The sequence below is a fragment of the Amblyraja radiata genome, chromosome 29 (assembly GCF_010909765.2).
Source record: "Amblyraja radiata isolate CabotCenter1 chromosome 29, sAmbRad1.1.pri, whole genome shotgun sequence".
NCBI lineage: Eukaryota > Metazoa > Chordata > Chondrichthyes > Rajiformes > Rajidae > Amblyraja > Amblyraja radiata.
Window position 1 is genome coordinate 5,743,094 of NC_045984.1, and position 288,358 is coordinate 6,031,451.

At 44.2% G+C, this 288,358-nt stretch overlaps 7 protein-coding genes, 1 long non-coding RNA gene and 4 other non-coding genes across 20 annotated transcripts in view; 8 read left to right on the plus strand and 4 right to left on the minus strand.

Moving 5' to 3' along the window:
- The first annotated feature begins 3,579 nt into the window (after positions 1 to 3,579).
- pwwp3a (PWWP domain containing 3A, DNA repair factor) lies at positions 3,580 to 65,014 on the plus strand. Of its 5 annotated transcripts, none has more exons than XM_033046459.1 (14): positions 3,580 to 3,895; positions 19,660 to 19,777; positions 31,682 to 31,770; positions 32,559 to 32,629; positions 34,394 to 35,647; positions 41,510 to 41,638; positions 43,597 to 43,667; positions 44,821 to 44,906; positions 47,401 to 47,461; positions 49,229 to 49,304; positions 49,857 to 49,907; positions 52,911 to 53,356; positions 60,359 to 60,447; positions 63,972 to 65,014. In XM_033046459.1, exons 2-14 carry the CDS (start codon positions 19,721 to 19,723, stop codon positions 64,054 to 64,056), a joined length of 2,565 nt encoding a protein of 854 aa, XP_032902350.1. In that variant the 5' UTR covers positions 3,580 to 3,895; positions 19,660 to 19,720; the 3' UTR covers positions 64,057 to 65,014. The 5 variants fall into 5 exon arrangements, with proteins under 5 accessions (XP_032902350.1, XP_032902352.1, XP_032902353.1 ...); XM_033046461.1 differs by having other exon boundaries at positions 3,635 to 3,895; positions 19,657 to 19,777; XM_033046462.1 differs by having other exon boundaries at positions 3,635 to 3,895; positions 41,537 to 41,638.
- A 10,263-nt stretch (positions 65,015 to 75,277) lies between these two features.
- On the minus strand, positions 75,278 to 75,350 carry trnaf-gaa. Its single transcript has one exon. It is a non-coding gene; the product is annotated as a tRNA-Phe (tRNA).
- Positions 75,351 to 75,383: 33 nt separating this feature from the next.
- On the plus strand, positions 75,384 to 95,042 carry ndufs7 (NADH:ubiquinone oxidoreductase core subunit S7). Of its 2 annotated transcripts, none has more exons than XM_033046464.1 (8): positions 75,384 to 75,568; positions 82,202 to 82,238; positions 90,722 to 90,790; positions 91,191 to 91,308; positions 92,228 to 92,407; positions 93,300 to 93,346; positions 93,451 to 93,539; positions 94,710 to 94,940. In XM_033046464.1, the coding sequence occupies exons 1-8, from the start codon at positions 75,445 to 75,447 to the stop codon at positions 94,805 to 94,807; spliced, it is 762 nt and encodes a 253-aa protein (XP_032902355.1). In that variant the 5' UTR covers positions 75,384 to 75,444; the 3' UTR covers positions 94,808 to 94,940. The 2 variants fall into 2 exon arrangements, with proteins under 2 accessions (XP_032902355.1, XP_032902356.1); XM_033046465.1 differs by lacking the exon at positions 75,384 to 75,568 and adding an exon at positions 75,797 to 75,872 and having other exon boundaries at positions 94,710 to 95,042.
- Positions 75,573 to 75,646, plus strand: trnan-guu. The gene has a single exon. It is a non-coding gene; the product is annotated as a tRNA-Asn (tRNA).
- A 1,067-nt stretch (positions 95,043 to 96,109) lies between the features above and the next one.
- On the minus strand, positions 96,110 to 117,330 carry gamt (guanidinoacetate N-methyltransferase). Its single transcript, XM_033046466.1, has 6 exons — positions 117,050 to 117,330; positions 112,144 to 112,289; positions 110,331 to 110,394; positions 103,905 to 103,972; positions 100,455 to 100,565; positions 96,110 to 96,890 (listed from the first exon to the last, which is right to left on the minus strand). Exons 1-6 carry the CDS (start codon positions 117,228 to 117,230, stop codon positions 96,750 to 96,752), a joined length of 711 nt encoding a protein of 236 aa, XP_032902357.1. The 5' UTR covers positions 117,231 to 117,330; the 3' UTR covers positions 96,110 to 96,749.
- A 10,976-nt stretch (positions 117,331 to 128,306) lies between these two features.
- On the minus strand, positions 128,307 to 131,930 carry LOC116989734. The gene is made up of 3 exons (XR_004416303.1): positions 131,911 to 131,930; positions 131,091 to 131,096; positions 128,307 to 128,409 (listed from the first exon to the last, which is right to left on the minus strand). It is a non-coding gene; the product is annotated as an uncharacterized LOC116989734 (long non-coding RNA).
- A 1,428-nt stretch (positions 131,931 to 133,358) lies between these two features.
- dazap1 (DAZ associated protein 1) lies at positions 133,359 to 158,171 on the plus strand. 4 transcript variants are annotated; one of them, XM_033046468.1, is made up of 13 exons: positions 133,359 to 133,662; positions 136,913 to 136,953; positions 137,712 to 137,878; positions 138,707 to 138,781; positions 139,355 to 139,465; positions 140,606 to 140,654; positions 146,016 to 146,098; positions 150,446 to 150,602; positions 154,269 to 154,298; positions 154,411 to 154,560; positions 155,720 to 155,893; positions 157,128 to 157,220; positions 157,479 to 158,171. In XM_033046468.1, the coding sequence occupies exons 1-13, from the start codon at positions 133,634 to 133,636 to the stop codon at positions 157,658 to 157,660; spliced, it is 1,341 nt and encodes a 446-aa protein (XP_032902359.1). In that variant the 5' UTR covers positions 133,359 to 133,633; the 3' UTR covers positions 157,661 to 158,171. The 4 variants fall into 4 exon arrangements, with proteins under 4 accessions (XP_032902359.1, XP_032902361.1, XP_032902362.1 ...); XM_033046470.1 differs by lacking the exon at positions 155,720 to 155,893; XM_033046469.1 differs by lacking the exon at positions 157,128 to 157,220 and having other exon boundaries at positions 133,364 to 133,662; positions 157,479 to 158,019.
- An 18,703-nt stretch (positions 158,172 to 176,874) lies between these two features.
- rps15 (ribosomal protein S15) lies at positions 176,875 to 184,891 on the plus strand. The gene is made up of 4 exons (XM_033046473.1): positions 176,875 to 176,948; positions 178,761 to 178,849; positions 180,585 to 180,819; positions 184,732 to 184,891. Exons 1-4 carry the CDS (start codon positions 176,946 to 176,948, stop codon positions 184,843 to 184,845), a joined length of 441 nt encoding a protein of 146 aa, XP_032902364.1. The 5' UTR covers positions 176,875 to 176,945; the 3' UTR covers positions 184,846 to 184,891.
- LOC116989770 lies at positions 179,775 to 179,909 on the plus strand. Its single transcript, XR_004416319.1, has one exon. It is a non-coding gene; the product is annotated as a small nucleolar RNA SNORA13 (small nucleolar RNA).
- On the plus strand, positions 182,893 to 183,025 carry LOC116989769. Its single transcript, XR_004416318.1, has one exon. It is a non-coding gene; the product is annotated as a small nucleolar RNA SNORA13 (small nucleolar RNA).
- Positions 184,892 to 191,622: 6,731 nt separating the features above from the next.
- Positions 191,623 to 196,682, minus strand: LOC116989271 (gap junction beta-2 protein-like). Its single transcript, XM_033046472.1, has 2 exons — positions 196,535 to 196,682; positions 191,623 to 192,421 (listed from the first exon to the last, which is right to left on the minus strand). Exon 2 carries the CDS (start codon positions 192,397 to 192,399, stop codon positions 191,767 to 191,769), a length of 633 nt encoding a protein of 210 aa, XP_032902363.1. The 5' UTR covers positions 192,400 to 192,421; positions 196,535 to 196,682; the 3' UTR covers positions 191,623 to 191,766.
- A 10,185-nt stretch (positions 196,683 to 206,867) lies between these two features.
- The window catches only part of apc2 (APC regulator of WNT signaling pathway 2), a 199,270-nt gene continuing 117,779 nt past the window's right edge, over positions 206,868 to 288,358 (plus strand). The window contains exons 1-2 of the mRNA XM_033046474.1: positions 206,868 to 206,991; positions 274,697 to 274,855. Coding sequence (XP_032902365.1) covers positions 206,938 to 206,991; positions 274,697 to 274,855 — 213 coding nt within the window. The 5' untranslated portion in view covers positions 206,868 to 206,937. The remainder of the gene's footprint in view (positions 206,992 to 274,696; positions 274,856 to 288,358) is intronic.

Below are 288,358 nucleotides of genomic sequence, written 5' to 3' on the forward strand. Positions count from 1 at the left end.
TGAGGTTCAAATGACAAATAAAAGGTATTGTATTATTGTATTGTATGAGGGATTACGTGCCCTCCGCTCCCACCCTTGATCATATACTTAACTGGTATCTCTTCTCTAATCTTACTATGTTTAGTCATTACAGTTATCTGTGATTTCACACCGCTGCTTTGAAGAATGACACGCATGCGTCCTGGCGGGCTTCTTCTTCACGTATTCCCTCAACGTTCCTCCTCATAAAATACAGATCAAACTTCAAACTGTTAAGTTCTCGTTTAATCTTACTATTTCTGTTGCATTTCCCTCCTTGTGAATAAATGAAAAAATGTCAAAGGGTGTGATGCCAAGTTTATTTTGCTCCAATAACATGAATCATGCCAATAAATTGCACAATAAGATATTAAGTCAGCTATCCATGCTCTCCAGGGATGCTGTCTGCCCACTAAGTTACTCCGGAATTTTATGTCTATCCTTTTCACCCTGTTCATTCCCTCTTTTCTCAACCGACTTGAAAGTTACTGAAGCCCTCCAGCACTCCATTCTTTTTTGTTGTAAACCAGCATCTGCTGTTCCTTGTTTCTCCATGAAATTGCAGTTGTGGATGTAGCCCAGTCTATCACACACACTAGACTGCCTCAGAAAAGCAATCAATTATCCCGTTCACCCCGAAAGGTCTGAAAAACGGGTCTGAAGAAGGGACCCGACCCAAAATGACACCTATCCATTTCCTCCAGAGATGCTGCCTGACCAACTAAGTTACTCTGGAATTTTGTCTATCCCTCTTCTCTCATCCAACTTGAAAGTACTTACCACCAGACCATGGAATAGCTGCTCCCCCTCTGTGTTCAGTCTACTTTATTAGGTGCTTAGGTACTTAATTTAGGTGCAATCCGGATTTTCCAAATTACGTCATCACGAACCTTACACCTTTTCTTTAGTTAAGCTTAGTTTAGCTTAGAGATACGGCACAGAAACAGTCTAGGGTTGCCAACTGTCCCGTATTGGCTGGGACATCCCATCCCGTACATTGGGTTAAATTAGTTTGTCCCATATGGGCCAAAACTCCTCAGCTGGGCTTTGTATGCAGTCCAGCACTCGGGCCAACTCATTATTCACCCAGCCACGGCCGAGTCGGTCAAAGAATTGACGTCGGGAATTTTTCCCTTATTTTGACCTTTTGTCCCTTATTTGGGAGTGAGAAAGTTGGCAACCCTAAAACAGGTCCTTCAGCTCACCGGGTCCGCGCCAACTAGTGATCCGCACAAATTATCCTACACACACAAGGACAATGTTCCCTCTAATTATTAGTCGCTCGTGTGCGCGGAAACCTTGGATTGTGCAATTTTTTATGCTGTTACAAATGTGTGTGCGCACTGAATTCTTGTGCAAATATAAACCTGAAATTGTTTCACGATATTTTTGCCATAGCCTCTCTCTCATGGCTAATAAAACTGTATTGCCATGTTATACAAATATTATATTGGTAGAAATACAAAAACACTTGATGGAAGTTGTGTATTCAGTTAAGATTTGATCCTATATCCCATCACCCTCTCCATCCCCCCTTCATCACCCTCTCCCTCCCCATCACCCTCTACCTGCCCTGCCCCCCCCTTACCCCTCCAGTCAAGATCAATGATCATTGTGCGGAGCTCGGTGATCTTCGGTCAGGACCCCACTCTAACTCCCCCCCCCCCTCCCTACTCACTCTCTCTCCCCTTCCCTATCTCCTCTCTCTCTCTCTCCCCTCTCACAGTGAGAGGATTGGTTGTGGCGCCCGCAGACCGGATGCGGCTCGCAAAAGTGTCCGATTGTTGGTGATATGCAGAGTGCTGCCCTGCCGACTACAATTTCAGAAGATTCGGAAGGATTGATGATTTCCCCGTCGATGCCAGAGCGGGCTGCAGCTGTCCCCGGTGCCGGATTGGGCAGGGGATTTTGAAATTTGGAGACATTTTATAGCGGAGATTTTTTTTGTGAGCACATAAATTTTCTTTGTGCGCTGGTTGCAAAACGTCTGCGCGCACACGCGCACAGCTTAGAGGGAACATTGACTAGGGACAATTTTTACATTTACTAAGTCAATTAACCTTCACACCTGTACGTCGTTTTGAGTGTGGGAAGAAACCAAAGATCTCGGAGAAAACCCACATGGTCACGGGGAGAACGTACAAACTCCATACAGACAGCACCCGTAGTCGGGATCGAACCCGGGTCTCAAACGCTGTAAGGCAGCAAATCTACCGCTGCGTCACCGTGCCACCCTTTTCATATATCTGTATCGTTACAATGCTGTAATACTATAATCCTTGTACTCTGTTACTAGGTATGTTGCAAAACTTACCTTCAGCGGCGCTGCAGTTCTGCCACTGCCCGTGTGCGCGACTTTGGCACCTTTGGGGGGGGGCGGGTTTAAAACGCGATTTTCTCTAGGCTGTTGAAATCGATGTTGTTCAGCCTACTTAGTTGCTGACGAAAAACGCTGCGAAATTCGTTCACTGCAGGTATTTTTCAACTAAATTGGGTTCTTTAATTGTTATAGTAGATTAAAAATCATCCTCTAAAGCCGCGAACCCCGACAACGGGACGGATCTCATGTAGGGGACAAGGCAAGGTAGGTTGTTTATTTTTAGTCATTGAATTTTGGAATTAGCTACAATTGGGTAACTAACTAATTATATGCTTTAATTTCAGGTCATCCAAGTAAGATTGTTTAATATTTGTTTCAGAATGCTTCAATCTATAATAACTGAAAATTTCTTTCAGTTCTCTTAATTTTTAATAAAGTTATGGGCTTTAGACTGTTCTTGATCACAGCTTTTGTGTTAAGTCAATGGAAAATCAATAGGGAACAAGATGCTAATTTCCGAGTATGAAAATGGCCATAACCTTTTTAATACTGAAGATATGAAAGTGAATTAGGTGTCAAATTAAACTTCTTTTTATGCTTTATCTGATGGGATAAATTGCAGACTTGATTTTTAAAATCTCAAAATGTTGTAATATTGCTACTGTTACTTTTCTCTCTGCACTCTGTACAGCTTGATTGTATTCATACAAAATATGATCTGATATGACTGGATGGCACACTAACATAAGCTTTTACACTGCACCTTTGTAATCTCAAAAATGTGTTGGGATTTTGTTTTGCATTCAGACTGCAGACCCACCACCCTTGGTTCCAGAGTCTAATTGCCGTATTATCCGTGTTGCCGGACCAACAGGAGTCGCGGACCTGTGGGGGGGAGGGGAGCTTGATGGTGGGCGGGACGGGAGGCGCTGTCACGTGCCGGAGGGGGGAGAGAGAGGGAGCGCAATGGCCGTCACGTGGGTGGGGAGGGGGGGAGAGAGAGAGAAGGCGGCGGTCATCATCAAAGATCTTTGGCCATCATCAAAGATCTTTGGCCATCATCACGTGAGGGGGGCTGAGGGAGCGGGAAGGCACTGCGGGCGTCACGTGGGTAAGGAAGGGAGAGCGTCACGTGGGAGAGGAAGGGAGAGCGAGGGGACAGCGGCAGTCACGTGTGTGGGGGAGAGAGAAAGCGAGACGGCCGCCACGTGGGGAGGGAGGGAGGGAGAGAGGGAGAGAGTGGGAGGCGGCCGTTGGGTGACGTAATTTGAAAAGGAGGGGGGGGAAGGGTGTGTGACCCGGTTGCCCTCGTGACCCGGAAGGCTGCGCCGCCTTCCCTTCGCTCCTCCATGACTCCGTCCCCGCGGCCCGGACCGTATCTTTGGCCGGGACTCGCTTATTGGCGCCGCGCTGATTACAGAAGAGGAGGCCTTGCCTGCGTCGTCCTGCTGCCGCGTGTGTGGGCTCTGTGCCGGGCCGTGGTGCCAGGACGGCGCGTTGATGACCAGGGCTGGGAGCTGAGCTGCTCGACCTCCCTCGGTGACTGCGAGCCACTGGGTAAACATAACTCTTCCTCACTAATTTCACTTTGCTCAACTCGCTCGCTGCAGGTTATCGTTCTCATCCAGTTTATTAATGTGAAAAAATCTCGATTCGGGTTTACCAGAGATAGACATAAAATACTGGAGTAACCCATCCCTTTACAACTTTGGCTCTTTTCTCGTCAGAAATTAATCATTTGTAAATTTATGATAAAGGGTGTGTTTACATTGTTACCAAGTTCTAGGTTTAGAGTTTTATTGACATGTACAATGAGATACAATGAAAAGTTTGTTCTGCATGTAACCAGTCAAATGTTGCTGTGCCCGAGTACTGGAACGGAAAGGTTTTTTTTTTTGCAGGATGTGTATGTTGTTATCCTGACACAAGAAACTGCCGATGCTGAAACTTTTAGCAAATCACAAAGTGCTGGAGTAAGTGAACAAGCAGCATCTGTGGAGGAAATGGGTAGGTAACATTTAGGGTCAAACATCCTCCATGCCCTCCCGCGAGTTCATCCTGCACTTTGGTTTTGACCATTTGATCTCTTGATTGCCCCCTGAGGTAAATGGCTATTTAAAAACTGAATAAAGCCTCCCTCTGCCTATATGCTTCACCCTCCCCTGTTCTGACACCCCATTGTCACACTTGCATCTCTATCCTTTGTCACTTCAACCATCTGCTGATCATCCACCCCCTTACCTGTATCCACCTATCACTTGTGTTGGAAGGAACTACAGTGCTGGTTTAAACTGAAGATAGACTCAAAATGCTGGGGTAACCCAGCGGGACAGGCAACATTTCTGGATAGAAGGAATGGATAACGTTTCAGGTCAAGACTCTACCTATCCCTTCTGTCCAGAGATGCTGAGTTACTCCAGCATTTTTGTCTATCTTCCACTTATTACTTGCCAGACTTTGACCTGTTCCTGCCACTCTTCCATATTTCTCTGTTCTTTCCCCCCCCCCCCCCCCCCAAGTCCATCAGTGTGTGAAAAAGTTACTTTTAATTAAACAAACAGGTTCGCTTTTTAATAAACAGACAACTCACAATACAGTTCAAAACTTTACTTATCGGCCGATGGAAGTGGTTAGGAAACCCCAGCCAAGTGAGCAACACAGACACTTGGCTGTCCTCAGTCCACTTCCCCAAACAACAGAATTACATGGTATTATATATTTTTTTGTCACCTTAGCACACCACAAACATTAGTCATGGTCAGAGGTACAGAGAATACACGTTACTGCAGGATGCTTCCGAGCTGTCTCGTTACATCAGTTGCATCAAAGGCATCTTGTCATGTCGTACACGGACTTTACATCTCAAAGCCATCGGATATTGTCTCAATACCCCTTACTGGGATTAATCTGGGCTTCCTCTCTCATCAAATTTTTTGTCCTGTTGAGGGGTTTGTTTGTAGCGGGTTTTTAAATGTGTATATGTGGGGGGTGGGGGAAACTTTTAAATCTCTTCCCTGCATGGAGACCCGACCCTTTCCCTGTCGGGTCTCCGTTGCCGTTGGGGCCTAGCGCCGTGGAGCGGCCTCCAACCGGAACGACCTGGTGGCTCAAGTCACGGAGCCTGTGGAGCTGCGGACCTACCTCCGTGGAGCTGCGGACCTACCTCCGAGGAGCTGCGGACCTACCTCCGAGGAGCTGCGGACCTACCTCCGTGGAGCTGGCCAGCTTCGGAGCGTGGAGAGATGCGGCGGCACGCTGCTGCGACCCGACTCCGGTGGATGGTGACATCGGGAACTCGCGGGTCCCCGGTGGGAGACTGCTTTGCGGGGCACCGGCAACGGCGACTTCTCCCGCCAGAATTGCGGGGTTGAGAGGGACCTGGAGCGGGGCCTTACAACGCCCGGCGCGGCTTTAATTTACCATGGACTTGCTAGCGCCCGACGGGGGCTCCAACATCAAGACCCGGGGCAGGGCCTTACATCGCCCGGCGTGGCTTTGAGTGGCCGCGGACTTGCTAGCGCCCGCCGGGGGCTTTGACCTCGACTTCGGGAGAGGAGTGGAGAGCAGGGGAGAGACAAGACTTTGCCTTCCATCACAGTGAGGAGGAGACTCACTGTGATGGATGTTTGTGTAAATTGTGTTGGTGTGTGTCTTGGTTCTTTTCTTGTATGGCTGCAGAAACCAAATTTCGTTTGAACCTCATGTGAGGTTCAAATGACAAATAAAAGGTATTGTATTAAATGGTAGATTAATTTTAAAGACATTGGTCATTATCTCAATACACAGCAACCTGAGGCAAGCCTAGACTTGCCTTTCTGTATCGATCTCCTGGAGAATAGCCTGCTTAGAGACTAAAATATAAGTTGTAAGCTGGCCCAGGAATCCATTTAATATTTTCTTATATTAAAGATCATTCAGCCATGTGAAGAAGGGTCCCAACCTGATACTGGCCCATTCTTAGTCACGTGTGTGACCAAAAAGATGAAAATGTGTGGAATACATCTAATTCTGAAAACATTATAGGTATATTGTTTTGTACTGTATACATGATTAATTTTTTTCGGTTTATCAAGTGAAATTTTTATATGTTACTAGACCAAGTGGGACCCGTTGGGTCCCTGTCACATGGGAGGCCTGGTCCCCCCAACGCAACTCATTCCCCCAACGCAATATTCCACCACTCGCCCATAGCCCTCACGGGAAGCCTGGTCCCCCAACACAACCCCTTCCCCAATATTTCACCCGTTCACCCAATGCAATATTCCACCACTCACTCATGGCCCTCAACTGCGCAGGGGTGGCTCATTTCTCCTTATTCACCCACCCACATTATAAACTTTTTAAAAAATCCAATTTTACTTGCTGCCAGGAAAAATATATCAAATTGCACTTGCTGCCAGGACTCGGTGCCCTGTGATTTGCAACATTGTTGCGGGCAGGGCCAGGAATTTGATTTGGATTTTTCTCAGTGAGAAAAATTAGTTTTAACTTAATTTTTAATGTAAATAACTTGTAAAATATGCCATCAATCTGAACAAAACTTGATAGACCACGCCACATGACAATGGTGAGAAAGGTGGTCCAAACATTGTCGCGCTATCGTGTACTGTTTTGGTGTAATTCAGGGCATGACGGATACGCAGACAGACAATAGACTCACTAACAAACAATATGAGAGTTTTAGTGATAGATAGAGACAGAGGGATGGGTGGATGGATGCATGCAGACAATGTTTGTTTGGGGTCAGAGATAAAATAGGACTGGTCACATGTGTGACACCACACAGAAGCATACAATTTTAAAAAGCTAAAATGTTCATATCTTTAGCAGACATGCATTATAGTTCTGTAGGTAGGAAAATAGCAATGAATAATATTAATCTCTTACAAGAATTTTTGAATGTATTACTTTGTGGTGACATCTGACCACGTGTGTGACGTTTTGGTTCATTTTCCAAAGAATTGGCCTACTCCATTCCTTCCACAAATTTTGTCTGACCGCTGTTCCTGTTGTGCTCTAATGTTTGCTCAAGATCCCAGCATCTGCAATTTCTTATGTTCTGACTATTTCAGAAGCTTAGTCAGTTGTATTGGTGAGCTGAGAGTCGCATACAGTCAGAGTTGCTAAGCAACAAATTTCCTTATCTGAAGGAAAGATGTGTATGCCAGATTGTTCCTATATGTGGCGGTCTGGTGGTTTAATGGCCACATTTGATGATGCTGTCCTTTTCACTTGATTTATTTAAGTAACTGAAACCAGTGCGACACAGTGGTGAGGTTGTAAAGCCAGTAGTGCCAGAGACCCAGGTTATATCTTGTCCTGTGCAGCAAGGAATTGTAGATATGTTGTATCGTCAGAGAAAATTTAACCTTCAAGCCCACATGTCTTTGAGGTATGGAAGGAATCCAGAGCACTCGGAGGAAACACGATCACAGAGAAAATATGCAAAATCCACAGAGACAACAGGACAAGATAGAAGATGCTGGAGTAACTCAGCGAGACAGGCAGCATCTCTGAAGAGAAGGAATGGGTGACGTTTCGGGTTTCAGTCTGAAGAAGGGTCTTGTTAATTTGCCTCTGTAAATTGCCCCTAATATGCAGGGAATAAATGAGAAAATGGGATAACATAGAACTAGTGTGAATGGGTGATAGACAATCATGCTGATGGTGATGACTTGGTGAGCGGAAGGGCCTGTTTTCATTTTAGTTTTTTTAGAGCATGTAACCAGGCCCATCGAGGCCACATCGATCACACTAGTTCTATATTATCCGACTTTCACATCCCCTCTATACATAGCAGGGCAATTTACACAGACCACATAACCAACAAACCTGCATGTCTTTGGAAGGTAGACAAAATTTGCTGGAGAAACTCAACGGGTGCAGCAGCATCTATGGAGCGAAGGAAATAGGCAACGTTTCGGGCCGAAACCCTTCTTCAGACTGTTGCAGGGTTGGGGGGGGGGGGGGAGGGGGAAGAAGAAAGGAAGAGGAGGAGCCAGAGGGCTGAGGGACAGCTGAGAAGGGGAGGAGACAGCAAGGGCTACCGGAAATTGGAAAAGTCAATGTTCAGGCCACCGGGATGCAGACTGCCCAAGCGGAATATGAGGTGCTGCTCTTCCAGTTTCCGGTGGTGCTCACTCTGGCAATGGAGGAGGCCCAGGACAGAAAGGTCGGATTCGGAATTGGAGGGTGAGTTGAAGTGCTGAGCCACAGGGAGATCGGGTTGGTTAATGCGGACCGAGCGGAGGTGTTCGGCGAAACGATCGCCAAGCCGACGCTTGGTCTCACCGATGTAGATCAGCTGACATCTAGAGCAGTGGATGCAATAGATGAGGTTGGAGAAGATGCAGGTAAACCTCTGTCGCACCTGTGAGAGGAAACTGGAGAACTCGGAGAGAACATGCAAACCCCACACAAACTACTCCCGAGGTCAGGATCGAACCTGGATCTCCGGTACTGTGAGGCAGCAGCTCTACCAGCTGCATCAGTGTGCCACTCCTTGAAATGTTCCTGAGATTAATTTTTAAATTGTTACAATTTGAGGACGAAATTTACAATTCTTGTGATTTATTTTTAATAGGGAAAGGGATTACAAAACTATGGTAACTATCAAAAGCTGTTAAAGGGCAGTCTACATTTTTGTGAGCCATGGACTTTCTTTGGACTGTTCATAAGTGATAGGAGTAGAATTAGGCCATTTGGCCCATCAAGTCTACTTTGCCATTCAATCATGGCTGATCTATCTCTCCCTCCTAACTCCATTCTCCTGCCTTCACTCCACACCTCTGACGCCTGTGCAAATCAAAAATCTATCAATGCCTGAAAAAATATGCACTGACGGCCTCCACAGTCTGGTTCATCTAACTAACTGGACTATTAGTTCCTAAAGCGGCATTGGAACATCCTGGCAATGGCCCTGGGCCAGCATTAGAGCTTTTCAATCTCTAGAAAGTGCAATGTGATAGAAAATAGGAGCATTTGGTTCTTCGATCCAGCACCGCCAATCAATATAATCATGGCTGATCATCCTAAATCAGTACCCCGTTCCTGCTTTCTCCCCATATCCCTTGATTCCGTTAGCCCTGAGCTACATCTAACTCTCACTTGAAAACATCCAGTGAATTGGCCACCACTGCCTTGTGTGGCAGAGAATTCCACAGATTCACAACTCTCTGGGTGAGAAGGTTTTTCCTCATCTCAGTCCTAAATGGTCTACACCTATTCTTAAAACGTTGACCCCTGGTTCTGGACCCTCCCAACATGGGGAACATTTTTCCTGCATCTAGCCTGTCCAATCCCTTAAGAATTGTAGATGTTTCTAAAAGATACCCTCTCATCCTTCTAAATTCTAGTAAATTTTAGTCCAGTCGATCCATTCCTTCATCATTGGTCAGTCCCGCTAAAAAAGTTACTTTTATTCAAACAAACAGGTTCAATTCTTAATAAACAGACAACTCACAAAGCGGTTGGGAGACCAGTTCAAAACTTTACTTATCAGGGCTCTCACTTAACTTTTTTTCCCTGTTGCCAGCCGGGCAACCTTGACAGCTTTTTAGGTTGCCAAATCACAGTTTAGGTGGTCATTTAAGACGGTTTGCATGATGCGTGCGATAATGTGCTCGGACGAAGTTCGTAGTCACCAGTCGGAATTATGCTCAATGAAGCATTCACATATTATGTTCAAGAAGGAATGGAAAATTCGATGGCAGATGCTGGAAAATCGAAGGTAGACAAAAGTGCTGGAGAAACTCAGCGAGTGCGGTAGCATCTACGGAGCGAAGGAAATAGGCAATGTTTCAGGCCGAAACCCATCAGTCTGAAGAAGGGTTTCGGGCCGAAACGTTGCCTATTTCCTTCGCTCCATATATGCTGCCGCATCCGCTGAGTTTCTCCAGCACTTTTGTCTACACACATATTATTTCTGCTTCAAATAACTCACAAACTAAACGTATTCACCAATCAAGACATGATATATACCACAATGACATGCAGCAAAATTATAATACAATATCTCAACTCTTTTTACACATTGCAATTAATGCAATTTCTATTAGTTCTTTCCACTTCCAAACTAAAATGTGGTTGGATTATTCAGCGTATGCTCAACCTGTGTCACTAAATCCTGGACCATGGTAACATATATGCATACGTATAGTTGTGAATGTTGCTCATTAAATAACTGCAGTACTGATACTCCATATTAAGAGCATTGATTTGCCGTTAAAATGAATTCTGTAATAACGTGTCAACAGTAGCAGTGACAATCGAACACTGCGGTTTTAATGTTTCACGTGTTTACAATTTAATTAATCCATCTTTATGGATTAAAACAAATAATAACAATGGGAATTAAAACGCATTTGATTGCATTCCGTTATCAAACATAGTCAATGTTCGCTCTGAAGACATTTCCAGGACAATAGGGTCAGGGAGGGGGGTGTGTGTGAATCAGTGCGGGGTGGATAGATGGGGGGGGGGGGGGGGGGGGGGGGGGGGGGGGGTTAGAAGGCAGTCGGTGCAGAATGGATGGATTGAGGCAGGTGAATTAGTACGTGTTGGTTGGAGTAGGTAAAATTGTGAGGGGAGAGCACGGGGGATGTCAGTGGTGTTGAATGGGGGGGGTTCAGTACGGGATGGATGGGGGTAGACAAAAGTGCTGGAGAAACTCAGTGGGTGAGGCAGCATCTATGGAGCGAAGGAAATAGGCAAAGTTTCGGGTTGAGACCCTTCTTCAGACTGTTTTCCCCCCCCATCAGAGGATCAGTACTGGATGGGAGGGGGGAGATCAGCGCAGGATGAATGGGGGGGGGGGGGGTCAGTACAGTGTGGATCGGAGGGTCTGTGCAGGATGAATGGAGAATCACTACAGGATGAAAGAGGGGAAGGTGCAGGGTAAATGGAGCGTGGGTCAGTACAGGATGAATGCGTGGATTAGTACAGGATGGATGGGGGATCAGTACAGGATGGATGGAGGAGAAGTGCAGGATGGATGGAAAAGGGGTAACTACAGGGTGAATTGGGGAACCAGTGCAGGATGGATGGGGGGGGGGGGTGGCGGCAGGAGAATTAATGCGAGGTGGATAGGGTGATCAGTGCGGGATGAATAGATTGGGGGGGGGAGATGGGGAGAGGAGCATAGGGGATGTCAGTGAGGACTGAATAGAAGTGGGAATGGGGATCAGTGCAGGATGGAGAGGAGGGGTCCCAGGATAAGGGGGGGGGGGGGTGGAGGGGGCGTACAATAGAGAGAGAGAGAGAGAAGGGGGGCGAGGTGGGGAGGAAGGTCAGCGCTTTTCTGACAACGTCGCGCCGTTGGGAACTCCTCGCCACCGCCTCCCTCCTCCGCCAGCCAACAGCAAGGTGCGGGGCCGAGCGGTGCAGCTCAACGATCCTATAGCAATAGGATCTATGGTGCAGCTGCTTCAGAGGTGTCGGAGCGAATGACGGGTCCCGCACAGCAGCAGCAGCGGCTCCATCTCCTCCTCCTTTCTGACAGCGGCCGCTGCTTGCAAACCCGCTAACGGCGATAAACGCTTTCAAACCAAACTCTCCCGCACGCCGAGGCCTCCCCCTCCCTCCCTCCCGGCCTCGGCGTCCGGGAGGGTTTTTTTAAAAGCGCCGTTAGCAGGTTTGCAAGCAGGGCGGGCGGGGTGCAGGAGGAGGAGAAGATGGCGCAGCTGTCGCTGTTCGGGGCCCGTCATTCGTCACTCTGCAATACAGCCGTCACCGCCGACACAAAATGTAGTGTTCCTTTTCTCCAGAGATGCTGCCTGACCCGCGGAGTTACTCCAGTTTTTTGTGTCTGTCTTCGGTACAAACCAGTATCTGGTTGCCAAGCCGGGCAAAATGACTCGGTGTTTAGGTTGCCCGGCGGCGCTTTGAGTGGTCAGTGGCACCCGGGCAACCGTTAATTTCGATCCCTGAGTACTGATACTCCATATTAAGAGCATTGATTTGCCGTTAAAATGAATTCTGTAATAACGTGTCAATGGTAGCAGTGACAACGTAATGTTTCACATGTTCACAATTTAATGAATCCATCTTTATGGACTAAAACAAATAGTAACATTGGGAATTAAAACACAGTTGATTGCATTCCGTTATCAAACATAGTCAATGTTCGCTCTGAAGACATTTCCAGCACAATAGGGTCAGGGGGTGCGTGAATCAGTGCGGGGTGGATAAATGGCGGAGGGGGGGGGGGGGGTTGAGAAGGCAATCGGTGCGGAATGGATGGATTGAGGCAGGTGAATTAGTACGTGTTGGTTGGAGTATGTAAAATTGTGAGGGGAGAGCACGGGGGATGTCAGTGGTGTTGAATGGGGGGGGTCAGTACGGGATGGATGGGGGGGGGGATCAGTACAGGATGAATGGGGGGGGATCAGTACAGGGTGAATGGGGATAGACAAAAATGCTGGAGAAATTCAGCGGGTGAGACAGCATCTATGGAGCGAAGGAAATAGGCAACGTTTCGGGTCGAGACCCTTCTTCAGACTGTTCCCCCCCCCCCCATTCTTGAATGGGGGGATCAGTACAGGGTGGATGGGTGGCGGATCAGCACAGGATGAATGGTGGGGGGGGGGGGTTCAGTACAGTGTGGATCGGAGGGTCTGTGCAGGATGAATGGGTGATCACTACAAGATGAATGAGGGGATCTGTATCGGATGAATGGGGGATCTCAGTACAGGATGAATGAGGGGAACAGTAGAGGATGAATGGTGATCAGTAAAAGATGAATGGGGAGATCACTACAGGATGGATGGGGGGGGATCGATGCAGGGTAAATGGAGGGTCGGTCAGTACGGGATGAATGGGAGGATCAGTGCAGGATGAATGCGGGTGCAGGATAGATGGGAAGGGGGGTCAGTACAGGATGAACTGGGGGACCAGTGTAGGATGGATGGGGGGGTTGGCAGGAGAATCAATGCGAGGTGGGGTAGGGTGATGAATAGATTGGGGGGGGGGGGTAGATGGGGAGGGGAGCACATGGGATGTCAGTTAGGACTGAATAGAGGCGGGAATGGGGAGGAATGGTCCCAGGATAAAAGGGGTGGAGGGGGCGTACGAGAGTGAGGGGGGAAGGGGCAAAGGAGGTGGGGAGGAAGGAAGGTCAGCGCTCCACTGACAACAATACCCCGCTGCCTTGGCCGTCCCTGTCCACCGCCAAGTGCCGCCGCTAAAGGGGGAGGCGGTTGGGTTCTCCTCGCCACCGCCTACCCTCCTCCGCCAGCCAACAGCAAGGTGCGGGTCCGAGCGGTGCAGGGTCTTTGGTGCAGCTCCCCCTCCTTCCCTCCTCCCGGCCTCGGCGTGCGGGAGAGTTTGTTTTGAAAGCCGTTAGCGGATTTGCAAGCAGCGGCCGCTATCAGGGCGGGCGGGAGGAGGTGGAGTCGCGGCCGCTGCTGCTGCTCCTGTGTGGGGCCTGTAATTCACTCCGACCCTTCGTCACCACGCACCTAGTATCTTTGCCCCGCACAGCCGTCGCCGACACGAAACAACACGTTCCTTTTCTCCAGAGATGCTGCCTGACCTGCTGAATTACTTCAGTTTTTTGTGTCTTATCGGTATAAACCAGTATCTGCAGTGCCAAGCCGGGCAAAATAAGTCAGCGTTTAGGTTGCCCGGTGGAACTTTGCTTGGTCAATGGCACCCGGGCAACTGTTAATTTCGAGCCCTGCTTATTATCGGCCGATGGAAGTGGCAAGGAAAACCCGAGTCAAGTGAGCAGTACAGACACTTGGCTGTCCTCAGTCCACTTCTCTGAACAACAGAATTACATGGAATTATACACTTTTTTTGTCACCTTAACACAAAATTCCACAAACATTAGTCATGGTCAGAGGTAGAGAGAATACACGTTACTACAGGATCAGGGCTCGAAATTAACGGTTGCCCGTGTGCCACTGACCACTCAAAGTGCCGCAGGGCAACCTAAACCGCGAGTCATTTTGCCCGGCTTGGCAACTACCATAGACCGAAGTGTGGCGTGACGGAGGGTCGGAGCGAATGACCGGCCCCGCGCAGCCCCAGCCCCTGCTCCTGCACCCCGTCCAGCCTGATAACGGCTGCTGCTGCCACTCTGTTTTCAAAGCAAACCCTTGGAGGGGGGGGGGGGTGCCGGCCTTCACCTCCCTCTCTCCCTCTCCCTCTCCCTCCCTCTCTCCCTCTCTCCCTCCCTCTCCCTCTCCCCCCCTTATCCTGAGACCCCTCCTCTCCATCCCGCACTGATCCCCACTCCTGCCTCTATTCAGTCCTCACTGACATCCCCTGTGCTCCCCTCCTCATCTACTCCCCCCCCCATCCGTCCTGCACTGCTCCACCCCTTCATCCAGCACTGCTTCCCCCATCCATCCTGCATAGATCCCCCCCCCCCCATTCCACCCACTGTCATCCCCGCGCTCTCCCCTCACAATTTTATCTACTCCAACCAACACGTACTAATTCCCCTGCCCCAATCCATCCAATCCACACCGATTGCCTTCTCACACAAATTTTGTCAGGAGATATTTCAGTTGAAATTTTAAAGTTAATTCTGAAGTGGGAATGATGGAAAAAGCGGTTATCAACAATTTTTTTAAAAATTGTTCCTTACAAACTGGGTATCTTCATTGCTGTTCACAACACGTACATCTAATCTGAATGTCCGGTAATGTGGCGTCTTGACACCTTTAAATATATTACCAAACGAACATTTGCTGCATTTATGTCCTTTGGCCATCTCTTGTTAGTTAGTGTGATGTTTAACCTCTCAGATGGGTATAGTCAGTTTTAACAGCTATTATCATAAAATGCCTTTAGAAAATTCCTTGCAACCTGTATATTTTGTTGTGGGTAAATTATGTGGGAAGCGAGAGTGTTTCTGTACAAATAGCAATAACGACCCATGCTATGGCCATGTCATGATAATTTTCGGTCCTTCACAGAAAACATGCTTGCATCAATCTGCAGTGTGCATGGTTAAGCATATATGTTATCAAGGTCCTGGATTTATTGACACAGGTTGATCATACGATGAATAATCCAACCACATTTTTGTTTGGAAGTGGAAAGATATAATAAAAATTGCATTAATTGCAATGTGTAAAAAGAGTTGAGATACTGCATTATAATTTTGCTGCATGTCATTGTGGTATATATCATGTCTTGATTGGTGAATTTGTTAGTTTGTGACTTTATTTGAAGCAGAAATAATATGTGAATGCTTAATTAAGCATAATTCCGATTGGTAACTACGCACTTCGTCTGAGCACGCGTCATGCAAGCCATCTGAAATGACCAACTAAACTGTCATTTGGCAACCTAAAAAGCTGCCAAGGTTGCCCGGCTGGCAACAGGGAAAAAAAGTTAAGCGAGAGCCCTGAAGATGCGTCTGAGCTGTCTCTTTACATCAGTTGCATCAAAGGCATCCTGTCATGTGGTACCGGACTTTACATCTCAAAGGCATCGGACATTGGTACAAGGTATTTTACATATTAAAGGCATCGGACATTATCTCAATACCCTTACTGGGATTAATCTGGGTTTCCTCGTGAACTGGTAGACAAATTTTAACGTCATTGGTCATTATTTCAATGCACAGCAACCCGAGGCAAGCCTAGACTTGCCTTTCTGTATCAATCTACTGGAGAAAAGCCTTATCACCGGGACTGGGAATTAACGTGGTGAACCTATGCAGCATTCCCTAAACAACAAGAATGTCTTCCTCAAATCAGGAGACCAAAACTGCACACAATACTCCAGGTGTGGTCCCATCAGGGCCCTGTACAACTGCAGTCAGACCTTCTATACTCAAATCCTCTCGCTATGAAGGCCAACATGTCATTTGCTTTCTTCACTGCCTGCTGTACCTGCATGCTTACTTTCTGTGACTGATGTACAAGGACACCCAGGTCTCGTTGTATTTCCCCTTTTTCTAATCTGACACCATTCATATAATAATCTGACACCATTCAGATAGGTGTAATGATCTGGAATTTTGAATGTACTAGCCTTTAAAATGTTAATTTGATTCACCAGAACTGTCTGAAGTTGCACCTGCAGCTGTTTGCAATGGAATAATTCCAGTGAATACGCTCTGTGGTTTTGCAGCAATGGACATTTATAGGAGCATATTTTGTATAATTAAGTCTTGAATTGCAAGTCACTAAATCATCACTAAAATGATGTTTTAAATTAAGGGATATATATTTATGCAAGTTATAGAAGGAATTGATGCATTTTTAGGAGAAATGGGGCATTATTAGGTTAGAAAATCCAGGAAATGAAAAGTGCCAGAAATAGTCCAAGTGAATTTGAGGGCAGGGTGGAAGATAGTGGCAAAGGTGATAAAATTGATATCCATATGTCATTAGTGCATGTATCAAAAGGGAGAAGTAACAGGTTGTCTAAAGTTGGAGATAGACACAAAATGCTGGAGTAACTCAGCGGGACAGGCAGCATCTCAGGAGAGAAGGAATGCGTGAAGTTTCGGGTCGAGCCCCATCTTCAAACATTGGAGAGCTTAATCTTCAGTCTGGAAGGCTGTAACATGCCCAAACCGAAGATGAGACCTGTCTCAAGCTTGCGTTGGCTCTCATTGTAATTGGGTAGAAGTTCAGAAAGAGCTCTGATTGGGATTGGGATGGTGAATTAAAATGGCAGTTGACTAGAAACTCGGTCATTCCTGCTGACTGTGTGCAAGTGCTCCACAGCAGATCACTGAATATCTTTAATATTACCATATATGGGCATGACGGGATCTGTGCGAGAATGTTCTATAAGATAAAGAATTGCTGAATTGCTTACTGCTAAGGTACAAGTACGGTGTTTGAACATTACATATTTGTGTGGACCACGAGGAAATCTGTATCTGTGTTATCATACTCGGAGTTACCTCCCACTCCCGCATGGGCGAAATAAAGACGTTACTGCTTTATTACTAACTTTATTGTATGATTATCTGCTTGAAGCAAATTGGACTTTACCAGTAGTGGGAGGAAGTATAATCAAGGTGTTTGTGGAGCTTGTGGGCTTGTATTGGATGTTGGCGGCTGCTTTGTCTCCTGAGATGGAGAAGACTAGAATGTAAAGGGGCGAGTCAGAGGTGGACCTTGTGAAGATGAGAGCGGGGCAGAAATTGTTTGCAAAAGTCTTGACATTTTAATTCTGTATTAGTGCGGGAAGCAGCAACAATACATTTGTTGATGTATTGGTGAAAGAGTCAAGGGACTGGACTGAAATAATACTAAAACAACGATTGTTCCAGGAAGCATAGCAATGTAATTAGTCTCCAATTTTTTTTCTTCTTGATTTAACAATTTTACCGCACAGATTTTGCCATTTTCAGATTGGCCATTGAGTTGCAGGTTTTCGTTTTGGCGCGTCACAATGTAGATATTTAGGGCAGTTGTGATGCTACTTTTGTGAGTTATATTGTGTGTGTGTGTGTGTGGCTGGGTTGGAGGAGGTGTGGCAAGGGTCATGGAAGTAGAGGACAAAGAGTTCTGCCCTGCAGTATTGTGGCCATCTGTCCCAATATGGTTACTAAACATCCCAAAAGTTGATCTGGAGATATGGGAGGCAAAAAGGAGGGGGAAAAATTCGGACCTAAAAACAGAATACCATAACCATATATATAATAGATACAGGGAACACCTCTTAATTTTCACAGATGGATCAAAGGACCCAGTAGCTGAAACAACAGGGGCAGCTGTGGTAGTGCAAGGGATGAATGTTGAGATTTGCAAAAGAACAAATAACTATTTGGCAGTATATACAGTGGAACTGTACGCTATTTTGATGGCAGTTCGGTGGATAGAACAGGTGCAACCATGCAAAGTATTAATATGTAGCGACTCATTGTCTGCAATCCAGAGTATTGGGTCTGGTGCATCCCATAGGCGGCCTGACCTAGTGTATGAAATTCTACTACTATTAAGCCAAGTAACAAGGAAGGGCAGTGACAGTGACTTTGTTGTGGGTCCCAGCTAGGAAATGAAAAAGTGGACAAATTAGCAAAAGAGGCCGTTAAAAAAGAGAACATAGAGGTAAACCTACAATTATCCAAATCTGAAGGAAGACACATTGTGTGGTAGAAAATAAATCAGGAATGACAACAATACTGGAAACAGGAGACAAAGGGGAGACACCTCTATTCGCTACAAAACAGAGTGGGCATTACAGCAAGAAGAGGGGGGAACAGGAAAGAACAGGTAGTATTAGCAAGATTGAGGATAGGACACACTCACCTGAACAGCACATTTAAAATGTTGGGAAAACACCCTACTGGGATGTGTGGGAATGCCATCAGCCGGAAACAGTTCAGCATGCTCTAGTTGCATGTAGAAGATATGAAACAGAAAGAAGAGTTTTGATCAGTGAAATGAAGAAAATTGGAATGACAGATATATCAGAAAAGAACATTCTAGAGTATGGAGGGGAAGGAAAAGGAGTAAAGGTGTTGTTTAATTTCTTGAGGGCCTCTGGCCTTATAAAAAGGATATAATGTAAAGACATGAGGACTGTGGAGTGAAGCCAGAAGATGGCAGCAATGCAACATTGTGGATGCCGGCTGCCGTAAAACTCCAAAGAAGAAGAAGGAGAAGAAGAAGATATATATTATATATGCTAACATTGGCCAAAGCCATATTTTATTAACAACCAATTGATCTACAAGTAGTCCTTCAGAATGTGGGATGAAACTGGAGCATCCCAAGGAAACGCACACATGTGGTTTCAGAGTTCCACAATTAAGTTTGAATAGTGAGCATGAATGAAAGGAAACATTTAAATTGCTTTACCTTACAGATTAGTTGAAAATGAACTTGTGCTGATGTGGAATAGAAAGTCATGTACATAAACAAACTTTAGTGCCCTGATGAGGATTGCCAATATTTAGTGATATATATGAAAAAGGGTTGGCCTTTCTGAGAGTATATCCTGTCTGCATAATCTGATCTCCAGTCATTTGTGATCTATGAAACATTGGCTCAAGGCTCTTCTCTTTTGAGACCATCTTTTTGAGACTGCTAATTGGTGTTGTTTAATCTGGCATTTTCCACTTGTTATTTTAGGCTAAGCGATCTGGAAAGATTTGAAAAAAATTAAAAATTTCCAAGCTTACCAATTGAGTTTGGTGTAAATACCTCTATACCTCTTGTGAGCGATAGTGACTTTGAAAGCAGTGGGTATTTTTGGTCAGAAGTTGCCAATTTACAGTATTCACCTTGCATTTTGTGTCTCAATATAATATGTTTTGATGTGGGAATGAATTGGGATTTTAATGGATTAATAATACTGTGGGACTATCATATTTAATTTTTCTATATCTTTTTTTTTTGCAGCAGCAGTTGGTGGAACAAGCCTTTGACTGCATGGAAATGGTGTTCTGAAAAATTATAAGCAATGAGTGACTTTGAGTTCATATTTTGCAGCTGGCAAGGTCGAATGTGGCCTGCAAGAGTAAGTAACTTGTTCATGCAGCATTTTATTTACTTATAGGTAGTGCCATTAAGCTGACAGTGACTTTACATTTTATATTCCTAGTCATTGTATGCTAAATATCTAAAACACTTTCTATGTCATCCTTTTGGCCGTTTCACTTGGCATACCTATGAAAATACGTTTTCTAATTAATTTCTCTTGCCTAATATTTTCACTCCTCAGTACTTCTCAGTGAAACATAATTGGTACACCAAAACAGTCAAAAATGTTTTGCTGATTCCTATTAGGCTAAAGGGAGAATGGAGGATGTGGAGTGTTTTGACTTTCAGAAAGATCTTGCAAAGGTCTCTGGGTGAGGTGAACATGCAAAATTAAAGTACATGAGATTGTGGATGTTGGCAGACAGAAACATAAATGGAGGCACAGGAGACTGCAGATGCTGGAATCATTTTAGAAAATCAGTTCTGAAGGAACTCGGCTGATCAGGCGGCATCGATGGAGGAAAATGGACATGTAACAATTTTGGCTCTTGACCCTCAGACTGGAGTTGTGGGAAAAGATGACTTACTGAAAAGGTTGTGGGGAAGCTGGGTCATAGCTGGCAAGGTGTAGGTGTTGACATTGCAGATATTGGAACCAAAATACAAAGTGCTCGAGTAACAGTGAGTCCGGCAGCATCTGTGACTGGAATGTACTGAATGTTTTGGGTAAGAACTCTTTAAACTGATTGGTGGTTTATGGTAAGGATGGGTTGATTGGCAGATGAGTTAGGTGGGGAGAGAACGGTGGCGATATTAACCAAGGGTGGTAAGTGGAGAAGACAAGGATGCAAATGGTAGATCTGATCAGCAAGGAAGGTGGGGAATAAACTGTAGAAGCGGAGGCAGGAATGTGGTGGGTGGATGGAATGGGAGGGGTTAGGATGAAAAATGGAGGGCTGAAGTAGGGAGCTGTGGGTGATGAGCAGATGGAGGAGGACTACTCAAGCGGAATATGATGGTCTATTTGCAAGTTGCAGGTTGTGACTAATGTACTGCAGGGATCAGGGGTAGGGTCCAGGTGAAGGAAATGGGCATAGCAGTATAATGTAGATAAATGTGAAATTAAGAAACAAAACATGATTTCCATGGATGTTGGACACACTCAAAAATATAACTGAGATCCTGTATTCTTATCTCTGTGCCATACCAACCAAATGAAGCATTAGAGATTTTGTAACTTTACACAACAACACTATGCATGTTGCTGGACTTTAAACTTTGAGGGTTAAAAAACATTAGGCTTTGCAAGCATCAATTCATTTTTTGGATATGCACAGCTTGTCTCCTTTCTCCATTATGATCATGTGACAAGATCAAATTGCTTTCTTCAGCCTGACTGTTAACATCACCCAAGATACTAGAGCAAGGTCATAATTGCACTCTATTACCTGATCCCATTGTTTAAATGGATGGCTTTGTTTCCATACGAGTTTGTAGCCATACTCGCGTGTTCTCTCCCACTCCTGCATATATAGTGACTAATGTGGTTTGCGCTAATAGAACTTTAACACCAGTGCAAATGTATTTTAAATTATGTCATTGTACTTTCTTCAACCTCTTGCTTCAGCAGCTCATTTCATATACTTGCCACCCTGTGTGGAAAAAAATAACCCCTCTGGTTTCTAGTAAATCTTCCCCCTTTAACCTTAAATCTAAACCTTCTGGTTCCTGATTCCCTTACTTTGGTGGAAAAATACTTTTCGCCCCATCTATTCCCCTGGTGATTTTATACATGTCTACAAAAAGATTCATGAGCCTCCTGAGATTTGTGGCACATTGGACAGTCTGGTAGCGCACGTTGAGTTGCTGCCTTACAGCACCAGAGACCCGGTTTCAATCCTGACGACGGGTGCTGTGTGTACGGAGCGTGTACATTATCCCCGTCACCGTGTGGGTTTTCCCCGGGTGCTCTGGTTTCTCCCACATTCCAAAGACGTACAGGTTAAGTTAATTTAGCTTCGGTAGAACTAAATTGCCCCTACTGTGTAGGATAATGCTAGTGTGCGGGGATCGGTGGTGGGCCGAAGGGCCTATTTCCGTGCTGTATCTCTAAAACTAAACACTTAATGACATAGAATCCTAGCCTCCCCATCCTCTCCCTGTAGCTCAGGCAGAGTCCTGGCAACATCCTCGTAAATCTGCTTTGTGCCTTTCCGTCTTTCCAGATATGTTTCATTATCAGTTGCTCAGATAGAATTCTGATTTCGCAACTTTATCTTCTTGCTCCTCCTGATTGGTTTTGGTGTAATCTTCTCCAACTAGATTTTTCTGACTCTTGTACTAACCACTGCTCTGAATTTGATAATGCAAGTTGTGGATTTACTGATACTTTATTGTCTCATGTACCTAGGTATGGTGAAATGCTTTGCTTTACATACAACCCTGTAAAATCGTACAGCTGACCTCACCGAGGCAGGACATTTTGGCATTGACATTTACAAAAGTTCACAGAACATTCCAATCCATTGATTTTTTGTAACTTTGGCGGCGATTCTTGTGTACTGCCTATGTATATTCTAAAGCATCATGCACCACACTCGTCCACTCTGTTCTAAGCACTATTGAATGTGATAGAGTTCTTGGTGGTTTGCAAAGCTAAAATTTGTCAGATAAATCTATCAGTATTTTGATTGGGAAGATATTAACAGGAAGCAAAACAAGGAATCCCTTCCAATATGTCTCAGTGAGAGGAATCGTGGAGTGCAGGGCACAGTTCTAATCTTTCTTACAGAAGGAGAAACTAGTGTTGAGCGCTTATTTCGCTTGGTTTATTCCTGAGATGAATGAATTTTTCTGGGATGAGTGGATTGAGACTACAGACAAGAGTGTAGAAGGATGACTAGTGATATTGAAATATACAATTGTGAAGGGGATTGATCAGATAGAAGCTGGAAGACTACTTCCATGTAGGTAGTAGAGGCATTGTAGAGACGGATAGACAAAGGAAATTCTTCTTTCGGGGATCCTAAATCTTTCTAACTCATTACCCAGAGAACTGTTAAGCTGAACTATCGCTTACACGCAAGGCTGATAAGAGTTTATTGAGCAAAAGGTTTGTTGATGAAAAACGGATAGGCAAATGAAGCTGAGACCATGCAGGGATTTATTGTTATCTTATAGAATGATAGAGTAAGTTAGACTAAGCCACATCGCCTATTACACTCATATTTCCTCCGTATTTATAGCTGCATGCATAGTTTCAGCTGGTTTTAATATCTCATTGAAAAGAAAGCATTTTGTGCAATTGGATCTTCAGTCTTTGAAGTGTTGGTCTAGTTTGTGCTTCATTGCCTGGAGCTACACTTGAACTTCTGCATCCTTCATTTTAAAATGAGTCTGCTGCCACTCAGTTGAAGTCACTCTACAAGCCTAAGAATTGCCCCTAATTCGAAATTCAACTAAGATGGTCTAACTTAGCATAGCATCGGTATCTGTAGCTCAAATACTAAAGAGATATTCTTTCAAGCCATTCATGTTTTTAAGTCGTATTAAACCGCAATAAAATTCTGATAATCTGGCACCTTTGTCGTTTTGGCAGTCTGGGCTTTTTGCCAAACCTCAGATGTTACTCCTATTGAAACCATGCTTTTACTTTATTTTTGCATGTTGCACAATATGCATGATTTGATTCAGTGAATTCGATGAGTTTAAAGGGAATAGAAAAAATCTGTACTGTTAGGATTCCTGACCAATCTGATGCCTGCGTTATCAGAGTTTCACTGTCCAAGTAGGCAATTGACATCCCACCACAGTGTGGAGTCCTAGAATAGTTACAAGAGGAGGCCATTCGGTCCATGTATCTTTTGGCTTATTACCAGAACAACAGTTCCACAATTAACATTTTTCTCCAGCATGTATTTAACCAAGTTCCTCTTGAAAGCCACAGTGAAATCTGTCTTCCCCTTATCCAGCTTCCAACCACACACTACATAAGTTTTACCTCGTGTCATTCTCAATTCTCTTGTCCTTTTTCATCTTTCCTTAAATATGTCCAATACTCAAAAATACATTATCCTTTGAACTAGTGATGGCTTTTAAATAATACGTGGCAGCATCCCCGTCCTGAGAGGCACCATGTTCATGAAAGGTACCTACATTTGTTTTCTTTAAACGTATATTGCCTCCTCTTCAAGTACTTTGTTATCACTCACTGCCTTTTTAGGGTTTTGTTCTTCAATCAACTGCGCATCGTATACCATGTGCACAGTTTTGTTCAGCACATGTGGGAATAACAAAAATATCTTGGACCCTAATTTCAAATGTTTCATACTGTACATTTTGTGGCTTAATATGTGTGACGTTGCCATCTGTGTGGCTGTGATCTTTTTATTTTGTGTGGGTAGTTGTGCGGTTGAATGATATAAATTTTGAATTGGATGATTTAATTTTGTGAAGATTGTAAAAGTGCAGATTTCCCTGCAATTTTGATCTTGGTTCCTTAAGATGTGATCGAAGATAGACACAAAATGCTGGAGTAACTCAGCAGAGCAGGCAGCACCTCTGTAGAGAAGGAATGGGTGATGTTTGGGGTCGAGACCCTTCTTCAGACTTAAGATATGATTCTTGTGTACTATGTAGCTCTAGTCATGGATTTGCTGTAGTCATTTTAAGCGTAAATAGTTTTTTAAATGTTTTCATTTTGAGTAAAATTCAGTAGATTGAGGTGTGAGGATGTAGAATTATGCAGGAAAAATATGGCGTTGCCTCACCTTGTTTTTGAGAGTGCCCTATTTTGTTCGAAACATGGATTCCCTTAACGTAAGCGTGTCCTACGGAGATAGGTTTAACCATAATTGTCCAACTTACCTTAGGATGCAATTACCACTCAACCAGCAAAGCATAATATGCTATGTATTTATGGTTTATTTGAATAATTAGCTTTGATTTATTTTATTTGGGTGATTTTTGATTACTTCATCGCCTTTGCCTCAAAGCCACTTCCATTTTGTGAAGATCACCAATACAAATGAGAATACTAGCCCAAGGTCACTTGCACTGATCAAAATAGCATGTTTGAGATGAGCACACAAAATGGATAACCCAAGTCTCACTTTATAGAAGATGCCATTATGCTGCTCATGAATAGCCAGTGAGTGACTTATGGCATTCTGTTATCCAAAAGGCCAAGATGACTCAATTTCAATTCTGGGTTATCACCTAAGAAAATTATTTATGGAAATCTTCCATTAGATTGTTTTTTATTTCTAGTTTCCATCATTTTCTTTATTTAATCATTGTTTTTTATTTTGGAACATTGCCTTAAACTTTATTTTTATATTGTAACTGTTGTGCTATAGAAGTTGCATGCTTCATGGGGAAGATTAACAAATGTATAAAAGGTAAGATTCACATTGTAGCATGCATATTTACTACTTGTAATATGCAACTTTTTAACCCTCACATATAACAATCTACTAAAGCAAGTACAAATTGTGCTTTATCGCTTCAGCTTAACTTTCTCTTTTGCTATATAATTGTTGCAATAAGAAACTATGAAGAACAAGCATTGTTTTGAGACACCCTGGGGTATAAATGCTCAGGTGCAGCTGCCTTTTCTGGATCCACTAGACTTGCTCATCTTTGCATAGTTAACATTAGTCTGTACATTGTTTTATTCTTTTATATTCCAGAGAATCTCCTGCTCCTGTTGACACTAGAAAAAAAAATGTTGTATGCCAAGGATGCTGTCCACATTGTTAACATCCTCAGAATGGGTGCCAAAAAGAACTTTTCTAAAACACATCTCCAGTTTCAACACTCTATGTATTGTTATCTTTACTGCAGTGGGCAGTGAGACCTGTATGCTGTCAGGGAGAGGTGGAACATTGTATTATAATGGCGTCATTGTGATTGCTGGGGACAAATCAAAACTATCTTGGGCTGTGAGAACATACCATTATGGCATACACATGGCGTCACGACCAGGTTCTCAAACCCATTGCAGAAGCCATCAGCATGGGAATCAGCAGCTGCAGACGAGAACGCCCCACCACCCAGATGATCACCTTCGTGAAGGCCGGAGTGCAGCTGCCAAGAACCACAGCAGCCAGGAATCAGTCAGGAATCCTGGCGACTGCGCAGGACTGGCAGCTTTCCATAGACCTGGTGAAACAGCTGAAGTTTCCACAGCACATTACCACGACCACCCTAAGGCCAGATATCCTCCTGGTCTCAGAGGCGACCAAAAACATCATCTTGTTGGAACTGACAGTGCCGTGGGAGGACCGTCTGGAGGAGGCCCACGAGAGAAAGATGGCCAAGTATGAAGAGCTGGTCATAGACTGCCGTAAGCAGGGCTGGAAGGCAAGGTGTATGCCCATCGAGGTTGGCTGCAGAGGTTTTGCAGGGCAATCGCTCTACAAAGCCTTGAATGCACTGGGCATCAACGGAGTGGCAAGGAGAAGGGCCATCAAGAACACCACAGAGGCAGCGGAGAAGGCATCAAGATGGCTCTGGATCAGGAGAGGAGGTCCATGGGGAGGAGCGAATGCCACCTGAACACAAGTCATGGTCTGATCAACCACGGCTGGGTCGCCTGGGTGAGGGTGTCTGATGTTGAAAGACCCGAAACACCCAATTACCCTAGGTTACATCACTGATGATGTGTTCAGGAGCATCTATCGATGTATTTGTATCAATTATCTTTACTGCAGTGGGCAGTGAGACCTGTATGCTGTCAGGGAGAGGTGGAACATTACATCATAGTTGACTCAGATTCTCATGCTGTAAATTGGAGGCTGGTGTTTGAATGTAACCATTGTCAGTCTGGTTTTACAGAGCTCGGGAAATATGGAAACTAAATGAAAGTGAAGATGGTCAGCTCCAGAACTACAAATTTTTGAATATAGCAATTTTGAATGTAGTGCAGCGGGTAGTTCTGGTAGACCCGTGCAGTCTTTGGTGCCCCTTCTGGTTATTGATAACCAGTAACCTCACTTGTATTCATTCCCTGACCTCCCTTCATTGTGATTGCTGGGGACAAATCAGAGAACATACCATTATTTGTCCTGGCTGACAACCTGTAAATTAAACTGGATTCCGGATAGGAAACAAAAGAACAATTGTAACCTGGCTCTGCTCGAATTTGTCATGGCCATTATATTTGCCTCTGTACTAATGTTTGTTCACGGCATAAAACAGACAACAACACAACTGGTTACAGGTAAACCAAGCCAAGCTTTAATCGATCGTTATACGGGAGTGGGGTCACTAGTGCAAAGAGTATACAACTATACTCAGCGCTCCCCGTGCTTCCACTCAGATACAGCATTTTATAATTTCTTATATATTGTTCAAGTCACATAATAGCCTTAGTTATTTTTCCAAGAAGCAGTTGCCTGTGTCCTACAGAAAGCTTATTCCAGTAAATGCTGGAGAAACTCAGCGGGTGAGGCAGCATCTATGGAGCGAAGGAAATAGCGACGTTTCGGGTCGAGGCCCTTCCTCAGACTGAAGGAAGGGTCTCGGTCCGAAACGTCGCCTATTTCCTTTGCTCCATAGATGCTGCCTCACCCGTTGAGTTTCTCCAGCATTTTTGTCTAACTTCGATTTTCTGGCATCTGCAGTTCCTTCTTAAAAATTATTCCAGTAAATGTTATGTTCTGTGGTTTTTCCAAGAATTGCAAGGTTCACGATTATCATAACATGATAACATTACAGTACCCAATTTGTGCATAGCAAAGGCTTCAAACATTTCAGTACATAAATCAATACAATGATAAGCAGTATGATAGACCCATAGTGAACTATCATTCCCCAGATTCCCCATGTTAAATGACCACCATCCTCCACCTCCCTGGTTATACCTGTGCATATCAGTTCCTACTTTCTGGATCTTTTCTCCAGAGTCTCCATCAGGTAACGGCTCTGATTCTTTCACCTGTAAATGTTATGCTGACAGAATATTGGTTAGTTTGATGAACATAGGTTATTATTTCATCACCCAGTGCATGTAAATCTAAAGTACCTTCATGGGGTCTACTAGCTCCCATGGAGTCCTTAAGGGTATACCATAGATAATCTCTGTAGGTGATAGTTTCGTAGCACTGTGGGGGGTTACTCGCATTTCTAATAGGTCTAAAGGCAACGCCTTAATCCAAGTTTGTCCCATTTCTCCCATTGACTTTGTAATTTTATTCTTGAGGACTCCATTAGCTCTTTCCACCCTGTCGGAAGTCTGTGGGTGATGGACACAGTGAAATTGTTGTTGGATATTAAAATATGCACATAGTTATTTGTTAAGTAGCAATAAAGTGTGAGCCGTTATCGGAACTTATAACTGTAGGCAGCCCAAATCGTGGGCTAATTTCTCTTAATAGTAATGTCACAGTGGTTTCAGCAGTATTATTGGTGGTTGGTAAGGCTTCAAACCACTGACTAATCTAATCTAAAACAAATCTAAGCAATATTTATAGGAATGGGCCCTTGGCATTTCAATAAAATCAATCTGAATGCATTCAAATAATCGTGCTTGCATCGGTGTTACCGCGGGGGGTACTTTAATAGGTTTGCCTGGGTTGGATTTCTAGCAAATCCTGCATTCGGAGACTTGTTTTAGGACCTCCTGCCGAATTCTTGGATGCCACCATGTCTCCATCATCCCAATCATTCCCTCCTTTCCAGCATGTGTAAGGGAGTGGATATTGGTTCGAAGGGTGGGTAAGAATGCATCAGGTACACAAACTTGTCCAAGGGGGATTAGGCAAAGACCCGTTGTGGAGTCAGTAGCGCAGCCCTCTTGTTTCCATAGTTGTTTCTCATGGGCAGAGGTGTCCCTCTGTATTAACTTTACCTTCCCTTGTCTGGCAGAACCGTTCTGTCTACTAGATTCTTTGGTTCTGGGGGAACCAATGTGCAGAATTCGCAAGCTGCCGTGTGGGCAGTAATGACAGCTAGGGCATTCTCATGGTTGACTGCTTTGTTGCAGCCACTCATATGGGTATTGCACTTAATAATGGCCACGTGGACTGGGAGGGTTAAGGCTTGCAGTAGGTCACATAGAGTAGCTGGTGCAGTAGCCAGCACTGTTTTTAAATTGTGAAAGTCGTCTTGTTGGAATGAGAGTGGATTGAATTGCCGCGGTGCCTTGGCAGAGGCAAGAGTGACAGTACTTTATTTTAGTAGCTCATCGGTGTTCTCAGCATTCTTCTTTATCTCTGTACTTGCAAACAGAAGGTCATCAGTACACTGTGTTACTGCTGAGCTGTGGGGCAGCCTGTACAGACCCTGCGCAGACTGTTAGTTAAAGTTCTCGTCTCCTGCATCGTAAAAGATCTGCATTTACCTGAGCATAGCATCGATTCTCGGCATCATGCTTTTTTCCTTTTCAGTCTTCGTTGATTTATATCCTGTCTCTCTGGTGCTCTGCTTTGTTTAGCTCTCTCACTACTGGATTCAATACTGCTCCTCCTTCCTCTTCTTCCTCAGCCCTTTTCCTTCTTTATCATCTTCCTATCAGTATCGCTATCAGTATCATTTTCTTCTGGGGGTGCCCTTCCCTGTAGGGAGGCCGGAAACCCCTCGCTACGGGGTCTTATAGGGACTGGTGGCCAGGGCATATGGGGGAGGTGGTCTACACTATTCCCGAATTTGTTCCTCATCCTCCTCTTCTATAAACAGGGTGGCCATGCCAGACCTAGGGTTTCTGGAGGATTTACTGGTACCTGTTTTTTTTCTTAGCTACGAATTGTTTTTGTTCCTCGCTCTTTTTATCAGCGCTTTCTTTTTCCGCTGGAGATCTTTTCTCTCTCACGCTGTATATTTTTTCTTGTTCCTCCTACTGGCCAAGATTCATCTCCCAAACGTTTGGTTAACTTATGACTTAATATTCTATAATCTTTGTTATTTTTAGGATTCAAATAACACACGTGTTGTACGGGTGTTCCCCTGAGACTTTTATCCATATTATTCCCCATGTTTACATTTAGTCGTGAACTTCTCTCAACCCGGCCTCTTAATTAACGACATACCTTTTTAGCTTGCTCTATCTAATTGCTGACTACTTACTCAGTAGCAAAAGCATACACAATTGGTCTTAGCTTCATTGTCTGTCTCCAAGTATCTTGGCAGGGAACCAGATCATCTGATGGGGGACCTCTGATGGTTTGCGGGAGGTCGGTCCTCAAGGGGTCCAACTAGTGCACTTTTTCTCCCCATCCGGTCCCGGTCAAACTGCGGCCTCTTACTCAGTCGTCGGTTGATGGTCCCAGCGAGATCCTGCCGACTACCCCAATGATAAAGTTTGCTGCTTAAAACAGACAACAACACAAATGGTTAAAGGTAAACCAAGACGAGCTTTAATCGATCGTCAGACGGGAGCAGGAGGACTTGTGCAAAGAGTATACAACTATACTCAGCGCTCCCTGTGCTGCCACTCAAAGATGCAGCATTTTACAATTTCTTATATACTGTTCAAGTCACATAATTTTTCCAAGAAGCAACTGCCTGTGTCCTACAGTTAGCTTATTCCAGTAAATGTTATGTTTATGGATTTGCCAAGAATTGCAAGGTTCGGTTATACCCACATACATGCAGGTTTGCAGAAAATGGTCAAGCTGAGTTAATAGACATTAACTCTTTCACTAATGTTGAGGTTGCTTTAGCAAAGTATATTTTGGACCAATACTATTATTTCATTAGTGGCAGGTATTGCTGCTGCTACTGTTTGAAGGGATGAACTAGTTTCCAAAGGAATAGAAGATGAGGGTTCCCTATTTCTAACCAGCAGTGTACTAAAAAAAAGCAGTAGTGTTTAATGTATATTGGGTCCTTGTGTACCAATTCCGTGCCATTCTAGCTTCTGTACCGAGGTGCCTTTTTATTAAGGAAGAGTGAATTGAGACTATTCCTAACTTAACCCAGTTTAACCTACTATTGTGATTCTCATATAACTTGCAGATTTGTGAAGAAACGGGGAGGAATTTTGTGGAGTTATGCTAAATATAGAACTAATTATTTTTGGCTGTGATTCCTTTCCCCCAAACAAAAACAATGTAAGCAAATGGCACAGTGGCGAAGCGGTGAATTTATTGCCGTACAGCGCCAGACACCTAGGTTCAATCCTGACTACAGGTGCTGTCTGTATGGAGATTACACCTCTCAACGTGGTATCCAAACTCATTCCTTGATCAGTGGGTCAGAATTCTTTCTAGTAACTTAAGTTCAAGTTCAAGTGAGTTTATTGTCATGTGTCCCTGTATAGGACAATGAAATTCTTGCTTTGCTTAAGCACACAGAAAATAGTAGGCATTTACTACAAAACAGATAAATGTGTCCATATACCATGATATAAATATATACACACATGAATAAATAAACTGATAAAGTGCAAATAGCAGAAAGTGGTTATTAATAATCAGAGTTTTGTCCGAGCCAGGTTTAATAGCCTGATGGCTGTGGGGAAGTAGCTATTCCTGAACCTGGTTGTTGCAGTCTTCAGGCTCCTGTACCTTCTACCTGAAGGTAGCAGGGAGATGAGTGTGTGGCCAGGATGGTGTGGGTCTTTGATGATACTGCCAGCCTTTTTGAGGCAGCGACTGCGATAAATCCCCTCGATGGAAGGAAGGTCAGAGCCGATGATGGACTGGGCAGTGTTTACTACTTTTTGAGGTCTTTTCCTCTCCAGGGCGCTCAAATTGCCGAACCAAGCCACGATGCAACCGGTCAGCATGCTCTCTACTGTGCACCTGTAGAAGTTAGAGAGAGTCTTCCTTGACAAACCAACTTAACCACCATATTGATTGTTCAAGACTACAGTAATGGCTTTTGCTCAATTTTAGAACTTGTTATAGCCACAACTTGGTTTTCTTTCAAGCATGACATTTTAAGTGCTGTTGATAAATGTATAATGTTGCCCATATTTTGTTTGCCTTTTTAACAAAAGATACTGCTGAAGTCTGGCATTTCTCCCACTGAAACACCCGAGACAAATTCAGATTGTTTAGATGTCCAAATAATATGCTTGGATAAAAGGCAAGTATTGAAAATTAAATTTGATTTTATCAATGCAAATGTCATGGTCATGGCCATTTAATTATGCTGCTTGTTTAGAAAATGTGATAATCGTCAGGATTTATTTTATCATTGCACCTTGTTTTCTTCCCAATATGACAAAGTTGTGTTCATTTCTCAACTATACTATCGTGCTCTGACATTAAATAGATTGTGGAGCAAATATTCTCCTGATGTAAAGTTTTGTAAAAAGCTTATGCATTAGAGTATGGGTGATGGGTATATCATTATTGAATTTTTAGATACTTTTGTTCTTTGTTAATGGACAATAGAATAATGCAAAAAATAGGAAAAAACTGTCTGGTGAACTATCTGATTTTATTAGTTTTCATAGTGACAATTTGAAAGGTTTCTCAGCATGCACTGATTAAAGGAGAATAAGCAATATGTATTTGTGATAGTCGGATTTCAATTTGGGATAGATATTTTAAAATGTTGCATATATGTGGTGATGCTACTAAGCTAATATGATTTTTACCAATTCATAGGCAACTTTTTCACGTGCAATATTCCTACTTGATCGTTCAAATCATATGATCAATTTGGAAGATTATTTCCAAAGTCACAGGCATTGGAAGGATGAAATCTCTAATTGTGTTACTTCACGTGGAAAAACAGAATTTAATTTAACCGCCACAAAGCTTCACTGAAATTCTTAATGGCAAATTGGTTATCCTGAGTTTGGTGCTCATTTGTCACTATATTAACCTTACAAAACCATGGAGTATAACATTAATTTTGTATTTTAGATTAAGAGTTAATCGCACAGACACAAGACCATTTGAGGAAGAACAAGCCAAAACCATTAGCAGTGGATTAGGTGAGTCCTTGTTCTTGAAATGATGTTACCATAGGGAGCGCCATAATTATAATTTATAATTTAGAATATACATGTAACTGACTTAATTTTGAAGCTTCATTTTCCTATTATTGTTTTGCATGTTTTTGTTTTGAAAAGATTTGCTTTTCTCACTCACAACGTTTGGATGACCCAACGTGCTTTGCAGCCATCAAAGTTCTTTTGAGATATGCTTATTCATATTCCTTCCATTAATTCACTTTGTTCACATCAAGCTCTCTCAAAGATGTGAGAATGGGATACTTTACCCCCACTTGAAAGCATAGAGCCTTCAGTTTCATGTTTCATTTGAAAGATATCTGCACTGTTGTGTCAATGTAGCTCTTTGGGTTCAGTCTTGGGGTGATAGATGCAGCATGGAAACAAGCCCAGCCAGTACACACTGACGATTCAATCACCTTTTTACATGAGTTTACTGTTTATTGAAAGTCTTTGGCATGAGAATGTTGCCAAAATGGCTGCAAAATAGCTTTCAAATTTAAAACCTTGCAATGCAATGCTCCAATGTGCTTATGAGGAGTAACATTTTATTAACATGTACGAATGAAGAAAGCAACATTCAATTTGTGGAATTAATAATCTTGAGCATCAGGCATGGAAATCGCTATCAAAACTTGGGGGACACACAATTTCTATCACGCGAGCCATCGGCCGTGGACGGTAACATCGGGAGCTGAACATGGTTGGTGACTGACTACGAGCTCCAGCAATAGCAGCTTCGTCCGCCCCGAACCGTGGGGCTTGAATCGGCCCGTTCACGGGGCCTTTCATCGGCCGGCGGGGGCTTCAACATCGAGAGCCTCGATGCAGCAGTTTGATTTTAAGCCGCGCTGAAAGGCCCAGAGAACGGGCTGATTCAGCCCATAGAAAGCGTCTAATAAAATCCGGATTACAAAACATGTGGGGGGGGCGTGTATATCCCGCCCCAGCAGGATTTCCGACCCTGTTAAGCATACAATACCCCCTTGCTATTATGGACCAAGGGAGGGGAGGAGAGGAGGTGGTGTCCAGTATTGCCGATTGTCCGTTATAACCGTGAGGTGGGTGAATCTTAACTAGTTTAAGGCTGGTTGGGAAGAAACGCAGCATTGGGGGGGGGTTAAACCAAGGGGAATTTCAAGATAGAGAGCTGTGGAGCCCCGGACCTCGCACGTGGTGCGCCAAGGACGGTCCCAGTACTAACGGCGCCTTCATGCTGCTCGCTCTCCGCCTCGTGGTAACTGTGGTGTGCAATGGGAGCTTCGCTGTGTTACCAGCTGATGGAGGCACGCATTGCAAGGCGACATGGGTGCTGTGGAACACTCTGCACCTGAAACCTCAGGACCTCGCTTTGTGGCAGCCGCTGTAAACTCGTGCCCAATGCAACACTGTTCAAGTGTGTTCTTCTGCTCGCTCTCTCCCCACCACCGTCTTTCTGCTGCGCACCGCTCGACAGCTACCACCATGAATAACCAAAATCTGTCGTATAGAGCTCTGTAACTGCGAGGCTTTACTGCACTTAAATGCAAGTTTAAATATCATTATTATAAATATCTTTTATCTCAAGACAGATTCTAATTACAAACTTGTTCTGTACAAAGGACCAATGTTTCTTCGCAAATGTGTGCGTTTTTCAGCAGACGCCATCAAAGATTTTAATTACATTTGTTTTAGAGGAAATAAGATGTTTTGTAGCTTTATTTCCCCTTTTCTGATCAATATCACTTTTTCTTTTTCAAAACACAGTGTGTAGAGAACACTTTACTCATGAAGAAGCTTTGGAAGAATTGACTTACAGGAAGGCACTTCGAATTGCCTTGAACATTTTAGCTGGCAATGACTCCTATTTGCCTCCAATGACGATAAAAGAACCTGTATTGGCAAAGACTGAGTTGTTTAATTCGGAGAAGCTTAAAAATAATGCATGTGCTTTCAATTCTAATGGAACACAAACAGCTTTGAAGCCAAATGGAATGCATTTGCTTCAGGAACAGGGGAGAATATGCACTCGGCAAAGTAGCAGGAGAGCATCTTGTGTTAAAAATACGCCAGAAAATGAACAGACGAGAACGTGGACTCGATCATACACGTTAAACCAGTCTTCAATTAACTCGAGAAGCATTGTCGAAAAGGCAGAAGGTGGTCGCGTGGGGAAAAGAAAAAGAGGAAGGGTGAAAACAGATATCTGTCATCCCCAGATAGATACTTCAAAAAATAGCTCCCCACAATATGAACAGCCACTACAACCTATGAAATCAACACCTGAAAAAAATAGATCTTTGGGGAAAAAATGTGGAAGGTTACGAAAAGAGGAAGAGTCTTCAATCCATGCCTGTAATTCGACAGTCTCTGGAGTAAAGAAAGATCAAAATGGAAACGTTAAAAAGGGCAGACCGAAATCAAAGTTTTGTAAATCTACCTGTGAAGGAAATACAGATTATTTCCCATCCAACTGTAAATCTGAAAAAGTTTGGGGGTCTGATATTTCTTGTAGCTATTTAGAATCTACTCCGAAACGTGGGACATGCGGCCACGTTGGATCATACAAATTCCCGCTCCTTTTAAGCAGCCAAAGAAATATTCCGTTTGAAAATAAAAATGATTTGAGCCAAACCAGGGAAATAAACCAGAAAAGGAAACGAGGGAAAAAGTGTGCAGAATCTAAGGAGTGCCTTAATGCCAGCAAGACTTCAGCTGATTTGGATGCTAATGTGAAATCAAGCAACAGGTCAAATGTAGACTCTGCAGAAGAAGGGAGTCCAGAACAGCATTTTATGAGTACTATTTTTGGGTTGCCTTTGGATGGGCAAGTGAGCCCTATTAATGGATGTAACCAGAAACATACTAATGTGGACAGCCCTCAGACGAACTGTCCTGCTGCTGAAATAAGTAAGGAGGGAACATTCAATGCTTCAACCATTACAAAAGAAGAAGGAACTTTATCTACCACATTGCTGCAAACTCATCTTGGGTCGTCATTGTTTGAAATCGATGAAGTGGGTAAGGTTATCTCTTTCTACTGTGACATTAATCTTCTTTATACTCAAAAGCAACATTAAAATCCGAATGTTTGACTAAAAATTACGATTTTTTTAGGATGTTTTACCTCTTTTTACTTGAAGTAAAATTACCTTTAGAAAGTATATTGATGTGGATTAGAATAGTAAAATTGCTTATTGAAATGCAGTGTCTCTGATCCATTTACACCATCGATAGCAAACAAATTGGTTTAACTGTTGGATTTTTTTTTAAAGTAGACTGCTAATCGTTAGTCACTAATAATCATTGAGCATCACAGAGCAGGTAAAATGTGCTTTGGGAATTAGGAAATGTAAGTACATCTTTGCAAAGCACTAGAAACAAGGAACTGCAGATGCTGGTTAATACTCAAAAAGGAACAGTGCTGGAATAACTCAGTGGGTCAAGTAGCATCTCTGGAGAACAGGCCCTTGCTCCCCCTTCCTCTAGTCGCGACAGAGACAGAGTCCCCCTAGTCCTTGCCTTCCACCCCATCCGCCATCGCATACAACTCATAACCCTCTGAAATTTCCCCCACCTCCAACTGGATCCCACCACTAGCCACATTTTCCCATCTCCACCCCTTTCTGCCTTCCGCAGAGACCGTTCCCTCCACAACTCCCTGGTTAACTCATCCCTTCCCACCCAAACCACCCCCTCCCCAGATACCATCCCCTGCAACCTCAGAAGATGCAACACCTGTCACTATAACTCCTCCCTTGACTCTGTTCAGGGACCACAACAGTCCTTTCAGGTTAGGCAGAGGTTCACTTGCACCTCCTCCAACCTCTATCCATTTTTCAAGATGTGGACTCGTACATTGGCGAGACCAAATACAGACTGGGCGATCATTTTGCGGAAAACCTTCACTCAGCCCGCATGAACCAACCTGATCTCCCGGTTGCTGGACACTTTAATTCGCCTTCCCATTCCTACACAGACCTTTCTGTCCTCTGTCTCCTCCATTGTCGGAGTGAGGCTAAATGGAAATTGGAGGAACAGCATCTCATATTTCTCTTGGGCAGCTTATAGCCCAGTGGCATGAATATTTATTTTTCTCTCTCCAGGTAGCCCCGGCATTCCCTTTCTCTCTATCCCTCCCCCACTCAAGTCGCACTGGCCTTTCATTTTCACCCTACAAACAGCTTACAATGGCCTTTCCTTTATCATCGTTACTTTTTTGCATATCTTTCATTCATTGTACTTTATCTCTCCACATCACTGTCTATATCTCTCGTTTCCCTTATCCTTAACCAGTCTGAAGAAGGGTCTTGACCCGAACGTCACCCATTCTTTCTCTCCAAAGATGCTGCCTGTTGCAAGCTTTTTGTGTCTATCTTCGGTTTAAACCACCATCTGCAGTTCCTTCTTACACACTTTGAACATAAATAGGTGCCCCTTGGAATGTCAGAGGAAACTATAGTACTCGGTAAGAATTCATGGTGAACATGAAAACTCTGCAAAGATAACTCTCAACCACGAGATCGAATCCAGGTCCCTGTAGCTGTGATACTAGCATTAACTGCTGTACCTATAAAAGGGCCTGTCCCATTGCGGGGACCTAATTTGCAAGTTTAGGAGAGTTTTTTAAAAGTGTCATGGTCTTGTATTGCCGAAGTAGAACCTCGACCTCCTTCGACTGTAGAGAACCTCCTACGAATATGTAGAAGACCTCCTTCGACCTCCTTTGACTATGTTGAAGACTAGCTTCGGGAAAATTGGACACCAAATAGTGGAGCATGAAGACGACCACCTTCGAATACACCTACCTTCGACTATACCAACACTATCTACGACTACGTTTGATTACCTTCGGCTACCTTCGATTAACTACGAATAACATGCGTATTCCTCCATCTACAGCCTACTTCGACTAAACCTACGAGTAAAAAAATATCGATTTTTTTTTTTTTCCCCCCCCCCCCCCCCGTGCCGGCCAATTTTTACTAGCAGCCAATTTTCAGCATGCTAACAAATACTCCTCGACCAAACAGGGCTCGAGTATGCGGGAACTTCTCCCGAGCATGAAGGAGAGTTTCATTGACCTCCTAGGACCACATGTCAACCATGCTACGAGTTTGAGTCGAGCGCAAACTCTTCTAAATTCGGAAATTAGGTCACCGTAGTGGGACAGGCCCTTTACTTCCTCTAAATGATGTAGCAGTGCAGGAACAGTCGGCAATTAGATATAGCAAACTACAAAGGTTTGTCGTAAATTAGAGGGCTGAGAATGGGACAAGCCCTGGGTAAGAGTAATGGTACAGGATTTGGATCTGAGAAAAATGATCAGGCGAAAAGATTTTCAAAAAAGAGAATATAAAGAATTGATAGTGCGAAAACGGAAACCGAAGCAAAATATCCCTGGGTCCCCTTGTCTGGCATGGCGACTCTGTTTATAGAAGAGGGGGATGAGGAACAAAGTCAGGAATAGCGTAGACCATCTCCCCCATATGCCCTGGCCACCAGTCTCTAGCAGCAGGAGCTACCCCACTAAGATCCCGTAGGGAGGGGGTCTCCGGCACCCCTACAGGGAAGGGCATCCCCAGAAGAAAATGATACTGATATGCGACTCGGAGACTGAAAAGATACTGATAGCGACTCGGAGACTGAAAAGGAAGATGAGAAAGAAGGCAAAGGGCTGAGGCAGAAGAGGAAGGATGGGCAGTATTGACTCCAGCAGTGCGAGAGTTAATGCAGAGCACCAGAGAGACAGGATTCAAATCAAAGGACTGATTCAAATCAAAAGACTGAAAAGGGAAAAAAAAACATGATGCTGAGGCACTGTACCCTGACGACCCCTGACTGACTCAATGCCTGAAACTATTGATATGCCGTGGCAGATCTACATTTTTGTGGCCCTGAAGCTTGAACTGTTATGGGGCGGTCCCATCGCAACCAGCAACAAGGTCTGGGAAACCACTGTTGTCTTCCTCAATGGGGTTGTTCCACAACAGATCACCACAAATTTTAATTTCTAGCATAGGTGACATAATAATGTTTTAAATTATTTATAATTATTTTATATTAAATATTTAGAATGAAACATCCTTAATCTCATGAAGGGTTTCGGCCCGAAACGTTGCCTATTTCCTTCGCTCCATGGATGCTGCTGCACCCGCTGAGTTTCTCCAGCATTTTTGTGTACTTTGATTTTCCAGCATCTGCAGTTCCTTCTTAAACATCCTTAATTTGAACTTTTTTTGCTTACGGCTAGCCTACATGATAACCATTAATAACCTTTTAACAGCATTCTGTTTGCAAGTACAGAGAAAAGAAGGACACCGTGGCAAGGTTGTAGTATATAACTGACATTGCAAAGATAAGTAATGCAGTACACAAAATGGGAGTCTTTGTAGTTGTTTTTACTAATTAAAATGGAACGTTGCTGCAGAAAACGTGAGCTTGTCCAAGGCTAAAAGAAGGAAACTGCCGAGTTTGTAGAAAACCGTGCAAAATTGTAGAGATAAGTAATAACTTGTTATTGGATATGCCTGATGTGGGCATAGTTTTTCTAATGTTCGAAAAAGCTGCAGTACTTTTCAATCATGCCATATATGGATATGGCAGGAGTGTTTACTGATAAGATATTTGTATAACTATACTATCTCTCCTTTGTCTCGGTGAGTTGGACCATGAGGGAGCTGAGGGAATGTAATCTGTCATCCTGAAGCTACTGCCAACTTCCCCTTCCGCCTGGTGTTGCAATAGAAGAATCTTGCTTTACTTTGTGCTTGGTTGTCTGTGAAGGGTTAAAGAACTTTAACAATTACTTCCTCTAAATGATGTAACAGTGCAGATTTACATAACTGACGTGTTCAACATTTATGATATATAAAGCAAATTATAGGTTATGAGAGAAATTTAAAATGTTTGTAAGACCTGGCTCTCAAGATCAGTGAAATCGTGGCCCTTCAGCTTTCTGTTAAATCTTACCCCTCTCAGCTTAAATCTACGCTCTCTCGTTCTTCATTTGCCAACTCTGGAGGGGAAACAACTCTTTGCCCTATCTATTCCCCTCATGATTTTAAACATCTCTAAGTTCACCACTCAGCCTCCTGCGCTCCAAGAAATAAAGTTTTGGTTTGCCCAGCCTCTCCCCATGGCTCAGGCCCTCAATTCCTGGCAACATCCTCAAATCTTTTCTGCACTCTTTCCAGCCTAATGCCATCTTTCCTACAGCAGGGTGACCAAAGCTGAAATCAATGCTTCAAGCGCAGCCTCATCATCAGCTTGTAAAACTGTAACATAGTGTCCCAACTTCTATGCTCCATTTCCCAACTAATGAAGGCCAGCATGCCAAAAATTGCCTTCACCACCCTGTCTACCTGCAATGCTGGAAACATGGAACTGGAATAAGCCCTTTGGCTACAATGTCTGAGCCGAATATGATGCCAAGATAAACTAATCTCATCTGCCTGCACGTGATCCATTCCTGGCATATCAATGTGCCTCTTAAATGCCACTATCATATCTGCCTCCACTACCCTTGGTAGATAAATCACTAATTCTTTGTTTTGGAGGAAATGCCCTGGTCAACTTACCTCAGTATCCCCCTGTTTTGCATGGTCGTGTCATGCCAATGTTGCTGTGGGCTCTATTAGTGCAATACTAATGGTAGATGGAATTAGTGGTAAAACTATGTGAAGAATCCATTCAACTGGAATATGCAGAGGTCTTTAAAGGCACATATGACTGTTTTTTCAGTGTCATCTTCCCCACCTTAAGGTGCCAGTTAGCACAGAGCTATGATTCCAGTGACTTATGTTAACTTGAATGTCTACTTGTTTTTTAAATTTGCAGCGATTCTGCAGAGAGAATGGCACAGGCATCTGCCATTCATCTACATGACTTTGTGTTAGTTTCCAGTTAGTAATTGGGACCACATGACCCATCTTGGTTCAATGAATGTCACAGCCATGGAAGTACACAAACGTTCAGATAGGATCAGGCATGACAGATGTGACCATTCAAAAAAGTCATGACAATCAACAGCATCTTTCCCCTTGTTTATTGTTAATTTTTAGTATAGAGATACAGCGTGGAAACAGGCCCTTGGGCCCACCGGGTCTGCGCCGACCAACGATCCCCGCACATTAACACTATCCTACATACACAACACACTAGGGACAATTTTTACATTTACTAAGCCAATTAACCTGCAAACCTGTACGTCTTTGGAGTGTGGGAGGAAACCGAAGATCTCTGAGAAAAACTATGAATGTTCCTGCTTCTCTCAGACTTAAGTGGATAAAGCCTTATTCTGAGTCTTTGCCACCTGATTGCAGATTTTCCCACTAAAGAAACATCTTTGCAGCAGCTATGCTGTCGGGTCACTTCAGAATCTTGCATCTAATTACTTATTCTTCTGAACTCCAGAAACCGTACGCCCCATTTGTGCACTCTTTCCTCATAATAATGTCTCCTCAGGATCCTGGAATTAATTGCCTGAACCTTTGCTGCGCTATTTCTTAAAGCAACTACCTTTTCTCAAATGACATCAGAACTCTGCATGTGGTGAACTAAGATCATTAATTGATCAATCATAAATAATAAACTAACAATTGGGTTTAGAGTCATTATTGTCATCCTTTTAGAGTCATCCTTTCGGCCTAACTTGCTCACGCCAACCAACATGCCCTATCAATGCTAGCCCTAATGTCTAAACGTTTATTAAATGTTGCCAAAGTACCAGCCTATATTCACTCAAAGTTTAAGGTGAATTAAATGACAAAAGTGCTTCAGGGTAGGTTGTACAAGTTCAAGAAAATAACCCAAAGAGCACTTCACATGGCAGTCCATTGCTAGTATCATCTTTAAGTATGTAAATATTTGGACTTTCTGCAGGAGTACAATCATCCTCTTTATTGTCAGTAGAGTTTAGTTCACCAGACTGCCTTTCAACAAGCCAATTCACAGAAGAGGTTATGGAGGAAGAAGATGACGAGAACCTTCCAAGCATACTGGCGCACCAAGGTGAGATTTGTAACTCCTTTTCTTTGTGTATAAAAATCATAATTTCAACTTTTTCTCTCATCTCTCACAGTTCACCATGTTCTTGGGGCTGACAGAGTATAATTTGTTGTTCAATATATTAAAGTTGCAAGGCATATTTTATATGATGGAAAAATGATATCTAAGCAATAACTACTGTTATAATTTCATAAGTTCTAGGAGCAGAATTAGGCCAATTTGGCCCATGAAGTCTACTCTGCCTTCAATCATGACTGATCTATCTTTCCCTCCCAACCCTTCTCCTGCCTTCTTTCCATAACCCCTGACATCCTGTTAATGTCAAATTTAAACTACCTGCTGTTTAATATCATCCCAGTTTCATGGAACAAGTGTTTTTTTGCAATAGTCACATCTTTTATTTTTTTTAAATGAAGAGTTTTTCTATATTAATTAGGCTGCTAAATTGGTGTTGCACTCTTAGTAGGATCATATGCAAGTCCACAATACATTAAGATCATGACTAATTTGTACCTTGACTCTTACTTACTCGAAAAATATATTGTTCAGCGGGTCAGGCAGCATCTCTGGAAGACATGGATAGGTGACTTTTTGCGTTGGGGCCCTTCTTCAGACACTATTTATTAACCTGCCTTTGTTCCATGTTCCTTAATACCAAATGTAGTTTTGATCATTTCTTGGTATTGTTCAAGATTTAATTTAAACTTGAAAGAGTCTTGTTTATGACTACAACAAAGCGTAATATTTGGAATGGAATACTTTATTATCACATGTGACAAGTCACAGTGAAATTCTTTGCTTGTATACCCAAGGTAGGCAAATAGCAGCCACCTACGGCGATGACCAAGTTATGAAGGACCCCTGCCGGCTCCTCCTTTGTTCCCCTCCTCCACAGCGGGTCCCTCTTTATTCTCCCACTACCCCTCCCTCACGACGGTCCCCCCACTTTGTTATTCCCCTTCTTCTCCCCTCTCAGCAGTTCCCCCACGTTCTCATCTACCACGGGTCGGCCATGTCTCTGGCCTACTTCTGCTTTTAAGATGTCTGAATCTTTGAGTGACTCTGGTCAATGAAAAGGTTTTTCTCCACCAACTTCAATTCCTTCCAAAATACGAATTTCTTGCCATCAATTATCTATATTCCCAGGGATGAAAGCTAAAGTTATGAACAATATCGCAGTCAGATGCAGTTCAATCACCCCCGGGACTTGTTTTTGTTTTTCATATGTTCCCCTGGCCGTGTTGGAGAACAAAAGAACAGTATAAGAACATATGGAATAGAATACACAAATTCCTGGCGTGGTTCTCCCAGGGATCTATAATTACAGCGAGAGGTGTTTAAACTTGTACTCTATCCTCTTGCAATAAAGGATTACATAATATTTACCTTCCCGATTGCTTGTTATACCTTCTGTTAGCTTTCAGTGATTTATGTGCAGACATATTATGTGCAGACAACCCCTAAACACCGACTCCTTTCAGTCTCTCACTACTATAAAAGGTTTGACCAAATTTGATTCTTATTTTCCACATTATATTCCATTTTCCACATTCTCCCATTCACATAGTCTGTCTGCATCTCCAGAAGTCCATCAGCATCCTGCTCACCAACCACAGTTTCCTCCAGCTTGCTATCATATTTCCCAAGCTGTATTTGCTACTCTCAGGTTACAGGTAAGTCTGATAACTGCCTGCAATAGAGTAGTGACGCCTATGCCGAATCTGGTTAGTGCATCTTTAAGTGTCCTAAAAATATTAACTTTTTGGACAATAAAATCCCGAAATAAAAATACTTGAGATGCCTCGAGATTAAGATTTGGAAGAAAAACAAAGAATTTAAATGCTTTCTCTTTTTAAAACAAAAAGAAATGAAGTTGATGGAGTTTAATTATTATTTCCATGCCATTTTCAATCGCTGCCAAATTCAAAGCCAATTAATTTATCTTGTGTTTACTTCTGCAGATCAGTGGTCTGTCGCTGAAGGAATGTTGGTGTGGTGTAAATTCCAAAAGTACCCATATTGGCCCGCAATGGTGAGGGAGAAATGAAATCACAGCAACAAATTCATGTTCTGATCTTGCATTCGAAATCTTTGCTTATTCTGGAAATAGGTGCCGCATGTGTCAATAGTTGCATTGTAATAGTGTCAAATTATGACTTTGCACCACATTACTGTGGAATTGAAGGCTTTTGTGAATCACTTTGCTGTAAATTTGATGCCAAGTGTTTCAACGCGGGTCTCGCCATGAGATGATTAGTGAGAATTACCTGGAATTGGAATTCTTCACTCCACTTAACCTCAGAGTCAGTTCAGGCTGAAAATCCCAAATATTTTAAGGGGGGCTTGACCATAAATGTTTTTCATGGCTGGAGAGTCCTGAACCAGATGATGTAGTCTCGGGGAGAGAGTTTAGATATTTTGGCCTGAGCTGAGAATTTTTTTTTTTAAAGATGTGGACCTTTAGAATTAAGAGGCCAACCTTGGGCATTAAAGGAATGAAGATGAAGGGATTAAGAGGGAAAGTGGACAACAGACAGATTTACTTGTGTTCTAAAGACTAATTTCTGTTTTTCCTTCAAAGTTGAAAATGAATAAAAATCATATAAAAAACAGAGAACATAGGAACAAGCCTGTTGGCCCAGTTAGTCCACGCCGCCAAGTGCTCATTTTAACATTAATCTACCCGATCCCATGTTCTCCTTGAAGATCCAACCCCCCTCCCAGGTTCTATCCCTCAGTTGTAATCCAAGGGCAATTTGCAATGGCCAATTGAAGACATGCAGAATGGTGGGTTGATAGGTGGGAGGAAGATGGAGCATCTAGAGGAAACGCATGCAGTGACGGAGAGAGCGTGCAAACTCCCACAGACAGTGTCGGAGATTGGGACTGACCCAAATCATTGGTGCTGAGAGGCAACAGTTCTATTATCATTGTGCTGCCCTTGTCTTGTATAATTTTTGTTTCGGGTAAATTGAGATGCTTGCAATGTTATATGGGGGCATGGTGGTAATAGGTGACCATGTAATTCCAGATCAGATTGGCCCAAAGTCAGCTCATTGAAAGGAAAAATTTCACACAATTATTGCGCTTGTTTCCATGGCATTTTTTCGCACATAAGTGTAGCAAAACATACTTTAGCATCTTCAATAAAGTTTAACTTCATAAGTGCACATTTACTTCAACAGGTAAGAAGTGTAAAGAGTAGGATCAAAAAGGCCAGCATATTGTTCGTGGATGAAAATATAATAGATGTTGAAAGGAATAAAAAAGGGTAAGTGAATATCAACATTTTTTGCTTGAGATTCATTGATGCTATTTTGATAAACAGGATCTAGTCTTTCTTTCCCATCCTCCATTTTCCTTGTCATTTTGATTTACAAATTAGCATGTGCCATCCTCTAGTACTCGAAAACATTGTAAGCAAGATAGGCCAGTTAGCTCTACAAACATATTCTTCAATTCAGTAAGACCATGGCTGATCCCATCTTGGCCTTGACACCACTTTCTGTGTTCTTTAACCTTATCCCTGATCCCCTTGCAATTTAACTATCAGTCTCTACCTTCAGTGACTCTGCCTTCAAAGCACCGTGGAGAATTCCAAAGATTCAGAACCCTCAGAAAATATAAGTTTGTTCTTGTATCTATCATGGGTAGGCATAGTATGTTCTGAAACGTTTTCTCTCGGCATCTACCCTGCCACTCCCCCTCATAATCTTTTGTTTCAGTAATATTACCTCTGCATTCCATTGGTTACAGTCACAACCTTCCTTCATATGTCAACCTCTTCAGCCCAGCAATCAACCCAGAGAACTGCACTTCTCCAGTGCAAGCATATAGAGTCATAGTCAAACAGCATGGAAAAAGACACTTTGGCCCAACTTGCCCACACTGGCCAACATGTCCCAGCTGCACTGGTCCCACCTGCCTGGGTTTGGACCATCTCCCTCCAAACCTGTCCTATCGATGTACCTGTCTTAACTGTTTCTTAAACATTGGGATACTCCCTGCCTCAAGCATGTTCCATACACCCACCACCCTTTGTGTGAAAACGTTACTCCTCAGATTCCTATTAAATATTTTCTCCTTCATCTTAAACCTATGTTCTCTGGTCCTCGATTCCCCTGCTCTGGGCAAGAGATTCTGTGCATCTACTCGATCTATTCCTCTGATTTTATACACCTCTATAAGATCTCCCCCTCATTCTCCTGTGCTCCAATAAATAGAGTCCCAGCCTATTCAGCCTCTCCCTATAGCTCAGACCCTCAAGTCCTGGCAACATCCTCGTAAATCTTCTCCGTGCCCTTTCCAGCTTGACAACATCTTTCCTACAACATGGTGCCCAGAACTGAACACAATACTCTAAATGTGACCTCCCAGCTTCTATACTCAATACTCTGACTGATGAAGGCCAATGAAGAAGATGATATATTTAGTTATAGGAAAAGCAAAGTCCTATGCAGTCTCCAGATGTGATCTCATCAGCATCCTGTACAGTTACATCAAAATGTCTCTACTTTAATATTCGAGCACTTTAAAGTCAAATATTCCATTAGTACCTAATTATTTGCTGTACCCGCATTAACTAAGTGTCTCGTATACAAAGATCCACAGTTTAATTATTTTTAATCACTTTTTTCCACCCTGCCAAAGTGGAGAACCTCGCCCTATCCGACATCATACTCCTTCGGACAGCTTCTTATCCACTCGCTAGTCCCATCTGTATCTCTTTGCATTCTCTGTGTCCTCTTATGTTGTTAATCCAGCTGTTTCTGCCATCCATAAATCGAATTGCAGCAGCGTGTGTGTTTCCTTCAGTTAAATCACTAATATGGAGTATGTAATTGTGGCTCCAGCACTTTTGCCCTGTGGAGCCCTACTCTGCCCCATTATATCCAGATTGACAATTTGAAAATGACCCAACTCATGACCAAGACCCTATTCATGACAATATATTCAGTAACCTTTTAGGTGGCATCTTAACTAATGCCACAATTACTAGTAGTGTACATGCTAAATCAAAGCTTAAATCTGCTGACCTATAATAGTATCATCGTGAAAAAGCTTAAATACTTGGCTTGTGTGTGTGGTTGTTGAGTCAATCTCTTGGTTCTCAGCATGAACATAACTCGCACCTGTAGAATTGCAGTCTGCATTCCAGGAAGTAATACTATCCCCTCCCGTATTGAGTCAGGCCAGGTGCAAAATCAGTTCCTGCGCACTCCTCCCTCTCTACCACTCAAACTGTCACTATTGATCCACGTGACAAAGCTTGGAGATAACAGCACTAACTTTAAAAAGTCATTGGAAAATCAGTACGGAAACAGTTTGAGTAGAAGTTAATCAAGGAGAATAAAAAGTCAACCATTCGAAAAGGTTTGTCCATACATTGGGAAGAATGTAGAAAAGTAACAGCGGATCTATCATAATGTGATATGATAAGTAGACAAGTACACTGAGAACATGCATCTCTGGTAGACAGGCAAGTATTCCAGAGTATTAACAGTTGAGATGATATGGACAAAATCCAAAAGGACGGCACTACATCCAAGAAGATCAAATTAATTAAACGGATAGTAGGAAAGAGGATTTACCTGAAAAATGCTACGAACCAAGTGGTGTTAGAACCTTGGTAATAGTTTCCCATAAACTAACGGTCATGTTTGGATCCAAGCTTGATGCTTGAGAGTTCATGTCTTCTAATACACATTGGGCAGCTTTATGTAACAGTGCAATGAATTATACCAGTTCTTTTCTAAATACTACAGCTTTTGCGTGTCCATAAGAACATTAAAGCCCTTTGATTGTGAGGAACGACATCAATTTACAGTAAGTGTTTACAAATCTCACTTTGCTTCTGTTCCCACATTTAATTTAAACCAGCTAATTAAATATGTTCATAGTTCTACTGATCTATGTTTCTATGATCTCTTCCTGGATAAATTAGATCTTGTGGATTTTAACCTTAAATTTTGATGGCTGATCTGTGCACTAAAAAATCATTTATCATATGATGAGAGTCTTGTTGGCAAGCAGCCAGGATTTTTGTTTTTGACTACAGTTCAGTTCAATTACACTGCCACAAATTGCAAATGAGTTGTCACAGCGGTAAGAAGTGGGTTCTGATAATGTTAAAATGGTAATGTTTGCTGCTCATAGTTCACATAAAGGCCTGTGCTCATGAAGCAATCATTTAGCAGCTTCAACAAATGACGGGACAGGATTGTTATAGTTTTCTAGTCTACTTACAAAGATATCGATGCAGCTATCATGTATAGTGTAAACTTGGGAACCCCTGGTGCCAATGTTACATGGGGACAAGTTGAAGTATGTAATTGTGGCTCAGGCTCCTGTACCCTCTACCTTCAGGTAGAGGGTACAGGAGCCTGAAGACTGCAACAACCAGGTTCAGGAATAGTTACTTCCCCTCAGCCATCAGGCTATTAAACCTGGCTCGGACAAAACTCTGATTATTACCAACCACTTTCTGTTATTTGCACTACCAGTTTATTTATTCATGTGTGTATATATTTATATCATGGTATATGGACACATTTATCTGTTTTGTAGTAAATGCCTACTATTTTCTGTGTGCTTAAGCAAAGCAAGAATTTCATTGTCCTATACAGGGACACATGACAATAAACTCACTTGAACTTGAACTTGAAGTATAGATTTAATATCTGCTTTAGTGAAAAATAGTGAATTATGGGGAGTCAAGAAGTTGAATGAATTGGTTTAAAGCAAGGTGATGCTAAAACATGGAATATCTGGTCACAACTGACGAACAAAGAAAAATCTGTTGCAGCATCCTAATTTGAGGAAGGACATTTTTGCTATTGAGGGAGTGCAGCGTAGGTTCACAAGGTTAATTCCCGAGGTGGCAGGACTGTCATATGATGAAGGAATGGGGCGACTGGGCTTGTATTCACTGGAATTCAGAAGGATGAGAGGATATTTTATAGAAACATATAAAATTATTAAGGGATTGGACACGTTAGATGCAGGGGAGTCCAGAACCAGAGGCCACAGTTTAAGAATAAGGGGTTGGCCATTTAGAACTGAGGTGAGGAAAAACTTTTTCACAGAGTTGTGAATTTGTGGAATTCTGTCTCAGAAGGCAGTGGAAAATGCTGTGGAAAATCACGGATACATTCAAAAGAGAAATAGATAGAGCTCTTAGGGCTAGCGAAATCAAGGGATATGGGGAGAAGGCAGGAACGGGGTGCTGATTGTGGATAATCAGCCATGATCACATTGAATGGCGGTGATGGCTCGAAGGGCTGAAAGACCTACTCCTGCACCTATTGTCTATGTATATATCTATAATAGGAAATTGTGACGACATGGAAGCAAATATTAAGAGCAAGGATGTTGAATTGATATAGACAATTCCAATATAACGAGCACAATTCTCAATATCACAAGCACAATTTCATTGTGTTTGTTTTGGTGTGCTAACACCTTTTGCATTTAACAGGAACATGCTAGTTTTAACTGCTATTGCAGCCTATTAGGCAAGCATCCGCCTATCAAAGTTTGACTTGATTTGCTTAATATTTGACAATCTTGTAATTGCTGACCGCCTTCTTGCAGGCTGCAGCAAGGCACGTTTACAAGAATGCAATTGATTGGTGTGTGGCTCTAATTGATGACTATCGAATTAGAAGAGGTGAGTTGAAGGGTTTTGAAAAAGGTTTTGAAGTGTTATTGTGGTCTTTTTTTCCTTCAATCCAATTGCTCGGAACTATAAATATTTCTAGATGTCATTTGGCTTTAAAGTCTTTTGACACTGTCAAATTTGTACTACTTTCATTTAAGATACTGGTTTGGAGATAACATTTAAAATTAACAGTAACACAGTTGTCTAAATGAAAATGGGCTTTTTTCTTTTTTGTGAAGGCTAGAGCACAGTTTATCTTCTATTGTCATTGCCAGTTGATCCCGAGTAGTGTCTTGTGGATGTTTATCAGCATTTTCCAAAATACAAGTTTTTTCATTTATATAAATTTGGTTTTGAATGTGATTGCCAATGCATTAAGGTTGACAAAAAGGAATGCTAGTTGTATGTTCACAACACCCTTGTCCCTGATGGCCGTCTGCAGAATGATCAGAGAGGAAACGAGTGAAGGTGTCTTAATGCAATGTTATTCAGTTGATCTAACTTGATTACTTTTTTTTTTTTAATGTGTCCACTTGACTATGTATTGAACTTTCTTGGCAGGTTGTGGGTCCTTCACAGGTTCCTTTGTTGAATATTGTACAGCTGAGCTCAGTAAGTATTTTTGACTTTGGAATTTTACTGTTTTATGTGACCCAAGGTTCAATATATTCTACAATGTGGTGAGTTGAATTGAACACCACCTCACGTTAATTGGATTTTGTTTAGTTTATAATTAATGGGAAGTTTGTATATCATTTTTCTCTAGACTTTATATGATTAGCATTTTAGTTTTCTTTGGCTTAGATCTAAGTTCACCATCTCAGGAGCAAACAAATATAATCCAAAGCCTGCTGATATCTACCAGGTCATGATTAAATAGCTAGAGCATTATAGAGCATAGAAAATAAGCATCGGGACAGGCCCTTCAGCCCACAATGTTTGTGGTGAACATGCCAAGTTAAACTGATCTCATCTGCCTGCACATAGAAACATAGAAAAATAGGTGCAGGAGTAGGCTAATTGGCCATTCGAGCCAGCACTGCCATTCAATATGATCATAGCTGATTCAAAGCAAAATCAGTACCCCTCATGTTTCCTCATCTCAGTCCTAAATGGCCTACCCCATATTCTTAAACTGTGACCCCTGGTTCTGGACTCCCCCAAAATGGGGAACAATTTTCCTGCATCTAGCCTGTCCAATCCTTTAAGAACTGTAGGTGTTTCGATAAGATCCCCTCTTATCCTTCTAAATTCCAGTGAATACAAGTCCAGTCGACCCATTCTTTCATCATATGCCATCCTGGAAATTAACCTGGTGAACCTACACTGCACTCCCTCAATAGCAATAATGTCCTTCCTCAAATTAGGAGACCAAAATTGCACACAATACTCCAAGTGCGGTCTTACCAGGGCCCTGTACAATTGCAATAGGACCCCCTTGCTCCTAAACTCATCCTCTCGCAATGAAGGCAAACATGCCATTAGCTTTCTACACTGCCTGCTGTACCTGCATGCTTACTTTCAGTGACTGATGTACAAGCACACCCAGGTCTTGTTGTACCTCCCCTTTTCCTAATCTGACACCATTCAGATAATCTGCCTTCCTGTTCTTGCCACCAAAGTGGAGCAGTTAATGTTATGAGACCTAAATCTTTTGTCAGGGCAGATCCCTCTTCTCAGATTCTATCTGGTCCTGCTGAGTGTTCTTTGCATTTTGTATTTATTTCAGATTTCCAGCATCTACAGTTTTGTTTTTTTTTCGTTTACTGTAATTCTGTCTAAGGAATTTATATTTATAAGGGATTTATAGACAGTGGGGATTGGATTGCAGAGGCATAACGTTTAAAGATTAGGTTGTTTTTGATACAGGTATGCAACCAGTAAGAAGCACACAAATCCCCTGCCGTCAGCTGCACTTAGAAATTTAAGCACAAACTGCCTTATCCAGATGGCAGTGCTTGTGTGGATTTTGCAGAGTGCCACTGGATCCACCCGCTGGTTCTCGCCTGAAAAACTTTGTTCTCATCTAACATAGACAGATCTTCCCCAGTGAGATTACTTTAAGACAGAATCCAATAAAGAATCACTATGCTTTGCATATAAGGAAATGCAGTTAATGGAAAGATTTTAACTTGGAGCAGAAAGGAGAGTGAAACTGGGAGTTCAGTGGAGTTGGCTCATTACCAAAATAGAAAAAAGAATTTTAAATTGCATTGTTACCCAGCAAGCACTTGCTCCACCTGCTTTTTGTAGTCAAGAGAAAGTGAATATTGCTCTTTCCAATAACATTATTTTAAAAGACAATAGGTGCCGGCCATTCGGCCCCTCGAGCCAGCACCGCCACTCAATGTGATCATGGCTGATCATTCACAATCGGTACCCCGTTCCTGCCTTCTCCCCATATCCCTTGACGCTGCTATCTTTAAGACCTCTGTTTAGCTCTCTCTTGAAAGTATCCAGAGAACCAGCCTCCACCGCCCTCTGAGGCAGAGAATTTCACAGACTTGCAACTCTCTGTGTGGAAAAGTTTTTCCTCATCTCCGTTCTAAATGGCTTACCCCTTATTCTTAAACTGTGGTCCCTGGTTCTGGACTCCCCAAGCATCAGGAACATCCTGCCTCTAGCATGTCCAAACCCTTAATCTTATGTTTCAATGATACCCTCTCATCCTTCTAAATTCCAGAGTATACAAGTCCAGCCGCTCCATTCTATCAAAATATGACAGTACCGCCATCCCGGGAATTAACCTGGTGAACCTATGATGCACTCCCTCAATAGCAAGAGCGTCCTTCCTCAAATTGGGAGACCAAAACTGCGCGCAATACTCCAGGCGTGGTCTCACTAGGGCCCTGTACAACTGCAGAAGGACCTCTTTGCTCCTATATTCAACTCCTCTTGTTATGAAGGCCAACATGCCATTTGCTTCATTTACTGCCTGCCGTACCTGCTTGGTTACTTTCATTGACTAATGAACAAGGACCCCCAGATCCCATTGTACTTCCCCTTTTCCCAACTTGATTCCATTTAGATAATAATCTGTCTTCCTGTTTTTGCCACCAAAGTGGATCACCTCACATTTATCCACATTAAACTGCATCTGCCCCCTCACCCAACCTGTCCAAGTCACCCTGCATCCTCGTAACATCCTCTTCACAGTTCACACTGCCACCCAGCTTTGTGTCATCTGCAAATTTGCTAATGTTACTTTTAATCCCTTCATTGAAATCATTAATGTATATTGTAAATAGCTGCGGTCCTAGCATGGAGCTTTGCGGTAGGTACCCCACTAGTCACTGCCTGCCATTAATCCCTACACTCTGTATATTGTCACATGTCCTGAGGTACAGTGAAAAGCTTTTGTTGCGTGCTAAACAGTCAGCAGAAAGACTATACATGATTACAATCGAGCCATCCACAGTGTACAGATACCGGATAAAAGGAATAATATTTAATGCAAGGAAAAGTCCGATTAAAGAAAATCCGAGGGTCTTCAATGAGGTAGATAGTAGCTCATGACCACTCGCTAATTATTGATAGGATGGTTCAATTGCCTGATAATAGCAATGTCTTTGTGCTTAGAATTATCCAAGCTTAACTCTTTCTGACATTTTGCAGGTATCCCTGTACGAAAATCATTTGAACAAGATCCTTCATTAATGACTTTTCCATCCAGTTCGATTGCAAGTCAGGTAGAAGGCCATTCTAATTCGGAATATGACGCCACACCAACCAGACAACAGCCTACCAAGAAACTGCTCCCAGACAGGAAGAAAGCTGCCAGGGATCGAGCAAATGAAAAACTAGTGCAGTTCATTGTCAAGGCCAGGGGAGTGGAGAAGCACCTTCAAACTGTAATTAAAGGGAAAAAGCACTCCAAGTGGCTTGAGGAGTTCAAAACCCGTACCCGCAACTCGAGTGTTATTGACACCTACCTTGAAGACGACTGGCAGGTGGACAAAGTGATCAACTATCTAAAAAGCGTCTATGAAATGAGTGTGGGCACAGAGCTGTTGGTGGATTGCGAGAGGTCCCGCTTTATCCTGGATGTCCTCTTACCAGAGGTGAGTTTTAACTGAATTATATGAACTGCATTGTTCGAGCCTCATTGATTTGCCTTGATGGAAAGGAAATAAAACTATAAAGCACTCTGTTTAAAAAAAAAAAACTGAAAAGAAAAACTACTGAAGCATTCAGAATAAAGGAAAATTGATTTACAGTCTCAGCTGTATAGTTAAACACAGTGGAAACAGGCCCATAAGCCCAACGTACTCACACTAGACCCACTTGCTTGCGTTTGGCCCACATCCCTCTAATCCTGTTCTATCCATGTACCCGTCTAAATGCTTAAACTTTGTGATAGTACCTGCCTCAACTACCTCCTACGGCAGCTCGTTCCAGGCACCCACCACCCTTTGTGTGGAAAAGGTTGCCCCTCAGGTTCCTGTTAAATCTTTCCCCTGTCACCTTAAACCTATGTCCTCTGGTTCTTGAATATGACCAGACTTTATCATTAGTTTCAGTAAGCTGATGCTTAGGTTAATTTACAATTACGTTCACTTGTTCTCATGTTTGAAAGACTGAATAGAGCATTTAACTAGAACACAATGTCTGTCGAACATGATGCCAAGACCAGCACTTGCCTGCCTGAACTTAATCCATATCCCTCCATTCCCTACATATCCATATGCCTATCAAAAAGTCTCTTAAATGCCACTATCATATCTGCCTGTACTACAGTTCCCAACTAAGGGTTCCAGGCATTCACCACCACTTGGGTTTTTAAAAGAAAACGTGCCCCGCACATCTCCTTTAAACTTTGCGCCCCCTCACCTTAAACCTATGACCTCAAGTATTTTTTTTCTATCTTGGGGGGGGTGGGGGGGAGGTTCTGACTGTCTACCCTATCTATGCTCCTCATAAATGTTATGCACTTCTATTAGTTCTCCCCACAACCTCTGGCATTCCAGAGCAAACAAAATCAAGTCTGTTCAACCTTTCCCTGTAGCTAATATTCCCTAATTCAGGCATCCATGTGGTACAGTTAAAATGATAAAAACTGATATGGTTTATATGGAGAAGCTATTTCTAGAGGAAATTAATAGCAGGACAATTTGACTGCAGGAAGCATTTTTTCACACATGGTAGTGGAGGTTCTGAAATTCACTCAAAAGCTGTTTGCTGAAATATTTTTTTAATTCTGCACACCAGGTCAATGCTGACGAGCAGTATTCATCCCATTATCTAGCACATGGGCAATGCAGGTGCTCATCTAAACACTTCTTAAATGCTATCAATTACTCATCTTCCATCGCTTTGTCGGGCAGTGTGTTCCAGCTACTCATCACACTGGATGGAAAAGTGAGATCATATAACTTGTGCTAAGCAGAGAACTAAAATGTTTAACTTTAAAAAACATACTGAAAAGATAGTGTAGTCGTGGCTTTATTAACTGGAGCTCTGTGGCAGGCAGAAGCATTGCAATTGGATGAGAAGAAAAGTTCATGTTATTGGGGCAGAATTAGGCTTTTTGACCCATCAAGTCTACTCCGCCATTCAATCATGGTTGATTTATCTTTTCCTCTCAGCTGCATTCTCCTGCCTTCTCCCGCTAACTTAATTCTTCTGAGAATTGAGTCTTTGAAACTTCCACAGGAAGTGGAGGCTTTTACATAAAAATTACACAAAGAAAATTACTGACCATCATACAATGTTTAAGAAAGAACTGCAGATGCTGGAAAACACAAACGTAGACAAAATAAAGCTGGAGAAACTCAGCGGGTGAGGCAGCATCTATGGAGCGAAGGAATAGGCGACGTTTCGGGTCGAGACCCTTCTTCAGACTGATGTCGAGGGGGGGTGGGGGCGGGATACAATAGTATAATAGTACTCTACATATCTTTAAATTGCTGAACTACATGTTGTAGCAGCAGATTTTCATATCTTTCAGGAAATTAGCATGCGAGCTCACTCACTGAGACCTTCAGAGCTTCTTCACAGATATAGCTTCAAAACACAGTCTTTTGATGGATAAATGCTTTATTGGTGATAGAAAACAGTAAGATACATCCAAATTTCTTCCGACATTACTACAATCTTCATCGAACTCCAGCTTATTACTTTAAACATTAGAAAACTCCTCGTGTCTCCGTAACACTGGAATGATCTCCTTTAGATCTTGCATGGATCCCGCATGGTCGAAGGGTTAACCCTCCCCATCGTCTCTCCAAACTAATCTAAAAACTAAACTTCTGCGCAAGCATCGAAGCTCCTAACACGCCCAAAAACACGCCATAAATCCCACCCACAATATAACGGGCAGTCTAAAATTTAAAGGCACATGCCATCATCAAATACATGCAAAACAGGCCAAATGGCCACTACACATGTCATTTCAATAGACAATAGATGTACAGGAGTAGGCCATTTGGCCCTTCGAGCCAGCACCGCCATTCAATGTGATCTTGGCTGATCATCCACAATCAGTACCCCATTCCTGCCTTCTCATATCCCTTGACTCTGCTATCTTTAAGAGCTCTGTCTAGCTCTCTCTTGAAAGCATCCAGAGAGCCAGCCTCCACCGCCCTCTGAGGCAGAGAATTCCATAGACTCACAACTGTGTGAAAAAGTTTTTCCTCATCTCTGTTCTAAATGGCTTACCCCTTATTCTTAAACTGTGGCCTATGGTTCTGGACTACCCCAACATCGGAAACATGTTTCCTGCCTCTAGCGTGTCCAAACCCTTAATAATCTTATATGTTTCAAAAAGATCCCCTCTCATCATTCTGAATTCCAGAGTATACAAAAGCCCAGCCGCTCCATTCCATCAACATATGACAGTCCCGCCATCCCGTGAATTAACCTGGTGAACCTATACTACACTCCCTCAATAGCAAGGATGTCCTTCCTCAAATTGGGAGACAAACTGCACACAGTACTCCAGGTGTGGTCTCCTTAGTGAAAACAGACTTGCCACCTTAAATAACAATATTTGACACTGCAATTGTGTAAGGTACGTACATTGTGAATGGCTCGATTGTAATCATGTATTGCCTTTCCGCTGACTGGTTAGCACACAACAAAAGCTTTTCACTGTACCTTGACACTAAACTAAACTATAAACAGAATCCAAGCAAAAATCTGCAAAAATAAGTGACCGCTCAACATAATGTACCAAATCTTTAAAGAGGATGTTACTGCTAATTCGCCTGTATGTCCCTTGTGTATAAACATAAATAAACTCTTTTTTTTCATACATCTTACGTAGTGCTTGAAATAGAATTTACTGTTGGGGCTTTTTTTTTCTTAAAAGCAAAACAACCTTAAATGGGTTTTTCATAGAATTTTAGTCTAGGCTACCATTTAAACAAAAATGACTATTCTAAACATGAAAAAAACCCAATTCAATTCGTTTTCACTAACATCTCTGTTCTGGATACCCAAGAATCTCATTAGGTTCAACAGAACCTTTGGAGACGAAAGACTGAGGAGATTTCTATTTACTGGCCTACTTCATTAGATCTCTTGCTTTCATACCTTCCACTCTGGGACAAAAAGTGTGAATGAAGGTGAAACTGCTTTACTGCTAGAGTAGTACGGCAATTTTATTGTTCAAGTTTCAAAATGTTCAAAATCCAGCAGCAATGTTCCAGGAGATGTTTCCCCTCTGCTCCCTTTCATCCCTCCTTTTGATTTTAGGTTTATTGCAATTCAGGACATTTTCTATGACGGCATCGGAATTTAATGTCACTAACAGAGATCTCCATGCCAACGTTCTGCCATTCACTTCTCGAAAGTTTTCACTAGAATTTCAGTACAACCGTAATCCAATAATTCCATAATTTCATCACAGTCACCATCTTTACGCACACAAAATCCTTAAAGTTACCTCACATGGCCCTTCAAACATGGCGAGTAGTTTTCAGAGCGGGTGAGGCAGCATCAATGGAGCGAAGGAAATAGGCAACATTTCGGGCTGAAACCCTTCTTCAGAAACGTTGCCTATTTCCTTCGCTCCATAGATGCTGCCTCACCCGCTGAGTTTCTCCAGCATTTTTGTCTACCTTCGGTTTTCCAGCATCTGCAGTTCCTTCTTGAACAAGGAGCAGTTTTCACCACCATTTTTGCCATATTCACTCTTCACCTGCTTTCATGCATAAGACACATTTAAATAGTTGTTTTGTCAATGGAATATTTTGACTGACAATCTTGAATCATTGATCAGTCAGCCTTGAAGTCACTCTGGTACTCCTTTTTAGCATTGTATCATAGCTTATGAAAAATAACAAACATATTCAAGATTTTCAGCCAAAATATTCCAACAATAGAGCTTTTTAATCCACAGACTGAATAAATCTTGTTACATTGGCAGAGAGAAAAGTAACAAATATTTCCATTCACATGTTATTATGCAGGAAGGTTTGCACAGCAGTTATCCAACACAACCTCTATATCTTCAGACAGGAAAGAGACAAGATGCTGGAGTAATGGTAGATCGGGCAGCATCCCTGGAGACCACCAGTAGGTGACGCTTCAGGTGGGCATCCTTCAGATTGAAGTAGAGCCCAGATACAAAACGGCACCTATCCATGTTCTCCAGGGATGCTGCCTGACCTGCTAAGTTACTCCAGCATTATGTCTTTCCTTTGTAAACCAGCATCTGCTGTTCCTAGCTTCTACATTTATCTTCAGGCAGTCCCCTTTAAATAAATGTTCTTTTATGCTTGGTACAAATATATCATAAAACCGCCAAACAAGTTTCTGCTTCCATCCAGACATTACGTTGAGATTTATGATCAGCAAGGAAATAGGTGGTGCCTTTTGAAATAAATTTGCTTTGAATACTTCCCAACGACAACTGATTTCACTCAGATGCTTCCTGTGACATTCACACACGTGGTCAAGCGATCTTTGATTTGTTTAACCCAGGACAGAACTATTTTGTTCACTTCAACTAAAGTTGTTTGGAAGGCGGAAATACATTAACCCTTTTGCAGTAGGGTTACAGATTTGCTCATCAGTCAGGTCGTGTTCACTAACTGAATTCTTAAATGTTTCATAAAATTCCTCTGCCATCATATTGCCCGATTTCTGTTGGCTTAGTCTTCAAGACGTACCGCATCTCAAAGCTAATAAACTGTCCTTGAGAAAAGAGACACAACTCTATCATTTTTTTCTTAATTCCTTTGCATTTTGCACTAGCAATGGCCCTGAGATACAAGCCCTTCATCTATGGAAAATTAGCCATATAAAGCAGTCAAGATTATCACACTTCACTGTATGCATTGCCTGACACTTCTCAACATTTACCACTGTTTGAGAAGAGCTCTAAAGTTTGGATTTTATGTGAAAATTGTTTCACAACAACATTGATTTTCACTCTTTTTCCAGTCCTTCACATTTCCTTTTATTGTTGGAAGAGGCTATTCCCCTTCTTATTCAACATTGTAGATGGATGGGGGAAACACTGTCCAGTTTATATAATGCAGTTGGTAACCATTGTCATTCATAAACTCCCATGAGGCGCTGCGAATGGGCTGCTGTTCAGAATATGAACCAAATCGTATCAGTACCCGGCAAGCCAGATTAAAATTCCTGTTTCTGAAAAAATTATGAAATTATTTAATATTCTTAGAAATATTTACTAGTTGCATGTGAATTCCTCTAGCTGGTTCTGCTTTCATTCAAATTATTTCCATAAAGACTAGGGAAACAATTTGAATGAAAGCAGAACCATGTGGAGGAATTATAGACTATGAACTGTGGGAAATACAGTAATTGCAATGTAGAACTAGTACAATTTGAAGTTTTATTTCTTAATATCTGGATGTAATGAGGCAAAACTAGATTCCTTTAATAATTTTGTCTTTTGAGTTAACTACTTTTGCTGTTTTGGGTGGTAATTCCCCGGGAATCTTGCGTGAATTTTGATAGCATTTGTCAGCCGCCTGAAACTTATATCTAGTGCCATCTCTGCTTGTCCCACAACCTCGAACAAGCATACAGAGCCCGATGGTAAGGAGCGACACAAAATTGCTGCCTGACGGCGAGACGTGGGTTAGATTCTGACTGCGGGTGCTGTCAGTATGGAGTTTGTACGTTCTCCCTGTGACCACGTGGGTTTTCCCCAGGTGTTCCAGTTCCTCTCTTATCCGAAAGACGTTCAGGTTTGTAGGTTAATTGGCTTCCGTAACAATTGTAAATTGTCCCTCGTGTGTGTAGGATAGTGCTAGTGTGCAGGATGATCGCTGGTCGGCACAGACTCGATGGGCCGAAGGGCCAGTTTCCTCGCTGTGTCTCTTAAGATCTAACTTATCATTGTCTCAGATGATGTAATCTAAAGTCTCACACTTTTCTATGACACTGGTGCTCATTGAGTCTCTCCCCACCCCTTCCTCAGCACAGCAGAAATGTGACTATTTTGATTTATTTTCTTCACAGGATGCAGGAGTTTAGGTTAAGATTAACATTTATTCCCTATCCCCAAATGTACTAGGTGGCTTGACAACCTTTTCTCCACTGAATCACTTAAAGATCACAAATATAGCCCAGAAAGAATAAGGATGGCTTAATAAAAAAGTGCTGGAAGATATTATCTTTGTTCTTTCCGTTCTTGCCTTCTCCATCACCTGCGCAGCTGAAAACTACTTGTCTTCTCTTTCCTGTTTCTGATAAAGGTTCATGAAACTGAAACATTACTGATTCCCTTTCCACAGATGCTGCCTTACCTGCTGAGAAACCATTATCTGCTTTCCACAGTTTTTAACTTTCAAAGATGGCTGCATTATTCATTCTGTTTTAAAGAACATTAATGATTCATTTGTGTTTCATTGCATCAACTTCATCTCAATTACTGGCACCACGTTTTGTATTACTGAACGTATTTACTGAACTGGAATAAAATGTCCCAATTACCTTGATGCACTTTGATCTTGTACCTCTAGATAATCATTCCTGTAATCTAGGTTAATGGTCCGGTTTGATTCGTCCCTATTCTACGATCACCAACTCCTTCTCCACTGCCAAGCACCATCATGGAACTAAAACGCTGTTATCTTTCAATACAGGCCATTATTTGTGCAATTGCAGAGGTGGAACAAATAAGCATCAAGAAAGCAGAGGAAAAATATATGAAAGGACCTCTTCACAGCGAAAGGTAGGAGCCACTTGTGTAATCCAAGCACGTGTGAAATGTTAATTACTTTATCTAATGAGTTCTTCACAGAGAAGACACTTAGTTTTCATCAACCCACGTGCCCAATTTGATCTCTTCAGACATAAATCAGTGGCCCAACAAGTCCATTATGTTTTATGAAGTGTGGTTGTACTGAGTCGAAAGAGCAGGAACTCGTGAAGTTAAGGAGAGCTGCTTGGTACTAATTAAGAGAAAATATATTTATAACATTATTTAAGCATTAATTTAAAACTTCAATGATACTAAGGCTTTAAAAAATGAGGTTGATCAATCAGGGTAACTTTATAAGACTCTCAAATGGAAATAGCGATGAAATGAAAGATTTCTTCGATCATGGATGAGGAGCTAAGACTTATCATCGTAATTTATTAGCCAAGCATGTTTTGTAACATACGAGGAATTTGATTTGCCATACAGTCATATCAAAAAAGCAACAAGACACACAACTACACAACATTTTACATGAACATCCACCTCACTGTGATGGAAAGCAATAAAGTCTTATGTTCTTTCCTCCTTTTTATCCCGCGGTCGGGGGAGTTGAACCATCCGCAGTCGGGGCGAACAAAGCTCATAAAGTCGGTCCCTAACCAGGGACTGCGAGCTCCACGATGTTAAAGTCCACAGGCTCCTGCGGTTGGAGCTCCGGAAGTCGATCCCTGACAACGGGATCGCAAGCTCCACGGTGTTCATTCACAGTCCCCGGGAATAATACAGAAGGTGCAGGATCAGTTCATTCCAAAGAGGAAGAAAGATTCCAGGGGGAGTAAGGGGCGACCGTGGCTGACAAGAGAAGTCAGGGACAGTATAAAAATAAGAGAAGTATAACATAGCAAAGATGAGTGGGAAGCCAGAGGATTGGGGAACTTTTAAAGAGCAATAGAAGATAACTAAAAAGGCAATACGGGACGAAAAGATGAGGTACAAAGGTAAACTCGCCAAGAATATGAAGGAGGATAGTAAAAGCTGCTTCAGGTATGTGAAGAGGAAAAAATTAATTAAGGCCAAAGTTGGACCCTTGTCGACTGAAACAGGTGAATTTATTATGGAGAACAAGGAAATGGCAGACGAGTTGAACAGGTACTTTGGATCCGTCTTCACTAAGGAAGACACAAACAATCTCCCTGATGTACTAGTGGCCAGAGGATCTACAGTGAAGGAGGAACTGAAGGAAATCCACATTAGGCAGGAAAGATTGATGGGACTGAAGGCTGATATATCCCCAGGGCCTGATGGTCTGCATCCCAGGGTACTTAAGGAAGTGGCTCTAGAAATCGTGGACACATTGGTGATCATTTTCCAATGTTCTATGGATTCCGGATCAGTTCCTGTGGATTGGAGGGTAGCTAATGTTATCTCACTTTTTAAGAAAGGCGGGAGAGAGGAAACGGAATTATAAACCAGTTAGCCTGACATCGATGGTGGGCAAGATGCTGAAGTCAATTATAAAAGATGAAATAGCGGCACATTTGGATAGCAGTAGCAGGATCGGTCTGAGGTAGGATGGATTTACAAAGGGGAAATGATGCTTGACTAATCTTCTGGAATTTCTTGAGGCTGTAACTAGGAAAATGGACAAGGGAGAGCCAGTGGATCTAGTGTACCTGTATTTTCAGAAAGCATTTGATAAGGTCCCACATAGGAGATTAGTGGGCAAAATTAGAGCACATGGTATTGGGGGTAGAGGGCTGATATGGATAGAAAATTGGTTGGCAGACAGTGACCAGTGGGGTACGGCACGGTTCGATGCTGGGACCGTAGCTATTTACAATATACATTAATGATTTAGATGAAGGGATCAAAAGTAAAATTTGCAAATTTGCAGAGGACACAAAGCTGGGTGGCAGTGTGAACTGTGAGGAGGATGCTATGAGGATGCAGGGAGACTTGGACAGGTTGGGTGAGTGGGCAGATGCATGGAAGATGCAGTTTAATGTGGATAAATGTGAAGTTATCCACTTTGGTGGCAAAAACAGGAACGCAGATTATTATCTGAATGGAGTCAAGTTGGGAAAAGGGGAAGTACAACAAGATTTCGTTTGGACCTCAAGGGGTCCAAATGACAAATAAATTGTATTGTATTGTATCTGGGGATCCTTGTTCATCAGTCACGGAAAGTAAGCATGCAGGTACAGCAGGCAGTAAAGAAAGTAATTGGCATGTTGGCCTTCATAACAAGAGGAGCTGAGTATAGGAGCAAAGATGTCCTTCTGCAGTTGTACAGGGCCCTAGTGAGACCACGCCTGGAGCATTATGTGCAGTTTTGGTTTCCAAATTTGAGGAAGGACATTCTTGCTATTGAGGGACATGGAAAAAGTTGCATCTCCGTGGAGGAAAGAGATTTAAAAAGCTTCCCCCACCCCCCACATAACACAAAACTAAAAGTACACTCAAACACATATTTTACAACAACCTAAATACAACAAAGAAGGAAAAAGATGAGACAAACCATTGGAGAGGCAGCCATCGTCGGCGCCACCTTGTCTGGTATTTTATACATGTTTCCTAATGCATTCACATGTCCTATAGGACTGTATCCTAAACATATGAGGCTCTGTTCCTTCAATTTGCATGTGGCCTCACTCTGACAATGGTGGAGGCTCAGGCCAGAAAGGTCACTATGGCGAGGGGAGTTGAAATGGTTGGCAACCGGGACATCCCGTAGGCCTCAACGGACCAGCGAAGCAGTCACCCAGTCTAAGTTTAGTCCCACAGATGTACAGGAGTCTACATTGGGAACAGCGGGGCCAGTAGATGAGATTAGAGCTACATGTGATCCTCTCTGTCTCACATGAAAGAACTGTTGGGGTCCCTGGAAGAAGTTGAGGGAGGAAGTATAAGCACAGGCGTTGCATCTCCTGCGGTTGCAGGGAAACGTATCCGAGGAGGTGGTAGTTTGGGTGGGAAGGGATGAGTGAACCAAGGAGTGGAGGAGAGAGCAGTCTCTGCAGAAGGCGGGAAAGGGGTGGAAATGGGAAGATGTGATTAGTGGTGGGATCCCATAGGAGGTTACAGAAATGTCGGAGGATAATGTGTTGGATGCGGAGGCTGGTGGAGTGATAGGTGAGGACCAGGGGAACTCTGTCCTTGTGTCTGCGGGGGGGACAGGGAGTGAGAGCAGAACTATGAGGCACAGAGAAAACGCGTTTGAGGACCCAAAATGCTGGAGTAGCATTTCCGTCTGAAGAAGGGTCTCAACCTGAAACATCACCCATTCTTTCTCTCCAGAGATGCTGCCTGCCCCGCTGAATTACTCCAGCATTTTGTGTATCTTCGGTTTAAACCAGCATCTGCAGTTCCTTCCTACACGTGAGGACCCCATCTATGACAGATATGGGCAATCCCACATTCCCTTGTACCCTTCCTCTGATGCAGTCTGGTGTATATGCATTGTCTGGTAAAAATGATCAAATCTATTTGCCATGTACCTTGAACTTTCCTGGGTTAAGAAAATAACATTGTAAACCTTTTCACTTATTTTGCAGGGAAGTTGAGCATTTTAACAAGGAGATTGAGAAAGAAATGAAGCTGAAGCAACGCCATTTGAATGAGGAGGAATCCAGAAGCTAAAGCTTTTATTCTTAAAATGAAAATATTTGTATATAAAAAGGGAATGAAATCCCTTATTTTTGTGCAACAAAGTCATGTGATTTTTGATAGCAAGATTTGTGTTATAAATTGTTGAAATCAAGGTTGTACAACTAACTTGGGGGCTAAAGTCTTGTAAATATCCTATCAGAGGAGGATTAGTAATGAGAAAAGACTTCAATTAAACCTGAAGATTTTATATTTTTTTCTAAATTTTGAGTGACAAGCCATAACATTTCACAAAACTTGATGTTCTTGCAAGTGCAGCATAAATTGAAATCATTTTTGTTTCCATTCTCTTATGCTCAGTATTAATGAATTGTTGATGTATCTGCTTATGAGCAGTATTAATATTTCCTCCTGGACTGAAACATTGATTTTAGAAGGCTTTAATCAATCGTGAAATGCAAATGCTACTATAGGAAGGCAGCGCACAGGCAATAATCTTGCATTTGGAGACACGTCTGGTACTTTGTCATCTCCGCACAGTGACAGTTGAACATGCTGTTATTTCTTTGTTGGTTGCTAATGTTTTGAGTTGTCAAAATGTTAACGAGAAGTAATGCATGTTATATTTCAGTAACGTTTCGAAAATGCATACCCCATTCTGTTTTTAACTAACGTTCAGTTTGCCAGTTTCAAATTAAGACTGCATGTTACACAGAGACCGACCGCTCAATTTGGTAACAATTCGATATTTGCACAAGCCTGCTTCCAAACTTTATCAAATTGACACTCTTATGTGGATTCGCAGGTGTGACATCAACTGAACTTTTTAATCTTGAGATTGCAACAATTTTCTTTGTTCATGTAAAGTTTTCTTTATCCATGTAAAGTTTTTTTTAAGTCAAATGGATTCCTGATTATTTGAAATTGTATTTCATAATCTATGTCTGGATCCGTCAACATGCAATGTTTTAAGAAAAATCTAAATTCTGCATTGACTGTGTTTTAATTTGGTGTGATGTGATCTATGGGATCTATACAGAACTACTTCTGAAATTAATCATGAAGTTTCCATAGGCCTGACATTCTACTGACCATATACAGGAATGGGTTGTCTAATATATACATTTAGAATGCCTAGTTGCTGGCTATGCTTCTGGCCGTCGTAGATTTCTGAGCCAGGATTTCTTTGCTAGCTTATGTGATATTTGGAATTATATCTGGTGAGAACAGCAAGAGTGCCCATTGACTATTACATCAGATCAGCAATGGGAACTCCGAACAGAAACAGCTCTGAAAAATAAGCATTAATTTTGAATTTTGTTGTACATGTTACACAAATGTATTATTGCAGACTGCCATTAATTGGGACAAAAATTGGAGTAGCCAAGACAACCTTGATGTCTAAAATTTCTAACTTGTTTTCTCGATTTGTGTTACTGCACAATTAGTCCCTTCATAATATGAACTCCTGGCCCTCTTCACAATTATTAGTATGTCCCAACAGAAAGGAAGATATATGGCAAATTTAAGAACATTTCCAACATGTGATTATGAAAATCCAAATAGAGCCATTGCTGGTATTATAAATATGTGGCTTGAATGTTATTGTTCAGGATGTGGTGGGACTTGAGTGTGGTGAACAACCTGAGCAAATTAATAATCTTATTGACATGCCCAATTTGACACATTTGAAATGTGTGTTTTCAGTGAGCCTGGGTGTTAGGGCGGGTGGATCTGGTCTTCTGCATTTGTTCCCAATTGGAAACACAATAGAAGCAACTGAATAAAGGGAAAGGGTTTGGTTACCAGGAGATAAATCGAGGTATCACAAGTTCAGGAGTGCAAATTAAAGTTAACCTTCAAATGGATGCAATGTGCAGCAGTAACTCAGCAGGTCAACCAGAGATGTCGCCTGACCTGCAGAGTTACTCCAGCACTTTGTCCTATGTATTAACCACCACCTGAAGTTCCTTTGTTTCTACTGAAGTTTACCTTCTGTTGCACAAGTATACATATTCTGCAATTTTATTAAAACAAGAAAATTAAAGTAATTGGGAATGAAACAAAGCAGCTGTGTCTGTCCATTTGAAGCACAGCTGTAGTTCTGGGTTTGGGTAAAGCCTTGGATGTAACAGTAGCTCTGCCACATATGCATTTAAAATCACCAGGCGGCAGATTAAATAACCAGTGAGCAACAATAAATGTTTCAGCACAGATTGCACACCTCCCCGTGAGACGGAAAAGCAGCACAGCTATAAATAGAGATTTTTTAAAAAAAGAGGAGAATGTTAAATCCTGGTAAAGTGATTTACACTGATGCAGGGTAAAGTCGGGGAGCCTTGGCCCATTACCAAGTACTGAACAAGGAAGACAAAATGCTGGAGTAACTCAGTGGAACAGGCTGCATCTCTGGAGAGAAGGAATGAGCAACAAGGAATAGAACAAGGAAGATGGTCATGACCCATTGGATTAATCAAAATACGGAGCTATCCAGTGGGAGTCTTGATGAAATGGATGATCTTAGAAAAAAGGCAAACTGTTCCAAGTTTAGCTTAAGATAAAAATATGTTGCCAAGATGCAAAATGTCAAAGAAATCCTGGTTAATTTGTCTCTTAAATTGACAGTGAACATAAGTGAGGTGGAGTGATGAATGTAAATAGAATGTTTAAGAAGGAACTGCAGATGCTGGAAAATCGAAGGTAGACAAAAATGCTGGAGAAACTCAGCGAGTGAGGCAGCATCTATGGAACAAAGGAAATAGGCAACGTTTCGGGTCGAACCCTTCTTCAAATAGAATTTTGTGGAGAGGTTAATATCTTTTAGGCAGTGAATGTAAACTTTGGTTTAGGAAGTAACAGCAGATGCTGGTTTAAATGGAAGTTTAAACTGAACCAGAGTTGGAAGATTATTTATTGAAGTGCCAATCCAAAGAGTGGGCTCTAAGTTTTGACAGACACTCCAATGCCACACTGGGGGAATGCTACAGCCATCTTTTCAATGATTCAGAGGCACATTACAATTAAATTTAAGAAGAAAGGAAGAGGAGCCAGAGAGTTGAAAAGGGGAGGAAACAGCAAGGGCTACCAGAAATTAGAGAAGTCAATGTTCAAGCCGCTGGGGTGCAGACTGCCCAAGCAGAATATGAGGTGCTGCTCCTCCAATTTCCGGTGGTGCTCACTCTGGCCATGGAGGAGGCCCAGGACAGAAAGGTCTGATTCGGAATGGGAGGGGGAGTTGAAGTGCTGAGCCGCAGGGAGATCAGGTTGGTTAAAGCGGACCGAGCGGAGGTGTTCGGCGAAACGATCGCCTAGCCTACGCTTGGTCTCACCGATGTAGATCAGCTGACATCTAGAGCAGCGGATGCAATAGATGAGGTTGGAGGGGGGTGCAGGTGAACCTCTGTCGCACCTGGAACAACTGCTTGGGTCCTTGAATGGAGTCGAGGGGGTAGGTAAAGCGACAAGTGTAGCATCTGCGGTTGCAAGGGAAAGTACCCGGGGAGGGGGTGGGAAGGGAAGAATTGACCAGGCAGTTACGGAGGGAGAGGTCTTTGCGGAAAGCAGACGGGGGGGGGGGGGGGGGGGGTGGGGGATGAGAAGATGTGGTGAGTGGTGGGGTCACGTTGGAGGTGGCGAAAATGACGGAGGACTATTTGTTGTATATGACGGCTAGTGGAGGGGAATGTGAGGACTAGGGGGAGTCTGCCCTTGTTCTGAGTGGGGGGGATGGGGAGAGAGTGCAGTGTTACGGGGGTATTGAAGAGACCCTGGTGAGAGCCTCATCTATAGTAGGGGATGGGAGCCCCCGTTCCCAGAAGAATTAGGACATTTCCGATGTCGCACCCGCTGAGTTTCTCCAGTACTTTTGTCTAACTTCGATTTTCCAGCATCTGCAGTTCCATCTTGAACAACGTTATTCCTTTGTTGGTTGCTAATGTTTTGAGTTGTCAAAATGTTAACGAGAAGTAATGCATGTTATATTTGAGTAACGTTTCGAAAATGCATACCCCATTCTGTTTTCAAGTGTTGATTGCTGACTAATGTTCAGTTTGCCACAGTTTCAAAGAAGACTGCATGTTACACGGAGACCGCTCAATTTGGTAACAATTCGATAGCTGCACAAGCCTGCTTCCAAATTTCATCAAATTGACACTAATGTGCATTCTCAGGTGTGACATTCAAGGGCCTGTCCCACTTACACGACCTCGTGGTCGCTTGAGGCGTATGGGCACCGTATGGCCGCGCGGGGCCGGTCCCACTTAGAAGCGCGGAGTTTTGCGGGGCTAGTCCCGACATCGCGCGGGGCTCCAAAATTCTTGCAGTGGCCGAAAGCTTCGCGCGCCGGCACGCAGGCTCATTGCGGTCGTACGCAGCATCTTTACGCGTATGCAGTGTCTTGACGTCGTACGCCTAGCGCGTGGCGTTGCGTGATGACGTCACCGCCCGACGCCCAAATTCAGTCGGCCCGCCTCCTGCCCAGCTGATTGGTATGCATGACGTAAATGACGTCACGCGCGAACTTTGCGTGAACTCCGCTTCCGGTTGGTCGCCCCAAACGCACGCAATCGCATGCAAGTGGGGCAGACCCTCAACTGAACAAATGAATTAAAGATATGCAAGAAAGCAACGATGATAATGAAAACGGGTCATTGTTAGCTGTTTGCTAGGTGAGAATGAGAACCCAGTATGGTATGAATATTGATTTCTCCAACTTCAAGTAATCCTGCATTCCCCCTCTCTCTATCCCTCCCCCACACAAATCGCACCAGCTTCTCGTTCTCACCTAGATTCCTCATCACACATTCTGTAATGGATGTCCTTTAACATAATATTGAAAGTCCAAAGTTATTGCCTTTGGGTCCTTCATAACTTTCTTTCTCTGGTCATCAACTGTTTAAAACTGTAGGTGATTTTCCACATTTGGTGTGACACATTTTATCCCAAGATAATCTCATGTAATCAACTGAGTCGTCCTCCCCTCAATACCTTTGTATTTGATTAATCTATTTACTTAACACCATTGTCCTTGTTCTACTCTTTGTAATCAGCCAAAGCTTTCCAGTCTATGTCCTAGATCGGTGTAAATCCTGTCCTCCACCTTCCTCTGGTGGGTTTCCATTGGCTTCATGTTTTGAAATTTTCAACTTCTAAAGATTTCTTACCTTTGCTTCCAAACCCATGACCTTGTTTTTTTTTTTGGAATATGCAATGTCCTCGCCTTAAAGCCTTCTGATGCAAATGCATTCCTCCAATTATAGCCTCCTGATCATTCCCATATTTCATTTTTGCATCCGTTTGGTGACTGTCTCCTCAGCTGTCGAGGTTTGAACTATTCACTTCGTTCCACTTCACATCTGTAACAGCAAAAGCATTACATTTAGTTGAGAGATACAGCAGGGAAACAAGGCCTTTGGCCCACTGAGTTCACACTGATCATAATCACCCAGATCCACTATTCTATGTTTTCCTACTTTCTCATCAGCTCCTGACACGTTGGGCAATTTTATAGACACCAACTGACATATAAAACATGAGATGATTAATGTTTTGATGATGAAACAAGTCACATTTTAAACTGAAAAGCAGGAAGGAGGGTTCCGACCGGAAACATCACCTCTCCATGTTCTCCAGAGATGACTGACCCGCTGCGTTACTCCAGCACTTTGTGTCCTTTTGTATACACCAACGTCTGCAGTTCCTTGTTTCTACCGAAAAGCACACACGAACTTCTAAATAATGAAAACAATATTGAAATAAGCAATAATGGTGCAAATATCCAGGTAACTTTTTTTCACCATTACAAATTCCATATTGAAATGAATTCCAACTAATTGGAACCAGGAGCACATAGAGCTGTGGACTTTGAGAAAACTACTCTGCCTTTGAACTTCATGCCGTGTTTAGCAGTGTGGTACTGCTGGGAAAACATCTGTGGACCTCGTCAACCAGATTTATACAAACCAAACGGAGGCAGAGTGAATCAAGTGGCAGAAGCTGCACAAGTTCATTAGTCATAGGAACAAAATCAGGTGATTCAGTCCATTGAGCCTACTCCACCATTCAATCGTGGCTGATCTATCTTTCCCTCTCAACCCCATTTCTGCCATAACCCTTGACATCCTTAATAATCAAAAATCTGTAAATCTCTGCCTTATAAATGCCCAATGACTGCCTTCTGTGGCAATGAATTCCCCAGAAATGAGCTTTTCTTTTGACGGCACTGGGCCTGTACTCGCTGGAATTTATGAAGGGGACCTCATTGAAACGTACGGAATAGTGAAAGGCTTGGATAGGGTGGATGTAGAGAAGATGCTTCCACTAGTGAGAGAGTAGGACTAGAGGTCATAGCCTCAGAATACAAGGATGTTCTTTTTGGAAAGAGATGAGGAGGACTAGTCAGAGGGTGGTGAATCTGGAATTCTTTGCCACAGAAGGCTGTGGAGGCCAAGTCAGTGGATATATTTAAGGTAGAGATAGAGATTTTTGATTAGTAGGGGTGTCAGAGGTTATGGGGAGAAGGCAGGAGAATGAGGTTAGGAGGGAGAGATAGGTCAGTCTGAAGAAGGGTCTCGACCAGAAATGTCACCCATTCCATCCCTCCAGAGATGCTGCCTGTCCCGCTGAGTTACTCCAGCTTTTTGTGTCTATCTTCGATAGATCCGCCATGAATGAATGGCGGAGTTGACTTGATGGGCCCGAAGGGCCTAATACTACTACTATCACTACGATTCACGACCCTCTGACTACATAAATTCCTCCTCATTTCCTTCCTAACACCCTTTCATTCTGAGGCTGTGCCCTCTGGTCCTAGACTCTCCCACTAGATACAGATGCTTCACAACCAAATCAAAAACAGAGTGCAGAAGCAACATTAGGGGAGAGAACAGAGATAACATTTCAGCTCAAGGATCCTTTAATCAGAGCTGGACAGGTAAGATGAACAATGTTTTAAACTGCCAAAATGAGAAGGTGGAGAATACAGAGGGAACGTATATGATGGGCTGCAAACTAAAGTTGTGAAGGTAGCAACAAAATGATAAACAGGGTGGTGGGGGGCAGGAACGCATTGCCAGGAGTGTTGGTGGAGGCAGTTATGACTGTTTAAAAGGCTTTTAGATAGGCACATGGAAGTGTGTCTGCAGGAAGTGCAGATGCTGGTTTACACTGAAGATAGACAAAATGCTGGAGTAACTCAGCGGAACAGGTAGCATCTCTGGAGAGAAGGAATGAGTGACGTTTCGGGTCGCGGCCCTTCTTCACCCTCAAGAAGGGTCTTGACCCAAAATGTGTCCCTCACTCTTTATTTCCAGAGATGCTGCCTATCCTGCTGAGTTACTCCAGTATTTTGTGTCATCTTAAGCCCATGGAAGTGCAAGGAATAGAAGAATATGGATCATGTACCGACAGATGAGATTAGACAATAGGTGCAGGAGTAGGTCATTCGGCCCTTCGAGCCAGCACCGCCAATCAATGTGATCATGGCTGATCATCCCCAATCAGTACCCCGTTCCTGCCTTCTCCCCATATCCCTTGACTCCGCTATTTTCAAGAGCCCTATCTAGCTCTCTTGAAAGCATCCAGAGAACCTGCCTCCAGAGAACAGAGAATTCCACAGACTCACCACTCTCTGTGAGAAAAAGTGTTTCCTCGACTCCGTTCCAAATGGCTTACTCCTTATTCTTAAACTGTAGCCCCTGGTTCTGGACTCCCCCAACATCGGGAACATGTTTCCTGCCTCTAGCGTGTCCAAACCCTTAACAATCTTATATGTTTCAATGAGATAACCTCTCATCCTTCTAAACTCCAGAGTGTACAAGCCCAACCGCTCCATTCTCTCAGCATATGACAGTCCCGCCATCCCGTGAATTAACCTTGTAAACCTACGCTGCACTCCCTCAATAGCAAGAATGTCCTTCCTCAAATTAAGGGACCAAAACTGCACACAATACTCCAGGTGTGGTCTCACTAGGGCTCCGTACAACTGCAGAAGGACCTCTTTGCTCCTTTATTCGATTCCTCCTGTTATAAAGGCCAACATGCCATTTGCTTTCTTCACTGCCTGCTGTACCCTGCATGCTTACTTTATTAGTTTAGTTATCTTGGCATTACTAGATTAATTGGCAACTAAATTAGTTTATCTTGGCATCATATTTGGCACAATTGAGGGCCAAAGGGCTTGTTTCTGTGATTTACTATTCTGTGTTCTATGATGCATAAACAATTTGAAAAATAAAATTGAAACAGAAAAGTAGGGCCACATTGGTGAAGAAAGGGCTTGACCTGAAATTGCTGAAATAAATCATTATGTCCAAAGGGTGCAATGAGTCTTGTCAGAAGATGAGGGACAAGTTTACTCTGAATATTACTGAAACAATGTAGGAGGCTGACAGCAAAGAGGTCAAAGTTGGAGTAAGATGCAGAATTAATATTCCAGGAGGCTGGAAGGACATAATCGGCCTTGTGTGATGCGCACAGGTCATTTGTATCTGTATTTGGATTCTCCAGTATAAAGTAGACCGTATATTGTGCACTGATTGCACTTGGTGTTATCTCACGGAGCACTGTTTCATTATTGCATTCTTGGGCAGTTCTACGAGTGTGAGCACTCACAAGGTGCTGTACTTTAAAGGAAGACATCTGTTCAGGCTGCGTGCTGGGAAGCCCCTTCACTCCCTGGCTTTTCTTAGAGCCACAACTACTGTGCCTCTTCTGGCAGGTCATTCTATATACCCACCTCCCTTTGTGTAAACAAAAGTGGCCCATAAGATTCCTATTAAATCTTTACCCCCCCCCCCCCCCCCCTCCCCCCAAAAAAATAATATATATACCTTAAGCCTATCTCCTATTGTTCTTGATTCCCCAACTCTGGGTAAACATCTCTGCACATTTACCCATTCTATTCTGCTCATGATCTTATTCACCTCTATTAGATCACCCCTCATCCTCCTGCACTCCAATGAATAAAGTCCTAGCCTACCCATCCTCCCCCTGTAGCTCCTGTCCTTGAGTCCTGCAACATTCTCATAAATCTTCTCAGCACCCTTTCCAGCTTAACATCATCGTTCCTATAACAGGGTGACCAAAACTGAACACAATACTATATGTGACCTCACCACAAGGCACAGAAGCCTTACCAAAGACCATATCAATTTATTTGAGTTAAATTCCAGTTGTCAATCCTTTGCCCACTTTCCCAGTTCATCTGATCCTGCTATAACCTTAGACAACCTTCTTCAAGGGGAGATGCAGCGAGACCTGGGTGTCATGGTACACCAGTCATTGAAAGTGGGCATGCAGGTGCAGCAGGCAGTGAAGAAAGCGAATGGTATGTTAGCTTTCATAGCAAAAGGATTTGAGTATAGGAGCAGGGAGGTTCTACTGCAGTTGTACAGGGTCTTGGTGAGACCACACCTGGAGTATTGCGTACAGTTTTGGTCTCCAAATCTGAGGAAGGACATTATTGCCATAGAGGGAGTGCAGAGAAGGTTCACCAGACTGATTCCTGGGATGTCAGGACTGTCTTATGAAGAAAGACTGGATAGACTTGGTTTATACTCTCTGGAATTTAGGAGATTGAGAGGGGATCTTATAGAAACTTACAAAATTCTTAAGGGGTTGGACAGGCTAGATGCAGGAAGATTGCTCCCGATGTTGGGGAAGTCCAGGACAAGGGGTCACAGCTTAAGGATAAGGGGGAAATCCTTTAAAACCGAGATGAGAAGAACTTTTTTCACACAGAGAGTGGTGAATCTCTGGAACTCCCTGCCACAGAGGGTAGTCGAGGCCAGTTCATTGGCTATATTTAAGAGGGAGTTAGATGTGGCCCTTGTGGCTAAGGGGATCAGAGGGTATGGAGAGAAGGCAGGTACGGGATACTGAGTTGGATGATCAGCCATGATCATATTGAATGGCGGTGCAGGCTCGAAGGGCCGAATGGCCTACTCCTGCACCTAATTTCTATGTTTCTATGTCTATGTTTCATGGTCAACCACACAACCATTTTTTTTGTAATCTGTCATGCCAATGATACTCTCTTCCAAATCATTAATATAGACAACCAACAACATGGGATCCAGCACCAACCCTTCCAGGAATTGGAGGAACAGCACCTCATATTTCGCTTGGGCAGCTTACATCCCAGTGGTATGAATATTGATTCTCTAACTTCAAGTAATCTTTGCATTCCCGCTCTCTCCATCCCTCCCCCATCTTAGTTCTCCGACCAGTTTGACCTGTCCTCATGATTACATTTTATCTTTGTATGCCTCGTTGTTCACATCCCCTAGCTAACAATGATCTATTCTACATTTTCCTTGAGCTTTGTCCCCTTTATCTTTCGTTTTCACACCTTACCCTTTCATATCTCTGTGTCTCCCTCTCTCCTAACTCTCAGTCTGAAGAGAGGTCTCGACCTGAAACGTCACCCATTCCTTCTATCCAGAGATGCCGAGTCACTCCAGAATTTTGTGTCTATCTTCAGTGTAAACCAGCATCTGCAGCTCCTTGCTACACCTTGCAACACACCACTGGTCACAGGCCTCCAATCTGCAAATTAACCCTCCATTATCACTCTCTGTCTCCTATCAAGCCATTGTATCTAACTGGCAAGCTCACCTTGGATCCCAGGTGATCTCACCTACATTGCAGGACCTTGTCAAAAGCCTTGCGAAATACCATATCAACAATGTCTACCCTGACCTTATCAGTCCTATCAATCCCCTCCAAGAAACCCAAACACATTTGTGACCTAGAATTTCCCACGCACAAAGCCATGCTGACATTCCCTAATCGGTCCAAACGGTGGTAGATTCTGTCTCTCAGAATACCATCCAGTAACATAGCCTGTAGATTCTAAGAATCATAGATTCTTGATTCGTACGGGTGTCAGAGGTTATGGGGAGAAAGCAGGAGAATGGGGTTAGGAGGGAGACATAGATCAGCCAGGATTGAATGGCAAAGTAGACATGATGGGCCGAGTGGCCTAATTCTGCACCAATCACATGATAGCCAGGAAAAAAGCCTTAGAAAAACAGCCAACATAATCAAAGAGACTTGTCCCATCCTGGCCATCCTTTCTTCTCGGGAACTGTTCCCGTCTGGCAGAAGGTACAGAGGCTTTCTGCAGAGTCTCCCCCTGTAAAATAATTTCATGATAATAGCCCTAGGGATTCAAAGTTTGAATCTGGAGGTGAGTTTAAAAAGGCATTTAAAAATTATTGCACAATTGTGGCATCCTGAGGGTTATTAAAAAATTTGCCGAAACCCGGGATCGAACCAGGGACCTTTAGATCTTCAGTCTAACGCTCTCCCAACTGAGCTATTTCGGCACCATGTCGAGCAGTTGAGGATGCAGGGGTTATGTGTGTGGACGGAGGCACCAATTGGACGCTTTATGCCTTAAATGGATCTGACCCAAAAGCCATGATGATCCCTGATAGCCGGTGGCCGGAGAAGGGAGTTGGACTATGGACGCGGTGGCCCCTCGGCCTCGGCCTCGGCCTCCATGCGCCGGTTTATCAGGCGGCTCCCGGACCATTGCCAACAGGTCGGTCTCTGTGGCGCAATCGGTTAGCGCGTTCGGCTGTTAACCGAAAGGTTGGTGGTTCGAGCCCACCCAGGGACGGGCGTCTGTTTTTACACTCCTATATTTTATAGTTGTTATCATTTCAAGCGTTGTTTATAACAACAAAGTTAACACTCTAAATTAATTTGGAATGATTTTCTGTCGAGTATAACGTTCTCCTGCGGAGACTGTGCAAGGTTTTGCCCGCCCGGAACCTTCCTTCAGCTCCTTAAGGGAAGGGAAGGCGGTCGGGTTGCGCTCAAGATGGCGGCGCTCAAGCTGGGCGGTGAGTGCGTTGGTCGCCGGCGCCTTTACCGGCGGTTGTTGCAGCGGGGCGATGACCAGAGGCGGTGTCTGGGGTCTGGGGCGGGAGGGGGGAAGCTGGTGGGGACTTCTCCCGGCTGGCGGGCGATGCCCGGGGGCCTCGGCCGCTGCCCTGACTGACCTTGAGGGCGACGGGGCGGGGGGGGTGCCCGCTCAACGGCTCCCAAACGGCGGCCTCTCCCCACCCCCCCCCCCCCCCCCTCTCCCTCTCCCCCTCTCCCTCTCCCCCCCCCCCTCTCCCTCTCCCCTCTCCCTCTCCCCCCCCCCTCCCCCTCTCCCCCCCTGTCCCTCTCCCCCCCTGCCTCTCCCTCTCTCCCCCTCTCCCTCCCCCCCCCCTCTCCCTCCCCCCCTCTCCCTCTCACCCCCGCCCTCCCCCCCTCCCCCCCCCCCTCCCCCCCTCTCCCTCTCCCCCCCTCCCTCTCCCCCCCTCCCCCTCTCCCTCTCCCCCTCCCCCCCCCCCCCCCCTCTCCCCCCCCCTCTCCCTCTCCCCCCCTGCCTCTCCCTCTCCCCCCCCCTCCCTCTCCCTCTCCCCCCCCCTCTCCCTCTCCCCCTCCCTCTCCCCCCCCCCCCTCCCTCTCCCCCCCCTCCCTCTCCCCCCCCCTCTCCCTCTCCCCCCCCCCCCTCTCCCTCTCCCCCCCCCCCCTCCCCCCCCCCTCTCCCTCTCCCCCCCCCTCTCCCTCTCCCCCCCCCCCTCTCCCCCCCCCCCCCTCTCCCCCCCCCCCTCTCCCTCTCCCCCCCCCCCCCTCTCCCCTCCCCCTCTCCTCTCCCCTCCCCCCTCTCCCCCCCCCCCCTCCCCTCTCTAAAGGGTGGCATTACAGGTCAGAATCTTCTTTCAGAGACTACATTCTACCTCCACCCCAAAATCCACAAGCAAACAGTCTGAAGAAGGGTCCCGACCTGAAATATCATCCACCCTTTTTCTCCAGTGATGCTGCCTGACCCACTGAGTTACTTCAGCACTTTGTGTCTACCTTCGTTGTAAACCAGCATCTGCAGTTCCTCCCTACACAAGAAGTTAATTCGGAGATCAACAAATTGATTGTAAGCACAAGGTACTGCATATGCTGGTTTACAAACAAAGACACAAAGTGCTGGAGTAACTCAGCGAGTCAGACAGCATCGCTGGAGAAAAAAGATGAGTGATCTTTCAAGTCGGGACCTTTCTCAGATTGTTTTGTGGATTTTGGGGAGGAGGTACATTAACAAAATAAAAAGCAGTCTGAAGAAAGATCCTGAACTGAAATGTTACCCATCCTTTTTCTCCAGAGATGCTGCCTGACCTGTTGATTACTCCAGCACTTTGTGTCTATCTTCGGTATAAATTAGCATTTGCAGTTTCTATATTTTACCAGAATGATACCTGGATTAGAGAGTAGACACGAGGAACTGCAGATGCTGGTTTACCAAAACAAAAAGTGCTGGAGTAACTCAGCGGGCCAGGCATCATCTCTGTAGAACATGGGAAGGTGATGTTTTGAGTCGGACCCTTCTTCTGAAGATGCTGCCTGACCCAGTGAGTTGCACCAGCACTTTCTGTGTCCTTTTTCTTGGATTAGGGGATATTAGCTGCATAGAGCAGACTTGCATTGTTTTCTCTGGAGTGTTGGAGGCCTAATAGAAATGTATAAAATAATACGAATCATTGATAGATTAGATAATCAGAATTTTTTTTCTAGGGTAGAAATGTCAAAGACTAGATGGCATAGTTAGTTTTAAGGTCAAAGGGGCAAAGTTTAAACGAGATAAATGTGTAGGGCAAATTTTTTAACACGAAAAGGCATGAGTGCCTGAAGCGTCCTGCCAGGTGTGGTGATGTAGGTTAATGGCTTAGCGGCCTTTAAGAGGCTTTTAGATTGGAGCATGATATGCGGGGAAAGGATATGAATCACGTGCAGGCAGATGAGAACAGTTTGGCATCATGTTCGACCCAGGCATTGTGTGCTGTGCTGTTCTAAAGGTCCCAGCGCTATTTTGAGGGAGATTGTTATGTAGCTCTCTCCACTCTCCTGGCCAGTGCTTCTCATAGCCAAAATCATACCCCTCGGTAACAGGCCTTGTGGCCCAACTTGCCTGTGCCAACCAAGCTGCCCCATCTACACTAGTCCCACCTGCCATTCTTCACCCATATCACACTAACCTTCTCTATCACATACCTGTCCAAAAGTATTTTAAATATTGTTATAGTACCTGCCTCGACTACCTCCTCTGGCAGGTCGTTTCATATACCCACCACCAGTGGAAAAAGTTGCCCCTTAAATCTGTCCCCCTCACAAACATATGTCCTCTGGTTCTTGAATCCCCTACTCTGCATAAAAGACTCTGTGCATTAATCCTATCCCTCTCATGATTTTATACACCCCTATAAGATTATCTTTCTGCCTCCTGCACTCCAAAGAATAAGGTCCTGGCTTGCTAAACCTCTCCCAATCCAGGCCCTCAAGTCCTGGAAATATCCTCGTAAACCTCTGCACTCTTTCCAGTTTAACAACATCCTTCCTCTGGCAGGATGACCAAAGCTGACCAAATGCAGCCTCACAGGGGTAATTGTATAATTATAATATTGTATCCAAATGTTTATACTCAACACCCTGATTGGTGAAGGCCAATGTACCAAAAGCCTTTTTGACCACCCTATCTACCTGTGACACCCCTGTCATGGAGCTATGTTACTGCACTCCTAGATCCGTCTGCTCTCTACAATGCTCCTCAAAGCCCTGACATTCACTGTAAAGGTCCTGCCCTAGCGTCTTCCCAAAATTTAATATCTCACACTTATCTGCAATAAACTCAGATATTAGTTTATTGCAGATAAGTATATAGTATATTAGCCATTCCTCAGCCTACTTGCCAACTGACCAAGATCTAGCTGTAATTTCCGATAACCACGTTCGCTATCTACAATACCACCCACTTTGGTGTCCTCTGCAAACTTTCCAGTAATGCCTTCTAAGTTATCATCCAAATGGTTGATATAAACTATAAACAGTAATGGATCCAGGACCACTTCCTGAGGCACACCACTAGTCACAGGCCTCCAGTATTAAAAACAACCTTCTACCATCACCCTCTGCTTCCTTCCATCAAGACAATTCTCTATCCAGTTTGCTAGCTCTCCGTGTCCTATGCAATCTAACCTTCCAGAGCAGTCTACTATGCAGAACTTTATCAAATGCCTTGTTGATGTCTATATAGCCAACATCTATGGCTTTGCCTCAATCAACCTTTTTGGTTGCTTCTGCAAAAAATTCAATCAGAGTTGTAATACACAATCTCCCACATACAAACCATGCTGATCATTTATAATCAGTCCCTGTATATCAAAATGTGTATATATTATCCCTCAGAATCTTCTCAGGTAACCCAAGTGTAGATGGGACATGTTGATTGGTGTGGGCAAGTGGCCCCAAGCCCCTGTTTCCACACTTTATGACTCTTTGACTCTAACTTGCGTATCACAGATGTTAGGCTCGCTGGTCTATAGTTCCCAGGCTTTTCCTTGCAGCCGTTTTTAAATAGAAGCACAACATTTGCAACCCTCCAGTATTCCGGCACCTCACCCATGTCTAATGATGATTTGTATATCTCAGCCAGGGCAATGACAATTTCTTCTCTAACTTCCCACAGAGTCCTTAGATATATCTGATCAGGCCTGGGAAATGTATCTACCTTCGTAAGCCATAGGACCTCCAGCACCTTGATCGTAATATGGACTCCAGACATCTCTATTAACTGTCCCAAGTTCCCTGTTTTTCATATCTTTCCCTACGATAACAAGAGGAGAAATTCCCATTGAAGGCGTTGACTAATTCCTGCAGCTCCACAAAGAGATGACTACTTTGGTTTCTGAAGGGCCCTGTTCTCTTTCCCTTAAAGTAATTATAAAATCTCTTTGGATTTTTCTTGATATCAAATGCCTGTTTTCTCATGTTTCCTTTTTGCCCTCCTTGTATCCTGTAAGTATGCTCCTCAGATCCTGAAATTCCTCCTGGGTTGCACAATCCCAGCTGCCTAAACCTGGCCCATGCCTCCTTATTTTTCCTGACAAGAGCATTATTATCCAGGCTTCCTCACTCCCTCCCCCCCCCCCCCCCCCCCCTGTCTTGCCAAACACTCTAACAGGAGTATCTCCCCAAATCATCGCATTATAAAGATCGTTTCTCTCGGCTTTATTACATTTCTGTTGGAGGGAGCTTGCACTGGGCGACGACACTCCAATTGTCTGGAGTGTTTATAAATGTGCTGCAGAAATGCAAACCTTCATTTTCTGCGACACTCGTGTCAGGCAGGAACATTTTGAAAGAATGTGAATTGGCTTTTGGGGTTTTGAGTGTGTACTCGGAATCCACCTGGGTTTTTGTTTACTGCACCTCCATGCCTTTAACTTTTTGCTCGGAGATCTCCCCATATCATTACTCCATTTCCAACATTTATCCACTTTCCTTCAAAAGATTTAGGTTTATTCTTGTTGTGTGTGCCAAGGTACAATGAAAAGCGTTGTTTTACAGAGTCAAAAGGTGATGCAGTGTGGAAACAGGCCCTTCGGCCCAACTTGCCCACACGCCAATATGTCCCAGCTACACTAGTCCCACATACCAGCATTTGGTCCATATCCCTCCAAACCTGTCCTATCCATGTACCTATCTAACTGCTTCTTAAATGTTGGGATAGTCCTTGCATCAACTACCTTCTCTGGCAGCTTGTTCTATACATACACCACCCTTTGTGTGAAAATGTTACCCCTCTGGGCAAGAGGCTCTGTCTTGCATGCTATCCAAGCAAATCTGATAATACTATACATAAATAAAGTCAAACTCAAGTACAATAGATGGAGCAAAGGCAAAGATACAGAATATATGAAGTTCTGAATATTGTAGCGCATCAGTTCTATAGACAGTCCAATGTCTGTGTTGGGTAGAGGTGAATCGATCGCTACCCCAGCTTATGGTAAAAAGTTGCTAATGTCTCTGCTTCAATTATATTCTGTGCTAAAATATTTCCTGCTCCACATACTCTTTCAGTAAACAAGTTTATCATCCCAACATGACAGTGCAGTGGTCGAGCTGCTGTCAGCTCCAGAGACTCGGGTTTGATTCTGACTACGGGTGCTGTCTGTGTGGAGTTTAAATTCTCCCTGTGACCACGTGGCTATTCTTTAAGTGTTCCAGTTTCCTCCCACACTCCAAAGATGTGCTGGTTTGTAGATAAATTGGCTTCTGTAAATTGGCCGATGTGTGTAGGACATAGAATTAGTGTGTGGGTGATCGATGGTCGGCAAGGATTCTGTGGGCCGAAGGGCCTGTTTGCATATGTATCTTTAAATTAAACTCTAAACTTAAAATCAATATATCCTAAAGCAACTTCTTCTCGTACTTTTTCGCTGCCTCTGGTTCAGTGCTCCACGCTGATGGATAATGATTCTTTAAAAAAACTGCCCTTTATGCATTGCAACATAATTGTTGCTGTGGCAACTAGATACGCTTTGTCATTTTCAAAATCTACCACAATGTACAAATACTTGTGTAATATTTTAACTAGAGAGGTGGATACTCTGTGAAAACCTGATTTCTAATATTTTCCCCTCAAAATTTGATTATTAATACATTCTGCATCTGCCAGTAATTCAGTTAGAGAATTTATTTGTGATGAAATGTTTTATCAGTAACATTTGTGGAGACAGAATTTATAATGCAGAGTTTAAATTGAACCATAAAAGGAATTTTAAGAGTATTTAGAAATTGCAAGGATGCAAGACAATATAATTGCGTAAACCATTATAATGAATTGAAAGATACAGCGTGGGAACAGGCCCTTCGGCCCACCAAGTCTACGCTGACCAACGATCAAACGGTCTGAAGAAGGGTTTCGGCCCGAAACGTCGCCTATTTCCTTCGCTCCATAGATGCTGCCGCACCCGCTGAGTTCCTCCAGCAATTTTGTGTACCATCAACTGTTCACACTAGTTCGGTGTTGTCCCACTTGCTCATCCACTCTCTACACACTAGGAGCAATTTGCGGAGGGCAATTAAATGAAAAAACGCCTGTATGTTTTTGGGATGTCGGAGGAAACCCATACGGTCACAGGGAGAACGTGCCAACTCCACACAGACAGCACCCATAGTCAGGATCAAGCCCAGATCACATGCGCTGAGACTGTTCTGCCCAATCAAGAGATTTTGGTAGAGTGTGAATAAATGTGAATAGTCTGGAACTTAAAAGCCATGATGAAAACTCAATTTCCTATTGAGATTGCTATTGCTTTAATTGTGTCTTTTCCCAACTTTCTTCTTTCAGCCCTGCGCCTTGGCAAGTTCGTGACCTTTGTCTCCAGGTAAATCCACAACCCTTGCTTTACTTTACCTCTGCCCTAAAAAGCTGATCAATATGAATTACTGACCTTTATGGCAGTATAAGCAATGACAACAAAGTTTAGATGTCTTCTGGCCTCGGATTAAAAACTAAACTAATAATCTTTTAGGTTATCTCCAGGATGTTGTGCTGGGATTTGGGGATTTCAAATTCTTAAATGGATATTTTTAAGGCAGAAATTGACAGATTCTTGATAAGTATGGGAGTTAAGGGAATATGGAGAGAAAGCAGGAAAATAGGGTTGCGGGGGGAAAATAGACCAGCTATGATTGAATGGCAGGGGAGACTTGAAGGGCCGAATGGCCTAATTCTGCTCCTTTGATATGTGAGCCGTGATTGAATGGCGGAGTTGATTCGATGTGTCGAATGGCCTAATTCTGATTGTGTAACTTATGAATATCAAAAAATGAACAATTTCCTTCAAATCCAGTCCATGGTCATGAGAAATAATGAATCAAGGGAAGTATTTTTTTAATGAAAGCTCGGTGCACAAACCACATAGTTCACCATTGGAAACAAAATGGCAGCTTGCCTTCTAGGATCATATCTTGGGACATTCACGTTTAGGTTTATTATTGTCATGTGTACCAAAATATGGTGAAAAGCTTTGTTTGCGTGCTACGATAGACAATAGAGGGGAACATTACAGCACAGGATAGGGCCCTTTGGCCCACAATGTTTCTGACGATCATAATGCCAAGTTGGTTAGGCAGCATCTATGGAGCAAAGGAAATAGGCAACGTTTCGACACGAAACGTTGCCTATTTCCTTCGCTCCATAGATGCTGCCTCACCCGCTGAGTTTCTCCAGCATTTGTGTCTACCTTCGATTTTCCAGCATCTACAGTTCCTTCATAAACATAATGCCAAGTTGAACTGTTCTTATCTGCCTGTGTATAATATCCCTCTATTCCCTGCACTTCCATGTGCCTATCTAAAAGCCTCTTAAACGTCACTATCATGTCTGCCTCCACCACCGCCCCTGGCAATGTGTACGAGGCGACCACTGCTTTCTGCGTTTAAAAAAAAAAAAAACTTGCCCTGCGCTTCTCCATTAAAATTTCCTCCTTTCACCTCAGCGATGCCCTCTAGTGATGGACATTTCCACCCTGGGGAAAAAGGTTCTAACTGTGCAATCTAATCAAATCAGATAATACTATACATAAATACATTCGAGCCAAAGTTTGATTACAGTGTTGGTTTTGCTATTCCAGTCCCCATGAATTTGGGGGAGGATTGACCCTTTGTACCCTTGATTGTTAGACCTCTTCTCTGACATGTTAAATAGTACTTGCTTGCGTCAACTTATTCCCAACATTTAATAAAAGTCACATTAACAATCTGCGTGGGTTTTCTCCGGGCTCTCCGGTTTCCTACCACACTCCAAAGGTGCACAGTTTTGGAGGTTAATTGGCTTAGTATTGGTACTTGGTAGTAAATTGTCCCTAGTGTGTGTAGGATAGTGGTAGTGTGCAGGGATTGCTGGTAGGCGCGGACTCGGTGGACTGAAGGGCCTATTACCGAGCTGTATTTCTAAACTTAAAATAAAATAAACTAAACTAAGAGATATTTAATTTACTGTCAAATAATAGGGAGATTTAAGGGTCTATCATTTAGATAGATGAGGATCAAAGGGTCTAGGTGTCTTTTATCTTGCTTGGTTCCACTTTTTGATAAATTCTAAGATTCCTATAAAATCATCAGATAAAGTAAAAATTTAGTTCCCGAATAATTACTTTCATATCCTCTGCCTCAGATGTGCTCAGAAATGTTGCCCTCAGCAAGAACTTTGAATTCATTTTTTAACTGTTTCCTTTGTTTTAATTATCAGTGTCATAAATATGATGTTTGTTCGTGCAACTGTTTTAAATTGCGAAGATGGAGTCTTTTAATGAAAAAAACGATGGTTATAATGTGATGTGCAATCTGGTTTTGTAGAATAGCTGGATCTGTACAATAATTTTCACATTCTGGGGATATCCCACAGCTCCCAATAACTTTTGGAATGCAATCATTTGTTACATAGCAATGCAGGCTGGTGGTGTAGCATGAGTTTGATGACCCTTGGACTCTTTGCTGGCTTTACCTTGCACTAAACTTTACTCCCTTATGTATCCATACACTGTAAATGGATCGATTGTAATCGTGTATTGTCTTTCTGCTGACTGGTTAGCACAAAACTAAAGCTTTTCACTGTACCTCGGTACACGTGACAATAAACTGAACTGAGTCTGCAAAGCCTAGTTAATTACTTCACCCTATTTATTTCAGGGTTATGTTTAGGATATGACTCTACTGATGATGGGACATATTCCCTAATGTTTGACACAAAGTGCTGGAATAACTGCAGGTCAGGCAACATCTCTGGAGAAAAGGGCTAGGTAATGTTTCAGGTCGGGACCCTTCTGTTGTCCAGAGGACAGTTTCTCCCATAAGCTAGGGTTTAGTCACAATCCCTTTTGTGCCCTTTGTTTATCCTGTATGTGTACGATATGGACGGCTTGATTGTAATTATGTATACTCTTTTCCTTGACTGTGTAGCACGCAGCAAAAAGTTTCACTGTACCTCAGTACACAAGACAATAACAATAAACTAAACTAAACTCATTGCGACATTGGATCTTCTATGGAATGTAATGCTACAATGCTGAACATTATATTCTCCACCCTAGTATTTTACTCTTTGTTCAACTGCTGTACTTGTGCGACTTGATTGTACCCATGTAGATAGTATGATCTGATTGATTTAGATCGCACACAAACAAAAGCCTTTCCCTTTATCTCGGTACACGTGACAATAATAAACCAATACCAACCTGAAGTCAACGACATAATGTGGAATGAGTAATGTGAATGGAAGACCAGTTTCTTAATTGCAGCTAATTAATCATGATGGGCTCTATAATATTTCTGCAAGACAAAGTCTTTTACAAGACGTATAATGTATGTTGTTGGTGACGTACACTGACGTCGATGCTAATGCACGTCATCACTGAGCTAGAAGCCCACTCTTCAGCTCTCTGCTGCTGGATAGTTAGTGACCGCAGCCTGGATTTAGTCCAGTGGCATAGTCTTGATCACTGTTCAGAGTCTCCCTTAGATGGCAAAGCTGGACACAAACAAGATGCCGGAGATGCTGGAAATTCGATGAGCAGAAAATATTTCAAATGCTCTAGTGCAGGCAGCATCTTCTGAGTTCAAAATGAAAGCCCACCCTGAGTCAAATCCAGTCCAGTCCCTTCCTGCTCAACCTGAGGACCTGAGCTAAACCAAACATACCAATAAGGTTGGGCTCCATCAGGCTTGTGTGGAGTACCCCAGTTCAAACCTGTGCTGAGAGGTTCAGAGCTGCCTTTGTTTCATGTGCAGCGCAATAACAGCTTTCTCCATAAACATCCCCCTAAAATACTCCCAAGTGTTCCCAGCATCTTCTGTTTTGATTCCAGGTGCTCCATCTTTGGGATCACCTGCTTCAGTTCATCCCAGATGGCAGTCAGTTGAAGCTTTGTGCTGTATGCCCTTAAGTGGAGGTATATTGTTGTCACATGTACAGAGGTACACAGAAAAGTTTTGTTTTACATGCCATTCGGATCAGATAATAATAATAATAACTTTATTTATAAAGCACTTTAAACAACTGCAGTTGCCACAAAGTGCTGTACATGAGAACTCATGGACAAAAAGCTATTACAAACCATTAAAAACCGTAAAACGAAGGACTATAAAAAACACACTAAAAATTAAAAGACATTAAAAGCACTAAGAACAGGAGCAATGCTTCAGCCAGTGTCGAAAGCCAAAGAATAAAAATGTGTTTTTAGGGAGGATTTGAAGATGGACAGTGAGGGGGCCTGTCTGATGTGCAGCGGCAAGGTGTTCCAGAGTGCCGGAGCAGCAACAGAAAAGGCTCTATCCCCTCTGAGCTTCCGCTTAGACCTTGGTACCTCAAGGAGCAGCTGATCAGCTGACCTGAGGCACCGGGCAGGAGCATATAGGTGGAGCAGCTTAGAGAGGTAAGGCGGGGCGAGCCCATTCAACGATTTAAAAACAAATAAAAGAATTTTGAAATGAACTCGAAAGTGCACTGGGAGCCAGTGAAGGGAGGCCAAAATTGGCGTAATGTGCTCCCTCTTTCGAGTTCCGGTCAAAAGGCGAGCGGCAGCATTTTGAACAAGCTGGAGACGAGCCAATGAAGCTCGTGCGACTCCAGAGTAGAGTGCGTTACAGTAATCCAGCCTAGATGTAATAAAGGCATGGATTACTGTTTCAAAATGCTGCCGCTCGAGAATGGGCTTCACCTTTGCCAGCTTCCTTAGGTGAAAGAAGCTGGACTTAACCACCGCGCCTATTTGTTTATCTAGTTTAAAATCACCGTCCATCCTAAAACCCAGGTTCAAAACGGTTGGCTTTACAGACAATGCCAGTGGACCCAAGTCAACAAAGGGAGGTTCACGGCAGCCATTGGGGCCAAACAAAATCACCTCTGTCTTCTCTTCATTAAGTCCCAGAAAGTTTAAGGCCATCCAGGACTTAATGTCCTCAAGACAAGACAGAAGTGATTTTAGAGAATAGTCGTCTTCTTTCCTGAGTGGCATATATAACTGGCTATCATCTGTGTAAAAGTGAAAGGAGATGCCATGCCTTCTTAAAATTGAGCCCAGAGGAAGTAGGTATAAAGAGAAGAGCAGGGGCCCTAAAATTGAGCCCTGTGGAACCCCATATGCCAAGGGAGTGGAGGAGGATTCAAAGCTAGCAAGGCTTACACGCATGGTTCTGTCTGCCAGATAGGACCTGAACCATCCCAGGGCACTGCCACAAATGCCCACTTGGTGCTGTAATCGGGAAATTAAAATTCCATGGTCCACTGTATCGAAGGCGGCAGATAGGTCCAGCAAGACAAGAACCACATAATTACCAGAGTCGTTTGCCAGGAGGATGTCGTTGAAGACCCTTAGCAGAGCCGACTCTGTGCTATGCATAGCCTTGAATCCAGACTGGAAAACCTCCCGAATATTGTGCTCATCCAGGAAGAGTTTCAGCTGAGCATAAACTACTTTCTCCATGGTCTTAGAGATAAAAGGCAACTTGGAGATCGGCCTAAAATTGGCCAGATCAGTTTGATCCAGGCCTGGTTTCTTAAGTAGTGGTTGCACTACAGCATGTTTAAAATTTATGGGGACAACCCCAGAACACAAGCTACTGTTTATGATGGCGAGAACCGACTGCCCTATACTCGGGAAAACCTCTTTAAAAAGAAGAGGAGGGACAGCATCACAAGGGGAACCCGACGGCTTAATATGCCTAACCACATCCTCTAGACCCGACAATGTCAGAGGCACAAACTTATCAAATGCCACCAGGCATGGGGCCGGAACAGAGGGGTCAGAGGCAGGAGCTGAGATGAGAGCCCTTATAGAAACAACCTTATTGATAAAGAAGTGCAGGAAGTCATTGCACAATTCGGACGATGCTTCCAAGCAAACAGGCTGTGGGGCAGTTAAAACAGAATCAATAGTTTTGAATAACACACGTGGGTCGTGACGCTTAGACACTATTATATTAGACAGGTAATATCTTTTGGCCTCTTTAACAGTATTTTGGTAATTTCGCCAGCTGTCCTTTAGGATTTGCGATGAAACCTGCAGCCTGTCCTTCTTCCACAGATAATAAACATAAATACAATCGTCAAACTCAACTAGAGCAAAGGGGAAGATACAGAGTGCAGAATATAGTTCCTAGCATTGTAGCACATCAGTTCCATCGACAAAGTCTAATGCCTGCAATGGGGTAGAGGAGAATCGGCCAGTACCCTCGCTTATGGAAGGACCTTTCAGAAGCCTGATAACAGAAAGGAGGAAGCTGTTCCTGAGTCTGACAGTGTCCACTTTCAAGCTGCTGTGTCTTCTGCTGGATGGGAGCAAAGAGAGGAAGAAATGTAGCTTTTTCCAGGTTTGTGCATTGCACCTTTCGTGAAATGCTTTAAGCCATGGAAACTAATAGGCCTTTCTCACGGGGCGACTTGACGCAAGATGTAACCAGAGTGAAGTGGTCGTGGTCTAGCACGATATCACACGATATAACGGGGGGTAGATAAGGACTTCCCACGGGTACTCGGCATTTCTGTTATTTGTGCGAGTGACTTGTCCGTCTCCCGAGCTTTCCCGTTAAATCTTGAATGAAAATTGTGAACTGTGAAGTGTTGTTAAATCATCACGTGGCACAAATGATGTCACCTTTTTTTTTCACACACTATTATCCTCCCTTGGTTGAATTGGCTCATTTGGAGACATGCCTGTACTAAGTAATTTCGAGTACAGGATGGTGGTGTTTTTCATTGACGCGCTGTATGCAGCAGCCCTCTATGTGAATCGAGGATGCTTGCGTGAAGGCAGAAGGGTGAGATTAATTAAAAAGAGAATTAAGAGGAAGTCTCACTGGGTGAAGACCATCTTTCAACGGAGACCTCTATTTGGACAATATGATAAACTGCTTAATGTGCTTAATCCACAGAGGAATCTAACTAGGAACAGAGGATCTTCAATTACAGGCTGTCAAGGGCTAGGAGGGTTGTAGAAAATTATTTTGGCATCTTGGCAAACAGATTTAGATGCTTGCTCAAGACAATGGAGCAGAAGCCCAAGAATGTTGAGACTATAGTATATGCAGCATGTGTTCTGCACAACCTGATCCGAATGAGAGGTGCAGCTGCAGGATCAGCAACTGCCATCCAGGACGGTGAGCTAGTGGACAGTGACACGGGGGGAATAACACTAGGTACATGGAGAAGTGGTGCAACCAAGGCTGCAGCGTTTCAAAGGTAACTCGGGCACATACAGTGGGAAAGAGCAAAGAGGCCATCTCTGCGCTTACTACAATTCACAATTGGGGAGTGTGCCGTGGCAGGACAGCTCTATTGATGGGTAGCCGACCACAGGAACACTACTGCATGTTAGCAGACATACATAGAAAATAAGCTGATAATAATGTCCCGTTGTAATCCTGCTTACTTCTCTTTGTTTCACTTTCTAGTGTTGTCCTCTGAAAAGTGCTTCCTATAAGATGGTCGTCCGCAAAACCTGCCATTTAGCACATTGCATTGTCCCTTTTATTGCCTGAGTTTAGGCTTGTTGCGGAGGTTAATGAATAGAATCTGTTTTAAAAAATCTAGCGTGCCTCATTTGTTGATTTTCATGTTTGCGAAGCCCTTTTTTAGACAAATGTTGTTTGGTGTGATGCACCTTCTCTCAATATATGTCTTTTTATATTGTCAAATAGGAATAAAGACTGTCTCACATTGACCGTGATGATTGTCTTATTTAATTATCTACTGAGAGGTGAAACTTTCAAATGTTTAAATAGCTCAGCAATTGAGGGACATGAACACTCAAAAATGAAAAAGAATGAAAATGTGATTATATCACCTCCCTTCAACTATTTTGTGTTTCAGCATGAGAGGGATTATAACATTAGAGACATTCATCTTGTAGTGATGTGTTAATGAAGAATTGCAGACATCAATCTGATAGTAAAAAATATATTTATTTAACAATGAGGTAAACAAGCACTGACAATCAAACTGCTGAGTTAAAAGCTTTATCACACTTCAGGCTATAATAAAATGTGGAGCCTCCAACAGAAACAAAGTAATGCCCAAGAGGAAAAAACACACATTAACATACAGACATTTATAAAGGACGCTGGGGGTTCTCCCGACGCCGAAGCACCATCACCCGGCGAGAACATCGGGCGCCGTGGCGGCGACTGTGGAGGCCTCAATAGGCCCGACTTTGGGTGGACAAGAGGATGGGGACTGGACTTTGTGCCTTCCCCCACAGTGGGAATCACTGTGGGGGGATGTTTTTGTGTTCAACTTCTTTTTGAATCTATGTTGTATTTTTATTAGTGTGCTGCAAGGACATCAGAATTTCCCCTGAATAAGGGGATTAATAAAGTTTAATCTAATCTAATCTAAAGATGTCACACCAAATGGTGAGTGGCCAACAACTAAAATAAACTAAAACTCAAACTTCCGGGTTCACCGTTCGCAGGAGTTCCCACGGTAAACGCAAGAGTTATTACGGATATCGCACTGGCCACTACGTCCATATAATGTTTCAATGTTCAACCACAAGTGTACAAGTCACTCTTGGAGAAATTCAAGCTTGCTTGAATTTTCTCCCGAGTCGACAAGTTACACGAGTACCTGCCGTTAGCGCCACGGTGGTCCACGAATGCCGTACGGTTATCGTACGAGGTTCCCACGATGTTCAACTCTGGTTACCTCTTGCGTCAAGTCACCCCGTGAGAAAGGCCTATAAGAGCTCAAACTGCCCTGCAGAAAATGTACTTCCGTGCAGGTACTTCTGTGTAGGAAATATCATTAAGATCAATACACAGCACACTGTGCATCTTGTCTGTCTATTACCTATCCTTTTTTTTCTTTCAGACCCAGTTCACTTCTTGCTAATCAATCACGCTGTCTCCATCAGACCACAGTGACAGAAAATGCAAGCAGGTAAATTCAAGTATCATTTCTCCATATCCATTGGTTTCAAAAACATGTTGCAGACCATCTCTCAATGTGACGACATGCGAGTTTGTAGTTTAGTCGGCCTCTCATAAAAAATAAATCCCACGTGTAGAGAATGGATGAGAAAGTGGGATAACATAGATTCAGGCTGCTGATTAATTACAGTAGTTTAAAGGAAGACTCCACAGCATTCCTGGATGGATAATAAATGCTCGTATTACGAGCAGTGCACTTTGTCCCATAAAGTATAAAAAACCCTCACCCCCTTTCCCCCCCCCCCCATTGTTATCTCAACTGAATTTGTATAATCGCCAACAAAGTGTCAGACTTCACTGCATTTCCTATTATTAAGGCTGTGAAAAGACGTGGAATTCTTTGTTTGCAGCTCCGCATTGGCAAAGGAATCGAAGGCTGCGTTGCCCACCAAGAGATTCTCGCTTCCCAGCAACAAGGGGGAGTATGTCATCACTAAACTGGACGACCTCGTCAACTGGGCACGACGAGTAAGTGTCGCCTTTGCAACCTGTCCCTTTACTTCCTGCAGAGAAAGATGACTCGGAGCCTGGTATTGAGTTGAGTTTAGTTTATTGCCACGTGTACCGAGGTCCAGTGAAAAGCTTTTGTTGTGTGCTAACCAGTCAGCGGGACGACAATACATGATTACAGTCAAGCCATCCACAGTGAGTGTACAGATATATGATAAAGGGAATAACGTTTGGTGCAAGATCAAGTCCAGTAAAGTCCAATCAAAGATAGTCTGAGGGTCTCCAATGAGGTAGAAAGTAGCTCGGGACTGCTCTCTAGTTGTTGGTAGGATGGTTTAGTTGCCTAATAACAGCTGGGAAGAAACTGTCCCTGAATCTGGACTGTGCATTTTCTCACTTCTATACTTTTTGCCTGATGGGAGAGGGGAGAAGAGGGAGCGGTTGTGTTGCGACCTGTGTTGATTATGCTGGTCGTCTCGCAGAGGCAGCATAGGGTGGAGTCAATGGAAGGGAGGTTGGTTTGGGATGCGTCCACAATTCTCTGCAATTTCTTGTGTTTTCGGATGGAGCTGTTCCCAAGCCATGCTGTGATACATCCTGATTAAAATGCTCTCTACGGCGCACCTGTAGAAGTTGGTGGGAGTTGTTGGGGACTTGTCAAACCTCCTAACCCTTCTAAGGAAGTAAAGGCGTTGGTGTGCTCTCTTGGCCATTACTTCAATATGGGTGGTCTAAGCATCTGGGCCAGGTACCTGATCCAGATTTCCATTTATAGCCATGTTGGAATCTGATTGCATTGAGGAACCTCCTTATATCTTAATGCAGTATTTTGGACCAATTCCCAATGATAAGAGACTGCAACCATAATTTCCTTTTTATTCCAATCCCATTTGTTCAGTCTCGAGTGTCTCAGATTTATTTTTAAATTAACTTTCAGAGTTCTCTGTGGCCCATGACATTTGGGCTGGCCTGCTGCGCTGTAGAAATGATGCACATGGCAGCGCCCAGGTACGACATGGACAGGTTTGGCATTGTCTTCCGTGCCAGTCCCCGGCAATCGGATGTTATGATCGTGGCCGGCACCCTCACAAACAAAATGGCTCCCGCCCTTCGCAAGGTAACCTCAGCGATTGAGGGATTCTTCTTATGTTTCGTTTTTTATTTTAGTTTATCGATACACCGCGGAAACAGACCCTTCGGCCCACCCGAGTCCATGTCGACCAGCGATCCCCGCACACAAACACTATCCTACACACTAGGGACAATTTACAATTTTAGCGAAGCCAATTCGTAAGATCAGAAGTGATAGGTGCAGAATTAGGCCATTCAGCCCATCGTCTACTCCGCCATTCAATCATGGCTGATCTATCACTCCCTCCTAACCCCATTCTCCTGCCTTCTCCCCATAACCTCTGACACCCGTACTAATCAGGAATCTATCTATCTCTGCCTTAAATATATCCACTGACTTGGCCTCCACAGCCCTCTGTGGCAAAGAATTCCACAGATTCACCATCCAATTAACCTGCACCCCTGTACGTCTTTGGAGGGTGGGAGGAAACCGGAGCTCCCAAAGAAAACCCACTCTGGTCACAGGGAGTACGTACAAATTCCACACAGACAGCACCTGTGGTCAGGATCGAACCCGGATATCTGGCGCTGTGAGGCAGCAACTCTACCGCTGCGCAGCCGTGCTGCCCAGCGGTGCGCGTTCTTTCTGCTCGCTTCCTTCTCCAGCACATAAAAATGAAGATGCTGAAAAGCTGCAACAATAGCAGAGTAAGCTAGAAATGTGCAGTGGAGGGGCCAGTCAGTGAATGAAGGAGAGAATGTCAGTGTCAGAATCCTTGTGTCAATGTGACAATGGCCAATGTGTCATATTTTGAGCTGTTATTTTCTACAAAAATGAACCTCTGTTAGATCAGTCCCAATAGATAATTATTAATAAACCAACAAACTATTACACAATTCGAGGTGAATTCTGATTCACATATCACTGTGTTGTACAGGTTTACGATCAGATGCCTGAACCTCGCTATGTGGTTTCCATGGGCAGGTGAGAATACTATCTACAGCTTGCACCTCTGTTTGGATTTTTCAACATACTTTCATCTTTATGGCACGGAGGATAACGTTCCACTATATTTCTGTTCCACGCAGCTGTGCAAATGGTGGTGGGTATTACCATTACTCCTACGCTGTGGTGAGGGGCTGTGACAGAATTGTGCCAGTGGATATTTATGTCCCAGGTAAGTACTATTGATCATCGGAAAATTTTCACAGGTTGTATTGTACGACTCTTCCTTCGGTAGCAGTAAGAAAACGGGGACATGAAGTTATGAGAAATAGTAGATGCAGAGGGCGGCACAGTGGCGCAGCAGGTTGAGCTACAGTCTCTCTGCCCCAGAGACCCACCTTCGACTCAGACTTCAGGTGCTGCCTTTGTGGAGTTAGCACGCGTTTAGGTTTCCTCTCGGTGCTCCAGTTTCCTCTCACATCCCAAAGATGTGTGAGTTTGTGGGTTAACTGGCCTCTGAATTGACTGACTGACTGATGCAAAAGTGGGGTAGCACAGAAGTAGTGTGAACGGGTGGGCAATGGTTGGCTTGGACTTGGTGGGACGAAGGGCCTGTTTCCATGCTGCATCTTTCAATCAATCTATCAGATTGTTACCAAGCATTTGCCAGTTATCTTCTGGAAAACCATCATCCCCTCCCTGACTTAGCTGAAGTACCACAGCAAATTCTGCTGCAGTTAGGGATGGTGACATCCATGTTTTATGAACTAATTAAAAGAAAAATTGGTGGGTAAACACGATTCCTTCAGTAATCACTAACTGTGAGGAAAGGATGGATATTGGATTCAAGTGTGTGTTTTAAGTTTTCAACCGCAGACAGTACTTGTTACAGTTCATGTACAACTATTTTAGATGGTTTGATTTATATTAATCAAAGATAAAACATGTGGCAAGTGGTTTTGCTTTCTAACAGGGTGGGAATGGATGAGAAAGTGGGATAACTTGGATCTAGTGTGAACGGGTGATCGATGGTCGACGTGGACTTGGTGGGCCGATGGACCAGTTTCCATGCTGTATCTACTTATCAATCAATCAGTGCAAAGTACAAAGCAAAGCGATCTCCTGCCCTCAGTGTTCCCAATCATGGACCTGATTGAAAGATTATGTGTTAAAGCATGCATCAACCGAGTAGACCAGTGACATGCGGGGGGGAGGGGGAAATTAAATTCAATGTGTGATAACTTCATGAAACCAAGCAATTCTGGAGGCTTGGTAGAAGAGGACTAGACAGAGAAGAACGGTTGTGTCTCCAATCAAAGTAAATTCCTTACAATGTGTTGCTATTCCCCTTTTAAGCTATTGAATGCAATTTCTCTGGTAATTGATGTCCCTTTCACCATAGGCTGCCCACCCACAGCAGAAGCACTTCTGTATGGATTGCTGCAGCTTCAGAAGAAAATAAAGAGGGAAAGAAGGATAAGCGTCTGGTATCGGAAATAAATAGACGGTATAACTGCGGCCTGTATTTATGAAGTTTGTAGATTAATGATCTGATTCTGTGGTGGAGAGTGATCGCTTTACATTGTGATATCATCTATAACGACGTCTTATAAATATCTGTTTCAAAGTTGAAGAATTTCTATGGCTTTCTCTTTGTATATTTTTGATTTTCTGTTCTGAGGCAATTGTATATTCAATAATTTCTGACATTTAAAACCAACAACATTTGGTATCAGTGGTGTTTCCCTGACCTTTATTGTTCCTTTCCCTTTGTCGTGGATTCTTGGATTCCAGTAGATAAGATTAGAAATGTTTCGAGAGATATGGGACAAACGCGGGCAGGTGGGATGAGTGTCATAGCGTCATACGGTGTGGAAACAGGCCCTTTGGCCTAACTTGCCCATACTGACCAATATGTCCCATCTACACTAGTAGTGCGGCATGGTGGCACAGCAGTAGAGTTGATGCCTCACAGCACCAGAGACCCGGTTCGATCCTGACTACGGATGCGTGTCTATGTTCTCCGTGACCAGCGTGGGTTTTCTCTGGGATCTCGTTTCCTTCCACATTGCAAAGACGTACAGGTTTGTAAGCTAATTGTCTAGGTATAATTCTAAATTGTCCCTAGTGTGTGTGGGGTAGTGTAAGAGTGTGGGGATCGCTGGTCGGCGTGCACTCGGGTGGCCGAAGGGCTTGTTTCTATGCTGTAAACTAAACTAGTCCCACCTGCTGGCGTTAGGCCTATACCCCTATAAACTTGTCCTATCCATGTACATATCCAAATGTTTCTTAAACATTGCAATTGAAGCTGTCTCAACTACCTCCTCCAGCAGCTCATTCAATGCACCCACCAACCTTGATGTTGAAAGGTTACCCTTCAGTTTCCCCATTAAATCTTCTCCCCCCCCTTCACCGTAAATCTGTGTCCTCTGGTTCTCGATTCCCCTACTCTGGGCAAGGGACTGTGTTTAGTGTAGATGGGGCATGTTGGCAAGTTGAGCCCATTTCCATGCCGTATCACTCTATACTGATGTAATAGTTTTCCCAGTAATCTCCCTGACGTACTAGAAATGTCTTTAACATAGACTGGGCGCATTACCCTTTCCCACCTTTTGAGAATTGGAAAAACTCCAGTCTGTGTCACAAACAACATTGGCAGCAAGGAACCAGAGTGCTGTGAATGCTTTGGCTGTCGAAAGCTAGCAAAGAGAAATGCCTGGGGAATTGCAGCTAGTCCGTCACCTAGATGAGTAATCGAGACGAGATACCAAATTTATATGCAAGAAAGATGATGCCACAATATTATTTGATTAGATATTTATTCCAAGCGTCCCTCAGTACAAAGTGGTTGCAACAATGTGCCCAACACTACTCTCTGGCACTAATTTGTGATCTTCCCCTTCATAGCTATAAAAGCTCGTTAAACCTGAGTGGACATACTATTTAGGTTCAATTTCGCCTATTGTTAAAATCATGAATATAAATATTTTCTTGGTTATTGACTTTAAAATCCATAATTGCATCAGTTGTAAGTATAAAGTAACAGCCATAGCCAAGCTTCCTAACGTTAGGATGGCCTTTTGAGGTAACTGCATCTATAATCTCCTTGAGTACAATAGACCCTATTCTAAAAATTCTTCCAAATAAAAGTAAGACCTCCAGTGAGTACATGGTTAAGAGTGTAAGGCAAATGTGGGCATAGACACTTTGATGGTCCATAGGCACTTGTACAGTGGCTAACCTGATTTCAAAGTGTTTGATACCAATACTCTAGTTTCATTGTGATGAAAGTAGAGTATTCATGTCAACTTGTTTTCCACTTTCAACCTATTCTATGGAAAACTATGTTGGAAATGATATGAAATTAATAATTCACATGTTCTAAGACCATACTGAATCTCAAAGAGAAATGAATGTTGCACCTAACAGAGTTTTGGCTTTGTTAGTCCTTCGTTACCAGAGGTGTGATCATCTTTGTGAAAGAGTAGTATCTGCAGTCTTTCGGGGGAGTGATGTTCATGACAGTGGTCTTAATGTTCTCCTTCTTGAAGCCAGCCTCCACGAGATGAAATACTTGGGTCTCCTGGACAAGTAAATATGAATGTGTGACTGTAAATTGTGAAATCATACACCACACAGCATATCCCAAAAAGGTCCATTTTATTACAGCAATATAAAATTGTTTTAACATGCAAAGCCCTCTCCATTTTATTTTGAATAGTTTGGGTGTTCCCCTAGTAAATGTCAATGGGGCAGGGGAAATAACACATCTCGTCTTGATCATTGCTTATTGGCATCAGGTAAGACAAAGCTTGTATCTAGAATAAATCTTCTGCAAAAATGTACAATATATCACTAGGCCATTTTGTTCCCGAACAGCTTCACTCCCCTCGCCTGTATATTGTACGACCCATCTGAGTGTGACTGGAATTTTGCTCTTGGGTGAAATTAAATGAAGGTTGTGTTTCACAATCAGTATAAAGTAGATTTGGGCTGTTTGTTTCAGCTAGTGGATAACCACATATCTTCCTTTCTCAAGAAAGTTTATATATTCTGTTGAATAAATAAAGGGAGTCTGAAATTAATGTTCCGTGATGTGCCTTTAATTATCACACTCGTCTTTTAAGGCGTTGGTAGTGGTTGAAACTTCGCTGCTGAACCTTAGCACGTGACTGGGACCAAGTGTAAGAATGCTATCCTTTGAATGAAATGTTAAACCAGTGTCCTGTCTGCACTGTGGGAGTTCCCCCTTTGCCCTGTTAACACCTAACCCACGACACAGCAGCAAACAGTTATATTTGCCAGGTAGACACAAAATGTTGGAATAACTCAGTGGGTCGAGACCCTTCTTCAGACCTTTGTCTACCTTCGATTTAAACCAGCATCTGCAGTTCTTTCTTACACAGTTATATTTACCTGATCTTACAGTGAACAAATTCTGATGGTGTTGAGTACTCCTGGCAGTCCTTAAGACACAATAAGCCCTTTAACCTAAGATAGACACAAAGTATTGGAGTAACTCGGCTGCCTGACCTGCTGAGTTACTCCAGCACCCTGTGTTTATCTTTAGTATAAACCAGCATCAGTAGTTCCTTGTTTTCACAAGCCCTTTAACCTGTTCTTTTAGATCTTTAAATTGCAGAGGATTCATGGCCTTGTGCACCAATTAAATAGTTTTCTCTGCCACCGCGAAACATAATTCCTTGGAGCACAAGTGGAGATATGACAGCTGTCAGAGACTCAAATGGATATGGTTTAGATCTCCTTTCCAATGTGGCCCTGCGGCGCAGCGGTAGAGTTACTGCCTTACAGCGCCAGGGACCCGGGTTCGATCCCGACTTTGAGTGCTGTCTATACAGAGCTTGTACGTTCTCCCTGTGACTGCGTGGGTTTTCTCTGGGTGCTTCGGTTTCCTTCGACATTCCAAAAACGTGCAGGTTTGTAGGTTAATTCGCTTCTGAAAATTTTCCCTCGGGTATAGGACAAAACTAGTATGAACGGGTAATCAGTGATCGGCATGGACTCTGGCCACAAGGCCCGTTTCCACGCTGTATAGGCCAAGTCTAATAAACATGGTGGTTTTTGCCGTTTAAGCGGAGCTATTAATTAAATATGTACAGTTTACAAATTCGGACATAATTTAACCTCAAACAGCTGTTTAAATATAGCCCTTTTTGGGGGGAAAAATCTCCCAACAGTTGATTCATCCCAGGGTTGCACAAAGGCATTGAGACACAGTGCCAGTGAAGTGGGAATAGCGGAGCAACATGGCAAATCTGGCTCTTACTGCCAGTCCCCTCTGACTACACCCATTGCCTGGTTAATTACTGATTGGAGTTACAACATGGAAACAGGCCCTTCGGCCCAACGTGTCCATGTCGAACAAGATACCCCACCTACACTAGTCCCGCCAGGTAGCGAGGTAATACAATCTTCTTCTTGCGAATGAATCATAAATAAACCAAAGGAATAGTTAGATCTCAAGCCGGGTGTTGACCAGCCAGGTTGTTGTCTCTGCGTCAATGTCTGCCAGGCCCTGAGCTCCATTTGGTGGGTGGTAGAGCGGGCACCCGGAGATGACATGGTTGGCTGTCTGTTGTTCTGCTCCACATTCACAGGCTGGGCTCGGGCGGAGGGAGCCCCCATCTCCACATGCTGGCATTGTAACGCCCAACTCCAGTACCAAGTCTGTTGAGCTTCACCCACACTCCTCTGGGGAGGTCAGACCCTGGACAGCTTCTATCTGGTGAAGAGATGTAACTGTGTAATGGAGAAGAGGTTGCCTTCCACTCCTGTGACCACTTGGTGGCTATCCAGTGTGCTTTTGTCCCAGTTGGCTGGATGGATGCTAGGAGTTGTTTTCCATGTGGAGCAAAGGGGTGACAGGACTTCAGTTGGGGTGGCCTCTGCTCGCTGCTGATAGCCTGATGGAGGAGGTGATCTGGGTCCATGGCACGACAAGATAATGCCAGAGTTGCTGCATAATACGATGGAACTTTATTTATCCCAGTGGGGAAATTGGTACAATAAAAAGATGTCCAGCCACAATGATTTAATTGAATCTCATTTAATTTAGACTATGTATTTCATACAGTATTTGTCTTAAATGTATTGGACCAAGTGGTTATGATCAGCTGCTATTTGTGGCCATGCTCTAATTTCATCAAGAAGAAGATATAGGAAACTGAAAACAGTGACCTGGATCAAGAAGAGCTTCTTCCCAACAACGATGAAACAAAGAACTGCAGATAATACACAAAGTGGTGGAGTAACTCAGTAGATCAGGCAGCATCTCTGGGGAATAAGGATAGATGACATTTTGGATCGACTTCAGTCTGAAGACAGGTTTCCACCCAAAACATCACTTATCCATGGTGCCAGTTAGGGGCTGCGAGGGAGAGGGGGAGAAGCGGTAGAGTTGCTGCTTTACAGCGGCAGGGACCCAGGATCCATCCTAACTACGGGTGCTGTCTGTACGGAGTTTTACGTTCTCCCCGTGACCGCCTCCCACACTTCAAAGACGTTCAGGTTTGTAGATTAATTGGCTTAGTTGAAGATTGTAAACTGTCCCTAGTGTGTAGGGTTGTGTTATAGTGTATGGGGATCGCTGGTAGGCACAACCCCAATGGGCCAAAGGGCCTGTTTCCATGCTATATCTCTAAACCATGTTTTCCAGAGATACTGCCTGACCTGCTGAGTTACTCCAGTACTTTGTGTCCTTCCTCGTAACTTGAACGCTACAAACACCAACTAAACTACAAACCGTCTTGGTTGCACTAGGGACTTTTAAGCTTTTTTGCAATAATATTTTTTTAAATTATTGAACTTTTGTTTTTATGTTATCTATAATTACTTTGTTTACTGAATAGTTGTGCTGCTGCAAGAATTTCATTGAACTATGACAATGAAACACTCTTGATTCTGTTTTAAACCCATATCTCTACAACCTTAGCCTACCAATAGAGTTAGAATGTATTTCCCTTAGATACAAGCACATGCAAAAATGGCACACTGAGTTTATGGTAGTTTCACTAGAACTGAAACCACAGTTAACCTTTATTTCATAATACAGTCACATTTTTAAGTGCAGCTTTTTCCATTAACAACAGCAGCTTTGGGGAGAAGACTGAATGTGTTTGATTCCTACCTGGAACATTTTCTCAATGTCATCATACTTGCCCTTCAGCAGCTCTCCCCAGGAGGTGAGGTTGCAATATGTAAGGACACCTCCTGGTTTCAGCAAACGCAAAGCATGTTCCTGATGGAAAGTTTACACAGAGGTTATCAGTTGCAATTGGCTGCCTTTTCTCTATATGACCTTAATTCATATTTTAAATGGTTGCCTGATCCAAAATGACATTGCGCACAGAGAGTCAATATGAATCCATTATTATTAGCAATGCATGCATTTATTTCAAGAGGACTGGAATACAACAACAGGGATGTAATGCTGAGGCTCTAAAAGGCGCTTGTCAGACCACATTTGGAGTATTGTGAGCAATTAGATAGATCAGCCATGATTGAATGGCAGAGTAGACTTGATGGGCCGAATGGCCTAATTCTGCTCCTACCACATATAGAGATTAAAACTGGATCTTCTTCTTGCGTAGGGCGTGCACAGCCTAAAGTTGTAGGATAACTTGTTCTATTTGATCTTATTTGCATTTGTCGAAACAGGGCGGGATCACGTGAAGGTTGCAATCTCCCACCCCAAACTGGATCTAGGCATGCGAAGGGTGGAGTGGCAATGAGCAAATAGGATGACTATATTTTCTGTGTTTATTCTGTGGAGTAAAGGTCAGTACAGTAGTTAAGTTGGAAATCAAAAGCCGTGCAGTGTTGCATTGAAAACATTTTCAGAAAACTGAAGTGAATGTGTAACACAAACACAAGGCAAAATGAGGCACAGAGGTTTGAAAACGCATACCTCCAGATTCAGCAACAGTTTCTTCCCAGTTTGTAATCAGGCAACTGAACCGTCTTCTCATCAGCCAGAGTGCAGTCCTGACCTCCCATCTGCCTCATTGGAGACCTTTGAACCATCTTTAATCAGACTTCAATGCTATATCTTTGCACTAAATGCTGTAGCCTTTATCTTTTAATCAAGAACCAGTCTCACCCCGGTCACTCCCTCTTCTCCCCTCATTCATCAGGCAAGAGGCATAGAAGTTTGAAAACACACACCTCCAGATTCTGAGACAGTTTCTTCCCAGCTGTTATCAGGCAACTGAACCATCCTACCACCAACTAGAGAGCGGTCCTGAACTACTATCTACCTCATTGAAGACCCTCGCACTATCTTTAATCGGACTTTACTGGACAGCTTGCTTGTATTCATGTATAGTCTTGTCTTTGACTGGAGCGCACGCAAACGTGATAATAATTAACTAAACTAACGTGCCATGATGCCTTATCCTAACTACAATCAGATGACCATCATTATACCTGATCTGTTGCTCCACTGTCCTGCGGTGCTGTTCGTGGCTGAGCAGTGTACAACGCGCAGTGCTTATCCCACAAGAAAGTTACATTGCATTGTAGAAACATTCAACCTCTTGCCTCAGTCTCTCCTCTAATCACTTCTCTCCGAGTAGTTATGTTTCATTCAACTCCCAGTAATAAAAATACCTGTGAAATAACTGGATGAAATAACTGCTTTATCTTGTGTAATTCATGCTCCTGATTCCATTGGAATTGTTTATTTCATTCTAAAACCTTACCCAGAAATGGTTGTACAAAATAGATCAAAAGGACTCCCATTTATAGTTAGTTTAGTTTACTGTCACGTGTATCGAGGTTCAGTGAAAAGCTTTTGTTGCGTGCTAACTAGTCAGCAAAAGTCTAGAAAGACAACACATGATTACAATCAATGCATTTACAGTGTATAGATACATGATATGGGAATGAGGTTTCGTGCAAGGTAAAGCCACCAAAGTCCGATCAAGGATAGTCCGATGGTCATTAAAGAGGTAGATAGTAGTTCAGCATCAGCACTGCTCTCTGGTTGTGGTAGGACCATACACGATTATACATCGGAGGAGGAGGAGCCATCTTGGTGAACGGCTGCTAGCCAGCAGCCGTCCGTTTTAAATTCGTTTTTTTTAATCGTTTTTAGTGAGTCCTGTTTTTTGTTTGTAGGGGATTTGGTCTTTTTAATGTGGGGGGTAGGTGTAAACTTTATTTCTAGGTCCCTACCTGGTCGGTGTGGCAGCTTTTTCTCCGGGCTGCCCGTCGACCCGTCCTCGTGGCCTACCAGCGGGCTTGGAGCGCCGTTTCCTGGCGGGGACCGCCCAGCACCTCGGCCTTGGCACAGCGTTGAAGCGCTGGAGCGGAGCGGAGTGGAGCGGGCGACGCCTTGCCTGGATCGCCGCGCTGGACCGCCGAGAGCAACATCTCCGGGCTGCGGGTCTGCGGAGCGGAGAGGCGGCGGAGCGGAGAGGCGGCGTGTGGAGAGGCGGCGCCGACTTTTTCATCGTGAGCCTGGGAGCTCCAAACCGGCGCGGCCTTGTCGACTTCGGCAGCCGCGGGCTCCAACCAGGAAGCGGCCGTTCCAGGTGGCCCAGCCGCCGAAAGGACTCTCCCGACGCCGGGGCAAGACCACCCGGTGAGAACGGCCAGGGACATCGGGCCTCCGTAGAGGCAACTGCGGTGGCCTCAATAGGCCTGACTTTGGGGTGAACATGGGGTGGGGACTGGACATTGTGCCTTCCCCCACAGTGCTATCCATTGTGGGGGGATGATTTTTTTGTCTAATTTGTAGTCCTGTAGGTCTGTGTCCAAGATGGCTGCCGTGAAGAGAGAGTGAACGCTGTCGCGCTTTGGCTGCCGCTGCTCTCTCTTCACACTGTGTTTTTGATTTTCTGTTTTTGGATTGAATTCTGTTTTTAATTTGTGTCTCTGTGATGTCTTTATTACTTGTTATATTCCGATTACTATGTAAGGTGTCCTTGAGATGTCTGAAAGGCGCCCATTAAATAAAATGTATTATTATTATTATTACAATCAAGCTGTCCAAAATATACAGATACAGGATAAAGGTAATAACTTTTAATGCAAGATAAAGTTTAGTAAAGTCCGATTAAAGATAGTGCAAGGGTCTTCAATGAGGTAGATAGTAGTTCAGGACCGCTCTCTAGTTGGTGGTAGGATGGTTCAGTTGCCAGATAACAGCCGGGAAGAAACAGTCTCTGAATCTGGAGGTGTGCGTTTTCAAACTTCTATGCCTCTTGCCTGATGAGAAGAGGGAGTGACCGGGGTGAGACTGGTTCTTGATTAAGCTGGTGATCTTCCCGAGGCAGCGTGAAGTGTAGATGGAGTCTGTGGCAGGGAGGTTGGTTGGTGTGATGGTCTGGGCTGCGTCCACAGTTCTCTGCAATTTTGCTGCATTCAATGCACGGAACTGTCCCGTTCAATTCAAATCAAAAAAGAACTTTGAAACACCCATAGAAGATTCTAGTTTATTTAATTCATGCCCCTGTATCCATCAGAAATAGTTTATTTGATTGTAAATCCTTAACGTGAAATGTTAGTGTAAAACGCATCAAAAATACTCCAACTTGCTGCAAAGTGTCTAATTTGGTGTTTTGTCTAGTCTTACCTTTATAAAAGCAAACTGATGTACGTGCCAGGTTTCTTCTGACAGAGGGTATGTATCGTAAAGAATGCCTAGAAAGCAAAGAGTTAAGAGAAGAAGTCTTCATTCTATCACCTCCAGAGAGCGAAGCAGCATTTTACCTGACACAAAATGGCACAGCGGCAGAGTTGCTGCCTTTCAGCACCGGAGACCTGGGGTTGATCCTTAAGGGCCAGTCCCACTATACGAGTTTACCCAAGAGCTCTCCCCAGTTAAAAAAATTAAACTCGTGGTAAGTATGTAGAATGTACGTAGTGGGTACGTCGGAGCTTGGGACGTCTCTTAGCGGCTCATAACGCTAACGGCAGGTACTCGGGAAACACGGTAAGCTCGTGAAGATTTTTCAACATGTTGAAAAATGTCCACAAGAGCCCCGAGTACCTACGAGCGGCTATTACCGTAATTCTCCGAGTTCGAATCAGGGGAAACTCGGGAGAACTCTTGGATTACCTCGTACAGTGCGACAGGCCCTTAACTACAGGTGCTGTCTGTACAGATTTTGCACGTTCTCCCTGTGACCGCATGGGTTTTCTCCGGATGCTCCGGTTTACACCCACATTCCAAAGATGTACAGGTTTGTAGGTTAATTGGCTAGGGACAATTGTAAACTGCCCCTAGTGTGCAGGATAGTGCTAGTGTACAGCTAGTGTTCAGCACAGATTCAGTGGGCCGGAGGACCTATTTCCGTGCTGCATCTCTAACATCTAAATTATCAGCGTTTGTACTAAATCCCACATCTTAATTTAGCTTTAGGTGGTAAAGCACCTGTCTTCACACACCTGCCAGTTGAAAGGCAACTTCCTAAACTTGAATTTAGGTACTTTAGAGCCAAGAAATATCTCACTTGGCAAGTCCTTTGCAAACAGGAATTTTCCTGGCAGCAGAAGCTGCAAACCAAATCTCAGCAAGTGTACGAACAATGTTTGGACAGTGGAACGTACTCAATTACCACAAAAGGCACTGAACTAAAAAGGCACTTGTCTTGGAGCTAGTTCTCCGGCTACTAATCATCGGTATTCTAAATCCTTAGACTAATGGGAGGTGTGGAGAAATTCTGTCATGCCTCACCATGAATGTTAAACAATTACACATTGCAATTTGAGTAAATAAATACCGTGTCCGAAAAGGTCAAATAGCCAATACTTTTCAAACCCCATTATAATCGTGCAGCCACGGTGGCGTAGCAGTGGAGTTAGGGTTTGATCCTGATTATGAATACTGTCTGCACGGAGCTTGTACATTCTCCCCGTGACTGTGTGGGTTTTCTCAAAGATCTTCGGTTTCCTCCCACACTCCAAAGACATACAGGTGTGAAGGTTAATTGGCTTGGTATAAATGTAAATTGTCCCTGGTGTGTGTAGGATAGTGTTAATGTCCGGGGATCGCTGGTCGGTGCGGACTCAGTGGGCCGACGGGCCTGTTTCCGCAGTTCATCTCTAAACTAGAAACTAAATTTCATTGTTCTGTTTCGGGACAGACAGTATAACAATAAAACACTCTTGATTTGACTCTTGAGATGCTGGTTTATACAAAACAAAGACACAAAATGCTGGAGTTCTGGCAAACATAGATAAGTGATGATGTGTCAGGTTGGGACCCTTCTTCAAACTATTTAACTTTCAATCTGAAGAAAGCTCCCGACCCGAAACGTCACCTGTCCATGTTCTCCAGAGATGCTGCCTCACCCAGTTATTCCAGCATTATGTACATTTAACCTAATATTTTATCACTGCCTGTCACATATATGATAGTTACATTTCATTCAATTCCCATGAACTAACGAGAACGTTGAAATAACTGGTTGAAAACCACTTTGTGATGTAATTCATGTTCCTGAATCCATTGGAGATGTTTATTTGATTGTAAAACCTTATCCAGAAATGTCAGTGCAAGATGTATCAAAAATACACCCTCTCTGGGTGTCAGAGGTAATGGGGAGAAGGCAGCAGCACTGGGGTTAGGAGGGAGAGATAGATCAGCCGTGATTGAATGGTAGAGTAGACGATGGGCTGATTGGCCTAATTCTACTCCTATCACTTATGACCTTATGATCTTTCTCCTTACAGACATTTTGGGTGATGAGGTGATGGAGGCAGATACAATCGCGGTGTTTAAGAGGCTTTTAGATAAGTACATGTATATGGACATGGGCCATGTGCAAGCAATGGAGACTAGTTTAATTTGGCATCAAGTTCAGCATGGATATCGTGGGCCGAAGGGCGTGTTCCTGTGCTATACGGTTCGCAGTGTGTCGTCAGACTGAAGAAGAGTCCCAACCTGAAACGGGCAGTGGCACGACGGTAGAATTGCTACCTTACAGCGTCAGAGACCCGGGTTCGATCTTGACTCGATTCTGACCCTGGGTGCTGCCTATATGGATGGAGTTTGTAAGTTCATCCTGTAACCGTGTGGGTTTTCTCTGGGTGCTCCAGTTTCCTCCCACACCCCAGACATGCAGGTTAATTGGCTTTGACAAAAATTGTAAATTGTCACTAGGTAGGATTGTGCTAGTGTACGGGGGAGTGCTGGTTGGCGCAGACGCGGTGGGCTGAAGGGCCTGTTTCCACGCTGTAACTCCAAAGTGTTGTTAAGTATAAATGTGCTGCTAAGAACAAGTAGTAGCGTCAGGGAGCCAACTGCTTGGTTTAGTCATGTTTCTGTAGCCAGTTATGTTGTTTAGTTTAGTGTAGAGATTTGTCAAAGAGAGATGACATATTTTAACATGGGCACTGGGAAGTAGCTGTGAGGACTAGGAATGGCGGAGAAAGGACCTCCAGGTGGGTATGAAGCGCCGTGACAGCGTGTGGTTCACGATCCTGGAGCCAGGTGCCAACGCCACGCAATGGTCAACGGCCACAACAACACGCTGCCCAATCCCACGACCAGAGACAACTTCACCCGTGGAAGCAGTGAGACGATAGGCCTAGTCAGCCGCAGCAGGAAATCCAACCACAGGCAAACCATTCCCCTCCCCTACCAGTACAACATCAACGACGCACCTTCATAGCAAGAGGATTTGAGTATACGAGCAATGAGGTCCCACTGCAGTTGTACAGGGCCCTGGTGGGACCGCACCTGGAGTATTGTGTGCAGTTTTGGTCTCCTAATTTGAGGAAGGACATTCTCGCTATTGAGGGAGTGCAGCGGAGGTTCACCAGTTTAATTCCCAATATGGCGGGACTGTCATATGATGAAAGAATGGATCGACTGGGCTTATATTCACTGGAATTTAGAAGGATGAGAGGTTCCCGATGTTGGGGGAGTCCAGAACCAGGATTCACAGTTTAAAAATAAGGGGTAGGCCATTTAGGACTAAGATGAGGAAAAACCTTTTAACCCAGAGAGTTGAGAATCTATGGAATTCTCTGCTACAAAAGGCAGTGGAGGCCAGTTCACTGGATATTTTCAAAAGGAGTTAGATGTAGCTCTTATGGCTAACGGAATCAAGGGATATGGAGAGAAAGCAGGAATGTGGTACTGATTTTGGATCAGCCATGATCATATTGAATGGCGGTGCTGGCTCGAAGGGCCAAAGGGCCTACGCCTGCACCTATTTTCTATATTTCTATCTCGAGCAGATGGACGGATGCCAACCAACCTGTTTTTAGATACAGCATAGAATCAAGTGCCTACCTTCGGCCCACCGAGCCCACACCGACCGTCGATCATCCACTCACACTAGTCCTGTTATTCCACTTTCTCAACAACTCTCCACACACTAGGGACAATTTACAGAGGCCAATTAACCCGAAAACCCGCACGTCTTTGAGATGTGGGAGGAAACCGGAGCGCCCGGAGGAAACCCTAGAGGCAATTTACAGCGAGCGATTAACCTACAAACCTGCAAGTCTTAGGGTTGAGTGAGGAAACCCACATGGTCACAAGGAGAACATGCAAACTCCACACAGACAGCACCCAAGGTCAGGATCGAGCCCGGATCTCTGGTGCAACTCTATCACAGTGTTGCCCCAAGACCTGCCAAATTGACCAAAATCCAAATGTCTACCTTTCCAGAATTATCTTAGACTAGGTATCTGGAACATTGCAGTTCTTCCCCACCAGGCCCAACTCCACTCCCTAAACTAAGCTGCAAGGTACAAACAGGTATCCCAACTGCGATGGGCTAATTCAGCAGAAACAGAAGAATGCTTCTCACAGCCTCAACATGGTTCACTATCTAAACATACTGAGCAGTTAGAGGGTGGTGAATCTGTGGAATTAATTTGCCACTGACAAGGCCAAGTCAATGGATATTTTTAAGGCGGAGATTTACAGATTCTTGATTAGTACGGGTGTCAGGGGTTATGGGGAGAAGGCAGGAAAATGGTGTTGAGAGGAAAAGATAGATCAGCCATGAATGAATGATGGAGTAGATGGGCCAAATGGCCTAATTCTGCTCCTATAACTGATGAACATGAGCTGTGATCGAATCGCGGAGTCGACTCAATGGGCTAAATGACCCAATTCTTCTCCTGGAACTTATGAAGTTATGATCTTATGAACAAGAATAATCCCCTTTAAGTGTTATGCCTCATTATAATCTACTTAAGTCAGTGCAAGCTATTCAGGTGTCCCACATTGAAAGGGTCACTCATCATTCGATACGATTTATATGGAAAACAGTGCAGGTTCTCCATATTCTACACTCAATATAAAACAGGTCAACACCCAATGGATGTTTCAGACATTGGATATTATCAGCAGTAACACCAAATACAAAATGTAGCATTCATATCAGTTGCAGTTACTCCACCACTTTGTGTCTATCTTTATTCTTTATTATTAGAGAAGCTGCTAGTGTCCTTCTACCGCTGCTCCATCGAGAGTGTGCTGGCGTACTGTATAACCACATGGCATGCCAGCTGCTCTGCAGCGGACAGGAGAGCCCTTCAAAGGGTCATCAACACCGCACAAAAAATCACTGGCTGCCCACTGCCTTCCCTGAAGGACATCTTCAGCTCTCGCTGCCTTGGCAGGGCAGCCAACATCCTGAAGGACCCTTCCCACCCTGGACACAACCTGTTCCACCTGCTGCCCTCTGGCAGACGGTACAGGTCTTTCAAAACTCGCACAAACAGACTCAGAGACAGCTTCTACCCCATAGCCATACGTGAACTTAACAATGCAAAATAAGAAATGACACTCACATTCAACTGAATGGTTCTACCTCAGCTGCTATTGTTATTTATCTGTAATTTTTTTTTATATGTATATATTTTTACCTTTTCTTATATATTTAAAATTGTTCTTGTGAATCGCACCGTGGGATTGCCTTTTAAATTTCGTTGTACCATGTGCAATGACAATAAAGAGATTCATTCATTCATTCATTCGGACCTGTTGTCAATTTCCGTTCAATAGATCTACTTTCCCTACTTTCCAAGAGATGATATTCTTATTCCTGGAAGTAATCGACCCCTCTCCCATTTCAGCCGTGACTTCGGCTGCCGTGAAATTCCATTCCTTATACTCTCCACAATTTCCTTTAAGACTTCTTGAAGGGTGACACGATGGCGCAGCAGTAGAGTTGCTGTGTTACAGCGCCAGTGACCCGGCTTCGATCCTGACTACGGGTGCTGTCTGTACGGAGTTTGTACGTTCTCCCCGTGACCTGTGTGGGTTTCCTCCAGGAGCTTTAGAAGGATGAGGGGGTATCTTATAGAAACATATAACATTATAAAAGGACTGGACAAGCTAGATGCAGGAAAAATGTTCCAAATGTTGGGCGAGTCCAGAACCAGGGGACACAGTCTTAGAATAAAGGGGAGGCCATTTAAGACCGAGGTGAGAAAAAACCTTTTCACCCAGAGAGTTGTGAATTTGTGGAATTCCCTGCCACAGAGGGCAGTGGAGGCCAAATCACTGGATGGATTTAAGAGAGAGTTAGATAGAGCTCTCGGGGCTAGTGGAATCAAGGGATATGGGGAGAAGGCAGGCACTGATTATTGATTTGGGACGATCTGCCATGATCACAATGAATGGCGGTGCTGGCTCAAAGGGCCGAATGGCCTCCTCCTGCACCTCATTTCTATGTTTCTATGAGCTCCGGTTTCCTCCCATACTCTAAAGACGTACAGGTTTGTAGGTTGACTGGCTTGGTATAATTGTAAATTGTCCCTAGTGTGTTGGATAGTGTCCAATGTGTTGGGATGGCTGGTCGGGGCAGACTCAGTGGGCTGAGGGGCCTGTTTCCGCGCTGTATCTTTAAACTAAACCTCCCTCCATCACTAAACCTTTGGTCATCTCCCAATCTCCTTGGGAATGTTTTACCACATTAGTGAAATTAGTTAACATAGTCAACAGACCGCCGATGGATCAGAATCCTAAGTTTGAATATTTTACAATTGCTGAATTTTTTTTCTCTAAAAAGGAGGGATTTGTCAAACTTACCATCAAAATGTGAATCTGGTAACGTTGGGATAACATCCTCCCAGAGTCCTTTGAGAGGAACAATCTATAACAAAAAATGGATGTAACGTTAATGTTATGGGCCAATTCCGACTGCTTTTTCACAATTATTGGACATTTACCAGGAAAATGGAATGTAACTGTCGATTGACACCTTTATAACAGTAGACTTACACCCTGATAATGATTCATAGTCTTTATTAACTACATAACAAGCACAACATATCGCTTGCACGTTCCACTTATACTAAAGGAATGCAGCAAGCAGTGATAACTGAAAAGCTAGTCGGTGTAACTACAAGTGCGTGACTCATAACATGAATCAGGAATCTACAGTGACTACATTGAAAAACAGATCAAATCACCTGGTGATGGTCAGTAATATTCCTCGTTCTATCATCTTTACCATATATAGTCTTGTGTATGTATGTATAATAGTATCTTCAGGTGCTTAAAAAATATTCCTGGTGGCGGCACGACTCGTTGCAGCGGCTCCTACAGCCTGTCTGTCTTTTTTTTATTTTTGTCTAGTTAAATGTAGTGTTTGTGTTTTTTTAAGCTTGGTTTTAAATGTGTATATGTGGGGGGCGGGGGGGGGGGAGGGGGAAACCGTTTTAAATCTCTTCCCTGTACGGGAGACCCGACCTTTTCCCTGTCGGGTCTCCGTTGTCGTTGGGGCCTAGCACCGTGGAGCGGCCTCCAACCTGAACGACCCGGGGGCTCGGGAGTCTGCGGAGCTGTGGACCACTCACCATCGTGGGGCTGGCCGGCCTCGGTGCGTGGGGAGCGGTGGTGACTCGCTGCTGCGACTCGACTCCTGGGGCTCGGAGGCTCCAGCAACGCAGCCGCAGGTCCGGTGGACTGGGACATCGGGAGCTCGCGGGTCCGGGGGGAGAGAGAGAGACCGCTTCCCGGAGCTCCCGCAACGCGACTTCTCCAGCCCGTGTCGCGGGGTTGGAACGACCTGGAGCGGGGTCATACATCACCCGGCACGGCTTCATGGCCGTGGGACTCACCATCGCACGCTGGGGCTCCGACCTTGTACTTTCAGACCGGGAGCGGGGCCGTAAATCGCCCCGCGCGGCCTAAAATGGCCGTGGGACTTATCATCACCCGCCTGGGGCTTGGACATCGGGAGAGACATGGAGAGCAGGGGAGAGAAAAGACTTTGCCTCCATCACAGTGGGTTCACTGTGATGGATGTTTGTGTGAACTTAATTGTGTGTATGTCTGTAGGACATTGTCTTTGTTTGTATGGCTGTGGAAACAAAATTTCGTTTGAGTCTCACTGGGGCTCAAATGACAATAAATTGTATTGTTGTATTGTATTACAAAACTTCCCACATCGTGTTACTTTGAGAGAGTTTTCCCTTCTCTGCTACTCCTTCTAAGTCCAACCTTACGGTTATGGGGAGAAGGCAAGAGAATGAATGGGGGTGATTGGGAAAAATAGATTTAGAGATGCAGCGTGAAAACAGGCCCTTCGGCCCACTGGAATGTGGGAAGAAACTGGAGAAAACTAACGTGGTCACAGGGAGAACGTACAAACGCCACACAGACAGCAGCCGAGGTCAGGATCGAACCCGGGTCTTTGGCACTACGAGGCAACAGATCTACCAGCTGCGCCACTGTGCCACCCGTGATCGAATGGCGGAGTAGACCCGACGGGCCGAATGGCCTCATTCTGCTCCTCTGTCTTGTGGTCTTAAACCATAAAAGGAGCAGTGATAAAAAAATAAATTAAGTTGCTGGAAAACATGCTGATAATGGAATGGGGTGCTGAGAGGGCACTCACCTTGTGAGGTTGTTCCTTTGTCCACTCCTCCAGCCGCTTAAATACACCTTCATTGCATTCAATGATCCAGTGCTCATCGATATTTAACGACTCAATCTTAGTGGCAGCAATTGCCATGCCAAACCCGATCTCCAGAACTCGGCCTCCTAGCCCAAGAGAAAACAAGTGGTTTCACTGGTGTTTCTCCCTTCCACCTTAGTTACACTTCACACAGCACATGGAACACAATGCAACACAGGAACAGGCCCTTCAGCCCACAATGTCCATGCCGAACATGATGCATGCCCACACATAGAAAATAGGTGCAGTTGTAGGCCATTCGGCCCTTCAGCCCATTCAATATGATCATAGCTGATCATCCAAAATCAGTACCCTGTTCCTGCTTCCTCCCCATATCCCTTGATTCCGTTAGTCCTAAGAGCTCTATCTAACTCTCCCTTGAAAACATCCAGTGAATCACTGCCTTCTGTGACAGAAAATTCCACAGATTCACAACTCTGGGCGAAAACGTTTTTCCTCATCTCAGTCCAAAATGACCTATCCCTTATTCTTAAACTGTGACCCTCTGGTTCTGGACTACCCCAACATCAGAAATTTTTTTTCCTGCATCCAGCCTGTCCAATCACCTTAAGAATGTTATATGTTTCTATAATATAGATGTTTCTATAATATAGCCCAGTCGATGCATTATTTCATCCATAATCCATATCCCTCTGTGACTTTCTAAAAGGCCACATATCTCATATTTGGTGTCTCATATCAGGTCTCATATCTGCGCCACCACCCTTGGCAGCACGTTCTAGACACCCAAAAACTCTGCATTAAAACGTTTGCCCGATACAACTCCTTTAAACTTTGCCCCTTCAAGCTATGGCCTCCAGTCTTTGACAACTCCACCCTGGGGAAAACGGTTCTGACTGCCTACCCTTTATCTTTGGACTTTAGAGATAATGTGCAGAATCAGGCCCTTTGGCCCACTGAGTCCGCACCGATCAGCGATCACCCCGTACAGTAGCACTATCGTTCACACTAGAGACAATTTATCATTCTTAGTGAAGCCAATTAACCTATAGAGTGAGGGAGGAAACCGGAACACCCAGGAAAACCCCACGTAGTCACAGAGAGAACGTACAAACTCCGTACAGACAGCACCCATAGTCAGGATTGAACCTGGGTCTCTGGAGCTGTAAGGCAGCAACTCTACCGCTGCGCCACCATGCCACCCTCTGTGGGCCAGTGCACCTGTTGCTAATACCCTCTAATCCAGGCACCATTCTGCACCCTTTCCAAAGCCATCTCCTTCCTATAGCGTCACCAGCCCAGTGTATTCACTTCTACCACTCTAGATACAGAGGAAATCTGTGTCACAGCTACAAATGTGATTGTGGTTACTTGCTACAGCAACGACAGGCTGGAACCCACCACGGTGACTGGGGATTTTTAAAATCAATGAAATCCTAGACATGCCACCCTCTGAAATTGAAAGCCACTCGCTCACATTCAATAAATACCAGCCCTGTTGGCACATCATGAATGAATTCGACAGCTGGAGCACTGCCCGCAAGTTGACAGCTGCTGGGTTCGTTTAGTTTACTTTAGAGTTAGTGTGGAAACAGGCCCTTCGGCCCACTAGATCCATTCCGACCAGCAATCACCCGTACACTAATTCTGTCCTACACACTCGAAGCCAATTAACCTACAAATCTGCATGTCTTTGGAATGCGAGAGGAAACCAGAACACCCGGAGAAAACCCACACAGGTCACTGGGAGAACGTGCACACTCCGTACAGACAGCACCTGTAGTCAGGATCGGACCTGGGTCTATGGAGCTATAAGGCGGTAACTCTAACGCTGCTCTATTCTGCCCAGCAACTATCAGGCTATTAAACACTGTCCACATTGCCAAATCTGCTCAGCTTCCAAATGCCTCCAATTCAATTACATAATAATAATAATAATAATAATGGATGGGATTTATATAGCGCCTTTCTAATACTCAAGGCGCTTTACATCGCATTATTCATTCACTCATCAGTCACACTCGGTGGTGGTAAGCTACTTCTGTAGCCACAGCTGCCCTGGGGCAGACTGACGGAAGCGTGGCTGCCAATCTGCGCCTACGGCCCCTCCGACCACCACCAATCACTCACACACATTCACACACAGGCAAAGGTGGGTGAAGTGTCTTGCCCAAGGACACAATGACAGTATGCACTCCAAGCGGGATTCAAACCGGCTACCTTTCGGTTGCCAGCCGAACACTTAGCCCATTGTGCCATCTGTCGTCCCGGCATGCCTTGAGCTCAGGCAAGTGTCATCGAGTCATAAAACATGGAAACAGACCCTTCGGCCCAATTTCCCCATGTTAACCAAGATGCCCCATCCACATTAATCACCTGCCCGCATTTTGACCATATCCCACTGAACCATTCCTATCCATGTACCTGTCCAAATATCTTTTAAATTTTGTTATAGAACCTACCTCAACTACCTCCTCTGGCAGTTTGCTCCATATACCCACCACTCTCTGTGTATTTGAAGGTTTGACAGATAATTTTAGATTCAGTAAGCACAGAAAAAAACCCAAACCCTGATTATATATATTTTTTTAAAAAGGACATATTCACACGAAGGAACTGAAAATCTTATTTGCAATCTCACTGGCTCTCCACTCTGCATTGGACCACTTGGACAATAACAGGCTGTTATTCACCGACTAAAAAAAAAAGAGATAAAGTGCTGGAGTAACTCAGTCGGTCAGGCAGCATTTCTGTTGAACATGCATAGGTGATGTTTCAGGTCAGGAAACAGAAACATAGAAAATAGGTGCAGGAGTAGGCCATTCAGCCCTTCGATCTAGCACCTCCATTCAATAGGATTATGGCTGATCATCCAGAATCAGTACCCCTTTTCTGATTTCTCCCCATATCCCTTGATTGTGTTAGCTCCAAGAGCTATATCCAACCCTCTTGAATATATCCAGTGGATTGGCTTCCACTGCCTTTTGTGGCAGAGAATTCCACAGATTCACAACTGTCTGGCTGAAAAGGTTTTTCCTCATCTCAGTCCTAAATGGCCTACTCCTTAATCTTAAACTGTGACCCCCTGGATCTGAACTCCCTCAACATGTTCCCCACGGTTTAAGGAAATTTCTTAAAACTGATTGTGGAGGGGAGAGAAAGCTGGGAGAAAGGTGAGGTAGGACTAAGCGTGGCAAGTGTTGTTCATCGACTACAACTCCGCGTTCAACACCATCATCCTTTCTAAATGTATCATCAAACTCAGAGAACTGGACCTCTGCTCATTCCTCTGTAAAACTGGATCTTTGACTTCCTCAATCCGCAGACCACAATCGATACAATTTGGCAACAACGCTGCTTCCTCGATGACCGTCAGCTGTGTGCTCAGCCCATTACTCTGCTCTCTCTATACTCCTGACTGCTCCACCACCATCTTTAGATGTGCCAACAATGCAACTGTTGTTAGACGAATAATGGGTAACAGTGAGTCACAGTACAGGAGGGTGATGGATAATATGCTTGGGTGAGGCCAGGATAACAATCTTTCTCAGTGTCAGCAAGACCAAGGAGCTGATTGTTGACTTTAGAAGGGGACAGTGGAAGATCTATGAACTGATCTTCATTGACGGGAGGGCAGTGGAGAGTTTCCTGAGGGGAGAACATTTTGTTGGTTCAGCAATACATTGACAGCTACAGGCTCCTGGGCATGCACATCCCTGAGAATCTGGCCTGAGCCCATTATTGTTCATTTATTTAGACCCAAATGCTGGAGAAACTCAGCGGGACAGGCAGCATCTCTGGAGAGAAGGACTGGGTCGAGACCTTTCTTCAGACTCTGCCAAACAGAAGTGCCCCCCCCCCTCCCCTTCCTTCCTGCACTTTCCCTACACCGCTAAGACATTTGCAAGGTCAGGCCCTGGTGTGCTAGGCATTCAAATCCCAGTCTTAATTTGGTTGGGATCAATGACCTGCTACTTCTCCCTCAAAAATATGTCCATGCACTTGTGTCCTGAAAGTATCGCTGAATGAACAGAAATATTCCCCCTCTAAAATTAGTTTGTTGCAACAGGAGTTATTTTTAAGTTTGCTACAGGGAGTTAGTGGCGAACAATGAGTAAAACTATCCACAGACAGTCTGGAGCAAAGATCTTATAGCAGAGCGATCTTTGGTCTGGAGTGAAAACCGGCCCCCTGCTGTAGCAATGTGACCTAGATGTCGGTACCAGTGTGTCAGTGCCGACCAATGTTTGCATTGTAAGCTGCTAAACTACAGTTACGCTGAACTACTAGTTACTAGATTGTTACTTACTACCGTGCTAGTAACTACAACGCTGGTAAAACCTACAGTGCTAGTAACACCCGCAATGCTAGTTACTGCAGTGCTAGTTACCACACGTCGGTTACAATAGCGCTAGTTAAAACAGTGCTAGTTAGAACAGTGCTAGTTAGAACAGTGCTAGTTAAATAACGCTAGTTACTGTACCTCGAGTAAAACACGCAGTGCTAGTAAAACAAATAGTGCTAGTAAGTACAAGAGTTAGTAACACAAACTGCTAGTTATTGCAGCGTTGGTAACATAAACTGCACTAGTTACAACAATGCTACTAAAACAGTGCTAAAAGCAAACAGTGCCAGTAAAACAAGCGGCGCTGGTCACTACAGTGCTAGTAAAACACTGTCATTCTTCCAATAAAACAGTTGTAGTAAAGCAGCTGCAATATTCTAGTACAACAGCTGCATTGTGAGCCGCGCTGGTGAAACCGGCTCCCTGCTGTAACAGGGGGACAAGGACGCCTACACATCTCAGTGCTGGCGGCAATGTGTTGCATTATAAGAGGGGCCTGAGCCGGCCAGGGCAGCGGGAGGCAGCGGGGCTACACCTTACCTTTAGAGGCTGCGGCGACAGCCAGGGAATGCATGAACGGAGTCTCCCAGCGCTCCATGACTGGTTTCCCCAGGATCTCTAAGTGGGCATCGGACTCATCGTACTCGGCGTGGGCGAGCCTCCAGTCGGTTTTGCAATCCTCTCCCTGGGAGAAGATGGGGGTCTTGATCTCTACACTCATGTCTCCGGCGGCGACGAGGGGAGAAGGGCGGACGGCTGGGATAGTTATAAGCTCCTGTCTCTTTGCGCTGACCTTGCACGCTGCTCCTGCCCCGCCTCTTCCATGGGAACATAATCCCTGCCCATAAATGTAAAGCCGTGTGTGCAATCCAAGGCTGGCACTTTATACCAAAGATACACAGTGTTGCCTTACCGTGCTGATCAACACCCACACCCATTGCATATCTTACACTAGTTGTGATCCCCACCACGCAGAAGCTGCTCGGTTTTAGTTGTGTTCTCATCTTGCAGGGCAAGAAATTGCAGCTAATTGTGCACACAACCCAGACCATCAGACAAACCAACCTCCCATTCCTTCTCTCCAGAAATGCTGCCTGTCCCGCTGAGTTACGCCAGCACTGTGCCTACCTCCCTACTATTGACTCCATTTACTAGCAATGTTACAAAATTTAAAAAATCAAGTCTGCAATTTATCCCATCAAATAAAGCATAAAAAGAAGTTTAATTTGACACCTAATTCACTTTCATATCTTCAGTATTAAAAAAGTTATGGCCATTTTCACACTCGGAAATTAGCATCTTGCATTGACTTAACACAAAAGCTGTGATCGAGGACAGTCAAAAGCCCATAACTTTCTTAAAAATTAAGAGAACTGAATGAAATTTTCAGTTATTATAGATTGAAGCATTCTGAAACAAATATAAAACATCTTACTTGGATGACCTAAAATTAAAGCATCTAATTAGTTAATTACCTAATTATAGCTAATTACAAAATTGACCGTTGTGACGGAAATAGTAATAAGATTAGATTAGATTAGATATAATTTATTGCCACACAGCCAGGCTGGTGGAAATTTGGGTTGTCTGCAGCGATACAATAATAAAGAACACACAACCACAATAAAACTGTAACACAAACATCCACCACAGCATTCATCACTGTGGTGGAAGGCACAACATTTGGCCAGTCCTCCTCCATTTCCCCCCCATGGTCAGGACCAGAGTCCAGAGTCAGTCCAGGATCGGCTCTTCCTCACCTAATAAACACCTAGACTGCCTTGAAAATTCAAAAATGTGATATTCTCATGATCAGAGCTTTAATATCATTGTATTATATGCTGTAAATCCCTAACAGATAAGTAAATAAATTACAATTTTCTAGCAATAGCAATGGAGAAGATCAGTTGCTAGCTGGTACATTGGCATATCATAATCAGTAGCATCATCATACTCCTCAGATTGTAACCAATATACAACTCTGTCCACCTTGTTTTTCCTCAACTTTTCAATTTTGGCATTGTAAACTACAAGTTTTTGCTCTTCAAACCACGCATGACATGCCTTTCTGCCACTACTTTCCCATTAAGAATGTCCTGTAGATTCCATTTCTTAAGAAAAGGATATATTTTTTAAATATCCTAAGTATCCAAATAACAAACTAATCCCATTCACACAAGAATTCACAATATAACATGATTTTTAAATCTCAGTATGAATTTATATGCCAGATGGAAGGAATTTGATGTTTAATTCCCATAAATTAATCTAGAAACATCCACTCAATATAATCAACATTTTTATTTTTTTGCACATGGGACTAAAACAGACATTTAGGATAAAAATATTGACTATGGGTAGACAATAACACAAAATATAGACGATTTAGATGCTCTTATGACATGATTGTCCAAAAAAAAGAGCATTTAAATCATCTTGCGAGTGGATTTTTCTGGAACGTGATCGATTGGAACGTTGCATTTGCGGTGAATTTGAACCCCATATTGGCAGGAAAAACACTTCCATTTCGTATGGGGCCCAAATCACATTTTCGCAATGTAAAATTTGATTAAAGCCATCCCAAGAAGCAAGTTTATATGTAAAATAAACGACTTACCCGGTGTTTTGTCCCGTTCATGTGATCGTCATGTTGTAGGCATTGAGGGCGTTCGAAGTCGCTTTTTATTTTCATCAAATCATTAAATTTGTCTCGCGATTAACAAAAAAAAAAAAATCATGAACGGAAGTCCGATTGATTTTTCTTCATCAGCTGGCAGTCCGAGGAAGTCCGCCTCCGACAGGCAGGAGAAAACGGCATTTTAATCCCAACTCCCTCTTCTCCCCTCTCCCATCGGGCAAAAGGTATAGAAATGTGAAAACGCACACCTCCAGATTCAGAGACAGTTTCTTCACAGCTGTTATCAGGCAACTGAATCATCCTACCACAACCAGAGAGCAATGCTGAACTACTATCTACCTCAATGGTAGTCTCAGTCACAGAGGCCGACGTCAGGAAATCCTTCAGAGGGGTAAACCCTCGAAAAGCGCCTGGACCTGATGGTAAACCCGGTTGTGTTCTAAAAACCTGTGCGGACCAACTCACTTCTGAGGTCTGAGGTCCCCACCTGCTTTAAAAGGGCATCAATTATACCAGTGCCCAAGAGCAAGGTGACGTGCCTCAATGACTATCAACCAGTGGCACTAACGCCTATGGCGATGAAATGCTTTGAGAGGTTGATAATGGCACAAATCAACTCCTACCTCGACAAAAACCTGGACCCACTGCAGTTCGCTAACCGCCACAACTGATCAACGGTGGATGCGATCTCGCTGGCCCTCCACTCCGCTCTGGACCACTTGGACAACAAAAACTCATATGTCCGGCTGTTATTCACTGATTATAGCTCGGCATTTAACACAATCATCCCCTCCAAGCTGGTTACCAAACTCACAGAACTGGGTCTCTGCGCATCCCTCTGCAATTGGATCCTCGACTTCCTCATTCACAGACCACAGTCTGTTCGTATTGGTGGAAATGTGTCAGCCTCGACAACAATCAGCATGGGAGCACCTCAAGGCTGCGTGCTCAGCCCCCTGCTGTACTCACTCTATACTCATGACTGCGTAGCTGGTCATAGTGCGAACTCCATCATCAAGTTCGCTGACGACACCACTGTTGTGGGACGTATCACGGATGGGGGTGAGTCAGAGTATAGAAGAGAGATCGAGCGACTCTCCATATGGTGCCAGCACAATAACCTGGCCCTCAACACCAGCAAAACCAAGGAACTGATTGTGGACTTTGGAAGGAATAGGATGGGGACCCACAGTCACGTTTATATCAACGGGTCGATGGTTGAAAAGGTCAAGAGCTTCAAATTCTTGGTCCGAGAACACTGATGCTAATATTAAGAAAGCACATCAGCGCCTCTACTTCCTGAGAAGATTACAGAGAGTTGCTTTGTCAAGGAGGACTCTCTCTCACTTCTACAGGTGCACAGTAGAGAGCATGTTGACCGGTTACATCGTGGCTTGGTTCGGCAACTTGAGCGCCCTGGAGAAGAAAAGACTACAAAAAGTAGTAAACACTGCCCAGTCCATCATCGGCACTGACCTCCCTTCCATCGAGGGGATCTATCGCAGTCGCTGCCTCAAAAAGGCTGGCAGCATCATCAAGGACCCACATCATCCTGGCCACACACTCATCTGCCCGCTACCTTCAGGTAGCGATGCAGGAGCCTGAAGAATGCAACGTCGAGGTTCAGGAATAGTTACTTCCCCACAGCCATCAGGTTATTAAACTTGGCTCGGACAAAACTCTGAACATTAATAACCCATTATCTGTTATTTGCAATTTATCAGTTTATTTATTCATGTGTGTATATATTTATATAATGATATATGGACACACTGATCTGTTTTGTAGTCATGCCTACTATGTTCTGTTGTGCTGAAGCAAAGCAAGAATTTCATTGTCCTATCAGGGACACGTGACAATAAACTCTCTTGAATCTTGAATCTTGAATTGCTGACCCTTGGACTATCCTTGATCGGACTTTGCTGGTTTTACCTTGCACTAAACCTTATTTCCTTACCATGTATCTATACACTGTAAATGTCTCGATAGTAATCATGTATTGTCTTTGCTGACTGGATAGCATGCAACAAAAGCTTTTCACTGTACATCTCAGAAAAGGGGATGTATTGTATGCTTAGCCTGGATAGCATGAGAGCAGAGCCCGGGGGCAGATACTTTGAGTGGAGACTCCTGCCTTAGAACACGGCAGCATGGCGGCATAGTGGTAGAGCTACTGCCTTACAGCGCCAGACCCAGCCCAGGTATGATCCTGACTACGGGTGCTTGCCTGTATTGAGTTTGTACGTTCTCCCCATGACCTGCGTGGGGTTTCTCCGAGACCTTTGGTTTCCTCCCACACTCCCAAGACATATAGCACAGGTTTGTAGGTTAATTGGCTTGGTATAAATGCATAAAAATGTCCCCAGTGTGTGTAGGATAGTGTTAATGTGCGGGGATCGCTGGTCGGTGAAGATCTGATGGGCCGAAGGGCCTGTTTCCGTGCTGTATCTCCAAACTAAATTAAACTAAACATAGAACACAGCGTAGAAACAGGCCCACAGCCCACAATTTCTATGCCGAATGTGATGCCAACATGATGCCAAGTCTGATGAAGCGTCCCAAAGGGGAAGGGCACAGTGGCGCAGTGGTAGAGTTGCTGCCTCACAGTGCCAGAGACCCAAGTTTGATTACTGACCTCGGATGCGGTCTGTGTGGATTTGAAACTGCAAAGTGGTGGGAACAGGGAGGAAGCAGTACACCAGTGCCATCTTTCAACGGACTACATTGCCATATCTGCTCGTTGTGGTGAAGTAAATGAGTAATGCGTGTCTATTTAAAGGAGGCAAAAGGTGTACTGGAAAAGAAAAGTATTTCAACAAGAACAGCACCAAAATGGAAGAAATGATGAGAATACAGTCGTCAAGTCAAGAGTGTTTTATTGTCATATGTCCCAAATAGAACAATGAAATTCTTACGTGCTGCAGCACAACAGAACATGTAAACATAGTATGATATGACAAACGAGAGAAAGGAAAAGCTCAGTGTATATATGCACATACTCACAACTTACCCATATATACGGTGTGTATATGTATATATATATATATATGTGTATGTGTGTGTATGTGTGTGTATGTGTATGCCTCTCTCAGTGTAATCAGCGTTGCGGGGGAACAGTTTGCATGTTTTAAATGTTTTTTACATTTTTCTTTTTAAATGGCTCATGTCGTGTGTTTGGATTGATTTTTGTATTAAACTTGCAGTAATCAGCGTTGCGGGGAAACAGTTTTTTGCAGGAGTGAACCTAGGGCTGCCAACATTGGGTGAGAGTTGGGAGTGAGAAATTGTGAGAGACCAAGCCTGAGGTAGCATAGCGACCGGGGGGGGGGGGGGGGGGGGGGGGGGGGGGGGGGGGGGGGGGGGGGGGGGGGGGGGGGGGGGGGGAGGGTGTCCCCCTCCCATTGGTACGGAACATTTGCATTTTTCAGCTTGAAATTGTGCAATATGGTGCATACTGCAGCGAGTCTTTTAACTTACACTTGAATGCAATATATATGCTTTAAATTGGATTGGAGCGTTTTTGAAAGGGGGGAGGCTGTGCGATCACTCATCTCAGGCCTTGGGGGTACCCGGTGAGGGAGTGAAGCAACCGAGTGGGGAGAGGGTGTGGAAGAAGAGTGTCCCCCCTCCCAGGGTAGGAACTTTTTGAAATTTGATGTATTAAAATCATGTTTTAGTGCACTGTAGAAGCATGATTTCAATGTTTTTTGTATGAAGTATTTTTAAGAGGTAACTTTTTAAGGGGCAACTTTATCCACTACAAAGGGTCCACACATGTCAATTGGCCTGCACTGCCTTCTGTGGCAGAGAATTCCACAGATTCACAACTCTCTGCGTGAAGAAAGTTTGTCCTCATCTCAGTCCTAACTGACCCCCCCTTTATTCTTAAACTGTGACCCATGATTCTGAACGCCCCCAACATCGGGAACATTTTTCCTGCAGTTACAGTAAGTGAAAAACTAGCAGGCAAGCAGGATGCTTTCACCAACCACCCCCATTTGAAGTCCACTATCTTCCACCATATCTACCCAGTGCTTGGTACTTACTTCCAGCAGCCACTGGTTGTCCTCCAGGATGCACCGAGCCGCAACCTGATCCATGCCGGTCACCTGGGCGAATTCGGCACAGAGACTCTCACGGCAGCGGCGCAACGCTTCGGCACCTCCGACGGCCCGGGACTCTTGCACTGAGGCTACTCCATGGCCGGAGCTGCAGTGAGCGACTCGCCAGCCCGGCAAACACTCGCCAGCCCCGCTCCTCGTCCGCATCTGTCCCTGCCACTGCTTCTGCTTCCAACACCTGCGGCCCATGCAGTTGATGTGAGTTTTGAAATTTTCGTTGATCACAGAATTTCTCACAACAGTGCGAGATAAATTTGTGATCAGCGTGAGAATTTGGTGAAATGCGTGATTCTCACGCTCAATGCATGGGAGTTGGCAGCCCTGCCTCTCTATCCCTCTCCCCCCTCTCTCTCTCCCCCTCTCTCTCTCCTCTCCCTCTGCCCTCTCTCACCACCTCTCTTTCTCTCCCCTCTCTCTCCCTCCCACTCTCATCCCTCTCTCTCATCCCTCTCTCTCCCCTCTTTCCCCTCTCTCTCCCCACTCTCTCCCCCTCTCTCTCTCTCCTCCCCTCTCTCTCTCCTCCCCTCTCTCTCTCCTCTCTTCCCCTCTCTCTCCCCCTCTCTCTCTCTCTCCCTCTCTCTTCCCCCCTCTCTCTCCCTCACCTCTCCCCCCCCCTCTCCCCTCTCTCTCCCTTCTCTTTCCCCCAACTCTCTCTCCCTTCTTTCCCCTAACTCTCTCCCCCCCTCTCTCTCTCCCCCTCTCTTTCTTCTCTCTCTCTCCCTCTCTTCCCCCCTCTCTCCCCCCTCTCTCTCTCTTTCTCCCACCACCTCTAAACACTCTCCTCTTTCTCTGTCTCTACTCTCACCTCTCTCTCTTCCCCCTCTCTCTCATCTCTCTCTCCCTCTCTCTCCCCCATTTCTCCCTCCCACCTCACTCTGCCCCTGGCTCTCTCTCCCCTCTCTTTCCCCTGTCTCTATCTCCTCTTTCTCTTTGCCCCGCCATCTCTCTCTCTTTCCCCCTCTCTTTTACCACCCCTCTCTTCCCCCTCTCTATTCCATTCTCTCCTACCCTCTCCTCCCTCTCCACCCCCTCTCTTCCCTCTCACCCCTCTTTCTCTCCCCCCCTCTCCCTCTTCTCTCTCTCCATTCACTCCCCCTCTGTCTCTCCCCTCTCTCTCCTCTCACCCCCCTCTCTCTCTCTCTCCACTGACTCCCTGTCTCCTTCCCCTCTCTCTCTCTCCACTTCCCTTTGAGAGTCTGTCCCTTCGGCACAGAGACTCTCGCGGCAGCGGCAGAACGCCTCCGACGCCCCCGACAGCCCGGGACTTGCACTGTCCGGAGTGCTCCATGGCCAGAGCTGCAGCGAGCGACATGTCAGCGCCACAAACACTCGCCAGTCCCGGCTCCCCGCATCTGTTCCCGCCGCTGGTTCTGGTCCATCCCTCCCTCAGCCCCGGCTCTCCAACACCCGCGGACCATGCAGTTTATCCGGGTTTTGAGCGTGAGAAATTTCTGATCAGCGTGAGGGCGTGAGAGTTTGCTTGAGGGCGTGAGTCTCACGCTCAAAGCGTGAGAGTTGGCAGCCCTGGTGAACCAGATGCAATTGTGGCATTTTAGAGGCTTTTAGACAGCACATGGATATGCAGGGAATGGATGGATATGGATCAGGTGCAGGGAAGATTAATGTTTAAAAGAGGAAGTAAAGTGCTGGCATAACTCAGCGAGCCAGGCAACATATCTGGAAAACATGGATAGGTGATATTTTCATGTTTAAGTTTTATAGACACAGCGTGGAAACAGGCCCTTTGGCCCACTGAGCCCGTGCCAGCCATCGATCACCCATACACTAGTTCTATGTTATCCCACTTTCTCAGTCACTCCCTACACATTAAGGCCAATTTACAGAGGCCAGTTAACCTACAAACCTGCACGTCTTTGGCATGGGGGAGGAAACCGGAGCACCTGGAGAAAACCCTTGTAGTCACAGGGAAAATGTGCAAACCCGGGTCTCTGGTGCTACAAGGCGGCAACTCTACCACAGCGCCACCGTGTGGCAATTGCAGGGCTGCCAACATTGGGTGAGAGTTGGGAGTGAGAATTTGCGAGACCAAGCCCGAGGGAGCATAGCGACCATTGGAATTGTGCAATATGGTGCATACTGCAGCGAGTCTTTTAACTTGCGCTTGAATACTAGATATATGCTTTACATTGGATTGGAGCGTTTTTGAAAGGGGGGAGGCTGTGCGATCACTCATCTCAGGCCTTGGGGGTACCCGGTGAGGGAGTGGAGCAACTGAGTGGGGAGAGGGTGTGGTAGAAGGATGTCCCCCTCCAAGGGTAGGAACTTTTTGAAATTTGATGTATTAAAATCATGTTTTAGTGCACTGTAGAAGTATGATTTCAATGTTTTTTGTATGAAGTATTTTTAAGAGGTAACTTTTTAAGGGGTAACTTTATCCACACAAAGGGTGATGGGTGTATGGAACAAGCTACCAGAGGAGGTAGTTGAGGCAGGGACCATCCCAACATTTAAGAAAAAGTTAGACTGATACATGGATAGGACAGGTTTGGAGGTATGGACCAAAAGCAGGTAGCGTAGCTGGGACATGTTGGCGGGTGTGGGCAAGTTGCACTGAAGGGCCTGTTTTCACACTGTGTCACTCTATGACTACATTATACCTCCACCATGCATGAATGATTAAAAATCAAGTGATCGAGTTTTATTGCCATATACTCAAGCATAAAACATAGAAAATAGGTGCAGGAATAGGCCATTCGGCCCTTCGAGCCAGCTGCCATTCAATATGATCATGGCTGTTCATCTAAAATCAGTACCTCTTTCCTGTTTTTTCCCAATATCCCTTGATGTCGTTAGCCCCAAGAATTAAATGTAACTCTCTCTTGAAAACATCCAGCGAATTGGCCTGCACTGCCTTCTGTGGCAGAGAATTCCACAGATTCACAACTCTCTGCGTGAAGAAAGTTTGTCCTCATCTCAGTTCTAACTGCCCCCCCCCCTTTATTCTTAAACTGTGACCCATGGTTCTGAACGCCCCCAACATCGGGAACATTTTTCCTGCAGTTACAGTAAGTGAAAATCTAGCAGGCAAGCAGGATGCTTTCTCCAACCACCCCCATTTGAAGTCCACAATCTTCCACCGTTTCTACCCAGTGCTTGGTACTTACTTCCAGCAGCTACTGGTTGTCCTCCAGGATGCACTCTCTCTCCTCTCAACCCCCCTCTCTCTCTCCCCTCCATCTCTCTTTCCCCTCTCTCTCTCCCTCTCTGTCTCTCCTCTCACCCCTCTCTCCCGTCTCCCCCCCTCACTCTCTCCCCTTCCCTCTCTCTTCTCTCTCCCCCTCTCTCTCTCCTCTCTCCCCCTCTCTCTCCCATCTCTCCCCTTCTCTCTTTCTTCCCCCTCTCTCCGTCCCACCTCACTCTCCCCGTCCCACCTCTCTCCCCCCTCTCTCGTCCCCTCTCCTCTCTCTCCCCCCTCTCCCTCTCTCCCCTCTCTTTCCCCTAACTCTCTCTCCCCCCCTCTTTCTTCTCTCTCTCCCCCTCTTCTCTCCCTCCCCCTCTCTCTCCCCCTCACGTCCCCCTCTCTCTGCCCCCTCCCTCTCTATCTCCCCCTCCCTCTCCACACACTCTCCCCTCTCTCTCCCCTCTCTCTGTCTCTCCTCTCACCTCTCTCTCTTCCCCCCCTCTCTCTCCCCCATATCTCCCACCTCACTCTCCCCCAGGCTCTCTCCCCTCTCTCTTTCTCCTCTGTCTCTATCTCCTTTCTCTTTGCCCCCCCCCCCGTCTCTCTCTTTCCCCTGTTTCTCTCCTTCCCCCTCTCTCCCTCTTCCCCCTCTCTTACCACCCCTCTCTCTTCCCCCTCTCTCTCCCATTCTCTCCTACCCTCTCCACCCCCTCTCTCTCTTCCCTCTCACCCCTCTCTCTCTATTGGGAACAGTTTGCAAAAGATCTAAACACACTACTGAGGACTCCTCGTATTTATACTTAATTAATAATCCATCCCCCCCCCCCCCCCAGGTTTTACAACTGATTCACCTGGTTAGTTCCATCTCCGGCTGCTTCATGTTGTCGGCGGCTGCACATCCAACCAAGAAAGAGAAGAGGCGCAACGTCACTCACAGCCGCCAACTGACGCGCTTCCCCGGACCGCACAGATCCCTGGCACGCGGCGCTAAGGGACAAATTGTGCAGGGACTGAACTCAGCCATGAGCGTGAGGGCGTGAGAAATTGCTCCAGGGCGTGAGTTTCACGCCGAAAGCGTGAGAGTTGGCAGCCCTGCAATTGTCTTAGATATTTCCTGCCTGGGAAAAAGATTGCTCAGTTCTTTCTATTTTTATCTCTCCTGATTAATTTCTAGGTTGATACATTTGTTCTAAGAGGAGATATAAGCAGACAGAAGGTTTACTAGCTAAAATTTAGAAGCATCGCAGATGTTCTAACTGAAGTAGATACGTTTCTTATTTGCCTTGGCAGGAAAGATAAACAGGTGACGCTTCTTTTGGCAGGGTGCTATAGACCTGCACGGGAAGGTAGACGCTCCCGCCCCCACGAGTCTCAGGCAGATGGGGTTCATCAGCCTGGGAAGGCTGTCCATCTAGGAAAGGGAAAACTCTGATTTAAAACCTCCACTGCCTTGTGGCCATATCCAGTCATGGAAAAGGCTCCTGGAGTAAACCTCAAGAAAATCCGGAGTCGGAGCTCCTAAGGCAGTTCGTCGTTGTTTACAACCTCGCTCTGACAGCTCCTGCGACGGCGCTGGTGCCAAACTGTAACGGCCCTGCTGTTCCTTTGGATCGATTAGCGACCTGGAGAGGGGGGATGTGCTGCATGGGCAACAGCCTGTCCTCCATATGACATCGCCCAAGCTTGCATCCGACCAGGATGCATCACCCATGGTCAGTCATGACCACTGCTACATGTACCAGCAATGAAACCATGAAATTCTACTTGGTGTAGCTTTACGCCTCCTAAACCATTAACACAACAGATAAATATATAATAATCAATAATACAGTAAATGAACTGACAGGTAACCATAATAGCACAAAAGCAAAGTCCATGGTGTAAGCAGACACAATACATAGAAGATCACAGTTACTCAGGTTAGTGTTGTGTGCTGTTCAATAGCCTGGTGGTAGTTGGCAGGATGCTATTCTTGAACCTAGTGGTCACGGTTTACCGGCTACCTTGGGTGTAGTTATATTTTAGTTTTAGAGATACAGCATGGAAACAGGCCCTTCAGCATGGAAACAGGTCCGTCAGCCCACTCGAGCATGTTCACACTAGTTCTATGTTATCCCACTATCCCACTCATTAGGGGCAATTTACAGACGGCAATTAACCGACAAACCCGCACGGTTTTTGGGATGTTGGAGCACCTGGAGGAAACCCATGCGGCCACAGGGAAAGTGCTCGCGGGTCTCTAGCGCTGTGAGGCAGCAGCTCTACCAACTGCGCCACTGTGCCGCCCAATGTGTTCATGGTAATATGTTAACTGGTGGCAGGATGTGGAAAGGAGAGATTAAAGTTGTTGGAATGGAATGGAAGACTTTATTGTCACATGGGACGAGGCACAGTGACATTCTTTGTTTGCATACCCAAGGTAAATAAATAGCGCCCACCTACGGTGCTGACAAAGTTACAAAGTCATCTGAAGCTGAAGAAAGGTTTCGACCTGAAACGTTGCCTATTTCCTTCGCTCCATAGATAATAATAATAATAATGGATGGGATTTATATAGCGCCTTTCTAATACTCAAGGCGCTTTACATCGCATTATTCATTCACTCATCAGTCACACTCGGTGGTGGTAAGCTACTTCTGTAGCCACAGCTGCCCTGGGGCAGACTGACGGAAGCGTGGCTGCCAATCTGCGCCTACGGCCCCTCCGACCACCACCAATCACTCACACACATTCACACACAGGCAAAGGTGGGTGAAGTGTCTTGCCCAAGGACACAACGACAGTATGCACTCCAAGCGGGATTCGAACCGGCTACCTTCCGGTTGCCAGACGAACACTTAGCCCATTGTGCCATCTGTTGTCCCATAGATGCTGCCTCACCTGCTGAGTTTCTCCAGCATTTTTGTCTACCATCGATTTTCCAGCATCTGCAGTACCTTCTTAAACATGGGTGACTGTGGTTGCCTGAGGCCAATCATATAATTCCATTGTATCACTTCAGGAGTTCCTCCGGGATTCCCCCCCCCCCCCCCTTCTCTCCTACCTTCCCTTCCCTTTGCACCACTTGGACCCTCACGCATTTCTCTCCTCCCCATCTATACACATTCCTTCCACTATTTTAGTTTTAATTTTAGAGATACACCACTAAGTCTACACCGACCAATAATCAACCGTTCACACCAGTTCTATGTTGTCCCACTTTCGTATCCACTCCCTACACTCCAGCGACCATTTACAGAGGCCAATTAACCTACAAATCCGCATGTCTTTGGGGTATTGGAGGAAACCGTATATATACACACACACACACCAAAAAATAATAATAAAGACAAAAACAGTGCCCACAAGGCCAAGCACCTCAGAGCTTATTTTTACAACTCAGAGTTGTAGTGTTTAATAGCCTAATGGTTGTAGGGAAGAAGCTGCTCCTGGACCTGGACGTTACTGTTTTCAAGTTCCTATACCTTCTTCCCGTTGGCAGGAGTGAATTGAGAGTGTGGTGTGGGTCTCTGATGATACTGGCTGCCTCTTTGAGGCAGCGACTCCTGCAGATCCCTTTGTTGGTGGGGATGTCAGAACCTGTGATGGCTAGGAACTTGCGGGCGGAGCACCAAGGCAAATTCCTTGTATGTGAATACTTGGCCAATAAACTTATTCATTCATTCATTCATCTTGGACGCAGAAACAGCGTAGAATTGGGAGCAGGGTGGGAAGTATAGTCGAAATAGTTGTGGCAGTCAATGGGTTTGTAATAAACGTCAGTCGATAGTCTATTACCTGTGATGGGACTGTGAGACAAGAAAGGGGAGGGAGGTGTTTGAAATGGTCCAAGTAAATTTGAGTGTAGGATGGAAATTGGTGGTGAAGTTGATGAAGTCCATGTGTTCTGCACGGGTGCAGGAGGAAGGAACTGCAGATGCTGATTTACACTGAAGATAGACACAAAATGCTGGAGCCTCAGTGGGACAGGTAGCATTTCTGATGAGAAGGAATGGGTGACGTTTCGGGTCGAGACTCTTCTTCTGATTGAAGAAGGGTCTCAATCCGAAATGTCACTCATTCCTTCTCTCAAGAGATGCATCCTATCCCGCTGAGTTACTCCAGCATTTCGTGTTTTGTCGAACGGCACTGGTCACAGACCTCCAGTCAGCCAATCACTCCTCCACCAGTATCCCAGTCTTCTAAGACCAAGTCAATTCCAAATCCAATTTAACAACTGACTGTAGATCCCATGTGACCTCATCTTCTGGATCATCCCACCATGAGAGACCTTGTCAAATGCTTTACTAAAGTCTACTGGACAACATCCACTGCCCTATGCTCATCAATCATCTTCATCACTTCCTGAAAATCTCAATCAAATTTGTAGCAGCACTTCCCCTGCACAAAGCAATGTTGATTATTACCCTTAATAAGTTTGTTCTTAGAGAGTGATACAGTGTGGAAACAGGCCCTTTGGCCCAACTTGCTCACACCGGCCAACAATGTTCCAGCTACACTCGTCCCACTTGCCTGCGCTTGGTCCATATCCCTCCAAACCTGTCCTATCCATGTACCTGTCTGTTTCTTATACAATGGGATAGTCCCAGCCTCAACTACCTCCTCTGGCAGCTTGTTCCATACACCCACCACCCTTTGTGTGAAAATGTCACCCCTTGGATACCTATTAAATCTTTTCACATTCACCTTGAACCTATGTCCTCTGGTCCACGATTCCCCTACTCTGGGCAAGAGACTCTGTGCATCTACCCAATCGATTCCTCTCATGATTTTGTACACCCAAGGAATATCTCCGATGATTTTCCGACCACTGATATAACTGGCCCATAGTTTCCTGTATTGTCCCTGTTGCCCTTCTTCAACAAAGGAAGAACATTGGCTATTCCAGTCTTCTGGAACTTGCCTGTGGCTAAAGAGAATACAAAGGTCTTTGTCAAGGCCCCAGCAATCTTCTTTCTCACTTCTCTCAGTATCCTGGGATATATCTAATCAGGCTGAAGATAGACACAAAAAGCTGGAGTAACTCAGGCAGCATCTCTGGAGAAAAGGAATAAGTGACGTTTCGGGTCGAGACCCTTTTCCTATTCTTTATGTCCAGATATGCTGCCTGACCCGCTGAGTTACTCCATGTTTTGTGTCTATCTTCAGTGTAAACCAGCATCTGCAGTTCCCTCGTACAGATCTGATCAGGCCTTGGGACTTATCCAACTTATTGTTTGTCAAGACATCCAAGACTTCCTCCTTCTTAACTATGTTCTTCCACTGTTATTATTCCCCTAAACCTGTAAACATAATATTCATAGATAACATTTCAACACGATAAAGAAGAAAAATGAATAAATTACAAACCCTAATACTAGTACAAAAAACCCAAAGTCCCTTAGTGCAACTAAGTCAGTTCATTGTTCATAGTTTAGTTGGTGTTTGTGGCGTTCAAGAGTCTGATGGTTCCTGGGAAGCTGTTCTTCAACTGAAGGTCACAGTTTTCAGACTCTGGGACCTTCTTCCCGATGGTGGAAGTGAAATTAGAGCGAGATGAGAGTGTAGCCCCCCCCATCGAGTGTTACTGTCATTGACGATCTCTCTTCTTCCAAGTGTGCATGTCACTAGCTCCTTCTCCTCTCCCAAGTATTAGTTTAGTTACAGATCCGTTTCTGGGACCAGCACGCAGGGTCGCCTGGCTTGGATGCCATGACATGTTGCTGTCATTGACTCCCTCTCCTCTCCCAAGTGTTATTGTCACAGGCTCCCTCTTCTCTCTCAAGTGTGACTGTCACGTACTCTCTCTACTCTCCCAAATGTTACTGTCATTGACCCCCGCCACCCCTGTCCTCTGCCAAATGTCACTGTTGTAGTGTGTAGGAAGGAACTGCAGATGCTGGTTTACACCGAAGATAAGACACAAAAAGCTGGAGTCTCATTGGGTCAGACAGCATCTCCAGAGAAAAGGAATAGGTGACTCTTCTTTAGACTGTGAGGTTTAGAGGGATATGGGTTCAACAAAGGCAAGTGGGACTAGTGTAGTTGGGACATGTTGGTCTGTATGGCTAGGTTGGGCCAAAGGGCCTGTTTCCACGCTGTATGACGACATGACTCCAGACGAGAATGTCACCTTGTTTTTCTTGGGCACCAGTATTATGGATGGGTGCTTTGAAAGGTAGGAGCACAGTCTCCTCTCCCAAATGTGACTGTGGTAGCCTCAGTCTCCTCTTCCAGGTATCACTACTGTAGATCAGTCACTGTGTTCACAGTCTATGTTGAGCTATTACAGACGCCATACCTGCAGGAAGTTATCCTGCATATGCGGGGGTTACTCAGCATGGTGCGGGTGGTTACAGGGGTTTTGGTGACTGCGGCCATTTCTGTTACGTTGCAGGTACACAAAAATGCTGGAGAAACTCAGCGGGTGCAGCAGCATCTATGGAGCGAAGGAAATAGGCGACGTTTCGGGCCGAAATCCTTCTTCAGACTGATGGGGGGTGGGGGGGAGAAGGAAGGAAAAAGGGAGGAGGAGGAGCCCGAGGGCGGGGGGGATGTTTTCTGCCCGCCATTTCTGTTACGTTGCATCCTCGATAATCATGAAACCGTTTGAAACTAAATAACTTGACATTATTTATGAAACCTCAAACAACTAACATTGCCTCAGTTTGTCTTCAGTCTCCTCTCCCAGTTGCTACTTTCATGGCCTCAGTCCCCTCTCCCAGGTAACACTGCCATTGCCTCAGTTTGTTTGTCAGTCTCCACTCCCAGGTGCCACTGTCATGGCCTCAGTCCTCTCTCCCAGGTGCTCCAGGATTGGAGACTACAACTCCCAGCATCCCCCGCGTCCCCATGCACCACCTCCCCGGCCGCACGGAGTGGCGCCAGTGGGCAGGCCCCGGATGCGGTTGCCGGGGCGACGGTGACGTGCGGCGCGGGAAGCTCCGTCGCGCCGCGGGGGGTTTGTTGCGCAGTCGGGCGGCGGTTGGAGGAGGAGCAGGAGCGCACGCGCAGAGCAGAGTCGATCCGAGTCGAGCCAGCAGCCCGGGCCGAGTGGAGCAGCGCCGCCATTATTGCCGAGCTGTCCCAGTCCCCCGACCCGTCCCGTCCACCGAGTGACCTCCAGCATCCGGAGGCAGGCCAGGACAGGAAACACGGGTGACCCACGCCAAGACCCGCTATCCGCCGTCACCCCCACGCGGCCGCCAGCCCTGGGTACTTCACCGCCCGCCGCCGCCAACGCCATGAACAACCAAGGCGGCGACGAGATCGGGTGAGAGGCGAGGGGACGGGTGATGGCTGAGGGGGGCGGCCGATGGCTGGCTGGCTGGCGGACGGGCGGGCGGGCGGAGAGTGAGCGGGGCCACTGGACTGGACTAGGCCGCGCAGCCTGCCCTCGCGTTTGGAGACGGACGGTCGCTCTCCACGTTCGCCCGGCGGCCGTTGGGCTTCGGCCTCCCGGGCTGGGGGGGGGGGGTTTATGGACGGGGATGACGGTTGGCGCCGGGAGGGAGGGGATGTGAGAGGAAGGACGGTGGTGGGGTGGTTAATGGCAGTAACATAAGGTTGGGGGAGGATTGATGGCCGTGAGGCGAGGGGGGGAGGTCGGTGGCCTGTGGGTAATGGCGGCGACAGGAAGCCAGGGGGACGATCGGTGGCCGTGAGGGGAGGAGGTGGGGGTTAATGGCGGCAACAGGTGGCCATGGAGGGGGGGAGGGGTAATGGCGGCGACGAGAGGTAAAGAACACGGGGTTCGACGAGCTGCAATCCCTCCGTAACTCAGGAGGGATTTCCATCGTCCTGCCTACCCCCTCCCAAATAACCAGTCTACCCCTCTAATGAATTACCGATCATCCCAATAATTACATTTCCCCTGGAGAGAAAAGACTTTGCCTTCCATCACAGTGAGGAGGAGATTCACTGTGATGGATGTTTGTGTAAATTGAATTGTTTGTATGTCTTGTAAGAATTGTCTCTGGTTGTATGGCTGTGGAAACTAAGTTTCGTTTGAGCCTCACTGAGGTACATATGACATGTAATAAATATTCAAAATATAACCGCCCCACAGACAAAATAATACCACTTTCAAATATCGCGCTCCCCCCCAAAGACAACCTCTCAAGCGGAACTGGTAGCCCCCCCACCCATTAAAAAAAAATATTGGTCATCTACCCACCACCCCTTCAAATAACTGCCTGCCCCCCCCCCCACAAAGAAACTGCTTGTCTCCCCTCTACCCCCTCAAAATAACAGCGTCTTTCCCATCCCCCCCAAATAACTGGTCCATCTTCTCCCCTCAAAATAAATGGTCTGCACCCCTCATAATAAATGGCTCGTCCCCTACCATCAAAGTAGCGTTTCCCCCCACTGCAAAATATCTGGCCTGACACTCCTTCAACATATCTGGTTATCCCCCTCAAAATAACTGGTTGGGTCCCCCCCATCTGGAATGATCACACCCCCTCAGAATTATCCCCGCCAAAGGAATAACCCCGCAATCTTCTTTAGTGTGCTCCCTCCCCCTCCCGGGAACTACTGCAGCCCCCCACAAAATAAGCCATTCCCCAGACACTAGAAGCTAATCTTCGCTCAACCCCCCCCCCCCCCCAGAGATAGGGGACCGTCCCCAGCTCTTCCCAGAAGTGAACCATTTCCCAGCGCTCCACCACTAAGTAGCTGTCTCAAAAGTAACCATCTCCCAGAAGAAACTGCACCCCCTCCACCCCTAACCCCAACACCAAAAATAACCTATCCACTAAAGGAACTTCCTGCAAATCCATCCCTAATAAAATAAGTGTTCACATGACACCACATCCCACAAAGGAACCACCGCTTCCCAGAATGGAACTGTTCCCTTGAGTCCCCAAAGATGGTTTGATGGTTTATACAACTTTAGATTTTCATGCGTCAGTTTGAACGTCACACATTTTTTTGTCCTTTAATAGCAAAGATGGTATACAAACCACAGGACGCACAATAAAATGGCGAACAGAATTTTCAGTCATGTTCGTAAGGTTTTTTTAAATTGACTTTCTGCAGATCTTGTTTTCCTTCCATCCTGGGCTTTTGGGTGCCTACGTTTTTGCCATGTGGCTCATTTAACTGATCACTTGCCCTTTGGATGTGGATAGTTTTAGTATCCATTGTGGTTATCATTGACAATCTAGATTGGGCATTTGTTCAGAAATCAAATGGCAGCTGACTTAAGTGCTTGTTTTATTCGGATGTCTTTTACAAATGGGTGATTTGGCACGGGCTTATTTCCATGTCTCTTTTCTGAAATGCATATGCAAGACCTGAAATTGCATACATTTGGTCCCTTTAAATTTAGTAGCTTAAAGGTATTTATTTTCAGGTTATTCTAGGGATACAAGGAACTACAGATGCTGGTTTACAAAAAAAAGGTGCAAAGTGTTGGACTAACTCAGTGGGTCAGGCAGTACCTCTGGAGAACTTGGATAGGTGATGTTTTCGGCAGGACCATTCTTCAGACTGATTGTGTGAGGGGGGGGGGGGGAGCTGAAGAGAGGAGGAGCAGGACAAAGCCTGGCAGGTGAGGGTTTTTTAATAGGCAGATGGTGGAAAAGGGTGAGAGATGTGAAGACAAGGATTGAAGAGTTGTAAATTGTGAAGCTAGAGGAAGGAATGGGTGTGAGTCCAGATGAGCCACAGGGGAAAGGGGGGGAGGAGGGGGGAATTATTGGGGGAAGAATGGAGGCGGAGGTTAATAGCGATTGGAGAAGAGTTAATAGATTGGAGAATTCAATGGCCATAGTGTTTTGGGTGCTGTTTCTCAAGTTTGCATGTGGTCTCACTGGCAATGGAGGAGGCCCAAAGTCTGAAATGTCAGTATAGGAATGGGCAGAGGAATTGAAATGGTTAGCAACTGAAAGATCCCTTGGATCTTGGCGGATTAGCCAGGATTATTTGAAGGTTAACTTTTATGTTTCTATCTACTACGGTGTATGGATGGTTTTTAAATGGGTCATTTGTTGTAGCTTCAGAGCAACTGGATTCTCTGTGCTCATTCAGTCATTTAGATTTGATTGTCCTTGTCCGGTGGTTGTATATTGGATAATTTAAGAACATAACTGATTAAAAAATGCTCATGGTTTCCATATAGAACACCTACAATTTTGATTGCATTTTATTTTGTACGTGGTCCTTTGGGGATGACATTGCTTAAAATAAATCTAATTGAAAATCTATTCCGTGCATTCATGTGGACATCGCTATACTGCAGTTTGAGCACAGGACACATAGAATTTTGTGGTCAGTAGGCTGCTCTGGTTACAATTCCAAAGAAAAAATAAAATTGGAGAATGTCAATTGTTGATCTCATTGTAGACTCAAAATGCTAGAGTTAACTCAGGCAACATCTCATCTTGGCATCAACTGTAACCTTTGTCATTCCAACGCTGTTGCTTTTCTGTTCCAGAAGCCATTGGTTATAACCTCAGTTGGCATTCAGTGGGATATCTTTCCTGGAAATTGCTAATGCTGCATTTGTCTTTTTATTTCAGGAAGCTCTTTGTGGGTGGTCTTGACTGGAACACCACACAGGGTAAGTTTTGTGTGCGTTTACCTGTTGTGTTATTGATTAATGCACATTGATTTGAAACTGATTTTTTTCTAAGACGGAAGCCTCCTTCCAGAGTCATGATGCGTATGGTTATTTCTGCCTTCCAAAAGAGAGATCAAATATCCCAGAATTTGATGTCCTGTCAGAATGTTATTGTGTAAGTGAAGTAGTTAGAAAGGGACAGTTTTCATAATTTGTGATAATTTGTATTTGATTAGAGTTGAAGTGCAAGAGTTAAAAGTTAAACCGTACCTGGTGGAGAAGAAAAATGGTCGTGAGGCAGTGTCTTGTTGATTAGTTTGGAGTCTCGTGAAGTGTTATTTCTTTTAGTGAAGGTTCCACATTAAATGTAAGTGAAAATATTGCTGTTTGCAACACTAAATACTGCAGTTGAGGTTTTTTTCAATTTACTGGTCTTTTTTTGCAAACCCCCTTATTCCACATCTCTCTCCCCCCCCCCCATCCCCCAATGGATCTTGTATCTTATTTTCCTCAATGTTTGGACAGACAATTGACAGAAGTGGCCATTTTTCGCCAAAATTTACCTTTTGCTTGTTTATTCTGAACGTGCATGTGCTCCTGTGGTTGAAGTTAACAAATTTTGGAGATGTTAAATCAACAACTTGAACACAACTAATCACATTTATTAATCTATGTGCCAGTTTACATAGACAAGACTTCCTTGCCTGTTATGTTTAAAATATTGAAGAAAATATATTTCTGACTTTTATTTTAAACAGAAACCCTCCGTGATTATTTTTCCCAGTATGGAGAGGTAGTCGATTGTGTAATAATGAAGGATAAAATGACAAATCAATCTCGAGGTTTTGGTTTCGTAAAGTTCAAGGATCCAAATTGCGTGGGTACAGTACTTGCCAGTCGACCTCATAATCTCGATGGAAGAACGGTAAGTTGATTTAAAAGTCAATTTTGTTTTGGTTGATTGCAATTTCCACGATTAAGCATTGAAATAATTGTGATAATCAGAATGGTTCCCAATACTCAATTGCCCATCTGATTCAACCTCTTTTTCCACTCATGTCTATCTTTTTATTGTCTTGAAACAAATGTTTATTGGGGAAACAAGGGATATGGGAATAGTGCAGAAAAGTGGAACTGAGGTAAAAAAAAATCAGCTATTAACTTAGCTAATGCTAGAACATGTGTGGGCCCTTGCTTGCATTTTTCTTAATTTCTGAATATAGCCCCAAAAATATATTTTGATTTGAGGACCGGCCATGGACTAGTGTCTATTGTGCTTTGAGATGACTATGAGCATTGATCTATTGTGACTGGCAAATTAGGTTACATGAGCTCATTTCAACTTAATCATTTTAATAAAAGTTTTAATAAATAGTGTTTTTGGTAATGTTACAAAGTTCCAAATATGTATTTGAAAGAGGTTTACCAGACAGTTCTTCCAATTTAATAATTAAAAGCTCTGGGCCAACGTTACTTAGTTATGAGTATTTATAAAATAGAGCTTTTAAGTTTGGCTCGTATAGTGATGCAAATATCCTTATATACGAACACGAAGTGTATGTTTGCATGTGCGGAAATACTTTACATGTTTGTTCACAAATCCTGTCTAATATCCAGAATTTTCTTTATAATAATTTCACAAACCTGCTCAGTCAGCCCACACTCTTACCCAATTCCTATTGTTTACTTGAAATGAGCAATGTATCTATCTATTTTGGCTGACGCTGAGACTTAAAATGTTTGCTTTTTACAGATTGATCCAAAGCCATGTACACCTCGTTCCATGCAGCAAGAGAAGCCAAAACCAAAAGAGGGTGGAGGATGGGGAGTAAGTATTAAACATGGAATATTTTCTATGTCAAGCTTATTGTGTTCTAAACTTCCTGCTTGTACTGTTGTAAAAATAATTCTGACCTATATTATTTGTTAGAGTTCAGATATTAAGTTTCTGGTCTGGGAGCATTGTTGCTGTTATAGAAGAAATTCATTCTGTGGCAATCCTAATCACTTATTATTAGAATGCTGGAATGAAAGTAAAATACATTGAATTATTACAATCTGAAGCGTGTTTAGAACCATTTTTACCGTTGCAACATATCGCTCATGCCACAGAGTGGAGACAAGGTGTAGCACAATGTAATATAGTTTGGAGGTGATGGAATATGATCTAATTGGACTTTTTAACATATTAATACATTTCACGTTTTTGCCTCATTGACAGAAATATCTCCAATTATACAAATTGATGAGTAAATATCATCGAAATAAAAGGTGGCCTTGATCATGAATTGATATGTTTAGTTCACAATTGAGCATTCGCTGGGTGTTTCCATTTATATTTGCTGCTTTTGGAATATGGTTATATTGTGATCTAGTAATTAAAAAATAATAATTTTTGCAGAAAAGTTCACAAAACCAGAGCAGCAATAAATCAAAGAAGGTATTTGTTGGTGGAATTCCTCACAATTGCAGTGAGACAGAGCTCAGGGATTACTTCAAAAGATTTGGAGTGGTGAGTAGTTGTCATGTTAGCACCTATTCCTATTGCACCATACTAAAATTCTTTCTTCGTTGTCACTGACCCGACCTTTCTCTTTCGATGCATGTTCTGCAGAGATGTGTATACATATTATGGTGTAAGGCTATTGCCTTTTCAATATTTACAAATGCTTTGTTTTTGGCAAATGGATTCTAATGACTTATTCAACCGTATTCGTATCAGCTAAAATGTAGTTAGGGTTAACAATAGGCATGGCCATTTGTGGTGCCTAGTGTTTTCATTGATAATTTGAATCATATCTATATTTACATATTGTGAATGTTTATTATTATGGAAGTATTCTACAGAAGCAGAAAATGTGAATTTGTCCCGAGAACTCGTACTATTGTGAAACATTATTCCAAATCTATTCTTGATTCTTTATTCTTGCAAAATATCTTGATTTTTAGTATTTGGATTTTCAGGATAATATTTACCTATGCTATAGTATGATGTAGTATAGTATGGTGATAATGAATATTTCATTTCTCCATTGGACCCACCTAATAGTCACAATATCCCTTCTGCTTTTTGAAATAATTTTCTGTATCTAGTGAGCTTAATTGTGATGAAGCAGATACTTTCAAGTGGCATTTAAGAAGCTTTCAGGTTGACCCATGGATATGCAGGGAATGGAGGGAGACGTGCAGGCAAATAAGATAACAAGATAAAGTTATCATGTTTGGCATGGGTGTTGTGTTCCTGTGCTATACTGATGATCCAGATACCTGGTGTATCCATGTTCAAATAAAAGGAGCTCATCCTCATCATTTTATGAAAACTTTGTGTGTGATAACCATGAGCTATTGAAATAAAGTGTCTCGGTGATTTAAAACAAAAAATAAACTGCTAGTGGAACTTGTCTGAAGAAGGGTTTCGACCCGAAACGTTACCTATTTCCTTCGCTCCATAGATGCTGTTGCACCCGCTGAGTTTCTCCAGCATTTTTGTGTACCTGCTAGTGGAACTCATTGAGTCAGGCAGCATCAATGGAGAATGTTGACGTTTTGGGCCAACATCTTGCATTGGTACTCGGGAGATGGCCAGTATGAAGAGATGTTGGGGAAGAACCCTCTTGCTCCTTTTGATATTCTGTTTTTTCTTTTCTTTTAGGTCTCCGAAGTAGTAATGATCTATGATGCCGAGAAGCAGAGGCCCCGAGGTAAAGGCTGATCCACTTTGCTGCTGACCTAATCCCTTTTTTTAATATTCAGATGACAAACTGACTTATGAACCATACAGTACTTTTCACTTTGGGTTCTCAAAAAATGTATGTGGCTCCAAATATTTTCCAATTCTTTTGTTAATGAAAACCCATTGAGACCTACGGTTAATTCAAAACTACCAGGCAGGCCTTCAATGTAGTTTATGATAACAAGGTAGGTTGCACACTGTAAGTCGCTTTACTGGGAAAATCATGCATTTTATACAGCACTCTTTGATTTAGAAACTTTGATTTTTGTTGATTAATGAATGCAGTTCCCCGGTGTGCCATTTCTCTTTTTCTGTTTATTGCTATGCAATAATCAAATTAAACACGATCTACATGTTGTTGATTTTAATGTGCCTCTGAAAGACAGCTGAACCTTGTTGGACTTCTATCAGAAGCACTGTACATTTGTAGAACATGCTCTTACTAATAGCAAAGTTTAAATTTATTTACCCCTATAGCATAAACTAATCTATTTTGGACAAGTGATCAGCACAAATGTAAAAACTCTAAACTGTTAGTTTGAATTACATACACAAAATGTAAAATGGAGTCATGTTAAAAGGCTTCACGAATGCAACAACAAATGAGCTGTCACTGTCACTTGAGTCAAAACATCATGTCTTTGTGGCCCACTCAAACTTCTGGCAATACTTAAGTGCAGAATCAAATAAGCATTTGGGGACTCTTACAAACAGAACCTGCCTGTCTCCATAAAGGATGTAAAAAAAAAAGGGAGTTTACCCCACTCTCCTGAACAATACTTGCCCTTTAATCCACTAGAATGAATTCATTTGGAAGTTAATTGTGATTATTGTTTACAAATTGGGAACCATGTTTGCCTATATTATGGACATAAAAAGAGCTTTATTTGCTGTTTAGTGAAAGGTGCTATATAAATGCAAGTCCTTTCTTACAATGTATATAACATTTTACTCTAAGACCCTTGCTTGACCTTTCGAGTTTATTATTTGCATTCAGGACCAATCTAACGGAGAGCTGTTTGATGTTCATAGAAGTAATCACTGCATGATGTCGCAGATAATGAATGAAGCATGTTTGATCAGAGCAATTTCATTATTGCGCAAAGGGTGGGTAATGATCTGGATTTGGGTATTTTTAGAATAACTTGATCATTAAACCCAGTTTATCATTTGGTACAATGCAATTTCATTGTGTGTGTGCTGCTAGTTTGCAGCCATGCTGTTAAATGGAATCCTTTGAAAAGGCAGTTCATTTGTGAGATAAATAAACAAATGTGTGATCTAGTCCTAATCTGCAATTTGCACGCCTGCCTCGCTTGTAATGTCTGTAATCCAGATACTTCTGTTTGGCTAGTGTTAAAGCAAAAAGCTGCAGCGTTGACAAAACAAGTCATTTTCACATATTTGCGATCCTTGCTGAGCAAGAACTCTGGTCTTAAAGGCAATGGTGGTCCTTTAAATGCTATGACCACTATTGTATTAAAAGTAGCTGTTGTGAATTTCCCAATATATAAACATTGAATTTCCCAATATATACTATTGTATCTATGATGATGCTAAAAATGAGTGAAGGGAGAAATTACACTTGACTGAAAATCTTAATGATAATCATGAAGAGAACCGGAGTAAATGTTTGCATATTCTCTCTAACCGCGCGGGTTTTCTCCAGGTGCTCCTGCTTCCACATCTCAAAGGCGTGCGTGGTTGATTGGTCACTGTAATACATTTTAAAAAAAGCCCCTTGCATGTATGCAGTGAATGCGAAAGTGAGATAACAGGGAACTATTGTGACCAGATGGTCGACATGGACTGGGCCGAAGGTCTTTTTCCATGCTGTGTCAATCAAATGTATGTTCAACCAATTCTTGCAAGCTGGTAAAGGGCCTTTTAATATAGGCTGAGGAGTTGATTTAACAATTTCATTAGTTAGATGTGTACTTCAGAGGATGTAATTAATAATGAGAGAATATATTCTACATACAGCTCCTCCCTGAGTCAGGGCAGGGTTCTGTCCGAGAATAGTTCTTAACCCAAATAGTTTGCAAGTCGGAAATTAGATCCTGCTAAGTGGGTTGTCCTATAGGAATAAATAGCCTGGCGAAACATTTTGCCATTCTTAATAATAAGCATGATGTTAACAAATTTGGCATGAGCCTATCTGGGGCTAATATCGCAGATGAGGTTTTATTTGCTTTCGATTGCTTTAAAAAAAGGCAGTGCCTGAACGATGCTGCTCTTGATACGCTTCACAAAATGGACATCAATGTGGTAAATAGAATATCATTTTTCTGTGTATGTGGAAAAAATTCCAGATAGAATCAAGATTAGTTTCTTGTAGCCCTGCAGCTCCTGGCAAATTCACTTTGCTGGTCTCTCATACGCTCGATTATACACAGGCTATTGGGCATCTGTTAACTGGGGCAAGGAAGTTAACGGGAGTTGGGTCTTTTTTGTGTGCAATATTATACCATGTTGCAATTTAATACCATAGTCACTCAAATACTAAGTATTGATGGACATTAAATACAGCTGTGCGGTAAGTGTTTTGTGTAAACAGGTGCAGTATCAGTTGTTTTGACTCTCAACCAATGTGATACTTCTAGATGAAGTTGTTAAATAGGCCCAAGTTCTAAGAGGTTGGCACAGCCCAGAAGTTAACCAAATGTGGATTGATCAAATTAGTAAATTCTTTGAAATGTTATGTATGAGTGAAATTGTTTTCATGGTTAGCCATTGAATCGTTAATTGCCAATCGTCCATTTGACATTTATGAGAACCTTTCATGAAGAATCTGTATGTGAAAATGACCCCAAGAGAAACACGGCTTTGCTAACCTAACAGAGTTTTAGAGCATCGTGTTCCATTTTCTTTGGAATCGTTTGCTGACCTAACAAATTTGCATAATTTTCTACAGTTTTTTTGCTTCTGGATTTAAACTATTTTCCCCCAAAATCTGAGTTGCGTCCTCCAAATTTAATTTTATCCAGAGTTATATTCATTGACAGATCATGGGTTAAAGCTGTCAACTATTAATTTTTGTTTTGAAAGATTTTTTTGCTGACATTTTGAACATGTTCTACAGTTTGTGAATCAGCGATATTCTTATTTTTATCTAATAGTTTGTCATCTGAATTCATTAATATATTCCGGATGTTTTCAGATTATTTATGCCTATTATAACGATAACTATGCAAGATAATTAGTCTCGACCTGCCATTGTTAAATCGATTTAAGTATTATAACTTAGTGTTAGTGTTTTATTTAGTTAAATCTAAGCGCTGTAATGTTAAGAAACATGTATATGCTGTTTTAATGTAATTAACTTATCTCTTTAGATTTTCCTCTCTAGGTTTGTGATAAGTTGTATCACACAGGTACAGGCCAGTTCTACCCACTCAGGAGGGATGGGATCTGTCTGTCTGGAAACTGCAAGACGTTTGTCATTTGCTCTTGTTGCTGACAGCAGAATTTCCTGCTGTAAAATCATTTGGCCTGTATCTTTGTGTATCAAATGTTTTAAAATAAACTTCTCTGGGCTGACCAACGATGTTGGATAAGCTTTGAGGGTATTTCGTATAGTGTATATATACATATTTATATTTTAGTTTGGTTTATAAAGCTATAGCACTATGTTGCTGCTGTCAGCACTAGCTGCAAAGCAATATGCCTACCAAGAGGAAAAACACAGGGTTTCAGATAAGATTGGCTGACCTGAATTGTATTGGTATTTTACCAGTGGTTTCTAGAGGTTAATTAAAATTTGAACGCAATTTTTTTTTGTAGTTTAACTATTTAAGTTCTTAACAGATGTTCAAATATTTATCACTGACTTTCCCGTCCCATTTTATTTCACTGTTGTAGCAATGCCCGACCATGCCTTTATAGTATCATGATAGTTAAATATTTGTAGTTGTAGGTTGAATTAAAACAACTTCAACACTGCATCTTAGCGATATGCTCAAAACAAGGTGCTTCCCTCCGACTCCTGCTTCCCTGTGCTGCCATTTTGCATGCAGCCGCCTTTGTGTAGCTGCAGAATAGTCTATATAATTATAATTTGAATGCCAAATAAAATTGTGAGTTTGGGTTTTGGTGGGCATTAGGTATTTAGGTAATTATGTAGTTAATATAGATTCTGCATGCTTTTTTTGTCAAGATCCAACGATTTGTAGTCTTTCCGAGGTGTGCTGTTCACATACTATGTTCTGCTATTTAGTAGCTTTATAGCACAATTATGTTATGTTAGAGGTTCCAAACTATATGTTGTCTGACTTATGACATGACATTGATTACAGAAATTCTTGATTAGTACAGGTGTCGGGTTATGGGGAGAAGGCAGGAGAATGGGGTTAGGAGGGAGAGATAGATCAGCCATGATTGAATGGCGGAGTAGACTTGATGGGTCGAATGGCCTAATTATACGCCTATTCCATATGACCATATGTGAGTTGTTGTAAAGTGTCAGATTCCCAAATTAGTTGACTTGCAACATAGAAAGTTCTATTAATTTTCTGATTTGAGGGCCAACAAAAAACACTGATTTAATGGCTTATTTTTTCCCCTATTTTGAGGCTACACTGAAACTATTCTTTAATACATGCGTAGAAAGCACAAGGAAGCGACAGGGAGAGAAGCTCTTTTAAAATTTTCCTTACTGTGACAAATGTTTGCATTCCCCATTTCCACGCATGAATTATCCTGAAATTAAGTTTATTTAATTTATATAACTCTTAATTATGTTTAAAGGATAGTCTGAGTATAAATTTCTCCTTCAGTAATATGCTGTCAAATGACGTGTAGTATTAATTAACTCCCCCCCCCCCCCCCACACACACACACACTTCCCAGTGTTCAATATTATTAATGTCACCCTCTACGTGTAATTTTTATTTAAATATTCTGGTTTGCAACGTGGACAACGTTACACATGCCATGTCAGTTTCCTTCAGACTTGCTCAGTCTGTGCATATTTTCTTAAAAATAAATAAATAGCCCTGCGCTTGTGTGTTAGTGGAACCAGCCAAAGATCATAACTTGGTATTAGGCGATTCTTCCCGACAACTTCCTAGATTTGAAACAAAATTTCACTGAAAATTGCTGCTAAATGCGTAAACATTTGTGATCCAAAAGTAGCTGTCATTGGGGTTAACTATTGTATTTCATTGAATCCTGGCTGGCTGTAACATGCTGTCAGTGATTCAGCAGAGGGGGCTTCCAATTATCTGAAACCCTGGGATATCCTTTAAATTACCCCGCCCTAATACTGTGCATCATCCTGTTTTGTGTCACTACACCCTGCTACCTTGATTCACTCTTCGTCGTTGGATAGGTTTTGGATTTATTACTTTCGAGGACGAGCAATCAGTGGACCAGGCTGTCAACATGCATTATCACGACATCATGGGCAAAAAAGTGTGTAGTTGTAGTTTTATTTTACCCTTAGAATGAACTGAGGCTTAGGTGACTGGAGATTTCACTGGGGTTATTGTGTGTGGTCTCTCCATTGAAGAGAAACGTGTTAAGGGGCAATTTAATGATTAGTGGGACCTAGATTTTAGTACTATTTCCTGCAGAAGAAGCAGTGAATAAGGTGTATTTCATGCTTTTCCCTTTAAATGAATATATATACAACATCATTTTTCAAAACAATAGTTAGTTAAATCGATTATGGCCATTTTTATGAATGATGAGCCTGCATGCACTTAAGCAGAATTTATCAGCTGCTTGCACGTTAGTTATAATTACCTTTATTGTAGTTAGCTATTCATAAGACCGGTGAAATCTGTATTAATCATTTAAGTCTCCGTTTAATAAACCACTCCTTCAGATATGTTTTTAACGCCATAATTTGTATCTAAGTTTTAAGTTGCAAGAAAACCATCAATGTTTCAGTGATCTCTACATGCTGAAGGACTGGTGGTCAATTTTATTTTGTTTTGTCTGAGGTCACTTGCTGTATACTTTAGTCAATAATAACTTGCTTTAATGTAAAAAGAAAACAGTTAAGTGGCCTCATTTGCTTGATCTTCATACTGTGTTGTAATGCAACATAAATGTGCTTAATGTATAAGAAAGAAGCAAACTAAGCTGTTGAATCTGGACTGGTGGGGTGGTGCTTGCATTTAAGTAGGACATTAGGTGCCAATCCAGTTCTTGATTTACATGGCCTGTGTAATGTAGGACATGGAAAACTAATTTAATAAATATTGAATTAAATGCTGCTTGCAAAAATTTATATTAAAAGAGAGTGAGCCATGTATATATCAGTACTTTGGGCAAAGGAAGATTATTTCAAAATTTGATATAATTTGTGATTCAATATCGAGCATTAAAAATTTCTAGTGCAGATTGTAATGCCAAACGTGTTGCCGCTTCATTTAGCTGTTAAAGTTTCTTGAAAGTGCGGGTGTTCATTAAGATTCAGTTTCACTGTCATTTAACAGAATAATAATGACCCAGTTTGAAGATTTCTTCTACTTTGTAATCCTTGGATATTTCTAGGCATGTTTAAATTTAGCTAGCTTGTCTTTACATCCCAACTTGATAAATCACACTGCAAGATTTATCTGGGCATGCATGTATCTAGATTTTGTAAAGATGTGCATCAATGTCGCAGTTTGAATTTTAAGCCCAACAATCGCGCAAAGAACAAAATTACTCTATTAAATTATTAATTAGGAATTTCTGAGAAAAAATATCTGCAAATTCTTACTACAATTTTTATGATAGATAATTATTTTGATGGAAGATTTCAAAGTGAGGTTGAACCTAAGCCATAATAAAAGCATGTTGGTTATTAACAACTTGCAGAGCATAATGGCTATGCTAAATTTAGTTCCAGGTGGGTTCAAACATTTCCTAAATGTGCTACTGGTTTGTCATCTTGGGGGCCATAGAAAGTTGGTATGGAAAATAGACAGTGCCTTTTTGATATCAAAGTAATCGGTTTTAACTTTGAGCTTGAAGCACTAGAGAAAGCTTTGTTTTTGCAGCTGACCTGAATATTGACCAAAATGGGGAGGTCATCCATGCCTGTTACCAATATGCTCCAGGTCTCAATTCAATTTCCAGTTTAAAGCATAACAAATTGATGTCCCTTTTGTTTTGTTGATATAAACAATGATTTGTACATTGAAATATGACCAGACGTTAGCATTGTAGGACTGTGTAGTTCGAGGTTAAACATGTAGGTTTTGATTGGAGAGTTACTTATCTTTGCCTACCAACTAGCTAAGAAGTTAAATTATAGTTAAAGCTCTTGACCAGAGCACGGTAGAAGAGTTATGATTGCATCTGTGTCATGCATGTATTCTAAACTTTGGAACAATGTTCAGTGCTTCTTTTCCTTCTACTTCTTACTATCCTATTCTGAGAATCTTCAAAAGGATAGGTTTTCAATATCATTAATAAATTAGCTATTGTAATTACTGATTTTTTTTTAGTCTAGAAATATCAAACAAAATCGGCTACCATGCTTACAAATCTGAATATTTTCAACTCTTCAGTCTGAAATAGGCTCCCGACCCATAACTTAGTTCCTCCAGCACTTTTTTTTGCATTCAGAAATCACAATGGTTTGGCATCTATCTCACTGCATGATAGACAATAGGTGCAGGAGTAGGCCATTCGGCCCTACGAACCAGCACTGCCATTCAATGTGATCATGGCTGATCATCCATAATCAGTACCCCATTCCTGCCTTCTCCCCATATCCCCTGACTCCGCTATTTTTAAGAGCCCTATCTAGCTCTCTCTTGAAAGCATCCAGAGAACCTGCCTCCACTGCCCTCTGAGGCAGAGAATTCCACAGACTCACCACTCTCTGAGAAAAAGTGTTTCCTCGTCTCCGTTCTAAATGGCTTACTCCTTATTCTTAAACTGTGGCCCCTGGTTCTGGACTCCCCCAACATCGGGAACATGTTTCCTGCCTCTAGCGTGTCCAAACCCTTAACAATATTATATGTTTCAATGAGATCTCCTCTCATCCTTCTAAACTCCAGAGTGTACAAGCCCAGCCACTCCATTCTCTCAGCATATGACAGTCCCGCCATCCCGGGAATTAACCTTGTAAACCTACCTCAATAGCAAGAATGTCCTTCCTCAAATTAGGGGACCAAAACTACACACAATACTCCAGGTGTGGTCTCACTAGGGCTCTGTACAACTGCAGAAGGACCTCTTTGCTCCTATATTCGATTCCTCTTGTTATTAAGGCCAACATGCCATTCGCTTTCTTCACTGCCTGCTGTACCTGCATGCTTACACACCCTCCCCCAAGACTCTTGCATCTGCACTCCTCTGACACTTGGACAAGTTTACTAGTGAATTCATTACAATACTGTGCCGCATCTTTAAAAAATAATTAAGTTTTGTTGGGAAATAAATATCTAATAGTCCAGAAAATATGCAAATTCAACACCACTAAAGGCACTTACATTGTAGAGGTCATTTATTGTATAGCGTAGCTTAGTGCTATATCTTTAATAAATATGTCAGTTTTTGATGAATGAACTGATTAAACTTTTTGGAAGTTAAATCCTACTGAGACATCCCTTGACATGTTATGTAAAGATATTCTGATATCAACTTCAAGCAAAGCTGATTGAAACATTTTAAATTTGGAAATACTTCAATATATTTTTATAACATAAGATGAGAGTTCAACAACAGGAATTAGTCATTTAAACATTTTGTATATTTTGTGAAGTTCAGATTATTAATTAACATTAAACTTTCAAATAGATGTCTGGAATTAGTTTTTAGGACCTAGAAGTATTGTCTGAAATCATTAATAATGGTATCTCAAGAATCTATCTGGCGTCAGCTAAATGACTCAACTGATCAGAGTAATAACTAAACTTATTGATTATGTTGTCAATTTTTAAGTAAAGACACTTAAATTCTGATATAAACTTAAGCAGCCAAAAGGATGGTCAATAATTTGATTGTATGGTATTGCTTTGAGAATTATAACAATGATAAAAAGCTTAAACTAACAAAATATTAAATATTTGTACTTTGACATTTGCATATGAAGTTGGTTTGTATATTCTGAAAAGGGATACCCTGAACTTGCGTAACAGCAAGTGCTTTTAGTTTAGCCATGATGGTGTGTAATTTATTTAAACACAGTATGAAGATTTGCTTCTAATTTACTCAAACTGTCCATTTTTATCTGCATGTATTTCCTTTTTCTGTTAAAGATGTAATTTAAGACTCGATTAGCTCATCCATTCCCTTCTGACATTATGTTTCAAGTAATTAATTGAGATTCTTTATGCATAGCCTGGGGAAGGTAAGTCATTATCTTCCATTAGATGTTTAAATAACATTTTTTTAAGTAAGGCCACATCAATCTAAAATATGTTTCTCAGGTAATTTGGATCTATAAAAATGGTGATGGTTGGGTTATTTTCTATTAGACCAGACTTGATTATTAATTCAAAGAAACTTTAATTGCAAAATTTAGCTCATTTTAATTTGAAATAAAATTAACATCCAGTAATGGAAACTTGTGTAAAATGGTGATATGTACTTGAGAAACATAATGCCTATCTATCTTTCTATATATATATAGATATATATATTTATATTGGCCTATTTAAGCTATTTAAACGTAGTTGTAAGTTTTTAAAATGTAGTTGTAAGTTATATGTAAGTGTAAATGTTAAGTATAATAGACATGGGTGTGTCAAGGGTGAGGGTTGTGGAAGAGTAATTGGGCAGCTTTTTTATCCATCCCTCTATTATCCTAATTAGGTTGAGGTGAAACGCGCAGAGCCTCGTGACAGTAAAACTCCAGGGTCTGGCCAGTCAGGAGCACCACAATGGACCAGGAGTTTGCCAAATGCCGCTAATGGTTGGGGCGGTCAGCCCTCGCAAGGCTGGCAGCAGCAGAGTTATGGTAGCCCACAAGGTAAAATAATTAAATGTTTAAATTAGGAAACAAGCTGTGGATAATGGAGTAATTAATTTGTATATCAACATGCTACAATACTGTTGAGCTCTGGCTTTAATCTTAATTACTCCATGTTAATTATTGTGGATAAAATTTAAACTTCAAATTTTGGGAGATTTTTTAATAAAACGTGTATAATTAAAATGCTTCTTAGTTTTTGTATAGCAAGATGCAATATATACCAGACCAGTCTGAAGAAGGGTTTCGGCCCGAAACGTCGCCTATTTCCTTCGCTCCATAGATGCTGCTGCACCCGCTGAGTTTCTCCAGCATTTTTGTGTACCTGCAATATATACATATGATTTAACCTCCACATATGTGTGTTAAAATTTATTTAAGAAGGAACTGCCGATGCTGGAAAATCGAAGGTACACAAAAATGCTGGAGAAACTCAGCGGGTGCAGCAGCATCTATGGAGCGAAGGATCGCTCCATAGATGCTGCTGCACCCGCTGAGTTTCTCCAGCATTTTTGTGTACCTTTGTGTTAAAATGTACATTGTATTCCCAGCTCATTAGGGAACATTTACTATTTGAATGGTTTAGATAGTTAACCAGCTTCAAATTTGACCCCATTTTCTTTCCTTAGAGACTGCTTTTATTTCAGAAATTTTCTGTGATAGTCCTTGTTTACTTCCTGACCTATTAGTGCATCAAATTGACTGAACTTGTATTCAACGTGACCCAGCATCTGTGCTTTTGCCTGGATCAGAAGTATTAAGCATATTCAAATTTGAAAATGCAACAAATAGGTCTGATCGCATCTGTATAGAAAAACAAAATTGAATTTAGCATGGTCTATACTGGAGTTGAAACTGCTGCATTGTCTGTGAGGCTGTTTTGATTCAAACTTAATTCATTGGTATGAAGAGTGCGAAATATTTGTTCTTGACTGAAGCATTGTAGTCTCTATACAACTTACCTTCATATAAGGAGATGAACACATCCCCTTTGTTGTCCAAATTGGTGCTGATCTATAAAAATAAATTAATGCCATCAACATGTCCATAGTGTGTAGATGATTCCTAAACTTTTTTATGGTAGAGGAAACATTTGCGTTGAGTTTATTACATATGTACAAGTATGATGAGGTACAAGTACAAAATGTTGCTTGCAGCAGCATCACAGACACAAAGACTCAACACAAAAATATAGATTATACGTAAATCATATGGTGGCAAAAACCAGTCATTGAAAGTAGGAATGCAGGTGCAGCAGGCAGTGAAGAAAGCAAATGGTATGTTAGCATTCATAGCAAAAGGATTTGAGTATAAGAGCAGGGATGTTCTACTGCAGTTGTACAGGGTCTTGGTGAGACCACACCTGGAGTATTGCATACAGTTTTGGTCTCCTAATCTGAGGAAGACATTCTTGCCATAGAGGGAGTACAGAGAAGGTTCACCAGACTGATTCCTGGTATGGCAGGACTTTCATATGAAGAAAGACTGGATAGACTCGGCTTGTACTCGCTAGAATTTAGAAGATTGAGGGGGGATCTTATAGAAACTTACAAAATCCTTAAGGGGTTGGACAGGCTAAATGCAGGAAGATTATTCCCAATGTTGGGGAAGTCCAGAACTAGGGGTCACAGTTTAAGGATAAGAGGGAAGTCTTTTAGGACCGAGATGAGAAAATCATTCTTTACACAGAGAGTGGTGAATCTGTGGAATTCTCTGCCACAGAAGGTAGTTGAGGCCAGTTAATTGGCTATATTTAAGAGGGAGTTAGATGTGGCCCTTGTGGCTAAAGGGATCAGGGGGTATGGAGAGAAGGCAGGGATGGGATACTGAGTTGGATGATCAGCCATGATCATATCGAATGGCGGTGCAGGCTCGAAGGGCCGAATGGCCTACTCCTGCACCTATTTTTCTATGTTTCTATGTCTAAATATGGCAAGGCACCTAGAAAAATTAGTAATAGCGCAGGAGGTGATCTGTAGTGTTGCAATGCTGAGATATTAAGCATTAAATTTTAACGTTTAAACTTTATCCACAATAATTATGAAAGTCCTGACATCCCACGAATCAGTCTGGTGAACCTTCTCTGTACCATGACACCCAGGTCTCGTTGCATCTCCCCTTTTCCTAATCGGCCACCATTCAGATAATAGTCTACTTTCCTGTTTTTGCCACCAAAGTGGATAACCTCACATTTATCCACATTATACTGCATCTGCCATGCATTTGCCCACTCACCCAGCCTATCCAAATCACCTTGCAGCCTCCTAGCATCCTCCTCACAGCTAACACTGCCCCCCGGCTTCGTGTCATCCGCAAACTTGGAGATGTTGCATTCAATTCCTTCGTCCAAATCATTAATATATATTGTAAATAGCTGGGGTCCCAGCACTGAGCCTTGCGGTACCCCACTAGTCACTGCCTGCCATTCTGAAAAGGACCCGTTTACTCCTACTCTTTGCTTCCTGTCTGCCAGCCAGTTCTCTATCCACATCAATACTGAACCCCCAATACTGTGCTTTAAGTTTGTATACTAATCTCTTATGTGGGACCTTGTCAAAAGCCTTCTGAAAGTCCAGATATAACACATCCACTGGTTCTCCCTTATCCACTCTACTAGTTACATCGAAAAATTCTATAAGATTCGTCAGACATGATTTACCTTTCATAAATCCATGCTGACTTTGTCCAATGATTTCACCACTTTCCAAATGTGCTGCTATCCCATCTTTAATAACTAGCAGTTTCCCCACTACTGATGTTAGACTAACTGGTCTGTAATTCACCTTTTTCTCTCTCCCTCCCTTTTTAAAAAGTGGGGTTACATTAGCTACCATCCAATCCTCAGGAACTACTCCAGAATCTAAAGAGTTTTGAAAAATGATCACTAATGCATCCACTATTTCTGGGGCTACTTCCTCTTGGCTGTCAGTAGCAGCGGGAAGGGGGTATGGACTTGATGGGGATCCTTGATAGATGCTGCTACCTTGCTTCAATGCCTTGTCGATGCTTTGGATGCTGGGCAGGGCTGTACTTGTGATGATCATGGTCCTCTGTTTTCTGCAACCTCTTATATGTCCCTGTGCATTTGAATTGCTGTACCAGGCCATGATGCAACCAGTCAGGATATGTTCTACAATGCATCAGTGGAGCTTTGCTAAGAGTATTCAGTGACGTACTAAATCTCTTTAGTTCAAAGAAAGTAGAGGTGCTAGTGCGTCGCCTTTGTGGTTACATCTCAGCTGGGCCAGGACACGTCCTGTTAATGCCCATCTCTTGTAATATTTTGTCCTACTGTATTTTCCATTGAAAAGGGGCACACTGGTTCTTCCTGTATTAGATGCTAAAGTACAGAATTCTGATATGACATGCAGCTAGACAAGCGAAAGGAAGTATTTTTGCCTTTTTGTGTTGCCCACTTAATTCTTTTATGGGTGAGTGGTGTCAAAAAAGGCATATAATAACTTGAGCTGTTTTCAGCATCCTGTAGCTGTTGTGTTTCAGGATATTGTGATTCAGCTGAAACAATGTATTTTCAAAGTACCAAATGAGATGTACAGTGGCACACTTTCTCTGGTTGTATTAGACGTTTACTCTAAATAAACAAGTCCTTCAGAGGAATAACTTGTTAGTGAAGATGGGCTTGCTTTAATTGTTTTTGTTTTTCAGGTATGTGGATGGCACCTGGTCAGCCAATGGGTAGGTTTTCTTTAACCTTTAAAGTAGACATGAACAATATTTTCTGCACAATATTTTACGGAGAGGAAGGAGGCAACATAATTAAATCTTTGGTTGTTTTGGGGTTTTGCAGGTGGGTACGGGCCGCCACCACCACCAGGAGGACGAGGTGCCCCTCCGCAACCCCCCCATTTTAATCCATATGTAGTGCCACAGCCACCTCCAGGAGGATTTGCACCACCTCAGGGATTTGGACAGGGTTTTGGCGCACCTCCACAATATGGTATGTTTTTAAGTGGCCCTTTTTGACAAAACAAAAGAACTACATGTCATTGAATTGCTTATAAATGTGTTTCAAGTTGCAGAATATTATGTTAGAAAAATGGAAGACAAAATGTACTGTTCCTCATTGTTAAATCGGGTATCATTAAGCCTGGTCAACAAGAATTTGCTAATTATCTGTGAAATGTTTTCTATAGTTTTGACAAGAGGTTCATATAGTAAAGCATATATAATTTTTCAATATATGCTGGCTTACAGCAGTTATAATGTAGTTGTATGTATCGATTCAGAATGTTTTCAATACGAATTATGCTGGTTATTGTGTTATGGTTTTATGAGGGGGTGGAGAAGTAGTGTAATCTAATTGCCTGCTCAAAATAACTGTTGAGGACATTACCATTTTTTTCATCTGGTGTAGAAATTGTGACTTGAGGTGGGTATTATTTTAAATATTTCATATTTGGATGAAAGTTAATGTTTTGTATCATGGCTTTTTGTGTTCAACAGTGCAGCCTGTAGAAGCCTTGCTTTTATGTTTTCAGATTGTACAATTCTTTCGTTTTTAATCTCCTTTGTGAAAAATTAAATATCTTCTATCAAAATGTCTTGCAGGGATTCTGCATTGCTGCTCTTGCTGACTTTAAGTGGGGCTATTGAAGGCCAAGCTGGTCTGCACTGGTTCTTGCAGCATTCTGTGCTGGTAGCCCCTGTTTACTGTTAACCGCTGCTGCGCTATTTTATTGTTGAACCATATGAATCTTGTAGCCTTTTTTATATTGATCGAAGAAAGAACATCCATCTTGATTCCATGTGGCTCTAAATATGCCCTTTTGTTTTAAGCAGACAGAGCAGAATGGAGAGCGCAGTGGTGAATTTGTTTATGACTGACTACATTCCGGTTAGTCAATTTACAAGCAGTCAAGAGTAAAACAACTGGGTCCAGTGTAGCACAGAGCGCGCCATGTATTATACAAATACACCTCAGTATGGCAGGTTCTCCCAAAAGTCTAGGGCATACCTGGCATAATTTTTATTCATGATCGTTAAATCTATTGTCCTTTGGTGACAAATATTTAAACGATTTTATACCCCAACTATCCCTACATTAAAAAATAAGTAAATCACCTGTCTGACCTGAGCTCATTCTTGTTGCTATTCAGGCTATGGAGGATTTGGCGCACCTCCAACTGACCAGTTTGGCCCACCTGGAATACCAGCACCCCCTGCCACACCAGGAGCAGGACAGATGGGCTATCCACCAGCAACACAAACACCTCAGGATATGAGCAAGCCACCTGCTGGACAGCCCGAATTCTCTGGGTACAACCAGTATGGTAGGTAACAAGGAGTGTAGGATATGGAGGTGATGTAGGATTAGAAAAGAACACAACTCCCATCAGTGAATATGACTCCTGCAGTCAAGGGCCCTTGTACCTGCTTGAATTCCAAGCAGGATTATACGAACACCAGAAGACCGAGGTAAACGATGGTGGGTTGAATTAGATCATCCTTTTCTAGCATTTTATATTGGTTCATGGATGTAAAATCTACTATTAGGGCCAGAGCAGCAGATATAGCCTTCAATATGCAAGTAACTAGCAAATACAAGCTTACTCAGTAAGTAGTCATTCACTTTTTTACATCCAAGTAGTATTGTGGTTTTTCATGTGACGTTTCTCCTGATTTCTACTTCTCTCTTTTCCCCCACCCTCATCCCTATCACTTTCATCCACTATAACTTGGAATGTCAGTGATTCCTAACCCAGCTGTTGATCTCTACTGTTCTCAATCTGGATATTAATCTGGGTCCATCTGCTTCCTTTTGTTAGCTGGCTAATTGCATCTTCCTGCTTTCATTTTCAGATGCAGTCTGATTTAAGCGGGGAGACGGCTTTGGCCAGAATATGTCATAAGGTAGAAAGTTAGTTGAAAAGATTTCCAAAGTTGGATCAATTGGAACCAGGCCTTTTTCAAAGGAAAATTGAAGCTTCAGAGTTTTTAATCAATGAAAGGCTCATCTCAATTTGTAATAACAATTGGCTGCTTCATTGCATTCATTAATTTCCAGTGGTGATATTCTTTAACTAAATCTTGTTAAATTCCTTAAAAATTGAATTTATTACAATCTGGCAAAGCATTTATATATTTATGGTTGCTTATTTGGAAGTAGCTGAACCAATGCATGTAATTCACTATAGTACTCTGCTCATTTAATCACTGTCATGGGGTGCATGTTTTTAATCTCCTTAAACCCAAATACACTGCAACTCGGTACCTTTTCTACAGGCTGTACTACATTCACTAAAGATGCTTTGACTATGAGGTTAATGTCCCTATTGATAATTTAGATGCAGTTTGTATTAATTATATATACCGATAGTTTGTTGCCACAATTTACCTATTACAAATTGACCGCTTTGACAAATTTGCTTTAAAATGTATTTATATTTCACTGGCATTTCTTTGCATCCATATGCCACTGGTGACACCTGATGCATCGATGCCATGGATTGAAGCAGGTTCAGGCTTACTGGGGTAGTCATCCTGGTTTCCTCGTCTCCCTAATAGGCATGGGTAACTATCCTCAGGATCCTTCAGGCTACGGACCCACGCGTCCTTCTCAGACTTACGGTCAGGCTGAGCAGGGATATAGTGCAGCAGGTAGGTGTTGCATAGACTTTGACTGCCTTGCTTCAACAAAGATGAGTAGCTTAAGTAGGATGTAGTCCTTGCGCACTTTTTTTTAATAAAGTAGGAGAATAGTGCTAAAACATTTGAGCATTTGTTGTGCTGGTACAAGGATGATCTAATTGTGAAATATTAAGTTTGACTTTCTTTAAATTTCTCGTGAGTTACTGGCATTTTTTGCATTTCTTGCCTCTAAGCAGTCATAACTCTTGTGTTTCATTTATTTACTAGGATATGGGCAAGACATGAGTGGTTTTGGCCAGGCCCCAAGTTTCTCGGATCCAAATCAGCCAGCTCCCTCATATGGAGGACCCTCCGCACCAGCACCCCCAGGGGCTCCACCATCCGCACCAGGTGGATTTGCCCGCGGCCAGAACCACAATGCTCAGGGGTTCCATCCTTACAGGCGTTAAAACCATGGCTGGGAAAAAATGAAGGCATATATTCTGGTGTGAATTTGGCCAGGAATTCCTTAATTTGTGACTCTTTTGTGACAATCACTTGATTAAATAACAAAAACAACAAAAAAAAATTTAAAGGGAGTTTTGAAGGATACGCTGTGAGCTTTGGACTGCATTTTTTTTTTTTGAATTTATTCTCCTCTCTTCCCAACAGCACAAATGACCTGCGTTCTGAGTGATGCAGGGTTTAGGAGAACTATTTTGCTGTACCATATAACACTTGTTTTTTCATTTGTTTTGGTTTTTTTGAGCCTTTGTTTTACCCTAGTACACTTTTATGTTTAAATAAAAAGGAAACATTTGAATTCAGAGTTGAAATTTTTAGGAGAAATTTTGTACTATTTACATCTGACTTATTTTTTAATTTAAGATGTAGATTTTCCCTTAAGAATGGCTGTAGAATAAAATGCAAATTAAAGACAGACGACCCCTGGTTTAAATAAAGAGAGCACATTTCGTTTAAGTGGTTTGGTGTCAGACTAATTTGTTTTGTTTAAAATGATACATTTTCAGGTATTTATCAGTAGGTTCATTTTACATGGTTACATGCTGCACAAACACCCCAGCCTGCTGCTCAGTGATCTTGCCTTCAAGAAACTTATTTTTCCCTAGGATGTTGCTGAATTATTTAAGGCAGATGGTGGATGTATCTACGTTAATGCTGCATTTACGTCAGGCTGTCTGGTTTTGATAATTGCACTGTTTATCTTGCATTTGGTCCATGGTCACCTAGATCGCTGTGCCTCGCACTGCTTAGTTGGAGCAGAAACGTTTGTTTTTCTGTGTTAATTATTCTTAATTTCTCTACTCATTCAAAGAAAAGTACCATATCAGCCATTTAGTTTTCCAGTGTTTTCTTGCAGTTATAGACTACTTTTCATATTCTCAGTTCATGCTTCTGTCAACTATTAATGTGTATCTTGTTGTACAGTCAAGGATGTCAGCAGTTTCTACAAACAGCAATAATGGACCAGATTATGTTTTTGATGTCCTAGGCAGTGGTAAATTGATAGAAGGTAAATACTGAGAAACAAGGATCTGTAGTTGCTGAGTTTACAAAATTAGATAAATACTGTTGGAGTAACTCAGCAGGTCTGGCATCTCTGGAGAACATGGGACAGCAGCCTATGCATGTTCTGAGATGCCGAGTTACTCTAGCACTTTGTCCTTTTACATGATGAATGATATTTTTCTAGTTTTTAATAACCAAGACAAATTCCTTGTATGTGAATACTTGGCCAATAAACTAACTTACTTACTTAGTCTGAGCACATCATAATGCAGCACTTTTTGGGGGGTTTTCTGTTCAATATTATCACAGTCTGAATTGTCCACATTAGGGCCTGAAACTGGAAGGAATCTGGAGGCCCGCTGGTTTAGTTGTCTGGTTGAGTGGCGGTCTCCAAGGCTCTTGAAACTGCAGATGCTGGTTAGTACACAATGTACTGGAGTAACTCGGCGGGTCAGGCAGCATGTGTAGGAAGGAACTGGCAATGCTGGTTAACACTGAAGATAGATACAAAATGCTGGAATAACACATCTCTGGATAGAAAAAATGACTGCCATTTCGGGCCGAGACCCTTTAGACTGCGTGAGGGGAGAGAGAGACACAGATAAGGAAATGGAAGGTGTGAAAACAAGACATCAGAGATGATGCGGATCAAAGAAAATGTAGAATAGATCATTGTTAGCTAGAAGGTGACAACGAAGCATACAGATATAACATTTAATCGGGGACCGTCAGACTGATCGGAGAACAGGAAGAGAGGGAAAGCAAGGGTTACTTGAAGTTAGAGAAATCAATATTCATAACGCTGGGTTATAACAAGCGAAATATGAGGTGCTGTGGAGGAGGCCCAGGACAGAAAGGTCAGTATGGGAGGGGGAGTTCAAGTGTTTAGCAACTGGGAGATTATGTAGGTTTAGGCGAGAGAACAAAGAAGGGAAGAGATTTAACTTTTTTCGCCTTCCATCACAGTGAGGAATGTGGAGGAGTCACTGGTGGATGTTCATGTTAAAATTTATTTTGTGTGTCTGTTGCTTTTTAATGGTATGACTGTATGGAAAATCAAATTCCTCTTATGTTGCAAAACATACTTGGCTAATAAAGTATGATTATGAAATGTTATTCCCTTATGTATCTATACACTAAAAATTGTAATCATGTATTGGCTTTCTGCTGACTGGTTAGCATGCAACAAAAGTTTTTCACTGTACCTCGGTACACAAGACAATAAACTGAACTGAAGTCTGCAGAAGAGTCTGGCACCTGACAGTCAAGATTATGCTATGGCTCCAACACCAATGAGTCTGGAACCATTACTCCGCTCCCAAGATTGCATAATGACTTTTTAGGAGAAGATACTACGGAGCTTGAAAGCTGAGGTGACCAGCTTAAGAACAGCTTCTTTCCCCACTGCTATCAGACTCCTGAATTAATCACTTCTTTCAAGTCCTTTCCTTGGAGCTGTTGCCACGTACTCTTGCTATTACATATTTACCAATTACCCGTTGAAAGTTACTGAATGTGCTTCCACCATACATTCTGGCAGTGCATTCTGTATCTTGTTTGTTTTTTTAAAGCATGTTGGTATGTGTATTTTTGCCAATTAAAGTGGATTCTACTGACAGTAAGTTCTCCTTAATAGAGACACTAGGAACTGCAGATGCTGGAGGGGATGGATAGGGTCGGGACCCTTGAGACTCCCACGTTTTCCTTACTGTCCGTTTTTTTTGTAAATATCAAATTTCCCTTCAACTGTTCCTACAGTGAGAAATAAGGGTACAATATCAAATCGTTCTTTGAGAAATCTCCATGTGTTGTAATATAGAAAAACAATGGATATAATAGACGTAGATTTTCAGAAGGTATTTGATACGGTTATGACAAAATAAAAACAATGTCGATCGAAGACTGGCTAGCTAATAAGAATGGTCGCAGTGAGGCTATCATATGGCTCTGGGCCTGGACTCACTGGAGCTTAGGATGAGGGGGAACCTCATTGAAACCTAAATAATGAAAGGCCCAGACACAGTGGATGTGAAGAGGACATTTACAGTAGTGAGAGTCTAGGACCAGAAGGCACAGCATTACAATGAAAGGACATACCTTTAGATTGGATATGAGGAGGAGGCTTTTTTTAGATCGAGGGTGGTGAATCTGGAATTAATTGCCACAGATGGCTATGATTCAGATTCAACTTTAATTGTCATTGTCAGTGTACAGTACAGAGACAACAAATTGCAGTTAGCATCTCCCTGGAAGAGCAACATAGAATATGATTTCAATAAATAAATCTATTTATACAGTCTATGGAGGCTGTCCTTGGGTATTTTTAAAGTGGAGAATGATTCGTAGGCCCCCCTCAGTCATGACTGACCCTGGGTGATGCATCTTAGGTGTTGGCTGCTTGCTCAAACTCAGCTAGAGCAGCGTCGCTTGTGGCGGGGCGTTTTTTATGTTAAGTTCTAAAGTGTTTTTATCTTATTTATGTGCTGCATGGTAACTTAAATTTCACTGCACCAATTGGTGTATGTGACAACAAATTGGTGTATGTGCAACCCACAACTTTTTTTTCTTGTTTATTATATTGTTCACAATGTACTATGTTTACGTATTCTGTTGTGCTGCAGCAAGTAAGAATGTTCTATCTGGGACATATGACAATCAAACCCTCTTGACTCTTGAAACATGCAGCAATAAAAAATAATGGGCACACGAGCAAATACAGATGCACAACCAAACATGCAGCAATAAAATTAATGGGGACACGAGCAACTGAAGATGCGTATCCAAACATGAAGCAATAAAAAAAATGGTGACACCAGCAAATGCACATCCAAACACGCAACAAAAAATATAGACGCACAAGCAACAGCAAATGTACATCCAAACATGCAGCAATAGAAAAAATAATGGGGACACCAGCAACTTCATTTCACTCCTGCCATGAGGAAGAAGTATCTGAAAACTATCGTCCAGGTTCAGGAACAGCTGCTTCCCCACAACCATCATGCTATTAAACACGGCAACCTCCAAATATGCTCTGAACTGCATAGACTAGTAAATATATATACACGCACATACACATAAAAAACAAAAAATAAGTGTAAAAAGACAAAACAAATGCCGCGTCCACAATAGTGTTTAATAGCCTGATGGTAAACAATATATATATATTTTTTTTTAATATTTTATTTTATTAGAAGTTAATACAATACAAAACAATACAGTGGTACCTAATTTTAGGTGCCAACTATGTCATAACGTAATACATTCTAGGTACAACCTCTAGTTTTATGTTTTTGAAAAGGAAGTAAGAAAGACAGGAAAAATAGAAAAACGTGAAGTGTGTATATAAGAAAAGAAAGTAGAAATAGGAGAGAAAGACCCTTAAAATCTTTTTTTTCAAATCTTTGTTCGGAAATGTAAATCTATCCACGACCTGACCTGAAATCAGTAATCTTTACGGTACCGCTGCATCACATGATTCCAAAAAGGCGATGAAAGGAGACCAACTCCTTAAGAATTGGTCATATTTATCTATTAGTCGGAGTCTCATTTCTTCAAGGCGTGCTATGTCCATCATATTCCTAATCCACATTTTAACAATTGGAATAGCTGTATTTTTCCAAAACTTAAGTACCAATTTCTTTCCAATTATTAACCCATAATTTAAAAAAACTTTTTGGTCTTTATTTAAATTGATATCTTCTACTATTATTCCAAATATAATCCATTCCGTATTAGGTTCTATTCTTGACTTGAAAAGCTTTGTAAATATATTGCTCCAAAATTTATTCAACTTTGTACATCCTACAAATGAATGTGTTATATTAGCATTTTGAAACAAACATTTATCGCATCTGGGAGAGACGTTTGGGTAGAATTTATTCAACCTCGTTTTTGAATAATATAGTCTATGTAATAGTTGAAATTGAATTAAATTATGTCTTGCATTTATGGAACAATTATGTGTGTTCATCAGATACTTTTCCCATCTATCTTTTGGGATCTTTATCATTAGTTCATGTTCCCAATCTTCTCTTAGTGCCTCTGTTGGAGGGTAATTCTCTATTTAATATATTATTATAAAAGTATGATATTAGTTTTTGTGAATCAGCCTTAATATTCATTGCTTCTTCTAAAGGGTCTAAAAATATAGTTTGAAATCTATGTGTATATTTCTTCATAAAGTCACATACCTGTATATATTTAAAATATTGATTATCATTCAGTTTAAATTTTGATTTTAATTGTTGAAATGATAACAATTTGCCCAATTCATACATATCTCCTACTTTCCTAATCCCCAGTCTATCCCATTGTTTATATATTTTGTCGATAAGAGATGGTGTGAATGCAGGGTTATTCAATAGTGGGGTTAGTACTGATAGATTATTTAATTTCAAGGATAATTTTATTTGTTTCCAAATTCTTATTGTATTGTGAATACAGGTAATTGGGTTCTTATATATTATACTATTCAATTTTATCGGTGAGAACAAGATCGTTCCTATATCGTACGGGAACCACTCCTTTTATCGGTGAGTACAAGATCGTTCCTATATCGTACGGGAAACACTCCTCTTTCTCCATTCTTATCCACTCCGACTGGTGAGTGGAACTATCCAACCAGTACATTATGTTCTTAATATGCACTGCCCAGTAGTAATACGTAAAGTTAGGTAATGATAAACCCCCAACTTCTTTAGGTTTACACAAATGCTTTCGTTGAGATCTGTGTGCTCTATAATCCCATATAAAATTAATGATATTAGAATCTAGTTTTTTGAAAAAATATTTTGGAATATATATTGGGATCGCTTGAAACAAATATATTAATTGTGGTAAGAAAGTCATTTTTATAGCGTTAATTCTACCTATCAATGAGAGCGGGAGCGTTTTCCAAAATTTAATCATATCATTCAGTTTATCTAATAGTGGCATAAAATAGGCGCTAAATAATGATTTGTGTCTTCTCGTAATTTGAATACCCAATTACTTGAATTTTTCTGTTGCAATTTTGAAAGGGAATTTTAATGTGTCTCGCATCCTGTGGTTTTAAAGACATAATATTGCTTTTATTCCAATTTATTCTAAAACCTGAAAAAGAGCCGAATTCCTCAATTAGTGTTAATAAGGTGGGTATACTCGTTTGTGTATTAGTAATATATAAAAGAATATCATCAGCATATAATGACATTTTATTCTTTGAATCCTTAGTATATCCGTGAATATTCGGATGATTTCTAATTCGTTCAGCCACCGGTTCTATCATAAGGGCAAATAGCAATGGTGATAAGGCACAACCCTGCCTATTACCCCTTGATAAATAAAATTTTGGAGATAACATATTATTAGTTAATATTCTTGCCGTAGGTTTATCATAAAGTAGTTTAACCCATCTAATAAAATTCTCTACCGTGTTAAATTTTTGGAGTACCTTATATAAATACTGCCATTCTACCTGATCAAATGCCTTCTCTGCATGCAGTGTAACAACTGAAATATCTTCAATGTCCTCTTTGTGAGAGTACATTATATTGAAAAGCCTTCTCAAATTATTAAATGATTGTCTTTTGGGTGTAAATCCCGTTTGATCCGGGTTTACCAATTTGTTAATATAATTATTCAGTCTTCTAACTAGAATCTTTGCTAAAATTTTCTGATCCGTATTTAGAAGTGATTATAGCTCTGTAAGAACCCGGTTCCTCTAAATCTTTATCTTTTTTTGGTATAAGCGTTATTGTTGATTCTGCTAAAGTTTCTGGTAGTTTATTTTCGGTATAAGCCTGCATGTATAAATTGAGTAATCTTGGTACAATTGAGTCCTGAAATCGTTTATAAAATTCATTACTAAAACCATCTGGTCCTGGGGTCTTCTCATTTTTCAGTGAGTTTATTATTTGTTTTATTTCTTCACTAGTAATCCGTGCTCCTAATTCCTCTTGTTCTAAACTATCCAATTTAGGGAGATTGCAATTATCTAAAAAATTTGTGATTTTACTATCATCTGTATTTATTTTAGTTGTATAAATTATGATAAAATTGGGCAAACCTTTTATTAATATCCTTTGGTAGTGTTAGAAGCTCACCCTTATCAGATTTAATTTTAGTGATAGTATTTTCCTTTTCTTGTTGCTTCAGTTGCCTCGCTAGTAATTGATGTGGCTTATCCCCAAATTCGAAGTGTGCCTGTTTTGTAATTTGGAATAATCTTATTACTCTTGCCGATAATATTCTATTGAGTTTATATTTCAATAAGGTTATCTTATTATGTTTATCTATGGTTGGGTCAGTTGCATTGTCCAATTCTAGTAATTTTATTTCCTGTTCTATCCGCTGAAGTTCTCTTGTATTTTCTTTATTTTGAAAACTTTGATAAGAGATTATAGCACCGCGCATGTATGCCTTAAAGGTTTCCCATAATAGCGATACAGAAATACCCGGCGTCTCATTTATTTCGAAATATTTAATATTTGTGCATTGAATCTCCAAAAAGGTTTTATACCCGGCATTCCCTCAATTTTAAGTATAAAAGTCAGTGGTGAATGATCAGAAATAATACTATTATGGTATGATGGTTTAGTCGTATGCGGGATTAATTTTGTATCCAATAAGAAATAGTCAATTCGTGAATAAGTTTTATGAACCGATGAGTAAAACGAATATTCCCTTCCACTTGGGTTTGCTATTCTCCAAACATCAGTTATGTTATTATTTTTTATATAAGTATTTAAAAATTCACAGGTCTTAGTTTTAACAAGGCGCTTCCATACCTTTATTGATTTATCTAAATATGGGTCTATAACACAATTAAAATCTCCCCCCGTTATTATGTTTTGAAAATAATGCTCTGCAATTATATCTACTATTTTCTTAAAAAATTGGGGGTTATGAAAATTAGGCGCGTAGATATTTATCATAGTTAATGGTGTATTATAAATTTCTCCCGTGACTATAACGTATCTTCCCTCTTTATCAGATATGGACTTCTTTAATTTAAAAAGTATACCTTTCCGAATTATAATGGCCGTGCCTCTTGCTTTAGAAATGAATGCGGAGTAATAGGTTTGACCTATCCAATTTGCCCTTAATCTGATCTGAGTTTGTTGTTTCAAATGCGTTTCTTGTAGGAAAGCAATATCCATATTTAATGATTTTAATTCTGCCAGAATTTTACCCCTCTTAATTGGCTCATTCGCATCTCTAATGTTCCAACTACAGAAAGTGAGACCTCCTGTGTTTATTCGACTATTATCTTGCATTGACTATTATTACCAGAATATATGATTCATGTGATGCAGCCAAGTACCTCGAAATCCCGAGTCCAGGGTTGTCCTTCATAATTTCTGCACTAGTTTTACATCTCCTGGCACTATTAAACATAATTAAGGGAAAGAGAAAAACATAAAATGAAGTGTTCATAAAAATTGTTAAATCATACAACTCATAATAGTGAATAAACAAAAAAAATGAGGGTAAGTTATCAAAAAAGCCACCTATGGTAGCTAGGATTAATTTTAAATTGACCTCCGTCAATGGAATTATGCACTGGGCTTTGCCCCCCTAATAAAGTATCATCCAGCGTTAGTCGGTTCCAGTTATAACCAAAATTATCATGTCAGGCCGGTTAATAGCTAAAAAGTTTAAAATAAAATAGAAGAAAAGCTAGAAGATTTGAAATAAAATAAAAGTTATTATGGGTTAAAGTACCTCGTCATTAATCACACTTTCCATTAACCTGTATGTTAGTTAATTCATAATTAGTATTTAGAATATATGTCTAACCTCCCCCATCCTACCTACTATATAATTAGTCATGTTAGTATAGTACATTAAACCTTTAGTGTTAATTAAGTTTATTGCGTAGATATAGTTAATTAGTTAGTTATATGCTGTATATGTAAATAATAGATCATATAGTACTGAGACAAAGGCAGACCATCACGGCTGTTTTTAAATTCGAAAACGAACAGTCTCATAATTCTCAGGGCTGAAAAACTTGGCGCAGAGCCTGCGACCTTGAAGCTTCCATCTGTTGAGCTTCAGTCTTTCAATTCAAAATGAAGTTAGGACTCTGTTATTGAAAAACACATTCTTGCCAGATAAGTCTGTCTGAGAACCGTCTGAACAATTCTAGTGTCTTTTTTGAAACAAAAAAAACAAGTTCAACGTGCGAAATGGCTTATTATTCCGTTCTTCCTTGAATTTTGTTTAAAATCTCCTGGGCATATTTGCAAGCTGAATCCGGATCCATGAATGAACGTTGCTTAGCATTGTACGTGATAAGCATCGTAGCTGGATAGATAACGCCGTAACGAACTTCAGAATGTCCTTGTAAAATACTGCTTGCCCTTTTAAACTGGCGTCTTTTTGCCAGTATTTCCCGAGTGTAGTCTCTGTAAAATCTGACAATATTATCAGCAAATGTAAGATTTTCTCCATGGGTTATCTTCTTTAATAAATTTTCCAAAGTTGAAATGTCTAAGAACTTTACGATAATTTGACGTGGATTAGCTCTTCTTTGCAAGCGACCAACACGATGAGCCGTATCAATCTTTGGTTTTTCTGGCAGTTTAAAAACATCTTTAAGTAAATTAGTGATAAAATCATACATTTGAGAGCCGTGCTCTGCCCCCTCTTTAACTCCTATTATTCTCAAATTCTGCCTCCTTGACCTGGCTTCCAGATCTTGACATTTCTCATTCAGTTTATTCGTCAGCTCCCAATTCACGTCGTGTTGTTTTTTCAAACCTGTTATTTCCTGGCTCATCTGCTCCATTTCGACCTCCATCTCTTCCATCAATTTTTCCGTCTCTGTTAATTGCTTCAGCAGGGAGTCATGTTTATTGTTATAATCTCTGCATTCTTTCCAATTCCTTAGCAGACCTCGACTCCAAATCTTTAAACTGCTGGTTCAGGGATACGTAAAGTTCCTTTAATTCTCCGCAACTATTGTCAATTTTCTTAGAGAGATTATCCTCCATAGTGGAAATGTTATTCTGAATTGTAGAATTCTTTTTGGCAAATTGCTTCTGAAGATCTTTAGTAATGTCTTTAGTAATATTAGCTCTTACCGTTTCTTCCCAGCTTTTCATTTATTTCTCCCTTTCTTTTAACTCTTTTGTTTCAGTTCTCGCAGCCATTTCGATTGTTGGTTGGTGAGACTCCAGCTCATCTTCCAAACTTTCAAAATTGGATCCAGGAGTGGTTTCAAGCTCATCCAGAGCTTTTTGGAGCTGGAGACTGATTGTAGTCTTCTTGGGTCCTCTCTGACCTCTTCTCTTTTTCATCCGATTTTTTACCGGTAAAATCGTTTTAAATCCCGAATCCACCGGCACCGTTTGATGACGTCAGTACCCACGACGTTCAGCAATCCCGGTAAGAGTTTTTAAATCGATCCTGGCATAGGAACCGACTTTAAACACGATTTGTCGGGAGGGGAGCTCAGTGCAGCTGTCTTCACTGCTTCATAGCAGCCACCGGAAGACTCTTGAAACATGCAGCAATAAAAAATAATAGGCACACGAGCAAATACAGATGCACAACCAAACATGCAGCAATAAAATGAATGGGGACACCAGCAATTGCATATGCACCTCCAGAAATCCAGCAATAAAATTAATGGGGACAGCAAATGCAGACGCACATCCAAACATACAACAGTAAAGTTAATGTAGACATCAGCAACTGCACATCCAAACATGCAGCAATAAAATTAACGGGGACACGAGCAACTGAAGATGCGTATCCAAACATGAATATAGACGCACAAGCAACAGCAAATGTACATCCAAACATGCAGCAATAGAAAAAATAATGGGGACAGCATGTGTAGGAAGGAACTGGCGATGCTGGTTAACACTGATAGATGTTAACAAGATAGATACAAAATGCTGGAATAACACATCTCTGGATAGAAAAAATGACTGCCATTTCGGGCCGAGACCCTTTAGACTGCGTGAGGGGAGAGAGAGACACAGATAAGGAAATGGAAGGTGTGAAAACAAGACATCAGAGATGATGCGGATCAAAGAAAATGTAGAATAGATCATTGTTAGCTAGAAGGTGACAACGAAGCATACAGATATAACATTTAATCGGGGACTGTCAGACTGATCGGAGAACAGGAAGAGAGGGAAAGCAAGGGTTACTTGAAGTTAGAGAAATCAATATTCATAACGCTGGGTTATAACAAGCGAAATATGAGGTGCTGTTCCTCTAATTTGCGCTGGGCCTCACTTTGACAATGGAGGAGGCCCAGGACAGAAAGGTCAGTATGGGAGGGGGAGTTCAAGTGTTTAGCAACTGGGAGATTATGTAGGTTTAGGCGAGAGAACAAAGAAGGGAAGAGATTTAACTTTTTTCGCCTTCCATCACAGTGAGGAATGTGGAGGAGTCACTGGTGGATGTTCATGTTAAAATTTATTTTGTGTGTGTTGCTTTTTAATGGTATGGCTGTATGGCAAATCAAATTCCTCTTATGTTGCAAAACATACTTGGCTAATAAAGTATGATTATGAAATGTTATTCCCTTATGTATCTATACACTAAAAATTGTAATCATGTATTGGCTTTCTGCTGACTGGTTAGCATGCAACAAACGTTTTTCACTGTACCTCGGTACACAAGACAATAAACTGAACTGAAGTCTGCAGAAGAGTCTGGCACCTGACAGTCAAGATTATGCTATGGCTCCAACACCAATGAGTCTGGAACCATTACTCCGCTCCCAAGGTTGCATAATGACTTTTTAGGAGAAGATACTATGGAGCTGGAAAGCTGAGGTGACCAGCTTAAGAACAGGCTGAGGTGACCAGCTTAAGAACAGCTTCTTTCCCCACTGCTATCAGACTCCTGAATTAATCACTTCTTTCAAGTCCTTTCCTTGGAGCTGTTGCCACGTACTCTTGCTATTACATATTTACCAATTACCCGTTGAAAGTTACTGAATGTGCTTCCACCATACATTCTGGCAGTGCATTCTGTATCTTGTTTGTTTTTTTAAAGCATGTTGCTATGTGTATTTTTGCCAATTAAAGTCTGGATTCTACTGACAGTAAGTTCTCCTTAATAGAGACACTAGGAACTGCAGATGCTGGAGGGGATGGATAGTGTCGGGACCCTTGAGACTCCCACGTTTTCCTTACTGTCCGTTTTTTTTGTAAATATCAAATTTCCCTTCAACTGTTCCTACAGTGAGAAATAAGGGTACAATATCAAATAGTTCTTTGAGGAATCTCCATGTGTTGTAATATAGAAAAACAATGGATATAATAGACGTAGATTTTCAGAAGGTATTTGATACGGTTATGACAAAATAAAAACAATGTCGATCGAAGACTGGCTAGCTAATAAGAATGGTCGCAGTGAGGCTATCATATGGCTCTGGGCCTGGACTCACTGGAGCTTAGGATGAGGGGGAACCTCATTGAAACCTAAATAATGAAAGGCCCAGACACAGTGGATGTGAAGAGGACATTTACAGTAGTGAGAGAGTCTAGGACCAGAAGGCACAGCATGAGAATGAAAGGACATACCTTTAGATTGGATATGAGGAGGAGGCTTTTTTTAGATAGAGGGTGGGGAATCTGGAATTAATTGCCACAGATGGCTATGATTCAGATTCAACTTTAATTGTCATTGTCAGTGTACAGTACAGAGACAACAAAATGCAGTTAGCATCTCCCTGGAAGAGCAACATAGAATATGATTTCAATAAATAAATCTATTTATACAGTCTATGGAGGCTGTCCTTGGGTATTTTTAAAGTGGAGAATGATTTGTAGGCCCCCCTCAGTCATGACTGACCCTGGGTGATGCATCTTAGGTGTTGGCTGCTTGCTCCAAAACTCAGCTAGAGCAGCGTCGCTTGTGGCGGGGCGTTTTTTATGTTAAGTTCTAAAGTGTTTTTATCTTATTTATGTGCTGCATGGTAACTCAAATTTCATTGCACCAATTGGTGTATGTGACAACAAATTGGTGTATGTGACATCCACAACTTTTTTTTCTTGTTTATTATATTGTTCACAATGTACTATGTTTACGTATTCTGTTGTGCTGCAGCAAGTAAGAATGTTCTATCTGGGACATAAGACAATCAAACCCTCTTGACTCTTGAAACATGCAGCAATAAAAAATAATGGGCACACGAGCAAATACAGATGCACAACCAAACATGCAGCAATAAAATTAATGGGGACACGAGCAACTGAAGATGCGTATCCAAACATGAAGCAATAAAAAAAATGGTGACACCAGCAAATGCACATCCAAACACGCAACAAAAAATATAGACGCACAAGCAACAGCAAATGTACATCCAAACATGCAGCAATAGAAAAAATAATGGGGACACCAGCAACTTCATTTCACTCCTGCCATGAGGAAGAAGTATCTGAAAACTATCGTCCAGGTTCAGGAACAGCTGCTCCCCACAACCATCAGGCTATTAAACACGGCAACCTCCAAATATGCTCTGAACTGCATAGACTAGTAAATATATATACACGCACATACACATAAAAAACAAAAAATAAGTGTAAAAAGACAAAACAAATGCCGCGCCCACAATTGTGTTTAATAGCCTGATGGTAAACAATATTATAAACGAGAGAGAAAAAAACCCACATATGTATACATATATACACACACACACACACATATATATGTGTGTGGGTGTGTGGGTGTATATATATATTATATATAACAATATTATAAACGAGAGAGAAAAAAACCCACATATGTATACATATATATATATATGTATACATATATATATATATGTATACATATATATATATATACATATATATATATATATATATATATGTATATATATATGTATACATATGTGGGTTTTTTTCTCTCTCGTTTATAATATTGTTTACCATCAGGCTATTAAACACTATTGTGGGCGCGGCATTTGTTTTGTCTTTTTACACTTATTTTTTGTTTTTTATGTGTATGTGCGTGTATATATATTTACTAGTCTATGCAGTTCAGAGCATATTTGGAGGTTGCTGTATATATATATATATATATATATATGTATGTATGTATGTATGTATGTATGTATATATATATATATATATATATAACACACCACTGAAATTGATTCCATTGTTTACAGTTTATTATGTTTGTAGTTTCTGTTCTGCTGCTGCAAGTAAGAATTTCATTGTTCTAACTGGGACATATAACAATAAAATACTCTTGACAACCAAACATGCAACAATTTAAAAAAAGGGACAGACAAGCAACTGCAAATGCACATCCAAACACGCAGCAAACAATAATGGGGACACTAGCAACAGGAGATGCCACAGTATCCACTCCTGTGGCACATCATGCCAAACGGAACTCTATATACAACTAGACCGAGTGCAGACCCGTTGGGTCTGTTCCCCCAACGTGCGGTTGTGGGTGGGGAGGCGGCATGCAGCGTCACACACACTAACTATTCCCCCCCCCCCCCCGCACTCATACTAATTACCCACCTTGATATTATATTAATATTATTAATTTGCTCCTTTTACCCCATAACCACCCTATCTACTGATGCATAGCCCCCAACTTGCAGTCACATCTAGAGAGGGAGGGGGGAGGGGGAGGGGGGGGGGGGGTAGAGAGTGAGGGCAGAGAGAGAAGGGGCAGAGACAGAGAGAGACACAGAGAGAGGGGCAAGAGGGATATGGGGGTGGAGAGGAGGAGAAGAGTGAGGGTGGGTGAGGGGGGAAAGGTGGGGGAGGGGAGGAGAGAGAAGGGGTGCTGAGAGGGGGTGAGGTGGGGAGCAGGGAGAGAGGGTAGGGTGTGGAGGGGAGGGGGTTTAGGGGAGTGAGGGTTGAGGAGGGGAGGAGGGGAGAGATAGAGGGGGAGGAGGGAGGGGGGTGTGCTGAGGGAGGTGAGGGGAGGGGGAGAGGTGGGGAGCAGGGAGGGGGAGGGTGGAGGGGAGGGGGGTTTAGGGGAGGGACGGTGGGGGAGGGGATGGAGGGGAGGAGTGGGAGAAAAAGAGGGGAGAGAGAGGGAGGGGGGAGAGGAGAGGGGGGGAGGGGAGATGGCGAGGAAGGGGAGAGGGGGAGGAAGGGGAGAGGGGGAGGAAGGGGAGGGGGGGGGAGGGGGGAGGAGGCAGAGGAGAGGGGGTGGGAGAGGAGAGGGGGAGAGAGAAGAGGGGGGGTGGAGAGGGGGAGAGGAGAGAGGAAAGGGGAGGAAGAGGGGAGCGGAGGGGAGGGGAGAGGAGAGGGGCGGGAGGAGAGGGGGGGTGATGGGGAGAGGGGGGGGTGTGGGGAGAGAGAGGTGGGGAGAGAGGGGAGAGAGAGAGAGAGAAAGGGAGAGAGACAACGGGGGAGAGAGAGAGAGAAAGGGATAGGGAGAGAGACAACGGGGGAGAGAGAGAGAGAAAGGGATAGGGAGAGAGAGAGGGTTCCTTTTTACTTCAACCCAAACCCCCCAAACAACCATTTGCAGGCAGTGCTTTTTTCCTCAAACTAACCATATTTTCATTTTCAAACCACATTATGGGTACTCACAGCTGTGGAGACATTTGTTCAGTGTCATTCAGAGCTCTGATTGAGGCACACCACTTGCAGAGACTGATTGAGGCACACCACTTGCAGAGACTGATTGAGGCACACCACTTCCTGGTTTTATAGTCCCTCCCCCTCCCTCCAGCAGGGGCAGCAGAGAGAATGGAGAATTTTGTAAAAACATTAATATCTCTGTCATTTTTCATAAACGGGAAAAATCCTCGGCACACATGCGGCGGAGGGGGGCTCTGAGCGAGGTGGCCAAAAATGACGGCCGTAGGTGGCGGCGTTCTCTCGGAAATCGCAGCACAGATGGCCAAAACCGGTCAAGAACAGACTTTTAGTAATATAGATTATATCCATGTCATAGGAGCAGAATTAGGCCATTCGGCCCATCGGGTTCTCCGCCACTCAATCATACCTGATCTATTTTACCCTCTCAACCCCATTCTCCTGCCTTCTCCCCATAACCTTGATGCCCTCTAATCAAGAACCTATCAACCTCCTGAGTCATCAGCACGCAGCTGTACGGCAGTGAGACATGGGCTACATATGCCAGGCAGGAGAGAAGACTCAACACCTTCCACCTGAGAAGCATCCACCATATCCTGTGCATATCCTGGCAAGACAGAGTGTCCAACGCCGAGATCCTGTCTCGCGCTGGCCTTCCCAGTATGTACACTCTCCTCAGGCAGCGCAGACTGCGGTGGCTAGGTCATGTCCACAGCATGGAGGATGGCCGTATTCCAAAAGACATCCTCTATGAAGAGCTGACATCTGGGAGGAGAACCATCGGCCGCCCCCAGCTACGTGACAAGGATGTCTGCAAGAGAGATTGAAGGCGCTCGACATCGATGTGGAAACATAGAAAATAGGTGCAGGAGTAGGCCATTCGGCCCTTCGAGCCTGCACCGCCATTCAATATGATCATGGCTGATCATCCAACTCAGTATCATGTACCTGCCTTCTCTCCATACCCCCTGATCCCTTCAGCCACAAGGGCCACATCTAACTCCCTCTTAAATACAGCCAATTAACTGGCCTCAACTACCTTCTGTGGCAGAGAATTCCAGAGATTCACCACTCTCTGTGTGAAAAATGTCCCCTTGTCCTGGACTTCCCCAACATCGGGAACAATCTTCCTGCATCTAGCCTGTCCAACCCCTTAAGAATTTTGTAAGTTTCTATAAGATCCCTCCTCAATCTTCTAAATTATAGCGAGTACAAGCCGAGTCTATCCAGTCTTTCTTCATATGAAAGTCCTGACATTCCAGGAATCAGTCTGGTGAACCTTCTCTGTACTCCCTCTGTGGCAAGAATGTCTTTCCCCAGATTTGGAGACCAAAACTGTACGCAATACTCCAGGTGTGGTTTCTACTGGTACAACTGCAGTAGAACCTCCCTGCTCCTATACTCAAATCCTTTTGCTATGAATGCTAACATACCATTCGCTTTCTTCACTTGCTGCTGCACCTGCATGCCTACTTTCAATGACTGGTGTACCATGACATCCAGGTCTCATTGCATCTGCCCCCCCCCCCCCCCCCCCCACCACATAAAAAGACTAGATCTCCAAAACAAAACTTTTCAACATACTATTTTTTTTTTAAAAGGCTGAAAAGACGGACAGCTACAAACTGGGCAGCCATACTCGACGGCGCCCCCATTCGAGGAGGTGTCTGAGAGTTGTCACCTCGCCTCAACTCGGTGGAGATCAGCAAGCCAGACTACCACAGCACCTCCCTTGTCGGCGAGTTTTATGATAATGTTGGGGTTGCTCCAGAGTTAGCGGAGGTCTGTTCATTCAGAGGGGGAAAGGCTGGAATAGGTAAGGGGAGTGGAAAAATTGAATCCCCTACTTGAGATGAAGAAAAACCTTTTCACCCAGGGAGTTGTGAATCTGTGGAATTCTCTGCCACAGAAGGCAGTGGAGGCCAATTCACTGGATGTGTTCAAGAGAGAGTTATATTTGGCTTTTAGGGCTAAGAGAATCAAGGGATATTGGGGGAAAAGCCAGAACAGGATACTGATTTTGGATGATCAGTCATGATGATATTGAATGGTGGTGCTGGCTCGAATGGCCTACTCCTGCACCTATTTTCTATGTTTCCAATTCCTCAGTCCACCCCTTATCTGTGCCCAAGATGAGGTGCTCCATAGTAGGACCTGAGATGTCCCCATTATTTAGGAAATGGGGCTTCCTCTCTCCCATCACAGATGAGGTCCTCACTCGTGTCTCCTTGTTACCCTGCAGCTCTGCCTTTGCTCCCCCTCCCCCTAGTCCTTACCTTCCACCCCATCAGCCATTGCATACAACACATAATCCTCTGAAATTTCCACCACCTCCAACGGGATCCCACCACTAGCCACATTTTCCCATCTCCACCCTTTTCCGCCTTCCGCAGAGACTGTTCCCATACGCAACTCCCTGGTTAACTCATCCCAAACCACCCCTCCCCAGGTACCTTCCTCTGCAACCGCAGAAGATGCAACACCTGTCGCTATACCTCCTCCCTCGACTCTGTCCAGGGACCCCGAAAATCCTTTCAGGTTAGGCAGACGTTCACTTGCACCTCCTCCAACCTCATCCACTGTATCCGTTGTTCAAGATGTGGACTCTGATACATCGGCGAGACCAAACGCAGACTGGGCGATCGTTTCGCGGTACACCTTCGCTCAGCATGCCTGAACCAACCTGATCTCCTGGTTGCTGGACACTTTAATTCTCCTTCCCATTCCTACAAGGACCTTTCTGTCCTAGCTCTCCTCCATTGTCAGAGTGAGGTTAAACGCAAATCGGGGGAACGGCGTCTCATATTTCGCTTGGGCAGCTTGCAGCTCAGTGGTATGAATATTGATTTCTCTCCACTTCAGGTAGCCCTGGCATTCCCTCTCTCTCTATTCCTCGTCCCCCATCCAAGTCGCACTAGCTTCTCATTTGCACCCTACAAACAGCTAACAATGGCCTGTTTTATTTATCATTGTTACTTTTTTTGCATATCTTTCATTCATTGTTCTTTATCTCTCCACATCACTGTTTATATCTCTTGTTTCCTTTATCCCTAACCAGTCCGAAGCAAAGATCTTAGAGCTTTGGTCTGAAGAAGGGTCTCGACCTGAAACGTCACCCATTCCTTCTCTCCAGAGATGCTGCCTGTCCCGCTGAGTTACTCCAGCTTTTTGTGTCTATCTTCGGCTTAAACCAGCATCTGCAAATTCTTCTGACCATCGAGTCATCTCTATATTTGGTTGTGCATATGCATTTGTTGGTGTCCGCTTTAATTTTATTGCAGCATGTTTGGATATGAATTTGCAGCTGCACATGTCCTGATTAAATTTTATTGCTGCATGTTTGGTCACTCATCTGCATTCGCTTGTGTGCCCATATTTTTTTAATTGCTGCATGTTTGGATGTGCATATACATATATGCACTTGCTCTTATGTCCATTAATTTTATGACCTAATGTTTGGATGCATTTGCTGGTGTCCCGACTTTTTGCTTTTGCTGCATGTTTGGATGTGCAGCTGCAGTTGTCCCCATGATGTTTGCATGCATGCAATGCCAGCATTGTCCATCCTCTGCCCTTCACATGGAGCTGAGCTCTGCTGCTCCCAGCACGCATGCGCCTCCACCGGAGGGCGGAAGTCCCGCGATATCTGGCGAGCCGGAAGTGAGGCGGACCTTTTCCGGCGACGGCGGCAACCATGGTGGGTGAGCGGTTCGGGCGGCGCGGGGGCATCCATCGCCATCCGCCGCCATCCTGCGGCCGGGAACCTCCCCGCAGCCCGGGATCACCCGCGCCCGGCACACAGTGGCGCTGCGGGCGGATATTGTGGGGAAATAGCCAGGGAATGGCTGAGGGACGGCGGCTGGGGGAGAGGGAGAGGGGAGACATGGAGCAAAGGACACAGGAGGCGGGGGACAGGCGGTCAGACAGGGGGGACAAGGAGCCCGGGCAGGGTGGCTGGGGGTGGGGTGGCGGGGCCCCCTGGGGGTGATGGGGGTGGGGAGAGACATTGTGGGGGGTGATGGGGGCAGGGTGGCGGGGCCCCCTGTGGGTGATGGGGGCAGGGTGGCGGGGCCCCTGGGGGTGATGGGGGTGGGGAGAGACAGACATTGTGGGGTGGGGGCAGGGTGGCGGGGCCCCTGGGGGTGATGGGGGTGGGGAGAGACATTGTGGGTGGGTGGGGGGCAGTGTGGCGGGGCCCCCTGGGGGTGGGGAGAGACATTGTGGGGTGGGGGCAGGGTGGCGGGGCCCCTGGGGGTGATGGGGGTGGGGAGAGACATTGTGGGGTGGGGGGGGGGGGTGCAGTGGGGACAGGGTGGCGGGACACAACGGGTGGGGAAGAGGGGCATGGAGGGGGAGTGAGGGACACACTTGGATAGCGGAGCCGGTGAAGAGGGAGAAGGGGAAATTGTGGGGGGGGGGGGGATGGGGCGAGCCAACAAACGGGAGCTGTGGAGAGTCCTACTGAGCACCTCCATTGCCATAGTGGGGCCACACGCTAACTGGAGGAATGGCTCTTTATATTCTGCTTGGGTTGCTTACAACCCAGTGCTAGGAATTTTTTTTTTAAAGACACAAAAGTGCTGGATATGTATGGGATATGGAATATGATCAGATATCACATGTACAGAGAATTCTTCCATTTTAAGTAAAATACCTCTTCTCTTTCCCATGCTACCCTTTCCCCTCCACCCCTATCCTGGTGTGCACACATGTTACCTGTTATCGTGCCACTTTTTGCTTCCCGTCTCCTTCCACCTATGGGGGGGGCGGTGCAGGTGAGGTTATCGGGTCAAAGGGCGTGATGCACGGAGCAGCTCAATCCTGGAGGACACGGCAGCCTCCGGCATACACTTAACACACAAAACGCATACTTTATTACCTGTTAAAAACCGCCAAAATTGGTCCATTTTTAAGTAAAACCTCTTTTTCCCATGTTACCCTTTCCCCTCCACCCCTTGAGACAGCCCCAACTCTCCCCCCGGGGTCAGCGCTGTACAGCCACCAGAGGAGGGGACAGTCTGGTCCCTCCGCCCACCCAGAGTCACTGACCCGCGCTGCACCGGTTCCGCCCCATCTGTAATTTCTATATGGCGAAACCTAAATGTATAAAAAATACCCTTTCATAAAATCTGACAATGTGCACTTTAACCACATGTGATTTTTTTTCAATTACAAATCGCAAATTGTGGAGTACAGAGGCAAATAAATAAATGACGGGTCTTTGACCCAACCATTATGGAGGGCACTGTATAATCAGCCTGAAGAAGAATTCGAACTTTGTAGTTTTATTTTTAAAACCAGTTCCATGTGTGCCTTTTTAAGAAACGTTAGAACGCTGAGAACCGCTCAGAAATCGTAAAACCAATGATATGAGGACTTGTTAAAATGGTGGTGGGGTGGGGGGAGGTGTGGTTTTTAAGATGTATTTTTTTAACGCAATATTGTATTGTGAACTGGAAAGGTTTTCGTAATATATTTTGCAACTCGCTGTGTGCTTTTTAAAACTTAGGCTGACCCTGTAGAACAGAAGAAGAAAAGGACATTCAGGAAATTCACCTACAGAGGTGTGGACCTGGATCAGCTCCTTGATATGTCCTAGTAAGTTTCACTATGCTAAATAATTATTGTATGCCATTTATATTAATGAATATTCTGTGGGCTTGCCATGTTTTCAGTTTTTAATTTCCCCTTCCTCAGAAGTACTGCTTAATGCTAACTATGTTTTCTGGGCTTTGTGCAAATCAAAATATTTTCAAAATTTCTGAGGTGGGAATTTCACCCAGGCCTAATTTTCCACACTGGCAGGGCAGCATAGTGGCGAGTTAGTGGCAGACATCACAATTTATAACCTAGATGGGCAGCACATGGCGCAGTGGTAGAGTTGCAGCCTTGCAGCGTCACAGAACTGGGTTCGATCCTGACTATGGGTGCTGTCTGTATGGACTTTGTATGTTCTGCCTGTGACCTGCGTGGGTTTTCTCTGGGTGCTCCGGTTTCCTCCCACATTCCAAAGACGTACAGGTTTGTAGGGTAATTGGCTTCGGTAAAAATTGTAAGTTGTCCCTAGTGCTAGTGTACGTAGATCGTTGGTCGGCGCAGACTTGTTCACCTTGTTGATCAGCCTTAAGAATGTATCCTTGCATTGAATACTGCCATATCGTCACATTCTAGCTTCATTCTGAGAATATATCTCATATGGATGGAAACAGGCCCTTCTGCACATTCCTGACCTTCAGGTTGAGCTAGTTTCTCTTGCACGCTTTTGGTTCATATCCCTCTAACCTTTCCAACCCACAAACCTTTACAAATGTATTTTAAACATTGCCCCTCTACCCCTTCCTCTAGCAATTTGTTCAGAATATCCACCACTCTTTATGTGGATATACGTGACCCAAAAAAGATACTTTGCATTTGTTTAGACTGTAAAATGGCTAACTTAGTTAGCGACTGAACTATGTTAAGAAAATTTAAGTATTTTTCAAGAACTGCTTTGTAGCAGAAGCAGGTGATGGGAAGAGGGTGTTGCCTTTTTGTGTTGCCCGCTTAATTCTTTATTATAGCTAAGTGTGGTGTCAAAAAAGGCATAAAATAATTTCAGCTGTTCCAGCCATTCTGATGTTGTTGTACGTCAGTATAATGTGATTCGGCTGAAACACAGGTAACCAGTAAATTGCATTGAGATTCGGACTGTGGTGATCTTTATGCAGCGTGGAGTGCGGGGCTTTCGTTTTAGATTTCCAATGTTAATGTTTGGTGCTCAACCGTGTCAACAGGAACCCTCTACAGCAGATTCTGTGGAACCCTGGGTCCTCTGAAGGGCAATTTCATTACTGGGGAAGGATCTTTGCACTCTGTTACAGTATACAACATATCAAAGCTGAAAGCAATCTATTGTGCACAGGTTGTTGATTAGATTAAAAATATTTTCTGCACAGATAAACAATTCTTTCAAAATTCCTCTTTCAGAATAGTATTCAACTAGGGGCAGCACGGTGGCGCAGCGGTATATTATAGCCTGACAGTGCCAGACACCCTGGTTTGATCCTGACTACAGGTCCTGTCTGTGCGGAGTTTGTACGTTCTCCCTGTGACCGCGTGGGTTTTCCACCCACTTTCCAAAGAAGTACAGGTTGTGGGTTAATTGGCTTCGGTAAAATTGTAAATTGTCCCTCGTGTAGGATAGTGTAAGCCCGCGGGGATCGCTGGTCGGCACAGACAGGGTGGGCCGAAGAGCCTTTCTCCACACTGTATCTCTAAACTAAACTAAATAAGATTAGTTTCCCCGGTTGATGTGACTATAAAGTGAAGTGCAACGTTTTCTTTTGGCTTTCAGTGAACAGTTGATGCAGTTGTATTGTGCTCGGCAGCGGAGGCGTGTGAACAGGGGTCTGCGCCGCAAACAGCAGTCCCTCCTCAAACGGCTGCGCAAGGCCAAGAAGGAAGCTCCGCCAATGGAGAAACCCGAGGTGGTGAAGACACATCTTCGTGACATGGTGATCCTTCCGGAGATGGTCGGCAGCATGGTCGGTGTGTACAACGGCAAAACCTTCAACCAGGTTGAAATCAAGGTAAATGGAAGTTCCCTTTGACATCAATTATCTTGCATTATTACTCCCTCATCCCAGCTTTCCCACAGCCCACTGTCTCCGCCTCTTCCTTTCTTCTTCCCACCCCCACATCAATCTGAAGAAGGGTCCATAGATGCTGCCTCACCCGCTGAGTTTCTCCAGCATTTTTGTCTATCTTGCATTATTACTCGATTGCTTTACGTGAGCATGGCAAGGCTTTGGCATCACCTTGGTATGAGTTAGAGTCGCATTAACTTTGCAGTATTCAAATACAGTAGAAAACCAGCCTGTTGTCCCCATGTATATGAGACGGCACAGTGGAGTAGTGGTAGAGTCGCTGTCTTTACAGCGCAAGACACCCGGGCTCAATCGCAGTCACGGTGGCGCAGCAGTAGAGTTGCTGCCTTCCAGCAAATGGCAGAGCCGGAGACCCGGGTTCGATCTTGACTACGGCCGCTGTCTACGGAGTTTTACATTCTCCCCGTGACCGGTATGGGTTTTCTCCGAGACCTTCGGTTTCTTCTCACATTCCAAAGACGTACAGGTTTGTAGGTTAATTGGCTTGATAAATGTAAAAATTGTCCAATATAAGAAAAATTGTCCAGCTTCCAGTATAGTCCCTGGTGGACTCTTCGGAAGGTACAAGGTCTTCTTCGGCCGTTATATTTTGGTACTCTTCATTGGTACCAATAGGGAACAGAGTGACTCGCCGAGTTACTACAGCGTTTTGTGTCCATCTTCGATATAAACCAGCACTTGTAGTTACTTCCTACACATTTTATAAGCGGCTTACTGATTCTGATGGCATCAGAATTCATGGATTTTAAATGGTGAAATTACTTTTCAATCTTGATCAACAATGTGGTACATTTTAGTTTCTTGCCGCTAGTTTATGAAATGGGGGTGGAATCTGCAGTAATGTGTTGAGGTGAAGTTAAATTTAAGATGGAATTATTTGGAATATTGTAGATACATAGAAAATGGGTGCAGGAGTAGGCCGTTTGGCCCTTCGAGCCTGCATCGCCATTCAATATGATCATGGCTGATCATCCCGCTCAGTATCCTGTACCTGCCTTCTCTCCATACCCCCTGATCCCTTTAGCCACAAGGGCCACATCTAACTCCCTCTTAATGTGTTTCATTTTGGCCACTCTGATGTAGGAGGAATGTTGTTAAGCTGGAAAGAGTGCACAGATTTATGAGGATGTTGCTAGGACTTGGTGGGGTGGGGGGCTGAACTGTAGGTAGAGGGTGGGCAAATAAATAAATGATGGGTCTTTGTCCCAAACATTATGGAGGACATTGTAGCTGCAATTTGAAATGTATTGCTTCTCTCATAAACCCGATCCCAAACCTTATAGTCTGTATCAATTATTGAACTGCAGTTGATTCCATAATAACATTGAATAGTGGCCTGGTAGTTCAGGGTCCTCATTTAATGATGGCGTGCGATTCAGCATTTTAACACCGTGCTTTCTCCTACAACTGAGTGCTACAGAAAGAAAATTATTGTTGAAATGACCAAAATTCCATAGGAAGGTTACAATCGGTAAAATAGGACTATCCCAATTTACAATCTTGTGGAGGCATTTGCCAGTGGGATGAGAGAAATAGCCCCTGTGATAAAGTGTTAATGTTGTTTCGGATTAAGTCACAATGTTGATATTTTTAACTTCTTCAAAAAAATGCTAAAATATAATATTTCTGTTTTTGGTTGTCATTGGGGTATGCAACTTGAGAAAGGACCAGTGTCCCACAGAGTCCATTCCCACCTCAAATGCCCACTTGCACCAATCTTTTCACCCGTTCCATATTCCTGTCAACTTTTCCCTAAGGGTTAACATATCAAGGCATTGGATCAGAGAAGCGAAGGTGGGTGAGTGGTGGATTCATCTACTCTGACCCTATGTTTTGTCCTGATTTGCTGACTCGTACAGAAAAAAAACCTTTGCGTTTGTTTAGACTGTAAAATGGCTAAAGTGGCTCTTTTGTTAGCGACTGAACTATGTTAAAAAGATTAAGTAGGTTTCAAGAACTGCTTTGTAGCAGAAACAGGTGATGGGAAGAGGGTGTTGCCTTTTTGTGTTGCCCGCTTAATTCTTATAGCTAAGTGTGGTGTCAAAAAAGGCATAAAATAATTTCAGCTGTTCCAGCTATTCTGATGTTGTTGTACGTCAGTATATTGTGATTCAGCTGAAACACAGTTAACCAGAATGTGTATGAAAGAACTGCAGATGTTAGTAAAATCAAAGGTAGACACAAAATGCTGGAGTAACTCAGCGGGTGAGGCAGCTTCTGTGTAGAGAAGGAATTGACGACGTTTCGGGACGAGATCCTTCTTCAGACTGATGTCGGGAGAGGGGCAGGACAGAGAAGGAATGTAGGCGGAGACGGTAAGACTAGTGGGAGAACTGGGAAGGTGGAGGGGATGGAGAGAGAAAGCAAGGGCTACCTGTAGTTAGAGAAGTCAATGTTCATACTGTTGGAGTGTAAACTACCCAAGCAAAATATGAGGTACTGTTCTTACAATTTGTGCTGGTCCTCACTCTGACAATGGAGGAGGCACAGGACAGAAAGGTCAGATTGGGAATGGGAGGGGGAGTTGAAGTGCTGAGGCACTGGGAGATCAGCTTGGTTAAGGCGGACTGAGCGGATGTGTTCAGCGAAACGATCGTTGAGCCTGCGCTTGGTCTTGCCGATGTAGAGAAGTTGACACCTGGATGTTTGGCATTTTGTAAATAGCACGGAGATTCGGGCTGTGGTGATCTTTCTGCAGCGTGAAGTGTGGGGCTCTCGTTTTAGATTTTCAATATTAATACATGGTGTCAACGGAACCCTCTACGGCAGATTCTGTGGATCAGCACCCTGGGGCCCTGGAGGGCAATATCATTTACTGGGGAATGATCTTTGCACTCCCTTACGGTTTACAATATATCAAAGTTGAAAGCAATCTTGTCCACAGGTTGTTGATTAGATGAAAAATATTTTCTGCAGTGATGATGCAATTCTTTCAAGATTCCTGTATTCACAAACGTAGTAATGAGCTAGGGGCGCAGTGGTGCAGCGATAGAATTATAGTCTTACAGCGCCAGTGACCCGTGTTCGATCCTGATTGCAGGTGCTGTCTGTGGAGTTTGTACGTTCCCCCAGACCACATGGATTTTCCAGTTTCCTCCCACACTAGGTTGATTGGCTTTGGTAAAAAATGTAAATTGTTCTTAAGTGTAGGATAGTGTTCGTGTACGGGGATCGCTGGTCAACGCAGATTTGGTGGGCTGAAGGGCCTGTTTCCGTACTATCTCTAAACTAATTAAGCGGTCTCTTGACAATAAAGGCATTCAATTCAATTCAATTCAAAAACTGAAGAAGCATAAAGTACATTTGTGGTATTTTCAATTTTGCATACAAAAAACAATGTTTTTGCATTAATTCTATTGGAAAATATTCAAGTCTTTGGAGAGAGGAGAGAGATAGTATTTCACATGGTTGACTTTTCATCAGAATTTGTTCCCCCTACAGATGTTGACTGACCTAAGTATCCAACATGTGCTGTATTTTCCTTTAGAATTACTGCTTCTCCCTAAGTCCAACACAGCAAGATCGTGCCAACGTGTTTTTTTTATATAAGTAAACATCACAGTTGATTTAAGGATAAGAAATCATCTGGTATTCTCTCCGAAAGTTGGCGAACAGTTCCCAATGTTTATATTGGGTTTTGGAACATTCACTGGATACAAACAACCCTTTGGTGTGTGGCATTGCTATCTTAATATTGAATTGTCTGCCAAAAGGGATTGATCTGACTGATGGTTGTTAGTCCAGCTGCATCTTTGAATACTCCCTGCCATCTGGTATGTTAGTTTATGTGTGCAATTATGTATTCAGTTAATTGTCGGTTTTTGTTTCTTTCAGCCTGAAATGATCGGCCACTATCTTGGAGAGTTCTCTATCACCTACAAACCTGTCAAGCACGGTAGACCTGGTATTGGTGCCACTCACTCCTCCAGATTCATCCCTCTGAAGTAGTGTCTATCATGGAAATGTTGTGTAAATAAAACTCATTCCAGTACAATTTGGTTTGGAATCTTTTATTTTTCAAAGACTTGTTTTATTCTCCCATTTCGATAATAACTGCGGTTGAACACGAAGACTTTGAGGAAATAGGTTTAGTGCATGTGATTTAAATGCTTGCATTAATTTTCATTCTTTCCAAAGCCTTCTTGAGCCCATCAAGTCTGATTCTTCTGAAACACATCATCACACTGGACAACCCTGGATTGATATTTAAGCTTTACCTTTTACAAGATCTGAGTTTTGCCCTTGGTCTACAGCCAGACTCTGAGGAAGGATCCCGGACCGAGACATGTTTCCTCCCCAGATGCTGCTGGACCCGCTGAGTTCCTCAAGCGCTTTGTGTTTTACTCAAGATTTCAGCATCTGCCCTTTCTTGCGTCTCCAGCCTAACTTCTGTCCAAAGATGATATTAGAGCTCTAAGATCCTTGCTTCTGTCCAGCTTCACAGATTAGGGGATTGATTTGATAAATTGGTGATGTTGACATGGTTTTGAAAATCCATAGAAGAAGATTCTCACAAAACTAGGTACAAGAGTAGGCCATTCAGCCCTTCGAGCCAGCACCGCCATTCAATTTGATCATGGCTGATCAACCAAAATCAATTCACTGTTCCTGCTTTTCCCCCTATATCCCTTGATATCTAACTTGAATACAAAGGATTTGCCGAATCCTCAGATCGAATCGGGGACCTTTAGATCTTCAGTCTAACGCTCTCCCAACTGCGCTATTTTGGCACCCCTAATCCATGAGGTATTCTTCCATAGGGAGCTCAGCACCCCACAGTGCTAATATATAAAAGCCTTAATTGGCAAAGCTTGACTATAGGAGTGTTTCAGGTGCAAACAACCAAATGGTGGAAGGAAACAATAATGTGTAGCAAGCAGGAGTTGAACAGTAGTGTAAATGTGGTGAGTTATGGATGAAATGGCATTTTCTTGCCCCCATCTTAATTGCTTTCCCCATCCAATGGTGGTAATTATTTACATGTCAGCCTGGCAAATCCACCTTGTGGAGAGCATGCAATTACATCTATATACTCTGTGTGACTTGATTCTAAAATGGAATGAGGAGTTTGTTGGCAGGGTTCATAGACCAGTGATATGACTATCTAGTGCAGTGTACTGCAATTCATCTGTCCATTCCCTCCATAGATTCTGCCTGACCCAATGAGTTCCTCCAGCACTTTTGTTTTTTTTCCCAGCAAAGTAAAACTGAGTTTCATCTATTGGCAGAAATAACCATATAATAACCATATAACAGTTACAGCACGGAAACAGGCCATCTCGGCCCTTCTAGTCCGTGCCGAACACGTATTCTCCCCTAGTCCCATATACCTGCGCTCAGACCATAACCCTCCATTCCTTTCCCGTCCATATAACTATCCAATTTATTTTTAAATGATAAAAACGAACCTGCCTCCACCACCTTCACTGGAAGCTCATTCCACACAGCTACCACTCTCTGAGTAAAGAAGTTCCCCCTCATGTTACCCCTAAACTTCTGTCCCTTAATTCTCAAGTCATGTCCCCTTGTTTGAATCTTCCCTACTCTCAGTGGGAAAAGCTTATCCACGTCAACTCTGTCTATCCCTCTCATCATTTTAAATACCACTATCAAGTCCTTCTGCGCTCCAAAGAATAAAGCCCTAACTTGTTCAACCTTTCTCTGTAACTTAGTTGCTGAAACCCAGGCAACATTCTAGTAAATCTCCTCTGTTCTCTCTCTATTTTGTTGACATCCTATAATTAGGCGACCAAAATTGTACACCATACTCCAGAATTGGCCTCACCAATGCCTTGTACAGTTTTAACATTACATCTCAACTTCTATACTCAATGCTCTGATTTATAAAGGCCAGTACACCAAAAGCTTTCTTTACCACCCTATCTACATGAGATTCCACTTTCAGGGAACTGTGCACAGTTATTCCCAGATCCCTCTGTTCACCTGCATTCTTCAATTCTCTACCATTTACCATGTACGTCCTATTTTGATTTGTCCTGCCAAGATGTAGCACCTCACACTTATCAGCGTTAAACTCCATCTGCCATCTTTCAGCCCACTCTTCCAACTGGCATAAATCTCTCTGTAGACTTTGAAAATCTACTTCATTATCGACAACCCCACTTATCTTAGTAACATCTGCATACTTACTAATCCAATTTACCACACCATCATCCAGATCATTTGATGTACATGACAAACAACAGTGGACCCAACACAGATCCCTGTGGCACCCCACAAGTCACTGGCCTCCAACCTGACAAACAACCATCCACCATTACTCTCTGGCAGAAACTAAGAACCGTAGATGCTGGTTTATTCCAGAGATAGATGCAAAGTGTTGGAGTAACTCGGTGTGTCAGGCAGCTTCTCGAGATAAAGGATGGTGACGTTTCGAGTTGGAACTAATGTAGCCCTCTGCCCCCACCTCAACGAGTTCCATGTTCACCATGAATCCATCCATCGCTACTGCCTTGCCACCTTTTATGGAAAGTAGTCCTCACCAGCCAGTGATGACCCCTTCTCCCATCTCTAACACTTCCTCCACCTCGTGAAGAAGCGTCCCAACCTGAAACGTCACCTATCCTATGTCTTCAGAGATGCTGCCTGACCCGACGAATTACTCCAGCACTTTGTATCTTATCATTTATAGGCACATTGTTTTGATAAGTAGAGACAAGGAACTGCAGATGCTGGATTCTTGCATAAAAAAACACAATGTTGGAGTAACTCAGCAGGTCAGGCAGAATATGGGCAGGTGACATTTCAGGTCGGGACCCTTCTTGAGACCGAAGGGTTATGACCTGAAACATCACCTATCCATGTTTTCCAGGATGCTGCCTGACCCACTGAGTTACTCCAGCACTCATTTTTTGTTTTGACATGTTTTTTTTTTTTGGGGTAGTCTTAAGTCTGAACACGACATTTTTCTGAATTATTTCAGAAGAACGATGAGTATACTGAGAATTTCACTTTATTTCCAAACATATTTTCAAATTCGGGACCCTTCTGCAGTCTGGAATGGGAAGGAGTCTTTGCCACCCAATGATGACCCCTTCTGTCTCCATCTATCCTCTTAGACTCCCCCGGACGGCCTTCCACCCTCTCTTTTTCATTTATAACTGCCGGCGGGATATCAATTGTCTTAACTTTTCTACTCATTCTGAAGAAGGGTCCCGGCCTGAAGGGTCTTTGCCCTTTTTAGGGCAGAGATAGATTCTTGATTAGTATGGGTGTCTGGGGTTATGGGGAAAAGGCAGGAGAACGGGGTTATGAGGGAGAGATAGATCAGCTATGATCGCATGGTGGAGTAGGCTTGATGGGCTGAATGGCCTAACCACTATCACATGAACTTGTGAGAGAACATATTGGAAATGGCAGATTAAGCAGCATCTGTGGAGATAGAAAGTCCACATTTCATGTTGATGAATTTAAATTCTTTTGACATAAAGCAAGGACCTTGTTTCTGTCAATGAAGCTCTGTGTTGTCCATTTCCAATCCGTTCCAAAATTCTATAAGTTGCACTTTATGGCGCCCCCTGCCCCCAGCATCTAACAAACGGCAGCACCAAAAGCTGGTCAGAGCTGGGCAGTGTCATGTGGTTCAACAGAGCCAAAGCTTCACACAAAAGGTGGTTGATGTATGGAAGAAGCTGCCAGAGTAGGTAGTTGAGGCAGGGACTATCCCAACATTTAAGAAACAGATAGGTATATAGATAGGGCAGGTTTGGAGGGATATGGACCAAATGAGGGCAGATGGGACTTGTTGTCGCTGGTACATGTTGGCTGGTGTGGGCAACTTGGGCTGAAGGGCCATTTTCCACATTGTATCACTATGACTGAGATAAGGAGGAATTTTTTTAGTTAAGGGCCTGTCCCACTGTACGAGGTAATTCAAGAGTTCTCCCGAGTTCCCCTGATTAGAACCCGGAGAATTACGGTAATAGCCGTTCTTAGGTACTCGGGGCTCTCTCATTTTTCACAGTGCTGAAAACATTTCACAAGCTTATCGCGTTTCCCCGAGTACCTGCCGTTAGCGTTACGAGCCGCTAAGAGACGTCCCGAGCTCCGACGTACCCGCTACGTACATTCTACGTACTTACGAGCTTGATTTTTTAAAAACTCGGGAGAGCTCTTGGGCAAACTCGTACAGTGGGACAGGCCCATTAGTGTGGTGAATCTGTGGAATTCGTTGAATCAGAAGGCTATGGTGGCCAAGTCAATGGATATTTTTTAAGACTATGTGCACACAGTGGCGCAACTGATACTGCTGCTGCCTCAGTGCCAGAAACCCTGGTTTGATCCTGACCTCGGGTATTACCTGTGGAGTTTGCACATTCTCCCTGTGATCACGTGGATTTCCTCCCACGCCCCAAAGACATGCGGGTTTGTAGGTTAATTGGCCTCCGTAAATTATCTCCAGTGTGTAAGGAGTGGATGAGAAAATGGGATAGCATGGAACTAGTGTGAATGGAGATTGATGGTGTGAACCTGTTTTTACGCTGAGTCGCAACTAAATGAGTGATTCAGACAGTCTATTGAAAAGAAATGAAGACTTGATTTAATACTGCAAAGTAATGACATTTATTACAACAGTAATTACACCATGATGAGTTTATTGTCACATGTACCCTGGTTCAGTGAAAAGATTTTTGTGGCGTGCTATCCAGTCCATGGGAAAAACGACATGATTACAATTGAGCCATCGACAGATACAAGATAAAGGGAATAGCGTTGTGTAAGATAGTCCAGTAAAGTCTGATCAAAGAGAGTTTGAGGTTCTCCAATGAGGTAGACGGCAGCTTAGGACATTGCTTCTCGTCAAGTCAAGTCAAGTTTATTCGTCACATACACATACGAGATGTGCAGTGAAATGAAAAGTGGCAATGCTTTGTGCAAAAAGACAAACAAACAAAAACAACCAAACAAACTACAAACAGAATGGAACAGAATCACATATTCTTTTACATATTAAATATTGTGGGTGGAAGGAAAAAGGGGGAAAAAACAGCAATTTTTTAAAAAAGCAGTAGAGTGGTTCAGTAAAGTTAGTCCCGGGTGAGATAGGAGTTTGCAGTCCTAATGGCCTCTGTGAAGAAACTCCTTCTCAACCTCTCCGTTCTCACAGCATAGCAACGGAGGCGGTTGCCTGACTGTAGCAGCTGGAACAGTCCGTTGCACGGGTGGAAGGGGTCTCCCATGATTTTATTGGCTCTGGAGATGCACCTCCTGATGTATAGTTCCTGCAGGGGGACGAGTGTAGTTCCCATAGTGCGTTCGGCCGAACGCACTACTCTCTGCAGAGCCTTCTTGTCCTGGGCAGAGCAATTCCCAAACCAGATTGTAATATTTGTAATATTTCCAGACAAGATGCTTTCCACAGCCGCTGAGTAGAAGCACTGGAGGATCCTCGGAGACACTCTGAATTTCCTCAATTGCCTGAGGTGGTAAAGGCGCTGCCTTGCCTTACTCATGAGAGCTGCTTAAACTATTTCAGTGTCATTCACCCGTGATTCTTTATCACAAAATTTCATTCACCCTCGACTAAATTTTCTTATGTTTTTGGTAATTTTCGCCTTATTCTCCCTTGTATATAATTTTATATATAATTTATTATGTCACATGAGCAAAAAGCATAAATTAACTCATTTCTTAAGTGTTTATTTTATTTAACTTTTTGAACATCTTAAAAATATGTAAAGAAAACTAGGAGTGAGGGAAAAAAAGTTTAATTACCGGTTGGAAGATCAAACTATTAGAATGATTAAAAAAACATTTCAAAGTCTAAACACTGGGCTTCAGCCCCATCCTACCCTTTCGGGCTTTGATTACTGCAGTTTTTTTCTTGGAGAACTAGCTCAGAAAACCATGGTCTTCCCTAAAAGGTTATATTACAGTAAATTTGGGCAAAAATCCTGCTACTTTGAAATTAGAAAACCATAGGTAGAGAGAGAAAAAACATCAAATTTACAGCTCCACTGCCATTAAAGCCAATAAGAGATAACTAACCACTTTAATGGTAATGCCCTTTTTAAGTATAGAAAAAAAAAATCTGAATACATTAAGTCATTCACCTTTCATTCACCTCTCCAGTTTCATTCACCCCAAAATAATTTAATTCACCCTTGGGTGAACCATTCACCAGTTTTAGAAGCACTGGCTTATAGCCCTGTCCCACGGTACGAGTTCATTCCAAGAGCTCTCCCGAGTTAAAAAAAAATCAAACTCGTGGTAAGCACGGAGATTGATCGTAGAGGGCACGTCCGAGCTCGGGGACGTCTCTTAGCAGGTACTCGGGAAGACTCGCTAATGGCAGGTAAGCACGGGAAGACTCGTGAAGATTTTTCAACATGAGGAAAAATGTCCACGAGAGCCCCGAGTACCGACGAGTGGCCATTACTGTAAATATCCGAGTGCAAATCAGGGCAAACTTGGGAGAACTCTTGGAATGAACTCGTACCGTGGGACAGAGGTTTTAGGATATCTCTATTTGGTTATTGGATGGTTCGGTTGCCTGGCAACAGTTGGGAGAAACTGTTCCCAATTCTGGAGGTATGTGTTTTCACACTTTAAAACTTTTGCCTGATGGGAGAGGGGACAAGAGGGAGTGACCGAGATGAGAATGGTCCTTGATTATGCTGGTGGCCTTGCCGAGGCAGCGTTGTGTGGATGGAGTCCATGGAAGGGAGGTTAACTTGTGTAATAGTCTGGGCTGCGTCCACAATCTTCTGAAATTTCTTGCGGTCTTGGATGGAGCTGTGATGCATTCCGATACAATGCTTTCTACGGCGCATCTGTAGAAGTTGGCGAGAGTTGTTGAGGACGTGCCAAACATTCTAAGCCTACTAATGAAGTAGAGGAGTTGGTGGGCTAAATGTACTGTGAGTTTCTGATATTCTGTATTTTGGATGAACTTTTAAAAAATACAACTTGTGTCATCAATATGTTTTTTTCAGTCGCACATATGAACAAGCAAGCAAGGGAACAGATGTACATAACAACTACAAAGGCGTTCTTCTGTTGATTTTGAAGCATAGTGCAGACAACTATCTGCTCACAGGGATTTGTGTCACATTTAAAGTTTGGTTGCCTCAGTAAACCATGGTAGATCGCAAGCCACAGAACGAGGAAAGCTCCTTCGATTATCATTCGGGCAAGCATACAATAGCTGTTGGCTGGCGAACGAGAGATATCTCTGGTCTGGCTCAGGTTCTGGAGGGAAGCCACAGCAATCAACAGCGAGATAATGAATATAAGTTGCAGAGCGAACAGGTTGAAGGGTGAAATAATCGAATAGCTGTTGTAGCACTCGTAACGGCAGCCGGTGCGAGTGGAATTGCAGATCAGGTCCCCCAGGTCATCGTTCCAGGTGGTTTTTGCAGTGACGATCATTATGATGAGTCGAACGACGAATAGTAACGCCAGGCTGGATTTGACGTAGAAGGGAGCGGGGGGTTGAGAGCCACTTAAAAGTGTGAAGATCATCTCAATATCCGACTCCATCTCGCATTTGCTGAAAATAAATCTAAAAAAAACAGACTTATTACCACTGGCACAATGTTTTTTGTTTACTGTTCAGTACAAGTTGCCCTATACATAAGCACTTGGATACATATTAGAGAAGCATAAAAAATAGGTGCAGGAGTAGACCATTCGGCCCATTCAATATGATCATGGCTGATCATCCAAGATAAGTACTCCCAATGTCCCTTGATTCCGTTAGCCCGAAGAGCTATATCACACTCTCTCTTGAAAACATCCAATGAATTGGCCTCCACTGCCTTCTGTGGCAGAGAATTCCACATCTCAGATACAGTACAAGTGTGTAGCAGTTGTACCCGTGCACTGTATCTAAGTACCAATGTATGGGTACATGTGTGAAGAAGGGTATCGATCACATCACATCAGTCTGAAGACGGGTCTCGATCCAAAACGTCACCCATTCCTTCTCTCCAGAGATGCTGCCTCTGATGCTGTCCCACTGAGTTACTCCAACATTTTGTGTCTATAAGGATACTTGTTCTGAACTGTACCTCGATACATGTGACAAATAAAGTCCCATCCCTTCCCATGTAATCTGCTCTATCAGTACTTTCCTGCAGGCAAGCGACTGCAAACACAGTGTTGGCGCAACTCAACAGGCCAGGAACCTTTTGTAGAGGTAATAGACAGTCGATGTTTTTGGTTGGCACCCGTTTAGTTTAGTTTAGAGATAAAGCACAGAAACAGGCGCAGCGATCCCCGCACACTAACACTATCCTACTCGCACTAGGGACAATTTACAAATTTTCCAAATCCAATGAACCTACAAACATGGCGACACAAGGAATTGCAGATGCTGGAATTCTGAGCAAAATTCGCCACTTCCCCAGGACAGCCAGGATATGGAGCTGGATGGGGAAGGCACGGGAAAGAACGAGAGTCTTACTTAGAATTGGAGAATTCAATTATCTTATTGTGTCGGAAGGAACTGCAGATGCTGGTTTACACTGAAGATCGACACAAAACGGTGGAATAACTCAACGGGCCAGGCAGCATCTCCGGAGTAAAAAAATAGGTGACGTTTCTGGTAGAGACCTTTCTTCAGACTGAGAGTCAGGGCAGAGGGGAAACTAGAGGTATGAAAAGGTACAAAGTACAAATGAATGAAAGGTATGAAAAGAACAAATTAAACCCAAGCGGATGATCAAGGAAAGGGTGGAGCCCACAATGGTCCATGCGGGAGGGAAACAGAGCACTTGGAGGAAACCCACGCGGTCACAGGGAGAACGTGCAAACTCCACACAGGCAGCACCCATAGTCAGGATCGAACCTGGGACTGTGAGGCAGCAGCTCTCCCAACTGCGCCACCGATCCCTGCTCACATCGTCTCTGCATTCCATGACCTACTTTGTTCCCATGTTCCATAATTCAAGATTCAAGAGAGTTTATTGTCATGTGTCCCTGATAGGACAATTAAATTCTTGCTTCCAAATATTCTGCTGTTCTACCTCTATCCACCAAGGTGGGGTGACTTCACATTTTCCACACATTACAGCCCCCTCCGGTAGCAAGATTCTATCTCCATGAAATCCGTGCAGACATCTCAAGCTGCCACCAGATAGAATTTGCACAGCTGTGACCCAGCACCAATCCCTTAGGGCCTCACAGCGGCAGTGTTGCTGCCTCACAGCGCCAGTGAACCAGGTTCGATCCTGACTGCGGGTGCTGTCTGTGCGGGGTTTCTACATTCTCCCCGTGAGTTTTTTCTCCGGGTTCTCCCGTTTACTCCCACATTCCAAAGACGTGAAGGTTTTGTAGGTTAATTGGCTTCTGTAAATTTGTCCCTGGTGGGTAGGTTAGAACTAGTGTACGGGTGATCGCTGGTCATCGCGGACTCAGTGGGCTGAGGGGCAGCTTTCCACACTGTATCTCCAAACTAAACGACACTTCCCACTTGTCACAGCGCCTCAAGTGGAAAATGACCCATATATTTCATCACTGTGCTTTCTGTTAGCAATTCCATAATCAATGATTCAATCATACTTTAATCCAAGCTGTTCAACTGTCTTCTAATTGAGAACTTCTTGCGAGGATGGTATAGCTGCTGCCTCACAGCGGCAGAGACTCGGGTTCGAGCCTGACCTCGGGTGCTGTCTGTGTGGAGTTTGCACATTCTCCCTGTGACCGTTTGGGTTTTCTCCGGGTGATCTGGCTTCCTCCCGCAGCCCAACGATGTGTGGGTTTGTGGGCTAATCGGCCTCTGTAAATTGCCCTTAACGTGTGTGGGGAGTGGATGAGCAAGTGGGATAATGTGGAACTAAAGTGAGCGGGTGATCGTTGGTCGGCGTGGGCCGAAGGGCCTGTTTCCATGCTGTCCCTTTCAATCAATCAAGGACTGGAGATTGGCACAGGGGTCTGAGCTGCTTCTCTCCTAGCAGTGTGGGGGAGCAGTAATTGCAATATTACCTCCACCCCCCCCCCCCCCCCACACCCCACCAAATCTCACCCATCGCTTCCATAACTCTGGTGGGCAGCCTCTCCCCTGGGTCTGAGGAAGCTGTTGCTCGATCCCTGCCGACTCTCTCCCCACCTCTATTGGTACAGGGCATCCAGAACAACAGAACATAGAACATAGAACACCGCTGCACAGGAACAGGCCCTTCAGCACGTTCCAGGCACAATCTATCAAATGTGTAAAAAAAAACTTGCTCCGCGCACCTCCTTTAAACTTTGTCCCTCTCACCTCCAAGCTGTGCCCTCCTCCGGTATCTGATTTCCCCATCGTGGGAAGAAGGTTCTGACCATGTTCCACGTCAATGCCTCTCATAATTTTATATACTTCTATCAGTTCACCCCGTAACCTCCAGCGTTCCAGAGAAAAAAATTTCCAAGGCTGTTCAACTTCTCCCTGTAGCTAATACCTCCCTATCCAGGCGTCGTTCTGGTAAATCTCTTCTGCACCCTCTCCAAAACCTCCCCTGTAATGGGGCAACCGGAACTACACGCAATGCACCAAATGCGGGCTAGCCAACATCCCATATACATGAATTATGACTTCTTGGCTCTCATACTCAATGTCATATCAAAGCAAATATACTATATGCCTACTTTACCTATCTATCTCCTAGTGTTGCCACTTTCAGGGATTCATGGACTCCAGTACCTCTTGATGGAAAATGTATGTATCTATTACCTTGTATATTCTATCTGTGTCTGTACAAGATCGCTTACTGAAACTGCCTAGGGCACAAGTCAAGTGATTGGGAGGAATCGCATAGCTTGCAGAACTGCTAATCTTGCTCCTGGGAAAGGTTCCACAGCTAAATGTTATTTCCTTTTAATTCTGAGTCTCCTTATCAGTTACCATTTGTCTGGACGCTTTCTGGTTTAAATCAATGTATAAAAGAGATGTTTTTTAGCATTAGCACAGAGGTGACTCTCACAGACACTTGTGCTCTGTGTGACTCTCACTCTCAGAATAAGGTTAGTTCAGTTACTACCTCAGTTTTTGTAATAGTCTTTGTTGGAAAATTTCTAACACCTCTGTACATCAATGCTGTTCTTGATTCCGTGTGTGTGTGTGTGTGTGTGTGTGAGAAAAAAGATTGAGAGAGGGAGGGAAAGAAAGAGAGAGAGGGCAGGACAAGGTGTAGAAAGGAAATGCAGATGCTGGTTTAAACCGAAGATTGACACAAAATGCTGGAGTAACTCAGTGGGACAGGCAAGATCTCCGGAGAGAAGGAAGTGGGTGATGTTTCGGGTCGAGACCCTTCTGCAGAATCATACAATGTCCAGGACAATGTTCAGATGACCCCACAGGGAACAAAATAGTTGCTTCATTGCATTGAATAAAGTTACTGAAAGCAACAAAAAGGGCCCTGGATAGATGCAACAGCAGGTCACCTACAGAGAACGAAAGGCTGCAAGATTTCTCTCAATAGCTACACAAGCCATTGAAAATCTGAAGTGGGAAATGGTCAACAGGTGGGTGGGAGAGAGAGAAAGCTGAGGCTGCAAGTTGTTTAGGATCGGTGTGTCTTAACCTTGATGACGAGGCCAAGTAATTGACCTGAATTAATTAATTGAGTTATATGAAATGGATGTATATATATATGTATGTGAAATAAAGAATATTGGTCGAAATATATCAACTCACCTGTGCCTCTTTGAAGTGATTCGGACTGGATCGGACTGGAAGAGTTCTTGGACTGGATTCGGACTGGAAGTTGTTCAGCTGCCTGCTCTGATTAATGACAAAACGAAAGCAAGCTTTTACAGTAAATGAGTAGGGCTGGCCCTGGAGTTTCCAAACAATGGGACTTTTGATCCCTCCTGCTGGGAAAGTAACACTGTTTAAATAATGAAGTTATAAAACATTATGATGGCGTTTCAGGATTTATCTTGATGCATCATCTTCTCAAACCTTGTCAGCAAATACAAGCGGATAGACACAAAATGCTGGAGTAACTCAACGGGACGGGCAGGCAGCATCTCTGGAGAGAAGGAATGGGAGTCGTTTTTCGGGTCGTGACCCTTCTTCAGGTCGGCATCTGCAGTTCCTTCCTGCAGCAAATACAGTGGGACAGTGGGTCAGTGGGACAGCTTTACAAGTGCTTGTTTCAAAATGATTAATAGCTTTTATTGCACAACAGGCAATTGTTATCTCGATGTACCATATGGCAGAAGTCATGTGCTTTCCCTCCAACGATTAGGACTTTACATTCTCAACTTTTCATGAAGTAAATCACGCACCCCACCCCCCTCACCCGTATCCACCTATCACTCGCCAGACTTTTGCTTTACCCTCTCTTCTATTCTCCATCCTTCTCCATCATACTCTGCATGAATCTGAAGAAGGGTCCCGGTGAGGAGGGGGACGGGAGAGTGGGTGGAGTAGTGTAGAAATACAGTGCGGAAACAGGCCCTTTGGCCCATCGGGTTCCTGCCAACCAGCGATCCCCGCTCACTAGCACTATCCTACACACACTAGGGACAGTTTTACAAACTTTGCTGAAGCCAATTAAACTACAAACCCCCACGTCTTTGGAATGTGGGAGGAAACCGCAGCACCCTAAGAAAACCCACGCCGTCACGGGGGAGAACGTACAAACTCCATACAGACAGCACCCATATAACCATATAACCATATAACAATTAGAGCACGGAAACAGGCCATCTCGGCCCTTCTAGTCCGTGCCAAACACGTATTCTCCCCTAGTCCCATCTACTGCACTCAGACCATAACCCTCCATTCCTTTCCCGTCCATATAACTATCCAATTTATTTTTAAATGATAATCCCGTGGTCAGGATCGAACCCGGCCTCTGGCGCTGTGAGGCAGCAACTCTACCGGTGCGCCACCGTGCTCACCTTAATGACTTCCTTAAAGTAAGTTACCTCATTTTCCAGCTTTCCACCCCCCTCCCCCCTCCCTCCACCCCACCGCACGTCATCAATCTGGAGACGGGATGCGGCACGGAGTGGTGGAGGACATCTACACATCACCAGGGCCAGGACGACCCTTGCAACACTGACCCAATGCCGTCGCCAAGATAACGGGCCTTTATGGCCAAGTTAAGACTAACGTTTTAAAAAAATTCAGACTTGAGGGATACAAGATGGCGCCTAAAACATGGCGACTCTTGTGCGCTGACTCAGTGTGGTCCACTATCTTACACTATTACACTTAGTATGATTGTGTCTAATATATAGTAGGATTGTCGCTGAACTGTAGGCAAACAGAGATCTATTTATTTATCCATCTATTTATTTATTTGTTTGTTTGTTTGTTTTTTAAATAGTGATATTGATAGTTCATGAAAAAATAGAGAGAAAGAGCCCATAAAGCTATAAAACCCGAGAGAACAAAAACGGGATAGAGAAGAGAAAAAAAAAGAATAATTAAAAGGGATATACCTGCTTCGTATCTTTACCCACCCCTCACCCGGTTCTGAAACAGTTAATTTCTAAGGTTGAGTTGCACCATATGCTTGTAATAAGTCGATAAAGGGAGACCAAATCTTTAAGAATTGGTCTGACTTGCCTGATAGGACGAATCTCATATCTTCGCAAACAGAGAATTTTATTGTACTTGGTTACAAGTGACAGTGAAGTACCATTGACCTGACCCGAAACGTCACCTGTCCATTCCCCTCCACAGATGCTGCCCGACCCGCAGTTCCTCCAGAACTTTCTGTTTTTTGCTTTAGATGCAGCATTATCAGATTCTTGCATCGTCAGCAGAAGGATGAGTTGAGTCGTCATCCTATTACAATGTTTATGATTCATATATCAGAACTTTTATTTTGGTGATAAGATATAGGAAAGAACTGCAGATGCTGGTTTAAATCGAAGGCGGACACAAAATGCTGGAGTAACTCAGCGGGTCAGGCAGCATCGCTGGAGAGAAGGAATGGGTGACGTTTCGGATCGAGACCTTTCTTCAAATTGTACTCACATCAGCAAGCGAATATAACATCAAAAATATCCCCAAAGGCCATGTGTTTTTTCCATGAAGCTAATCTAAATATTATTAGATTCACTCTCAACGCCTCATAAAGTAAATACCTCTCCCCCAAATCCCCTCACCTGTATCTACCTATCACTTGCCAGGTTTTGCCTGACCCCCTACATCTTCCTCCCCCCATACTCCATCAGTACGGAGCCAATAACCGGACATTAGGAGATATCATGAGAGATGGGTAGGAAAGGTTTAGAGGGCCATGGGTCATACGTGGGGAAATGGGAACAAGTGTAGTTGGTCGGCATGGACGAGTAGGGCTGAAGGGCCTGCTTAATTGCTGAATATTGTAAAAATGCAGCTCCACAGGGCTTTGGTTGGGTCTGCTGTATGACTCTATGAAGTAAACTTGGTGAGGGGTTGGTTTTAAGGAACTTTTTGAAGCGAGGGTTATGTCCAGAACCTAGAGCCAAGGCAGTTTAGGCCACGGCTGTGAATGGTACAGTGATGGCGGGTCTGTACGAAGCTTTCCAAAAAGGGGGGTGGCATGACAGGATTACAAAAAACTTAATGTGAAATAGTGTGCGCACAGCGCACATCACAAGCGCTAAGCGTGAAGTTCCTCGATGTCAGGGGTTTTAGATGCTCTCTGATGCATTCTGAGCCTTGTTTTGGAGCATTTTTGCACCAAATTTATGACCAATATTTCAGAAATTAACAGGAATCTGAGGTAGCTTTTTCACACCCTTTGTACTGGGTGTATGTAACGAGCTGCCAGAGGAGGTAGTTAAGGCTGGGACTATCCTAAAGTTTAAGAGACATTTGGACATGTACATGGATAAGATTTAGATCGATATGGGCCAAACGCATGTGAGTGGGACTAGTTTAGATGGGACATGTCGGTCGGTGTGGGCAAGTTGGGCTGAAGGGCCTGTTTCCACACTGCATCATTCTATGACTAAAAAGTTAAGAAGAAAAATGAATGTAGATAAGTAGAGCAGATTTGAAAGAGGAGTGAAATGTAAAGGCAGAGAGAGGTTTATGGGTGGAAAGGAACATAGGAAAGGAGGGGGGAGAGTGGGCTTGGGCAGATGGGTGAAGGGAAAATAGACACAAAGTGCTGGAGTAACTCAGTGGGTCAGGCAGCATCTGCGGAGAATATGAATAGGCGACGTTTCACAGAGTGCTGGAATAACTCAGCGAGTCAGGCAGCATCTGTGGAGAACATGGATAGGTGACATGTCACAGAGTGCTGGAGTAACTCAGTGAGTCAGGCAGCATCTGTGGAGAACATGGATAGGTGACATGTCACAGAGTGCTGGAGTAACTCAGTGAGTCAGGCAGCATCTGTGGAGAACATGGATAGGTGACATGTCACAGAGTGCTGGAGTAACTCAGTGGGTCAGGCAGCATCTCTGGAGAAAAGGTATAGATTATAGTTCGGGTCAAGACCGTTCTTCAGTAATATTCATGATGTGCCATGCATAGACATTCCTGAATGTTATCCAAACCAACGTGAGCTGCTTTGTTACGGTGCTTGCCCTCTCCTATAACGTCTCTGCTGCCTTGGGTGATGCAGGACAGGACACAAGCTTTGGGACAAGGTGTGAAGCTGTTGCCGTCTGTCCCAGCCTGGTAAAAACCTGGATGGAGTGGATTTGGAGAGGATGTTTCCACTAGTGGGAGAGTCTAGGACCAGTGGCCACAGCCTCAGAATTAAAAGACATTCCGTTAGGAAGGAGATGAGCAGGAATTTCTTAAGTCAGAGGGTGGTGAACTGTGGAATTCATTGCCACAGACAGCTGTGGAGGTCAAGTCAATGGACATTTTTTCAGGAGGAGATTGATAGATTCTTGATTGATACGGGTGTCAGAGGTTCTTGGTTCTTGGTTTCTTGGTCCTCCAAAATATTCTAAATGGAATTTAAACTGGAGGTGGTGAAGGGAGGGCTTAAGCCAGAAAGGGTTATTGGGAAGAAAGAGCTACTTTAAATTTAGTTGCATCTGGTTGGGTAACTATAGTTGGGTGGAGATTATTCCATGCTTTAATTGTGCGGGGGAAGAACGAATTGCTGTACACATCTGTCTTTGTAGCTGGGATCACAAATTGGATCGAATGCCCTCGTCTGCTCCTAATTGGTTTGAGTTTGGTGTAGGTCTTGTAGTCTATGTCGAGCTGACCATTTAACATTTTGTAAAAACAGGTCAAACGGTGAGCTTCACGTCTGTCTTGGAGAGGGTTCCACCCCAGAGAATTCAGAAGTTTGGTAATGGGGAAAAGGCAAGATAATGGGTTTGAGAGGGAAAGATAGTCATAGAGTGATACAGTGTGGAAACAGGCCCTTCGGCCCAGCATGTCCCATCTGCACTAGTCCCACCTGCCCACGTTTGATCCATGTCCCTCCGAACCTGTCCTATCCATGTACCTGTCTAACTGTTTCTTAAATGTTGCGATAGTCACTGCCTCAACTACCTCCTTTGGCAGCTTGTTCCATACACCTACCACCCGTTGTGTGAAAAACATACCCCACAGATTCCTATTAAATCTTTTGCCCTTCACCTTAAACTTATGTCCTCTGCTCCTCGATTCACTTACACTGGGCAAAAGACTCAACCATACCTATTCAAATCATGATTTTATACACCTCTATTAGATCATCCCCCATCCTCCTGTGCTCCATGAAATAGAGTCCCAGCCTACTCAACCTCTCCCTATAGCTCTGGCCCTCTAGTCCTGGCAACATCCTCATAAATCTTCACTGTACCCTTTCCAGTTTGATGACATCTTTCCTATAACATGGTGCCCAGAACTGAACACAATACTCTGAATGCGGCCTCACCAACTTCTTAAGCAACTTCTATACTCAGCCTGGCCCGCTGAGTTACTCCAGCACTCTGTGAAACATCACAGAACAGGGCAAGATTAGCAAGTTTGCTGATGATACAGAAGTGAGTGGATTTGCAGATAGTGAAGATGGTTGTGAAAGATTGCAGCAGGATCTGGATCAATTAGCCAGATGGGCAGAGGAATGGTTGATGGTTGCATGGTTCTTTGAAGGTCGTGTCGCAGGTATATTAGGTGGTCAAAAAGTATTTTGACACTTTGGCCCTCAGCAGTCAGAGTATTGAGTATAGAAGTTGGGAGGTCATGTTGCAGTTGTATAAGACGTTGGTGAGACCGCATTTAGAATATTGTGTTCATTTCTGGACACCATGTTATAGGAAAGATGTCAAACTGAAAAAAGTACAGAGATCCCCATCCTGGATCAGTCCAATCAGGGTTGTGTCATCCGCAAACTTGAGAAGCTTGACAGAGGTGTTTGTGGAGGTGCAGTCATTGGGTGTGAAGTGGTGATTGGAGTGGGGTGGGTGTAGAAGGGCCCAGTCTTTGCAGACTGAGGTCAGGCTGTTAGTGGGTGTGAAGTGTTGGTTGGGGTGGGAAAGGGTCCACTCTTTTCATACTGGAGTCTTGCCTTAAGTATGTGTGAAGTGGTGAATGGGAAGGAGAGGGTGCAGGGTCCATTCTTTGCAGACTGGGGTCTGGCTGTGTTTGTTGGGGAAGGGGTACCAGTGTTACGTTTCTGATTTTCAAACCTGCAGTAATACTCATTCAGGTCGTTCGTCAGCTGACGATTGTCCAAAGAGCGGGGGGCTTTCCTCTTATAGCTGGTGATTTCTTGCATGCCCTTCCAAACTGAAGAAGAGTCATTAGCTGAGAACTTGCTCCTCAACTTCTCAGAGTACCTTTCCTTGGCAGCTCTGATTCCTCTTCTCAGCTCTTTATCGATTAGGCTATCTTTTGACTCTTTAATGATTAGGCTAGTGGCTTGACGCATATATGCCCCCAACCCCCCCCCCCCCCCCCCCCCCGATCTTAAAATGGAAATGTTACATCTGTATATAATGATCCCATTAAAATGTGTATTTATGTCACAAACTATGGAATTCATATTTTTCAGTATTGTTATCAAGGAAAAGAAAGCAGCTCCAATTGTTTGATATTATTTGATATTGTTTAATATTATTCATATGGAGGAGAAAATATAATAGCTCTAAAACCTGCCTTAATTTTGCAATCTCACTAAAGATAATCCCCCTTTCCCTCTCCCCTCCCCCATCTCTCTCTCCTCTCCCTTCCCCTCTCTCTCTCCCCCTCCCCCCTCTCACATCCCCCCCTCTTTCTTGTAGGGGGGGGCGAAGATGAAGGTGGCGCGGGCCCAGCAGGGGTGGCGGGGGCCCAGCGGGTGCCAGTGGGGGTGGCGTGTGCCCAGCGGGGGTGAGCAGGGGGTGGCGTGGGCCCAGCAGGGGGTGGCGTGGGCCCAGTAGGGGTCAGCGAGGGTGGCGTGGACCCAGCAGGGGTCAGCAGGGGTGGCGTGGACCCAGCGGGGGTGGCGTGGGCCCAGTAGGGGGTCAGCAAGGGTGGCTTTGGACCCAGCAGGGGTCAGCAGGGGCGGCGGGGCCCAGCGGGGGTGGCGTGGGCCCAGCGGGGGTGGCGTGGGCCCAGCGGGGGTCAGCGGGGATGTTGTGGGGGGAAGATGGCTTGGGCCCCGGCGGCGGGGGGGAGGCGATGGGAGCGGGCTCCGCCGCAGCGGCGTCTGGTGTTGGGGTTACAGCCGTTGGGTTCAGATCCAGCCACTCCCGCCCGGGGATGGGAGAACAGAGAACTGGCCGTTTCCAAAGTGGAAACGTCGATTTTTTTTTTTCAGAATTTTTTTTTTTGGGGTGACTTTTATCTTAGGGGGAAAAAAAGGGGGGTGCGGTCGCACCCAACGCACCCCCCCTTTGGACGGCCATGGATGGGTGATAAAGTAATATTTAATGCTTGCAAATGTTCCTCATCAAAGGCACATCTTTTCAGTTTTGGGAGTGTTGAGCGTGAGAAGTATTCAGTGCAGTCTTTTATGGTGAAAGGGGAACGGAGATGCGGGGTGGAGAGATGGATGTATCCTTTGCCATTGATGGTAGGCTAGGGTCAAGGAGAGAGCGTTCACGTTGCGGCCCTGTTTCCACCAATCTTTCCACCACCACGCACAAGAAGCACAAGAAGCGACAAGACAGACATCATCGTGCAGATGCCGAGAGGTGTGTTCAGCTCTGACTGAACAACTTCTAGTCTTGTGTGTGGACTCGATAAGAAGAAGCATGGTAGGCTGATCAAATTCATCCTCAAAACAGGAGTCCATTTTGATGCTCGTAGGAGTGTTTAGGATTTGCAGAATAATTTGACACCCAATTAATTTGTTGAGTTGATTTCCATACTCCCCTTATCAACGCGGTGAAGATGACCCCCTTCCCCATTGACTTATGGGACCTGAATCAAAAACATATTTTCCAAATTGTGCGGGATCAGGCATCATCACTGGAGAACATGGATAGGTGATGTTTCGGGTCGTCTGAAGAAGGGTCCCTACCCGAAACGTCACCTTTCCTTTTTCTCCAGAGATGCTGCTTGACCCTCTGAGTTACTCCAGCACCTTGCACCTATCCCCAAGGCCTTAGCTCCCTCTATCTCCCTGTCTCTATCAATTTCCCCACTTCAATGCAGTGTGTATGACTAGCCCCTTTGATAAGGTGTTTGAAGCAGGTTGGAATCCATCACCGACTGTGAGAGTTAGTGCTTAGATTTCTTGTGTACAAACTGCAGAGCGAATTCTGTTCAGTTCTTGCCGTGACCACTTGGTGATGCTGTGTTCATTTTCGTTCATCTTGCAGACTCACCAAAGCCGAGTAGTTTGGTGCACACACCAACGAACACAGCACATCCAAACCCATTTTCAAACCTTCTGCTTAAATAATGATTTGACTCAATGATTCTGCTGCAATGCTGAATATTTCCCAACTAATGTACTTCATTTTTCTTTTTCTATCTGCCAAGTCCTCAAATTTGTTTGGATACTAGGGCCGGCGTTAAAGAAATGCTAAAGATAGACACAAAGTGCTGGAGTAATTCAGTGGGTCAAGCAGCATTTCTGGAGAAAAAAGGATGGGTGATGTTTCGGGTCAGGACCCTTCTTTAGACTGAAAATAGGGGGTGGGAGGTGAAGACTGGAGGCAAGAAGAGACAAGGACCAATATGGGCCAGCAACAAATATAACCATATAACCATAATAACAATTACAGCACGGAAAACAGGCCATCTCGGCCCTTCAAGTCCGTGCCGAACACTTATTTTCCCCTAGTCCCATCTACCTGCACTCAGACCATAACCCTCCATTCCTTTCCCAATTTATTTTTAAATGATAAAATCGAACCTGCCTCCACCACCTCCACTGGAAGCTCATTCCACACAGCTACCACTCTCTGAGTAAAGAAGTTCCCCCTCATGTTACCCCTAAACTTCTGTCCCTTAATTCTCAAGTCATGTCCTCTTGTTTGAATCTTCCCTACTCTCAATGGGAAAAGCTTATCCACGTCAACTCTGTCTCTCCCTCTCATCATTTTAAATACCTCAATCAAGTCCCCCCTTAACCTTCTGTGCTCCAAAGAATAAAGACCTCACTTGTTCAACCTTTCTCTGTAACTTAGTTGCTGAAACCCAGGCAACATTCTAGTAAATCTTCTCTGTACTCTCTCTATTTTGTTGGCATCCTTCCTACAATTAGGCGACCAAAATTGTACACCTCAGGCAGGGTGGTGCCCTGGTAGGCCCATTGTTGGCTGGGGAAGGTGTGATCTCAAGAGAGATACAATGTGGAGAACTATGGAACTGGTTAAATGACTGGGGTGGAGGAAGGGGGCAAGGGGGGAGGGGAGCGGAGTGTAAGTAGAAGTTATGTAAAATTAGAGAATTCAATGTTCATACCGCTGGGTTGTAAGCTACTCAAGCAAAATATGAGGTGCCATTCCTCCAATTTGCATTTAGCCTCACTCTGACAATGGAGGAGGCCCAGGACAGAAGGGTCAGTGTGGGAATGGGAAAGGGGAGTTAAAATGGTTGACAACCAGGAGATCCCTTAGGCCTCGGCGGACCCAGCGTAAGTGTTCGGCGAAACGGTCGGAGAGTCCACGTTTGGTCTCGCCGATGTACAGGAGAACACATCGGGAAGAAAGACTTTTTCTTTGCCAAAGTGGGAGAAGCATAGGGGCGGCACGGTGGTGCAGCGGTAGAGTTGCTGCCTTATAGCGTCAGAGACCCGGGTTCGATCCTGACTACAGCTGCTGCCTTATCGGAGTTTGTACGTTCTCCCTGTGACCTGCGTGGGTTTTCTCCGGGTGCTCCGGTTTCCTCACACACTCCAAAGACATACAGGTTTGAGGGTTAATTGGCTTCGGTAAAGATTGTAAATTGTCCTTAGTGTGTGTAAGATAATGTAAGTGTGCGTGGATCACTGGTCGGCGCGGACTCAGTGGGCCGAAGGGCCTGTTTCCATGCTGTATCTCTAAACGAAACTAAAAAAGTGACAAATTGCTGGAGTAACTCAGCGGGACAGGCAGCATCTCTGGAGAGAAGGAATGGGCGATGTCTCGGGTCGAGACCTTCTCTTCAGAGATGCTGCCTGACCCGCTGAGTTACTCCAGAATTTTATGTCTACCTTCGGTGCAAACCAGCATCTGCTGTTCCTTCCTATTCTAAAAAAATATATAGCTCTAAGAGCTAACGGAATGAAGGGATATAGGGAGAAAGCAGGAACTGATTCTGGATGGTACACAAAAATGCTGGAGAATCTCAGCGGGTGCAGCAGCATCTATGGAGCGAAGGAAATAGGCAACGTTTCGGGCCGAAACGTTGCCTATTTCCTTCGTCCATAGATGCTGCTGCACCCGCTGAGTTTCTCCAGCATTTTTGTGTACCTTCGATTTTCCAGCATCTGCAGTTCCTTCTTAAACACAACTGATTCTGGATGATCAGTCATGATCACAATGAATGCCTGTGCTGGCTCGAAGGGCCGAATGGCCTACTCCTGCACCTATTGTCTATGTGTCTGTTTCTCTGCAGTTTTTCCTATTCTAAAAAATGTGGGAGGAATCACGCCATCTGGTGGGACGAGGAGAAACTGCATCTTCCCAACCACAGTGAGACAGACCACAGAGCAAGCCGACGACAGTGAGCCAGCCTCACTCACAGCTGCTGAATGCAGCACCCTGCCAACACAATCCTTCATGGGTTTGCTTTGGCTGCTTTCATTTCTACATTCTTCTCTTTTTGGAGATGAGGTGAGTCTGTGCTGAATTATATCCCTGTGTTGTGGCAGGATTTAGCCCGTGTTTGTGGGTTGCTGCTGTTTCTGTTATTTGTGAGTGTATCATCCTCAGACAGCAATCTGAAGGTGCAGCCTGTCAAGTTGCCTCATGCATCATAGCACCAGTGAGCAAAGCTGGTGTTTTGTTCTGCTTGTGATAATCATTGCGTTTGCTGGGTTGAATAATTTGACCCATTCACCAGAAAATGTTTCACAAATGCAAGCCTAGAATTCGGATGTCACTTGGAAACGATAGCACACAATCAGGTGTGATATTGCGTGTATGTTTTGGAACCACAGACTCCTTGGTCCTTATTTTTAGTGCCTCAAGGTTAAAAGTCGAACCGATGGAAGGTTTACATCCCGGCCTTGTGTTAGAGGCTGGCCAAGTAAAGAGACAAATATTACAGATGCTGCAAATGTGAAGCAAGTACTAAACAACCTCCCAAAGCTGGAAGTAAAAATTTGCAGACTGATCAGTTCTGGTTTATGAGGAAGGTTATCCGTTGGAAAGGACGGCGTTGTTTTTCTTTTCATGCTAAAGGATCTGCAGTGTGTTTCCAGAATTTTCAGTTTTAATTTAAATTTTCATAAAAGATATTAATATTAATGGTGAAGAGCCATTGAAAAACAAGAAACAAACTGGCCCCTTTTGTTGCTTATTTGTAAAGGGTTGGGCCATTTTTGTGCGCTTAACTTGTCTGCCATGGATAGTGAGTGCGTTGTTGACAAAGGAGCTAAGATTTAGTCGTGGAGCCCTGAACACAAACCTAACGCAGGAAATGCATTGTTCCTGTCCGCATGTTTCCTGCGCCTCGGAGAATGGCTCTGCTGCTGATCAGTCGGACGGTTCAGGATTTGAATCCCGGTCGGGCTCAAATACAAAAGTCTAGTTTCCCATTCTGGCACGGCTTTGGGAATGCAGTATGCCCGAGTATTAATTTAAAGAAGCTCAGAGAGTTATCTCTGATCCTCCTGCCAATATTCGCTACAGTCTCATCATATAAATAGGGCGGCACAGTGGCGCAGCGGTAGAGCTGCTGCCTCACAGCGCCAGAGACGTTCGATCTTGATCACTGGTGCTGTCTGTATGGAATTTGCACGTTCTCCCACATGACCTGCGTGGGCTTTCTCCGGGTGCTCCGGTTTCCTGCCACACCCCAAAGACGTGCAGATTTGTAGGTCAATTGGCTTTGGTAAAGTTGTAAATCGTCTGTAGTGGGTAGGATAGTGCTGGTGTATGAGGATCGATGGTCAGTGCGGATTCGAAGGGCCCGTTTCCTCACTATATCTCTAAAGTCCAAATAGGTCATTTAACCCATTGCTATATTGCTCTGTCTTTGATCCAGCTCTGCTGCAGTTGCAGAAGTAACTCGTAGCGTTAAATTGATTTGGGACTTCCTTCAAGAGACTTGAAAGGCAGTTTATACAAGCACAGTTGAAAGGCAGTTTATACAAGCACAATTCTTCCTTTCTTCAGTCATTCCACTACCATCTCTCCACTCTTAGATTGTGGCCTCACTTCCTTGGAGAGCGGGCCTGGCCACTCCCTCCTCCACTCTTCTCCTCTCTCCCATCGGCCAAAATGTATAGGAGTGTGAGAACGTACACCTCCAGATTCAGGGACACTTTCTGCTCAAGTGTTATCAGGCAACTGAACCATCAGAGAGCAGTCCTGAACTACTTTCTACCTCATTGGAAACCCTTGAACTATCTTTGATTGGACTTTACTGGACTTTATCTTGCACTAAACATTATTCACGTCATTTAATTTATAATGTATCTGTACACTGTGGATGTCTTGATTGGAACCATGTATTGTCTTAAGGTCATAAGTGATAGGAGTAAAATTAGGCCATTCGGCCCATCATTTACGGCCCCGGGAGCGGGGCCGTAAATCGCCCGGCACGGCCTAAAATGGCCGTGGGACTTAGCATCGCCCGCCTGGAGCTTGGACATCGGGAGAGACATGGAGAACGGGGGAGAGAAAATACTTTTCCTTCCATCACAGTGGGCCCACTGTGATGGATGTTTGTGTGAATTAAATTGTGTGTATGTCTAGGAAATTGTCTTTGTTTGTATGGCTGTGGAAACAGAATTTCGTTTGAGCCTCACTGACTCAAATGACAATAAATTGTATTGTATTGTATTGTATTGTATCATGTCTACTCAGCCATTCAATCATGGCTGATCTATCTCTCCTTCCTAACCAACATTCTCCTGCCTTCTCCCCATAACCTCTGACACCTGTCTTTCCGTTGACTGGTTAGCACGCAACAAAAGCTTTTCACTGTACCTTGGTACACGTGACAATAAACTAAACTCCTGCTGCCCCAACCCTTTAATAGATTCAAGCAGCCTTGCCTCTCTCTGTGCCTCCAAGCATCCCCGACCAAGGGGAAACACTGTTGATGGGCTATGAACTCGCTGCGATCGTTACCTGATGGCCTCCCCAGGTAGACGAGGGAACTGTAAAGAGCTCAGGTCCCACTTGCCTGTAAGTGCTGCCTTAAAATAGTCAAGGACGAGAGATAGGTCATCGCACAAAGCAACTCTCCAAATGGAGTTTCTGACCTGCCTCCGTAAAAAATGTGAACTTAATTACTGGGCCGTAGTCATATTGTACATTATTAATAATAGATGCGTTAATGCATTTAGCCGCAGTTCATATGAAAGATTTATAGGTGTGGTTACTCCATGTTTTCAGCCTGAGTGGGATGCGTGGAAGGGGCAGCACAGTGGCGCCACCGGAAGCAATGATGAGAACGCTCACAGTGACAAGGATTGTAGGGCGGCACGGGGGCGCAGCAGGTAGAGCTGCTGCCTCACAGCGCCGGAGACCCGGGTTCGATCCTGACCTCGGGCGCTGTCTGTGTGGATACGAGAGTGCCATTTAAGAGGTTTCTTGATAGGCAGATAGATATGCAGGGAATGGAGAGATATGGAACATGAATGAGCAGGCAGTTAGCTAGATGGACACAAAATGCTGGAGTAACTCAGCGGGACAGGCAGCATCACCAGAGAGAAGGAATGGGTGACGTTGCGGGTCGAGACCCTTCTTCAGGGGTCTGGGCATCATGTTCAGCACAGACATTGTGAGCCGAAGGGCCTGTTCTTGTACTGTATGTGCTTTCTATGTTCTATGTTAAACTTTGCTCCTCTCACCTCAAAACTATACCCTTTAGTCTTTGACGTCTCCACCCTGGGACAACGTTTCTGACTGTCTACTCTATGGTGTTAATTCCCACCTAACATATAGAGTCCTGTGTATACACACACTCTCTGTTAAAATGCTGAACCTCATGGCAGGGCACAATGATCATTGATATCTGTAACGAGAAAAGGTTCCCCATCAGAAGACAACTCCGACTGACAAGAACTACAGGGCAGCACTGTGGCGCAGCTGGTAGAGCTGTTGCCTCACAGCGCCAGAGACCCGGGTACGATCCTGACCTCGGGTACTGTCTGTGTGGAGTTTGCACGTTCTCCCTGTGACTGCGTGGGTTTACTCCGGGTGCTCCGGTTGCATCCCACATCCCAAAGACGTGCGGGTTTATAAGTTATTTGGCCCAATGTAAAATTGCCCCCTAGTGCGTAGGAAGCGGAATTGGAAAATAGGGTAACATAGAACCAATGTGAATGGGTGATCGATGGTCAACGTGAACTGAAGGGCCTGTTTCCATGCTGTAACTTTCAAATAAAAAAATCAATCATACTAGAGATAGACACAAAATGCTGGAGTAACTCGACGGGACAGACAGCATCTCTGGAAACATAGAAACATAGAAAATAGGTGCAGGAGGCCATTCAGCCCTTCGAGCCAGCACCGCCATTCATTGTGATCATGGCTGATCATCCCCAATCAATAACCCGTGCCTGCCTTCTCCACATATCCCGATTCCACTAGCCCCTAGAACTCTATCTAATTCTCTCTTAAATCCATCCAGTAATTTGGCCTCCACTGCCCTCTGTGGCAGGGAATTTCACAAATTCACCACTCTCTGGGCGAAAAACTTTTTTCTCACCTCAGTCTTAAATGACCTCCCCTTTATTCTAAGACTTGGGAACATTTTTCCTGCATCCAGCATGTCCAGTCCTTTTATAATTTTATATGTTTCTATAAGAATCCCCCTCATCCTTCTAAACACCAGTGAATACAAGCCTAATCTTTTCAATCCTTCCTCATATGACAGTCCCGGCATCCCAGGGGTCAATCTCGTGAACCTACGCTGCACTGCCTCAATCACAAGGATGTCCTTCCTCAGATTAAGAGACCAAAACTGTACACAATACTCCAGATGTGGTCTTACCAGAGCCCTAGACAACTGCAGAAGAACTTCTTTACTCCTATACTGAAATCCTCTTGTTATTGAGAGAAGGAATGGGTGACATATCGGGTCAAGACCCTTCTTCAAACTAGAGCATTCGGTGTTAACTCCTCTCTCAGTCTCCCATTGTTTCCCCTTCCCTGTTAATACCCACTGCTTGTATGCAGGGATCTCTCTCCATTATGTTCAGAGTCACTGGGGCATTCTCAAAGCTCCATTAATTTTTGGTCAGTGTGCATTTTGCTGGTTTAAATCCCTTGGGTCCACAACATTTCTCACTGAGCTTGGAGGAGCCAAATATTCATTTTGCCTGCTTTAGTGGTCAAGTCATGTAAATCTGTGCCAAATTGGCTGGTTTAACCAAGCATCATTTGTACTCACCTCCTCAAATGCAGTCCATTCATTTCAACTCTTTGCATCCTAAAAACAAAATATGTCCAGTAACTTTATTCCAAGGATATGCAGTAATTTTATTGAGAAAAACGTGTTACGCTTTGACCTCGTTACACCTTTCTTTATGATAGATACCAAATGCTGGAGTAGTTAACTCAGCGGGACAGGCAGCATCTCTGGAGAGAAGGAATGGGTGATGTCACCTGCATTTTGTGTCTATCTTCAGTGTAAACCAGCATCTGCAGTTCCTTCTGACACATAGTCCTTTATTTAAATGGGTGTTTGGTTTAATTTAGTTTTAGCTTAGAGTTACAGCATGGAAATGGGCCCTTCGTCCAAACGAGTCCACGCCGACCAATAATCACCCTGAGCACCAGCTCTATCCTACACACTAAGGACAATTTACAGAAGCCAATCTCCACTGGCTCCCTGTGCGGTTCCAAATAAATTTCAAGATCCTTCTTTATGTCTACAAAGCTCTTAACGGGCTTGCCCCCACCTACATCAAAAGTCTGTTTACCCACCACACCACCTCCAGGTCCCTCAGATCGGCCGACTTGGGGTTACTGAACATCCCACGGTCTAGGCATAAGCTCAGGGGCGACCACGCCTTTGCGGTTGCAGCTCCTAGACTGTGGAACAACATCCCCCTTCCCATCAGAACTGTCCCCTCCATCGACTCCTTTAAGTCGAGACAAAACTCATCTTTACTCTCAAGCCTTTCTTGACGTCCTCTGAGGGAGGGCTATATGTATGTATTTATGTATGTACTTAATCTATGAACCAATGTTGTATAACGTTAGTACCTCCACCAATGTAAAGCACTTTGGCCAACGAGAGTTGTATTTTATATGTGCTATAGAAATAAAATTGACTTGACTTGACTTGAATTAACCTACAAACCTGCTCGTCTTTGGAATGTGGGAGGAAACCGGAGCACCTGGAGAAAAATCCCACGCGGTCACAGGGAGAATGTGCAAACTCCGTACAAACAGCACCCGTAGTCAGGATCGAGCCCGGGTCTCTGGCGCTGTGAGGCAGCAACTCCTCCTCTGCCCCAGTGCCGATTCTGGCTTAAAATACCAGTCTTGCATGGAGCACAAAGATTATTTTTTTCCCCCAAACCCAGAGGTGCCGAGATCTGAGGTTAGATAACTAAAGATTTGTGAATAATTTAAGATGCTTTAAGGGTGGTAAGATTGTAAATGTTGTAAAATTGTTCATTGTGCCTAGTGAGTGTGAGATAGTGTTAGTGTGCGGGGATCGCTGGTTGGTGAGGACTCGGAGGACTGAAGGGCCTGTTTCCGCGCTGTATCTCTAAACTAAACTAAACTAGTCAAAGTCCACATGTCTGTATCTGGTCAAAATCCCTTTGATTTAAATGTTGTTTTCTTGGTCTAGTGCTGGATTGAGACAGGGATTTAATGATAATAATAATAATAATAATAAATACTTTATTGATCCCCTCAGGGAAATTCAGATGTCCAGAAGCCCCCAACCAACAAACCCACAGATTCAAAACGAACGCAGACAGAAAATACATAGAATACAACGTGGACACTACCTGAGAGCAATAAATACTTAAAAAGACCAATAATTAACAGTTAAAAATTAAAAATTGCAGAATGCATCCCCCTACAGCCGAATTATAAAATCTAATGGCTGCAGAGGTGAAGGATCTCCTGAACCGCTCCGTTCTACAGGGCAGGGAGAGGAGCCGGTTGTTGTTCCGAGTGCTCTTTTGACTCTCCAGAATTACATGGAGAGGATGCCCGGGGTTTTTCAGGATGACCTGCACCTTGTGCCTCATACGCCTCTCAAGCACATCCATCCCAGAGTCTACTCTCCCCTCCAGCACTGAGCTAGCTCGTTTAACCAGTTTGACCAGCTTCTTGTTGTTTTTTGCACTAATGCTGTTGCCCCAGCAGACAACAGCGTAGAAAATAACACTTGCAACCACCGTGTTGTAAAACATGTGCAGCATCTCATTACACACATTGAAGGATTTGAGCCTTCTGAGGAAAAAGAGTCTGCTCTGGCCTTTTTTGTAGAGGGAGTCAGAGTTGACAGACCAGTCCAGTTTGTTGTCAAGGTGCACTCCAAGGTATTTATATGTCTGCACCACCTCAATGTCAGCCCCTGCAGCGTTGACCGGCTGAAGGGGGAGCTTGGACCTGCCAAAGTTAACCACCATCTCTTTAGTCTTAGTTGTGTTCAGGATGAGACAGTTCTCTTCACTCCAGGCACAAAAGGCACTGGTCAAGTTCCTGTATTCCTCCTCCTGCCCGTTCCTTACACATGCCACAGTATGAATTAGGTAGTAGGATTACTGGGAGATTGAGGAGAGCTACTGTACAGATCCCCTCTGGGTTACGAACACCCGTACATACAAACAAGTGTTTAGTAGACCGATGATTTATGTGTATGTTTATTATTGTCACATGCACCAAAGTACAGTGAACAGTTTCCTTTAGCATGCTATCCAAACACATCAGAATAAGGAGTAAGCCATTTAGAACGGAGACGAGGAAACACTTTTTCTCACAGAGAGTGGTGAGTCTGTGGAATTCTCTGCCTCAGAGGACGGTGGAGGCAGGTTCTCTGGATGCTTTCAAGAGAGAGCTAGATAGCGCTCTTAAAAATAGTGGAGTCAGGGAATATGGGGAGAAGGCAGGAACGGGGTATACTGATTGGGGGTGATCAGCCATGATCACATTGAATGGCTCGAAGGGCCAAATGGCCTACTCCTGCACCTATTGTCTATTGTCTATGTCAAACTGAATTGCAGTAGGTAGAACAAAGGGGAAGGTACAGAATGTAGAATATAGTTCTTAGCGTCGTAACACAGCAGTTCCAGAGACCAAGTCCAGCCTCCTCTACTGTCTGTGTGGAGTTTGCATGTTCTCCCTATGAGGGGGTGGATTTCTTCTGGACTCTCCAGTTCCCTCCCCCATCCTAAAGATATGCCTAAAGATCCAAAGAAAGGTCTCGACCCGAAACATCACACATTCCTTCTATCCAGAGATGCTGCCTGTCCCGCTGAGTTATTCCAGCATTAAGTGTTGATCTAAAGATATGTAAGTTGGTGGGTTATTTGGCCATGGTCTGCAGATGAATGGTGGAATCTTGGGGGCACTGATGGGAAAGCAGGGAGAGTGTTTAACTATCAAATGTACAGACAACAGAACAATGAAATTCCTACCTGCAGCAGCTTCATTCAATAACACACAAATAAATATATTATAATCCACAATATAGAATGAATTAATAACAATGGTACTAAGTGCATAAGTTCATATGTTATAGGAGCAGAATTAGGCCATTCAGCCCATCAAGTCTACTCCGGCATTCAATCAGAGCAGATCTATCTTTCCCTCTCAACCCCATGCTCCTGCCTTCTCCTCATAACCCATGACACCGGGTGCTCCGGTTTCCTCCCACACTCCAAAGACGTGCAGGTTTGTAGGTTGATTGGCTTTGGCAAGATTGTAAATTGTCCCTGGTCTGTCTGTGTAGGATAGAGCTACTGTACGGGGTGATCACTGGTCGGCGTGGACTCGGTGGGCCGAAGGGCCTGTTCATAAGGTCATCAGTAATAGGAGTACAATTTGGCCATGGCTGATCTATCTCTCCCTCCTAACCCCTTTCTCCTGCCTTCCCCCCCATAACCTCTGAACACCTGTACTGTTTCCACGCTGTATCTCTAAACTAAACTGAAGCAATCAAACTCCACACGCAGGTGGTCTGTATCTGGTCAAAAGTCCCTTTGATTTAAATGTTGTTTCCTTGTTCTTGTGCTGGATTGAGATGGGGATTTAATGGAATTAATTTAATGCGTGGCAGGGCGGCAGAAACCGGGGCGGCGAAGAGTACATCTCTTTGTACTCCACCTAATTAGGGAGAGAACGCTCATGGAATCCCCTGTGCCTGCCTTGTTAATGTTCCTCGCTCTCAGCCATCTCCTTCTCTCCACTGGCAACGTTTAATGCTTCACTGGAACCTGCGGTGAAGTGGGTTTTTGTGGAGGTTTAATCTGGAAGACAAGGCAGTGCAGAAAATAGGAATAATGCAGTAAAAAAAATCGCCTGGCTTTTCTGAGCACGAATGTCGTTTGCAGACCAGCGCTGGGTTCCTGAACGACAGATTTCATCCTCCTCTTTGTTGATTAAGCATTGCACGCCGCGCATCACGTGCTCTCCGTTGCCATGGTAACAGATGTCTTCTCACCCCTTCCCCGCTGGCACCAGCTGACAACAGTGGAGATTTAATTTTATAATCATTCGTGCAGCTGAGCGGCGAATGCAATCAGACGACGGAAGTGGATCAGAAACTCGTTAACAAGCAGAAGCAATTGCTAAAGCCCACATCCAAACCACGAAAGATCCCACTAATGACAACCCGATGAATGTCAGCTGAAATAAAAAAAGAAACTGCAGATGCTGGAAATCTGAAATAAAAACAGAAAATGCAAAAAAAGACTCGGCAGATTGGGCAGCATCAGAGGAACAGATTACACAGATTCAAGGTGAAGGGGAAAAGATTTAATAGGAATCTGAGGGATAACTTTTTCCACACAAAGGGCGGTGGGTGTATGGAACAAGCTGCCAGAGGAGGTAGTTGAGGCTGGGACTATCCCAATGTTTAACAAACAGTTAGACAGGTACATGGATAGGACAGGTTTGGAGGGATATGGACCAAGCGCAGGCAGGTGGGACATGTTGGCCGGTGTGGGCAAGTTGGGCCGAAGGGCCTGTTTCCACACTGTATCACTCTATGACCCTCCATGACTCTATAACTATACCTGTGACAATACTTTTTAGGAAGGAAGGAACTGCAGATGCTGGTTTACACCAAAGATAGACACAAAATGCTGGAGTAACTCAATGGGTGAGGCATCATCTCTGGAGTGAAGGAATGGGTGATGTTTCAGTTTGAGATCCTTTTTCAGACTTCTTCATACTTTTTGGGTCATAGAGTCATAGGTCCTCTCCACCATATCCAATCTCTACTTGTAATTAAGTCTTCCTCCCTTTTAAAGCATCAACATAATGTTAGTGATCCTCCAACCTACTGGCACCTGCAACAAGGGGAGATTGGAAAATGATGGTCAGACCCTTTTTAACTTCCTCCCTTGGTGCTTTGAATGGTTGGAATGACCTGGAAACTGTAACAGAGTGAACAGAACTGCACGCAGTACAGGTACTAACAATACATCAGCCTAATTTGAGGCAGGACATGATTACTATTGAGGGAGTGCAGCGTAGGTTCACCAGGTTAATTCCCGGGATGGCGGGACTGACATATGATGAAATAATGGGTCGACTGGGCTTGTATTCACTGGAATTTAGAAGGATGAGAGGAGATCTTATAGAAACATGTAAAATTCTTAAAGGATTGGACAGGCTAGATGCAGGAAAAATGTCCAGAACCAGGGGGTCACAGTTTAAGAATAAGGGGTAGGCCATTTAGGATTGAGATGAGGAAAAACGTCTTCACCCAGAGAGTTGTGAATCTGTGGAATGCTCTGCCACAGAAGGCAGTGGAGGCCAATTCACCTCATGTTTTCAAGAGAGAGTTTGATTTAGCTCTTAGGGCTAACTAAATCAAGGGATATGGGGATAAAACAGGAATAGGGTACTGATTTTAGATGATCAGCCATGATCATATTGAATGACGGTGCTGGCTCGAAGGGCCGAAAGGCCTGCTCCCGCACCTATTTTTCTATGTTTCTATCTTCCTGCTCCTATATTCTGTGCCTCACGCTATTAAAGGAAAGGCATTCCTTCTGCCTTTTTAACCATAGGCCAGCACTGCTGCACTTTAAGGATCTATGGATGCCCACTTCAAGGACCCTCTGTTCATCTGTACCTCAGTATCCTCTCGGCACATTGACGCAGTGGAAGAGTTGTTGTCTTACAGCGCCAGAGACCCGGGTTCGATCCTGACCTCCGGTGCTGTCTGTACGGAGTTTGCATGTTCTCCCTGTGAACTGCGTGGGCTTTCTCCGGGTGTTCCGGTTTCCTCCCACTTTCCAAAAATGTGCAGGTGTGGGTTAACTGGCTTTATAACAATTCTCATTTTTACCAGAATGCTGCCTGGATTAGACGGTTTTGGTTACAGGGAGAGGTTGGATAGACTTGGATTGTTTTCTCTGGAAAGTCGGAGGTTGAGGGGAAGACATGGCTTGGAAGCAGCTCTATCCAAGACCACAAGAAATTGCTGAGAATTGTGGACGCAGCCCAGACCAACACACAAACCACAAACAAACCAAACCAACACACGAATCATTGATTCAATTTACACCTCAAGCAAGGTCAGCAGTTGGGTCCCAGTCACCACGGGGGGGGGGGGGGGGGGGGGGTGGGCTGGAAGGGTTTGCGAGGGAGGGGGGAGGAGGAGGGATGTGGTGGGAGGGGGTGTGGTGTGGGCAGGGTGTGGGGGGAGGGAGGATGTGGGAGGGGGTGTTTTGGGGGAGGGGCGTGTGTGGGCAGGGGGTGTTGTTGTGGAGGTATTTGGGTGGGGGAAGGGTGTGGGGGGAGGGGGGTTTGTGTGGGGGAGGGGGGTTGTGTGGGGGGAGGGGTGTGTTGGTGTGGTGTGTGGCATTGCGCGGGGGGCACATTGTGTGGGGGAGGGGTTGTGGGAAGGGGGTATGTGTGGGAAGAGGGGTTGTGGGGGGTGAGGGGTGTGTGCGGGGGGGTATGTGTGGGAAGAGGGGTTGTGGGGGGTGTGGGGGGTGAGGGGTGTGTGGGTGGGGGGGGGTATGTGTGGGAAGAGGGGTTGTGGGGGGTGAGGGGTGTGTGCGGGGGGGTATGTGTGGGAAGAGGGGTTGTGGGGGGTGTGGGGTGTGTGGGGGGGGGGTATGTGTGGGCAAGGGGGATGTTTGGGGGAGAGGGGTGTGGGCAGGGGATGTGTGGGCAGGGGGAGGGTTGTGAGAAGTGTGCAGGAGGGAGAGGTGTATGGGGGGGGGGGTGGGGGAAGGGGGGGAGGGGTCAGAGAAAAGATGGGGGAGGAGCCATGGAGGAGATGTGGGAATGTAGGCAGGAGCCAGCGAGGGGGACCAGAATGGAAGGGGTTGGGGGTGCGATGGGGACTCACAGCGGGCGCTGGTCGCTTTGCTGGTTGTTCTTCTCCGCACGGCTTGTGGACTCAGCCCTGCCTCCGGGGCTTTATTCTCCAGCGGGTGCCGGAAGGGCGTTACCTTCATGGTGACTGACAGGCGAGAAGACCAATCTGCTGATCTCATGATTTTTTTAAACCTTCATAACTTTTGTAATCTTCCGCCGATCGTAACACAACTTGGTGTACTTGGAGCAGAGGAGAACGGTGAGTAAGGTGGCAAAATAATCCTAGTGATATAGGGTAGTGTTTTTGCGCAAATTTAAATACAACACAGACCGGAAGTGGTCAAAATGAGAGTTTTAGTAATAGGATAGATAGATAGATAGATAGATAGATAGATAGATAGATAGATAGATAGATAGATAGATAGATAGATAGATAGATAGATAGATAGATAGATAGATAGATAGATAGATAGATAGATAGATAGATAGATAGATAGATAGATAGATAGATAGATAGATAGATAGATTAGATATGGTAGACAGCCTTTTTTCCCCATGGTGGAAATGTTCAACACCAGAGGGCATAGCTATAAGGTGAGAGGGGGGAAAGTTTAATGTAGATGTGCTGGGCATGTTTTTTACACCGAGTGTGGTGGGGCCCTGGAACGCATTGCCAGCGGTGGTGGTGGAACTAGATATGATAGTCACCTTTGAATAGGCACATGGAAGTGCATGGAAGAGAGGGATATGGATCATGTGCAGGCAATTAGATCAGTTCAACTTGGCATCATGTTCGACACAAACATTGTGGGCCGAAGGGCCCGTTCCTGTGCTGTACCGTTCTATGTTCTATCTATTTATTGTGAATTGTGCTTTAATGCACCTTCCCCATTACATTTGCTTACTCTTACACTGATTAGTTCCATTGGACATTTTTCTACCCAACTAACCTGCCCATTAATACATCTCCTACATTCTAAAGTTTTTTCATTTGCTGTCAACCACACAGGTGATATTTGCTCTAGGTACAACCTTACTTTATTGTGCTCTCTGTGGTTAAATCTAAAACAAATATCTCTCCCCCCCCCCCCCCTATTTATGTCACACGTGCCACGCCTCCAGACACTGGAGACTCTTTCCACACTCCTTCCCTGAGCTATTAGCATTTACACCTGCATTTAATCTGCTCCCCTAAACTATCACTTGGTACAAATACCTGAGATCATCACCAATTGGGTGCCGACTAATCAGTTCTGCATTCTGTCGGTTCCAGGTCTATATTGTTCGGTTCCATTCGCGTTTGTGTTTTCTTCAGTACTTCTCGATGAGCCAGCATTCGAGTCCTTTCCATTTCTGAGCCTTCTGACAATTTATCTCCTTTAAACTTTGCCTCTGCGCATTTTTCCTTTAAACCTTGCCCCAGTGAGCAAGTGTTTTTATACAGAGGGTGGTGGGTGCCCGGATCACATTGCCAGGGTTGGTGGTGGAGGCAGATATGATAGTGCCGTTTAAGAGACTTTTGGATCGGCACGTGGATATGGATCATGTGCAGACAGGTAAGAGTTGGTCTTGGCATCATGTTTGGCTGAGACGTAGTGGGCTGAAGGGCCTGTTCCTGTGTACTTTTCCCTAGACTCCGAGGGCTGGAGTAATGCAGCGGGTCAGGCAGCATCTCTGGAGAAAGTGGATAGGTGACGTTTCGGGTCGGGATCCTTCAAGAAAGATCTTCAAAGTTTACAATGAAGAAGGGTCCTGACCTGAAACGTCACCTGTCCATTTTCTCCACAGATGCTACCTGACCCACTGAATTACTTGGGCACTTTTTCTCTGTCTTTGGTGCAAGCTGGCATCTGCAGTATTAGAGATACAGCACAGAAACAGGCCCTTCATCCCACCGAGTCCGCGCCGACCAGCGATCACCCCGTACACTAAAGGGCCTGTCCCATCAGCATGTGTTTGCATGCGTCTAGCGCGACCAAACGTGGTGGCTTATGGCGTACAGCCTCGCGGGGCCGGTCCCACTTCCAACCGCGGAGCTGTCTGGAGTTGTGCGGGGCTGGTCCCGACATCATACTCACCAATCAGCTGGGCAGGAGGCGGGCCGACTGAATTTGGACGTCGCACGGCGTCGGGCGGTTACGTCATCATGCAACGGCACGCTGGGCGGTGACATCATCACGCAACACCACGCGCTAGGCGTACGCCATCAAGACGCTGCGTACGCCGTCAAGACGCTGCGTACGGTCTCAATGCGGCTGCGGGCCGACAGGCCGTTGCCGCGGGGAATTTTTGGACAGTGTCAGTTTTTCGGAGCCCCGTGCGATGTCGGGACCAGCTCCGCACAACTCCATACTGGCCCCGCGAGGCCGTACGGCTCAAGCGACCACGTTAGGTCGCGCTTGCCACATGCAGTCACATGCTCGTGGGACAGGCCCTTAACACTATCCTACACATGAGGGACAGTTTACACTTTACAGAAGCCAATTAACCTATAAACTGTATGTCTTTGGAATATGGGAGGAAACCAGAGCACCCGGAGAAAACCCACACGGTCACGGGGAGAACATACAAACCAAAGCACCCATAGTCAGGATCGAACCTGGGTCTCTGGCACTGTAAGACAGCAACTCTACTGCTGCGTCACCCTGCTGCCCCTTTACTGACATTTCCTTTTTATTACTGTACCTTTCCATGTTCTACACAGCAATAGCAAGAGAACTCTGTCCTCCATTGGGGAAAAAAGACTTCCAGTTACAAAATCGCCCATCAGTTATTATCCTGTGCTTTCTGCCACTGAGCCAGTTTTGAATCCAATTTGCCAGTGTCTCTTACAGTTTTGAACAGCCTGCCAAGTGGGATCTTGTCAGAGGCCTTGTCAAAGGTATTGTACATCAAATACCCTGCTGTATCTTGCACCTCCTCAAATAATATGTGTGTTAATTGACTGGAGGCACTTACCCTTCACAAATTCATGCTGACTGTGTGATTGATCTGTACCTTTCTAAACAAAGGCTAATTTCCCTCAGAACCGATTCAATCAATTTACCCATCGTCAATGTTTAAATAACCGTCCAGGTTATCTCCCCTTCCCTTTTTAAATGTTGTTAGCAGTCTGCGAGCATTTGCAACTTCCTCCCGTGTCCCTAGTGTAGAACGTTAATGTTCAATAGTCAATGGAATCAATGTTATATCTTTGAACTAATTGTTTATCTGTGCAGTGTGGATGGCTCGATTTTTTAGTTTAGTTTAGGGATATAGCGCGGACACAGGCCCTTCGGCCCACCGACTCCGCGTCGACCAGCGATCCCCGCACGCTAACACCATCCTACACCCACTAGGGACAATTTACCATTTTTACCAAGCCAATTAACCTACAAACCTGCACATCTTTGGAGTGTGGGAGGAAACCGAAGATCCCGGGGAAAACCCACGCAGGTCATGGGGAGAACGTACAAACTACATACCGACAGCACCTGTAGTCAGGATCGAACCCGGGTCTCTGGCGCTGTAAGGCAGCAACTTTCCCGCTGCGCCACCGTGCCGCCCAATTGTATTCATGTATAGTCTTTTTCTTGACTGGATAGCACACAAACAAAAGCATTGCACAGTACCTCGGTACACGTGACAATAATAAACCAAACTAAACTATTAACAACTGGGATGTATTTCATTCTGATCTGCGGATGTATGTACTTTCAAAACATCTAAACGGGTCAATATATTTGTCTTTACTGTTTTAATCCTGTCCAATACTTTACACACTTCCTACTTAACTGGAGTGCATCTTTCTGTTCTGTCTGAAGATAACATCAAATTCTTCACCAAAAACCATACCCACATTGTCTGACTTCATTAAGGTTACACGTCTTGACCCTCTCTAGTCCAACTCTCTCCTGGGTTATTCTTGTTATAAAACATTACATGGTCTCATAGAGTCATAGAGTGATACAGTGTGGTACAGTTTGATACAGGCCCTTCAGCCCAACTTGTCCACACTGGCCAACACGTCCCAGCTACATCAGTCGCACCTGCCTGCATTTGGTCCATATCCCTCCAAACTTGTCCTAACCATGTACCTGTCTGACTGTTTCTTAAACGTTAGGATAGTCCCAGCCTCAACTACCTCCTCTGGCAGCTTGTTCCATACACCCACCACCCTTCTGCCATTTTTTTCCTTATATTCTGTCCCTGCTTTTGTTATCTATTTAATGTCACCCCTACATATTCTACACTCACCCATGCTCTCTGCAAAGCTGTATGTGTTCCCACATCTTTTTTTCATTCTGAGGCAGAAAATGAGAAGAAGAAAAAAAAGACGGATTTGATCAACATGTTTTAAATGCATAGTTTACAGATTCAGCGTGGAAACCACATAATTGATTGCCTTTTTTTACTGATTGAAAGATATGGCATTGAAACAGACCCTTCGGCCCACCGAGTCCACACTAGTTCTGCATTCCACTTTTTGCATCCGCACCCTGCACACTAGGGGGCGCTTTTGGCCACACAGAGACCGATTAACCTACAAACCCACACGACTTTGGGATGTGGGTGTAAACCGGAGCACCAGGAGGAATCCCACGGGGTCACAGGGAGAACGTGCCAACTCCACACAGACAGCAGCGGAAGTCAGGATCGAAGCTGGGTCTCTAGCGCCGTGAGGCAGCAGCTCTACCAGCTGCGTCATTGTAATGGTCTATTGACATTAATGGTGCTGACGCTGAGCTCTGCAGGAATCTAACCTGCAAGGCAGCACAGGCCAGATATGAGACTGAGCCCAACACAGTGAAAGTACAGAACCCATTGCAGGAGGTTTACATTATGAGCAACAAAGTCATAGAGGGTAGAAACAGGCCCTTCATCCCAACTTGCGTGCATCAACCAACATGGTTGTTACCTTCTCCAAGCCAACAATGATCTATTATACATTCTCCTTGATCTCTATCCCCATTTGTCTCTTTTCACACCTTACACTTCCTTATCTCTGTATCTCCCCTGACTATCAGTCTGAAGAATGGTCTCGATCCCGAAAAGTCACCCATTCCTTCTCTCCAGAGATGTTGCCTGTCCCGCTGAGTTACTCCAGCATTTTGTGTCTATCAGAAGCATTTAGACAGGTACATGGATAGGACAGGTTTAGAGGGATAAGTGCCAAAGGCAGGCAGGTGGGACTAGTGTGCCTAGTGAGGGCAAGTCGGGCCGAAGGGTATGTTTCTACGTTGTAACATTTTGATCATTCATCTAGGTGATGCAGATGGGACAGGAGCGGTTGGCATTAATACCCATCACTACTCACAGCGACTTTAATTTAGTGATACGTATATTGTATTTGCAATGTAGCCATTTCAATAACATTTCATTGCATTATTTCAAGTCAGATTTCATGTAAGCCATGTCTGAAACACTCCAATTTCAAATATTAGAAATGCAATCAGACCTTTTTTTAAATCAATCTATACGATGATCATTACGAAGCCTGGCCTGCCCTTCAACATCAATCTCCGGGCACTTTCAAGAATACAATACAACAACAATACAATACAATACAATTTATTGTCATTTGAGCCTCAGTGAGGCTCAAACGAAATTCTGTTTCCACGGCCATACAAACAAAGACAATTTCCTAGACATACACACAATTTAATTCACACAAACATCCATCACAGTGGACCCACTGTGATGGAAGGCAAAGTATTTTCTCTCCCCTGTTCTCCATATCTCTCCCGATGTCCAAGCCCCAGGCGGGCGATGCTAAGTCCCACGGCCATTTTAGGCCGTGCCGGGCGATTTACGGCCCCGCTCCCGGTCTAAATGTCACAAAGTTGGAGCCCCCGGCGGGCGCTGGAATGTCCCACGGCCATGAAGCCGTGCTGGGCGATGTACGACCCCGCTCCAGGTCGTTCCAACCCCGCGACACGGGCTGGAGAAGTCGCGTTGCGGGAGCTCCGGGAAGCGGTCTCTCCCCCCGGACCCGCGAGCTCCCGATGTCCCAGTCCACCGGACCTGCGGCTGCGGCTGCGTTGCTGGAGCCTCCGAGCCCCAGGAGTCGAGTCGCAGCAGCGAGTCACCACCGCTCCCCACGCTCCGAGGCCGGCCAGCCCCACGATGGTGAGTAGTCCGCAGCTCCGCAGTCTCCCGAGCCCCCGGGTCGTTCAGGTTGGAGGCCACTCCACGGTGCTAGGCCCCAACGACAACGGAGACCCGACAGGGAAAAGGTCGGGTCTCCCGGACAGGGAAGAGATTTTAAACGGTTTCCCCCTCCCCCCCCCCGCCCCCCACATATACACATTTAAAACTAGTATTAAAAAACACCAACACTACATTTAACTAGACAAAAAATAAAAAAAAGACAGACAGGCTGTAGGGGCCGCTGCAACGGGTGAGTCGCGCCGCCAACGCCAAGAATAAAGTTACATCCACCAGCACCTCTGTCATGGATGTGGCTTGCTATTAATTTAGTAAGCTTTCCTTGTCCAGCCTGTCTGTCAGTGATAAAAGAGTCACAACAGTTCAAAGTCATCTTTCATCAGAGTGCGCTGATACCTATCACTCCCCGCGGGGAACCCACGACAAAGATGAACAAAGGCGGAGAGAGAGTAACCTAATTTTCTGCTCTGTGTCTCCTGCAAGCACTGCTCTCTGCAGGGATTGTGGATGTAAGGTTATCAATTATTTCACAGAGCCCTCCAGGAATTGAGAACTATTTTAGATTAGTTTAGTCCCTTCGGTCCACCGAGTCCACGACGACCATCGATTCTTTGATGGTTCAACAGGGCTTTATTTGTATCATAGGCAACAGCACAGTGAAATTCCTTTTGCATATATTACACATGCGGGCGCCTCCATTTTTGGCGCCGTTATTCAAAGGCGCACGCAATCCCTTCACACGCGGGGCAATTTTACAGAGGGCCATTTCACCGACAAACCGCACGCCTTTGGGATGAGGGAGAAAACCGGAGCACCTGGAGGAAACCCACGTGGTCACAGAGAGAACAATACAATACAATAATACTTTATTAGCCAAGTATGTTTTGCAACATTCGAGGAATTTCATTTGCCAAGTCAGTCATACAAATAAAAAGCTTTACAACACAAAATGCTTTTTAACATAAACATCCACCACAGTGACTCCTCCACATTCCTCACTGTGATGGAAGGCGAAAAAAAGTTCAATCTCTTCCCTTCTTTGTTCTCCCGCGGTCGGGGAGCTCGAGCCTTCCGTTGATGGGATGGCTGGCCTCCTCTTCGGGGCGATCACTCCTGCATCGGGGGGATATCAGCTCCCCCGCACCGAGCGATCGAACCCCAGATCGGGGCTTGTTGAACCTTCTGCGTCGTTGGAGCTCCCGACATCTACGGCCTCTCCCGAGACTGCGAGCTCTCGCAGGTGAACTCCGCAGACCGCGTGTAAACACCACACAGACAAAAATCCTGGGCAGGATCAAACCCGGGTCTCTGACGCTGTGATGCAGCGGCTTAACTAACTGCGCCACCGTGCCGCCTTATTCCTGTGGCCACTAAGCCAAATTAAAAATCATGAGGGATTGACATGAATTATGCATATTTTTTTTAAATTACACTTCATTAGTTTGAAAATATTGGACAAAAGTATAAAAGTAAGGACCATTTAACGGGGGGTGTGATTAGAAGTCTGTGATGTGAATATCTCCAGGAATGGAGATATCTCCATTCCTGAATCTCCAGTGAATGTCTCCAGGAATATCCTGCCAGTTTAGGCTTATTATTGTCACGTGTACTGAGGTACAGTGAATAGCTTGTTTTGCATGCTATCTAATCAAATCAGATAAAACTATACATAAATAAAATCAAGCCAACCTCAAGTACAATAGGTGGAGTGAAGAGAAAGACCCAGACTTGGGAGCCAATGTTGATGCTGAGATCCAGGGTCAAGAATGTTTTATTGTCATATATTCCAGATTTTGCAATGAAATTCTTGCAGTTGCACAATAGGACATGTTAACATAGTACTCTGTAAATAGTGTAAGAAACAAGAAAAAAAGTTCAGCGTGTGTGTATATATGTATATATATACACACATTTGTGCACATAAAAACAAACAAACAATAATAGCGTAAAAAATACTTAACCAATACCCCCAAGTCGATGTAGTTCAGAGCATATTTGGAGGTTGTATTATTTAACAGATAGAGAATGCAAAAGCGAATGTCTCAAAACACTGCTGCTTCACCGCACCAGAGACCCGGGTTTGATCCTGATTACAGGTGCTGTCTGTACGGAGTTTGTACGTTCTCCCTGTGACCGTGAGGGCTTTCCGGTTTTCTCCCATACTCCAAAGATGTGAGGGTTTGTAGCTTAATTGGCTTCGGTGTAAATGCTCCTTGAGTGTAGGACGATAATGAGTGTACGGGTGATCGCTGGTCGGCGCGGACACGGTGGGCTGAAGGGCCTGTTTCCACGCTGCATATTCCAGATAATTTAAAGAATGGCAATCAAGGGACCCGGGTAGAGGCTTGTGTCAAAGCCAAGGGTGGTGGTTCAGTTGTAGAGATGTCCCGTGGCTGCAACAGGGGAAATGAACAAACCTTTGATTAAGGTTCCTGAGATATTAAATCTTTACCTTTCCACAGATGCTGCCTGACCTGCTGAGTGTTTCCAGCACTTCCTGTTTTCATTTTACATTTCCAGCATGTCCAGTTTATTTTTTCACTTTCATCAACAACAGCCCGCTGTTGTCAAAGAGTTTGTAAAAGGCCTTGACCCGTCCACAACCAGTACCCCGTTCCTGCCTTCTCCCCATATCCCTTGATTCCTCTCGCCCTAAGAGCTCTATCTAATAGCCCTGTCCCATGGTACGAGTTCATTCCAAGAGCTCTCCCGAGTTTAAAAAAAATCAAACTCGTGGTAAGCACGGAGAATGAACGTAGCGGGTACGTCGGAGCTCGGGGAGTCTCTGAGCGGCTCGTAACGCTAACGGCAGGTACTCGGGAAGACTCGCTAACGGCAGGTAAGCACTGGAAGACTCGTGAAGATTTTTCAACCCCGAGTACCGACGAGCGGCCATTACCGTAAATCTCCGAGTTCGAATCAGGACAAACTCGGGAGAGCTCTTGGAATGAACTCGTACCCTGGGACAGGGGTTTAACTCTCTTTTGAATGCATCCAGTGAATCGGCTTCCACTGCCTTCTGTGGCAGAGAATTCCACAAATTCACAATTATCTGTGTGAAAATGTTTTTCCTCATCTCAGTTCTAAATGGCCTTCTTAAACTGTGGGCCCTGGTTCTGGACTCCCCCAACATCGGGAACATGTTTCCTGCATCTAACATGTCCAATCCCTTAATAATTTGATATGTTTCTATAAGATCTCCTCTCATCCTTCTAAATTCCAGTGAATACAAGCCCAGTCGCTCCATTCTTTCATCATATGACAGTCCCGCCATCCTGGGAATTAGCTTTGTGAATCTACGCTGCACTCCCTCAATAGCAAGAATGTACTTCCTCAAATTAGTTGTCAGTGGAGGCAGGGAGAGTTCTGGAATTTTATAACATTAGTACTTTAAGTCAATGGAAATGATTTAATAGCTCAACCATTTAATACTTCCAGAGCCAAGAGCCATGTAGGATATGGACTGGAATAATAAAGTTCTTTCTTGTTGCATCTTTCTGACTGGAAAGTCTGTGTTTGGGACCAAGTTAAGGGCCTGTCCCACTTTCACCACCTAATTCACGACCTCTGCCGAGTTTGCCCTTGACTCATACTCGCAGCATGGTCGCCATGAGGTCGTAGGTAGGTCGCAGCAGGCCGTGATTCTAGTCGTAGGTACTCGTGGCATCAAGTAGGTCGGGGCGTTTCATGAAAAATGTCCACGAGTAAAAAAGGTCGTGAATTAGGTTGTGACAATTTACAATTATACCAAGCCAATTAACCTACAAACCTGTATGTCTTTGGTGTGTGTGATGAAACCGGAGTTCCCGGAGAAAACCCACTCGGGTCACGAGGAGAACGTACAAACTCCGTACAGATAAGTACCCGTAGTCAGGGTCGAACCCGGGTCTCTGGCGCTGTTAAAGCGCCACCGTGCCACCCTTGCATTGTATTTGACAAATACCTGGATGAGCATTTATTTCGAGAGGACTAGAATATAAAAACAGGGATGTAATGCTGAGGTTTTAGAAGGCACTGGTCAGACTGCATTTGGAGTATTGTGTGCAGATTTTAGGCCTCATAATCTGAAGGAAGGATGTGCTGGCGTTGGAGAGGGTCCAGAGGAGGTTTACAAGAATGATCCCAGGATGAGCTTTTAACGGCACTGGGCCCCTACTCGCTGGAGTTTAGAAGGATGATGGGGAACCTCGTTGAAACTTACTGAACAATGAAAGACTTGGGTAGAGTTAAAGCAGAGAGGATGTTTCCACTACTGGGAGAGTCCAAGACCAGAGCCCACAGCCTCAGAATAGAAGGATGCATCTTTAGAAAAGAGATGAGGAGGAATTTCTTTAGTCCGAGGGTGGTGAATCTGTGGAATTCATTACCACAGAAGGCTGTGGAGGCCAAGTCAATCGACATTTTTAAGGCGGAGATTGATAAAGTCTTGATTAATACGGGTGTCAGGAGTAATGGGGAGAAGGCAGGAGAATGGGGTTGAGAGGGAAAGATGGATCAGCCATAATTGAATGGCAGACTAGACTTGATGGGCCGAACAGCCTAATTCTGCTCCTAGAACATGAACCTAGGAGCCCTGGGTATGGAAGAGAGTTGGAAAATTACTCTGTGTTTCTTTTATAGCCAGTTTGGATGAAGGTCCTGGAGTATTGTGTGTAGTTTTGGTCTCCTAATTTGAGGAAGGACATTCTTGCTATTCAGGGAATGCAGCGTAGGTTCACCAGGTTAATTCCCGAGAGAGCGGGACTGACATATGATGAAAGAATGGATCAACTGGGCATGTATTCACTTTGGAGCTGGCTTGAAGGGCCAAATGGCCTACTCCTGCACCTATTGTCTATTGAATTCAGAAGGATGAGAGGGAATTCTTAAGGGATTGGACAGGCTAGATGCAGGGAAAATGTTCCCGATGTTGGGGGAGTCCAGAACATTTCAAAATCCACCGGCGTCAAAAAAAATGTTGCGACATTTGAGGAAACACCGAGTGTCAATACGTCATCATGCCACGTCGCCACTGCATCATGCCGCAACTTTTTTCGGAGACCTGATACATCAGTCAGTGATGCCGGCAGTCGCCGAAAAAATCGGCCCTTTAGATATAGCTCAGGACTAATGGAATCAAGGGATATGGGGAGAAAGCAGGAATGGGGTACTGATTTTGGATGATCAGCCATGATCATATTGAATGGCTCGAAGGCCGAATTGCCTACCCCTGCACCTATTTTCTATGTCTCTATTTTTCAACAGTAGTGAATGTAAAATGGCCGTCGGGAAACCTTTCTCCAAGTGAACGGCCCTCGTTTCAGCTGCTGTAACCAGTGCTGCAACCAGAGCTGATTGAAGCACAATCTACCCAACCTTTGCTTTCAGTTCCCCTAGCAATAAATCTGCTCTCATCATTTGATCATCGGCTCTAGGGATGTGGAAGCGAAGCGTACACATTCCTTTGATGTACATGACCTACTTCTACTGCCGAGTATACAGCACCAACATTTACAGTGTGTTCAAAAAGGACGACACAGTGGTAGAGTTGCTGCCTCACAGCGCCAGTGACCTGGGTTCGATCCTGATCTCGGGAGCCGTTTGCATGGAGTTTGCACGTTCTCCCTGTGGCCGCGTGGGTTTCCTCCGGGTGCTCCGGTTTCACTTTAGTTTATTGTCACGTGTACCGAGGTACAGTGAAAAGCTTTTTGTTGTCTGCCATCCAGTCAGCATTTCCTCCCACATCCCAAAGACCTACGGATTTGTTGGTCAATTGGCGTCGGTAAGTTAATTGCCCCTAGTGTTGAGGGAGTAGATACAAAGGTGGAATAACATAAGAGTCCAGAGTATATGTACTGAAAGCAGAACAATGAAATACTCCCTTGCAGCAGCATAACAGGCCTGTGAATACAGTGGTCGTAGAATAACACAACAAACAAAAAAAGTTAAATACATTCAAAAAAATATTAGTGCAAAACAAAAACTCAAAGTTCCTAGTGTGACCAAGACAGTTCAAAGTCTGAAGAAGGGTCTCGACCCGAAATGTCACCCATTCCTTCTCTCCAGAGATGCTGCCTGTCCCGCTGAGTTACTCCAGCATTTTGTGTCTCATCTACAGTTCGTAGTTTAGTTGATGTTCGTAGTGTTCAAGATAGTGATGGTTGTTGGGAAGAAGCTGTTCCCAACCTGGATGTTACAGTTTTCAAGCTTCTATACCTTCTTCCTGATGGCAAGAATGAAATGAGAGTGTGGCCAGGGAGGTGTAGGTCTCTGATGATGCTGGCTGCCTTTTTGAGGCAGCTCTTCCTGTAGATCCCTTTGATGGTGCGGTGTGTTCACCGCTTTTTGTAATCCCCTTCATCCCTGGGCATTCGAGTTGATGAATCTGAGCCAATTTGGTTTGTATTTGGCTCCAGGCCCAGAGCGATATTCTTGACATATCTGTCCTCCAAAATTAATTTAGTTTAAGAGATATAGTGTGAAAACATGTCCCACCGAGTCCACGCCGATCATCGATCACCCGCACACCTAGTTCCATGTGATCCCATCCTGCACACTAGTGGAATTTTACGGAAGCCAATTAACCTACAAACCTGCACGACATTGGGCTGTGGGATAAGAGCAGGACACTTGGAGGAAACCCACGCGGTCACAGGGAGAACGTACAAACTCCACACAGACAGCACCCATAGTCAGGATCAAATCGGGGTCTCTGGCGCTGTGAGGCAGCAACTCTACCGCTGCACCACTGTGCCTCCATTAATTGACAAGTCTCTCAGTTCAAAAGTAAATAGTTTTGGGCAATAAATCTGGCCTCGTCACTGATGCCTGTGTCTATTGAATGAATGCAAAATAAACCACGGAGTGTGCTGGATTGTATTATGTAATTCCAATTTATCAAATCACTTTGCTCTCACTCTCGTCAGATGCAAGCAGAGCATCTCTAAGCAAACCAGGTTAGCAGGCGGATGACAGGAACAGATGGAATACTGAGCCTTTCTATTCAGGCCAAGAACTCTTTGGCAGGGTGAAGCTGAATCTGTTCCACCCTCCTCCCAACCCCTGCACAGGTAGTAAAACATGGCACAACGTGCTGGAGTAACACAGCGGGTCAGGTAGCAACACTGGAGAACATGGGCAGGTGACGCTTCAGGTAAGGACCCTTCTGTGTCAGGTTGGGAACCTTCTTCAGACTGAGGAGCTCCAGAGATGCTGCCCGACCCCCTTAGTTACTCCAGCACTTCGTGTCGCTCTTTGTAAAACATCATCTGCACTTCCTAGTTAGTTAGTTAGTTAGTAAAGGGCCTGTCCCACTTGGGCGTCATTTGCACGTAATTTACACGGCACCATTCATGCGTCACGACGCACAACGCGTGCATGGTGCACATTACGTGCGCATGGTGCACGGTGACGTAGGCAGTGACGTGTGGTCGCGATCGGCGCCCCAGGATTTTGGGATGTACAAAATCTTCACTCACCATCTGCGTGACACGCAAATGACGCAAATGTGGGCCATGCCCTTAAGGGTCAGTTAGTTAGTTCGTTTAGTCTATTGTCATGTGTACCGAGGTACAGTGAAAAGCTTTTGTTGCATGCTACCCAGTCAGCAGAAAGACAATACATGATTACAATCGATCCATTTACAGTGCATAGATACATGATAAGGGAATAACGTTTAGTGCAAGGTAAAGCCAGCAAAGTCCGATCAAGGATAGTCTGAGGGTCATCAAAGAGGTACATTAGATAGTAGTTCAGCACTGCTCTCTGGATGTGGTAGGATGATTCCGTTGCCTGATAACAGCTGGGAAGACAATGTCCCTGAATCGGATGGTGTGCGTTTTCACACTTCTATACCTTTTGCCTGATGGGAGAGGTGAGAATGAGTGCGACTTGTCCTTGATTATGCTGCTGGCCTTGCCGAGGCAGCGTGAGGTATCAATGGAGTCAATAGAAAGGAGGTTGGTTTGTGTGACGGCAACAATTTGCTGCAATTTCTTGCAGTCCTGGATGGAGCTGTTCCCAAACCGTGAAGCGTCCTGATAAAATGGTGTATCTGTAGAAGTTGGTGAGAGTTGTAGGGACATGCCGAACGTCCTAAGCCTTCGAAGGAAGTAGAGGTGTTGGTATGCCTTTTTGGTCGTTGCTTCAATATGGGTGGTCCAGGAGAAGTTGTTGGTGATATCGCCAGTTTCCAACACGGTTAGCCCTGACTCAAGGTGCGTGTAGTAATTGCAAGTTGGGATCCGTGAAGAACTCGGCTCGTTTAAGCATATAACAGAGAGGGGTGGCACAGCGGTAGAGTTACTACTTTACAACCAGAGACCCAGGTTCAATCCTGACTACGGGTGCTGTCTGTCTGGAGTTTTACCTTCTCACTGTGACCTGCGTGGGGTTTCTCTGGGTGCTCTGGTTTCCTCCCACACTCCCAAGACATACAAGTTTGTGGGGTTAATTGGCTTCGGTGAGCCGTAAAAAATGGATAGTGCCAGTGTGCGGGATGATCGCTGGTCAGCGTGTACTCGGTGGGCCGAAGGGCCTGTTTGCGTACGGGCTGTATCTTTAACATCTAAAGTATAAAGGAAGCTGTGACGGAGGTTTAGTGCGTCACTAATCATCACTGGCAGGCAGGTGTTGTTGTGGATCACTGGGTAGTGGTTTAAACCTCTAGTATCTGACTGCCAGTGTTCCCCTTGTGTGTTGTGGGGCAAGTTAAAAAAGTTGTTGATTCATTAATTGCAAGGTACGGACAGCATGGAAACAAGCCCTTTGGCCCACCGTGTCCGCGCCGGCCAGCGATCCCTGCACATTAACACTATCCTACACACACTAGGGACAATTTTACATTTACATTTATACCACGCCAATTAAACTCCAAACCTGTACATCTTTGGAATGTGGGAGGAAACTGAAGATCTCGGAGAAAACCCATGCAGGTCACGGGGAGAACGTGCAAGCTCCCTACCGACAGCACCGAGTCCACACCTGCCAAAGATCACCCGTAGGCCCACCGAGTGCGCCGACTAGCGATCCCCGTACACTATTGTGAGCAATTTAGTGAGCAATTTTGGGCACCATATCTGAGGAAGGATGTGCTGCCTCTGAAGAGGGTCCAAACGAGGTTTACAAGAATGATCCCAGGAATGAGTAGGTTAACCTATGATGCGCGTTTGTCGGCACTGGGCCTGTACTCGCTGGAGTTTAGAAGAATGGGGGACTTCATTGAAACACACAGAATAGTGAAAGGCTTGGATAGAGTGGATGTGGAGAGGATGTTTCCACTGGATGACCTGGAGGAAACCCACGTGGTCACAGGGAGAACGTGCAAACTCCACACAGACCCCACAGTGTTCAGCAAAATCTACCCTTTCCCCACCATTTTAAGCATTCCTCTCATTCCTTCTCTGACAGGAGGTGGTTTAAAGTCCACCTCTAACAAAGATAAACAAATGTAACTCCGGGTGCCGTGCATGCAAGGATTGCCATATCTGCTAAACAATTTCTATCGAAGATAGACACAAATTGCTGGAGTAAATCAGCAGGACTGACAGCATCTCTGGAGAGAAGGAACGGGTGGTCTCGACCCGAAACGTCTCCCATTCCTTATCTCTAGAGATGCTGTCTGTCCCGCTGAGTTACTCCAGCATAAAATGTTTCTATTGTTGGATATAGCTCTTAGGGCTAACGGAATCAAGGAATATGGGGAGACAGCAGGAACGGGGTACTGATTGTGGATGATCAGCCATGATCATATTGAATGGCGGTGCTGGCTCGAAGGGCTGAATGGCCTACTCCTGCACATATTTTCTGCAGGTTTTACAAAATGCAGCATCGTTGATTTAACACACTTGAAACCAAAGGATGGAGGCTTCAAATGATGTGGGCGATAAAATAAGTGATGATGAATAGTGAATGGCGCTGTGATGAAGTTGTGGCAGTGATCTGTTTGATCCATGCTAGTGAGGGAGAGCTGGCACCATGGACACCAGCTGTGACTGAAAATGTCATCCACGTTGCCATGGTAACTAAATCCCCAGGGCACCGAGAGAAGTCGGTCGCATCCTCCGCTGTAATTCCTCGCGACGGACAAAACTGACATTTGCTGTAAGTTGAAAGTCCATAAGATCATAAGTGATAGGAGCAGAATTAGGCCATTCGGCCCATCAAGTCTAAACCGCCATTCAATCATGGCTGATCTATCTCTCCCTCCTAACCCTATTCTCCTGCCTTCTCCCCATAACCTCTGACACCTGTACTAATCAAGAATCTATTTATCTGCCTTAAATATATCCACTGACTTGGCCTCCACAGCCTTCTGTGGCAAATAATTCCACAGATTCACCACCCTCTGACTAAATAAATTCCTCCTCATCTCCTTCCTAAAAGAATGTGCTTTAATTCTGAGGCTATGATCTTTAGTCCTAAACTCTCCCACTAGTGGAAACATCCTCTCCACATCTACTCTGTCCAAGTCTTGCACCATTTTATACGTTTTAAAGAGGTCCCCCCTCATTCTCCTGAACTCCAGCGAGTACAGGCCCAGTGCCGTCAAACGCTCATCATAGGTTAACCTACTCATACCTGGCATCATTCTTGTAAATCTCCTCTGCACCCTCTCCAGAGCCAGCTCATCCTTGCTCAGATATGGTGCCCAAAATTGCTCACAATATTCCAAACGCAGCCTGTCCAGTGCCTTCTAGAGCCTCAGCATTACATCCCTGTTTTTATAGATAGATAGATAGATAGATAGATAGATAAATACTTTAGTAATCCCCTTATTCAGGGGAAATTCTGATGTCCTTGCAGCACACTAATAAAAATACAAGCCATCTCGAAATAAATGCTAGCATTGCATTTGCTTTGGACCTAGATCGCCAAGAGTCATTCTGGCTTCCTACACCCTCCAACCCTGAATGGATTCCAGGGTCTCCTCATCAAGAATAGATTAAAATTAGTTCTCAGCGGAGGCAGCGGACAGCTAAACGCCTAACCTCAGAATAAAAAAGTATGCAGGAAGGAACTGCAGATGCTGATTTACACCGAAGGTAGACACAAAATTGCTGGAGTAACTCAGCGGGCCAGGCAGCATCTTGGGAGAAAAGGAATAGGTGACGTTTCGGGTCAAGATCCTTCTTCAAACTGAAGCCAGTTCGGTCTGATGAAGGATCTCGACCTGAAACATCACCTTCGTTATCATCTCTTCCACAGCCAACAATGGACCATTGTGGGCTCCACCTTTCCTGGTTCATCAGTGCCGGCTCTGATGTGTTCTTTTAATACCTCTAGTTTCCCTCTCCCCTGACTCTCAGTCTGAAGGATGGTCTCAACCCGAAAAGTCGCCTATTCCTTGTCTCCAGAGATGCCGCCTGACCCGCTGAGTTACTCCAGCATTTTGCGTCTACCCTCAGCCTGAAGAACGGCTCCTCACGTTAGAAATGGGCCGACATTTTCTCGGTGCTGTCGGCTGGTGTGAATCTTCAAACGTTTTGCATTCATAAAGGACGTGGGATGTGGGGGAAGTGGAGCTGGCGAGGTTTTGCGATGTTAAACTGCCGTTGAATCAATTCCATAACATCAAGGAGGGAAAGATAATTATGTCACATTAGTGCCACGAGATGGGTTGTTTTTGAGCTCAGCTTCAAACGGAATGACTGTAATTCTGCCTCTTAATCTGAACTGATAGAAAGACGAAACAGAAACTCCCAGAACAGTCATCAATCATTCCTTCCAGGACCAGGATTAAAGTGAACGCTGTTTAATTATTCTTTTCACTTTTGTCCTGGAGACACAGATGGGTCCTGACACTGTATCTTTGCTCAGTGGTGGCACGGTGGCGCAGCGTTTGAGCAACTGCCTTACAGCGCCAGAGGCCCGGGCTCGATCCTGACTTGTTTGTACGTTCTCCCCGTGACCTGCGTGGGTTGTCTCCGGGATCTTTGGCTTCCTTCCACACTATAAAGACGTTCTGGTTTGTTGGTTATTTAGCCTGGTATTGATGTAAAATTGTCCCTTGTGTTTGTGTGGGGCAGTTATTGCGTGGGGATCACTGGTCGGTGTGGACTCGGTGGGCCGAAGCAAAGATCTTATAGCAAGCAAAATAGACCACTCCTTCTAAATGCAATGGACTGACGTGTAGTACGCAATGGAGCGGAACGTGGGCCTTATTTTCATCCATTTCAGTAACCCGACCCGACCCAACTCGCAGTGTAATCAACGTCGCGGGGGAACAGTTTGTGTTAATAAATTATAATTCTGAAAATGTGGAGAAGATTTTTCCCAAATATCTTTTCTTTTTGCGAGGATGTTTCCGTAACCGGCTTCCGTCTCCGCACTAGTATCCTATGGGATCTTTGGTGTGGAGACGGAAGCCGGTTACGGAAATGGGGCTGAAAATGACCCATGAATCTACCCATGACCGTACTACGTCCTTTTCGTCGAGCGATCTATCTTGCTCGCTATAGGATCTTTGGGCCGAAGGGCCTGTTTCCGCGCTGTAACTTGAAACTAAAATCACTAAACTACACACTGTAGCCACGGTGTTTGTCCATTGACGAGACTTGACTGAGAATCAGACGGAGGTGGCGAAAACGATAATGGAAAGTTTGGCTTTAACTCTTGCTGGAGCCCAAGTTCTCAGCCTTCCTCTTCTGCCTGCCTCACCCTCATCTATAATCCCTACATTGCTGCTCCACCTCCCTCCTTATCTCACATCCTTTTATCTCCTGTACATCTCTAACCTTTGTCCACACAGCTGACAATCGCCCCCCCCCTCACCTGTATCCACCTATCACTTGCCCAACTTTGTCCCACCCTCATCTCTATCCTAGCTTTGTACCTACTACTACAATCAGTCTGAAGAAGTGTCCCAACCGGAAAGGTCGTCTTTCCATTCCCTCCATGGATGCTGCCCGACACGCTGAGTTCCTCCAGCACGTTGTGTTTTGCTCAAGATTCCAGCATCTGCAGTTTCTTGTGTCCATTTGGCAAAGAATCTCCTTCAGAATATATTTGATTAAACATGTAAATACCTTGGTGGCTTCAAGCAGAAAGAGAGGGGGGTGAGAGAGAGAGAGAGAGGGGGAAAGGGAGAGAGAGAAAGAGCAAGGGGGAGAGAGCGAGGGGGAGAGAACGGGGGGGGGGGAGCATGGGGGTGAGAGCGAGGGGGAGAGAACAAGGGGGGGAGAGTGAGCGAGGGGGAGAGAGAGCATGGGGGAGAGAATGAGAGAAAGAGCGAATGGGAGAGAGAGGAAGCAAGAGGGAGAAAGAGAGCGAGAGAGATAAAGAGAGAGCGGGCGAGGGAGAGAAAGAGAGAAAGAAAGAATTGGAGAGAGAAAGGGAGAGAGAGAGAGAGAGAAAGTAAAGACAAAGAGGGAAGAAAGAAAAAAGGAGAAAGGGGAGGGGGGTAGAAAGAATTAAAGATAGAAAGGTAGCTCCATATGATGAAGTATTTTTTAATATGAAGTAATCTTTATATGTTAGGAAATACATTAGCTAAGTATTCATGCAGAAGTCCCAAGTGGAATATTAACCAGGTAATTTGCTAAAGCTTCATGGACGATCCTATAACATATTTTACCATATCACAAAGTCAAATACAAGGTATTAATACAAGGTTTAATTAAAGCACAGATAGTTTCATCCACTCTCAGCATGTTACGGATGCCCATTAAGTGCTGTGTTTGCTAAGGTTTGCATTGGTATCAAATGCGTCCTCTAATTAAATTTGATTGTGCAAATATAAACATCATGAGGCTAAATGAGCTGTGAACGCTGTAGGCTGTAGCAAGACTAACGTTGCTGCTTTGTAATGGAGCAGCGCATTTCAGTTCTTAGCCCCATCCCTTATGAATTTGTTATCTATTTCACCTCTTCCCCTCCCAGAGTTGCATCAGCCATTTTCCAGCACCATTCATGAGAGGCCATGTTTCACTTAAGGCAGCACAGTAGCTCAGCTGGTAGAGCTGCTGCCTCACAGCACCAGCGACCCAGGTTCGATCCTGACCTTGACTGTTGTCTGTGTGGAGTTTGCACGTTCTCCCTGTTTCCTCTTCAGTTCCCTCCAACATGTTCCCGATGTTGGGGGAGTCCAGAACCAGGGGTCACAGTTTAAGAATAAGGGGTGGGCCATTCAGGACTGAGATGAGGAAAAACTTTTTCGCCCAGAGAGTTGTGAATCTGTGGAATTCTCTGTCACAGAAGGCAGTGGAGGCCTATTCACTGGATGTTTTCAAGAGAGAGTTAGATATAGCTCTGAGGGCTAACGGAATCAAGGGATATGGGGAGAAAGCAGGAACAGGTTACTGATTCTGGATGGTCAGCCATAACTCAAAGGGCTGATTACAGGTGACTAGACTGTCGCTACATGGTCGTAAGGGTGTCGCTTGCATGGTCGTGAGTAGTCTCCTCAGTCGCCCAATGAGTCTTTCTGGTCGCTACTGGATTTTCAACATCTTCAAACATTTTTGCCGACAGTGGGTTGACGCCAATGAGCGTGGCTTGACTTCTCCTGACGTAGGTGCTGTCGTAGGTTGTTGCCAGGTAACGTAGGTTGTCTCCGGTGTTGACTTTGGTGAATTCCATTGGCGACCACCTACTTCAACCGGCGACAGGTACCGGCGACTGAATTGTCTTCAGTTGTCGCCGACAGCGTAATAGCTTGTCGCGGGTGGACGTAGGTTGACTTCGGTTGTCACCTCTGTGTTCGTAGATGTGGTCATAGGTGGACGTCCTAATGGGTCGCCAGTTGCCGGTAGCTTACCGTAGCTTGACATCGACTAGTTGGTAGGTTGTTGTAGCTTGCCGTAGACATTGTCGTAGACATTGTCGTGGGGGGTCCAGTCGCCGTTTTTTCGGCGACCTGCTACGACTATGACAGTCGCCGGCAGTCATCTAAAAAATCACCTAAGTGGGACAGGTCCATTACATTGCCAGAGACCCCGGTTCGATCCTGACTATAGGCGCTGTCTGTATGAAGTTTGTACGTTCTCCCTGTGACCATTTTTCCCAAAGATGCTGTCTGACCCGTTGAGTTACTCCAGAATTTTTTGTCTATCACCTAGGCCAAGGTGGACTGAGTGTAACAATTCAGTGTTCAGCGAAACGATTTTAGATGTTTGGTGAAGATAGACACAAAATGCTGGAGTAACTCAGCGGGACAGGCAGCATCTCTGGAGAGAAGGAATGGGTGACATTTCGGGTCGAGACCCTTCTTCAAGCATTCTTCGTCACCTATTCCTTCTCTCCAGAGATGCTGCCTGTCCCGCTGAGTTACTCCCACTTTTTGTGTCTATCTATATTGTGTTTATCTTCGGTTTTCACCAGCATCTGCAGTTCCTTCCTACACATTAGATGTGTGGTGTTGTGAAAGGTTCTTCATACGCATGAGTTCATCCTTTTACTACGTATTCACATGAAGCTCATCAAGTTGTGATGTGTTCATGTGGATACATTATCTTGGTTCCCAGGGGAAAATGGCAGAGAAAAGCTGATGGGAATCATTATGTGATGAGACATTAAGATTACCAACATCAATTTGTGCTCTATAAATTTGTCAGTGCTATGGTTAATCTTTAACAAAGACTCTGTTGTAAAATGCAGAATTGCTAACATAAACACTCTGCATTTCTGATGGCTCTCTGCTCTTCACGATAGTTATTCTGCACTTGAAGGGACAAAGAATCATTCCATTCACGATGGCAATGTTACAATTAATGACCCGTGCCCTTGTCACTGCATGCCGCTCCGAGAATTTCCATTAACCTGGGACTTTAATTTGGCGATGGAAAATGATATCTGATTGAAGTCCCCCTTTCAAGGTCTTACTAATGCAAATACCACAGATGTCAGATAGGGACATTAAATCTTCCCACTCAGATGTAAGGCGATGGTAGAATTCTTTGTTTCATTGCAGGACATGACCTGGCTGGCTTTGGGCACCATTGAAATTCAAGGATGATATTGGATTCACAGGGCAATGTATCACTGAAGGACAATCTTCGGCTGCTCCCCCTCCCCCTGTCCCTCTTTCCTGCCCGCTATTTTGTTGCAAGCTACATTTCCTCACAGCTGATTTAAAATGGCTTCCAACCACAGATGGATGCAATTATAGAGAGCTTTACATGTTGCCCTGAAGAATATTTCATCCTTCTCAAGTGTACGGAAGCGCTTCCGATAATTGCATTCAATTGCAGTACTGTCCAAATATCATAGTGGAACAGTCTTCTATGATCTTTGGTACTGTCTGCCGGCATATGTGTCACTCATGGACAACAAAGGACCTGTGACATAGTAAGGAAAGGCGGCTTCTTCCAGTGCCTGGTCTCATCAACGTCATTAAATATATATGTGTAGGAAGGGACTGCAGATGCTGGTTTAAACCGTAGATAGACTCAAAAAGCTGGAGTGCCTCAGCGGGACAGGCAGCATCTCTGGAGAGAAGGAATGCGTGATGTTTCGGGTCGAGACCCTTCTTCATACCAATCGGGGAAAGGGAAACGAGAAATATAGAGTCAAGAGTGTTTTATTGTCATATGTCCCGAATGGGACAATGAGATTCTTACTTGCTGCAGCTCAACAGAATATGTGAATATGTAAAGATGATGTAGAGAGATAAAGAACAACGAATGAAAGATATGCAAAAAAGTAAGGATGATAAAGGAAACAGGCCATTGTTAGCTGTTTGATGGGCGAAAACAAGATGGTGTGACTTGGGTGGGGGAGGGATGGAGAGAGAGGGAATGTAGAGAGGGATGGAGAGAGAGGGAATGCCGGGGTTACTTGAGGTTAGAGCTTCTCCAGCCTCAAGTAACCCCGGCATTCACTCTCTCTCCATCCCTCCCCCACCCAAGTCGCACCAGCTTCTCGTTTTCACCCAACAAGCAGCTAACAATGGCCTGTTTCTTTTATCATCTTTCATTCATTGTTCTTTATCTCTCTACATCATCGCCTATATCTCTCGTTTCCCTTTCCCTTGACTGAAGAAGGGTCTCGACCCGAAATGTCACCCATTCCGTCTCTTCATTAAATATTTATGGTTTATCTCAAAAAGGGATCTCATAGTACACAAAATGATTACCAGATAAATTGTACTGCGAGATCCCACATTTTTGAGACATATCCTGTTCTCCAGAGATGCTGCTGGACTGCTGAGTTACTGCAGCATTTTGTGTGTATACTGATCCTTATACTTAATGCCTCAGCCTGTGAAGACAGGTGTCAGCCATGAATGGGGAACAGGGACAAATGACCCTTCGTTTTCATTATGAGTGTTATAATCTCCTCTACAATTGATCACATCCTGCCAAAGTTCACGTCCATAAGTGATAGGAGCAGAATGAGGCCACTCGGCCCATCAAGTCTAATCCGCCATTCAATCATGGCTGATGTACCCTTCCAACTGAAAACCCATTTTCCTGCCTTCTCCCCATAACCCCTGACACCCGTACTAACCAACCTGTACTGTCACTTTAAATTACTGCAGTTTTATTTCAAAGGAATTCATGTTATGATGTTTTTTTTAAGTACAAAGAGCATAGTCTTCTTGTCTTTCTGTTATGAGATTTCTATGAGAAGCTAGAGGGCGCTGTTTAAGAAGGACTTCAGGGCGACTTTTTCACTCAGAGTGTAGCCGGCATCTGGAATGAGCTGCCAGAGAAGCGATGGAATTGGATTTGGATTTGGATGCCGATCATGACTTTTTATAGACATTTGGACAGATAAATGAATATGAAGGGTTTAGAGGGCCAAGGGCCTAATCTGCCGACTTGGTCCGCATGGATAAGGTGGGATTTAGTTTAGCAACTTAACACTTATTTAGCAAGTGTGACAAGTTCATGTTCAAAAGTTCCAGAAGCAGAATTCGGCCATTCAGCCCATCAAGCTTACTTTGCCATTCAATCATGGCTGATCCATCTCTCCTTCTCAACCCCATTCTCCTGCCTTCTCCCCATAACCCTTCAGTTTGGCACCATGCCACAAAAAATAATAGGGTATTTAAAACCAACACAATTCAATTTGTGGAAATTGAGTCGTAGGCAGCATGGAAACAGGCCCCTCGGCCCAACCTGACTACGCCGGCCAAGATGCCCGTCTACACTTGTCCCATCTGCCTGCGTTTTGGCCCTTATCCCTCGAAACCAGTCCTAATCATATATCTCAGCGGGTGCAGCAGCATCTATGGAGCGAAGGAAAAAGGCAACGTTTCGGGCCGAAACCCTTCTTCAGACTGAAGAAAGGGTTTCGGCCCGAAACGTTACCTTTTTCCGTCGCTCCATAGATGCTGCTGCACCCGCTGAGTTTCTCCTGCTTTTTTGTGTACCTTCGATTTTCCAGTATCTGCAGTTCCTTCTTAAACACTAATCATATATCTGTCTAAATGTCTTTTAAATGTTGTTATAGCTCATTCCATTTACCCACCATCATCCATGCTAACATTGTTTGTATTAAATCTTTCCCCTCTCACCTTAAAGCTATTTCCTCTTGTTTTTGATTCCGCTGAGCTGGCTAACGGACAGTATCTATTCCCCTCATGGATATGTACACCTCTATAAGATCAGCCCTCAGCCTCCTGCGCTCCAAGGAATTAGTCCTGCTCAACCACTGCCTATAGCAAAGGCCCTCAAATCCTGGTATCATCCTCGTAAATCTCTGCACTCGTTCCGGCTTAAATTGATTTTGTTCAGTTTAAAGGTACAGCGCAGAAACAGGCCCTTTGGCCCATCGAGTCCACGCCGACCAGCGATCCCCGCACACTAACACTATCCTACACACACACAAGGGACAATTTGCAATTTACCACAGCCAATTAACCTGCAAACCTGCACGTCTTTGGAGAGTGGGAGGAAAACGGAGCACTCGGAGAAAACCCACGCAGGTCACGGAGAGAACATACTGACAGTAGCTGTAGTCGGGTTTTACGCCTATCCCGGGTTTCTGGCGCTGTGAGGCAGCAACTCTTCCGTTGCACCACCGTGCTGCCCCGATCTGAAAGTAAAATACAAAGTGCTGGAAATCTTCAATCGTTTAAGTTCCTCCATACTCATTTTAGCCGTTGGAAGGAAGAGATTGTTGTAAAAAGAGTTTGAATTGTGTCCCAATTAATCACTAACTAACACTCTTATTCAGGAGCCTCCTAAAGGGGCTGTCCCACTTGGGCGACCTAATCTGCGAGTTTAGAAGAGTGTCTTCGACCTTCAAACTCGCAGCATGGTCGACACGTGGTCCTAGGAGGTCCTATGAGTTCGCTGGAACTCTCTTTCATGCTTGAGGGAAGTTCCCGAATACACGTGGCCTCAGCAAGGTCGCGGAAAAAATTTCAGCATATTGAAACATTTTCCACGAGTAAAATTTGGTCGGCATGGTTCTTTTGAACTCGTAGTGCAGTGGAGTGGGGTCGCTATTTAGTTGCAGGCAGTCGAGGGCAGCCCATAGGCAACATCCTTCGCTGACCGCGCATTTTGATTGGCTCATTGGAGTTTTCAGGACCAAGAAAAACCTACCGGTAGGTAAAATGCCCGCTACACTTTATTAAACTTCTTAAAAGTGACTGCACTCCTCCTTCCCCCCTTCTCCAACCCTTCTCTCCCCTTCTCCCCCCATTCTCCCCTCCTTCTCTCCCCTTCTCTCCCCTTCACCCCCCTTCTCCCCTTCTCCGCCCCTTCTCTCCCCTTCGCTCCCCTTCTCTCTCCTTCTCTCCCCCTCCCCCCCCCCCCCGCGCTGTGCAGCAGTTTTACCTTCCTCTTCATCGCAGGTGTGAATTTCAGACAGCGCTCCCCCGCTTTCCTTGGCCCCCGCCTTTGTGATGTGTTTGTGTGTTTGTGTGTGTGTATGTGCGGTTTGGTTGATCCAGCTCGCGGTTTCAACGCGGACGGTCGATCCAGCTCGAGGCTTTCCAGGCGAGTGCCCTCGAGCTTGAAGGTCGAAGACACTCTTCTTAACTTGCGGATTAGGTCGCCCGAGTGGGACAGCCCCTTTAAATAGACATTAGAAGGGGGAACCATTAACCTTTCTCCAGTTCCTTTGTTCAACTTTCCTCCCATTTTAAACCCAGAATAATATACCATTTCAGAATCTAATTTAGAGTTAAATGGAAATGGGCTTCATCTGACACCGACTCGCAATTTTTCCTGTCCTGTTGCCACATGTAGAACTCTGTTTAATGAAAATCTCTCTGAAGTCTATTAACTGTAATCCTACAAATGAGTTCACCAAATTAAAATGAATAATTTCACATGAATAATGCAGAGAGATGAATAGATGTGTATAATTTGATTATTTTCACGTGTTACATTAAAACATATTTTGCTGAATCTTTGGAGAGTGCCACTGAAATGATTTCATTGAACGAGCAACTAATTCGAACCTGCTGTAAACTACATTTAGACCGCAGTGTGAATGAAATGTGACTGCTACACTTTTGACAAATGCATTAAGGAGATAAGGCTTCCGGTGGCAAGGCTAACATTTCTAGTCATTCCTTATTGCTTGAGAACTAAAAAGCTTTCTCGGTCATTTTCAGAACATTTAAGTGCCTCCTACATTCCCCTTGGAGTATTGAGCCTAATACAGGTCCACCGGCAATTTCCCGGCACCCTTGGTTCCAGAGCCTTGCCAGATTATCCATTTTGCCGGACCAACAGAGGGCACGGCCACCGTGAGGAGTCCAGTGGTACGGGAACGGTCCGCCTAGGCCGCAGGAGAGCTGAGATACCGGCTGCAAAGTCGGCCTCGGATGTCGGCTGTGGGAACGGATCCGTCGGTTCCAGCCGGGCTGGAGTTCCAGAGCCCCGGCCGCATGGATCAAGTACGACCCTCCTTGGGGGGTCGTGGAAATCCCGATGAGGTCGCGATCGGCCGCCTCAACCGGGCTAGGCCTCACACTTTCGGGGGGATTTCAAGTGTGCTCTCGTAATTTTGTCCCAATTTAAGGAGGTGTCGGACCACCAGTTGGGGTTCTACAACAATCCAATTGATTTTTGGTCTCCATGATTACTTAATTAACTAATTAATCACTTGTTTATTTCATCAATGTTGCAAATTGAGTTGCTGCCTCTCTGGATCATAACTCCAAATGTTAAACAAAACAATTAATGTATTTCAATAATGGTACTTCTCTGCATATTTTATGTGTTCAGGTTAGTCATAGAATCACAGTCGTACAGTGTGGAAACAGGCCCTTCAGCCCAACTCGCCCACACCAACCAACATGTCCCATCTACACTAGTCCCACCTGTCTGCATTTGGCCCATATCCCTCTAAACCTGTTCTATCCACCTGTCTTCTAGGGACTATCCACTAGGGACAATGTTTCTTAAACGTTGCAATAGTACCCGCAACTAGTGTGGCACGGTGGCGCAGCAGTAAAGTTAATAATAATAATAATAAATTTTATTTTCGGGCGCCTTTCAAATCTCAAGGACACCTTACAAAGATTAACAGAAGAGAAAAAAACATATAGTCGGAGAAAAATAAATAATAAGGACATCATCAATATACAAATTAAAGATAGAAATCGCTCCAAAGACACAAAATCAAAAAAATCAAAAAACACAATGTGAAGAGAGAGCAGCGGCAGCTAAAGCGCGCCAGCGTCCACTCTCCCTTCCGACAGCCAAAAGTTGCTGCCTTACAGCGCTTGCAGCATCGGAGACCCGGGTTCGATCCCGACTATGAGTACTGTCTGTACAGACTTTCAACGGTTTTCTCCGAGACCTTCAGTTTCCTCCCACACTCCAAAGACGTACAGGTTCGTAGGTTAGTTGGCTTGGTGTATGTGTCAATTGCACCTAGAGTGTGTCGGATTGTGTCGGATTGTGTTAACGGGCGGGGGTCGTTGGTTGGCGCGGACCCGGTGGGTCGAAGGGACTGTTTCCGCGTTGTATCTCTAAACTAAACTAGTTACTGATGTTGTCTAAGATTCAGGATTCCAGAATGAGGTGACAAAGTGCCTCAGCCTCAGTGGCACAGATGCGCAATTGTAATAAAAGCATAATAACCAAGATCTCTGAGATTTGTCAAGACTTACCCCAACTTGTCAGCCCAGCTTGCCCACATTGACCAACATGTTCCATCTACACTAGTCCCAGCTGTCTGTGTTTGGCCCATATCTATCCTATACATATCCTATACATGTACTGTCCAAATGTTTTTTAAACATTGTGATAGTCCCTACCCCAACTACCTCCTCCGGCAGCTTGTTCCATATAACTACCACCCTTTGTGTAAAAACGTTGCCCCTCAGCTCCTATTAAATATTTTCTCCCTCATTTTAAACCCATGTCCTCTGGTTCTCGATTCCCCGACTCTGCGTAAGAGACTCTGTGCATTCACACTATCAATCCCCCTCATGATTTTATACACCTCTATAAGATCGTCCCTCATTCTCCTGCCCCCATTTAAGGTCCTAGCCTGCTCAACCTCTCCCTATAGCACATCCGCTTGAGTTCTGGCCACATCTTTGTAAAGAATAAAACATACTTTAGCTCAGTTTATCCCAATATCGTTTTACTTGCAGTGGGTTGCGAGGGATGTTGAATATTAAAAGACACACAGGGAAAACACTCACATTCGTCGTAAAATTCTGAAATGTTGAATTGAATTGAATTGTAAAATATAGCATGGAACAGGTCCTTCGCCCCATCAAGTCAATGCCAACCATTGAACACACATTCATATTTGTATTCCCACTTCTTTTTTTTTCTTTTATTTATTTATTTATTAGAAGTAGACATATTATAAAATGTAGTTACATATTATAGTAAAAAAACTTTTCATATACATCAGTCATACATTATTAAAATTTTCCATTATCAATTACTTCTGCTTCTAGTGTTTTTATTTTTTATAGAAAGAGGGAAAAAGAGAGGGTAGAAAGTTACAAATAAAAAAGAAAGCAAAAAAAAAAACACAACAGAAAAACAAGGGAGGTGGAATGGGTTACCTGTAATACATCAATGGAGATAGGTTCGTAGGTTATAAAGTATAGCTTTTCATCTATTCCTGAGTTCAAGTTTCAGCTGGGTCCTCATGCTGTGCCAATCTATCCCTTCAGATAGTTAATGAATGGAGCCCAAATTTTATGGAAAAGATCTTGTTTGTCCATTAAGACAAGTCTAATTCTTTCTAAGTATAGGGTCTCCGACATTTCCGTAATCCACATTTTAATTGTGGGGGTTGTAGGGCCTTTCCAAAATTTTAATATTAATTTTTTCCCGGTTATTATACTGTAATTGAGGAAATTTCTTTGGTTTGTTGTGAGTGTTAAGCTTTGTTCTGATATTCCAAGTATTATTAATTTTGTGTCTGGGTCCAGTTTTGTATTAATAACTTCTGAAGTTATTTCAAAAATATCAGTCCAGAAATGTTTAAGTTTTATACAGTTTGCAAACATATGTGTTAAATTAGCCTCTAAATGTAGACATTTGTCACAAATAGGAGAGATTTGTGGGAAGATTCTATTTAGTTTTATTTTAGAGAAGTGTAGTCTATGTAAGACCTTGAATTGTATTAAAGTATGTCTGGCATTTAATGAACATTGATGTATTTGTTGTAAACTTTCGTCCCACATATCTTTCGTGATAGGATGACCTATTTCATTTTCCCATTTGTATCTATATGGTTCGGTCGGTGGTACCTCGTTATTTAGTAGGGTGTTATAAATATAAGCTATTAGTTTTTCAGTATTAGGATGCTTGTTCAGACATTCATCAAGAATTTCTGATTCCCTATTCCTGTAGACTTGTGTATTAGATTTAACATAATCTCTAATTTGTAGATATCTGAAGAAATTATTTGAGTGCAGTCCATAATTCTGTTGTAACTCTTGAAATGAAAGAAAAGTACCTTTCCCATAAAGATGTCCTATATTTTTGATTCCATAATTTTTCCATTGTGTGAAACCTTTGTCCATAAAGGATGATTTGAATAAAGGATTATTTACAATGGGAAGGCAGAGTGGTATATTATTCAATTTTAAATCTTTTTTTATTTGTTTCCAAATTCGTATTCCACTATGTATTATGGGGTTTTCTTTATAGGTTTTTTTGTGCAGTTTTGTGGGGGCAAATATGATCGGTCCAATTTCAAAAGGTAGACAGTCTTCCTTTTCCATCATTAGCCAATCTGGTTGTTGGTCCATTTCTTCCAGCCAGAAATTCATGTTTTTAATATGGACTGCCCAAAAATAAAATAAGAAATTTGGCAAAGCCAGACCTCCATTTATCTTTGATTTACATAAATGTTTTTTACTTATTCTATGATTCTTATAATCCCAGGCAAAACTTGTAACAATGGAATCATTTTTTTAACAATGGAATCGTATTCCCACTTCTGCATGCATTCCCTACTCACTAGGGGCAATTTACAAAGGCCAATAAAACCTACAAACCCACACGTTGTTGGGATGTGGGGGGGAAACTGGAGCACCTGGAGGAAATCCAGTCAGTCACAGGGAGAATAAGCAAACTCCACACAGACAGCACCCAAGGTCAGGATCGAACCCGGGTCTTTGTCGCTGTGAGGCAGCGGCTCTACCAGTTTAGTTTAGTTTAGTTTTGTTTAGAGATACAGGGCAGAAACAGGCCCTTCAGCCCACTGAGTCCGTACTGACCAGCGATCACCGCACATTAACACTATCCTACACACACTAGGGACAATTTCCACATCCACCAAACCAAGTAACCTACAAACCTGCACATCTTTGGAGTGTGGGTGGAAACCAAAGAACCCACACGGCCACAGGAAGAACGTGCAAACTCCGTACAGACAGCACCCGTAGTCGGGGTCGAACCTGGGTCTCCGGGGCTCCAAGTGCTGTAAGGCAGCAACTCTACCGCTGCACCGCTGCACCGCTGTGCCGACCTGCACCACTCTGCTGCCCTTTGTTCCTTTTTGTAGAATCCTTCCTATCTCAAATATCTCACTGATGTTTATGCAAGTCTGTCTTTCCTGTGATCCAGGTTACAGCGTCTCGTTAATCAGGCCTGCCTGCGTTGCATAGATGTAGGAATTTAAAATACACTAAATGCAATAATTCATGTGCTGGATTAACCATTTATTAACGCTTTTTGATCACCCTCTTTGAACTGGGAATACATTGACTTCAGATCAGATTTTATATAAAACATTTGGCTAGAATTTTACAAAATTAAAAAACCATTAAAAAATCACTAAATGAAGATGAGTGAGTGTTTAATTTATTTTTCCTAATTTCCCTGAAGCATTTTAAAAGTATTTCCATTTTGGGAAACCCGAATCTTTAAAGAAAATCTATAGCAATATTTTCCTTTGTTCCCTTGCTGTTATTGAGCAGATTTCCAACGAGGAGCAAGAATATCAGAAATGATCTACCTCAGGGCGTTTAACCATTGGATATTTTTTTGTTGAAACCAGGCAATCAGATGAAACATAAAATATAATTAACAAAGCTCAGACCACAGTACCTGAATAAATCCCCATCGAGTTCAGCTTGTACACAATCCAATTAGTGGTGTACAGCGTATAAAGCTGACTGTACAGGGGTCAGACACCCTGAAGAATTTAGTATCTGTCATCGGTGACAATCAATCACTTTGAACTTGAGATCAACGTCCTTTCCATTACTCAAAGGGGCTTCTAGATCTGAACTCTTAATTGAAGATGACCTAGGACAACCCTTGCAGACTTGGAAACAGCAACATGGATGGTATCGGCTGACAAGCTTGCTGCATTTTAGTTCAGTTTTCGTTTTAGAGATACAGCGTGGAAACGGGCCCTGCAGCCTATCCAGCTTCTCGGTTTCACCCAACAAACAACTAACAATGGCCTGTTTCCTTTATCATCGTTGCTTTTTTGCATATCTTTCACATTCATTGGTCTTTATCTCCCTACATCATCGTCTATATCTCTTGTTTACCTTATCCCTAACCAGTCTGAAGAAGGGCCTCGACCCGAAACGTCGCTCATTCCTTCTCTCCAGAGATGCTGCCTGTCCTGCTGAGTTACTCAAGCTTTTTTTGTGTCTATACCCCAAGGGACTGTCTGCTTTAAGACACATACAAATATTTGCAATTGTACAACACTTCTCCCAATCTCCTCCCGTCTGCCAATGACATGTAATATGCAGCGGTTAATGGTTGCGCAATCTGCTTCCACAAACAACAATGCAATGATGTCAACCAGATTTGTTTTCAGTGACGGTGGTTAAGTGATAAATATTAGCCAGGGGACAATCCCCCCGATCTACATCAAGTGGTGTCGGGGGAACTATTATCAAGAGCTTCATCTGAAAGACAATGCCTCTTGTAGTGCAGTATTGAATTTGACACAGTGTTTCATTAAGCTACTGTTAAATTATTTTGAGGTGGGGGGGGGGGGGGGGGGGGGGGGGGGGGGGGGGGTGGTGCAGCTAGGGGCTGCACGGTGGCGTGGCAGAGCGGCACGGTGGCGCAGCGGTAGAGCTACTGCCTTGCATCGTCAGAGACCTGGGTTTCGATCCTGACTATGGGTGCTTGTCTGTACGGAGTTTGTACATTCTCCCCGTGACCTACGTGGGGTTTCTCCGAGATCTTCGGTTTCCTCCCACGCTCCACAAAGACGTACAGGTTTGTAGGCTAATTGGCTTGGTATAAATGTAAATTGTCCCTGGTGTGTGTAGGATAGTGTTAGTGTGCAGGGATCGCTGGGCGGTGCGGACTTGGTGGGCCGAAGGGCCTGTTTCCGCGCTGTATCTCAAAACTAAATTAAAGTAAACTATTCACAGGAGCCATCAGTGGCAACACTACATGGAGGCTGATCTCCGTGAGGCAAGACATTTCGTTGTTGCAATCCATTGGCGTCAAGTTATAAAAACACTATTGAAATGTATTTAATGCGCTGAGTACCAACTTCATCACCAGAGGTCAGCCTTGCTTCATGTCGTGGCAGAACAGAGCAAATGCTTTGTTTTCTCTCGAACAAAGAATGTGGACCAAAATAAAACCTTGCCCAATCAGCAATTTGGACTCCCACCTGTTTCTCCCCTTCTCCCTCCTCCTCTATCCTCCTCCCTCCTCCTCTATCCTCCTCCCTCCTCCCTCCTCCTCTATCCTCCTCCTCTATCCTCCTCCCTCCTCCTTCCTCCTCTCTCCTCCCCCTCCTCCTCATCCTCCCTCCTCTATCCTCCTCCCTCCTCCTCTGCAGCTACTTTCTTCCTTTTGGCATCACAATCCACAAAAAAACTCTCACTCCTTTTCCTGGTTCTTTGTTCCTTTGTTCCATCCATCTTCTAAAACCCCCCTCTCTCCCCCCCTCGCCCCTCTCACCACCCTCACCTCCCCCTCGCCCTCCTCACCCTCCTCACCCCCCTCGCCTTCATCGCCCCCCTCACCCCCCTCACCCCCTCACCTGCCTTGCCTGCCACGCTTTTTCCTGCCTCTCCCCTTTTCCAGCTCTCTTCTTCCCTATAATCAGTCTGAAAAGGGGTCCCGACCCGAAGCGTCACCTGCCCATGATCTGCCTGACCCGCTGAGTTACTCCAGCACTTTGTGCCCTTTTGTGTATTAACCAGCATCTGCAGTTTTTTGGTGTTAGTGTTGTTATAAGTTATTCCCGTTTGCCTGTGTTTGATTCATATCTCTATGAACCTTTCCTATCTTTCTTTTCCTGTATAAATGAATTATAAATGTTGTTGTTGTTGTATCCACATCAAACATGTCATCTGGCAACTCGTTCCATGCACCCACCACATTCTGTGAAAGAATATTGCCCCTCAGGTTCCTTTTAAATATTTGCCACTCACCTTAAACTTATGCCCTCTAGTTCTCGATTCCCTTACCCTTGGGGAAAGACTGTGCATTCACCCTATCTTTTTCCTCATAATTTAATACAACTCTACATGATCACCCTTCTCCCAGGAACAACGTCCTAGCCAGCCCAACCTCTCCAGACTTACGTCAGACTTATTAGTCAGACATTGCCGCTTATATTTCAGCTCTGATGAACTTTGATTGCTAACAACTAAACGATGAAGGGAAAGGAGCAACTGGGATAATAATAATAATAATAATAATAATAATAATAATAATAATAATAATAATAATAATAATAATAATAATAATAATAATAATAATAATAATAATAATTATAATAATAATAATTATAATTATAATAATAATTATAATAATAATTATAATAATAATAATTATAATAATAATAATAATAATAATAATAATAATAATAATAATAATAATAATAATATATTTTATTGTCATTGCACATAACGAGATTTGGTATGCAGCTTCCATCTGATGTCATAACTTAAATAACTAATAAAATTTAGATTTAGATACCCCGAGAACATGGTTTGTAAAAAGAACATTAAAACAGTAAAACAGTCAAAACAGACTAAAGTGCAGATGCATCTGTGCGATGTGACCATCCGAGGGAGACAGTCCATGGGGGTGGGGGGGGGGGCACTCAGCAGGGCCGGTTCAGAGCCGCTATAGTTCTGGGAATGAAGCCGTTCCTGAGTCTGGAGGTGCGGGCGTAGAAGGCCTTGTAACGTCTGCCGGAAGGAAGTAGTTTGAACAGGTGTGAGGAGTCTTTATGGATGCTGATTGCCTTCCTGAGGCACCGTGTGTGGTAGATGCCCTCCAAGGCTGGTAGCGGTGTCCCAATAATCTTCTGTGCTCTGTGGACGACGCGCTGAAGAGCTCTCCGGAACAATGGGGCAACCAGCATGTTTGAACAAAGAGATGCAAGGACAGAGAAAGAAATAAAAGGACGATGGAAGAGGAAGTTGAGTTAATGTTGAGTTAACCAGACACAGGAAGGGAAGTAATCAATGGGAAAGAACGACAGATGAGAAAAGAGAGATGGAATAGAGAGTAGAGAATCCAATACAGGTCCATCACCAATCTTCCGTCACCCTTGGTTCCAGTGCCTTGCCGTATGATCCGTTTTGCAGACCAACAGAGGTCACAGCCTTGGCAGGAGCCGGGATACCGACCCGCGAGGTTGGCCCTGGAAGTCGGCTATGGGAATGGTTGGGCCGGAGTTCCAGAGCCCCGGCTGTAGGGGAAAAATTCGACCCGGCGATTGGCCGCGGAAGTCCCAATGAGGTAGAGATCGGTCACCTCACTTGCCTGGGCGCCACGTTTTTCCGGGGGAGGGGGATTTTGTCCATATTAAAGGGAATTGGGGGGGGAGGATGTGGGGCACCATTTACTGGAAAATCGGTGGTGGACCTGCATTTAAATTCTTTCTTGACTGGGTTGGAGATGTTGATTGGTATTTTGGATTCTAAGTTATCATTAAGAGGAGACTTCAAACTGTTGTGAAGTATGTCCAGCAGCTAAAATGGATCTTTCCTCTCATCAAGGTGGGGGATAGTGAGCGTTGGATGAACTGGATAGACTCGGTTTGTACTCGCTAGAATTTAGAAGATTGAGGGGGGATCTTATAGAAACTTACAAAATTCTTAAGGGGTTGGACAGGCTAGATGCAGGAAGATTGTTCCCGATGTTGGGGAAGTCCAGAACAAGGGGTCACAGTTTAAGGATAAGGAGGAAATCTTTTAGGACCGAGATGAGAAAAACATTTTTCACACAGAGAGTGGTGAATCTCTGGAATTCTCTGCCACAGAATGTAGTTGAGGCCAGATCATTGGCTATATTTAAGAGGGAGTTAGATGTGGCCCTTGTGGCTAAAGGGATCAGGGGATATGGAGAGAAGGCAGGTACAGGATACTGAGTTGGATGATCAGCCATGATCATATTGAATGGCGGTGCAGGCTCGAAGGGCCGAATGGCCTACTCCTGCACCTATTTTCTATGTTTCTATGAAGAGCCACCATTTTGGACATGGACAAAGATCCAGTGCCTCTACACTGGGCAGAGGGTTGGAACTTGGAAGGGAGAAACATTTTCAACTGAGGATAGTGGGGCCTGGGGTTGACTGCCTGAAAGGGTAGGAGTGGCTGATATCTTCACCTCCTTTAAGTCATAGTCACATATAGCATGGAAACAGGCCCTTCAGCCCAACTTGCCCATGCTGACCAAGCTGCCCCATCTACACTAGTCCAATCTGCCCGCGTTTGGCCCATATCCCTCTCAACCTTTCCTGTCCACTTACCTGTCCAAATGTCCTCTGTTGTGACAGTATCTGCCTCAACTACCTCTTCTGACAGCCTTTGTGTGAAAATGTTGTCTCTCGGATTCCTATTAAATCTTTCTCCCCTCACCTTTAACCTATGTTCTCAGGTTTTTGATTCCCCTGGGTAAAAGATCCTGTGCATCTACTCTATCTATTCCCTCATGCTCTTATACACCTCTAAATGCCTGGATATGTACTTGAAAAGCTGTGGCTTGCATGGCAACACAGATGCATGGCAGATGCAGTCTCAATGGGAAGTTATCCACTTTGGTGGCAAGAACAGGAAGGCAGATTATTATCTGAATGGTGTCAGATTAGGAAAAGGGGAGGTTCAACGAGACCTGTGTGTCGTTGTACATCAGTCACTGAAAGTAAGCATGCTGGTACAGCAGGCAATGAAAAAAGCAAATGGCATGTTGGCCTTCATTGCGAGAATTTAGGATGAGAGGGGATCTTATAAAAACATGTAAAATTCTTAAAGGATTGGACAGGCTCGATGCAGGAAAAATGTTCCTGATGTTGGGGGAGTCCAGAACCAGGTGTCACAGTTTAAGAATAAGGGGTAGGCTATTTAGGACTGAGATGAGGGAAAACCTCTTCACCCAGAGAGTTGTGAATCTGTGGAATTCTCTGCCACAGAAAGCAGTGGAGGCCAATTCACTGGATGTTTTCAAGAGAGAGTTAGATTTAGCTCGTAGGGCTAAAGGAATCAAGGGATATGGGGAAAAAACAGGAACAGGGTGCTGATTTTAGATGATCAGCCATGATTATGTTGAATGGCGGTGCTGGCTCGAAGGGCCGAATGGCCTACTCCTGCACCTATTTTTCTATGATTCTATCTTGGCATCAGCTCCACCTACATCAACCGACTCAAATTGGTCCAGAACGCAGCCGCCCGACTCATCACCCACACCAAATCCTGGCATCACATCACTCCAGTCCTCAAACAACTTCACTGGCTTCCCATCTCCCACCGGATCACATACAAAACCCTGGTCCTCACCTACAAAGCCCTCCACCATCTGGCCCCCCCATATCTCACTGACCTCCTCTCCCCCTACCAACCCTCACGGTCCCTCAGATCCACATCAGCCGGTCTCCTCTCCATCCACAAATCCAACCTCCGCAGTTTTGGGGACAGAGCCTTCTCCAGGGCAGCTCCCAGGCTCTGGAACTCCCTCCCCCAACTGATCCGCAATTCTGTGTCCCTCACCATCTTCCAGTCCCGCCTCAAGACCCATCTCTTCACCTCTGCCTATCCTTAGCCCCACGTCCCCCTCCCTTTTCATCTGTGCATTAATTGCCTCATATTGTGTTTTGAATTGAATTCTGTCTTTACTTTGTGTGCTAGTCATGTCTCTACTATTTATTTCATTCCCCTTACATGTTTTCCCTCTACCTGCTAAATTTTTGTAAGGTGTCCTTGAGACTCTTGAAAGGCGCCCATAAATAAAATTTATTATTATTATTATTATCTTCCTGCTCCTATATTCTGTGCCTCACGCTATTAAAGTAAAGGCATTCCTTCATCCTTTTTAACCATCGGCCAGCACTGCTGCACTTTAAGGATCTATGGATGCACACTTCAAGGTCCCTCTGTTCATCTGTACCTCAGTATCCTTTCGGCACCAAGTGTGTCAAGTGCTGACAGATAGGGAGGAGGTCAGCACTAACCAACCTGACCTCCCGGTGGCTCAGCGCTTCAACTCCCCCTCCCGTTCCGTATCCGACCTCTCTGTCCTGGGCCTCCTCCACGGCCAGAGTGAGCAACACCGGAAATTGAAGGAACAGCACCTCATATTCCGCTTGGGGAGTCTGCATCCTGATGGCACGAACATTGAATTCTCACAATTCTGTTAACCCTTGCTGTCTCCTCCCCTCCCTACCTCAGTCCTCGGGCTCCTCCTCCTCCTTTTTCCCTTCTTCTCCCCCCCACCCCCTATCAGTCTGAAGAAGGGTTTCGGCCCAAAACGTTGCCTATCCCCTTCGCTCCATAGATGCTGCTGCACCCGCTGAGTTTCTCCAGCATTTTTGTGTACCTGCTGACAGATAGGATTAGGTTGGCCATCCCTTTCATGACCAGCACACAATGAATGGGCTAAGTGGCCTCCTCCTGTGTTATAAACCTTCTAAGATACGAGATCACCACGAAGGTAGGAAGCCTTCCAGCCGTTAGCCCTCATTGCTAACATGGAGGATGCAAGACAATTTACCATTTTGTACATCTACAATCATTTAGGAAGTCTGTTCTTTGACGGGTAGTTTAGTTTAGTTTAGCGATACAGCGTGGAAATGGGCCCTTTAGCCCACCAAGTCCGCGCCGACCAATGACCACCCATACACGGCTTCTATCCGACACACAAGGGACAATTTACAGAAGCCAATTAACCTACAAACCGGCACGTCTTTGGAATGGGGGAGGCACCTGGAGCAAACCCACGCGGTCGCGGGGAGAACGTGCAAATTCCACACAGACAGCACCCGTAGTCAGGATCGAACTCGGGTCTCTGGTGCTGTAAGGCGGTAACTGTACGGCTGCACCACCGTGCTGTACCAATGCAGTGCTGCAAGGATCCCCGCAAGGTCAAAGAATACAATGGAGTTTATTGATTACTGGTTTTCCATTTGGAAGATAAGTTTGCACAAAGCAGTGATTGGGCGGACATGCTGCTGCTCTGCCGAGAAGATTAATCTTCTTGGACTGCTGAAATTATATTAAACAGGGAATTGGGTTAAGACCAGTGTTACTTTGCATGCACAGCTATGTAACTGGGATGATCAATGGGAATTAGTTGCCTTCCTGCTTATTCACAGACGGCATAATATCTGGGTCAGAATCAAATGCAATTTATCTCCTGTGGTAACGAGGTAACTAAGGACATGTTTACAACATCGTATTATGGGGAGAATATGAAAGGAGCGATGAAAACCCAGTCTTGTCTATTACTGCTGCAGAGGGAATGGGATGTTACTCAAGAGATTAATTTCTTTAAAGGTGACAGGATGTAGATGGAACTGCCAACAAAACAAACTCAATTCTCCGCTTTGTTAATAGATGGACACAGGCAAAGGAACAAAGCTGCTGAACCATTGGTGCTGGTTCATTATTGTCATGTGCACCGAGGTACAGCGAAAAGCTTTCGCTTGTGTGATGTACAATCCAATCAGATCATGATATATGATAGACACAAAATGCTGGAGTAACTCAGCGGGACAGGCAGCATCTCTGGAGAGAAGGATTGGGTGACGTTTCGGGTCGAGACCTTCTTCAGACTGATGAAGGGTCTTGACCTGAAACATCACCCATTCCTTCCTGCACAGATCATGATCAGGGGTACAATCGAGCCATACGCAAGTACCACAGGAAGTGCAAGGAGAAAAACGCCAGAGTGCAGAATACAGTTTTATAGCTTTGGAGTGTATCTGTTTCCGTGTTATATGTCTCTGACTCTATGACTCTATGAGCTGAAACATCGCCTATCCATGGTTTCTGATGATGCTTCCTGACCTGCTGGGTTACTCCAGAAATATGTGTATTTCCTTAGTCAGCCAGCATCTGCAGTTCCTCGTTTCAGCACCTGTGTACTAATAGAAATGTGTTTAGTGCATGCGGCTGAATGTGAAATTCTGCTTAATTCTGCTCTATATCAGCAGAGTTTGTTTCCAAAGGGGGCTGCTTTCAAATGATAGATGATGAGAAAAGAGAGATTGTTTTCAAAGCAGTGAATTTTTACACTGCTCGTTACAATCTCATCCATACCGGCTCTTGAAATAACTATCCAATGATTTATGTAAGAATGAACTGCAGATGCTGGTTTAAACCGAAGATAGACACAAAAAGCTGGAGTAACTCAGCGGGACAGGCAGCATCTCTGGAGAGAAGGCATGGGTGACGTTTCGGGTCAAGACGTTTCTTCAGACCGGTGTGGGATAAGGGAAACGAGAGATATAGACAATGATGTGGAGAGATATTCATCACTGTCTATATCTCTCGATTCCCTTATCCCTAACGTCTAAAGAAGGGTCTCGACACGAAACGTCATCCATTCCTTCTCTCCAGAAATGCTGCCTGTCCCGCTGAGTTACTCCAGCTTTTTGTGTCAATATCCAGTGATTTATCTTTTGCTCCTTCCCTGTCGACCTGATTATTTATTTCCCTTCTCGTATACATCCCATTTCTTTTTAAAGTTACCACTGAGCCCACTTGCTTCAACTTCCACACAAGAGATTGCAGATCACAGCAATGCACTGAATTAAAACAAAACCTCCCATCAGCCTCCTTGATATGTTCACCACCAACCTCTTCAGAAACAGACTTACTTGAATTGGACAATATAGGACAATTGGATTGCTACGATTGGACTCTACCGCAGCAGCACGGTGGTGCAGCAGTAGAGTTGCTGCCTAATGCCCCTGTCCCACTTAGGAAACCTGAACGGAAACCTCTGGAGACTTTGTGCCCCACCCAAGGTTGCCGTGTGGTTCCCGAAGGTTGCAGGTGGTTGCCGGAGGTTTCAGGTAGTGGAAGCAGGTAGGGAGACTGACAAAAACCTCCGGGAACCGCACGGAAACCTTGGGTGGGGCGCAAAGTCTCCAGAGGTTTCCGTTCAGGTTTCCTAAGTGGGACAGGGGCATTACAGCGCTTACAGCTCCAGGGACCCGGGTTCGATCCTGACTACGGGTGCTGTCTGTACGGAGTTTGTACATTATCCCTGTGACCTGCGCTGGTTTACTCCAAGATCTTCGGTTTCCTCCCACACTCCAAAGACGTGCAGGTTTGAAGGCTAATTGGCTTGGTATAAATGTAAATTGTCCCTAGTGTGTGTAGGATAGAGTTAATGTGCGGAGGTAGTTGGTCGGCGTGGGCTCGGTAGGCCGAAGGGCCTGTTTCCAAGCCATATCTCTAAACTAAATTAAGATAAACTCTGTGGTCAACTACAATATAAAATCATGAGGGGAATAATAGGGTGTTTTTTTTCTCCCTGGGTGTGGGAATCAAAAACAAGAGGATATATGTTTAAGGTGAGAGGGGCAAGATTGAATGCGAATCTGAGCGGCAACATTTTCACTCAGATAGTGGTGAGTATATGGAATGAGCTGCCAGATGAAGTAGTTGAGGCAGGTTCAATAACAGCATTTATAAATAACTTGGGGACAGGTACATTAATAGTTTAGTTTTGTTTATTGTCACGTGTATTGAAGTACTGTGAAAAGCTTTTGTTAAGTGCTAGCCAGTCAGTGGAAAGACAATACATGATTACAATCGAGCCATCCACAGTGTACAGATACATGATAAAGGGAATAATATTAATAGCAAGATAAAGGCCAGTAAAGTCCAATCAAAGATAGTCTGAGGATCTCCGGTGAGATAGATATTAACTCAGGACTGCTCTCTCGATGTTGGTAGGATGGTTCAGTTGCCTGATTGAACAGCTGGGAAGAAGCAGTCGCTGATTTTGGAGGTGTGCATTTTCACACTTCTATACCTCTTGCCTGATGGGAGAGGGGAGAAGAGGGAATGGCCTCCTCTGAGTGAATAGGAAACATTTGGAAGGCTAGGGGCCAACCGTGGTCAAATGGGACTAGCTTAGATGGGGGCAACGTGATTGACATGGACAAGTTGGGCTGAAGGAACTGCTTCAATGCTGAAGTCTGAAGAAGGGTCTCGACCCATGTTTCAATGCTGCATTATCGAACGACTTGAATATAGGATGAAGTACAATCTCTTGCATCCTTACTGGCACTCTTTAGGCGACTTTTTAGGCGAGTGCAGGAGACTCTGCGCTCTCCACATGCTCGCCACATGGTCGCTAGTGGTCTCCGGTGAGTCTCCTTCATGGTCGCGAGGAGTTCCCGCATTCTGGGAACTAGTCGTGGCCTCAGTATGGTCGCCACAAAATTTTCAACATGTTGAAACGTTTTCTGCGACCAAAAATTGGTCGCCATGGAGAAAATCAATATTTTTGTAGTCGTGGGTGCAGTGGTAGTGGGGTCGCCATGTAGTTATAGGTAGTCGAGGTAGTCGCAGGTAGTTTTAATTCATCGCCTTTGCTGACCGGGCATTTTCATTGGCACATTGGGGGGAAAAAAACGTAAGCACGAGTTTTCAGAACCAAGGAGAACCAACCGGTAATGTTAAATGTCCGCTAAACTTCACAGCTGTGTATCTCTGGCTTATTAAAAGTTGTCTGGCCTCTTAAAAGTGGCTCCACTCTTCTTCCCCCTTCTCCCCCACCCTTCTCCCCCCTTCTCCCCTCCCCCCCTCTTTTAAAGGACTTACCATGCACTGTGCTAGCCGTCTTAACCTTCCTGTTCATCGCGGTGTGTGTCTGTATCACCTTGGCTTTGCACCGTGTGAATTTCAGACAGCGCTCCCCCCGCTTTATTTGGCCCCCACCTTTGCGACGTGTGTGTGGGTGTGTGTGTGTGTGTGTGTGTGTGTGTGTGTGTGTGTGTGTGTGTGTGTGTGTGTGTGTGTGTGTGTGTGTGTGTGTGTGTGTGTGTGTGTGTGTGTGTGTGTGGGTGGGTGTGTGTGTGTGTGTGTGGTCCACTCTGACAGTCGCGGTTCTCGGTTTTTCAGGCTAGTGCCGCGAACTTGATACTCGCCGGTAGTCTGCTGAAAAATCGCCTAAGTGGGACAGGCCCTTAACTGTTGCACTTTTAACATGGCAGCCAGAGTCATAGGCTCCCTGGACCACTGATGTCAACACTGTAGTCATTTACCCTGCTAGACCCACAGCTAATTTCAGTCACTGATGTGCTACATGAACAGTGCGGGGCAACTTTCTGTGTGATGGCGTTAACGTTTTTGTAGCAAATCTGAGAACACAAACATTGATGAGCTACGGTGACGAGCTATAACAGGCAATTATCCCTGCTTGCACGTACTGTGGCATAATGGTCTCATTCTTTGCATACATTTATAGTAAGTAATGAGGTGCAGGGGTTAAGGGTCTAATATCTCACCTGCTCATCATCCTGTCCCTGGTTGGAATGGAGATGATGAGGTCCTTCAATCATTGCAAGGTTATGAATGTTTAGTTTAGTTTAGAGATCCAGCGCGGATACAGGCCCTTCGGCCCACTGAGTCCGTGCCGACCACCTGGTCATTAACACTATCCTACACACACCAGGGACAATTCATAATCTTTACCAAATGCCAATTAACCCGCACACCTGTGCATCTTTGGAGTGTGGGAGGAAACCAGAACACCCGAAGAAAACCCACGCAGGTCACGGGGAGAACGTACAAACTCTGTATAGACAGCACCTGCAGTCAGGATCAAACCCGGGTCTCTGGCGCTGTAAGTCAGCAACTCTACCGCTGCACCATCGTGTCTGCCCTGCATGAGTATGATTTTATGCACATCATTTGCACATGACTTTACTGGAGAGGTTGATCCGTTTTAGACAGGAGAAGTTGCCTTGGTACTATTATCCCATGGTTGAACAAAGATACACACATCTGCTGAAGTAACTCAGTGGGTCAGGCAGAGTCTCTGGAGAAAAAGGATAGGAGTCGCTTTGGGTCGGGACCCTTCCTCGTTCATCTTGGTTCAGTTCCCTGCCTGCAGACCGATCGCTGTGAGAAGCACTGTGTGTTGTGCGCTCTGTTTTAAGCCTCACACAACTCACGAGGCTGCGACCATCTTTTCAATGACAATTCCTTCTCTTCTGTATTTGTAAGATAATGCCTGTTGTAAATTGGTGAAACTTATCAGAGCAGGGAAACTCCTGGAGGTATACAAGAAAGGACCTAACTTGCTGGAGTAACTTTGAGGGTCAGGAAGCATCTCTGGAGAACATGATGGACAGGTGATGTTTTGAGGTTGGGACCCTTCTTTAGGCTCTGGGGTGTGAGGCAGCACTGTGGCACAGCGGCAGAATTGCTGCCTTACAGCGCCAGAGACCCGGGTTCAATCCTGACTACGGGTGCTGTCTCTACGGAGTTTGTATGTTCTCCCTGTGACCCTGTGGGTCTTCTACAGGTGCTCAAGTTTCCTCCCACACTCCAAAAACGTTGTCGGTTAATTGGCTTCGGTAAAATTGTACAATTGTCCCTAGTGTGCATGATGATGCTAGTGTATGGGGATCACTGGCCGGCACGGACTCGGTGGGCCGAAGGGCCAGTTTCCACGCTGTATCTCTAAACAAAAACTCTAAACTAAACTAAGTTGGTGCCTGACCTGCTGAGTTTAACTGGCACATTGTGTCCTTTCTTGTACACCAGCATCTGCAGTTCCTTGTTTCTACAAACTCCTGGAGATGTACACTTGAGATGGTTAGTGAATAGAACGGACAGTATCATTGCAGCACGGAACGTCACCCATGCTGACAAGGAGAGAGTGTTTACCAGTATAAATGTACATTGTTGAATGATTACTTTAGATTAGAGATACAGCACAGAAACAGGCCCTTCGGCCCACCGAGTCCATGCTGACCAGTGACCCCCGCACATTAACACCATCCTACACCCACTAGGGCCAATTTACATTTACACCAAGCCAATTGGCCAACAAACCGTTACGTCTTTGGAGTGTGGGAGGAAACCGAAGATCTCGGAGAAAACTCATGCAGGTCACAGGGAGAACATACAAACCCCGTACAGACAAGCACCTGTAGTCAGGACCGACTACAGCTGCGCCACTGTGTCTTTGCGGACGGCTTGATACATTTCTGTGGAATATTACTGCTCTTAATGAATACATTTTACAAATATTTGAAGCCTGCGTTATCAATTTATTTGTCCCACCCTCACCTCTCTTTTCCAGCTTTCTCCCCCCCCCCCTACTACAACCTGTCCATTCCCTCCACGGATGCTGCTTAACGTGCTGAGTTACTCCAGCACTTTGTGTTGTTCCTCAAGGTTCCAGCATCTGCAGTTCCTTGTGCCTCCATCATCAACTTCCTTCTGGGTTTTTTTCTCATCCATTCATAAGACGATAAGACATTGGCGCAGAATTAGGCCATTCGGAAAAATCGAGTCTGCTTTGTCAATTGTTCTTGGCTGATCTATCTTTTCCTCTCAATTCTATTCTCCTGTCCTCTCCCTGTGACCTTTGACATGCGTCTAAATCAAGAACCTATCAATATCTGCTTTAAAAATACCCAATGTCTTGGCCGTGTCCGGGTGCTCCGGTTTCCTCCTACACCCCAAAGACGCACAGGTGTGCGGGTTAATTGGCTTTGTTAATTTTTAATTCTCCCTGGTGTGTACAATAGTGCTAGTGTACGGGGTGATTGTTGGTCGGCGCGGACTCGGTGGGCCGAAGAGCCTGTTTCCACGCTGTATCTCTAAAGTAAAGTCTAAAATCCTGCCCATAGATCCATCTCCTCGGTGGTAGCAACAAAGCACCAGGCCCTGACAATGCCATAATCTCCCTTCACCTTTATTGATGTGGGATGAACATGTTGGCCCGCACTTTTATTCACGTGGTCTTTCCTCAGTTCTCACTTTGGTTTGTTCAGTATGGGCGTGTTTCCCGGGCTACTGTTTCTGTTAATAGACTCCCTCGTCCCCTGCATCATCCATCATTCAGCAATCCCATTACACAAGAAGAAAGACTACAAGGAATTATTCTTTCCACGGCTGATAAATTGAAGCCAGCGATGCCAAACTGCACATGGCAATCACTCCCCAAGCTCCATCAAACAGTATTAACACACACCCAGTCACTTGCATTAAACATGCAGCAAAGCAAAGGCTACACATTGTATCCTACTTTGGAAGTAATTCATCAACATTGCCTGTTTTTTAAAAAGTGGAACATGTCCTGCATTTTAGTGCTAGCAGCTACGTTTGAATTACTACCCCTATTGAACATAGTACTGTTCCAGACACAAATGCTGGAGTAACTCAGCAGGTCAATAGACAATAGACAATATGTGCAGTAGTAGGCCATTTGGCCCTTCAAGCCAGCACCGCCATTCAATGTGATCATGGCTGATCATCCCCAATCAGTACCCCGTTCCTGCCTTCTCCCCATGTCCCCTGACTCCGCTATGTTTAAGAGCCCTATCTAGCTCTCTTGAAAGTATCCGGAGAACCGGCCTCCACCGCCCTCTGGGGCAGAGAATTCCACAGACGCAGCATCTCTGGAGAAAAAGGATGGGTGACTGTCTGGGGATGGGTCCCAACCCGGAACGCCTCCCATCCTTTTTCTCCAAAGATGCTGCCTTCCCGTTGAGTTAGTCCTGCACTTAGTGCCTATGTTTGGTATATACCAGCATCTGCAGTTACTTTCTACATAGAACAGTACAGCCCTTCGGAACGGGCCCTTCGGCCAACAATATTTGTGCCAAACATGAAGCCAAGTTAAACTGATCTCATATGCCTGTATATGATCCATATCCCTCTATTCCCTGCCCTTCCATGTGCCTATCTAAAAGCCTCTTAAACACCTCTATTGTATTTGCCTCCACCACCATCCCTGGCCCCCACCTCTCTCCGTGTAGATAATTGCCCCGCACATCCCCTTTAAATGTTTCTCCTCTCACCTCTATGCTCCTCGGGTTCCTATTCAATCTTTCCCCTCTCACCTACAACTTATGTCCTCTGGTTCTTGATTCCCCAACTCTGGGTAAAAGACCCCCGCTCATGATTTTATACACCTCTGCAAGATCACACCTTATCCTCCTGCGCTCCAAGGAATAAAGACCTAGCCTGCCCAGCCTCTCCCCATTGTTCAGGCCCTCGACTCCTGGCAACATGTCACAGATTTATAATGAACTATGGATTAATTTTCCTCAAGAATAATATGGCTTGCCGTTATCTTCAGAGATGAAAAGCGAAACGATCGCTGTGCAAGTTGATTATTGCTGCATCGTGCAAAGGTGGGCCAGCTAGATTTCATTCCTGAGCTAACTCGTAAAATATGGAAACGACTTTGGTGAAGGAGACAAATGATTTGCTGATGGTAATCAACACTGATTTCCCACAGGCCTAATGAATAATAATGTTCAAGGTTGCCAACCCAGATATCTCCAGTGTGTACTGATTACCATGGCAACAGCTAATAATGTAACTCACCAACCTGTAATAAAACGAACAATGAACAAAATGCAATGGCTGTAAATTATGTTTTGTATTTGTCAAGGACACTTGTGTGTAAATTAGAAATTTTGATCATATCAACATAGGTTACATATACTGTAAGAAGATACAAAAACTGCAAATGCTGGTTTATATTTTTTTTAAAGACACAAAGTGCTGGAGTAACTCAGCGGGTCAGGCATCATCTGTCAGGAACATGGATAGTTGATGGATGTTTCGGATCGGGACCATTCTCAGCTAGATTGCGGACATTGGATTTTTTCTATGGAACTGATGTGCTACAATGTTGAGAACTATATTCATAGAAAATAGGTGCAGGAGGAGGCCATTCGGCCCTTCGAGCCAGCACCGCCATATTCGGCACCCTGTATCATCCTGATTACTGAACCATCCTACCAACAACGAGAGAGCAGTCCTGAGCTGCTATCTACCTCATTGGAGACCCTCAGACTATCTTTGATCGGACTTTACCTTGCACTAAATACTATTCACGTTATACCCTTTATCTGTACTCTGTGGATGGCTCGATTGTAATCATGTGCTATCTTTCCGCTGACTGGTTACCCTGCAATGAAAGCTTGTCACTGTTCCTCGGTACACGTGACAATAAACTAAACTAACGAAACAAAATAACTTCCCCTTTGCTCCAGCTTTCATACTTGAATTTGATTTGTTTGATTGTATTTATGTCTGGTATATCTGATCTGCATGGACAGCATGCGATACAAAGCTTTTCATTGTATCAATAATATATCTCGTTTCAAAATTCAATTTCCTGAGTCACATATGGACTAGATAAGCTTGGCAGCTTTCATTCCCTGTAGAAGATTAGTGAGGCAACATTGCTTTTGCATCAATCCAGGACACCATCCCCTACACAAGCAGAATTTATACACTTGATCGAATTAAAACTCCACAACTTTATCAGCAACTTTAGGAAGGACCTGCAGATGCTGATTTAAATCGAAGATAGACACTAAGTGCTGGAGTAACTCAACGGGACAGGCAGCATCAGTGGAGAGAAGGAATGGGTGAAATTTTGAGTTGGGACCCTTCTTCAGACTGCGGACATTCAGACATTCTATCAGAATGCAGCCTGGATTAGAGGCCATCTGGATATCTGGAGCAGTTGGACAGACTTGGATTGCTTTCTCTGGAGCTTCCTTATCTCCAGAGATGCTGCCTGTCCTGCTGAGTTACTCGGGATTTTTGTGTCCATCTTCGGGGGTTCCTGATAGAAGTATTGATAATTAAGAGTGGCTTTGATAGGGTAGACAGTCAAAATATTTTCCCCAGGTTGGAAATATCAAAAACTAGAGGGCATAACTTTAAGATGCGAGGAGCAAGCTTAAAGGGGACATGCGGGGCAAGTTTTTTTTTTGCACTGAGAATGGTCGGTGCCTGCTGCATGTGGCCCTGGATGGAGGCGGACGTGGATGCGGTAGCATACAATACTATACGATAGAACTTTATTCATCCCAGGAGGGAAATTGGTGTGCCAACAGTTATAAAACAACAAGATACCATCAAACATGACATTAAAGTGATGAGTGGACAGTCCAGGATTGGGGATGTGCAAAGATTGGGTGGGGAGGGGGAGGGGAGTCAGTCTACCCCACGACAGAAGGGGGAGGAGTTGTACAGTTTGATAGCCACAGGGCAAAAGGATCTCCTGTGACGTTCTGTGACACAGAGGCATTGAGTAGTATTTATAATTATGAGTGGCTTTGATGGGGTAGACTGTCAAAATACTTTCCATATCTACGAGAGTGGCATTTGAGGCTTATTGATTGGGAAGTGCAGGGAATGGAGGGATCTGGATCATGAAATTAGTTGCGCAAATGAGATTAGTTTAACTTGGCATCATGTTCGGCAGGAACATTATGGGCCAAAGGGCCTGTTCCTGTGCCCCACTGCTCTATGTTCTACGTTCTATGTTCTTTCTCTAATCTGAAGTAGTGAAAAAAATGAAAGTATATTTTTACAATAATTAAGGAGATGAGGAGGAATTTCATTAGACAGAGGGTGGTGAATCTGTGGAATTCATTGCCACAGAAGGCTGTGGAGGCTAAGTCATTGGATATTTTTAAAGCAGAGATAGATATATTCTTGATGATTATGGGTGTCAGGGGTTATGGGGAGAAGGCAGGAGAAGGGGTTTGGGAGGTTAGCCATGATTGACTTGATGGGCCAAATGGCCTAATTCTGCTCCTATCACTTATGAACTGAAGAGTAAGAGTATATGGCAGCTTCTCTGGGAAGTGGGACTCTAGGAGTGACACTGTGGGCATTTGAAAAAAATAATTCAGATTTATGAAGCACCAAAAATTACATAAAATGTAATCAGTAATAATGGCCAGTGGCCACATAACAGATTGTTTGATGGTTCCTTGCAACCTGCCAGCGAGATTTAAGGATGGAAACCTGCTCTCCTTATTTATTCTGGGACTATCTTTTCTAGTGGCTGATTTTTAAAAGAGGAAATGATTAAGCAGAAGATAGACACAAAATGCTGGAGTAACTCGGTGCGCCAGGCAGCATCTCTGGAGAGAAGGAATGGGTGATGTTTCGGGTCGAGAGTCTGAAGAAGGGTCTCGACCCGAAATGTCACCCATTATCGCCTGTCCCGGTGAGTTACTCCAACATTTTGCGTCTATCTTCCTTTGCCTGTGTGTGAATGTGTGTGAGTGATTGGTGGTGGTCGGAGGGGCCGTAGGCGCAGATTGGCAGCCACGCTTCCGTCAGTCTGCCCCAGGGCAGCTGTGGCTACAGAAGTAGCTTACCACCACCGAGTGTGACTGGTGAGTGAATGAATAATGCGATGTAAAGCGCCTTGAGTATTAGAAAGGCGCTATATAAATCCCATCCATTATCTTCGGTTTAAACCAGCATCTGCAGTTCCTTCCTAAAAATTAAGCAGAATTGGCCCTCACTTGCTGGAGTTCAGAGGAATGAAAATTCATCTCATTGCCTCAACTTTTTTGCAATCTCTTACCTTGCCGGAGATGCGATTTTTTTTCTGGATCTTAACTCCGGTCGCTCTGCGGCCTAACATCATGGAGCTGGCGGCCTTGCTCGAAACTTTGAGCCCCACCGCGGGGCCGTGGACTTACCATCGGAGCCGATCCCTTGCCTGGGATCGACGCTCCAACCGCGGCCTGCGGAATTTAACATCGAGGAGCTCGCAGTCTCGGGTAGCGACTGGTGTCGGGAAGCTCCAAGATGCAGGAGGTTCGACCAGCCCCGACTTGGGAGCCCGATCGCCCGGCACGGGGAACTGAGATCCCCCCGATACGGGAGCTTGATCGCCCCGATGCGGAGAACTCGACAACCGGTTGTGGGAGCCAAGATCGCCTTGACAACGGAAGGTTCGAGTGCCCCGACCGCGGGAGAACAAATAAGGGAAGAAGATTGAACTTTTTTCACCTTCAAATGTGGAGGAGTCGCTGTGGTGGATGTTTATGTTAAACATTTATTTGTGTGTCTTGTGCTCTTTATTGGTGTTACTGTATGGCAGTCTGAATTTCACTGTTACCTTAATTGGTACAGACCTTGAACCTTGAATCTATAAGATTATGAGGCAGCTGGACAGAGTAGATACAGTGAGAATTCTCAGCTATCACTTAATTCTACTGAGGAACTCCTTCTTCAAGATGATCTTTGATATTCTCTATTCAAAGAGATCTATAGATTGATTGATTGAAAGATACAATGTCCAGTAAATCTTTCCACCACTACGCACAAGAAGCACAAGATGAGCAAGACGCCATTGTTTGCAGATGCCGAGAAGTGCCGAGAACAATTTCTAATCTTGTGATGTGGACTCGACAAGAAGCAGGGCAGCACAGTGGTGCAGCTGGTGGAATTGCTGCCTCACAGCTCCAGAGATCCGGGTTCGATCATTCTGACTGCACTCATACTGGGGCATCGACCCAAAGCATTATGTCTCCATCATAATGGACAATCATTTTAATCTACAAACCCGCACGTCGTTGGGATGTGGGAGGATACTGGCGCTCCGGAAGGAACCCGAGTGGTCACAGGGGGCACGTACACACACACACACACACACACACAACACCTGAGGTCAGGATCGAACCCGGATCTCTGGTGCTGTGAGGCAGCAATTCTACCAGCTGTGCCACTGTGCTGCCCTGCTTCTTATCGAGTCCACATCACAGGGATAGAAATTGGTTAGCCAGATGCTGACTTGAAATGAAAAATCACTGACTGCACTCATACTAGGGCATCGACCCAAGGCATTATGTCTCCATCATTAGGTCATAACGTCAGAAGGAATAGGAGTAGAAATAGGCCATTTGGCCCATCAAGTCTATTCCGCCATTCAATCATGGCTGATCTATCTCTCCCTCCTAACCCCATTCTCCTGCCTTCTCCCCACAACCTCTGACACCTGTCGAGGCTGTGTTTCCTGCTAGAGTGTTTCTGATCCAGGATAAATGTTTGTTTCAAGGCTGAGATGATTGAAATATGGGAGGGATTCCAGTGACAGGAACGGAGGTTATGTTGATGAGGAAGGATAGTGGTGCAGATATTAACAATCCGATCATCCAAGGTCTCATTAAAATGGCGGAGTCCACCTGACGTCCTCCTACTCATTTTGCTCCAATGGTGGTGATGGAAGCTTGCAATCCATGCAGGTTTCTCCAGCTCGCAATGCGCCATCCATGCTGGTGTTGCCATGAATTGCAAGACTTCGGAAGACTGCGTATGTACATATATAAATAAACACATACATACACACCCAGAAAATATCCTAAACAAAACTAGTGCAAAAAGACCAACCCAATGCCCCAAAGTCTATATAGTTCACAGCACGTTTGGAGCTTATTGTGTTTAATAGCCTGATGGCTGTAGGGAAGAAGCTGTTCCTGAACCTGGATGTGAAATGGAGAGTGAAAGGAAAATCCTTGACTTGCTATCCTGAAAACAACCAAGACTAGGAGCGAGATGTCACTTGTATGTCACCCTGTCACTCCCCCCCCTCCCCCTTTATAACAAACAGTGGTGTTTCACTGACTAACAGAATTCTCAGGATAACTGCAAGTGTGCTGATGATAGAAATGTGCAGCTTTCTGCAACTAATAAAATTACCACCTGCTCTTGAAGATGCAGCTGAAAAAAAAAGCTTGCTCACGTAACCTTGAGCTACAAGGCTTGAAGGTAGTTTTCTGTTTTATTTTTAGGCAAAGCACAAAGTGCTGGAAGAACTCAACAGGTCAGGCAGCATCTGTGGGGGGAATGGACAGATAACTTTTCGGGTCGGGACCCTTCTTCAGACTGATTCTGTTTTGTTTTTACCTTTTGTACGGAAATCCAAAATTCTTCTTCTTAGGCCCCCTTCGGTCATGGCTGGCCATGGGTGTCTCCAGGGTGCTATTCCCTATATGGAGGACGCCTGTGCGTGACTTTGTTTAACGTGGGGAGACTGGTGCACAGGCAGCCACCACACGGTCCTTGACAGATCTGGGTCAGGATCCAGTGGCGGGGAGTCCAAGACGACCGGAGACCCTTTTCTTCTGCAGCCTTCATCCGCCTTCCCAGCCGTTGTGACGCTCCACTAAAGTCAGCCATTGTCCTCCGCCTGTTCCACCGTTGAGGTTTTGGTTGGATTGCTCTTTGTCGGAGACCTCCCCCTCGACCTTACCGCCATGGGTGGCCCTACCAGGAGCATAGCTCCAGACGGCATCGCTCTCAGGATCTCAGGTCCACACAAGCTTCTCCACCACGACAAGGTGACAATCCATGGACAAGGTGACAGTCCACGGAAATCCAAAATTAAATCTTGGCAATATGCAGAAAAATGGCATTGCAAAAATAAAGACGGACTAAGCTAGTTTTAGTTTAGTTTATGATTGACATGTGTACCGTGATACAGTGAAAAACGTTTTTGTTGCGTGCTATCCAGTCAGGGAAAAGACTATACATACATGATTTCAATCAAACTGCCTACAGTGTCCAGATACAGGATAAAGGGTATAACATTTAGTGCAAGATAATGTCCAGTAAAGTCCAATTATGAAAGTAAATGCTATTGTTGAAATAAAGATCTAAAAGAGTTGAGTGATTGTAATGAATGATGGCAGATCTACATCTGGGACCAGCATGCAAAGAGTCACCTGGCTTTGCTGCCATCTTGGATACTGTCTAATGGTTGGGTAGAAAACTTAGTCTTAGTTTAGTTTAGTTTAGAGGTACAGTGCAGAAACAGGCCCTTCGGCCCACCAAGTCCGCACCGACCAACGATCCCCGCATACTAACACTATTCTATTTACATTTACACCAAGCCAATTAACCTACATCCTTGTACTTCTTTGGAGTGTGGGAGGAAACCGAAGACCTCGGAGAAAACCCACGCAGGTCATGGGGAGGATGTACAAACTCCGTACAGACAGCACCTGTAGTTGGGATCGAACCTGGGTCTCTGACGCTGACATGCGCTGTAAAGCAGCAACTCTACCGCTGCGCCACCGCCTCCTGAAATATTAATGTCCTGCAGAGATCTAGTTTGTAGCTCCAGTGGATTTTTACAACCTTACCTTTCAAAGATACTTTGGTTCAGTAGGGATATTGAAGTTAAAAAAATGATAGCGATTTATATAATGTGGTAAATGCTGCTGAGCTGAGGTAAACGGAATGGGAGGACATACGTATTACGTCTCAAGCAGAAACGACAATCTATACCAGATGTATCAATTGGTTAGCATCTGTGCTTCACATTCTGTATTATATATAATCAGTGGAGAATAGAAGCAGGTGAATGTTAAATAGATAACACATGGACCATCTTAGTGAGCAGAAGATACCAAGAAATGAGGGAAGTACTTGTTCAGTTTACCTCTCCCACAAAAACCTGGGTGGCAAGGTGGCGCAACGATAGAGTTGCTGCCTTACAGTGCCAGAGACCTATAATAATAACTTTATTTATAAAGCACTTTAAACAACCGCAGTTGCCACAAAGTGCTGTACATGAGAACTCATGGACAAAAAGTTATTACAGACCATTAAAAACCGTAAAACGAAGGGCTAAAAAATAGTAAAAATTAAAAGACATTAAAAGCACTAAGAACAGGAGCAATGGGTTTGATCCTGCAGAGAGTAGTGCATTCGGCCGAACGCACCATGGGAACCACACTCGCCCCCCCCCCCCCCCCCCCCTGCAGGGCCTATACACCAGGAGGTGTACATCCAGAGCCAGCAACATTATGGGGGATCCCTAACACCCCAGCAACGGACTGTTCCAGCTGCTACAGTCAGGCAAACGCCTCCGCTGTCATGCTGTGGAAACAGAGAGGATGAGACGGTGATTCTTCCCACAGGCCATCAGGACTGTAAACTCTTATCTCACCAGGGACTAATTTACTGTACCAATTTACTGTTGTGTTGTGTCTTTTTAAAATTGTTTTTTTTCTAACATGTAAATACTGATTCTGCTCCATTCTGTTCTGTTGTTTTTGCACAATCCGCAGGCATTGCCACTTTAATTTCACTGCACATCTCGTATGTGCATGTGACAAATAAAGTTGACTTGACTTGACTTGACTACGGGTGCCGTCTGAACGGAGTTTGTATGTTCTCACCGTGACCTGCGTGGGATTTCTCCGGGTTCACCGGTTTCCTCCCACACTCCAAAGATGTACAGGTTTGCAGGTCAATTGGGTTGGTATAATTGTGAATTGTCCCTAAAGTGTGTTAGTGTGCAAGGATTACTGGCCGGAGTGGACTCGGTGGGCCGAAAGGCCTGTTTCCGTGCTGTATCTCTAAACTAAACTAAACGTTAGACTATTGAAGGGCTAATTGCTTGGACACTCATAGTGCGACAGAGGAACCATAGACTAACCATGTGGCAAGGGCGGCAGGGAACTAAATACCTACGGTAGTTATAGAATTGGCGGGAATGATAAGGATCTGGGAGGTTTTCGAACAAATCTGTCCTTAGAAGTTGCCATATCTAAGAGAGTGAATTCAAACTGCTGATCCTTTATGTAAAGAAGCAACATCAGAGGGTTCTGAGATTTTTCTCAGAGGTTTTCTCAGCTGAACTTCTCTAAAGGTTAAAGGAGCCATTCTTCATTCCTGTGGAGGCCGTCATTAGGTATTTTTAAGGCAAAGATTGATATATTCTCGATTAGTATGGGTGTCAGGGGCTATGGGGCAAAGGCAGGAGAATGGGGTTGAGAGGGAAAGGTAGATCAGCTATGATTGAATGGCGGAGTAGACTTGATGCACCGAATGTCCTAATTTTGCTCGTAGAACTTGTGAACTTTGTCCTGGCCTTCCCCTCTCTCAGCTTTCATCCCCTGTCCCCACCCCAGAATTGGTCTGATGAGGGGTCTTGACTCAAAATGTACTTATCCATGTTCTTCGAAGAAGCTGCCTGACCTGCAAAGTTACTCGAGCATTTTGTGTCCTCCTCTGGTAACAGTGGATGACTGATATGTAATCGACTCTGCTCTGACTGGCTGTAGTATTTTCACCATATGCTACGTCTTGCTTGAGTGTAGATGCCAAGTGTAAATGTTGACTTTCTTGTCCCCAATTCCACTCAGTTCCACTTATGAATTTGGTGCTGAAAATGTTTTTCTTTGTTAGGTGTTGGAAGAACTCAGGATGTCAGGGTCAACGTCTTCTTACGACCATCTCGTGAAGCAAGTCGAGGTACTTAGGAAAGAGAACTCTCACCTTCGGAGAGAGCTGGAGGACAACTCCAGCCATCTGACTAAGCTGGAGACCGAGACGTCGGACATGAAGGTGAGGAATTGGCTAATGGGTCCCTTGGTGATCTAAAGGTTTTTAATCAAAACAGACACTAAATAGCTAGATCTGTTGATAGAGTTATAGACACACAGTGTGGAAACTGGTGCATTGACCCAACTTGTCGGCGTTGATCATCATGTCCCATTTACACTAGTCCGACCGACCCGCGTATGGCCCATATCCCTCTATACTTATTCTATCCATGCACCTGTCTAAATGTTTCTTAAACATTGCGATAGCGTCTGCCTCAACTACCTCCTCCGGCAGCTCATTCCATCCACCACCCACCCTCTCTGTAAAAAAGTCACCCTTTCATGTTCCTATTAAATCTTTCACCCCTCACCTTAAACCTACGTCCTCTAATTCTCGATTCCCCTACTCTGGGTAAAAGACTGTGCATTTACCCGATGTATTCCTCTCGTGATCTTATACATCTCTATAAGATCGCCCCTCATCCTCCCAGCTCTCCAAGGAATAATGTCCTAGCCTGCTCAACCTCTCCCTACAGCTCAGGCCCTCGTAAATCTTCTCTGCGCCCTTTCCAGCTTGACAACATCTTGCCCATAACATGGTGCTCAAAGCTGAGCACAATACTCTAAATGTGGTCTCGACATCGTTTTATATATCACAGCAACATGACCTCCCAACTTCCATACTCAATACACTAACCGATGAAGGCCAAAGTGCCGAAAGCCTTTTTGACCACCCTGTCTGCCCGCGAGGCCACGGTCAAGTATATCGTCGGAACAAATTGCGTGTTAAATAGAAAATTGCCCAGGTAATGATTGTACTGAAATGAAATGCGGAGGAAGCCAGACACACAGTTTCATTATTCTCAGGATTTACCATGCAAACTGGCTGAAAGTTACGTAACCAAGAATTTTCACGTTGTTATTTAATTCAATATAGTCTTGGGAGTTTAAGGAGGCATTTGCATTCTGTTCTGGTATTAAAGCGCAATGTTTTTTACATGGCCGTTGAATGACATTATTATTCACAACAGATGAGCAGCAAGATTTGCATTAAAACTTGTACATTTTGATGTGACTCGAAAATTTGTTTTGCTCCAGTTACCACCGCTTCCTTTCCTTCCTGTAGCTGTCAACTACCTCCCTGGCTAAGCTTTCAAAAATTATTATGCCGTACAGCCTGCTCTGAGCGTTTTCTTTACTTATCTTGTTACCTGGCACTTGCATCTCTTGTAGGAGACTGCTCTACAGATGAGATGGTTGGTGAGGCTGCATTTGGAGCATTGCGTACAGTTTACTTTAGTTTGGTTTAGAGATACAGCATGGAAACAGGCCCTTCGGCCCACTGAGTCCGCTCCAACCAGCAATCCCCGCACACTAACAAAATTCTATACACATTAAGAACAATTTACAATTTACCAAGCCAATTAACCTGCAAACCTGTACATGTTTGGAGTGTGGGAGGAAATCGAAGCATCCAGAGAAAACCCACACAAGGGTCAGGCAGCAGCTCTGGAGAGCATGCATAGGTGATGTTTTAGTAAGCTGGAGTAAGTGTGTATAAAGGTGTATAAGATCATGAGATGAATAGGTAGGGCAAATGCACAGTTTTACCCAGTGTAGGGGAATCAAGACCTGGAGGACATAGGTTTAAGGTGAGAGGACAAAGTATTATTAAGAACCTGAGGGTCAACTTTTTTTACACAAAGGATGGTAGGTATTTGGAGAGAGCTGCCAGGGAAAGTAGTCAGAATCATCTAGACAGGTTCATGGATAGGTTAGGTTTAGAGGGATATGGGCCATAAGCATTTAAGAATTTGTTTAAGAAGGAACTGCAGATGCTGGAAAATCGAAGGTACACAAAAATGCTGGAGAAACTCAGCGGGTGCAGCAGCATCCATGGAGCGAAGGAAATAGGCAAAGTTTCGGGCCGAAACTCTTCTTCAGGCCATAAGCAGGCTGGTGGGACTAGTGTAGATGGGGGATGTTGGGCAGCATGGGAGAGTTGGGCCGAATGGCCTGTTTCCGTGCTGTATGATTCCATGTCTCTACCAGCCATGATCACATTGAATAGTAGGCCAGGCGTAAAGGGCCTCAATGCCATTCTTGCTATTTTCTCGTCTTCTTGGGTTCTTGAGAGACAACTCAGTGTGGCACAGTGATGCAGCAGGTAGTGCTATTGCCTCACAGGCCCAGAGACTCTGGTGCAATCCTAACCTTGGGTGCTGCCTGTGTAAAGTTTGCCCGTTCCTCCTTGTGACCGCATGGGCTTCCTCCAGGTTCTCCGGATCCCTCCCTTATCCCAAAGGTTTGTAGGTTAACGTGTGTAGGCAGTGGATGGGAAGGTGGGATAACAGAGCTAATGTGAAGAGGTGATCGATGGTCGGAGTGGACCTGGTGAGCCAAAGGGCTTGTTTCCATACTGCATCTCGAAACTCCAGGGCAGCACGGTGGCGCAGCATAGAGTTGCTGCCTTACAGCACCAGAGACCCGGGTTCAATCCTGACTACAGGCGCTGTCTATATGGAGTTTGTACGTTCTTCCCGTGACTGCATGGGTTTTTCCCGGGTGCTACGGTTTCCTCCCACACTCCAAAGATATAGAGGTCTGTAGGTTCATTGGCTTTGTAAAATTGTAAATTGTCCCTAGTGTGTGCAGGACAGTGTTAACATGGGGGGATCGCTGGTCGGCACGGACCCGGTGGGCCGAAGGGCCTGTTTCCACGCTGTATCTCTACACTAAACTAAACTAAACTAAACTGTGTGATACGAGGAAAGTAGACTGGAGAGTTAAATAAAATACAGGCTGTCAGCAACTGCATCCTGATCTCTAGGTAGCTTGTAAAGTGGGTTTCTGGAAGGGCACCATCTGATTTATATTAGCACGCCGCTGCAGAGATGGAAACTCTTGCTAACACAAATAGCACATAATTGAGCCATTACTTTCTCATTTTTCTGCCTGTCGAGTGTAGGCAAATGGCCATTACCTTGCCCTGACATTAAATGAGTTCTGAAGCTGAACAAGAATTGTTTTTCTGCCAAAGTCAAATAGAAACTCAGAGGCAGTACAGTGGCACAGCTGGTAGAGCTGCTGCCTCCCAGCGCCAGAGACCCAGGTTATATCCTGACCTTGAGTGCTGTCTGAGTGGAGTTTGCACGTTCTCCCTTTGACCGCAGGGGTTTCCTCCGAGTGCTCCGGTTTCCTCCCACATCCTGAAGACGTGTGGGTTTGTAGGTGAATTGGCCTCTGTAAATTCCCCCGGTGTGCAGGGTGAGGATGAGAAAGTGGGAAAACAAACAACCAGTGATCGATGGCTGGTGTGGAATTGGTGTCCAAAGGGCCTGTTTCCTTGCCGTATCTCTAAACTAAACTAAACCAAATGTCAAAGACCCCTCTCTCCCTCTTCCTCTCCCTTTCCCTCTCCCTCTCCTTCCCTCTCTATCTCCCTCTCTCCTTCCCTCTCACCCTTCCCCTTCCCCCTCCCTCTCCCTCTCCATACCTCTCCCTCTCCCACCCCCTCTCTCCCTACTCTCCCCTGTCTCTCTCTCTTTCTTACCCTCTCCCACTCTTTCTCTCGCTCTGCCCCTCCCACTCCCCCATCCCCTCTCCCCCTCTCCCTCAAAATCCAGTATTAAGACAGTTAGCCTTGCAGCGTATAAACTAGTATGTGGTTCGATGATAGACATTGAGGAAGAGCATCTCTTCTGGGTTACCTGTCTACCAACTTGATTCATTCTTAATTGTAATTAGTCAAGTCAAGTCAAGAGTGTTTAAATGTCATAGGTACTGACAATGGAACAATTAAATTCCAATTAGCAGCTGTATTATAGGCTTGTAAACACAATATTCACAGATTACATAATAATCAACCGTAAATTATTAATCCCTACTAGGGCATAAAAACCCGGTCCTTAGTGCAATCAAAGAGAATCCATAAGTCATCGTTTAGTTGGTGTTTTGTAGTGATGGTTGTTGGGATGAAGCTGTTCTTGAACCTGGTGACCACAGTTTACAGGCTCCTGTACCTTTCTCCCGATGGTATGGGTGAAATAAGAGTATGGTCAGGGTGGCATGGGCCTTAGCCTTTTTGAGGCAGCGCCTGCTTTAGTTTTAGTGGAGAACGCAGAGTCCGCGCCGACCAGCAATCACCCCGTACACTAGCGCTATTCTACACACGAGGGACAACTTACAATTTTTAGCGAAGCCAATTAACCTACAAACCTGTACGTCCTTGGAGTGTGGAAGGAAACCGGAGCACCCGGACAAAAACCACGCGGTCACGGGGAGAACGTGCAAACTTCGCACAGACGGCACCCGTGGTCAGGATCGAACCGGGGTCTCTGGCGCTGTAAGGCAGCAACTCTACCGCTGCGCCACCGTGCCGCCCCAGCCGTCCTATAGATCCATTCAACGGTAGGGAGGTTGATACTCGTGGAAGGAACTGCAGATGCTGGTTTAAATTGTAGATAGTCTCAAAATGCTGGAGTAACTCAGCGGGACAGGCAGCATCTCTGAAGAGACGGAATGGGTGACGTTTCAGGTTGATACTAGTTAATACTAATGATGGATCGGGCAGTGTCCAAGCCAATTCATGCTGACTTGGCTAGTATAGCCCTATCCCATATAAGGCCAAGCCTTTATTGGCTTCAGTAAGGAACTGTATTGTTCCGCTGAATGCCAATTGCCAAAGTCAATCTTCTGCTCCCATGTTGCAGGATTTACTGTCCTTCTAATTCACCATCTCAGGCATTGCTCAGCTCGCATCTGTGGGAATTTCTATTTGCGCTTGCGGGACAGTAAAGATTAGTTGCCGGGATGTCTAACCGTTGCCATGGATTCCCTCCGTTCCTTCATCCCTGCAGCAAAAAAACAATGTTTTGTTGCACGAAGATTCACTGCTGTGTTTGCAAGTTTCTTTGCCATCAGGAGATTGATTCCCTGCGAGGCCAGTGTGGTAAACATTTACGAGTGTGGTGGCTTGTTTTCACAACACTGTAATCATCCTTAGATTAATGGCTTCTGTGGGGCAAAAAGACAGCATCGCCGGATCTGCATTACCTGACTGTTGGGGTGGGAGATTGCAACCTACATGTGGTCCGTCCTGTTTCAACGAATGCAATCAACTTGGCGTGTGCAATCAAATAAGATCAAATAGAACAAGTAGTCCTACAACTTTAGGACTGGTAAGATTCGGGAGTAATGGAGATTTTAGTTTTAGTTTTAGATTTAGTTTTTGAGATACAGCGTGGAGACAGGCCCTGCGGCCCACTTAGTCCGTGCAGACCAGCGATCACCCCGTACACTACTTCTACCCTGCACACTGGGGACAATTTACAGCAACCAATTAGCCTACAAACCTGCACAACTTTGGTGTGTGGGAGAAAACCAGAGCACCCGGAGAAAACCCACGTGGTCACAGAGAGAACGTGCAAGCTCCACACAGACAGCACCCGCAGTAAAAGCACTGAATAAAACCATCTTTCATTCTCCTAGTCTCCAGAGCGTAATAAGCCCCAGTCTGCATATTCTTTCCTCATAGCTCTATACTCCATCTGAGGCCGTAAGACATTTGGATGTGTACATGGATAGGAAAGGTTTAGAAAGTTATAGGTCAAATGCGGGGAACTGGGACAACTGTAGATGGGGCATCATGGTCAGCATGGGCAAGTTGGGCCGAAGGGCTTGCTTCTGTGCTGTATGACTCGGCACAGTGGAAGCTTCACTGGGCCAGAGACCTGGGTTTGGTCCTGATTACATGTGCTGTAAGTGCAGAGTTTGCACGTTCTCCCTGTAACCGCGTGGGTTTTCTCCAGAAGCTCTGGTTTCCTCCCACATTCCAAAGACATGCGGATTTGTAGGTTAATTGATTTCTGCAAATCGCCACCAGTATGTAGGATGTAAAAGTGGGATAACATAGAATAGTGTACAGGTGATCGAAGTTTCAAATTTGGGCCGATGGGCTTGTTTCCATGCTGTATCTTTAATCGACTTAAAATGACTCTATGACACGATGGCACCCACCACTTGCAAGGATGTTGCCAGGTTCTTAGCCCTGAGCTGAAGGGAGAGGTTGAGCAGGCTGGTAGTCTATTCCTTGGAGGGCAGGAGGATGAGAGATGATCTTATAGAGGTGTACAAGATCATGGGAGGAATAGATCGGCTAAATGCACAGAATTGGGGAATCGAGAATCAGACGACATAGATTTAAGGTGAGGGGGGAAAGATTTAGTGGGAACCCGAGGAGTACCATTTTAACACAAAGGGTGGTTGGTGTCTGGAATGAGCTCCCAGAGGAGGTAGTTGAGGCAGGTATTATTGCAACATTCAAGAAACATTTACACAGGTACATGGATTGGACAGATGCAGAGGGATATGGGCCAAAGCAAAGGCAGATGAGACTAGTGTAGCTGGGGGCAAGGTCGGCATGGGCACATTTGGCCGAATGGCCTGTTTCTAGGCTGTATGACTATATATTATTTTACCATTCAAATCACAGCTTGGACATCTAGGGAACTCTGTTAACTAAATTTGAAAATTAAAAACGAGGTATCGATAAATATATCGAAGGAAATCTCAGTTTGTCAAGAATGTCCATTTGGTTGATTGACATCCTTTACGGAAAGGGTTAATTGTGATTGGTAACCACAGGCATGAGGTTAATACTCTGGAATAACCTTGTGGGCGTTCAGTTCAAGGGTATTTAGGGATGGATAATTAATGCAAATGATACGCGCCCTATGAATATCTTTAAAAAAAAAGAGATTTTTAAGTTGACTCATCCATGGAGACTAATGAAAAAGACCCCTGCTATGAATGTCGACCTTTCCCTGAGAATCTGTTATAAATATGGTGTTGCTGCCGGCTTCCGGTGAATTTTACTAATCGTTTTCACTGCAACGATCTTTAGTGTGCATTTAATTTTGCGAAACATTGCCATTGAATTGCCTTTACAAAATGTACCATATTTAACATCAAAGCAATGTCATTAAGATATGATTTCAATGTTGAGGTGCAGCTAATGTCACAGACTATCTTTATTAATACATGCCCACATGCCTTAAGGGTGCCAATATGTTCATATTGGCCTTGCGTGATTTCCTCATTCAACAACCTTTCTCCAACCTTGTAACACCCATGTGAATAAACCACACACGGGGCTTGCACAATTGAGCAAGCACCTGCTTTGGGGGGAAGAAAATTGAAGACATTACTCATGTGGCCAACAAAATTGAACTCTGAATCTCAGTTCAATTCTTGGCAGCGTTCTTCTGCTTAAATCAGCAGAATTCTAGGAACAGTGCGTAGAAGTCACAGTGGCAGAGTCAGCACTCCTTCAAGCATCATATTTGAGAGTGTCACCCACTTTGTTCATAAACAGGAGTTGTTTTTTTGTTCGGGGAAATCATTTCCAAAGGCGGGCGACTCTGGAGCACGTAGATAAAGGTTTTTGATAATGGGCAAAAAGAACAAAATTCCAGGTGAGAACGGTTTTCTTTAATGCAGTAAGGTTTTTCTGATCTAGAAAGAAAGATTCTGTCAAGAGAAAAGGACTGGTGATCAGCAGGGTCTCCTGGAAGTGGCTGCAAGGTAGAGCATTGACACAAAATACATTGCTTCACTTGTATCTCCTAAACTCATGACCTCTACCATGAAGATGGGCAAGGCAGCAAGCACTTGGAAGCATCAATGGTTCAATGATACTTTGTTGTCACATGTGCCTAGGTACAGTGAAATGCGTTGTTTGGCGCACAACTCGGTAAAACCAGTCAGCGGACCTCACCTAGGCAGTGCACAAGTGTCGCCACGTTTTGGCTACGATAAAGTTTCTACAGTTCACCGAACTGTTCTACCTACTGCCTGCCTGCCGCTGCACATGGCAGCAGCCCCCCCTCACCCCACCACCAGCTCCAAGTTTGTTCTCGGCTTCAATTCAGTGGCTTCCCCCTTCGTTCTCAGGGCTTCCGCCCCCCCCCGCCCCTCCTCAAAATGAGACCATGAATTTCCTAAGACATTATATATTGTAACTGGGTCAGTAACCTGTACCACCCTGTGGATGACCAAGGGGCAGGATCAACCTCCGTAGTTTAGTTTAGTCTAGAGATACTGAGGCTCTTTGGCCCATCAAGTCCGTGCCGACCAGCAATCCCCGTACAACATCTTACACACACGAGGGACAATTTACAATTTTACCAAAATCAATTAACCTACAAACCTGTACATGTTTGGAGTGTGGGAGGAGACCGGAGCACCCAGAGAAAACCCACGCAGGTCACAAGGAGAACGTACAAACTCCATACAGACAGGGTTGAACCCGGGCCTCTGGCGCTGTGAGGCCGCTCCGCCACTGTGATGCCCTGTTTTATTTCTTATTTGATTCTGCTCTCCATGGATTGAATACCGCGCCTGACTCTGTGCCTTCCGTAACCACTTTACTCATCGATCAATGAGAATATGCTCGCTGATGCATTAGTGCTCATCCCTTAATCAATGCTTCAAAACACGGCTCACATGGCTCCACCATTTGTGACCCTTTGCTGCTTTACTGGATAACAATATTAACTACATCTCCAGTGTAATTCACTGGATGTGCCGTAGTTTTGGATCACCTTGACTGGGTGGAAAGCAAAGGGCGGCACAGTGGTGGAGTTGCTGTTTTACAGCACTAGAGACCCAGGTTGGATCCTGACCCTGGGTGCTGTCTGTCCGGAGATTGTATGTTCTCCCCATGACCGTGTGGGTTTTCTCCGGGTGCCCCGGTTTCCTCCCACACTGGGCTTGAATTGAGTTTGAGTTTAGTTTATTGTCACATGTACCGAGGTACAGTGAAAAACTTTTATTGTGTGCTGACCAGATAGCAGAAAGACATGATTACAATCGAGCCATCCACAGTGTACAGGAACATGATAAAGGAAATTACATGAATGATGTTTAGTGCAAGATAAGGTCCGATCAAAGATAGTCTGAGGGTCTCCAATGAGGTAGATAGTAGCTCAGGACTGCTCTCTAGTTGTTGGTAGGATGGTTCAGTTGCTTGACAAATGCTTCTGTAAATTGCCCCTAGTGTGTAGGATGAGAAACCGGTCTAATATAGAACAAGCATGAACAGGTGATTGTTGGCCGGCTTGTCTCGGTGGGCCGCAAGGCCTGCTTCCAAGCAGAGCAGCATCTCTGGAGAAAAAAGATGAGTGACGTTTCGGGTCGGAACCCTTCTTCAGACTATCATTTGCCAGGCTTTGTCGCACCTCCACCTCTCCTTTCCAGCTGTCTCCCTTCCTCACCTACACCAATCAGTCAGAAGAAGTTCCCAACCTGAAATATCACCAGCCCATTCGCTCCACAGATGCTGCCTGACCCATTGAGTTCTTCCGGCACTTTGTGCTTTGCTCAAGGTTCCAGCATTTGCAGTTCCTTGTACCTTCGTAAACGGACCTTTATTTTCTCCACAAACGTAATGCTTGTTGGTCTGTCGAGAACTCCCTCTGCACCGGCAGAAATAGCTGCTACTTAATTGGCAAGCCTTGTTGTAATTGTACAATGTTGCCTCTAGTGCACTCTGTAGTCTGAGGAAAGATGTACTTGACATGGGGGGGAATCTCATTGAAACCTATCAAATAGTTTAATTTAGTTTTGTTTATTACCACATGTAATGAGGTACAATGACAAGCTTTTTATTGTGTGCTATCCAGTCAGACTACACATGATTGCAATCAAGCTGTCCACAGTGTACAGATACAGGAGAAAGGGAGTACGATTTAGTGCAAGATAAAGTAAAATTAAAAATAGTCTGAGGGTCTCCAATGAGGGAGGTTGTAGCACAGGTCCGCTCTCTAGTTGTTGATCGGATGGTTCAGTTGCCTGTTAACAGCTGGGAAGAAACTGTCTCTGAATCTGCAGGCATGCGCTTTCACACTTCTGTACCACTTGCCTGATGGGAGATGGGAGAAGAAGGAGTGTCCAGGGTGAGACTCATCATTGTTTTTGCTGAATAATGAAAGGCCTTGATAGAGTGGACGTAGATAGGATGTTTCCAGTAGTGGGAGAGACCAGGAGCAGAGGGCACAGCCTCAGAAGAAAAGGACGTACCTTGAGAATGGAGATGAGGAGGAATTTCTTCAGCCAGTGGGTATGGGCAGTTGTGTCCTCATGATATAGTGCATCAGTCACAATCTCACCATCTTATAGTAAGGAGCGTATGCTTGGAAGGCTTTGTGACCTGTCTCTGAGGAAGGCTGCAGAAAAATTGTGAACACTGCCCAGTCCATCACGGGAGGGTTCTGACCACCCGACCAACGAAGGGATTTACAGGAGTTGCTGCCTCAAACGCAGCCAGCATCATCAGAGATCCACACCACCCTGGCCACACACTCATTTCGTTCTCTGCCATCGGGAAGAAGGTACAGCAGCCTGAAAACTGTAACATCCAAGTTCAGGAACAGCTTATTCCCTACAGCCATCAGGCTATTAAACACTACAACCTCCATTAAGCTCTGAACTACTACACTATAATTGTTGTTTGTTTTTTATGTGTACGTGTGTGCATGTGTGTAAATATAAATTTATATATACATTTATATATACATTAGGGTGAAATATTACCTAATCTTCTCAACTCCATTGAGCGTGTAAATATATATTATAGTGACAGTCTTCAAGACCTCTCAAGGTTTTGGCCTCCGATAGTCACTAATTTGCTGACCATGGTTCAGAAGATAATCTTGCACATTCCACGAGCTCTCCACAAGACATTCAAAGCCGTCGAAAGTTGAATATTCCAGAAACAGTCTCTTGACAAATAATTTATTTATTGTAGTAGTACCAAACAGTAAAATCACTCATGAAAACTTCTTGTATAAGTACATTGTCTTCCAGCATATATACGTTTCAATCATACTCGTTCTTGATCATGCTCGAAAACTATATATTCCCCATGGTCTTCATCGAACTAAACTAAACTATCTGGGAGTCTGCGCCAGAATCCTAGCCATGAACAAGCCCAAGACTACGTATAAATCCCACCCACATAATTACAGGCAGATGAAAAATTAAAGGTGTCCAGATTATAATAAACTTTCTAAGCTAAATCGCTCCTACATCTGTAATACTAAAAGTCTGTTCTTGACCGGTTTTGGCCATCTGTGCTGCGATTTCCGAGAGAACGCCGCCACCTACGGCCGTCATTTTTGGCCACCTTGCTCAGATCCCCCCTCCGCCGTATGTGTGCCGAGGATTTTTCCCGTCGATGAAAAATTTTACAGAGATATTAATGATTTTACAAAATTCCCCATTCTCTCTGCTGCCCCTGCTGGCGGCAGGGGGGAGGGACTATAAAACCAGGAAGTGGTGTGCCTCAATCAGTGTCTGCAAGCTGGAGGAAGGCAGAGGGTCACGTTTCTCTGAGCTGTGAATAACACTGAACACATGTCTACTCAAATGTAAATGTCCTTAGTGGATCTAAAACGCTTGCAGACTGTGTCTATTGGTTCTAAAATGTTTGCAAAAGTGTTTATTGGTTCTAAAATGTTTGCAAAAAGTGTCTCTTTTGGTTCTACAATGCTTGCAGAATGTGTCTTTTTTGGTTCTAAAATGTTTTTTAGATTCTCCCCCCCCTTTCCTCTCCTCTCTCCCCCCCCCCTCTCCTCCCCCCCCTTTCCTCCCCCCCTCTCTCCTCTCCCCCCCTCTCCTCTCTTCTCCCCTCACCTCTCCCCCTCTCCTCTCCCCCTCCTCTCCCCCTCTCCTCCCCCCCTCTCCTCTCCCCCCCTCTCCTCTTCCCCCCTCTCCTCTCCCCCCCCTCTCCTCTCCCCCCCTCCCCCCCTCTCGCTCTCCTCTCTTTTTCTCCCTCCCCCTCCCCTCCATCCCCTCCCCACCATTCCTCCCCTAAACCCCCTCCCCTCCACACACCCCTACCCCCTTCCCTCCACCCTCCCTCCCCCTCCCTGCTCCCCACCTCTCCCCCTCCCCTCTCAGCACACCCTCTCTCTCCCCTTCCCCCTCTCCTCCCCCTCTCTTCCCCCCTCTCTTTCCCCCTCATCCTCCCCTCCATCCCCCTCCCCCACCTCTCCCCTAAAACCCCCTCCCCTCCACACCCCTACCCTCTTCCCTCCACCCTCCTCCCTCCCTTCCCCTCCCTGCTCCCCACCTCTCCCCCTCTCAGCACCCCCTCTCAGCACCCCCTCTCTCTCCCCCTCACTCTCACCCTCTCTCTCTCCTTCCCTCCTCCCCCACCTTTCCCCCCTCACCCACCGTCCCTCTTATCCTCCTCTCCACCGCCCTATCCCTCTTACCCCTCTCTCTGTGTCTCTGTCTCTCTCTCTGCCTCTGCCCCTTCTCTCTCTGCCCTCACTCTCTACCCCCGCCCCCCCCCTCCCCCATTCTCTCTCTCTAGATGTGACTGCAAGTTGGGGGCTATGCGTCAGTAGATAGGGTGGTTATGGGGTAAAAGGAGAAAATTAATAATATTAATGTAATATCAAGGGGGTAATTAGCGTGAGTGCGGGGGGAGGGGGATAGTTAGTGTGTGTGACGCTGCTTGCCGCCTCCCCCCCCCCCACCCACAACCGCATGTTGGGGGGAACAGACCCAACAGGTCTGCACTTGGTCTAGTATATATATGCGTGTATGTGTCCACGTGTGAGTATGTGTATATATACACACCTTAAACATTTTTACTCGTTTATAATATTGTTCACAGTGCACTATGTTTACATATTCGGTTGTGCTGCTGCATGTAGGAATTCCATTGTTCTATCTGGGACATATGACAATAAAACACTCTTGACTTGCTTCTTGATATCATTCTCTTATGTTCTCTCAATGACCTGAATAACACTCCCTTGAATCAACTGAATGGTGAAATGGGCTCAAAGGAATTGAATGATTTACCTTCTTTATTTTGATTAGGAGCAGTCCGTGACTCTTGGCACTCTGTATATTAATGTTGCTGTCCTAGCTACATTGAATCAGGATAGGGAGAAGTAATCAAATATCACTGTATCAGCCATGGACAAATGGGGCTATCATTAAATGAATTGGTAAAACAAAAAAAAACAACGACTTCAAGAAGAAAATTAATTTGGCCGCTGCAAAACAGGCTGCAGCTTTACTATAAGCTTTTGTTTTTTGCCCCCAATTAAGACATTTTTAACTATGCTGGATTTAATCACACTATCTAATTAAATCTGCCTAACCGCTCTATCATTTATAACATAATAATAATAATTCTTCACTGAATACAAATGCCTCTTTATAGTATGCAAAAATATGTTCAAAAAGATAGTAGGGTTTATTTAGCAGAATCTAACAAAAAGCAATGACTGTTTATACACTGTACCTCCAAACACATGGCTATAAACTAAACTAAACTAAAACAATAAAGGAATGGTCAGAATACAACAATATATGTTGATTGGACCGTTAGATTAGAAAATGTGAATGCATATTAATTCCTGCTTTGCTATTTCCTCACTCACTTAATTAATATGCAATTTAGCATTCTTGACCAATTTTCCTCTTTATATGTCAGCCATGAGTC

Excerpts from the sequence above, each read along its gene's own strand:
- dazap1 (XM_033046468.1), top strand. The coding sequence starts at position 133,634 with ATGAACAACCAAGGCGGCGACGAGATCGG. Across the intron at positions 140,655-146,015 it reads CGAGAAGCAGAGGCCCCGAG|GTTTTGGATTTATTACTTTC; the intron begins GTAAAGGCTGAT and ends GTCGTTGGATAG. Across the intron at positions 154,561-155,719 it reads TGGCGCACCTCCACAATATG|GCTATGGAGGATTTGGCGCA; the intron begins GTATGTTTTTAA and ends GTTGCTATTCAG.
- rps15 (XM_033046473.1), top strand. Across the intron at positions 178,850-180,584 it reads CAGCTCCTTGATATGTCCTA|TGAACAGTTGATGCAGTTGT; the intron begins GTAAGTTTCACT and ends TTTGGCTTTCAG. Across the intron at positions 180,820-184,731 it reads TCAACCAGGTTGAAATCAAG|CCTGAAATGATCGGCCACTA; the intron begins GTAAATGGAAGT and ends TGTTTCTTTCAG.
- gamt (XM_033046466.1), bottom strand. The coding sequence starts at position 117,230 with ATGAGTGTAGAGATCAAGACCCCCATCTTCTCCCAGGGAGAGGATTGC. Across the intron at positions 112,290-117,049 it reads TGTCGCCGCAGCCTCTAAAG|GAGGCCGAGTTCTGGAGATC; the intron begins GTAAGGTGTAGC and ends CTCTTGGGCTAG. Across the intron at positions 110,395-112,143 it reads CAAAGGAACAACCTCACAAG|ATTGTTCCTCTCAAAGGACT; the intron begins GTGAGTGCCCTC and ends TTTTTGTTATAG.
- ndufs7 (XM_033046464.1), top strand. The coding sequence starts at position 75,445 with ATGATGATCCCTGATAGCCGGTGGCCGGAGAAGGGAGTTGGACTATGG. Across the intron at positions 91,309-92,227 it reads TCGTCAACTGGGCACGACGA|AGTTCTCTGTGGCCCATGAC; the intron begins GTAAGTGTCGCC and ends ATTAACTTTCAG. Across the intron at positions 92,408-93,299 it reads TGGCTCCCGCCCTTCGCAAG|GTTTACGATCAGATGCCTGA; the intron begins GTAACCTCAGCG and ends TGTGTTGTACAG.
- pwwp3a (XM_033046459.1), top strand. The coding sequence starts at position 19,721 with ATGAGTGACTTTGAGTTCATATTTTGCAGCTGGCAAGGTCGAATGTGG. Across the intron at positions 31,771-32,558 it reads ATAATATGCTTGGATAAAAG|ATTAAGAGTTAATCGCACAG; the intron begins GCAAGTATTGAA and ends TTTGTATTTTAG. Across the intron at positions 44,907-47,400 it reads GTTGAAAGGAATAAAAAAGG|CTTTTGCGTGTCCATAAGAA; the intron begins GTAAGTGAATAT and ends TAAATACTACAG.
- LOC116989271 (XM_033046472.1), bottom strand. The coding sequence starts at position 192,399 with ATGGAGTCGGATATTGAGATGATCTTCACACTTTTAAGTGGCTCTCAA.